Source organism: Mus musculus, chromosome 17, assembly GCF_000001635.26.
Source record: "Mus musculus strain C57BL/6J chromosome 17, GRCm38.p6 C57BL/6J".
NCBI classification, from domain to species: Eukaryota; Metazoa; Chordata; class Mammalia; order Rodentia; family Muridae; genus Mus; species Mus musculus.
In genome coordinates, this window is record NC_000083.6 from 74232138 (window position 1) to 74520495 (window position 288358).

Here is a 288358-nt window from a genome sequence, read left to right on the forward strand (position 1 = left end):
TAAATAAAATAAAGATTGCAAACTTTATATGCCCCAGTACAGGGGAACACCAGGGCCAAGAAGTGGGCGTGGGTGGGTAGGGGAGGGGGGGTGTCATGGGGGACTTTCAGGATAGCATTTGAAATGTAAATGAAGAAAATGCCTAATAAAAAATTGGAGAGAGAGAGAGAGAGAGAGAGAGAGAGAGAGAGAGAGAGAGAGAGAACAAGCAAGCAAGCAGGAGCTGATGCAGAGGCCATGGAGGGATGTTCTTTACTGGCTTGCTTCCCCTGGCTTGCTCAGCCTGCTCTCTTATAGAACCCAAGACTACCAGCCCAGAGATGGTCCCACCCACAAGGGGCCCTCCCCCCTTGATCACTAATTGAGAAAATGCCCCACAGTTGGGTTTCATGGAGGCACTTCCCCAACTAAAGCTCCTTTCTTAGTGACAACTCCAGCCTGTGTCAAGTTGACACACAAAACCAGTCAGTACAGGTCCCAAACAGGGGAAAAGAATAGTTGCTACAAATGCTCTAAATCTCACGTAAAACATTAACCAAACAAATCTGATGAAACAGAATTTTTAAAAGATCCTCATCTAATCATCCAACTAAAGATGGGGCCCACCTGAAAACTTTACAACTGTTGCCTCACACCAGCCCCCAAAATTTATTAAAACTGAATGTAAGAATTTTAAGAGCAGGGGCTGGTGAGATGGCTCAGTGGGTAAGAGCACCCGACTACTCTTCCAAAGGTCCAGAGTTCAAATCCCAGCAACCACATGGTGGCTCACAACCATCTGTAATGAGATCTGACTCCCTCTTCTGGAGTGTCTGAAGACAGCTACAGTGTACTTACATATAATAAATAAATCTTTAAAAAATAAAAAAATTAAAATGTCAAGTGTCTGTATCTTTATTTTGAAGAGAAAACTGGCTAGAGCCGGCATAAAACCACTTATGAGCAAAGGGGCTAAGATCCCCTCCCCTCCAAAAAAATACATTTACAGAATGGAAGAATTAGACAGGTCCAGTGTTAAGGCAGTGAAATTTTTCAATGTGTTATTATAATGACATATATACAAAAGGCACTGACAAAAATACAGAAGACACAAACAACTCAACTATGGTCTTAAGTTAGTAGTATGTCAATATTGATTTATCAACTATAGCAAATGTCTTATGCAAAAGATTAAAAATGAGAACTCGCTAGTTACAAGTAACAGTTATATTCACATTCATTCATCCTCACCTGGGGAGCTCACAGTATAATCCATAGGCATGAGCAGTACAATAAACCTTCATTACATAATAGATCATGCAAAACATAAGGATTTCTTTTAGAAGTATCCCCAAAAAATTATCAAATCCTAACCACCATGAACTTTTAAGATTGGAAAAAGCCAGTCAAAGCCAAAGACTAAAGTGAGTTAGACAAACACTCTTTGTCCAAAGCAACGGTAATAACAAAACGAGCACATGCTTTAAAAGAATACTTTTACAAAGAACATGAACAGTTGGTGACTTTTGTTTGAGTAAGTGCAGCTATGTAGTATAAGCTAACTTTCCAGTCTTTGTTTTCCTAAATGCTGGGATTTCACACATACAACACCCCATGTCCAGCTATGAATGGTTTTGTTTCCTTTTTAAAGATTTATTTATTCTTATATTATGTGCATGATGGGTGTTTTGCCTGAATGAATGCTTGTGCACCATAAGAATGCATTGCCAGACAAAACAAGAAGACAGTTTTAGAGCTCCAAACACTGGAGTCACAGACAGTCGTGCAAGGCCATGTGGGTCTTAAGACCTGAACCCACCCAGGTCCCTCATAAGAGCAACAAATGCTGTTAACTGTAAGCCAATCTGCCAGCCCCAAAATACTGCATTTTCAGCCAAACACTTTCAATGTTAATTTTCTTACTTTTGCATATTTTTTAAATTAAAAACTTTATACTTTAAGCTGTAAAAACCTAAACAAGGAAAAAAGAAATAAATATGGAAAAAATGACCAGAGTAAACAGAAAAAAAACAGAAATTATGATTTAATAATAATCCGAAGTTCATGTTTTCAAAATATAATTCTTACATATCCTAACTTAATTTGATTTTCTTCAAAATCACCTATATGTTTGATAATGAAAATTATTTTGACTTGTACTATAAAAGAATGGGGAAAAGAAACAAAATAAAATGTATAGTTTTATAATCATATTAAAATTTCTAGCCAGGCAGCAGAGCACTCGTCTTAATCCCAGCACTTGTGAGGCCCTGGCGGGCAAATGTCAGAGTTTGAGGCCAGCCTGATCTACAGAGCGAGTTCCAGAACACCCAAGGTTGTTACACAGAGAAAAGTTATCTTTAAAAACTAAAGAACTTGTATGTATACAAACTTCTATGCACATATCAGTGTACCCTTAAAACTTCCCCTGGTAATAAGCAGGTTAAATGAGATCAGAGAGACTTCCACTGTTCGTTTTATCCTTCATGGTTCTATTTGTAATTTCAAATCATGTTTTTTGGGGTTTTCTATTTTGTTTTGTTTTTCAAGACAGGGTTTCTCTGTATAGCACTGGCTGTCCTGGAACTCACTCTGTAGACCAGGCTGGACTCGAACTCAGAAATCCACCTGCCTCTGCCTCTCAAATGCTGGGATTAAAGGCGTGCGCCACCACTGCCCGGCTATGTATTATTTTTAAGTATTAGAGCTGAGCAACAGATGAGTCCCTTTATTTTTTCCAGGCAATACGGGGTGGAAGGCAGGAAGTTGTGTTTGCTGGCAAGTATTCTCCCGTCAGGCTGCAGCACAGACACCCCGAGTTTTAAACGACTCCAGTGAGGGATAAGGAGAAGGCTTGGTCAGTAAAGTACCTGATACAAAGCACACAGGCCTGAGTGTTACACCCAGCACCTATGCAAAAGGCTAGACATCCACATCTGCAATGCACGGTTCTGGGCAGACAAAGACAGCAAGATCCCAAGAGCTCACTGGCCAGCCAGTCTAGGCAAGAACTGAATTTTGAGTTCAGTGAGAGATCCTGTCTCAAAAGTTAAAATGCAAAGGAATCAAGAAAGACATCTACTCTCCATACCACATGCACACACCTGCACAGCACACACTTAATAAATTACCATCTTTTAAAATTTAAGATAACAGAATTATAAATAACAAAAATGAATTAAAAATAAAATTATAATTAATACATTTGATGGTCACTCTCTAAAAATCATATAATAACTATTTGGGGGGAAGGAGTGAAGCTCATTCTGGTGTGGTGGCTCCTTCCATACTCCCAGCAAGAGGCTGGGCAAGAGGGTCATGCCGCCCTCCAAGTCACCCTTTGCTACAAGAATGCAACCCTGTCTCAGAACAAAACAAAACACACACAAAGTGTCAGGCTCACAACTCACGGTCCTCCCTCCTCAGCCGTGCAACTGCTATTTATGTGTTAGATATCCACAATTAGACACTAGTAACTCTCTGGTAAACACATGGAGTTTATGATACTTCATGATATAAAAATCATTTTTAAAAGAGCACTTGATTCCATACTATCTATCCATTTCCAGTAACTAGTAACTGAAGTTATTTGGGCTAGGTCTTATACTGGGCAAAGGAGATATGGTATAAACTTTAGTTGCGCCAGACAGAGAACATACTGAAGAACTACCATGGAAGAAAAACAGAATTATTTACCTAGCATCAGAAGAGCTACTCAGCTTTATTATCTGAAAAATATGACGACTCAAAATTATTCCCACCTCCAAAGGTCCAAAGCCCTTCTGCCATTGGGGGTGGGGCTACTTTTTACAGCCTTGAGTTTAGGCTTGTGAACTGCTTTGAACATGATGGAAGTCAAGCTATGCCCACACCAAGCTGCCTCAGCTGCAAAGGAAACAGACAAGTCATTTCCTCGACCCCAATCAAACACTTACTTGTAAGAAAAATCAAATTACAAGCATGCTAACATGATTTACTGGGCCAAAGCAGACATACACAGCATAGGGACGCACACTCTTATCTGGACATAGTGTAAGATACCTCACCATCTCACAGCAGCCTCTGTTACAGAGCAGAGAGTAGCTGAAGGAAAGCTACAGTTTTCTGAAGCAGCAGTTTAAGAGCTGCTGCAGGAAGCCATGAGCAATGTTCCCCACACGCTGGCAGAATGATCTGAACCTGTCACATACTCATTATCTGTGTAACTCAGAAGAGTGTAAAAAGATAATAAATGAATGAATGATCCTGTGCATGGGCAAATTTCCCACCAAAATATCCCAAGTATTTAGTAGCGTTTTTATTTTTAAATTAGTAAACAGCAGAATGTGCAAGGGAAAACCATGAGAATGATGAACTGTTAACTGTAACAAGGAGTCGCTGGGTCAGAAAAATAACTCATACTGTAACCTTACCATTAGGACAGAAACAGGAAGACTCCAAGATCTGACTGACTGGTCACCCTAGCCAAAATGGTGAGTTACCGATTCAGTCAGAGAGCCTGTCTCAAGCCAAGTAATAAAGAGATGGAGAGAAGAAGACACACAATATGCTATTCTGGCTTTCTTATGTGCATATATTACACTCACAAGCACACGCATCACATATACACAGAAACAAAGAAAAATAGGAGATGGGACAGAGGAGAAGGGAAAACAGGGAAGTGGAAGGAAGGTAGGAAGAAGGGATCAAAACGAGAGAGATAAAAGAAAATGGGAAGCGGAGAGCAAACAGCCAGCACTGGGACAAAGACATCTAAATCCAAAGAACTGACAGTAAATAAAGTAGGGGCTCATGGCCACCAAATGAAGTGCATTTCTAGGAACACACGCCTACGCAACCATCTGGGCTAAAGAGCTTCTTAAACCTACCCTGTCAACTATAACTAGGGGTCCAAAGTAGAGAAAAAACATTCTCAAAAAGAATCACAGATGTCATTATTTAAGAATATAGCTCTTATTTGATATACAGAAAACCTATAAAGTACTTAAAATAATTTTATCAGTCTGTGTTGATTGGCTCTAATACTTTGAATTAATCTGGCCTCCAAAATCAGGAATCTGCATGTCCAACACTGAAGGTCCTTGACCCCAATTGGTTCTTGATCAATCAATAAAGAGCCAAGGGCCAACAGCTGGGCAAGTAGACTGAGGCGGGCTAGGAATGGGAAGAGAGGAAGGGAAGGAATCACCATGATTTGGAGGGAGATGGAACAGATTTAGAACTATAGAAGGAAAATCATCAGAAATGTAGGTGAGAAGAAACGCCACGCCACGCCAGCCCACCCCACCCCACCCCACCCCCCAAAAGGGCTGTCCAGAAGCGTCTTAGGCAGCAAAGAGCAGCCCAGAAGGAGCCAGGGCAACAAAGATAAAATATAGAATTAGAGAGCGTTAAACCAGGATTACAGGTGGGAAATTGTGATCACCACTGTGGGGGATTAGAACTGCCCAGCATTCGAGATAGCCAAGGCATTTTAAAAATCAACTGGGATATGGTGTATGTGTGTGTGTGTGTGTGTGTGTGTGTGTGTGTGTGTGTGTGTGTGTGTGTGTGTGTGTGTGTGTATTTTATTCAGGAATCCAAATAACTCCTGGGCAGGTGGCTGGGAGTGCAACCCACCAGGAACCAAAGTGGTGTAGCTAAACTTATAGCTGTAACTCTAAACTCAAAGAAACACTGGATAAGGGTTCTAGGCCTTTAAACTAACACACTGAACCAAATGGAAACTCAGGTACAAACTAGACTTTTGTAAATAGCAGGACCTCAAATAATTATCCTTTTGCCTCAAGCCTCACAAAGACTAAGATGGCAGACTTGTGCAAGATCTGAAAGTCCATTTATTTATTTATTTATCTATCTATTTATTCATTCCTTGTTTGCTTGTTTGTTTGTTTGTTTGTTTGAAGATGGGTTTTCTCCATGTAGTCCTGTCTGTCCTGGAGATCTCTTTGTAGACCAGGCTGGCCTTGAACTCAGAGAAATCTACCTGCCTCTGGATTAAAAGTATGAAAGCCTATGTCTTAAGAAAAAGTAAAATGGCCGGGCGGTGGTGGTGCACACCTTTAATCCCAGCACTTGGGAGGCAGAGGCAGGAGAATTTCTGGGTTTGAGGCCAGCCTGGTCTACAGAGTGAGTTCCAGGACAGCCAGGGCTACACAGAGAAACCGTGTGTGTGTGTGTGTGTGTGTGTGTGTGTGTGTGTGTGTGTGTGTGTGTGTGTTGGGGGGGGGAGAGAGGGAGGGAGGGGAAGGGAGGGAAAGGAAAGAAAGGCAAAAGAAAAAGTAAAATGACATAGTAAAGTGGTCCAAATGACCTAGCTAAACAATTAAAAACAAACAAATCAGTGACTCAACTATGAAACTCCTACAGAATAGAGAACCAACTAGAGTCAAGGACTACTCTCTGTTCTGCGGCTACAGGATGACACTGCTGTGAATTAGCCCATCCCAAGACACTTCCTGAATCGAGTTTTATTTTACTCTCCAGTGGGAGTTCTACTGTAGTTAACATCACATTCTCAAAAGTCTTTTTATTCATTTTTCATCTTACCACACAAGGATTCATATGGCATTTTCATACATATATCACTATACTTTGGATTAATTCAAACAGTTTATGCTTTATCCATTTGTTTCATGTATCTGAGTGCCCCATAACCTACATGTTGAGATCAGAGACTCAACTCTCATAGGATACAAACCAAAATCAGAATATCAGGCCTGTGCAAGTACCTCCACTCACTAAGCCAGCACAATATCACTAATTCACCAATTTTTAAAAACTAAGTAAAGGAGTCAGGGGTGGGGGTGTGGGTTCTACTTTCTCACATATCTCTAAATCAAGATGACTCACACCCAAGACTGCATTCATATTTAAACTTGATGCAGAATATGGCTATTGTCCCCAGAAGCTCATATGCTTGAATACTTAGTCCCCAGGAACTGTTTGCAAAGGATTAGGAGGTGTGGCTTTAAGAGAATTATGTCATGCCAGGCAGTGGTGGCACGCACGTTTAACCCCAGCACTTGGGAGGCAGAGGCAAGTGGATTTCTGAGTTCAAGGCCAGCCTGGTCTACAGAGTGAGTTCCAGGACAGCCAGAACTATACAGAGAAACCCTGATTTGTGTCACAAAGAGCAGGTTTTGAGGGTTCAACAAATTTCTACCATTGCCAGTGTTCCCTCTGCCTCCTGGTCCTGGATTGATCTTCCTTCTACTAAGTTGCTTTGGTCATGGTGTTTTATCACAGCAATAAAAAAGTAACTAACAGAAATCTAGGCATTTTGAAAGGCTAGTAGATAGCATGTGTTGCAGAGACATGAACTGTCCATCTCAAGTGGGACTGTAATAGACCATTCACAAACAGGCTCTCAGCAACTGTCCCTATTCCTGTACACACAGGCTGCTCCTACCAAGAGAGACCATGTATCATCTCCCCTTACACTTGGGCTAACATAGATGCCTTGTTCTGAAAAGCAGAAATTGGTAGAAGCGGTATTATGTCTCCTCAGGAAGTAAGTAAGCACTGTGACTGGAGACAGACATCTAAGTGAGGGCATCTTGGACTCTAGTTCACCTGAGCTCTTTAGCTGTACTAAGACAAGGTGTTCCCTGCTCCAGTTTTAATGTGAAACTATGAATACTATAACAGTTGTGATTTGAAGCCACCCAATTCTGTAATAATCCATTATTCAGTGATAACTAATTGACACAACACAGTAAGTATGAACAAATGCTTACTGGTTTCTTCTAGAAGTATGTTAGGGATCTTAACCTGATGTGGGAAGAGTTCACTGAACACTGAAAGAGGGACAGTTATGGATTAGAATTGTGCTTGTACGTCTCACATTTCTATCCTCTTAAATTTCCTACAGTTTACATAACTTACTTTCAAAGTAACAACATATTATCTTTTAATTCTCCTTTAGAAGGCTGTTAGTTTATTGAATATATTATACTATAGTCCATTAATTAATCTTTTTGGTGAATGGGAATTCTAGATATGCCAACAAATCAAAGATAAATTTTTCTGATAATTTTTTCTCAATAATTAGAACATAATAAAAGATAATTGGTTGGGCATATAATCCCAACATTCAGGAGGCTGAGGCAGGAGGACCCCAAGTCCAGCCTGCTACAAAGTGCATTCTAGGCCAGTGTGGCACTTATAGTAGACCTTGCCTCAAACAAACAAACAAACAACAAAATACAAAAACAGAACCTAAAATTTTAATTTAATAATCAAGCAGAATAAATTCCATAGAAAGCACTGAATCATTCATATTTGAGTTAAAACAGTATCAACTGCACAAAATTCCAGCTGGGGCTTAAAGCCTGCACCTACCATCTTATCAGCTGGAGGCTGAAACAGGAAGGCTGCCCTAAGTTCATAGATAACATATACTACACAACAAGACCCTGTATCAGAAAAATAAAACACTGATGGCTCAGTGGTGGAGAGTACTGACTTCTTTTCCAGAGGACCCAGGTCTGACTAAGAGCACCCACATGGTAGCTCACAACTGTCTGTAACTCCAGTAATACCAAGAGATTCTATGCCCTCGTCAGGCCTCTTAGGCACCAGACACACACAAATGGTTCACAGGTACACATTCAGGCAAAAACACACACATAAAACAAAATAGTAAAGAAGTTTTTTTTAAGTTCTAAAATACTTAATAAAATATTACAACAAAAAACTAATACACAAAATTGTAACAGGAAAAAAATCATCGCAACAATATAAAAAGCCTTGCTCTTTAGCTAATTGTAAGTATGCCAGCCAAAAATAATCTATATCTGTATTAAAATATTAATTCAGTTTTAGACCTTAATGATAAATTTAAATAACAAATTTCAGGGAGAATAAGCTCTCTGTATTTAGAACTACTGAAACTATATAAAATACTAAGTATATACTGGGGAGATGGCTCAGCAGTTAAGAGTGTTGGCTACTCTTCCAAAAGACTCAGGTTTAGTTCCCGAAACCCACACGGTGGCTCACAACTGTCTGTAACTCCCATGCCAGGGGATCCAACACTTTCACATATGCATGCAGGGAAAACATCAACATACACAAAATAAAAATAAAAAGAAATGACATACAAAAAAGAGAAGCAAATCGACAAATAAGACTTTTTCATTCAAATGTAGCACTGAAAGGAAAATTCTAGAGACAGCTTGTTTTTCATTTTACTGACTAATCAATTATGTGTTGGGCAAAAGAATGGGCACTGAAATATATGGTAGAGAACACAGTAGACCCTCCCATTTCCTCTCCTCCTTATTCTCCAGAGCACCCTGCCTCAAGAAGACCTTTAACGGGTACCACACAGCTACATCATCCTTGTCATACCGTTGTCATCATCTGTTAAGTGAACCTTTATAAAATTCTGAAAAGATTGACTTCCAAAGATATTTCCAAATTTAAAGTTTTAAAACCATAGTACCACAAAGAATATAATAATTATCCCAAAACATCAAAAAGTCTATTGGCTATTATACCAAACCAAGATACATCATCCTAAACACACATGAGTTGTTTTAATTTCCATCTTAAGAAATTAAAAAAAAAAAAATCAGGTCAATGTATATGTTCAACCTTAATAGACAACTAGTTAAAAATCAACTTCAATCCTCATAAAGACATTGCAATCTCCAACTTATATTTCACTTTAAATAAAATTTTAATCTCCTTGCTTTGAAAAATTATCTTATCCTAGATTAAAACAATCCCAAAGAAATTAATATCTATGACTTCTCTGGGATTTCTTATATTAATCAATATACCTTTCCATGGCTTTAGCTGTATAAGGCAAATGCATTTCAATACTGTGTTCATCTTCATCTGTCTGCAGAGACATTCGTTCAAACATTCCTGTCTTCCATAGCTCTCCGTAAACTAAAGAGATTTCAAAATACATTAAAACAAATATTAATGCATACATTTATTTCATATGAGCGTCCAATTATAAGCTATGGCAAGAAACAAAAGTACCACATACTCCATCTACTTTAACTCTAGGTGAGAGACAGAATGACTCATTTATTACATAATACAGTGCAGATAAAGACTTACCATTTGGATAGTAACATAGTACATTTTTCATCAGCTCCTTTTTAAATTTCTAAAATAAACTCTAGGTCTAGGCCATTCTTTGAATTTAAAAAATGTTCTAGCCAAAACAGCTCATTAGAATTCCTAATGTAACAAAGAAAAAAATACCAATCTACTTGTATATAAGGTTAATAGTAGTTTTTCTAGGTTTGCTTTGTTTTTATAATTGCGTAGTTTTTACTTCACGTTTCTACCATACCAACAACATAAAATTTTCACTCCCAATACTATCTTTCCCAAAATCCAAACTTTAACTTAGAGCAGAAATCACAAATCCACCACACTATTATGCCAACTTAATATGATCTAGCGATCTGGTCTGATAAGCTATACTTAAAATAAAGATTGTAGAGCAGTATGTGAAATTTAGTGTGTAAAAACACAATGAAAAACTAACTTAGAGCCAGGGCTGGTGGCACACACTAATAACCCCAGCTACTCGGGAGACTAAAGTAGGAGGATCACAAATCCAAGATCAGCCTGGGCTGCAAAGTAGGGTCATGATCTGGCTGAGTTCACCTAGCAAATTCCTTTCTCAAAACAGAAAGGAAGGAGGGGCCAAGGAGCAGGAGAGGTGGAAGAAACAAAAAACAGAGGGAAAGAAATGGCAGATAAGATCTCAATCCTACAAAATACCTTTAAAAAAAAATATCCATTTTTTTTGCTTGTACCAAACAGGCCCTTCAAAACGGGTAGGTGGGAGGGCACACACATACTCGAGAGCAGTGAAGAGCACTTGTTCTTACAGAGGACCAAAGCTCCTTCCCAGCACCCACACCAGCTCACACCATCCACAGTTCAGCCCTCCGCAGGCAGGCATGTAGTGCACACACATGTATATGAGCCAAAGACTCACATCTATAAAGTAAACAAATCTTTAACAAAAAATGGAAAGTGTGTCTCTTAAGTTATGTCAATCAGGAAAGTGATGTTCTATTTTCATTAATAAGAGCTATTCAAATATCAAATTGCTACCATTTTATGAACCAACCTCAAAGTGTAAAAGCAAGCCTAATAGAGCTAATCATTGCTTTTACAGACGACACCTTTCTTCAATGTAAGAAATTACTGCAAACTTGAATGCAACAATAGCATCCCTTACAAAATTAAAATATAATTTAATGAGCTAAAGGATACACTCCCAAGTTCATGAAGGTAGTTATTATACAGAAAGAAACAGGAGAAGAGAAATTCAGAGTAAAGTAGGGTTGAGTATATCAATATTTATCATTCTACTTTGTGTACTGTTTTATACTTTTTAATATTACATTTATTGTATTAAAAAAAAAAAAAAAGCCACAGCTAAACAGCCGGGCGTGAAGGCCCAGACCTGTAATCCCAGCACTGAGAAGCAGAGGCAGGTGGATATCTATGAGTTCAAGGCCAGCCTGGTCTACAGAGCTAGAAACCCAGTCATAGGAAAGGAGGAAGAGAAAAGAAAAGAAGGAAAGAGAGAAAAGAGAAGGAAGGGGAAAGGAAGAAGGAGAGGAAGGGGAGGGAAAGAGAAGAAGGGGGAGGGGAAGGAACAACTAAACAAAAATCAAAAATATGACATCTGAGAACAAGGAAGATGATTTTCTCAGTAGATACATCACTCCTCAAAAAAAGCATGCACCTGAACTGGATTCCCAAAATCCACATAAAAATGTCTGATAGTTGGTGCACACTTATGATCCCATGAGGAAGTAAAAATTCCCTGGGGCAGATCCCTGGGGCAGATCTCCTCCGCCAGTCCGCCTACCATTCCAAGTGAGTTCTAGGCCAGTGAGAGACATGGTCTCAATGTAGACAGCACAGAAAAAGAACACACAGTACACGCATGTACTCTCTCACAGGAGAACACACACACACACTCAAAATACAATCTCTGGAATCCTAGAAGGAAAAAAATCAAAACACCAGACATGGGAGCTAGACAGATAGATGTCTTAGCAGATAAAATGCTTAGCACACAAGTTTAATGCCTAGAGTTTAGACTTGAGAGTGGATGTAAAAGCTGGACAGTGTGGCAAGCCCATTTGTAACCTCGGTACACAAGAAACAGAAAGGGACTCCCCAGATACAGCTATAGACAGCAAGGAAGGTAAGCCAAAACAGTGAGTTCTGAGCTCAGTCTGAGACACTGCCTCCACGATGCAGCAGTGTGTGCAATGGTCAAGGAAGACGCCTGACGCCAGCCTCAGGCTTCCACACAGCACACATGCACCTTTACACACACGTATATGACTACAGACCTGTAAGCCCACACACATGCATACATACATACATATACACAAAAAATAACACGTGTTAAAAACAAAATGTATTTAAAACTTCTATATTACTTTTCAGAGCTTCAGAAAATATAGAATAACTTCCCCATAAAAAAACAATGAGAGGAAATGAAAGTATTATTGCCATCATTTAAAGTGAAAAAAGTGATACACATAAAAATAGAGTTAACTTGCCAAGTCTTTCATCAGGTTGGCATGTATACTAATTTCTTGCTTCATGGTATAGCACAAGCAAAGTATTTCTCTAAATATAAATGTAACCACTATGGTATGGAGCTAAGTGCCTTTAACATATTTTTTGTAATTATGAGGAAAATACCACTTTTGTGTCTGGCGTATACAGATTAGTTACCAAAACTTTTAGTTTAGATATTATTATATTTGTATCTTTTAAAATATCTTAAATTAAATTGCAATCTTTATTAAGTGAGCTTTAGCTATTTAAGAGCTATGATTTCTATATACTTACTCTTTTGGTCAATACGAAGATCATACAGAGGAGTCCTATATATATCCACACTGGAGAGTGCACATCGAGACAGGGGCACATGATGGGAAGGCCCAAGGATGAAAATTCTCCGGCTGGGAGATACACAACAGAAACACAGAACAAATGTACTTCTACACAAATCTTATTAAATAAAAAAAGGAAAAGTAACTTTAAATTGTACTTGTTTTTCCACGCTGATGGCCTACTTTTACTACATTCTGTGAACGTAAGAGCTTAACTATATTCTCATCAAAATCCATATACTAAAGTTCCAGCTTCCCACATCTGACTGCAGGCCAATTTGGAGATAACTTTTTTCAAGAGCTAATGGAGTTAAAATGAGGCCCTTATCAACTTGACATAAATAGACTTCAAAGCCAGGACTGGTGTCCAATATTATCCCAGAATGTTGGACCCTTGAGGCAAGGACTACTCCAAATTTGAAGCCAACCTGGGTTACATAGTGAGTTCTAGCTGGCCAGGATTTCGTAATAAGATCCTGGAAATGGGGGAGGGGTGGAAGACACATGGGAGACAACCACAACACATGACTCCAAGGACATGCCTACCAGTCATGCAGTAAGAGGCCTAGCAGCCAAAAAGAGGAGCTTCAAAAAAACCAACCCCACCAGGCCATTAATTACACTAGGTTTCTAGTTTTCCAGAAATATAAGGAAGTAAGACTTCTGTGAACTAAAACCACAGTCCTTGGAATTCTATTATAAAAGAACTGAATTTGATCTTCAGTTTTAATCTGAATTTTTGTCCAGTAATTGAAAATACCAGCTATAGATTATTACAGTAAGCATGTTCTACATAAAAATCATTTCCAAACGTAACTAAACACATTTCAACGTGTGATATCAGTTTAAACATTTCAGCTATAAAAGTGTTAAAATTCTACGTTTTTAATAGAAATAAATAGTACTGCTACAAACTTCTAAACATCTATGCAAAACAACATTACAAAGAAGCATTCAATAAACTTTCTCTATTCTCACACACGAAGAAACTTTATAATGCATGATTTGCACAGTAATCTATCTAAAGAAAACAACTGGGCTAATACACTAGTTACAACTTCCATAATCCCTTTGTTTCAACACCAAAGCAAAATTAGCTTCCTATTATTTCATAGCAAACGTCCAAACTTGCTCTACAACCTAAATTATGAAACCATGCATTTTTTTTGTTTTCTAAAATTCAAATAAAATAATCTTACCATACCACATACAAACATAAATAAGTTAAATGTTCCAAGGGGGTAACTGTGAGAAAGAAGAAAATTGGCAGTGGGCTTGTGTACCAAGAAAAGGGACCTGGTTCTTTCACTGTCGGAGACTTGCAGGGCAAGGAGTGTGTGCTGTGGCAATATACTCTGACAGAATTCTATTACTATACCAAGTATGACAGCATTCACCTATATCCTAACACTCAGGGTGACCCAGAAGGATCTATGATGATTGAGATTTCAAAGCCAACTTGTTCTACAAAGCTCAGACACTATCTCTTTATTAAAAAACAAAAACAAAAAAACAAAAAACAAAAAACAAAGCAAAAAAAAAAAAAAAGTCAGATGTAATGAAACACATCTTTAATTGTAGCTCACAGGAGACAAAGCAAAGGCAGCCCTGGTCTGCATAGTGCAGGCAGGCAGGCAGGCAGGCAGGCAGGCAGGAATGAATGAATGAATGAATGAATGAATGAATGAATGAATGAATGAAACAAACAACCAAAATCTATTACTAAGCTAAGAAAATTAATCTTTTTTTTTGAAAGACATGTCAGTTTCACTTCAAAGTTGAGAAAGGATTCAGGATAAAAGGAAGTTTTTGATTAAATTATTCTCAGAGTCCTCAAATTGGAAGAAATCACACAGGAAGCTATTTTATCCTTGGGCCAGTGTGAGTCAGACATAAGCTCTTCTTCTGTCCTCTGTCTTCTCCACCTTTTTAAGAAAGATTTACCTACATACTTTATGTATTTGAGTGTTGTGCCCACATGTATGCTGGCACACCACAAGAGGGTACAGGATTCCGTTATGTTGTGAGACACCAAGTGGGTGCTGGGAATTGAACTCAGGACCACTTAAGGTTAACAGCCAGTGCTCTTAACCACTGAGTCATCTTTCCAGCCCCTCTTTCTCTATCTTGTTAGCACTGCAACCCACATTTGTATCACATGTATCATCAGTACCATAAAGAGGGAGGGTCAAATTCATGTATTATTAAATGAACAAAACCAAAAGATGCCATTCTGTTCTATCACAGCAGAACACAAATAGTAATAAATTCTTTTATCAAAGTCTAATGTGAAATATGTATAAAATAGTAACTTGGGAACATTTAGGTACCTTGATTAATGCCAGCAACTACATGAACTAAGCATCAATGAATGACATTTGGCCAGGCATGGTGGCACATGTCTGTGCTCTATTAAATACTCAGAAGGCTGAAGCAGGGGACATGAGGCTAGCCAAAGCAACATAGTGAGATTCTATTTACAAAAAAGAAAAAGGGAAAGAAAGAGAAGACAGGGGAAGGGAGGGAGAGGAAAATCCCTTAATATGGAAGAGGGGGGAGGAGTTCTGGTTAAGAAATCAATTTCTAAGAGAAAAAAAAGTATGTAATATTTAACATCAGGATGCTTTTGAAAAAAATCTAAGGTATACAGTTAAAATATAAAATGATACTTTTAAAATGTCAGTCTCTAGCGAGGCATGGTAGCACACACCTCTAATCCCAGCACTCAGAAGGCAGAGAAAAGCAGACCTCTTCCGAGCTCCAGGCCAGCCTGGCTTAACAGAGTTCCAGAATAGCCAAGGCTACATCAAAAGACCATGTCTCAAACAATGACAACAAGAAGTCAATCTGAAGGCTTCTATTAATCTAATAAATGACAATGAGCATTGCATCAGCGATGGAACAACAGTGGTCTTCTGAGAGCCCAAGGTCTTCAACTGGGACCTGACTACTCCTTAGTGTTCCTTCTTGTCAAACCCAACCAATATAGAAGAGCTCCTACCAATCTGAATTAGCCAGCTGTTTCCCCAACAAATTCTTTCTAGTTTGGTAAAAACAAACCCACAACCAATCTAATGCAGTTCCAGAACTGATTTACAAAAACAAGAAAAAAGTCAAAATCCTTAGAAATGACATACAAAAGCCACAGAAGGGTAGATATTACTGAACCAGTTGGAAAGAGGCATATTCAAGATAATAGTAACCTCAAAATAGGTCTCTGCTAGCTAAAGTGCTAACAAAAGAAAATTAGCAAGGCACACTGGGGCTCATGCACACCTCCCCCCTTCCTTCTTTGCTCAATCCACACAGAGCAAGCCACTGCAACTGTTTAGAGGGAAAGAAACGCGCAAGGCTCGGTTCCCTCCCTTCAGTAACTACAAGGTGCTTTGCCTTTAAAGAAATAAACTCAGTATTGGTGTTCAGGCTGTTAGTGGATGGATAAAATGAATATATGAAATAGAGGACTGACAGGGAATCACATTTTCCTAGAAATAAGTACAGGGCACACACTAAAGCTCCTGAGAATTCGCCTCTGTGAAATTATTATAATGAATATGGTCTATGAGCACTTACCTGCATTTTTTTTCAACTACCTACTCCAACTAATGGAAGGTAAGTAATTTTCTGAAGGTGTTTCACAGGGAGGGAAAATATTTTAACTGAAGACTAAAAATATCATGGGCTTTTACTTTTCTTGTCCTACAAAGCTTTTTGAAAAATAAAAATTAAATTCAAGTTTCTGCTTAAAAGCCTCTTCAATTTCAGATTTTAGCTTTTTGGTTTTAGTAACAGCCAGGAAAGACTTTACAATTGTCAGTATGAAAAGGAATGTAATGAAATGTCCCATTTTTTAAATTCTTTAACAGCCCAAAACGATCTTTTGATATGATCATTCCACTCTCCTATGCTCTTACTTTATTTAAAGTCTTTCCTGAGCAGTCCCCTGAAGGCAGAGGCAGTCGAATCTTTGTGAGTTTGAGGCCAGCCTGGTCTACAAAGTTAGTTCCAGGAAGCCAGGACAACAAAGAGAAACTGTCTTGAAAAACAAAAAAACGCCGGGCGTGGTGGCGCACACCTTTAATCCCAGCACTTGGGAGGCAGAGGCAGGTGAATTTCTGAGTTCGAGGCCAGCCTGGTCTACAGAGTGAGTTCCAGGACAGCCAGGGCTACACAGAGAAACCCTGTCTCAAAAAAAAAAAACCAAAAAAAAAAAAAAAAAAAGAAAAACAAAAAAACAAGCACTATGAAATCATGTAAAACCTTAAAAATAAGAAGGATTGGGGGGAATAGGGGATTAGTATATGTGTATCAGTGAGGGCAGGGTTTGTATAGACTATGTCAGCACATGTAGAAGCCCGGTTTGACATCAGGTGTCTTTCTCAGGAGCTCTGCACTTTTTGAAGTCAAGGTCTCTAGTTGGAATTAGGACTCATAGTTTCAGCTGAGCTAGCTAACAAGTCAGCCCAAAGATCTTCCTCTCTACACACCGTCTGCCCTCCCAGCCCCCAGCACTAGGATGTGAGGGGCACACCACCACACCAAGACTTTATATGAGTGCTGGGGTTCCAACTCAGGTCTTCACTTGAGCAATCCTCCTAGTCCCTAAAACGGGTTTAAAGTCTCAAATGAACTAACAAGTTCTTGGACTCCTTTGGCCTCCCCTTGACTGTTAACATTTATGAATACACTAGTCTTACAGGTCCTTGATGAAATTTAACTATGTGTGATGTCAACCCTTCGATAGGGTGGTTTAACTTAAGCACCAGTTCCTCGGTGACCTTTCCCAATGCCTTTCCCATGCTTAAAATCAAATCACTCAAGGTCAGTGTATCAGTTGTCTTGGTGTGCTCTATAGTCTTAACAACACAGGACCCTGTAAAGGAGTACGCAGAGTTCAAAGTAGTGAAATGGAAGGAAGGCTTCTGCTCTCCTCACTGCTGACTGCACTTAAACTGCAGGAGTGAGCGAGTAAAACTCTCAGCGCAGCTTTCAGGGTAGGAAACCGACATGTGTGTGTCAGTAATCCATTCGCTGCCACACTCTTTTTCAAAGGCTAATTTCACCAAAATTCTTGACTCCTGTGAACACATCTTAACACCACATTTCAAAATATAGTCAAACCCTAGGGATCGATCCATAAAGCATCTCTGTAGATGAACATCATATCTCAAAGAAAATCACCTGTGTATTATGAGCTGAGAGCTGAAGTAGACATATCTTTCATGGAATATAACTTCCACTTTAAAAAAAATAATAATAACTATGGGCTGGAGAGATGGCTCAGTGGTTAAAAGCACTGACTGCTCTTCCAGAGGTCCTGAGTTCATTTCCCAGCAACCACATGGTGGCCCACAACCATCTGTAATGGGATCTGATGCCCTCTTCTGGTGTGTCTGAAGACAGCTACAGTATATACACGATAGATAGATAGATAGATAGATAGATAGATAGATAGATAGAAAGATAGATAGATAGATAGATAGATAGATACTTGCTGTACAGAATAAATTTGAAGCTTTCAAGTGAAAATTAAGTATGAACAAACATAATTTTGAAATTATACAGTGAAACCCTTGAAAGATCTGCACTGACTCTCAAGAAGCTGTTTTTATAAGTTCTGACTTAGTGTTAAAGAGAAACATTTCCTCTTTAACGGGCAAGGGTCTTGCTGCTCCTTTTTGGAACTGTGTATGTGTGTTTGAAGGCTTTCCTTCTTATATTTCAGCCACAAAAATGGATCATAACAAAATGAATACAGAAACAGACATGAGATCTGCACAGAGGTATCTCCTAGCTAAATTATATAATAATCCAAAATCTGGCATGGCAGCATACACCTGTAATGCAGGCACTTCAAAAGCTGAGGCAGGAGGACTGCTTCAAACTCAAGGCCAGTCTAAACTACAAAGGCAGATTCTTGTCCCAAAAACAAATAAAAACAATTAAAAAGTACAACAGATTTGTATTTGTGTGTGTGTGTGTGTGTTAGAATATATGTACAATATAAACATATATATATATGTATATATATATATATATGTTTATATATAGATAGATAGATAGATAGATAGATATCTGTGTTTTGGTTTTTGATACAGGGTATCTCTATGTAATCCTGACTATCCTGGAACTCACAGGATATCTTTCTGCCTTCCCAGTACTGAGATTAAAGGTATGTCCCACCAAGCCGGCTATATTTTGTAAAGGAAATATGAGAGTGATGCCTGCTTTCCCATTGTCTTTCATTATTATAAGAGGAAACATACTTGCTTCTCACTTAGTGTCTCATTTAGTTTACAATATTTGGGGACTAACAATATATTTCTAGAATAGAGGACTTTCTTACAATGTGTAAGATTCTGGATTTGACTTGCATCATCACACAAAAAAAGTCACCTTTGTTAATATGCAATGTTTTTATTATTTTGATAGTTTTAATTTTTGTTCTAATTCTTTTTAATGTTTTAGATTTATTTTATGTGTGTGTGTGTGTGTGTGTGTGTGTGTGTGTGTGTGTGTGTGTGTATGTTCACTATCTGAATGCCTGGTGCCCTTGGAAGTCAGAAGAGGCATGAGACGTGAGAGGAGGGCATAAAATCCCTTGGGACCACAGTTGCAGTTCTGAGCCGTCAAGTGAGTGCTAGAAATTGAACGTGGATACTCTGGAAAAGTAGCTAGTGCTCTAACTACTGAGCAATCTTTCCAGCCCATACAACTATTTCTACACTTGGAACTTTTTTATTTTTCATCATGAAAATTACATGACAATTCTTTTTTAAATATCGTTGTAAAACGTTTATTTTTAACTGTAGCTCATTAAGATCTCTTTTAATTAAACCTTTTTTCATATGCTATATTCTGATCATGTTCTTTTCTCTTCTCAATCCCCTCCCAGATTTCCCTATCTCCTTACCCAACCAACTTCATGCTCTTTCTCTCTTTTATTTAAAAAAGAAAAAAGAGAAGAAAGGAAAAGCAAAGAAACCAACAAAACACAGAAACAAAAATCAAAGCAAATAGTCAAAAGGCCAATAAAAAAATTTTTTAGATGTCATATCCATTATTTTTACTGTAGTAGTTTATAACTCCTTTAAGAATTTCATCCGTCCTGATTATATTTACACTCCTCACTACTTCTCCTATTGTCCATAAAACGCCACAAGCATACACAGTGTCCTGGGGCTTGCTGTGGTGGCTATGCAGTTAGTGATTTCTGGGGACACTCATCTTCAGTGATATGATCACTGTTAGTGACCATGTTCTAGTAAACTGCAGTCATGGCTAACAAGCAGCCCCAGTTAAACTCAATGAGTTAACAAAAGGAGCTTGGCAGACTGGAGTAAGAGTGCACATGGGATAAAGGAGGATCACATTAGGGCGGGGGACTTCGGTAAGCATCTCGCTCCTCACCTCTCCATCATCTCTGATGAAACGTTCTTGATGCTTGTGGCTCAGTCGGAACAGATTTGGAAAGATTCATTGTGGTGAATATTTTGAGTCCTGACCATTTAAACGTGATTGAGGGAACAAAGGATTTATATATTTTTTGTACGGTTTTTTCTTAAACTGTATAATTTTGTAAATAATTTGTTTGGTTTTTTTCTTTTGTGTACTAAAACTTCCAGTGTATAGATTTCAATAAGAATTGTTGTATTTTTGTATTTGGAGACTGCAAATGACAGTCACTTAGTGAAGCTGTAAGAAGAGTCTCAGTAGACTGACAGTTGAACAGAATGAGATTCCTTTTCATATGATTTTTTTTAACCTTAAGATCGACATATTTATGCACTCACTATAGAGAGAGTTGAGAATTTATTTGGCGTTTTAGTTATTGGGGGCAGAGGATGAACAAGAACGGTGCTAATATGAGAGATCATTTTTATTAAGGTTTTAGGTTCTTCCATATTCCTAAAAAAATAACTAAAATTCTTTTCCAATGTGTTTAACTTGAAAATGAATTTAAAATATGGATTAATTATACTATTATAAAACTTAAGATTAGCATAAAATAGCTGAATATGTGTATATCTCTCTTTATATGTGTATATGTATCTCTCTCTTTATCCTTTTCCACCAATCTCCAATTATTAGAATTTCTCTTCCAGGTGAACTCCACTCCATGACTTGTTTTCTTGGCATTTATATTTATAGAGATAACATTTAACATTTGAGGCAAATTCTGCTGTCCTAGTATGTAAACTCTCCGTGTAGCAGATCTGCAGAGAGAGCTGCCAGTGTGAACTGTCAGTAAGTTTCTAGATTTCTGCCCAAGTCTAAAAAAGGCTACCCCAAGGAATGCGGAATTTTTCTCAATTTCTTCTTGGAGCATTGGGAAAATGTCATCACCAGGTAAGATAATAGAAAAGTCCTTTTTCCATAGAAAAGATCGTGGTGATGGATCATTATTTCAATAAATAAATAAATCATGTAAAAAGGAAGGACTCCAATGCCTCATAATATAGTTCATTGTTTTATTTAATAGCATGGACTCACAATGTTCCCTCTTGATGTACAGTACGCCTGTATTATAGTCTTTACAAGACTGTGAGTGTGTATAATAGTATACAGAAAATAGTGTTGGATTTCTAACTGTTTGTACATTTAAATTCATATATGGAATGTTTGTTTTATCAATTACAATCGGAATTTCTAAGGAGAAAAAAATTTAGAGGAAAACAATATCATCTGTAAATGACTATTGTTTTTAAAAATAGTTTCCTTTTTAAAGATTTATTTATTATTATTATTATTATTATTATTATTATTATTATTATATGTAAGTACGCTGTACCTGTCTTCAGAACACCAGAAGAGGGAGTCAGATCTCATTACGGATGGTTGTGAGCCACCATGTGGTTGCTGGGATTTGAACTCAGGACCTTTGGAAGAGCAGTCAGTGCTCTCACCTGCTGAGCCATCTCACCAGCCCTTAAAAATATTTTCTTATGAAAAGTTTTACTTCATATAATAAACTTTCTTTCCAATTTTACACAAATGTATATTCTCCTTTTAGATGATGATGTGATATTTTCTCAAATAACTACAATGCCTCATAATGTAGTTCATTATTTTATTTAATAGCATGGACTCACAATGTAGCTCTTGGCTGGCCCCAAGCTTGTTATCTCCTTCCTAACTCAGCCTCCCACTGCTGGGATTACAGCTGTGCATCACCACGCCTGGCAATATTCAGTTTCCACAAAATACTGCATTAATTAAGCTGTTATATTTATTTAATTCACTGTTCAATACTGGATGTTAAAACATAATGCTACTGTTACAATCTTACTGCACTTAACCTTTTCCACTTTAGGACTCAGTATTAAAACTTTCATAAAATTCAAGCCAAAAGTTATATATTTGATTTTTATTCAGTATATATTGATCATTAAAATGATCTCCTAATTGATTTCTAAAATGCTATATACAATTTAGTGTCAATTAAACTTGTTTAAATACCTTCAAATGACCCCATTTAGCTATTAGAAACTACACACAAGATCTGATCACACAGTACATGCCACCTTCTCTCCTTACAAAGTGCATAGCTTCCCTCCTCCATGCCCCGCAGTGTCCTGAATACTCTCCAGTCTTCCCCCTTGCATAGTTCCCCTCCTCAGTGTCCCCAACACTCTCCACTCTTCTCCCTTTACTTCCCCTCCTCAGCCTGACCTTCCATCAGCTTGCTTAAGTCTCACTTTGCACTTCCCCCATTACAGACCCTAGACTTATTTATATCACTAAGCCAAACTAATTCTAAGGCATGCCTCTAGCATGACATCATCAATAAAAATTCAACCAAACAGAGAAAAGCTTAAAACACAGTGTTATTTAAAATAACCTTGATTATGGTAGACTTTCAGACCAAGGTTTAATAAAAATTTTCTAAAACCTTTTCAATTTAATTTCTCTTTATTGTTACAAAATTTTTGCTTTTAGTAACTATAAAAAAAATGATTAAAAAGAGCAAAGGAATCTTCATTTTTGTTTAAAATGTTCACAACTGAGTTAGTAATGTAAACTGAAAAATCAAATATTTAACTTTGTAGTAGTGTCAGAATGAAACATTTGACAACTAAAGACAAGGTAAATACTCAAGAGAAAGTACTAAGCTATTTCCTAGTAATTAAACTGAATACGAAGGAACAAGCAGAATGAATGTTACCATCACAACAGTCCCAAACTGTCCCTAATTAACTGCATACTTACGTAACAGATGGATCCACTTGTTTGTAAGCATGGGCAGCACAGGACCCACAGTATGTGTATCCCGCATGGCTACAAAGAAAACAGTTTTAAATTTAATCCTCAGGTTCAAAGTCCAGAGAGTCTAAAGAAAAGAAAACTTTTAGAAAAAGAATTTAACTATGATACATAAAACTGAATTGAGTACAAGATTAAAAATTAATTAACGATGCAACCTTTACAAGGTAGTAGAGAACACGCAATTGTTCCACACTCTATCCATTTATAAACTTGTAAAACATTTTCTAGCTGTTGGTTATGTAGCTCAGTGGTAAAGTGCCTGCTTGCATGTGTAAAGGCTTGGGTTTAATCCCAGCACAAATGGGAGTGGGGAAAGTGACAGCTAGTTTGGTTCTGAGTAAGAAAGAATAACATTTGGAGATATTCAATATTCAAGGCTTAAGTTGCTAATTCCTGATATTATGTAATCTGATCAGATATAATCTGATATTATATTATAGTAGACTGAAATCAGCAGTGTGTTATATTAATAGTACCAACCCAAATATCCTGCAATGATCATACATACTCCCCTGCCTTTAGCAGTAAAGAACTGAGTGTGAGTGTGTGTGTGTGTGTGTGTGTGTGTGTGTGTGTGTGTGTGTGTGTGTGTGTTATGGCTCTCGTTTTCTTTCATTGTCTTTCTCTTTTCACTCTCTGGCTTCAACGTTCAGTCAATTTTCTCATCACTTATAGAACAGCTTTGTCCTCTGATTATTTTTCTTTCTTGACTCATTTTTGCTACATCACTCCTATTGATCACTCCTAGACTCCACTTTATAGACAACGTTATATCACTGGTGGATAGTATATCTTCCATGGGATAAATGTTTTAACAACTAATTCTAAAGGAAATAAAAACTATGCACATTCATATGTACATAAGCTTTACTACAATGAAGTATCACAATTTATGAATAATGATAAAATATGTAATACTCTATTATAAATTCTATGTAGCCGATTGATTTTTAAGTTCTATGATAATGAACTCCTATAAACAAGCTATGATTGCAAAAATAAAGAATGGAGGGCTGGACATGATGGTGCATGCCATGAATCCCAGGACAACAGAGCAGAAGCAAGCACATCACGAGTTAAAGGTCAGTCTGGTTACATGGTGAATTCCAGGCTATCCACATCCTGCCTCATAAAGACCAAAGGAAACAAAACAAAAATAATGAACAAATCCAGTAGGCCCACACCTGAAGCCAATATATCACAAGACATGGCTTCATGCCTGCTTGCACTGCAGGACTATTCACAAAAGCAAACAAAGTAATGGAACCAACATAAGTGTTCATCAACAGCTAAATCTATAAAGAAAACTATATACACAAGTACATAAACATCTATTCTACCTTCAAAGAAAAAAGTAGCAAGGCTAGGAGATAGCTCAGTGGGTAAAGCTCATGTGTCAAACTGTAATGCCCAGAGCCTGTGCAAAAGCAGATACAGTAGCACACACAATCAAGTTTGGAGGTGGATACAGAAGAGTCCCAGGAGCCCAGAACCAGCTGTTCAAGTATGAAGCAACAGCAAATAAAAAAGACCCTGTCTCAAACAGTCAAAGACCAACACCCATAGAACCGGCCTGTAGGCATGTTGTGAGACGGTTTCTTTGTTAATGACTGATATGGGACGGTCCCTAGGTTGTATAAGAAAGCAAGCTGGTAAACAGCATTCATGATCTCTACACTTTAGCCCCTGCTTTGGGTTCTTGCCCCGCCTTTGCTCAGTAATGGGCTTTGATCTAGAAGTGTAAGACAAAACAAACCTTTTCCTCTCCAAGTTGTTTTTGGTCACTGTTTTATGATAGCAACAGAAAAAAACAAAATAGAACACCATCTCCCAACACACATAGAATTTTGTAAAACCACAGAACTCAAAGACTGTAGAAGCATAGTTATGGGGAGACAGTAACAAGAGTACAAGGCCTCAGTCAAAGGGTTATGTGGTAAATACAGCAACAGTTGAACACTGTGTGTTTCAATTTCACTCAAGACAAGAGATTCAGTGTTACCACTACAGATGTCAAACCTTTCAAGTGATGGATGGATGGATGGATGGATGGCTTGTTCATCGCATGTTACATTCAAACTAATAACATCACTCTGTCAACTTTGAACTTAAAAATGAATGGAATAATAAAAACACATGCATAAAGCTCAGTTTTTACCAACAATTTTACTAATTTTGATGATCAGATAATAGTTTTCCTACATAAAGAAGAGTTGTTATGGGCTAGAAATGTGGCTTGGTGATTAAGAGAGCTTGCTGCTTTTAGAGGACTGAAGTCTGCTTCCTAGCACCCACATGGTGGCTCACGACCACTGTAACTCCAGTAACAGGGAATCCAAGATGCTCTTCTGACCTCTGAGAACATGGGTTTGATCCCAGTAACACCTTTTTTAAAAAGATGAAATAAAATAAAAAGTCTACAAGGAGGTATTAATTACTATTCTATAGTAAAGTTCAAGGGATCGAGAAACTTTCATACTACAGCTTTTTGAGTGGTAGGTGGAGTCTGACATCAAGTCATAATATAGTATCTATTATACAGAGTATTTGCATATAAAATGCTTAGCAGTAGAATACTTACATACCAAACATTAACCTAGGTGTTCTCGTATTCTCTCTGTGTGTGTATGTGTGTGTGTGTGTGTGTGTGTGCACATAGGTGTGTTGCACGTACATGTATGTACATTTGCAAGTAGAGGCCAGATGTCAAGTATCTACCTCAAGCAATCCACATTTTTTTAAAGATATATTTGTTCATTTTATGCTGCATATGCTCACAAAGGCCAGAAAAGGGCATTGCATCCCCTGGAACTGGAACCAGAGGCAAATGTAAGTTGCCCAACCCAGGTAAGGAGCACTACACTCAGCCAGGTAAGGAGCACTACACTCAGCCAGGTAAGGAGCACTACACTCAGCCAGGTAAGGAGCACTACACTCAGCCAGGTAAGGAGCACTACACTCACCCAGGTAAGGAGCACTACACTCACCCAGGTAAGGAGCACTACACTCAGCCAGACAAGTAAACAGCCCTAAAACCAAGCCATCTCTCCGGCCCAACATTTAACTGTTAATCCAATACACACCCAGTTCTATCAATAAGAAAGATGCTAAACATTAGCAAAAGCCGTCTAAAACTTACGGTGCAATAATGGCTCTAGCAGGTCTTTTCGTAGACTGTACTTGTGAAAGCCAACCTTCCAGCTGAGCGTTCAGCTGAGGTCCTATGAAAAGACAAGTAGAAAAAAGGAGTCAGCAAAGCAACATATTACAGATAACATACATGTAGCAAAGTCTTCACTGCACCTACACAGTATCAAGATAACGTCTTGGGCAATAGACTCATCAGTCTGCAGGTCTAAAGTGTCAGTTTATCAAGCTGTAGACAGTTACCAAGCCAGATGAGAGGGCTGAGTATCAACAAAGTAAAAGTTCTTAGAAGTGTCTTCATACAGATCAAAAATTGACAATTTGAGGTAACATTTAAACAGGAAGCAGAATAATTCTAAGTAAATGAAAAAAGTGTAACTAAGTGTACTGCATTTTCACAGCACCATTTATTTGGTCACTGAAACGACATCCTGTGGCCTATAAAGGCAGACAACCCAAAACCCAACTGTATCTTTGATGGGTGGATTATTTAATGGAAACTAAGATAACAAATTTCCTTCTGTGGAAGAAAGAAAGAGAGAGAGAGAGAGAGAGAGAGAGAGAGAGAGAGAGAGAGAGAGAGCGCATCCATGTAGGTTAAAAACTCCCACACGCCGGGTGTGGTGGCACACGCCTTTAATCCCAGCACTTGGGAGGCAGAGGCAGGCGGATTTCTGAGTTCGAGGCCAGCCTGGTCTACAAAGTGAGTTCCAGGACAGCCAGAGCTGCACAGAGAAACCCTGTCTCGAACCCCCCCCCCAAAAAAAACTCCCACACCCAGTGACCCATACCCATTCGTTCTACTATCAAATTAAACTAACAACTTCATTACTACAAAAAGTTCAATTTATAATAACTCACTCTCTTCAAATCCTATCTTTCTACTTTCTACTTTACTAGTTTAAGAATCCACTGACTTCAACAGACTTCAAGACTTTTTCCACATCCTCCATCTGCCTTGTTCACGTCTTGTCTTGCCCAAGGTGAAATGGAACCAGCACTGCAATCATTCCCCTCATGTGGCCTCACTGTTCATTTTTCCTTCATTCCATCAACAGTTTAAAGCCAACGTTTCACTTAACACAGTACCTCTATCTGAACAACTGAATGAAGCTAGAGACACTGCTTGCTACACCCGTGTTAGGACCTGAGCAGGAATTCCCTGAGCCATGTAAGAAAGCGGCAGCACAACTTGTCTGTGATCCCAATGCGGGCTGGTAGGTAACAGTGGGAAGATACCTGGAAGCTCCCAGGGGAGCCACCAAACAGCAAGCAAATAGCAAAAAGGAGCCTGTCTCAAACAAGGCACAAAGGAAGGACTCATACCCAAGGTTTGGCCTGACCTTCACACACAGTGGCATAAGCAAACCCAACACAATAAACAAATTAAATTAAATAGTAACACTGACGTGTGGTTACGTTTAAACTTTTAAACTATAACCAGAGATTTCAGCTTTCCAAAAATGTCAGATCCCTACTCATGTTGAGAAATCTCATCACATTAGTGTATTTGATCTCATTTTAATCAAGAATTGAATCAGACTTTCCTCTTTCACTGTAAACCTCAAAAACCTCTTTCATTCTTTTTCTCATTTCCTTTAGGAAATAATTATACCTTTCACTTGTTCAGACAATAATCAGATAGAAAGCAGCCAATCTTCTGTTTGCCCAGGACTTCCCCATGTTTAGCACTGACAGTCCAGCATCCTAAAATTCCTGAGCAGCCCTATCATGGAGCTAATCATTTTCCATTCAGAGACCTACTTTATCTTCCTTCCATTGAGTCTGATTTCTCTATTTCAACAAACTCCGCTATTCCTATCAAAAGCCATACACACTACAACTATACTCAATCTCACTATAATTCTCTAATCAAAAGCTCTGCTCTCACAACTTTTCCGAGTCCCTTGCATTCAACGTTGCCCTTTTGGACTTGACTTTTACCACTAAAATGTTAATGTACAGTAATTAATTTTTCTTTCTACTAAAACCCAGTTCTCTGACCCACTTTAAAGCAACTACGGCTACCCTTATTTCCTTCCCACTATCTATCCATTCTCTCTTTTTAATTTTTCTTATTAGATATATTCACTTCCTTTAAGTTCTGTCTTATCTACACGTATGTGTGTGTGTATGCAGCACATGAATGTTTGGGGCCTGCAGAGGTTAAGAAGGCATGGCTTCCCTGGAATTGCAGTTACAGATGATTGTGAGCCACCATGGAGGTGCTAGGAACCCAGATCCTCTGCCAGGGGAGAGAACGCGCTCTTAACCTCTGAACCATCTCTCCAGCCTCTTTTTAAACTTTGGAAAGACCAGTCTTGTGTATACTTGATCTGAATTCTGGGTCAGGCAATAACAACAAAGTAATTGAGTTTTCTTGCCAGGCCCAAGTTACTAATATTCAGAGAACTACTGCCATCAGTCTTTAAAAAGGCAACCCCATTATACTGCATTATGCTGCTCTTGTGTTAAGATTTTTAGATGTCCTAACATTACAGGACATGGCTGGTTTTCCTTTTACAGAATCCTAATTCTTCCTGAAGTAGTCCAGAGATGTTCCACACACCAATATTACCTGACTTGTTCACTTCAGAAAAGTCTGTGGATGTTGCCAGATACCCAGAGGTCAGCATGACCTCTGGGGATGATGCTAAAAAATTAACAAGCTCTCCAGGTGACTCTAATAGACGTTGAAATGTGAAGCATTCTGCCAAGAAGGAGCTTATTTCAACAAGCTATAATGATTTCTTCTAAGATACCTGGATGGCTTATGGCTGAGATTTTTATCATAAATCATAAATTAGATCTATAAATTAACAATAAGTGAGCACATCAACTTTACCTCCAGTCTACATAAGTCTAAAGTGACCTGTACTGCTTTTAAAGACTCACTTACCCTTTTTCTCCCTTTCTAAGACAGAGTCTCACTATATAACCCTGGCTGGCCTGTGTTGTTTTTAAAAATAATAATAATAATAAAATAAAATAAGTAAAATAATAGTAAGAAAAAGAAGCGGGAAGAGGAAGAGAAAAGGAAGCGGGAAGAAGAGGAGGAGGAGACAACAGAACACAGTCCAGGAATGGAGTGCTGTGAGAATTATGAATGTTTGTGAAAACACTCCAAGAAAACAAAAGGCTTGTGACCTCTGTTTCTTCAAAATACAAAACTGTTCTTGGACTGTTTTTGTTTTTGTTTCTCCCAGATGTAGCAGATAGAAGTGAGTTTACTTCAGGTTTCTCATTATTATTTGCTGCTGCTATTCAATCAAATGTTTAAACTATCCTCTATATGCCTCTATGGCAAACATGTTTTGCCACATGCAGCTTGTCCTTGCGATTATATACAGCTTAAACTCATGAGAACTTTACTCAGGTGGTTTTTCTTAACCCTCAGAGTATTAATTACCTGATGCTCTGAATAAAGTTGGCTATTGCATGAGACTTTAGTCTCTCCTCATTTATTGGCTCCATACTCCCTGGTACCACCACCTCTAGAGTGCTGACAGAGACTATTTCGTTAAATAATTATATCTAGTTAAATTAGTTAGATATCAATGATGTTGTAGATATTACCTATGCAAAGACTGCTCTAAGATGAAGACTTGGGGACTGGAGTGATGGCTCATCAGTTAAGAGCACTGGTTGCTCGTCCAAGGACCTGGATTTGGTTCCCAATGCCCATAAAAAAGCTAAAAACTGTAATACCAGCCCCAAGGGACCTAACACTTCTTTCCGTTTCCATGGCACTGCACTCACATGGTACACAGGCACACATCCAGGCAAAACAGCCACACCATACACCATACACATCAAATATGAAATAAATTTTAAAAAAGACTGATTTTAGACAAAATAAATATAGTATGTAATCCTAGATAATAAATGCTCCGGTGGTAAAGAGTAAAAGTCATTGGGGCAGGAAGAGGAACTGAGAACAAATCATAGATCTGAGAGTCATTTAAAATGGTCAAGCGAATGATAGAGTGGTCAATGGACAAATGATGGCAGCAAATATTAAAATAGATCAAGAAACTGTACATTGTAGCATGTGTCTACAATCCTATCACAAAGTAGCCTATGCAGAATAATAGTGGACTCAAGGCCAGCTTAGAGGACACAGAGAGACACTGCTTCAGAGACAGGAAGGAAGGAGGCGTGGAGGAAGGGGGGAAGGGAAACCAAAGTGTGGAAGATCAGACTCTTGGGCATAGAACCAAGATGCACCAATGAGGGAGGGAAAGTAATGTAGGAGACTTGGGTGGAAGGAGAAACTAGATTCAGATAACCTCCTTAAAAGCCTTATAAAATTAGCATATAGAAAAAAGGAAAGGGCAGGAGAGATGGCCCAGGGGTTAAGAGCACTGTCCACGCCGGGCATGGTGGCGCATGCCTCTAATCCCAGCACTCGAGAGGCAGAGGCAGGCGGATTTCTGAGTTCGAGGCCAGCCTGGTCTACAGAGTGAGTTCCAGGACAGCCAGGGCTACACAAAGAACTCTGTCTCGAAAAATCAAAAAGAAAAAAAAAAAGAAATACAAAGCTAGTGGCTCCCAGCCATCCACAGCTCCAGCTCTAGGGGACCTGATGACCTCCTCTGATCTCTGTAGGCACTAAGCACACATTTGGTACACATGCATATATACAGGCAGGTAAAACATATAAGATAAAAATTTAAAACTCCAATTTTAAAAAGCAAGGTTAAATATACAAAATAATTTGTATTTCTATCTAGTAGCAGCAAAAATCTGAATAAAAATTTTAAAACTTATCTAAATATCCTCAAATCTTTCAATTTTTAAATTTTTAGTGAGAGAGAGAGAGAGAGAGAGAAAGTATGTTTGTTTAAAAGACAACTTTGGGGGGCTGGAGAGATGGCTCAGCAGTTAAGAGCACTGACTGCTCTTCCAAAGATCCTGAGTTCAAATCCCAGCAACCACTGGTGGCTCACAACCATGTGTAATGAGGCCTGATGCCCTCTTCTGGGGTGTCTGAAGACAGCTTCAATGTTCTTACATGTAATAATAAATAAATCTTAAAGAAAAAGATTAAAAAGAGTAAAAGACAACTCTGAAGTTGGTTTTGCCTTCCTTCTTTGTATAGGTTCCAAGGTCACCAAGCTAATGCACAAAGGACCTTTATTTGCTAAGCCGCCTCACCAGCTTCAAAACATCAAATTTTTAAAGATAAATTTTAGATATAATCACTTATTACCGTACTTGGGAGGCAAGACCCACTTGCTAAAAGTCACTGTCCATTGTTCTTCAAATTCTGTTAAGGAAAGTGACTGTCCTAAATAAGGCAAACACGCATGTGGCAAATCCATGGCTACCACCATATTTACCGGCTATGACCTGAGTTCTGTTACTCTAAGATCAAACAAGGATGTCTGCTCATCTATTCATTTGTAGGCAAATGGATCTATGTTTAGAGATGAAAAAAGTGCATTTTTAATGGTCAGAGTTTGTACAACTTTTATCTACATATTCACTCTAAAAATGCAGTACAAGCTAACAATCCCATAGTTAGCACTACAGCACTCACGGCAGGATTTCATGGTAAGGAAAGTGTAATTAAAACCACCAGCATTTGGTTTGGTAGCAGTTTCCATCTGTGGACATCAAAGCAACTTTTAAACACATTAATTACAGCCTTCCTAACTATCCTGTTTACTATCAGCAGAGTACAAGCATGAACATGGGTCTACTATACCAAACTACACAAAGTATACATTTAAATTGTAAAGTCCATGCATAATTAGAGACTATTTTGTATTAAGGTCTGAGGAGAACCTACCCTTCCCTGTATACTACTTAGTAAACTATTAAATCATTACTAGTGGGGCTGGAGGATGGCTCAGTTGTTAGAACTTGTTTGCTCTTGAAGACACCAATACACATAAAATAAACCTAAAAAAAGATTACGACCAGTATTAGTTTAAGTTCTTTATCTTTATACTGTTTGAGTTTGTGTGTTGTTTTTGCTTTTGGTTTATATTTGTTCCCTTGGCTGTCCTGGAACTTGCTCTGGAAGACCAGGACAGTCTCATCCAGCTGCCTCTGCCTCCTGAGTGCTGAGATCAAAGGGTGCACTCCCCACCCCCAGCCCCAGCCCTGTCTTCAGACTGTTAATACCATAAAGAAAGGCACTGGGGATGGGCAACTGGACTCCTTGGTTAGCAGGTGCTGTATTCTCCCTCATTACCCTTTCTGTCTTGGGAAAAAAGACTATTAGAGTAACAGCCAGCCAGACTACTCTTTTGCCAGCTACAGCCATCCTCAACATTCCATGGATACCTTGAGACAACTAAGCAGACTGCAGCTGACTGCCTTGGCTCCTGAAGGCACAGCCCCAGCCAAAATTGTGTGAAACAGTTTGCACCAAATTTTTCCTTTCACAGTCCTGAGTGAAATCTAGATGACCTTGAAATCATTTCCACTTTGGCCAAAAGGAAGCACTTTTCCCTCAGAGAGGTGATTGGTTCAACTCAGTGGCTATGATGAGTACAAAGAGATAATGTTCAAACAAGTGGATGTGAATGACCCAAAACAAAGGGGATGATGGGTGCAAAGGCGGCTTCTGGGGCTCTATAAAGCTGGTCAGGCTCACTGAGTGAGCCAGCTGGGAGACACTCTCCTGTGCTGCTTCCCCTAAAACTGCAGCATTAGGCGCAATAAAATGCTTCTCTAAATGGTCTTTCTTGCCTACTTTCAGTAATGTGGCTGAACTGGTCGCCAGAGGGAGGTGGGAGAGGAGAGAGGCAGGGGCAGTAGCAGCAGCAGCGAGCAGAAACAGCAGAATGGCAGTGGTGCTGACAATGAAAGCCCCACAGATGAAGAGGCTTAAACAGCTGAAGAAGCAGCTGTAGTCCTGCAGAGTGGCAGTCCTGGCCTGTGCTCTTGACTTCTGGGTGGCTCCCAAACGGCCCAGCTCACAACCCATCCCCACTTCCCCAGGCCTGAATTCATACCCAAACTATTCCCAAATATCCCAGCATGCACCAGAGTGGGGGCAGGGGGACACTACGGACACACGGCTCCTTGACAACTTTAGAAGCAACTGAACAAACAGTTCAAATGGACGGGAAGGAAGAAGAAAGCAGAAGGAGAGCATATGTGACAAGAGGATTATGCATATGAAGGATCAAAAGTGTGTGTGCAGAAGTAATCAACAGATACTGCAGGTTAGCAGGTTCCCACAGAATTGTAGTAAGTCTTCATTGCCCATGCTGAGGGGTTATACCAACGACTACTTAGTAGTTAAGGCCTACACAGGGCCTATAACATTTATAGGGCTAAGGATTCCAATACCCAGAAACTGGAGGACTAGAACCCTAGAGGGTACCTCTGGCTTCTGCTACCTTACTGGCAAAGCTTGCAGTTACTAAACACCAATGCAAAAAAAAAAAAAAAAAAAAAAAAAAAAGGCTGCTTAGAGACCAGCATTTGAAGAATTTCCCCTTTCCTACACACAACTTCTATCTGGGTAGAACAAAATAGTCCTCAGCCAGCTACTGGTGACAACATCCTTATGAAAAGAAGACTGGTAATATATATAATATCCTTGCTCAGCATACACAAGATTCTGATTTCAATTCCCCAGCATCAGAAAATTCAACAATTAAGCAACAATAACTAAGTACTCAGGTATGATGGCTCAAAACTTGTAACACTGGTACTTAAAAGCTGACACAGGAAGAGTGCCCCAAATTCAAGGTCAGCCTAGAATATGAACAAGACATCAAAACTGTAGGGGACCGGTGTTAGCATTCTGTTTAAGCTCCTTCCCACAGTTACCTGCCAACAGCCAGGTAGGCCTGACCCACTATAAAGGGGGCTGTTTGCCCTCTCCTCCCTCTCTTGCCCTCTTGGGCTCTTCTCTTCCCCCATCCCTTCCCTACACCCTCCCCCCACCCCACCCCCCCCCCCGCGCGCGCGCACACACACACACACACACACACACACACACCTTTATTTCTCTACTCCCTCTCTCTGCCTTTCTCTGCCTCTACTACCCTCTTAACTCCCCTCCCCATGTCCTGAATAAACTCTATTCTACACTATACCATCATGTGGCTGGTCCCCCATACCTACCACACATCCATAGAACATATTCATATTTTCTCTCTCTCTCTCTTTCTCTCTCTCTCTTTTTATAAACATACCAGTGGGGCAGTAAGAGTGGTTAAGAGTGCTTGCTACAGACAACTAGAGCTGAGTTCTGTGCACACAGGATAGATGGCTCACAACCACCAGGGAATCCAATGCCCACTTCTGGCCTCTACAAGCACCAGCGTTCATATGCACACACCCTCACACAGACACATAATTTAAAATAAGTTATCCTTTTTAATTTTCTCAATTCTTCTTCAATAGCTGCCATACAGAAAAATTCAGAAAAGGCCCAATTGTTTAAAGTCTATTAAGTAAAAAGTAGGCTATGCACAAAACATCAAATACAAGCATAGTAATTTTTTTGTTTTGTTTTGTTTTTCGAGACAGGGTTTCTCTGTGTAGCCCTGGCTGTCCTGGAACTCACTCTGTAGACCAGGCTGGCCTCGAACTCAGAAAAACACCTGCCTCTGCCTCTCAAATGCTGGGATTAAAGGCGTGCGCCACCACTGCCCGGCTACAAGCAAAGTTTTTTTTTCAACTAACTTATATAGGTCTGGCATTCAATTCAATGGCAAAGGAAAAAAAAAAAAAAAGTGGAGTGGGGCAGACTACAAAGCCACAGGAAAAGAGAGGCAAACTCCAAGATCTCTAGGAGGCTAATGCAATCCAAAACCACCCAAGGTGCCTGGGACCAGGCCTAACATATGGCCTATCTAGAAAACCTCACAGGAGGAGAGAAGTGAGGGTAAGTCCTTTCTTGGGAAAACCTCTACCCTTTCCTAGAATTCCACACACAATTCTCATTAACTCTAAGTAAATGCACCCCCCCATTTAAGCCTATCCATAATGAGCTAAATCAAATCCCAAGGATGGAACTCTCTAGTCAACGGCTCTCACCAACAAACAAGCATTTCAACACAACCAACAACTGCTTACAGCCTTTCTCCCTTTTCAGCTACAGAGCTTCAGTATCTAACTTACAGGCACAGGAACATGCACACACATGGGCAGCCCTAGTGGCCTCTGGTCTTACGTTATCATAGTATAATTTTACTTATGGCATCTCCACAGCCACCTTTTAAACTTGTTTTTAAAAAGGAAAAAAAAAGGAGGCCAGTGAGATAACTCTGTAGGGAAAGGTGTTTATCAGCAAGCCTGACGACCTAGTCTAATCCTTAGGACCCATGTGGTTAAAGAGAATCAACTCCTACAAGATATCCTCTGATCTCTAAATACACACTACGGCATGTGAAACCCACACACATACACATAAATAAACAAATGTAATTTTGAAGATGGAATGGAAGACAGACTACGATTTCTCTCCCCCGAGATTGGGCATGACCTATAATAAGCTCAAAACTGACCTGTCTCAGGACAGGCCGGAGAGATGTCTCAGTGGTTTAAAGCATTTTCTATTCTCGCAGAGGGCCTCAGTTCCGTTCCCAGCACCCATATCTGATAGCTCACAGCCACATGTAAATTCAGTTCCAGAGGATCCGGTGCCCTCTTCAGGCCTACGTAGGAACTGCACACATGATAAACTTACATATATACAAGCAAAATACTTGTAACAACAATGTCAGCATGATTCTATGATTTAAAAAATAATAATAACCAGTCTCAATAAAGATTGTACTTCAGGTTCCATTCAGTTCTGCCTAAGGCCCTTAAAAGGCCACTGGGGAGAGCAGCCCACTGGTATCTCTTGGAACTTCTCCCATCCTCATTTCTTCCTCCTTTTTCCTAAATAAGTCTACATTTGCTCAGCTCACTTCTTGTTCAAATATCCTTGTCCAAATTCTTCTTGACCATGACATGAATTTGGAAGCTCAGGGTGGTTTGGGTGGTCACTGATCACCCAGCACTCTGGATGGATGGACAGATGGATGGACAGATGAACAGACAGGCAGACAATCACTTTCCCCTATTCTGTCTTAGGAAGTATAATTACATTTAGTATGTCTTTCTGAGCACCTCTTTCTCCTTAACCATCATACATAAGAGCATATCTTAGAATCTTTTAATAAAATCACCAAGTCTATTTCATTACACTGACTAGTCCTGAAATTCTTTTTTAGCATTAAAGCCAAAATGAGGTCCCAAAGTATTAAGGGACTCCTCGGGCTGAAAAAGCAAACAACATGGGGTTGTCTCTGTCACCTTGTATTTAACAAATTGACAAAAACACATATTTCCTCAAAGTTATGTAGTTTAAAAAAATGATAACTATACCATATTAAGCAATGTCAGCATGATTCTGCACTGAGTGGTATGCCCACTACATAACATGACTATGGGGTAACCATTCCAGGTTCTAATCCTTGCCCACTAAGCAGATCAGAAATTCTATGTTATAATAAATTATTCTACAATTCATTAAGAGGTAGAATTGTTAAGGTTGATATTGGAGGAAAGAGACACGCAGTAAAGCATGTTAAGGGACTAGGTCTTTCTCATCAAGATGAAATCTCTCTAGCCTAAGTGAAGATCTAGCATTCCCAGCTACTGAAGTCAATGAGACGGTCAATCACCTGAGCAGCCCTCAGGAGGCAGGAAGCGGAATCTCCCCTGAAGAGGTGGACTCACTTCAGCCTGATACAAAGAACAGCAGAATAATTCTATCTTTTATAAGACATTGTACTTTTTCTTTTCCAGAACTACTGTCCCCTAGTGCAATCCCTGCAGAGCACCAAGAGGTGTGGCTGGGTTTGCCTACCTTTCTACATGCAACTCTTCCTTGTTCTTTCTTCTGTCTTTAGTGTTTGTTTGTTTGTTTTAATTTTGCTAGCTCCTTGACAAATTTGTAACAATGTGTTTTGATCATATTCATCCCCTATACCACAGCCCAGATTCAGCTCTTCTCCCTTCCCCACCTACACAATTGTGTGTGTGTGTGTGTGTGTGTACTTGTGTCTGTCTGTCTGTGTTTTACATGTATGTGTGCTTACTATGCCGCCCAGAAATGGAATTATAGTTGTGAGTCATCCATCATCCAGATGCTGGGACCAAACCTCAGCCCTCTACAAGAAAGAACATCAGGTGCTTTTTTGTTTTTCGAGACTAGGTTTCTCTGTGTAGCCGTGGCTGACCTGGAACTCACTTTGTAGACCAGGCTGGCCTCAAACTCAGAAATCCATCTGCCTCTGCCTCCTGAGTGCTGGGATTAAAGGCAGGTGCTCTTAACTACTGAACCACCTGTCCTTGCCTTTTTCTAAAGCTCCCTTCCTCACCCTGTGGCTAATCTCCAGGAGAGCTTAACTCAAATAGTATGTAGCCTTTTCTCTATTTTCCTCTTCCCAACAGCTGCTGAGATTTACAGCTTTCCTGCCCTGGTATTTCTCGTTTAAACTCTTATAAAACTGTCCTTAAGCTTCCTTTTGAGCCGGGCAGTGGTGGTGCACGCCTTTAATCCCAGCACCTGGGAGACATAGGCAGGTGGAGTTCAAGGCCAGCCTGGTCTACAGAGTGAGTTCCAGGACAGTCAGGGCTATACAGAGAAACCCTGTCTCAGAAAAAAAGAAAAAAAAAAAAAAAAAAAAAGGCAAGCTTCCTTTGAATCTATTTTTAAATTAAGAATCCAAAGATCCATAAACCCTGGCATCGTCTAGCACCCAAATGGGACTCTAGCTCAGGATCCCCTCCTTTCACTAAGTCTGCTTCTCTACTTGTAACTAGTGCTTGAATAAACTTTAGCCTTGCTTGACTTTCAGAAATTCCTGCCTTCTAATTCAATCGGTAGAGAAAATAAAAATGATCCTGCACCTCTAGATAGTATCAATATGAAATTATAAGTATTGTAACTGTGTGCATACATACACATATCATTTCTAGATAATCTTGTGTGACTGTTACTAGAACTGTCTAGAGTGACCTAACTGAATTTTTACCACATCCTAATCTTGTTTATCTTAGAGGTCAAAATGCCTGTAGGCCAGTTCTTTTTCAGGTAGACTTGTCAAAACTGCTTAGACTAAAACGAATACCTGAGTGACTGCCAGACTACTTCTAACTTCATTATAACTCAATCTCCATGTTAAAAACACAGATACCCACTGTCATGACAGGTGACAGCTGCCAGGACAACCCCTAGGAAAAAAACAAGACAAGAGAAAGGAGTTGGCAACTGTAGCCCTGGACATTTCCCAACCTTTCCAAGAGAAAAAAAAAGAGAGAGAGAGAATATTCCTGCTGTTTATTAATCTACCCCTCTCCTTCATTTTTTTATTCAGCATTTACTATCTTCTCAACCTGCAAGAAGAGAAAAATTGATTTGCAGACGTATCTCTCACTTCATGGTCAAGGATAAAAGTCTAAAGCCTACACAACAGGTGCCCAGTTATGTTCCTGACCCCACAAAGAGGGGGATAAGAGCTCAGTCTGAAAGCAAAACTGGTATTAACATGCTTCCTGCAAGCTGTATTAGAAACCAAGAAAAAAGTCGGGCAGTGGTGGCACACGCCTTTAATCCCAGCACTTGGGAGGCAGAGGCAGGTGGATTTCTCAGTTTGAGGTCAGCCTGGTCTACAGAGTGAGCTCCAGGACAGCCAGGAAACCCTTTCTCAAGAAACTAAAAACAAAAACAAAAACAAAAACAAAAACAAAAAAACAGAAAAAAAAAAAAAAGAAGAAGAAGAAACCAAGAAATCCCAACATCCCAACATGACAGCCAACAGGACATACATAAAGAGCATGGAGAACTGGCTTCAAGTGAAAAATGACATACTGACATACGAGCATTACCACTTAAAGACAATCTTTTCATGGGGGAAAAAAAACTGAAATAATCATTCTGATGTAAAGCTTTGAAAATTATTGATTTCATAGAGTTTTATCATGAAAAGATACCAAGAAATATTTACTGATTTTCAAAATTATTTGAAACTTTGACCTTTTTTTATAAGTAGTAAAAATCACAGAGGTGTGCAGGGCGCATGCATTTAATCCCATACTTGGGAGGCAGAGACTGTCCAATCTCTGTGAGTCTGTGGACAGAGGGTCTAGAAAGTGAGTTTCAGGACACCCAGAGAGACAAAAAAAAAAAAAAAATTTCATAGTTACTTGCTACATTATATATCTGTGACAGGGAATGTACTGGCAACATCTTATATAGTAAGTCCAGTAGAAGATTAACTCTAGCAATTGGCATTGGTCCAATGACTGCAGAAACACATGCCATCTATGCACATGTAGCTCTGCCTGAGGAAGACAGGACTCTTGTACCACAGACTCCACAGTTGGGTCACAACTGTTCTGTTACCCCCTTATCACTAACATCTGTCTGACAACCAAACTTGTCCCCAATCGCTCTAACCCCATCATTTGCAGAATATCCCTAATTGCCCTTCATTACTCGCCAGATTAGGACAGGTTTCTCTAAGTCTCCCTGGCTATCCTGGAACTTTGTAGCTGAGGCTGGCCTCAAACTCAAGAGAGCCACTTGCCTCTGCCTCCTGGACTCAAAGGCCTATGCCACCACCACAAGGCTAAAATTTGTAGTTTTCTGGTCCGGCCCTTGTCTTCTTCAGTGTTGTACAGAGATAATCTTTGGACCAGTGCCATACTTCACCACCATGATGGTGACAGACTCTTATTTCCCCCTGGAATCATAAGTTCAAATAAGGCCTTCCTTTTGCAGGATATTTGATCACACTGTGAACCCCAAGATTGTAAACTAGAAAAACCTGTTTATTGCTGTGGTGTGGCTCAGCCCTAGTCACACCTTTACCCCAAGAGTTTTCTGTACACAAGAGCTAAATAAAGTCAACAGCAGATCAAGAGGCAGAGCAAGCAACATGGCCATGCCCCACCCCCTCTGCTTTTCTACAATAAAGCTCTAAAACCATGGACTGTCTCTGCTCATCAAGACCCCCATGCTATAGCAATGGACCAGGCCTTCCCCAAAAGAGCTGAGTCTAATCTCCCGCAGAAAGGCCTACCAGCTTTTCCAGCCGCCAGACCAGACCAAGGACTCATGCCCACGCAGGAACCACCCAGCAGCGCCTTCTCCCCCTACCCCTTCTCCCTTCAACCCTGGGGCTGACCAAGCTGCCCCTGGGGGCTCCCCACTTCATTCTCAGCTCTTTCAAGACGTCCAGCCGCAACATCCAATGGCTCTGGGATGCCCAAGATTGAGAACCTGTAGTTCCTGGCCTCCATGCAGCCCAGAGACCCCTGAGCTGACTCTTCCGTGGTACCCAGAAGTCTGTGGCGCCTGAGTCAGAGCCAAGACTGCGCCTTCCCCACCCCCACTGAGCGTGGTCCGGTGGCCTAAGCCTAGCACTGCCCATTCTGGTTCCGTGGGTCCCACAGCAATCTCCCGTGGCCACCCTCCACCACCACCCGCCTCCGCCGCCCCATCCAGTCAGTCTCACCGAGCTCTGGCAGGATGCGGGTCATCTCACCCATCCCCCCCTTTTCATCCCCGCGCCGGGCAGTGCAGTAAGTAGTTAAGAATCCCGTTTCCTGAGTGACTGCTCTTTTCCTTAACCACACTGGCAGACACCTCATGATGCAGCAGCTAAGAGCTCAGTTCTTTTCTTTCCCACAGCAGCAACTCTCTCTCTCTCTCTCTCTCTCTCTCTCTCTCTCAGTTCACAGCATCAAGTATCTCTCAAAGTGTTATCCTATATTTTCAGATGTTAAAAACAATCATTTGACAGATGTGATTTCTGGCGATATTTAGCCTAATTTTCTATCTGGCAATCTTGAACGCCACAAGCAAAAAGCCAAAAAGAGAAAAGCATCTACATTGACAAAAAAATCTATTGAACAGTCTCAACTATTCAGTTCCACCAAATTCTAACAAATTTACTCTTCAATTATGCAATAGATGAAGCAACAGTTCAGAAGGGAGAGAGATTGTTTAAAAAAACAAAAACAAACAAACAAACTAGATAGAGTAGGATCTAAAGGAAATCAGAAACACACCAAGCTGTTTTGTTGCAAGCAGTGAGGAAGGGATGCAGGCCCTGTCCAGGAGAGGCAGAATCTCCACTTTTAAAATCTTTTAAATGGGCACATTTTACATTTCTTAAACCTAAAGAATTACAATCACCAAAAAGGAGCTTACAGCTCGGAGGTGGTGGCACAAGTCTTTAAGCCCAGTGCTTAGGAGATAAGGGCAGAAGGATCTCTACAAGATCAAGGTCAGCCTAGTCTACAGAGCAAGTTCCAGGACAACTAAGGCTACACAGAGAGAAACCCTATCAAAAAAAAAAAAAGACATAAAATAAAAGGAACTTACATGAATACAGGTTAAACCAAAAAGTCAAAAAGTCATAATAGTGTGTTTGAATATTCCAGAACTAATTCAAAGACCAAATATGGAAATCGAAAGATAGTCACCTTATACAGCAGAGAAACATGGAAAAAACACTCATTACCTAAACCAACCAGTCAAAGGCAAGATTAACTTCACCAAGGTTTGTACCATGCATCACCAAAATATAATCAACTCAATTTGCCTCTTTAGTATTTATTCCCAAAATCTACAACTCCCAACCTAATCATGGGGGGGGTGGGGGGGGGGCGCCAGAAGAACCTCCTCCAACATTTTGTAAAATACTTAAAAATAACTCTTAAAATTTTATTCAGGCAAGACAGTACATGCCTGTAACCCCAGCAGTGAGGTAGCTGGGACAGTAGAAACATAGTTCAAGGTTAGCCTGAAGTACCTATAAAATCCCAGTACACCCTTGTCTATATGATGCGATACTGTCTCACACACACACACACACACACACACACTCACACACTCTCACACACCTCTCCAAAAATGTGTCATCCATGGAAAACAAAAAAGATTAATGTCCATGTAAGAAGAGATTAAAGACATGGTTATTAATGTAGTATGGTGCCCTGGGTCAGATTCTAAAACAAAAGTACTAAGTATAAAAATGAGATCAAATAAACAAGTTAATGGTACTATTTTTTAACTTCTTTCTTATTTTTACATGTCTATCTAGTGGCCCAGGAAGTGAGAAGAGGGCACCCCCGGGGCTAGAGTTACAGGATGATTGTGAGCCTCCGTGTGTGTGTGTGTGTGTGTGTGTGTGTGTGTGTGTGTGTGTAGAAGCAAACGTGGATTCTTTGGCAAGAACAAGTGCTCTTAAGCATTAATCAAACTTTCCAGCTGACTGACTGAGTGATAGGTAGGTAGGTAGGTTGGCAGGCAGACAGACAGAACAAAATTGCTAAGTCTTTAATTATTAGTAAATATATAACTGTTGCCTTTACTGATATCTGGGCATTTTGGATACTGAGAATACAAAACTGATAGTTGTAATGTCACCTTTTAAAACCAGAATCATTTCCTTCCAAATACACTCTTCACTCATGCATCAACCTATTAAATAGGTTTTGTAAATGCCTATGATATACCAGTGCTGTTTCCAGTTATGCAAACGCCAGCCATCAAGACAAGCAAGTTTATGTCCCCATGCAGGTAAATTCTAAAGGAAAACAGACAGACAGCACATAAATACTAAGTCACCTCAAGTTATAAAATAAAAGTCACTGAAAAAGAACTAGATGTCTCACTACTATTCTGTGTACAACAGAAGAAAGGTATCTAGAAAGCCGGGATTTTGGTTTGGGTTTTCCGAGACATGGTTTCTATCTGTAGTCTTGGCTGTTGTGGAACTGGCTTTGTAGACCAGGCTGGTCTCGAACTCAGAGATCCTCCTGCCTCTGCCTCCCTCCCAAGTGCTGGGATTAAAGGTGTATGCACATAACAATGGCAACAAGGCTACGTAAAGAAACTGTCTCAAAAAAACAAAAAAGAAAAAGAAGCCATCAACAGCAAGGAAATATAGCATAATCAGCTGTGACATAAATTATTCTTTCCATAACTCCCTTGAGAATTACACCAAAAAAAGCAACTGTAATTAATTGAAGGAATATGTAGTAACTTACAGAGTATGCTGAGAAGAAAGGTATAAACTAATAACCATGGGCTAGAGATGGCTAGAGAGATGGCTCAGCAGTTAGAAACACTTAGTGCTCTTTAAGAGGACTCAACGTTCTCTTACTCTCTTGCCCCTTCTCTCCCCATTCACCTCCCCTCCCCTCCATCTGTTCATGGAGGCCTCTCCCCCAACTTCCCTTTCCCTGTCTCTACTCCCTCAACTCCCTTCCCCATGCCCTAAATAAACTCTATTCCATAATTTAAAAAACAAAAAAGAGGACCCACATTTGGTTCTTAGCACCAACATGAGGTAATTCACTAGCACTGCAAGTAACTCCAGCTCAGGAAAACCAACATATTCATGTGCGTCTGCCCACACAGAGATACACATAATTAATTTAACATTTTTTTGTGAGGAGCCGCCCTCACATTTGCCATTACAAGATGGCGCTGACAGCTGTGTTCTAAGTGGTAAACATAATCTGCACACGTGCAGGGGCAGTTTTCCCGCCATGTGTTCTACCTTTCTCGTGATGACAACTGGGCCGATGGGCTGCAGCCAATCAGGGAGTAATACATCCTAGGCGGAGGATAATTCTCCTTAAAAGGGACGGGGTTTTGCCCTCTCTCTCTCTCTTGTTCTTGCTTTTTCTCTCTCTTGCTTTCTTGTTCTTGTTCTCTCTCTTGCTTTCTTGTTCTTGCTTTCTTTTTCTCTCTCTTGCACTCTTGCTCTCTGGCTCCTGAAGATGTAAGCAATAAAGCTTTTGCCGCAGAAGATTCCGGTTTGTTGCGTTCTTCCTGGCCGGTCGCGAGAAACGCGTGTAAGATTTTTTAAATACATGAAGGGACAAAAAAAAAAGCTGGTAACTACTACAAAAAAAGTTTTAGTCGGGTGTAGTAGCAACACACCTTTAATGCCAGCATTTGAGAGGCAGAGGCAGTTCATGCCCAGCCTCCTCTATATAGTGAGTTTCAGGAGAGACAGAACTATGTAGAACAACCTTGTCAGAAAGAAAGAGAGGAGAGGGGGAGGGGGAGAGGGGGAGAGGGGGAGGGAGAGAAGGAGAGGGAGAGAAGGAGAAGGAGAGAGAGAGAGAGAAAGAGAAAGAGAGAAAGAGAGAAAGAGAGAAAGAGAAGAGATCTAAAGAACTAAGATTGTAGTTTGGTGGTAAAATACTTGCCTATGTGGTGGTTTGAATGAGAAATGTCCCCCACAGACTCGAATATATGAAAACTTTGTCCTCTGATTGGTGGTGCTGTTTGGGGAGGTTATGGGACCCTTGGAAGTTGTAGCTTTGGTAGAGGAAGCATGTACCTAGGGGTGGGCTTTCAGAGTACACAGCCTCATCCCACTCCCTTTTCTTTCTCTCTGCTTCATATCTACTGTTGAAAATATGACATCCTGGCTTCCTTCCCCTATTGCAATTTCAAACCCCACCATTATAATTTCTCCCTCTGGACCTGTAAACTAAAATTATTTCATAAGTTGCTTTTGTCTGTGGTACTTTATGACAGCCAACAAAAAGTAACTACTACACACAGTATGGACAAGGCCCTAGATCCAATCCTTAGCACTCAAGGAAGAAAATGCTGGGCATGATGACACACTTCTATAATCCCAGCTTTCAAGAAGCTGAGGCAGGAGGGTTACTAAGAATCCAAAGCTCAAGGCCTGAATTACATTGCAAGACTTGTCTGAAAAGACACAGAAGGGGTCTGGGTTTTGGTTTACTTCTGTTTTTGTTTGTTTATTTAATGATAAAGACTCAATCCTGTGTCTCACCAATCCTGAGCAATGCCCTCTACTACTGAAGCACACCCCAACCTCTTTTTCCGTTTACTTCTTTATATAAAGATACAGATATAGATATGATATCTCTTAGGAATCCTCACGACCCTTTTGGAAAGTTTAATTTTCATAATACTAAATTTCAAGTTTTTCATACTGCGGAAACATAATTTGCTGGTTTCACTGGATTGGTATTTGCCTGATGTTTCCTCAACAACCTGAGAGAGCACCTAACTTCAGATGTCCTATTAGTAGCACTCACTACACCCTTCACCTCCCCACCTTCAGCTAAAGTTTCATATAGGAAATAGCCTTGATAAAGCTATACTGTGTACTACATCTCAATCCTTGGATACGCAGCTCTTCATATCCTACACACTAAAACAGGACTGAAGACTGAAGACTCTCCAGCCCCAAGAAAGTATATCATAAATTAGTCGTAATAAGTGCAAAATGGGGATAAAGTAAGCAGTTACTGACCACACACACAGTAAGGCCAGAAGTTATTTCATTAACTCTTTCACTCTCCAAAGTTGTACTTACGGCTCAGTGGTAGGGAGCATTTGTAGGATAAGACCAGGCCCTGTGTTCTGTTCCTAATCGCCAAGGAGAGTGAAAGGTACACCCTGCCTTCAATCACAAATAAATCTCTGACTACATCAATTTCAAATGAAACCGCAGCTAATAAAATTCTTAAATTACTTCTGTCACCTTTTCTAATAATCCAATATTAAAGGGTATTATTTCCTTCCATAATGACTAGCAATGCTATCTAACAGTTACTGCTGTATCTCTTTGTAACTGGTCTTTTGCTACTTTGCAGGTTCTTTATTCCAACCTTCTCTACCCCTTTTCTTCCACCCTTTTAACCCCCTAATACTAGATAGGAGAGAAAAATAGACACCTGGCTGTGTAAGCATGCTTGTCTAGCAAGCCTAAAGCCACAGTTTTAATGATGAGCACTGAAAAGAAAGTTCAGAAAACCAATTATCTAGAAAAATGAAAAAAATTCAAAAAAAGCTTATTTGTAAGTTTAGTAAGATATGAGTAAGATAAACTATCAACAAGGGCTGGAAAGATGGTTCTGCGGTTGAGACCACCAACAGCTCATGCAGACAACCCAACACCGGCATGGCAGCTCACTACTGTCTGCAACTCCCACTTCCATGGGACCTGATGATCTCACACAGACACACATGAAGGCAAAATACCAATGCACATACACACACACACACACATACATCAACAGTACTTTCATTATATTTTTAGTAAGTACAAAGTCTAATCCAAAATCTATGTAAAATAAGCAAGCAATAATTAAGCTCATAAAAAAACTAAACTAAGAATAGCTACACATGGTATTGTACATCTGAAAATCCCATATGAAATAAATAAAACAGAAGAGAAACATTAGAGAATCTAAAACTACTATAATAAAAACTGTAGTAACAGACCCAAGAATAAGTCAATGAAATCAAATAGGTTGTCTTCAGGGAGACACAAAACACTAAAACTCAATATAATCATAAAGCTAATTTTTCATATTATATTCAAAAATAGAATATAAGAGATATTATAGTAAAGGCAATAAAGTAGGCTCATATCGCAAATTTCATTATCATAAACTCAAAATGGATAAAAGATGGAAATGTAAAAAGTGAATTAATGAAACAATTAGAAGCAGATACTGGGAAGCAAGCCAGAAGCACATAATGAGAGCAATTCACACAGAAGCCATGAAAAAAAAATTACCCAACATCACAAATTTCTTAGAGTCAGGCATGTTTGCCTAGGTCTGTCCTAGAACTCAGGAGGCTGAGACCAGAGGATCACTTTAAATACAAGCCTGCAGCAAGGTCCAGGCCAGCCAGCAACACAGTGAGAACTAAGAAAAACCAGGAGGATGGAAGGTTTGTCTCTTCTTCCAGACAAACTATGTTCAGTGCCCAGCACTCACATCAGGCAACTCACACCCTCTTCTGGCCTCCTTAAGCACTGATCTCAGGTGATAACACACACACAAAGAAATAAAATACTTTTAAATTTTTTAAATGAAAAGAAAAGCTAACTGTGGTGACACATGCCTATAATCCTGGTCTTAAAGAGGCAGAAGCAGGGCTTGTGAGGTGACTCAGCAGGTAAAGTCACTTGCTGCCAAGTAAGTAATCATTACTTGCATTCAATCCCCAGGACAGACATGGTAGAAGAAAACCGTCTCCTCCAAGTTGTCCCTTAAGTACCACCACACACTTGCCACAGCATGCACAGCAACAGACATGGACATGGTCAGGGTTGGGGACACATACACACACACACACACACACACACACACACACACACACCCTCCAAGTTGTCCCTTAAGTACCACCACACACTTGCCACAGCATGCACAGCAACAGACATGGACATGGTCAGGGTTAGGGACACATACACACACACACACACACCCTCCAAGTTGTCCCTGAAATACCACACATGCGACAGCATGCACAGCAACGGACATGGATAGGGACAGGGAGACACACACACACACACACACACACCCAAAGCGAATGAATGAATGAACGAACGAACGAACGAACAAATGAAAAGTTTATAAAGTTTAAGACCAGGTGTGGTACTGTACTCCTTTAATCCCACCACTCAGGAGGCAGAGGCAAGTAGCTCTTTCTGAGCAAGCCTATATAATAAGTGTATGAGTTCCAAGCCAGACAAGGCTACATAGTGAGACTATGCCCATACCATGCCCAAAAAAGCAACATATTTTCAAGAGACATAGTCAAGATGACCACTCCAGTGGGCATGTTGTCACAGGCTTTTTATATCCCAACACTCAGGAAGCAGAAGCAGGTGGATTTGTGTGAGTTCATGGCCAGTCAGATCTATACAACAAGCAGACCAACTAGAATTATGTGATGAGACTTCATGTCAGAAAAGGAACACTCAGGGCTGGAGAGATGGCTCAGTGGTTAAGAGCACTCTTCCAGAAGTCCTGAGTTCAAATCCCAACAACCACATGGTGGCTCACACCATCTGTAATAGGATCTGATGTCCTCTTCTGGTGTGTCTGAAGACAGCGACAGTGCACTCACATAAAACAAGTAAGCAGAACAACAGTATGAACCAACCAGCACCCCAGAGCTCCTGGAACTAAACCAGCAACCAAAGAAAGCACATGGTGGGACCCATGGCTCTAGCTGCATATGTAACGGAGGATGGCCTAGATGGTCATCAATGGGAGGAGAGGTCCTGTGAAGGTTCTATACCCCAATATAGGGGAATGCCAGGGCCAGGAAGTGGGAGTAGATGGGTTGGTGAGCAGGGGGAGGGAGAAGGGGATAGGAGGTTTTTGGAGGGGGAAACCAGGAAAGGGGATAACATTTGAAATGTAAATAAAGAAAATACCTAATAAAAGAAAAAAGAAAAAAAATAAGTCTTAAAAAAATAAAAATAATCACTCCAAAATGAAGGCCTAAACTGCTGGTTTATAAAGTAAAAATAAAATAAATGGAGCTATGATTACAGCAGACACAGATGTGCTTAAGAATTAAATGTGCTTTAAATAATTAGATAGCTCAGCAACTAAGAGTAAAACTTAAGAAACATACGCAGTTAAGATTGAAAGAGCGATTAGGAGCTCTTGCAAAGGGCCCAAACTTGGTTGCCAGCACCCACATCAGACATTTCACAACCGCCTGTAATTTCAGCTCCAAGGAAAGATCACACACCTAACAGGAACTTGCTTTGGATTCAATACCCAGTACTCCTTCCAAAAAAATACTCACCAAGAACTCCTACTTGAGTTGTTGTTCCCTTAAGCAGGCAGAGTGTAACATCTGGAATCAGACTTAGTGATTAAGAGCACTGGTGGCTCTTCCAGAGGACCCAGGTTTTAGTTCAGAGTCCATCTATACAATAAGTCACAGCCATCTCTAAGGAGATGGTTCCAGGGAATCCAATGTCTCTTTGGCTTCAGTGGACACCAGGCAAACAAGCTGTGCACAAATATGCATGTAGGCAAACACCCTTACACATAAAATGGTTTTTAGGGTGTGGCATTTCACAAAGCAAAACAAAGAACAACTTCTGTAAAAGAATAATTTCCACTGCTCAGAGGCCTAAGTCATGGAAGCTATTACTATCTGGATAGAAATAGCTCATGGTATTATGAGATAGTTAAAACAAACTCCAAAACATAATGTTGGATAGAATTAAACAAATGAAAAACAACAACAACAACAATCAATCAATCAATCACTGAATAAGCTCCATGCGGGAACTCGTGCCTGATTCCCAGCATTTGGGAGGCAGGGGCAGGATGAGCAGGAGTTCAAGGTCATCCTCAGCTGCAGAACAAACCGTAGGCTAGTTTAGGATATATGAGACTGTTCCTACTTCTTTTCAGTTCTGTAAAATGTAGATGCAGTTAGTTCAGTGGTAGGCCCTGGGTTCAAGCTCCATCACTATCAATCAATGAACAATCAATCAAAAAACCATGACCCACAAACAGGAGAAAAATTATTATACCCAGGCTCAGAAGTCATAAAAATAACATGTAATAGAAAAGGACATACAAATAGATACTATTTAAACGACATAGCTAGAATATGGAAACAAAAGAAAAATATTGGAGGGTCCGGGTAAACTCAAATGGTAAAGAGCTTGCTGCACAAGGAAAAGGACCTGCACTCAAACCCTAGAACTGTATCACCTTACATAGGGACAGGCACACTTGTAACCCTGGTTATAGGGAGGCAAAGCAGGTGGATCCTGGGGTTTTCTGGCCAGCCATCTAGTTTATTCAGGAAATACGAAGCCAGTAAAGGACTTTCTCAAAAATACAAAATAGACATCCTCTGAGGAGTAACCAAGCCTGATTTAGTAGACATCGTGTGTACACACACACACACACACACACACACACACACACACACACACAAGGGTTGGAGGTAGAACTCTGTGGTTAAGAGTTAGATGCAAAAAAAAAAAGGGGGGGCGGGTTAAAAAAAATAGATGCAGAAGAAGTGAGTTAGCCACCATACAACCACTTCTAATTCCAGCCCCAGGAGATTCATTTCCTCTGGCCTGTATGGCCACACACACACACATACATACATGCATGCACACACACACACACACACACACACACACACACATACACATACACACACACTAAAAATAATAAAAATAGGGGCTGGAGAGATGGCTCAGCAGTGAAGAGCACTGGCTGCTCTTCTTGAGACCCTGACTCTGCTCAGTGATGACTGCTACCTACAAATGTGAAATTAAAGAAACCCTAGGCAGAAAAAAAAAATTAAACTAAAACATTAAAAAATTTTTAAAAATAATAACAGAATAATAATAATAATTATTATTATTATTATTATTATTATTATTATTATTATTATTATTATTTTAAAAAAGAAACCCTAGGCAGGGAGTCCTGGAGTGAATAAGAAAACTACCTAAACATGAATCTGTGAGAACCCAGGGACCAAGCCATGATTTTTGCTTCAGGTTATTTTACAAGTTCCTGCCCTGACTTGCCTCAACAACAGTACTGGAAATACAAGCCAAATAAACCCTTCCCTCACCTAAGCTGCTTCTGCTCGAAATGATTTATCACAGCAACAGAAAAGAAACTTAGAATAACTATGTAAGTATTAACCTTAGAGAACTGAACTGTTAAGAGGCCATACATCCCACCCTGAAACACACCCACTCCCATACTATCTCAGAAACTAAGCAGGGGCATGCCTCGCCAAGTAAGAGGCAAAACAGAATTGTGGATTTAAATCCAACAATCCAAGTTTATAAAGGGAACATCCAACCACACAATTAAAGAAAACATACAAAGAATATGAAAGATTCACTGAAACAGGTTATGAACTGAGCCATAAATGAGTCCACTACAAGTTATCAGGGATCACGAAATAAAAAAAAAAAAGCAACATTTCCTAAATTTATTTGACCATAAATCTCAGAACACAGTGAGAGAATCTATTTTCTCGAGTCTTAACATTCCTTCCTATTTTTCCTTCAAGCTAGAACAAAATACAGGAATCAATAAAAATTTCCTTTCCTGGATCATCAAACAGAATTAGTCAATCTTATGAAGTGCAAGCAAAAGCCCTAAAACAAAATTAAGTTTAACTGATTTAGGAAACAGCTTAGGTCAGAATGGCTGAGAACAGCAAAAAGAAGAAAAAGTGGTAGGATCTGAAACCAGAGTTAAGCTGAGGTCACAGTACTGAAGACCCTGCATCTTTGGCAAGAAGGTTTAATGTAATTTTAAGAAAATATTACCTGGAGCTGGGCGTGGTGGCGCACGCCTTTAATCCCAGCACACTGGAGACAGAGGCAGGTGGATTTCTGAGTTTGAGGCCAGCCTGGTCTACAGAGTGAGTTCCAGGACAACCAGGGCTACACAGAGAAACCCTGCCTCAAAAAACGAAAACGAAAACGAAAACGAAAAAGAAAAAGAAAAAAGATTACCTAATTTGTATTTTAATTCTTTTTAAAGATTTATTTTATATTAATGTGTCTCTTACATGTGTGTGCATTTTGCCTCCAAGTATGTATGTGTACCACATGCATGCCTGGTACCCATGAAACAGATTCCCATTTTTGTTTGTCTATTTGGGCTTTTTGTTGTTTTGGTTGGTTGGTTGGGTTGGGTTGGTTTTTGGTTTTTCAGACAAGGTTTCTCCATGTAGCCCTGGTTACCCTAGAACTCTATCTGTAGACCAGATTGGCCTTGAACTCAGAGAAATCCCCCCCCACCCTCCCCACCCCCCCCACCCCCGCGCCTGCCTCCGCCTCTGCCTCCCAAGTACTGGGATTCTGAACTACTGCCCAAGAGTCCTGCCCCTTGTTTTGTATTTTAATGGTACTTAGGATTGAATCCAAGGCCTCACACATGCTAGGAAAGCACTCTACAACAGAGCATTTTCTTTGCTTGGCACTAGGATATCTTTTGTCTCTTTCAGTATTTCCCTCACCCAAGCCTCTTCCTGGAGGAAATGTTCTAAGGTTCAGTCACTGACATTCTTCTTCTCCAATCATACTCACTCTAATGGTATTCAATTTTACCATCAATAATTCCCAATTGTGCCAGGTGGTGGTGGCACACACCAGCCAGGCAGATCTCTGAGAGTTCAAGGTTAGTCTGGTCTAGAGAACTAGATCCAGGACAGCCAGGGCTACACAGGGAAACCCTGTCTTTAAAAAAAAAAAAAAAAAAAAAAAAAAAAAAACAATTGTACACCTTCTTCTAAACTCAAACTCATATTATACTACTGGGCTGGACAGCAAATATCTCAAACAGACCAAATTGAGTTCCTTATCTTCTTTCTCCAAATTTGTGCCTCTTAAATTGATCTTCTGTATTTGAGATGATAGCAACTCCATCACTGAAACCGCTCAGTGATAAACCTGAAGAGACAGATTCCCATAACCTCTGTTTTTCTCAAGAGCACTACAAGTATGTCAGCCAATCCCAATTCTTCCTTCAAATTATATCCACATACCTGGGGCTGTGTGTAGGGACACAACCTCCCCTTAGAAAAAAGAAAGAGACATACAAAATGTAACTAGAGAGCTGAAGATACAAAGGTTGGTAGACTGGTTGCCTAGCAAGCAAAAAGCCCTGGGCAAGATCCCAAGTAACATAAAAATTGGAAACTGGAGGTGGTGGTGCAAGCCTGTAATCGTAGCATGGGAAGGAGGGCAGTATTCCAAGGTCATCTTCTGCTACATAGTGAGTGTGAGACCAGACTGAATTACATAAGACCCTGCTTAAAACATAAAAAATAAAAATAAAATAAAATAACATTCTGTTAGTCTAAATCAGAAATCTAGAACTCTATATTGAAAATCTAGAACTCATCTTTAAAAAAATCAATTAGAGGATTAGCTCAGCTGATAAAAGACTGCTTGCCAATCAATCTCACCCCAGCACCACATAAACAAGTGTGGTGGTCCATGCCTGTAATCCCTGTACCCAGAGGGACATGGGAGGATCAGAAGTTCAAAGCCATCCTCAGCCACACTGTCAGCTGGAGACCCCACCTCAAAGAGGGGAAGCTGGGATTAGCATGATCAGAAAGATGGCTCTGGAGGGTAAGGTGCTTGTCCAACCTGACCACCATAGTCAAATCCCCAGAGCTCACAGAGTGAGAGAACCAACGCTTTCCTCATTGATCCCAACTCCTTCTCTGGTGCTAAAATATTTTTCAATTTTGAATAACATTCAGCAAGTACAGTATGCTTTTATATCCTCTCCCATCTTTGATATTTTGTAATTGAAGATATTTACTTTACAGTTACAAAGATACTCTAAAGAATATCTACAATATAAAGGTGCTTACTGGTTCCAAATAGTTTAAACTTCTAAGCTCAGGTTCTTCTAAGAAAAGTGACTCGGAAAATGATGTCTCCTCCAGTCTTCAGCTGTGATAAGGACCTGTCATAACTGTCCTATGCTTAATAAGATTATTGTTAAATTCTTTAACATTTAAGCATGTTTTATAAGCCATAAATGATACATAAGTAAGAGTTTGGTGCCCACAATGTACTGTGAGAACATCTGAAATGGAACAAAAGTTGTTCAGTTTCAAGGGCAGCAGAGCTCAACACAACATTCAGTGCTAACCTTAAGCTTAAGAGTCAAACCGGCTCCTCCACTTACCTGTTACACCTTAAACAAGGCACTCACTTTCTGAGTCACATCTATAAACGGGCATAATAGCAACTTGGCACAATAACTTTGAAGATTAGAGATAATACACATATACATGTAGTGTACCTGTGGGAAAAATCCAAGGAAGGACTTTTTTAAAAAATTATTTCATTCTTTTTAATTTTCCTGTGAAGACCAGTAATCAAATACCTTGGATAGAATTACACATGGTTGTGAGCCACTCACTATGGGAACTAACTCTATCCTCAAGGACAGTCTATGATGCTAGGCAGAGGTGGTACACACAGCTTTAGTCCTAGCAAGCAGAGCTACACAGAAACACCCTGCAGGGGAGAGAAGAGTCAACCGTATGTGCTCTTAACTGCTGAACCATCTCTCTACCCCCATGAAGACTTCTTTCTAACGACTTTTTTATTTTATTTTATCTATGCACATGCACTGGGTGTGTTCCTCCTGATGTTTTTAAGATCCCCTGGGACTAGAGTTACAAATGATTATAAGTCATAAGAGCAATTTATGTTCTTAACCCCTGAGCCACCTGTCTAGCCCCAAAGGCATTTATTACTTTTATTTTTATTTATGTGTACAGGTGTTTTGCTTACATGCATCTCTATATAAATCATATGCATGCTTAGTGCCACAGAGGTCAGAAGACAATAGGTCCCCAGGAATTTAAGTTACAAATGGTTATAAGCTGAGAATCAAATCCAGGTACTCGGGGCTGGAGAAATGGCTCAGCGGTTAAGAGCACTGACTGTTCTTATGAAGGTCCTGAGTTCAAATCCCAGCAACCACATGGTGGCTTACAACCATCTGTAATGATATCTGACCCCTTTACTGGTATGTCTGGTGTGTACATATAAATAATAAATAAATCTTTAAAAAAAACTATAGATTATTTTAAAAAAAGAAAAGAAAAAAGAATCACCATCACCATTGGGAAAGCAAGTGGGTTCTGAGGTACAGAGCTGCACAGAAGTCACCCTCATTCCCCATGGCTTCTGGGTCTGTAATGATGCTGTATGTAACTATTTAGGCATGCATAAGCTCATGTAAACATTAAAAAAAAAATCCAGGTACTCTGGAAAACCAACAAATGTTCTTTTTTTTTTTTTTTTTTTTTTTTTAAAGATTTATTTATTATATGTAAGTACACTGTAGCTGTCTTCAGACACTCCAGAAGAGGGCATCAGATCTTGTTACAGATGGTTGTGAGCCACCATGTGGTTGCTGGGATTTGAACTCTTGGACCTTCGGAAGAGCAGTCGGGTGCTCTTACCCACTGAGCCATCTCACCAGCCCCCAACAAATGTTCTTAACCATCATTTTTATTTTTATTTTGTTGTAATTTATATCTATATCTACGGTGAAATCTTAAGGAGGCATTTTTCAATTGAAGTTCTTATCTCTCCAATGATTCTAGCCTGTGTCAAGTTGACATTAAACTAGCCAGCACAAATATCTAATGTTGACAAGCATCTAGAAAAACAAACACATGGAGTACTGACAGAAGTGCAAATTTGCTTCAGAAGTATCTACTAAAATGTAGTTTTGAATTTTTCAAAGACCTACTTTTAATGATGGTTCTTAAATGAGGTAGTGGAAAAGAAATGTTATTAGGATGGGGGTGGGGGGGCTGTTTAGAAATTGCTGTTTAGAGCAAATCCCATCTGCACTGTCAGGAACCAGCAGTTCAGTTCACAGGTAAGCAGCAGCAGCTCGATCCACTTGCAGACACTCTCACGGATACACCAGCAGTTCAGTAGTGTTGGGATAGCAAATCAGCAGAGGTGGCATGCCTGACCTAGCAGAGACAGCAGGCCTCAGCAGGAGTCAGCAGGAGGGCCCAGGACCACCAGGGACGCCAGAAGTTCTAGGCTGTGCCTCTCTCAGTAGAGATCAGCGAAGACACAAGACCAAGAAGCATTGTAAAGCTAGCTATGCAAGCAAGCCAAGCCCCTGTCAGTGTCTGTTGGGTCCTATTTATACTCCCTCCAAACACCACATATCCTCCACAGGTCTTGCCTCAGCACATGAGTTTGTCTTAGCAAAACTCAACAGTGATATAATAGCTGACATCACTCTGCCAACCAGCCTGAGTCCGCAGAAGTGGTGCGTTTCTCTCTATGGAGTCCCCACAAATGGAGCTCTACAAAGCATGTAAGGCGAATCAATACATGTGTGTTGTCAGCAAAGTATCCCTCTCACCTGCTTACTTTAGCAGAACATCCTTTCATCTGTGTCTGCTTCAGGAAAACACCATCCAACACAACTGACTTTCCAAAGAAACCAGAAGTTTCCACTTCAACTAAAACATAGCCTACATATACCATAGCCTAATAATTCTTCTCTCAATTATATAACCAGGAAAAGTCACAAATGCATCCACCTAAAACAAATACAATAGTGTAAAAGTATCCACAAAAGAAAAACTATTAAACATGAAATGTCCATCAATAATAAAAATGGATAAAACAAGGCATATTCACTTACTACAGTAATGAGAATGAATTTACCTCATAAATGTGAAATTGAGCTAAAGAATTTCAATGAAGTACAGCAGTGTTGGAGCATTCATGAAGACCTGGCTGCCCTTTGTCCTTCTCCTGGCATTATCCTGTCTTAAGTCTAGTCTTCAACCTATGGTGATGGCTTTCAGATGATCCAAGCCCCATCAGGCCCCCAAGCAGGCCCCAAGTTTGGTCCCAGATTTTTTATCCCCACCCTCAAAGGTAGAGCTGTCTCCTAAGTTAGAAGCAGGGTCAGGGCCTGGGACAGAAATGCTGAGGTTGAGACTGTCTGCTTGTGACTCACTGATCACTTAAGAGCTTCCTGGTCCTCTCTCACTGGGCTTGTGACCTCACCCTTGTGGCATCCCCATTGCTTTCCCGGGAAGGCCTTCCCTCCCTTACTTAGAACACCAATGCCACTGTCACTTGGTTGCTTCTACCATGCCCAGGGCACAATGAGGACAAGGACCCACTAGCTAAAACAGTGTCCAAAGCTGGGGTTGGAGCTGCTTTTTGGCTGGTAGTCATGTCCCAAAGCGGGGAATGGTGTTCTGAGAAGTGCTGTGAGCCAAGAGACTTGAAGCCTTCTCTGCAAGGCTAGAATGGACTCGAAGCCTGGCTAGGTGTTTCCTGTGTCTGCTAGAGCTTCCCTACCACAGTGTGCACCCCATCGCACCTGTCCTGGCCAGCAAGGTCAATGGGGCCCCTATATAGAACAGGTAGGGTGAAGCCCATTTGTTTCCAGCCTAGGGAGTCCTTGTGCCAGTTAGTGATAGAACTCCTTAGATCTGAAGTGTGACAACCCACCAGAGCAGCTAGTGCCATCATGGACCAGATGGATCTATTTCAGATTGTTGGAATGGAACCTGTGCATCCTGTCTCACCTCTGGTCCACTGGCTTCTTCGTAAGGGACTCCTTGGCAGGAAATAAAGTTTCAAGTCAGAAAGAAGGAAGAGGGCTGGTGAGATGGCTCAGAGGTTAAGAGCAATGACTGCTCTTCCAAAGGTCCTGAGTTCAAATCCCAGCAACCACATGGTGGCTCACAACCATCCATAACGAAATCTGATGCCCTCTTCTGGAGTGTCTGAAGACAGCTACAGTGTACTTACATATAATAAATAAATAAAAATAATTTTTTTTAAAAAAGGAAGAAAGAAAGAAAGAAACAAACAAACAAAGAAACAAAGAAACAAAGAACAAACGAATAAAGAACTCAATGAAGATGGCACAAGAATATAAGGAACATGGGTAAGCTACTGTTTCCTGTGCTGGGGCAGGTTAGAAGAGTGTGTCTGTTTTGAGAAAGCTCATCTAGCGATTCTACTTGTCTTCACATGTCACCTACGGGGTGCCCAGGGATGGAGTGTGGGGTTGAGACACTATCTCACTACATTGCTCCGATTGTTCTGAAGCTCTCTATGTAGATCAGGATGGCCTTGAACACGGAAATCCACCTCACCTGCCTCTGCCTCTGAGAACGTTGGGATTAAAGGTATGTGATAACATGTCCAGCCATTATTTTTTTACACTTAACATTAAATAGGTCTGCTACTGGTGAGATTCCTAACTCTTTCCTTGCACCTATATTATGCCAAGCACTTGACTACGTCCTATGTCATATTCACTGCTCTTTCGAATATAAGCATCACTCTCTCCGTGCATGTGCACCTCTACTGCCGTACTCACTACTTGCTAATTCACCCACTGTGTTAGTTACTTTTCTCTCTACTGTGACAAAACACCAGACAGGAGGAACCTGGAGGAAGAGGGTTTGTTTTAGCTTTCAGTTGCAGGTGCTATTCTATCAGGAGGAGGAAAACTGGTGGCTGGAGTTGGAGGCAGGTGGTCGCATTCCATCCCCAGTCAATAGCGAGCAGCACACAAGCATCAGCTCTCCTCCTCCTTCCCATGCTCTACAGAAAGAACCCTGCCTAGCACAAGCAAGGTGCCGCCCACATTTAGGGTGGGTCTTTTCACTTCAAGGCACTCAACCTAGATATTCCTCCTCAGACAAGCTCAGAGTTGGGATCCTGTCAAATGGGTAATAAATAGTAAATATTATATACCAAACACTTATAACATTCCTTTATATAAAGGTTTGCTGAGAATCTATGTAGAACACTGTGCTTCAAACCACTGACATGGCTCAGCAGGTAAAGGCACTTACACCCAAATGTGTCAACTTGAGTTTGGTTCCCAGGACACACATGGTAGAAAGAAAGAATGGCTTCCCACAAGTTGTGCTCTGCCTTACCACATCCTTCATAGCATGCCTGCCTACAAACCTGTACACAAACTAAATAAAATGTAATAATTTTTTAAATAATTTTTAATTTGTGGTATCAAAAACAAAACAATTTCCTAGCTTCAGTGAGTCAATAACTTTATATACAAATAATAAAGGCAGAAAGACACACTCCAGGTGTTATAGGACACAAACACAAAAATGGCAATGTTCAGAGTAGTCTCCTGGAGGTATAACCATCCCCAGAGGACAGGCAGCAACTTTCCTGCTAAGGGCATTTTCACAGAGGGAGCAGTCTGAGCAAAAGGCACAGGGCTAAGAAACAGCATGCTACAGTTCAGGAAGCAATGAACAGCTGCTAAATGCTCCTTGAGGCTAGTAATACCAAGATGGGGCCAGAGAGGGGCCAGCTGCTGTCAAGACAGGAAAAGACAGACAGAGCAATCAAAGGACTTCAACCTTATCCAAAAAAGCAAGGATCAGTGAGAGAGTGACCCAAGAAAATGATTCTTTCAAAAGATTACTGAGGAAGCAGTGCAGAGAGTGGAATTAAAGGGATAAGGCTAGAAAAAGGCTTCTTAGTACACAACATTAATTAATTGTCCTGACAGAAAACATAGGAGACTAAAACAACAAAACAGAAGCTATACCTATATGGGTGTGGTGGCACATGCCTTTAATTCCAGTACTCAGGAGTCTGAGGCAGGAAGACCTCTCTTTTGAGTTTCCAGGCTAGCCTGGTCTATATAGCAAGTTCCAGGACAGCTAAGACTACACAGAGACCCTGTCTCAAATAAAATTAAAAAAAAAAAAATTTAAACTTGTTTTAATTAAAAAAAAAAAAAAGCTATACCGAATCTGGAGAAAAGCTATACAAATTACTGTTGCCTTTAACCCCAACACTGACGGGAGAATTTCTATACGTTCTAGACCAACCAAGGTTACAGAGCAAGACCTTGTTTTTAAAAAAAAAAAAAATTATTTTTTTATACACACACACATGCGCACACACACAAAATTTAATGAGCTTTTTTCTTAATGTTTACAGGCTGTGCTTGGGAGCTGAGCCACCGTCTGCCCATCCTAGTTGCACTGGTTAAGGAAGTGAGGCTTAACCTTCCTATGAGATTAGTTTTCCTAAAATGCTACTTGCATCCTATTAATACCCAAATCTAAAACCTTCATCAGCACACCTTGTCGGTAAGTCCAACCCCTACAGTATCCAACCCACTGGCATTTCCAGCTCCACTCTACAGTCCAGGCTATACCCGTAAGAACTGACCATTCTTACTAAGTTCATTACTTACACTTTCCTGCCCCCAATCCAATGTTCTTTCCTCAAACTTGACTAAATAGCCTTCCTTCAGAGCACAACTGACTACTTCTACAGGACTCCACCCTCCTCAGAACATGGAAATGCACTATCTCAACCTAACAGATATTTAATTGCTTTTCTGAAGTTAGAATTTACTTCAAATAAACTCTGAATTCCTTGAGAGAAAGCAGAAGTTTATAGCACCCTCAGCCAATGGATCTAACAGCATATAACAAGGGGTAAATAACAAAAAGACATGTGAATGAGTGCATGCAATATAAATGTACACTTTTTTTCTTAATGAAATAGCTAGTTAACTGAACTCAATGTGGCTTTACTCTTATTTCACTCAATAATCGAATACTTTCTATGTGTACAACCTGAACACTGGAAAAGATACAAAATGACAATCAACAAACACATTCTTCCTATTCCTCAGTTTTTTATTGACTGGTCTAGAGAAACAATAGCACAATACAAATAAAAAGTCCCAAGAGTAGGTCATTTCAACCTGGCTACACTATTCTATCCTACAGATACAGTCATCAGACCAACTTTACATTACATACCTATAAGTTTGCTTCATTCATCTTAAGGATACAAATTAAGCTTCTAAAACTAAACTGCTTTAAGTTTACCCTAATTTCCTCAATATCAGTCAAACTTAAAAAGACTGGCCAGGAAGTGATGGTGCATGCCTTTGATCCCAGCACTGGGAAGCAGAGCCAAGCAGATCTCTGAATCCAAGGGAGTTTCAGTACAGCCAGGGCAACACAGAGAAACCCTAGGTGAGTCGCACACACCCCAAAAATTCATACACCTGAATTCCAGTTAAAGGTATTATTTAATTCACCCAGATTTTAGGGAAAAAATGTAACTACCTGCCTATTTACTAATAAGTATCTACAGATAGGATTTTTTTTTTTACCAGATTAAAGACTACATCTTGTATGTAAGTAAACTCTAAGGAATTCTAAGACCAAAAGTGTGAACTATACCCAATTTTACTACCCATATATATGCTTAACAATCTAAAACTTCCCTAGAATATTTGCCCACATTCCAAAGCAAGCAACAACAAAAGCTTAAAACATTTGTAACAAATGCACAGGAACACAATAAATAAATGCTAAAAGATAGCCGTGAATGGGAACAATGTGACTTTCTAATTCTCCAAAACATACTGCGGAAAAAACCTTCTACTTAAAAATAAGCCAGGAGGTGGTGCCACACGCCTTTAATCCCAGCACTTGGGAGGCAGAGGCAGGCGGATTTCTGAGTTCAAGGCCAGCCTGGTCTACAAAGTGAGTTCCAGGACAGCCAGGGCTACACAGAGAAACGCTGTCTCGAAAAACCAAAACAACAACAACAACAACAACAAAAAAGCAGTATTAATAGTGCATTGATTATAAAGGGCAAACTCAGGAGCCAGAGACCTGACTTACACAATTCCTATTTTACCACAGGCCTAGTCTGGGGTGCAGCACTAAATTTCTGTTTCCCCATATACTGGCACAAGAACTGACATTCTCAGGTAGTGAGAACTGATTAAAAGTCTATGAAGTACTTCAGGACCATAAAATGTCATACTTATCTAACGCAAAAACTACAGCCACCTGTTAGCAGTAGTTCCAAACCCAACCATGTCATTCTTTTGTGTCTTAGCAGGGCAAATCCGCTGTGGACCAACAAGATGCATGTACTTCTGCAGCTGGTTGAACAATCTCAGGGAAAAAAAAAAAACTGCCTTCCAGATTTTCCGTTTTCCCAAAAGAATCATGTCACTATCCAACCCTAGTACTTGCAAAGGGAAATATGGTTAGGGCCAGTTGCTGAGAAGCACAGATGGCCTAGAGACCAACAGGAATCACGGAGGAACTTTTCTTTGTTACCAAAGCAGAAATGTGACCCCTGAAAATAATCTCAGAAAACAATCCTTGTGAAGAGAGTTGTACTGGAGGGAAACGGCCCTACCCTTTCTCACCCAAAGAACTACACATGGTTTTTTGAAGACAGTGCAGACAAAATTCTCTCAAAACGTAAGCTAAACTAGGCAGGTCGTCCAGCCCCGGCTCGGTGCTGAACACAGGATACCAAAGAGGTTGCTCAGGAAAAGTGCTGATGCCATCTCCAGCTGCCCCTAAATGACAGTAACAATGCAAACACTGACAAAAGACCTTGGAGGCCACCCAGAGCCCCTGCCTGGCAGCAGCTCTGCCCGAATCTCCACGTACAAAGCGACAAATCCCCCCGAGAGGCCCAGGTCTGACAGATCTTCCAAGCGAGAGAGACCAAGAGTAGCAACACGAGAGATAGGGTAGAAAAAGTACTGCCTGTCACTCCTTCCAGGGGCGCTGGGTGCCCCAAGGGTGGGAGCAAAAACTGCGGTCCCCTCGGCCAGCCTCTGGCAACGAGGACCGCGCCAACTCGTCCTTCCCCACCGCAGAGGCCGTCCGCGGAGCCGCGGAGCCCGCGCTCGCCCTGGCCGGGGCCGGCCGGCAACTCCTCGCCCAACTCCGCGGGCGCCAGGCCGCCTGCCCGAGCGCCGGGTGGGGGAGGCGGCGCGGCCCGGCCCCGATCCCTCGGCACGCGGTCAGCGCCCTCCGCCCGCCGCCCGAGTCCCCGCCCGCCGGGCCCCGGCTGCCCAGCTCGACCACCCCGGCGGCCTGGCGCCCTTACCTGAGGCGGTGTACCAGCTCCCGGCGTGGCTGGCTTCCCGGCAGACCACTCGGTTGGACATCTTGGTGCCTGTGCCGCCTATGGTGCACGAGGATGAATGAGGAGGCGGCGGCGGCGGCGGCTCCGCGAGGGGACGAGACGCCGCGGGCCCAGCCCAGGAGGAGGCGGCCGCGGGGAGGGGACCAGCCCGGCCCAGGAGGAGGAGGAGGAGGAGGAGGAAGAGGAGGAGATGGCAGCCAGGGCGGAGGGCGGCAACAATCACCACAAACTCCGCCGGCCGCCGGAAGATGGGGCCCACGGCGGCTTTACCCTAGCCGCGCGGCCGCGGAGTCGCCGCCGCCGCCGCCGCCCCTACCCCTGCCCGAGCTGCTTCCGCGAGCCGCCCCCCGGCCACGCCGCGCGCGGCCTGCCGAGCCTCCCGCTGACCCCACCCCCGTGACTCCGCGCCCTTCCCCACCGCCCCGCCCCGCCCCGCCCCCACCACCGAGGCCTCCCTCCCGCCGCGCGCCCGCCGGCCCCGCCCCGCCCCGCGCCTCCGCCCGCCGTGCCGCGCGCTCAACGGCGGAAGCGGGACCGGCCCCGCGCCATCCCGGGTCGGGAGGCCGCGAGCCGGAGGGCGGCGGCGATCGGTGCCACCTCCCCCCCAACACACACACACACAGCCCGGGGCCGGGGCCTGAACCCGGGAAAGGCAGAGCCTGGGGAGCCCACGCGTCCTTACTCGCCGCTCTACCGGGGCCGGCCCACTGAGCATGCCCAGCGCCGCGGCCGGGCCCGCCGAGGAGGCTCAGCGTGCACGCTCCGCTCTCCGGGGTTTAGCGCCAGCAGAGGCTGGGGGCAGGGCGCGGGGCGCAGGACGCAGCCGCGAGGCGGGGTGAGCCCCTTCCCCCCCCCCCCCCCCCAGCCGCCTGGCTTGTCCCCGTGCGCCGCTGGCTCAGCACACACAACACACACGCGATCGCTGCCTGCCGAGTCCCGTCGGGGTTCCCCCTTCCCCGGCGTCCTTGGTGGGGTTCCCACCCTCGGGGTATCGCCCAGGAATGCAAGTCTGGGGCCACGCCGCGAAGTTTCGCTGGCAGAGACATCGCGCTGCGAGGCGTACTGGGATGGGAGAATATGGGGGGGTGGAGGACCGACCCTGTCAAAATGTAACCTTCGCTTCCCAGGCTCGCCCCTTACGACCTAATGTCTTCGACACAGTTAAATTTACTAATTGTATTTTAGGTATAACTGCAATGTGGCAAAGATTGTCTCAGTTATTTCCTACTGTGTTAAATGGGGGTGACGTTCGTGAGGGAGGGGTACCAAGGATTATGAGTTAATGCGTATGAGGAACCAGACGGGGTAAGGAATACTACAAATGTCACCCTTCACTTATAAAATCCCAGTATTCCACGTAAGTATTCCACGCAGCAAAAGAATTCCTTTACCAGTTGGGTAGAATCACAAAGGAAGTGGTTTGTTTGGCTTTGAAGTGCTGGATTCCAAAACCCAGGAAGTGTAACAGTTCCCCAACTCCCAGAAAGTATTTGGGAAAGAAATCATACACCGGGTATATCTTAGTTTCACATTAAACTAGATCCTGGAGAAGTCCAAAGTAGATGTCTAGCTGCCTAACCAAGTTCGGCGTTCCTTAATGCTGTAACAGTATACTTTTTGTTTGGTTGGGGTTTTTGCCAAGTTCTCAAGTGTTATGAGAAAAGCTCTACAGTTAATTTCAATGGCAAGAAAAAGGTAAATTGCCGCTTTCTCCCAAGAGTTTGTGTTGCTTACCAAACTTAGCAAAGACCCTAATGAATAAAATACAACTTCTTGCGCCAGAGAAATGGCTCAGTGGTTAAAAAAATAAATAAATAAAAAAAAAAAATAAGCACTGCTCTTACAAAGGACCTAAGTTGAGTCAGCATCACATTGGGTAGCGCCCAAGCAAGTCCAGTTCCAGGGGCTCTAACGCCCTCTTCTGGCCTCCACAGGCACCTACGATTACATGCACATACTCCACACACACACACAAATTATAATTGTTTTTTTTAATATTTATTTATTTATTATATGTAAGTACACTGTAGCTGTCTTCAGACACTCCAGAAGAGAGCATTAGATTTCATTACGGGTGGTTGTGAACCACCATGTGGTTTCTGGGATTTGAACTCAGGACCTTTGGAAGAGCAGTCAGCGCTCTTAACCGCTGAGCCATCTCACCAAATTATAATTGTTTTTAAAGATTTCTAGAATGCTTAGACTTTTTGTTTGTTTTGTTTTTTTGGGTTTTGTTGTTGTTGTTGTTGTTTTTCGAGACAGGGTTTCTCTGTGTAGCCCTGGCTGTCCTGCAACTCACTCTGTAGACCAGGCTGGCCTCGAACTCAGAAATCCACCTGCCTCTGTCTCCCAAGTGCTGGGATTAAAGGCATGCGCCACCATGCCCGGCTTTTTTTTCTAAGACAAAGCTTCATTATGTAACTGACTGGCCTGCATGGAACACCCAATGTAAACCTGGCTGTCCTCAAAGAGATCCACCTGCCTCTGGAGTGCTAGGATTGAAGGCAGGCACCACCGCAGCCGCTCTTTTGACACAGGTTCTGGCCTAGGACTGAGTATGCAGACCAAGCTGGCCTTGAACTTGCTGGGAACCCACTTGTCTCTGCCTCCCTAGCACTGGAGTGCAAGCACACCCAGCTCCAGCTTCTTGAAAGAAGTCAGTCGAACCTATTCACAACCACCTCCCCTAACGACTAGCTTCAGTCTATTAGCAATTCTATATGCATTTTATTATTGACAATCTGTTATATATTCTAGTAACTTGTGTTTGACAATCCATAAATGTTATTCATAGTAAGGGCAAGGAAAAAAATTAATAGTCCTTATGACACACAGAATAGAAAAAACAAAGAAGTCCCAGAACCTAACGTTAGTGCATATAGTTTCCAAAACAGAATATCCAAACTTTGTTGTAGTAAACTAGACACAGCAACAGTGCCCATCATTCTGACTTGTATTTGACTTGTTTTAATAAAGATGGCATCTTTATAGCCCTGGATGCTCTGGACTCTGAAATCCACCTGCATCTGCCTTCCAAATGCTGGATTAAAGGCATTCATCGCTACACATCTACTTCTCCACTTTAAGGTCTCTAACTCCAATTAGAGCTTACTAGTTACACTCGATTGTCCAGGTGAAGCTCTGGGAGTCTTCTTATCTAGTTGGCATGAGGATTATGGGAAACACCGCCATGCTTCCGCAAGGATTTATATGGATACTGGAACCCCAGTTCAGGTCTTCATACTTCCACAGCAAGCAGTTTACAGACTGCGCCATCTCCCCGACCCATCAGACTTATTTTTAATCATGCAGGTGTGTTTGTAGTCACGTAGATGGGATATGGTTGCCAGAAGTTTCAGATCCCATGTGCATGCTGGGATTCAAACCCTGGTCCTCTGTACTAACAGCCAATGCTCTTAACTGCTGAGCCATCTCTCCAGGCCCTGGATACGCAGATATACTATAGCATCACTTCGAGCCGGGCATGGTGGCGCACGCCTTTAATCCCGGCGCTCAGGAGGCAGAGGCAGGCAGATTTCTGAGTTTGAGGCCAGCCTGGTCTACAAAGTGAGTTCCAGGACAGCGAGGGCTATACAGAGAAATCCTGTCTCTGTATTAAAAAGAAAAAGAAAAAAAAGATATACTATAGTAAAACAATTTCCTACACTAAAAATTGGTTTTGAGCAGGAACTGGTGGCATATACCTTTAATCCCAGCATATCAGGTGGCAGAGGCAGGAGGATCTGAGTTTGAGGCTAACCTGCTCTACAGGACAGCCAGGGCTATGTAAAGACCATGCTCCCTACCCCACCCCACTCCCCAAAAAGTGATATAGCTCTTGTCCTTGAACTCAAAGATCCACCTACCTATGCCTCCTAGTGCTGGGATTAAGAGAGTATGCACCATCACCCCTGGCCATTAAGAATTACAAAATGTATCTTAACATAACCTTTGCAAGGGCTTTTAACTTGAAGAAAAGATTAGTATGCTTCCAGTGTAGGGTTCTCAACTTTAGTGCTTCTTTTAGTTTGAACTGGATGACTAAGAGGTGACAATAGGCACATGGACTGTCTAATGACCCCAGCAGACATCCTGACGGCAGCAGAATCCTACCTCACTACTGCCCATACATCACCCAAGGGGAAACGGCGCCCCTAGAGAACAGCTAACTGTCCTAGTGAGAGTGTTCCCTAGCTCTCATCACAACCTTCTCGGAGCTGGTGAGCTATCTCAGTTCCTTCATAGGGAACAATAGGAATACACTAAAAAACTACCGCCTGCTTCCTTTTATGTATGAATTACATAGAAGGGGGGGTGGTCCTATGACCTGGAACTGGAGTTACAGTGGTGAGCCACTATGCGGGGTGCTGAGTATCAAAAGTGGGTCCTCTGAAAGCAACAAATATTCTAGGATGTCACCTCTTCAGCCCCCGGCAGAGATGTCACAATCCTAAATAGCCAGCATGTTTGGTGTTCAGCTATCAGAACGCTGGGAGAATTGGGTTGAATTCCCACGGGCGGTGTTGTCTTCAGCAAGCCTTTTAACCTCCCCAGTCTGTCTGCTTGTCTGTGACATTGTCATATGACATAGGAAGAAAGGGCTGCTTGGCAGAGTGTGTTCAATCCAAGAGATCATTTAAGCAAAATAACGAACATGGTGGCTGTTAGGTCACTACTGCAAGTTACCACGTTCAAAAATACAAGCAATTCCTGGAAAAAAAATACTTGTCATATACAACAACTATAAAATAAAGGTGTTTTAACAGTTTATTTTGAAGGTCTTTTTAAAAACAAAGTAAAAGACAATCTGAGAAAAAAATTGCACAGATGATACTCATTAAATAAGTATGGTGATTAAATCAGACAGGGATATGCTCTCTTCTGCAACTCCAGAAGTGAGGTCTGTGGTCCTGAAGGTTCTTAGCCGTCCAGAGTGGGGAGGGGAATCATGGCAATTAAAGCTGCCTCGTAATCATGTAAATCTACAGTAGCAACCAAATGTTTCTTCTCTTCCCAAGAAATCAATTTCGATCTTCAAACTGCGCCTTGTTTTTTAAAAGATAAGATGCTAGGAACTCGATGGGATTTGGTGGTCTGTAAAGGAGAAGAAAGCAGGGTTAGAGAGGTGATCTGGACGGTATGTTAATTAGACATTTTTTAAACATACCATTGTTTTAAATGCACCCGTTTCATTTCACAGTGAAAGGCTATTCATAATAAATATAGTAAATGATATAGGCAATCTAAGGAGCCAAAATTAAAGTGTCTTAAATTGTTTTGTAGCTTAAAACCAGTTAAAATGCAAGGGTCTTGTTTAATCTTTATAATTGCATGTAGCCATGGGAGAGAGATGATGTCTCACCCACCCATGTGGAAGTCAGAGGACAACTCTATGGAGTTGGCTCTCTCCTAGCCCCTAGAATCAAGTGGGTTCTTGATTGCTGCTCAGCAAGTGCCTTTACCCACTGAGCCCAAAACACAGATGAGGAAATGGGTCGCCATGGGAGACTTCTTGAATGCTAGCAGTGGTCAGCCGCTTGACTTTAGTGCAATTGCACAAGGGTTTAGTTTCACAATGGCCCAGTGTGATAGTGCATACCTTTTGTTCCTAGCTTTCTGGAGACAGGCAGGCAGATCTCTGGGAATTAAGGCTAGCTAGTCTACATAGGCAGATCCAGGCCAGGCAGAGCCACACAATGAGAACCTTTTTAAAAACAAAAGCAAACGCCAGGCGGGTGGTGGCGCACACCTTTAATCCCAGCCCTTGGGAGGCAGAGGCAGGCGGATTTCTGAGTTCGAGGCCAGCCTGGTCTACAGAGTGAGTTCCAGGACAGCCAGGGCTATACAGAGAAACCCTGTCTCAAAAAACCAAAAAAAAAGAACCAAAAAACCTCATCAATCTATATGCCTACAGTATGTATAGTTTCCTAAGTACTGTCCTCCAGCAAAAGAACAAGTAAAGAAAGGACATGCCACCAGCAACATTAGCACACAGATGCACTCATGGCAACTGGTCAGAGGCATTTAGACAACTGCTTCTTTTTAAAATGTCCTTTCAATTTTTCCAATCTCTTTTTACATTTGCTTTGTGGGAAGCACGGCACTTCTGGGACGTCAGACTTCTGAGATTAGTTCTCTCCTCCTACCACGTGGCTCCTGGGATCAAACAAGGGACATCAGGCCCGGTGGCGAGCCTCTTGACTCCATAAGCAATCTTGCAAACCCACATATTTTAAATTAATATTTAAGATGCTATAACAACCAATTCACACCTGGGAAAACCACTGATAAATTTTAAAGGTATAACTCCATATTCATTACTTTTATGTAAGTCATTCTTGCTGAAACCTGTCTAATACTGACTTTTGGGGAACTACTGCTTCAAAAGGCATACTAAAAACTGAGCGCAGTGGCATGTCTAAGATTCTAGTTCTGAACCAGCCAGGAGCATGTATCAAGTTCAAAACCAACCAGTACAAACCAGCAAAATCCTCCCTCCCACCCCCACCCCCACACACACATTGAGCAGGTAGTGGTTAATGGTGCATACCAGCAATCCCAGGATTTGGGAGACTGGAGCTACAGAGCAACAGCAAGGTCAAGGTCTCAGGTGTGGGACAGTTGCTGGAATTCAAGCTCATTTAATGTAGTAAATCTGAGGCTAGCCTGGGCTACACAGAGACACATTCAGAGGCAGAGAGGAAAAGGAAAAGAAGGCAAAAAGACAGGCCAGACATAGTAGCAGATCCCTGAAGTCTCACGACTGGGAAGCCAGAGGCAGAGAGATCTCTTGGGTTCTCTACCAGTCTGGTCTACATGGCAAATTGCAGGCCAGCCAAGGGCGCAAGAAGAGGCTTCGCTCACAAAGGCAGGGCGAGGGGAGGAGAGGAAGGCAGGTGAGTGAGCAAACAGAGAACTGTTGTACCGTTGTAACAAACCACAGTCCCTTGGGCTGGGCATGGCGGTACACACCTTTTTTGGAGGTAGGGGATTTATTAGCCAGTTGGATGGTAGCACTTGCCTTTAATTCCAGCACTCGGGAGGCAGAGGCAGAGGATCAATGACTTTGAGGCCAGCCTGGTCCACAGAGTTTCAGGATGGCCAAAGCTACACAGGAAAAAAACTTATTTAGCCGGGCGTGGTGGCGCACACCTTTAATCCCAGCCCTTGCGAGGCAGAGGCAGGCAGATTTCTGAGTTCAAGGCCAGCCTGGTCTACAGAGTGAGTTCCAGGACAGCCAGGGCTATACAGAGAAACCCTGTCTCAAAAAACCTAAAAAAAAAAACAAAAAAAACTTATTTATGTATTTTATGTGACTGCTCTGAATGCATACATGCTTACATGGCAGAAGAAGGTATCAGATCCCATTACAGATGGTTGTAAGATGTTGTAATGTCGTGTAGTTGCTGGGAATTGAACTCAGAACCTCTGGAAGGGCAGCCAGTGCTCTCAACTGCTGAGTCATCTCCCAAGCCCACCACCCCTACTATGGTTTTGTTCTCCCCTTCCTTTCCTCTCCCACCCCCACACCCCCCAATGAGACAGGGTTTCTCTGCTATCCTGGAACTTGCTCTATAGACCAGGCTGCCCAGGCTGGCCTTGAACTCAGATATCTGCCTCCTGCTGGGATTAAAGGCGTGCGCCACCACCGCCAAGCTTGGTTTTGCCTTTTTGCTTGAACAGGATTTCTCTGTGTAGCCCTGGCCGTCCTGGTACTTGCTCAGTAGAACAGGCTGACCTCAAACTCAGAGATCCGCCTGCCTCAGGGTCCCCAGCTCCATCACTCAAATGCCTTTATTGCCAGCACTAGGAAGGAAGAGACAGGCAGAGCTCTGTATGTTCTAGGACAGCCAAAACTATATAAAGACACTGTCTTCAAATTAATTAATTAATTAAACTAAAAAAAGATTTCCCTTTGTACTTTAAACAGCATTCACACCAAGTACACTGAGCTACAACCTCAGCCCTAACTCTCTTTCCTATTTCCTGAGGATAACAGTGACACACAATGCTCATGCCCCAGCCTCCCAGCACCATCTGAGCTGCCTACACACACTTCACATACATCCTACCAGCATCATCTGAGCTGCCTACATACACTTCACATACATCCTACCAGAACCATCTGAGCTGCCTATACACACTTCACATACATCCTACCAGCATCATCTGAGCTGCCTACATACACTTCACATACATCCTACCAGAACCATCTGAGCTGCCTATACACACTTCACATACATCCTACCAGCATCATCTGAACTGCCTACATACACTTCACATACATCCTACCAGAACCATCTGAGCTGCCTATACACACTTCACATACATCCTACCAGCATCATCTGAGCTGCCTATACACACTTCACATACATCCTACCAGAACCATCTGAGCTGCCTACACACACTTCACATACATCCTACCAGCATCATCTGAGCTGCCTACACACACCACTTCACATACATCCTACCAGAACCATCTGAGCTGCCTACATACACCACTTCACATACATCCTAAGTTAGCGTAGTGACTTATTTTGCTACAGTTCTTTGCTTATTATATTTACAAATATCTTATACTTGAAATCATCCTGGTTTTCTTTTTTCCTTCTAGGGCTTAACAAAAGTACTTAGAATTATAATCAGGCGTGGTTATACACACCTATAATCCTAGCACTTCAGAAGCAGAGGTAGAAAGAGCAGAAGTTCAAGGTTATCAGAACTACAAAGAAGGTCTGAAACCAATTTAGGTCACATAACACCCTGTCCAAATAAAACAATACTAGTGATTAAAAATTCAAATTAAGTGTATTTCTAACATACCAGCCTTCTTTGGAAAAAATGAACAAAATATAAAAGATTTCCTTTCTGAGATTGTGTTGGGGATTGAACCTGGCGCCTCAGGCATGCCAGGGCAGCAATCTACCACTAAGTTGTAACTCCAGCCCAACCACATTTAGTCATCAAGAGCAGAGTCAAGACATAGTCAGTCATAAATACATCTTATTTTATAAAAATAAGTAACCAAGCAAATACAAAACAAAATATTTAGTGTCTTCACTTAGTCACGTTAGTACTGGCCATGGGTATTCCAAGCGTGTGTGTGTGTGTGTGTGTGTGTGTGTGTGTGTGTGTGTGTGTGTATAACGCATTTTGTCTGCATGTACATCTGTGCCCAGATGCCCTGAAACTAGAGTTACAGATGGTTTTGAGCGCCATGTAGATACTGAGAAACAAATCCAGGTCCTCTGCCAGAGCACACACTTGTCAGCCCCAGTTCTGTTTTTAGAGACCATGTCTCATCACATAACCATGGCTGGCCTAAAACTCAGCCAGCAGATCTGCCTGCCTCTGCCGAAGTGCTGGACCGGAGGTGTGTACTTCCACAACCAGCACAGATGACTTTTATATAAACTAACACATCCAGGCCAGCAAGATGGCTTATCAGGTAAGATCCTTGCTGGCAAGCCTGACAACCTGAGTCAATCCCCATAACCCACATGGTGAAAGAGAAAGCCACCTCCCGAAGCCTGTCCTCTATCTGTACACCCACACCCTGGCATACATGCATGCACACAACCAAATAGGATAAAAGATACATCAACTAATACATCTGTCCTATGCTAACAACTCACAAGAAGCAGTCCATCTTTTCGTGAGTTTACCACAGAGGTATTACTGTCCTAGATTTAAAATATAACACACACCTAATAAAAACTGACTAGTCTACAAATCGAATTTGCTTACTATATTTGTTTACGGGAAAATAATTTAGGAGCCTGACTTGGGACACAGTATGCAAATGAGGAGTTAATAGCCTTCTTTAGATGCAGAGCAAACTCAGGGCCAGCATAAGCATCACGTGACTCTCCTAAAACACAGGGCAAGAGCCGTGGCTCAGTGGTTAAGAGCGGGGTATGGCCTGCCCTTTCAGAAGACCTAGGTTTGATTCCTAGCACCCACTGATGCTAACAACCAGACATAATGCCAGTTCTAGGGGATCCTATACCCTCTTCTGGCCTCTGTGGCCACTAGCTATCCATGCGGTACACAGATACACATGCAGATAAAAACAAACACACACATGCACATGTATGGACACGTACACACACACACACACACACACACACACACACACGTACACACACTAAAAATTTTTTAAAAAACAAAATGGCGCACGCCTTTAATCCCAGCACTTGGGAGGCAGAGGCAGGCGGATTTCTGAGTTCGAGGCCAGCCTGGTCTACAAAGTGAGTTCCAGGACAGCCAGAGCTACACAGAGAAACCCTGTCTCAAAAAAACCAAAAAAAAAAAAAAAACCAAAAACAAAAAGGGTTGGAGAATGGCTCAGCAGTTAAAAGCACTGGCTGCTCTTCCAGAGGTCCTGAGTTCAATTCCCAGCAACCACATGGTGGCTCACAACCATCTGTAATGGGATCTGATGCCCTCTTCTGGTGTGTCTGAAGACAGCTACAGTGTATACACGTACATAAAATGAATAAATAAATATTTAAAATGAATGAATGAATAAATAGAATAAGTAAAAAAATAAAATAAAACAAAAACAAATTCATGTAAGGACTATTCAGATACATGTAGGAAAAAAAGAGTACTGCTCCCAAAGAAAGAGGCGACTGCTAAGAAACAAAGATCCTGGCAAAACAGCCCACGAGCCACTGGAATGGAGCTCAGTGATGGGATGCTTGCTCGTCAGGAGCGGGAGCCTCAGTTTGAAGCCCAGCCATTACCAACAAGAGTTTATAATAATCTTGTTCTTGAGACTAAAATGACACTAGAAAAGTTGAAGGAACAAATTATTGGACAGAAATACAAACTACAGCAAGCATCACAATATGTCAAATACTATACAAAGTCAAAATATATCCAAGTAGAAAACCAATTAATAATTAATCATAAAAAAAAATAAGCAAGCACAAGTCTGAAGTAGATAAACCATGGTAACAAGGGGAAATGTACCTAACAAGAGGGAAAACGGATCTGGAAATCCTAGCAGTTGGGAGAGGCACAAGGATCAGAGTTCAAGGTCAGCCTGACCTGCATGACTGTCACACAAATAATATCCAGGAATGGTACCCCGCAGGCAGAGTAATTGGACAACACACTCAAGGCCCTGGGTTCAATCGCAAGAACCACATAAACTGAAACTGGGATCATACTTCTGTAATCCAGGCACTGAGTCAGAGGTTCAAAATCATCCTTGGCTACAGAGTAAATTCAAAACCAGCCTCAAAAAGGAAAAGAGAGCAACAGGAAAATGGCTACGTTTTCTGTGGTATTATTGTAATTTAATTATAGCATTGAAGACTTCCTATGACAATGCTGTCCTTGAGTAAAAAATGTTAAATATTACATTCAGAACAAGTCCAGCATAAAAAAATGTAATGTCCGAGTTGTGACACTATAGCTGACATGTTTTTAAAAAGTTTAAAACCAGAAATTGGAGAGATGGCTCAGAGGTTAAGGGCACCATCTCTCCTTCCAAAGGACCAGGGTTCAAATCCCAGTACCACATGGTGGCTCACAGCCATCTGTAAGTCCAACTGACCCACAAAGTGTACAGATACATACCCAGACAAAAGATCCACACATAAAGTGAATAAATATTTTTTAAGATTTATTTATTTATTTATTTATTTATTTATTTATTTATTTATTATATGTAAGTACACTGTAGCTGTCTTCAGACGCACCAGAAGAGGGCATCAGATCTCATTACAGGTGGTTGTGAGCCACCATGTGGTTGCTGGGATTTGAACTTCGGACCTTCGGAAGAGCAGTGGGGTGCTCTTACCCACTGAGCCATCTCACCAGACCGAATAAATAATTTTTAAAGAAAAAAATAATTTTAGGGGTGGAGAGATGGCTCAGCGGTTACTCACATACATAAAATAAATAAAATCTTAAAAAAAATAATAATAATTTTAGGGGGGCTGGTAAGATGGCTCAGCGGGTAAGAGCACCCATCCATAAGGAGATCTGACTCCCTCTTCTGGTGTGTCTGAAGGCAGCTGCAGTGTACTTACATATAATAAATAAATAAATCTTTTAAAAAAAAGTAATAATAATAATAATTTTAGGGGGCTGGAGAGAAGGCTCAGAGGTTAAGAGCACTGACTGCTCTTCCAGAAGCCCTGAATTCAATTCCCAGCATTCACATGGGGGCTCAAACTATCTATAATAGATCTGATGCCCTCTTCTGGTGTGTCTGATGGGAGCAATAGTCTACTCACATACATAAAATAAATAAATCGTGTGTGTGTGTGTGTGTGTGTGTGTGTGTGTGTGTGTGTGTGTGTAGCCAGGCAGTGGGGACACACACACCTTTAGTTCCAGTACTCAGAAGGCAGAGGCCACTGGATCCCTGAGATCCAGGCCAGCCTGGTCTACAGAGCAAGTTCCAGGATAGCCAAGGCTACACAGAGAAACCCGGTCTTGAAAAAGAAAAACAAAAAAATTACTTAATAAAATTAATTACTTAGCTGGGTGGTGGTGACACACGCCTTTAATCCTAGCACTCGGGAGGCAGAGGCAGGTGGATTTCTGTGTTCGAGGCCAGCCTGGTCTACAGAGTGAGTTCCAGGACAGCCTGGGCTACACAGAGAAACCCTGTTTCGAAAAAACCAAAAAAAATTAATTACTTAATAAAAGTTAGGAGCGGTGGGACCAGAGAGATGACTCAGCAGGTAAAGGTAGCTACCACTAAGTTCAATCCCCAAGATCCACATGGTGGAAGAAGAGAACTGGACTCCCAAAAGTTGACTTCCATATGTCTACCACAGAATACGAACACACCCCCCCACACCACATACACACACATTCACCATATATAAATATAATTATAAAATAAAAAAACAAGTTTGACATCCTTGAACGAAAACATTATTGCCAAAACCCCCATCCGCAAGCACTGGTGCTGTGGGTGTGGAGCCCGCGTCACCTCTCCCCTCTCACAGGCGACACGCTCTCACCTTTCCTTGGCAAGCACAGCAAGTCCCTGTAATAAGATAGGCACAACTGTCTGGTCCAGGTAGGCACGGGTGGGCAAGGACTGTAGATCCACCTTCTGTTTCGATGACTTTTCTGCATTAATCTTCTCATTTTCGACTATTCTCTAGTGATGTAAGAGAACAATTCGTGAGTACCATCCCCAAGGACAAGACTATTTGGAGAGCAAAACGAGAACCGACAGAAAAGGACTCCCAGAGGAAAGGCAAACCACAGCTAGAGCCACACCAGATGGCAGACTTCTCCCCCAGAAGAGATTCAAGCCAATCCCTACATTTTTTTCTTTCTTTTCTATTATTATTTTATGGGTATCATATTTTGCCTGTATGAATATATGTGCACCAAGTGCCCACAGAGGCCAGAAGAGGGCATCAGATCCCCTGGAACTAGAATTACGGACAGTTGTGAGCTGCCATGAAGATGCTGGGAACCAGACCTCTGCAAAAGCAGCTCCCGACACTTGCCAACTCTCCAGCTCCTGTGCCTATAGTTCATGCAAACGTTTTCACTCAGCAGTCTCTCCCCACAAACCACACACCACACACACACACACACACACACACACACATTTTTTTCTTTATGTAGTCCTGGCTGTCCCAGAACTGACATATAGACCAGGCTAGCCCCAAACTCAGAGATCTGCCAGCCTTTACCTCCCAAGTGCTGGGATCAAAGGTGAGAGCCACCATGCCCAGCCCTCACCTTGAACTTCCAAATCCAAGTGCTGGTGCTGAATTACTGGCCTGTACAACCACACCTGGCACATGTGATTTTCTGAAGAAAGATCCATGATTTTTACACGTGCATATGCACAGACACACAACTAAAAACACAATAAAAACATTTTTTTGTCTTTAAAAACTTCATCTTGGGGCTGGAGAGATGACTCTGCAGTTAAGGGTGACTGCAGTTCTTGAAGACCTGGATTTGGTTCCTGGCACTCACATGGAGACTTAACAAATGCCTCTAACTCTAGTCTCAAGGGATCTGATGCCCTCTGGCCTCCTTGGTACAGACTTACACTCAAGTACACACACATACACATAAAGTAAGTTAATTCATTTCAAAACAAATTGGTTTTAGTTGTAGTAAAGGACGCAGTCCTAGCTTATCAAAGTCTTTGTATATTCACCCCCAAAAGGGCTACTCATTTACACGCTATTAGAACGCCTCCAATAAGAAACAGCAGTCCAAGGGACAGGCTACAACGCAGGCGGCATGTGTCTAGGATGCACCAAGTCCTGGGTTCAACTGAAGCACTAACTGGACATGGAAGTACATACCTGTGAACCCAGCACTTGGAAGGTGGAGGCAGGAGAATCAGGAATTCAATATTATTCTCAGCTACATAGAGAGGTCAAAGCTAGCCTCAGCTACAAGTAACTCTATCTTTTAAATGGAGCACTGAACTGGGCTGTTTTTAATCCTAGCACTCAGGAGCCAGAGGCAAGTAGATGTCTGTGAATTCTAGGGCAGTTAGGGCTAGACACAGAGACTATCACAAAAAATTAAAAATGCAAAAGACAATTCAAAAGAGGGCTGAGGAAATGGCTTGGCGGTTAAGAGTGAGCACTCCCACCAGGCACGTGCCTTTATTGATAGCACTCGGAAGGCCGAGGCAGGTGGATATCTGTGAATCTACAAAGGGAGTTCCAGGGAGCTTGAGAGTTAAAAGCACTGGCTGCTTGCTCTTCCAGAGGTTCTGAGTTCAAATCCCAGCAACCACATGGTAGCTCACAACCATCTGTAATGGGATCCAATGCCCTCTTCTGGTGTGTCTGAAGACAGCTACAGTGTACTCGTATAAATGAAATAAATAATTAAAAAACAAAAAACAAGGGAGTTCCAGGACACCCAGGACTGTTATACAGAAAAACTCTGTCGGGGTGGGGATTAGTACTCTTCCAGCAGACCCCAATCCCAGCATGCACACCAGGCAGCTCACGATGCCTGTCATTCCAGCCTCTGGAGGACCTAACACCTTAACAGGCGCCTATACTCACTCACACACACACACACACACACACACACACACACACACACACAAAGTCAGACAAATTAAAATGTTTAAATAAATCACTGCAAAAAGAAACACTTCCTATAATATCCTCCTTAACCAAGTTCACTCAAGCATTTACTGAGCGCTTACCATGCACAAACTGCTAAGCTTAATTCTAGATAAGTCAGTGTGACAGTATTGATTATCAACTTCACAGCATCTAGAATCATGTAGGAAATAAGACTCCAAGCGCACCTGTAAAGGATTGTCTAGATTAAGTTCCCCTCTGGGCTTGCCCATGAGGGATTATCTTGCTTAGGTTAGCTGAGGTAGGGAAACCCCACCACGAAGGAGGGCAGAGCAGCACCCTTTGCTCGGCTTCTGTCCTGGATGGCACAGAAAGACAAAACCCAGCTGGACTGGGCAGGAGCATTTCTCCTGCTCTTCTTCCTGGCTGCGGTCACAAATGACCACCTGCTTCCAGCTCCCCAAGTCTGACCTTCCCTCAGTGATGGACTGTACCCCAAAACTATAAACCAAGATAAACCTTTCTGTCCTTAAGTTGCTTCTGTCAGGATGCTTGCCCACAGCAACAGGAAAAATAGAAGTCAGTATTGTGGATTAACCTAAATGCACATGATACAGGCATGCCCCAAACATGCATAGGATACAAGCATACCCCAAATATACACATGATACAGGCATATCCCAAACATAAAAACAGAAAGACTACAATGTGCTACAGAAACGGCAAAAAGGGAGAGAGCTGAGCTGAACTTCAGGAGTACAAAGAATTGTTAATGGTGTACTACGGTTACTACAAAGAGAGACAGAACCCTGTGGTCACTGCCTGCTTACTGATTGCTCCTAAACAACAACTTTCAGGAGGTAGCAAAGGATACCTGAACAGAGCCTAGCAGCCACCCTGACTTGAGAAGTGTTCTAAAACTGTGGAAAACCAAAGCAGCTACAATCCAAGGCAGAGCACTCCAAGGAGAAAGCTGTGTGGGCAGGAGAGATACGCGGGAAGAAACTGGATCTACACTCACGGCTACCAGAGACCAGGGGAAACTACCTGGACGGCTCGGGAATACTTCCTGAGCTAACACATGATCCAGAGCCGCAGACTCAAAATACAGGGAACGTTAGCTAGAAAAGTCAATGATAAAATCAGCCCTAAACTAAAGGCTGGTCTGGCCCCATCTGACAAAGGTCAAAGCAAGCCTTAAAAAGTCAAACAGAGGAGCTGAAAAGATGGCTCAGTGGTTAGGAGCACTGAGTGCTCTTCCAGAGGTCCTGAGTTCAATTCCCAGCAACCACATGGTGGCTCACAACCACCTGTGATGGGCTCTGATATGCTCTTCTGGTGTTTCTGAAGACAGTTACAGTGCACACATATACATAAAATAAATCTTTTAAAAAAAAAAACAATTCAACTTTATTTTAAAAAATCATTTAGCTATGTTCTAGGACAACATTCAAGACTGTTTGAAAAAAAATATCTAATACTCTACAAATTAAAATTCACAGTACCCAACAGAGTATCATGGAATTACTCTGTTGTAAGGCAGCGAGGGCGGCTCACACCTTTCTGCTCAGCACACAGGAAACAGAAGCAGAAGAATCTCTGTGAGTTCGATGCCAGTCTGGGCTACACAGTGAGTTGAAGGACAGGCAAGGCTACATACATCGTGAGTCTGTCTCATAAAAGAGAAAGAAAAATGACTAGGCGAGACCCATCAGATGGCTCAGTAGGCAAGGGCAGCTACTGCACGGTCACAGAACACAGAACGAATCAACTCAAAACATAATAGTATGGGGGCTAAGAAATATGGCTCGGTGGTTAAGGGCACTGGTTGCTCTTGAAGAGCTACCCAGGTTTGGTTCCCAGAACCCGCATGGTGGCTCATAACCAGTTCCAGAGTATCTGCCCCTTCTGACCTCTGCAGGCACAAAACATGCCTGTAGCACACATACATGTGTGCAGACAAAACACTCATACACAGTGCTGACTAGTTTCTATGCCAACTTGACACAGGAGCCATCATTTGGGAGGAGACATCATTTGAGAAAATCCCCCCTCTAGATTGGCCCATGGGCAAGCCTGTGAGGCATTTCTTGATTAGTGATTGATGTGAGAGGACCCACCCATTGTGGATTGTGGCGCTCCTGGGCTGCTGGTCCTACAGGCAAGCTGAGCAAACTAGTAAGCAGCATCCCTCAATGGCCGCTACATCAGCTCCTACCCTGACTTCCCTGTATAAACTATAAACTCTAAGATGAAAGAAACCCTTTCCTCCCCCAAAGAGGGTCATGGTGTTTTACCACAGCAATAAAGCCCCTAAAGCACATATAATCTGAAGTGTGTGAGAGTGTGTGTGTGTGTGTATGTGTGTGTGTGTGTGTGAGAGAGAGAGAGAGAGAGAGAGTGTGTGTGTGTGTGAGAGAGAGAGAGACAGGGAATAGACAGACAGTCTATTTTATAGCTGAAGCTGCCCTGGATATCAAAGGGATCCATCTGCATCTGCCTCTTCAAAACCGGGGTTTCTTTACTTTTTTTTCCTTTTGATTTTTCACCGCAGGGTTTCTCTGTTCAACAGCCCTGGCTATCCTTGACCTACTCGGTAGACCAGGCTGGCTTGAACTCACAAGAGATCCACCTGCCTCTGCTTATAGAATACTGGGATTAAAGGCGTGCTGCACCACTCACATCTGACTCAGGGCTGGGATTTCTTTCCTTTTTTTTTGGTTTTTCGAGAGAGCTGGGATTTCTAAAGGTGTGTGACACCACACTCAATCTAAAATCTATAAATAAATAAATAAATAAATAAATGCATTTCCACTCTTGCACAGTTCACTTCCCAACACACCCAGTCCAGGTAATCTGACAGTCTTCTGACCTCAGAGGGACCTATGGAACCTATGGAACACACACACACATAAAAATAAAAATAAAACTTTACGGGGCTGGAGAGATGGCTCAGCGGTTAAGAACACTGACTGCTCTTCCGAAGATCCTGAATTCAAATCCCAGCAACCACATGGTGGCTCACAACCATCTGTAATGAGATCTGATGCCCTCTACAGTATACTTAAATATAATAAACAAACAAACCAACAAACCTTTACAAATAGTAATGTTTTAGGAAGGGAATTACTATGGAGAAAATGGAATAAAACATCTATAACAAAGAGAAAAATCAATTCACAAAAAAACAGAACAAGACACAATGTACCTTGTCAGGCAAGGTGACATGCACTACTAATCCCAGCACTCGGGAGGCCAGCCTGGTCTTTAAAGTGAGGTATACAGGACAACACAGAGACTCCATCTCAGAAGCTCCCCAAAACTCTGTGTGTGTGTGTGTGTGTGTGTGTGTGTGTGTAAAATAGACTAGACAAGGACATTAAATATAAATTAGTATCATCCCATCTGTGAATCCTAAATGCCATAAGAACTGCCTGCCAGGCCAGATGTGCCTAGTAATGTTACAGTGGCGTGATGGTATATAGGTGTCACCTACTGCTTTCTGACTGGATTTGTGGCCTGCTCCACAGAGGCTTAGACATGCCTGCCTGGTATATAAACCTGGTCAAAAGCCTAGCCTTAGGGGGTCACCTGCTACTGTTGCTTCCCTAAAACAGTAGTCAAACTGCCTAAATGTTTCTGCTTCTACCCACAGGTTAGTGCTGCTCTCAGCCTTGGGCAGAGAAGACTCTTTCTGTTGTGGTCACCAGGAAAGAGAGGCTCAGAATGGGTCGAAGTGCTTGCCAGTACTCAGCTCTAAGTATCTAAATGGAACTTGTATGCAGTGTTCCCCGCTACGGCTCAGGGAACACTGCCCAACATGAAGCAGAAGACCCGGTGTATGGAAGGGTTGCTGTCTTCTGCCAGAAGCCTGGGTGTTAGGCTTTGACTCACTGCTGCTACAGTTACTGCCCAAGATCAGTCAAGCACTCCAGCAGGCAGCACTAACTGGACTCACTGAGTTTCAATAAGTTAGGAAATGAAAGGGAACGCACTTGGGGACTTGGGGGTGTACAGGTGAACGACAGGGGGAAGCTGGGAATCGATATGATCAAGATATACTGCACACACGTGTGGAACTGTCAAAGAATAAATCAGGATCTAAAATAAATCAAGATAGAGGAAAGTATGGACAAATAAATCTGACAAAAATGTTCAAACAAGGGCTACAATTTCCCCAAATTTCATGAAACACTAAACCAAGTCCATGAATCCATTCAAAAATAAAGGAACACTAGGACGGGTTGGAGGTGGGATATAGCTCAGCAGCAGAGCGTAGGCCAAGCGTATACAAAAGCCTGGGTTCAATCCACACCACGAATAAACAAGTGCACCTCGACTCACACACAGCACACCTACAGACATACATAAGACCACACATACACAAGGTGTAAAACGTGTAACTGTGTGAAAAGGTTAGAGAGATGGCTTGGGGAATTAGATAAGTTGTTCTGCAAGCAAGCATAAGGACCTGAGTTCAAATCCCGGGCCCAAATGTAAAAAGCTAGGCACTTAAAAACTATAGACAGGACTGGAGAGAAGGCTCAGCAGTTAGAAGCACTGACTGCTCTTGCAGAAGACCAGCGCTTGGTTCCCACCACCCGCGGGGTAGTTCACCAATTGTCTCAAACTCCAATTCCAGGGAGGATCTGGCACACTCTTCTGGCCTCTGTGGGCACCAGGCAGGCACATGGGGCACACATACGGATGCAGGCACAATAACCAAGCACATAAAATGAATTTCAAAAGCCTAAGAAATATAAATAAGAATATAGACAGCCAAAGCTGGAGTTGGGGGAGGGGGTGTGTGTGTGGTTAAGAACACCAGTATAGCAGCAGGAGAGTGCTTGAAGTCAGCCTGGTCTACAGAGTAAGTTCTAGGACATCCAGGGCTACATAGAAAAACCCTGTCTCAGAGAGAGAGAGAGAGAAAGAGAAAGAGAGAGAGAGAGAGAGAGAGAGAGAGAGAGAGATCCTCATTCAATCCCCAGCATACATGGTAGCTCACAACTGTCTGTAGCTCAAGTTCCGGCCTTCTGATGTACATATATACCCAGGCAGAACACCCATAAAGCAGTAAAAAGAAATATATAAACCGGGTTCGGTGCACACACCTTTACTCCCAACACCAAGAGGTGGAGGCTGGTGAATCTCGGTAAATTCAAGGCCAGCATGATCTACATAGTGAGTTCCAGGACAGCCAGAGCTAATGACACCCTATCTCAGGGGGAAAAAAATAGAAAAAATAAAAAAATATATATACATACATATAAACACACAAACACAGAGAGGAGGGAGGGAGGGAGAGAGAGACAGAAAAAGAGACAGAGAGAAGCAAAGAGAGACAGAGAGAGATCACACAAATATAAATACAATGCAATCCTTTTGTAAGAGTCAGTTCTAGGTCAGGCAGGACTGCTCAGTGTGTAAGGAGCTTGCTACCCCCACATCTAACCTGAGTTCCATCTCCAGAACCCACCTAAGGGTGGAAGCAAAAAACCTACTCTGTAAGGGTGCCCTCTGATCTCCACACACTAGTGCACATGCATGAGCGAGCGTGTGCATGCGCGCACACACCCACAAGTAATAATAATAATAATAATAATAAAATAAAAAAGAAAACATGTCTAAGCTTACTTTCCGCTGACCTTGAACAAGTTACTCAACTTTAAGCATTCTGGAGCTGAAGATACATTCAAATTAGCCTGGTATATATCTCACAAACAGCAAAGTGTTGAATAAATTCTAACACCTGTTTGTACAACTTCTTGGAAACGTGGTCCTGCCCTTTTTTTTTTTTTTTTTTTTTTAAACCAGAACTTAATCCCTCGAGTCTCCCATTCACACACAAATTTTCTCCGGGAAGCCTCCATTTTCCTAACCAAACCTTCCCAGCTCTGGTTCCGGGATCATCTAATCTTTCATTTACAAAGTACCTTTATTTTTAGCCAAGTATTAGCATGCTAGTAAAAAGAAGCCACTTATAATCTGATACTACGGAGAGATCGCGGCAGCAAAGAGTTCCCTCGTGCAGAGTAGCCTAGTAAACCGATCCTAAGTTTTCTCCAGCTCTCAAGAGACCCATAGATGCATGCGGCAGAGAAACTGAGCGAGTTACCTCAACGCTGTCTGTGAGCCCGTACTCAGAGTGAGGGTTTTCTGCAACCTAGAAAACAAAATACAGTCACAGAGAGAGACATCCGCCCGTCCCGCGCTGCCTCCCCGCACACCGCCACCCTGAACCCAGGGCCTCCTGGTACCTGTGTCTGTCCCTCCAGCATCTGCTCCGACTCCATGGCGGACCCTGCAAACCGCAATCAACCGGATACCAGTCTTGCAAAACAAGAAGAGCCGCGAGTTAGTTACCCGGGAGATTTCAAGTGGAAGACGCCAGGACCCGGTGCGGTGCAGCCCAGCCCGGGACCCCGCCCCTCACCCCCGCGGGCAGCAGACGCGCGGGCTGGGTCGGGCCACCGACTGGCCGTCCTCGTCGCATCGCGAGGCTCGGAGGTCGTCCCAAGGATGTAGCGGTGGGAGGAGGAGGACAGGGAAGCTGATTACCCGCGCCAAGGCTGTCGGTTCCTAAGTGCCCTGCACGGCGCCACCGACTCACAGCGCGAACCGCTTCGGCCGTAAGTGAGGGACGTCGCGCTGCCGCCGCGCCTGCGCAGAGCGGCCCCGCGGGCAGAAGTGCCCGAGCCCGCCTAAGTGGGCCTACGCCTCTGCGGTGCGCGGGGTGCCTGGCCACCTGCCGGCTCCACCCTGCCGTAGATCTTTCTCCTTTAGACAGTCCTTCGTGGCACCTGGAAGTGACGGTCCCCGAGGAACCGAGGCCACTCACTTGCTGAGCGATTCTTGCTCAGGCTTTACTAGGGGCTAGAGGGCATCCAGCGGTTGATTACTTGGCTAATCTTACAGGCGACTTAGGTTTGGTCTCCACCGCCCACATGGTGGCTCACAACTATCCCTAACTCCGGTTCCGGGGAGCTGACTCTCTCTTTTTATCTACGCAGGCACGAGGCACGCGTGTGCTCCGCGCACATTCAGGCAAAACACGCATATATACGTATACATACACACATATATAATTTTTTTAAGGCCAAAGGGAAACAAGGAGGAGTGTTTGGGAATTCTTGGGCGGCTTTTATTCAAGCCCTGCAGTCTATGAGGATACCACGTTCACACTATTCTACATTTATGTCTAGATTAGTTTTTTTTTTTTTTTTTAATTACTTTCCAGGGATAAGGAGTTCAGCTCATGGTCGAGCGCTTTCCTGGGATAACCAAGGATCTTGGTTCAATTTCTACAGAAGAAATGGCTTTCCAGACTGTAGTATTATGGATTCCAACCTGGGTTGTGTTTGCTTGTTTTTACATTTTAAAGCCAGGTGTCTGAAATCCCAGCATTTGGCTGACTGAGGTAAAGAGGGTCAAACGCCAGCCAGAGCTTCCTGAACGGGAGTTCCAGGAGAGCCTGCTTTCCTGTAATTATTGTAACTGTTGATGGATTAGGATTTCAAGGGTATGGAGAGGTTGGAATGCTGCAAATCTAGAGACACTAGTTAGTTGTCTTGAACCTAGTTAGCTCCCTAAATAGCCTTTAATACCCACCTCTGTCAGGGACCTAACTTCTTTACTAATACTTCTTACTAGTGAGTTTCTTGGAATGTTCAGACTCCTAGCTAACACCAAAATGTTTCCAAAAAGCCTTCAGTTGGCAGGGCAGTGGTGCTGCATGCCTTTAATCCCAGCATTTGGGAGGCAGAGGCAGGTGGATTTCTGAGTTAGAGGCCAGCCTGGTCTACAGAGTGAGTTCCAGGACAGCCAGGGATACACAGAGAAACCCTGTCTCAAGAAAAAGAAGGAGAGGGGGAGGGGGAGAAGAAGAAAAGAAGAAGAAGAAGAAGAAGAAGAAGAAGAAGAAGAAGAAGAAGAAGCCTTCAGCTGTCCCTACAATGATTATAGCTAAGATTTCCAGACTTTCCTACAACCCACACACCTAATGTACTTGAAAAGAGCTTTTGTGCTTGGTGTGGTGGTGAGAAAAGAGATGGTTTAGTCACTTTAAAAACAAAAACAAAAACAAAAACTTACTGCTCTTCCAGAGTTCAGTTCCCAGGCACACACCAGAAGTCCAACAACCACCCAGAACTCCCGAGATCTGACACCGTCTTCTGGCCTCTGTGAGCACTTGAACTCACTTGCACTTACACAGAAATGTGGTATATATACGAATACATAACTAAAAATAAACCTTAAAATGTACAATCTGCTTCCTACCTACAAGTTATAGATGTTAAGTAATAGCTTTGGGTTTTGAGAAACTAAGCTCTGCTGGGCAATAAAGAATTGTTGGGCCCCAGCCTGACCATTCAGTATGCCTGGTATCAAAAGCAAACTGCCTGACTTCAAACCACAAAGCAGCGCTGTACCTTCCCAATGGTACAACATGTAGTGTAGGTGCACACACAAGTCCCCAGCCCCTCTAAATGCCCACAGCCTTCATCCCACAGGAAAACGTGGGGCCCTCAATGCTCTACTGAAGCAGTCTAAGCCTGTTGAGAGTCTGTCTGCCTGTCTGCCAGTCTCCTTTTTATTTTATATTTTTTAAGACATATTTATTTATTGTATATAAGTACACTGTAGCTGTTTTCAGGCACCCCAGAAGAGGGCATTAGATCTCATTACAGATAGTTGTGAGCCACCACGTGGTTGCTAAGATTTGAACCAGTCAGTGTTCTTTTTTTTTTTTTAAAGATTTATTTATTTATTATATGTAAGTACACTGTAGCTATCTTCAGACACTCCAGAAGAGGGAGTCAGATCTTGTTACAGATGGTTGTGAGCCACCATGTGGTTGCTGGGATTTGAACTTCAGACCTTCGGAAGAGCAGTCGGGTGCTCTTACCCACTGAGCCATCTCACCAGCCCCAGTCAGTGTTCTTAACCGCTGAGCCATCTCTCCAGTCCCTGCCTCCTCCTTCTTAAAACAAATGGCAAACAACAGGGAAAATTGGAATGCTTTGAATACAGAGCATTTATTTTACCATAACTGTAAAGGACAGAGCTCTGATGTTAACTCAATCCCCTTTGTCAGCTGCACCTTTTTTTTTTTTTTTTTTTTTTTTTTTAGACTTATTTATTTATTATATGTAAGTACACTGTAACACTGTAGCTGTCCTCCGACAGTCCAGAAGAGGGAGCCAGATCTCATTATGGGTGGTTGTGAGCCACCATGTGGTTGCTGGGATTTGAACTCCGGACCTTCGGAAGAGCAGTCGGTTGCTCTTACCCGCTGAGCCATCTCACCAGCCCCAGCTGCACCTTTCTTAACTAAAATTTTTTTGTTAATTTTGTTTGTCATCATCTTTTCCGTTGGTGCGCGCGTGCGTGCGCGCATATGTGTGTGTGTTTGTGTATGTGTGTGTGTTTGTGTGTTTGTGTGTTTGTGTGTGTGTCTGTGTGTGTGTGTCTGTGTGTGTGTGTGGGTGGGTGGGTGGGTGGGTGTGTGTGTGTGGGTGTGTGTGTGTTGGGCACATTCATGAATGCCACAGCCATCATGTGTTTGTGGAGGTCAAAAACCAATTCTTGGAGACATCTTCTACCATGTTAGTTCTAGGAACTGAACTCAGGCCTTAGGCTTGGCAACAAGCTCTTTGACCTTCTGAACGGTCTCCCTCGAGTCTATAGTGGAATTTTTAAATGTTGAGTTGAACATTTTATTTTATTTTTATTTTTTTAAAGATTTTAATTTATTTATTATTATAAGTAAGTACACTATAGCTATCTTCAGATGCACCAGAAGGGGGTCAGATCTCACTATGGGTGGCTGTGAGCCGCCATGTGGTTGCTGGGATCTGTACTCAGGACCTTCAGAAGAGCAGTCAGCCCTCCTACCTTGAGCCATCTCACCAGCCCCGAGTTCAACATTTTAATTAGAAACTTCCTACTCAATATCTGAAGACTAAATTATGGTGTATAACTATTAAAGAAAATAAACCATTGAAATCAGGTAGGGAGGGTGGGGAGATGGCTCAGTGGTTTAAGAGCACTGGCTGGTTTTCCAGAGGTCCTGAGTTCAATTCCCGGCACCCACATGGTGGCTCACAACCATCTATCAGGGTCTGATGCCCTTTTCTGGCCTGTGGGTGTACTTGCAGCAGAGCACTCATACATTAAGTAAAAAATTTTTAAAAAAGAAAAAGAAATCAAGTAAGGAACTAGCTCTATTGGTAAAGTGGCTGCCTCGTGTGCACAATCCCTATTTTAATCCCCACAACCACCGAGGTGGTGCTGGGGAGCAAACAGGGAGGTAGAAACAGTAAGAGCAAATATTCAAGGTCATGCTTAGCTCCCTAGCCAATCTAAGCCAGGCTGGTCTATAGGAGATCCTGTCACTCATAAATAAATGAATAAAATTAGAAATCATACCATGACATCACCTTGGGACTCGAAAAGCTACATGGATACAGAACTTAAGTCAATAAACTTTGTTTAGGCACTAGAATGATAGGACTTTTTCTTTTTTCTTTTTTTTTTTTTTTTTTCTTTTTTCTTTTTTCTTTTTGGTTTTTCGAGACAAGGTTTCTCTGTGTAGCCCTGGCTGTCCTGGAACTCACTCTGTAGACCAGACTGGCCTCTAACTCAGAAATCCACCTGCCTCTGCCTCCCGAGTGCTGGGATTAAAGGCGTGCGCCACCACCGCCCGGCTGATGGGTACATTTTTAATACTTGATCATATTGTGATTGGTGAGAGCTACCACACAGCACTGGGAGGATTTTGCATTTCAAATTGATGCAGAGCCGGGCAGTGGTGGCACACGCCTTTAATCCCAGCACTTGGGAGGCAGAGGCAGGTAGATTTCTGAGTTTGAGGCCAGCCTGGTCTACAGAGTGAGTTCCAGGACAGCCAGGGCTACACAGAGAAACCCTGTCTCAAAAAAAAAAAAAAATCAAATTGATGCAGAAATGAAATCTTTTGCAAGAGGGAAAAATAATATCAAATGCTATCCTACATCTGCACAAAATTCTGGAAATTGAGAGCCACCACTTAAAATTTTCTGTCGGGAGGTTTGTTTTGGAGACAGGGTCTCCTTATATAGTTCAGGACGTCTTGGAGCTCATTACATCTCCCAGGCTGGTCTTGAACCAATGGCAAGCAGCTTGCCTCAGCCTCAATACTGAAATTAAAGCAGTCATACCTAATTGCTGGACATGGTGGCTCGTGCCCTTAATCCCAGCACTCTGGGAGGCAGAAATAGATAGATCTCTGAGTTGGAGGCCAGCCTTGTCTACGGAGCAAATTACAGGACAGCCAGGGCTACAAATCAGGACTCTCTAGCAGGCCCAAACATTGCAAGCATGACACCATCAGGTCTTGCCCACCCCTCTTCACTCTCCCTTGCCAAACTGTTAAATTACATTCCTGAAGCTAGCTCCCAAGGTCTACTCCCTTTTTTGGCTACATCTTTATGCCTGGCTAAAACTCCAAGGTCCAGATATCAAAACAGCGGTGTCTATCCATCAAAACCCATTATTTGGCTACACTGGCTAATATGTCCAATCAGGACTTCCCAACAGAACCTAGCACAGACTCTTCCCTTTCTCCTTAAAAACCACTCCAGGGCTGGAGAGATGGCTCAGCGGTTAAGAACACTGGCTGCTCTTCCAGAGGTCCTGAATTCAAATCCCAGCAACCACATAGTGACTCACAACCATCTGTAATGGGGATCTGATAGCTTCTTCTGGTGTGTCTGAAGAAAGTAATGTTGTACTCATATAAAATAAATAAATAAATAAATCTTCAAAAACCATAAACCACTTCTGCAGAAACACCCACCGCTGTCAGGGAATAAAACTCCTTTATGCTGAGAATTTGGTGTCTGGGTTTGTTCTGTGCCAAATCCAAGGCCCTTTCAGCAACTGGTTTAATATCTGTTTGCCTGTTATGTGTGAGTATGTTTGTGTATGTGTGTATGAGTGTAGTATGTGTGTGCACGCACTGAGGACAGAGGAGAATTTTGTGTGTCCTTCTCTGCTACTTCTCAGACTTGTTCCTCTGAGACAGGGTCTCTCTTTAAACTGTGAGCTCAAGGTTTTCAGTTAGACTGTCAATGAGGATGCCCCAGATCAACCTGTCTCAGCTTCCTCTGGGTCTCATCCATGCATGAGACCAGCCCTGACTTATTATGTGGGTGCTAGGACCTGAATTCCTGACTTCATAATTGTTTAGCAAGTGCCTTTAAAAGCCCCTAAACCAGTTGAATGGTGGCTGTGGTGCACACCTTTAATCCCAGGGACTCGGGAGGAAGAGGCAGGCCTGGTCTACGGAGCGAGTTCCAGGACAGCCAGGGCTACACAGAGAAATCCTGTCTCAAAACACACACACACACACACACACACACACACATAAAACCTGGGTATTATGATGTATATAATCTTGTAATCTCATCATTTGGGAGACTGGGGCATTAAAGTTCAAGGTTGCAAACTAATAAAAGGACACTACGGTTAGTGTGCATGTGTGTCTGTGTCTCTGTCTGTGTCTGTGTCTGTTGTTGGGTGCACGAGTGAAGGCTAAATGTCAATGTTAGTTAATTTTCTATTTCTATCTAGCTCTCAACCAACCTTATTTTTAAAAAGATTTTTAAACGTTTGAATATTTTTGGATTTTTAAAATTATGTTATGTATATAAGTGATTCATATGTATGTCTGTGGAGTCATTTGCATGCCAGGTTACCGTGAAGGCCAGAAGAGGGCACTGGATCCCACGAAACTTGACAGTCAGTTGGGGGCTGCCATGGAGCTGTTGAGAATTGAGCTTGGGGCCTATGGAAGAGCATCCCGTGCTCTTAACCATTGAGCCATCTCCAAACCCTGGTTCTCATGGTTACACAGGAAACTCTTACCACTGAGCAACTTCTCTAGCCCCTCCCCAACCTTAGTTTTTGAAAGAAGGTCCTTCACTGAATCTGGAACTTAACAGTTGGCTAGACTGGCAGGCCAGCAAGAACCCCAGAACCCTCTTATCTGTGCCTTGCATCAGATCACCTATTGGGCTTTTTGCACAGATACTGGGGGTCAGAGAGCACATCCACATGATTGTGTAACACACGTTACCCACAGAGCCATTTCCCTAGCCCAGACTGTCAACTGTAAAAGTAACTTTATTTCACCTGATGTAACTGTCCTCTTAGAGGCCCCATACCTGTTTCTGCTAACCTAGGCCTACTCCTGGAAGCTCCCAGCCTCTGTACAATCTAATCTAGGTCCAGAATGCTTTCTGCCTCTGAGAATAACTGCTGAATAAGCTCGCCCTTTCTTGTTCTTTCTGAGCTCTGGCTGGCTGGTTCAACTCAGCCGCTCTGGCTCAAACTCTTCTCCAAGATGACTGGTTCAATTTGGCTTCTCTCTCAGCCTCTGAGTTTTGCTCTGCTTGGCTTCAAACAAACTCTAGCAATCTGTTCTAATTTTCTGGCTCCTTCTCCTCTGTTTTTTTCTGTCTTTACCTGTATCTGGCTTGTTCTCTCTGCAACCTGTCTCTCTATAACTGTCCCAGTAAAACTTCCTCTTCTTTTTTTTTTTGTACTGCCCCTTAAGTAGCTTCCTTCCCCCCTTCTCTCTCCACTGCTCTCTCTTAAGTAACCTCTCTTTCCTCTCTCTCTGAGAGTTCGGCATATCCTATCCTGTCAAATCTTTCTCTGATTCATCACTTTGTCTGCCACTCAATTAATTAGACGTCACTTTCAAACATGGGTGCTTCCTTCTACAAACTAACTTTACCATCATCATTTGGAATTAAAGGTGTATGAGAAGGGTTGAGCCACACCACAACTATAAGCAGGTATCTTCAGTAAATAGCACAACCTCTGGGTTCACAGTGTGATCAAATATTAACTCTTGTTTGGATTAAAGGCTCCACAATCGGTTCAGAAGCACCCCTCATCTGCCTGGAGAAGTCTTACAGAGGCACTTACCCCATTTTTCTGTTTTCTGGATGGTTAAACACAATTAAATGTTGAGTTCTTCAAAGGCAAGGCCCATATCATTATCTTGGTGTTTGTTTGATGCTTATATTTCGTGTATATGACTAGAAAGGGGTGAGTTTATGGAGACAGCAAACACCACAGAGCTAATTCTCTCTACAGTTAGAGGTTCTAGAACTAGAATCATAGAATTCAAATAATAAAGAAAAAACACTGTATTTGCTTTTTTTTTTTCCTTTTACAGACTTGAGGCAAATTAGACTGACAGGGTCTATAGAGATGGCTGGTTGGTTAAAGCTCAGCCAGATCTTGCAGAGAGCCCAACTTCAGTTGTCAGGGCCCACACTGCATGTCTCATAGTTACCTGTAGCCCCAATAGTAGGTGACCTGACATCGTCATCTGGAACCAACAATCACATACATTATTCCCACACAGAGACATAGAGCATACACATAACTACAAATAAGGTACATCTTTAAAAAATTAGAGTGATAATAACCTATTGTTCAAGAAGTATGTATCTAGGCATGATACAATATGAATGGCAGAATTAGGTAAAAAAAAACATTTGGGGGGGATTACGAGACAGGGTTTTTCTGTGTAGCCCTGGCTGTCCTGGAACTCACTCTGTAGACCAGGCTGGCCTTGAACTCAGAAACCCACCTGCCTCTGCCTCCCAAGTGCTGGAATTAAAGGTGTGTGCCACCATTGCCCGGCTCAAAGTGTCTTTTAAAGGACAGGACAACCCTGGGTGATGGTTCAAGCTTGTGATCTTAGCACTACGAAGATAGAGACAAGAGGAGTAGAAATTGAAGTCAGAGAGTGTTAGTTTTGTGAAGGTGTTTTCTGTCTCTATAAACTCACCCCTTTCTAGTTATATATACTAAATATAAGCATCAAACAAACACCAAGATAAGGGATAAGAGCCCTGTCTTCCAAGAACTCAAAATTGAATTGTGTTTAACCATCAAGCAAATAGAAGTTAAAAGTGATCTTCAGCCGGGCATGGTGGCGCACACCTTTAATCCCAGCACTCGGGAGGCAGAGGCAGGCAGATTTCTGAGTTCGAGGCCAGCATGGTCTACAAAGTGAGTTCCAGGACAGCCAGGGCTACACAGAGAAACCCTGTCTCGAAAAACCAAAAAAAAAAAAAAAAAAAAAAAAAAAAAAAAAAAAAAAAAAAGTGATCTTCAGCTTTATAGCAAGTTCAAAGACTCTGCACAAGACCCTGTCCCAAGTATGAGTGTGTGTGTGTATGTCTGTGTGTGGTGTATGTCTGTGTGTCTGTGTGTGTAGTGTATGTATGTGGCTGTATGTCTATGTGTTTGTGGTGTGTCTGTGGTCTGTGTGTATGTGGTGTGTTTCTGTGTATATGTGGTGTGCTTGTGTATGTCTGTGTGTGTGTGGTGTGTCTGTGTCTATGTGTTTGAGGTGTGTGTGTGTGTGTGTATGTTTGTGTGTGGAATATGTTTGTGTATGTATGGTTTGCTTGTGTGTGAGGTGTGTATGTATGCATGTGGTATGTGTATGTCTTTATATGTGTGGTGTGTCTATGTGTTTGAGGTGTGTGTATATGTTTGTGTATGTGTGGTATGTCCATGTATGTATTTATGTGTGTGCAGTGTGTGTCTGTGTATGTATGAATACAAGATGCTTTGTGGTTGTTATAATATAGATGTTATCTCAGTAAATGGGAACAGTGTAAATGAAAGCTGCCCTTCTTTTTTTTGTTGTTTGCTTGTCTATTTTTTTAAAGACAAGGCCTCACAGTGTAGCTTTGGCTGTAATAGAACTCAATATATAGACCAGTATGGCCTCAAACTCAGAGATCCACCGGGCTCTAGAGGCCTTCCATGTGCTATAGTCAAAGGCATGAGCCTTCAACCCAGTTAACTTAATCACTTCTAATCCAAAAACTGTCATTTGTTTCTGCCATTCACATACTAAGTTATATTTACAGTTTTTCCTAGTAATTTCTGAATTATTTTTCATTTTAAATGTGTTTATTTCATGTTCCATGGTTTCCTTCTGAAATACAAATGTTTGTAAGTTGGCATGGGATATTAAAAGGACCCAACAAATAACATTGAAATTTCAATTTTAAGATGGTCAAGGCCAGCGAAATGGCTGAGGAGGAGGTGCTCGCATCAAGCCTGACTACCAGAGTTAGAGCTCCAAAATCTACACTGTGAACGTAGAGGACCAACTCCCTCAAGTTGTTCTCAGATCTTCACAAATGTACCCCACATAAAAAAATACATGTAAACTTAAAATTTAAACATGTTATTCTAATATATATATACTATTTTTCTTTTTTGTAAGATTTTATTTATTTATTTATTTATTTATTTATTTTTGGTTTTTCGAGGCAGGGTTTCTCTGTAGCCCTGGCTGTCCTGGAACTCACTCTGTAGACCAGGCTGGCCTCGAACTCAGAAATTCACCTGCCTCTGTCTCTCAAGTGCTGGGATTAAAGGCGTGTGCCACCACACCCGGCTTTATTTTATTTTATTTTATTTTATTTTTATTGTTGTTGTTGTTGTTTCTCAAGTCAGGGTTTCTCTGTGTAGCCTTGGCTGTCCTGGAACACACTATGTAGACCAGGCTGGCCTGGAACTCAGAAATCCACCTGCCTCTGCCTCTCAAGTGCTAAGATTATAGGTGTGCACCCCCACTCCCTGGCTGTTATTTTAAAATTTTTTATTAGATATTTTCTTCATTTACATTTCAAATGCTATCCTGGAAGTCCCCTATATCCTCCCCTACCCTGCTTCCCTACCCACCCACTCCCGCTTCTTGGCCCTGGAGTTCCCCTGTGCTGGGGCATATAAAGTTTGCAAGACCAAGGGGCCTCTCTTCCCAATGATGGCCGACTAGGCCATCTTCTGATACATATGCAGCTAGAGACATGAGCTCTGTGGGGTACTGGTTAGTTCATATTGTTGTTCCACCTATAGGGTTGCAGACCCCTTCAGCTCCTTGGGTACTTTCTCTAGCTCCTCCATTGGGGGCCCTGTGTTCCATCCAATAGATGACTGTGAGCATCCACTTCTGTATTTGCCAGGCACTGGCATAGCCTCATACGAGACAGCTATAACAGGGTCCTTTCAGCAAAATCTTTCTGGCATATGCAATAGTGTCTATGTTTGGTGGCTGATTATTGGATGGACCCCCAGGTGGGGCAGTCTCTGGATGGTCCGTCCTTTCATCTTAGCTCCAAATTTTATATCTGCAACTCCTTCCAGGGGCATTTTGTTCCCTATTCTAGGGAGGGAGGAATGAAGTATTCACGGGTTGGTCTTCCTTCTTTTTGATTTTCTTTCTTTCTTTCTTTCTTTCTTTCTTTCTTTCTTTCTTTCGTTTGTTTGTTTGTTTTTGTTTGTTTTTTGTTTTTGGGGTTTTGTTTTGTTTTGTTTTGTTTTGTTTCGAGACAGGGTTTCTCTTTGTAGCCCTGGCTGTCCTGGAACTCACTTTGTAGACCAGGCTGGCCTTGAACTCAGAAATCCACCTGCCTCTGCCTCCCGAGTGCTGAGATCAAAGTCATGCGCCACCACGCCCGGCTTTCTTCTTGATTTTCTTGTGTTTTGCAAATTGCATCTTGGATAGTCTAGGTTTCTGGGCTAACAGCCACTTATCAGTGAGTGCATATCAAGTGACTTCTTTTCTTCTTCTTCTTCTTCTTCTTTTTTTTTTTTTTTTTTTTTTTTTTTTTTTTTTGCGTGTTATAGCGCTCTTTGTTAATTTAAACAAGGACACAGGTTGGCATTCCCAGAGACATCAGTACCCAGTTGGTTCAGACAGTTCCTCTATTGGTTGACTAGGTCCTCATTTCTAGCGATATCAACACTTTTAAAATCATTTAAAAAGTCTGCATGAACAGCCTTCTCATTGGCTGCCAGGTCCATCAAGAGCCCAGTGCTACCTCCAGCCTCATCCCCCCGGCCCTCAGGGAACATCTCATCCACCGGGTTCATCTAGACAAGGCGGTGTTATATCACGTGACTTCTTGATATGCACTCACTGATAACAACCCTGAGATTCCACCTTACACCAGTCAGAATGGCTAGGATCAAAAATTCAGGTGACAGCAGATGCTGGCGAGGATGTGGAGAAAGAGGAACACTCCTCCATTGCTGGTGGGATTGCAAGCTTGTACAACCACTCTGGAAATCTGTCTGGCGGTTCCTCAGAAAACTGGACATAGTATTATCAGAAGATCCAGCCATACCTCTCCTGGGCATATACCCAGGAGATGTTCCAACTGGTAGTAAGGACACATGCTCCACTATGTTCATAGCAGCCTTATTTATAATAGCCAGAAGCTGGAAAGAGCCCAGATGTCACTCAACAGAAGAATGGATACACAAAATGTGGTACATTTACACAATGGAGTACTACTCAGCTATTAAAAACAATGAATTTATGAAATTCTTAGGCAAATGGTTATATCTGGAGGATATCATCCTGAGTGAGGTAACCCAATCAGAAAAGAAGTCACTTGATAGGCTGTTATTTTTATGTGTATAGGCATGACATGTGTGCAGTGCTCTCAAACGCCATAAGAGGGCAGCAGATCCCTGGGAATTGGGCCTATAGACCTGTCTAGCCTGAGGAACTAATTTTTAAAAAATCATGTCAGGCAGTAAAATATAAATTGAATTATATCACCTAATTTTAAGTTAAGATTTTTAAAAACTTTTACTAATGCTTTATTAGTCTTTCATCGCTGTAGCTATTACCCTTTAATTATGCAATTAATTTTGACAGTGTATAGACAATTCTTTTTCATATGACTAGATAACGTATCTAATACATTTTATTACATTTCTTTGAAAATACTTTAAATTATTCGACTTTGTTAATTCCTCTCAGTTATATTTTATAGTTTTTATAAGAGTCTTCTACCTTTTTTACTATACTGAGTTCTATGCTTAGGGATTTTGTATATATATTTGATATGTTTTAAATTGGCACAGAAAATTATACATATTTATAGATGCTATGATGTTTAAATCTCCATTGTCAATGTGATGGTATTTGTAGTCTACATATAAAGAAGCCTTTGGGTTTGTCTATGAGAGAGTATCTAGATTAGGTTAATTAAGGTAAGAAGACCGTCCCTGAATAAAATGGAGCCAGGGAGCCAGGCACAGCAGTGTGTGACCAGCAAGTATCTCTGGCTTCTCCACCGTGGCTCTCCCATCATAGCAGAATGTACCCTGGGACTTCCTTCCTTACGTTACTGTTGTCAAGAAGTTTCTTCCACCAATATAGAAAGTAGTAAGGTAATATGTGATATGTTTTGTTTTGTTTCCGCATTTGTTAACTTATAAATAAATAAATGTTTATTTTGAGATAGGGATTCTCAGTGAAGCTCCCGCTGGTCTGAAACTAACTATGTAGATGAGACTGTTTTTTGTTTGTTTGTTTGTTTTGTTTTTTTTTATTCAATACCTTTTATTTTTTAAATGAAAATATAATTACTTTCTTTTTAAAATTATAATTACTTTCTTTTTTTTTTGGAGAAAATAATTCCTTTAATATCAACAACGATACTATTAACAGCACAGGGAGGAGGCAGTGGAAAAACGGTTGGGCTTTCTTTCTCTATCCAGCCTAGACCTGAACAACCGAACCCCAACAGCTTAGGAGCCACTCAGTGAAGAGGAAGGGAGGGGCTGGAAACCAAGGCTTGACACTTAAATAGAGCATGGCAAACCAGGAGAGGCCTGGTGATGAGGAGAGCTGAGGGCTGAGCAGCCCTAGCGCAGGTCTTCAGCGGTGAACATGCCCTTGGCCCTGCGCAGGATGGAGTCTTTGGCTGCATTGTAGGGATGCTCCTTGGACGGGATCTCCAGGACAGCTGGAATGGACCTCTGGTGGGCATCCAGGGCGTGCCGAACCATCTCTGCGATGTACTGGTTGATGAGAATGATGCCAATGTCATCCCTGTTTAAAAACTGCCTGAAAGTGTCTTCGATCTCATTGATGGTGGTATCCTTCTCCACTACCAGGAAATTAGGGTGGCGTTCTTGTTTAGCTCCCCTATGCCGCCCAACAGGAAACCAGTCACCGTGTCCTCTCCAATCACCGCGATTAGCTTACCCTTGCCCGCCATCCTGTCCGCAGGGCAGAGCGCTTCCCAAACACCTGTGATGCCCCGCCCCCGCAGACTATAATTACTTTCTTTTTAAAATTATAATTACTTTCTTTTTTAAATTATAATTACTTTCTTTTCTGCATTCCTTTCCTCCCTCCAGACCCTTCCATGCCCTCTATCTTGCTTCCTCTTAAAGTCATGCTCTTAAGAGAGAGCTATATCAGGGTCCTTTCAGCAAAATCTTGCTAGTTTTGAACTCACAAAGATCATCTACCTGCCTCTGTCTCCCAAGTCCTGGGATTATCGCAACCACATTTGCTACCATCTGATATTGTGTACATGTATACATTCTAAACATTTTTAATTTCTTACTTAGTTTTTTGTTTTTTGTTTTTGTTTTTGTTTTTGTTTTTACTTTTCAGAGACAGGGTTTCTCTATATAGTCCTGGCTGTCCTGGAACTCACTCTGTAGACCAGGCTGGCCTCAAACCTAGAAATCCGCCTGCCTCTGCCTCCCAAGTGCTGGGATTAAAGGCGTGTGGCACCACGCCCGGCTCCAAGTTCCCTTCTTACTCTTTTATTTTGATATAGACTCTCTATCAGTTGTCCAAGTTTACCTTGAACTTGCTCCATCAACCAGGCAGCCTTGCTTGGCCTTCCATCCTGTTTCAGCTATCCCAGAAGGGGATTAGAGGCCTGTACTCCAAGACCTAGTAGAATTTGCAAGTTTCTATTTTTTGAACCATTATCTCCCAGGAAATAGGCTCCATGTAAAATCTTACAATTGTCATTGACAATGATAGGGCCAATTTCTCAACTGGGACACCATTCCTATCTTCCCTCATCTGTGTCCATGCCTGGTTTCTCTGGTTTATGCTCACTGCCTTTTTACATCTAACAACAAACAGGCAAACAACAACAAAAACCAATTTTTAAAGTGCCTTTATTGTTATTTTATCTGTATGAGTGTTTGCTTGCATGTATGTATGTATGTGTGCGGACTCTGTGCATGTCTGTGCCTGTGGTGGTCAGAAAGTATTGAATCCCCTGAAGCTGGAATTATAGACAGAGATGTCAGCCACCATAGGGGTGGTAGGAATTGAACCCAGGTCCTCTGCAAGAGCCTCCAGTGCTCTTAACCACAGAACCATCTCACCAACCGCATCTTCTTTCAGAAACCAGCCTTTTCTCCCGCTGTGGCTCTAAGTAAACCACTTTATTTTACTTCTATTTTAGTAGAAAAAAAAAAAAAGATCCTTAACAGCACCATCAGTCTCTCCGTCAAATGCTCTAAAGTTAAGGGTTGGAGGACTTCCTTAGTAGGTACATAGAGCTGGGGTGGGGTGGGGGGGAACAAACAATAACCTTACCCAATACACAAACACAAACCGCCTGCTGGCAGGCACTGTAACAGAGCAATGGGTTAAGGGACAAGGTGACTGGGTCCCCGGGCTTGGTTACCTGCCTTTGCTCAGACTCTCCTTTTTTTGTCCTGGGAAAACTGTTCCAGATTCCGTTTGAGATTAAGTGTCTGGAAAGTTCTTCTAACCTAAGAACTGGGAGACTGTCGCACTGGCTAAGAAGGTTTTAGACCTACAAGTCCAGGCACATTGTAAATGTTAAGTCCAAAGAACGCTTCAGTTGGAAATTCCCCAAACTCCAAAAAGCAGTCCAAATAGCCAGAAATGAGCTCAGACTTCAAAAGTTCAGGGTCGTGACAATACGATTAGGGAGATATTGTGGCACTGTTTTTCTCAAGAAAAAAATAGGAATATGTTAATTCACAAGGTGAGTATAGTGCCAAGCTGTGAATAAGGATTATTAAAAAGGAAGATAACAACAGAGGTAGAAATCTGGATAGTCTCTGTAGATAAAGGAAAATGCATTTAGCCTTGTTAGATCACAAAAAGTATGCTGGACGCTTTAAGTGTATTCTTTAATTTTTTTAATTTAGTTATTATTATACCCATTTTACAGAGGATTTAGCTGATTAAGAGCTCACTTCATATCTTATTCCATAAAACTAATAAATGGGGGATGGTGAGATGGCTCAGCAGGTTAGGGCAGTCAGTGTGCCACCACGCCCGGCGACAGTTTTTGTGATTTTATTTAAACACAAAACATGCACACAAGCCATCTATTCATTTTCTTCGCTGCGTAGCCTAGCGTTGGGATTAGTGACTCTGATGGCCAGCTGTGCAGCTCTTTCTAAGATGGCTCCTCGGCTCTTAGAGGAAACTCTGTGAGCCATCTCAACACAGTAAGATTTGTTGCACATTGGCCGGGCGTGGTGGCACACGCCTTTAATCCCAGCACTCGGGAGGCAAAGGCAGGCGTATTTCTGAGTTCGAGGCCAGCCTGGTCTACACAGAGAAATCCTGTCTCGGAACATCAGCAACACCTCCAGCTCCTTGGCATTGTGGACCAGGAACTTGGAGAAGCCGCTGGGGCAGCATGTGCTTGGTTTTCTTGTTGCTCCCGTAACCGATGTTGGGCAGCAGGATCTGGCCCTTGAACCTTTCTGCACCCTGTTGTTGGTGCCTCTGGGTTCCCGCCAGTCTCGCTTAATTTTCATGTTTCGGTCTGACTGGTGTCTGATGAACTTCTTGGTCCTCTTTTTGATGATCTTGGGCTTCACCAGAGGCTGGAGGGCAGCCATGATGCCGCAAAACAGATGGCCCCATACCTGTTTTATATAATGCTCAGGGCTGTTAGCAGGGTTCCATGAATGTCATGTGCAGCATGTCCAGTCTCCAAAATTGTATTCTGTCATGTAAATGCAGACAAAGTGAATGAGGAATAGTGGCTTACACCTGTAATCTCATCACTGAGAAGGGTGAGGCAGGAGGATTGGCAAGAGTTAGAGGTTAGGATGAGGCCTTGCTAAGACAACAAATACTACCCTCCAAAAAACAAACAAACAAACAAACAAACAAACAAACAACTAAATATGGGGGCTGGAGAGATGGCTCAGTGGATAAGAGCATTGGCTGCTCTTGCAGTGGATCGGTGTTTTCAGTTCCTAGCACATACAAGCAGCTCGCACCAGGCTGTAAGTCCAGTTCCAGGGGATCTGATATTCTCTTCTGGCCTTTGACAGCCTTTCACACACATGGTATACAGACCTACATGCATGCCACATAACAAAAAGAGTAGCAGAGACTTGGCAAACCAGCCAAAAGTGAAAGCTCACACTGGGCAAATCCCAGTACACAGAGACAGGTGGAGCTCTGTGAATTCAAGGGCAGCCTGGTTCTACATAGTGAGTGCCAGAATCGCAACAAAACAACCAAAAAAGGAGGCTCATTCCTGCTGCAGGGCTAATCATACATATACATACATACATATACATACATATGCTGTAAAAAAGTGGATTGAAGAAAAATGTTATTATAGGAACTGTGATTTTTTTTAGATATTTTTAGATATTTTGTTTTTCTGCTTATTATTTGCCTGAATGTATGTTTGTGTATCACATGTGTGTCTGGTTCCTATGAAGGTGGGGTCAGACTCTTCAACTGGTTGTGAACTACCATATGGGTGCTGGGAACTGAACCCAGGTCCTTTGAGATAACAGTCAGTGCTTTTTTCTTTCTTTCTTTCTTTCTTTCTTTCTTTCTTTCTTTTTTTTTAAGATTTATTATTATATCTAAGTGCAGATGCACCAGAAGAGGGCGTCACAGCTTATTATGGATGGTTGTGAGCCACCATGTGGTTGCTGGGATTTGAACTCAGGACCTTTGGAAGAGCAGTCAGTGCTCTTAACTGCTGAGCCATCCCTCTAGCCCAGCAGTCAGTACTTTTAAATACTCAGCCATCTCTCCAGTCAGGAACTGAGATTTTTACAAAAATCACTAGAACAGATGTATTATTACTATGTGATATTGAATTAATATGTGATATTGAGCAAGTAGCTATTGGTATTGCCTGGAGTCCACCCCCACAGATACCTGGCAATAGCCAGGTATGCTCCTCCCTACAGTTACCTGGCAATGGCCAGGTAGGCCTCGCCGTATGAAAGGGGCTGCTTGCCCCCTCCTCCCTCTCTCTCTTACTCCTGCTTCTCTCTCTTGGCCCCTTGTTCCCCCTCTCTCCATTCCCTTCCCCCCTTTCTCCATGTGGTCATAGCTGGCCTCTACATCTCTACTCTCTCCTTCTCTCTGCCTTTCTCTGTCTCTACTACTCTCTTAACTCCCCTCCCCATGCCCTGAATAAACTCTGTTCTATACTATACTCTCAGGAAGAAGGGATGCCTCGGCATGGGCCCATGAGGTACCCCCTGCCTTTCCTTTCCCTTGGCAACTTCCCTTGTCTCAATCCTTGGGGCCTGTGAGCTCACCAAGAGCAGCTTCCCAATAAACCCGCCTTTAATCTAATCTGGTTTGAACCGGCTCATTTCACCTGTAAAGAAATAACCTATCACCTGGGAAGTGGTTTCTTTGATAACAAAATCCTTTTGAGTTCCTATGTGAATCAAAGTTGAAAGGAAATTCTACAGAGAACCAAAAATGGGCACAGTAATCCCTCCCTATGTGCTTTCCTTTCGATTTTGCCTTCAACTTGTTTTGACAATAAAATGGAGCAGAAATAACAATGTGTAAATTTGCAGTTTATTATCTATACACTCTTGGAAGCCATATATCATAGAAAGGTATTTTAAATGTTTCTCTCCATTTATTTGTTTGTGTGTGCTGTCTATGTGTGTAGGCATATGTGCTCCACGTTCTTATGGAGGTCAGAGGACAACTTGCAGGAGTTGGTTGGTCCTCTCCTTCTACCATATGGTTCCTAGGATCAAACTCAGGCCATCAGGCATTGTGGCAAGCATCCATACTCCCTGAGCCATTTTGCTGGCCCATAGTCTAAATTATCTTGCTAGAAGCATGTCTCATTCAGTAGTTACAGCCAACCTCTGGACAGTTGACTGAGGTTGTCTAGGATATCCAAACCATTCAGTCAAACTGGACCTGTATGTACATAATTTACCCAAAGTAAGACTATTAGAAGAACCACCTAGCTAAACCAATCCCAAACTGTTGACTCGCAGAATTGTGAGGGGGAAAAAAAATAACTATTTTAAGTCAGGATATTTTGGAATGGTATATTCTCCCCCTCCCTCAAAAACAAAAAGAAAACAAAACCAAAACAAAACAACTTAATATAGTCATCATGAATGGATTGTTTTTCCAGTTAAGTAAGTTAGATATGTAAGCCATCAGATTAAATACAATATAAGTGAGATACAATAGATGAAGTATGACCAGACTTCAGTAAGTAAACAATGCATACCCGGAGGTGAACAAGTGTTCAAATAACTGTCACACAGGACAACAGAACATAGAGAGCCAGACTGGCGGGCGGTGGTGGCGCACGTGCGCCTTTAATCCCAGGACTGGGGAGGTAGAGGCAGGAGGATTTCTGAGTTCGAGGCCAGCCTGGTCTACAGAGTGAGTTCCAGGACAGCCAGGGCTACACAGAGAAACCCTGTCTCAAAAAAACAAAAAACAAAAAACAAACAGAAAAACCACCAAAACCAAAAAACAACCAACCAACCAACCAAAAAAAAAAAAAAAAAAAAAAAAAAAAAGAGCCATAGTATATAACTCCTACATTGTCTAAGAATTTAAACATAGAAACATTTTTGCTTGAGGAGCTAAGGCAGAGTCTTATCAAGAAGGTAATGTCAGAAAAACCTTAGACTTCGGTAGTAAGCGGAAGAAGGCTTTCCAAGTAAAAGAAACTGACCTAGGTCAGCTGTGGTCTACGAAAGAAAAAGAACCCGAGACACCTTAGAATACTCCATTTAGTTAGGCTACTGTCTAAGCATACAGGAAAGTGGGAGGGTCATTCTCCATTCAACAAGCATCAGTTTGATGTCAGCTACCATCTCCCGCACTAATTCTTACATAACAGCCCTGGAAGCTGGCTATTATGTCAAGATCCCTGAAAGTGATGGAGGATGCCTGTTTTGTTTTTGCTTAGATTTGTGTGCACATTTGTATAATGGGAGCTGGGGAGTGCATGTGGAGGTCAAAGGTCAACTTTTGGGGATCAAACTCAGGTCATCATTGTGTGGGGCAAACATTTTTACTCCATGTGCCATGCCATGTCCCCCCCTCCCTTTTTTTTTTTTTTTTTTTGGGTTTTTGAGACAGGGTTTCTCTGTATAGCCCTGGCTATCCTGGAATGGAACTCACTTTGTAGACCAGGCTGGCCTCGAACTCAGAAATCCACCTGCCTCTGCCTCCCAAGTGCTGGGATTAAAGGCCTGCGCCACCACTGCCCAGCCCATGTCCGTCTCCCCCCGCCCCCCCCCCCCCCCCGCTCCCCACCACCTTTTTTTTTAAATCTTTTAGAGGCAGTGTCTCCTGTAGTTCAATGTGGCATGGAATTTACCATGCAAACAAAGATGGCTTTGAGCTACTATTGAGCCACATTGGGGTTGGGGATGTAGCTCAGTGGTAGAATACTTTCTTAGTATTGGGAGGTCCTGGGTTAGCTCTCCCACACCAAAGGAAAATAAGCTACTTAGGGACAAAAATCTTGTACTAAACTAGATACCAATTATCAATTGCATGGCAAAATAAACTTTGGTAAATTAGTATAATGCAATACCACACGGCAATGAAAGAAAATAAATATACTGCAACTGTACCACCAGAAGTAGCTCTAGGAGCCAATATGAGGAAAGTTAGCCACTTAAAGAATGAGGAGAGAACACAAAGTAAGAATATAATAACATTGTATAAAGTCAAAATAGACCAGGTGAAACTACAGAATAGATTGCTTAGAAATGCTTATGTTTGGCAGGAATGGTGGTGCATGCTTTCAATCCAAGCACTTGAGAGGCAGAGGCAGAGGCAGGAGGATCTCGGAGCTGAAGGCCAGCCAGAGCTGCATAGACTCTGCCACAATAAATTAAAAATAAATAAATAAATAAAGCAAAGCAAAGAATGTTTTATTAAAAGACTTATAGGACACACACATAAGAAGGGTTAACACAGCGTTCAGGATAGTACCTGACTCGACAGTAAAAGGCAATTTGCTGTCTCCTCAAATTGTTCAATAGGTTTGTACATCTTTTTTAAAGATTTCTTTATTATTATTTGTATGTAAGTACACTGTAGCTGACTTCAGACACACCAGAAGAGGGCATCAGGTCCCATTACGGTTGGTTGTGAACCACCATGTGGTTGCTGGGATTTGAACTCAGGACCTTTGGAAGAGCACTCAGTGCTCTTACCCGCTGAGCCATCTCACCAGCCCCCTGTACATCTCATTTTTATTTAGTTGACATATGTATAAAACATATTTCTTATACTTTATTTTATTTACCTATGTATTCATATATATTTATGTACATCCTTTTTATTTCACACACACACACACACACACACACACACACACACACGACATGATTGATTTCACACAACCACTACTATATGGTTCAAAAGAGAATCAGAGCTTACTGGATAAAAGGAATTGAAAGGAATACAAATTTGAAAGACAGAAAACATTTCAGAATGTGAAAAATATAATCAGGATCGAAGCAGAAAAGAAGGCAGGCAGCAGTGGGAAACAATGGACGTAAATTTTGCAGCAATCTATGATATTTATATTGGTAGGGAATATAGTTTCAGCAGAATGCAGGGATTCTCCTATGCGCTCACAGGGGATCTGTATGCCTCACACTGGAAACAATAGAGACTTTGTGTTAGTAGTCACTCATTTAGGCAACAAGAAATAATTGTGGCAAACTGAAATGAGAGGGGGTGGTTTTGTTTGTTTGTTTTTAAAGACAGGGATGAGGGGAGGGGGATGGGCGAGGGAGGGAGAAAGAGGAAAGACTGAATAGTTTATTGGATAGGCAATATAGTCTAGGAATCCAAAAACTCTGGGAATACAGATGGCATCGACTGGCTCTTAGAGCTTTTGATTTCAACTAACTTCTATTTCCAGATGCCAGTTCGCAGGAGTCTGACTGGCCCACGGTTTGTTTTCCTCTATGTGATCCAGGATCTGTAGAACAACTGCTGATCATTAGAATATGGGAAATATTGAGTAGATAGATAGTCTACCAAAGGAAGAAATGGTGAAGACATATACACACATCCACGTGCACACACAGATAGTATGGATTCTACCAAGTATGGTAACTAGGCAAAACCCAAGAATGACTGCATTCACATAACTAATCCTGAGATAACACAAACGTGTAATAGGTTAGTTGAAAGTAGGGTTCGTGGTCCTCGTGGTAATAAAGTTTTCCCTTTAGGATGTCTTGAACTTTGTCTCTGCAACTTGTTTCCCTCTCAGCTAACATACCCAAATTGCTACACACTGCCTCTGATACGAAACTCAGATCAGCCATCCTTTGCAAAAGACCTATTGGCTCAACCAGCAGAAAACAAAGATATATAAAGCAATAGGAGTGATGATGCACACCTGTAATCCTAGTTTTGGGGAGACGGAGGCAGAAAGATCAGGAGTTGAAGGCCTCCTTCCTCAGCTACAAGAGGAGTTGGAGGTCAGCATCTCACACAAAGGCAAACAACCGCACTGCGAGACAGCAGACCTGAGCACTAGTAAAGCCACTCAAACGCTGTTAACCCCCATTTAAAAATTTATTATCAAAGCTCCCTATTCCGATTCTTCAAAAGTCGAAGAACCTGCGGAGCGACGAACCCCTGGGACCATCGCAAGCCGAACCGCGCCTACAGAACTGAGGTTCCCAGAGAAAGGGGCATAGCAGGGGCGTGGGGGGTAGGAGGATGCCGCACATGCGCACAAGCTCCCAGGTCAACAAAGACGGCGGCGTACGCGCGCGCACCAGAGCCATTCACCGAGGACGTGCGCGTGCCCGGCCGCCGCAGCGAGGTGCCAGCGGCCCAGGGGACAGAAGGAAAGGAGGGGCAGGAGCCACCGGCCGCGGCGGGAGGAGGAGGAGGAGGAGGAGGAGACGGGGTTGTGCTCCTGGGCAGCTGAGGAGCGAGGGGCGGGGCCGGCGAGCGGCGCGTGCAGGTGCCAGGCTCCCGGGCTCCGGCTGGCGCGCGAGCGGCTCCGTGGGCCCCCGCCGCCGCAGTGGCAGTGGCCGCCGCCGCCGCCGCTTGGTCGCCGTCGGTCTGCGGGAAGCGGGTTATGGCGGCGGCGGCAGTGGGAGCTGTGAATGAGTTCTCCGGCCGGACGACGGAAGAAGAAAGGCTCGGGCGGCGCGAGCCCGGCGCCCGCCAGGCCTCCGCCCCCCGCCGCGGTCCCCGCCCCTGCCGCCGGCCCGGCCCCTGCGGCCGGCTCGCCGCCTAAGCGGAACCCGTCTTCTTTCTCGTCCCCGCTGGTCGTCGGCTTCGCCCTGCTGCGCCTGCTGGCCTGCCACCTGGGGCTCCTCTTCGCGTGGCTCTGCCAGCGCTTCTCCCGCGCCCTCATGGCCGCCAAGAGGAGCTCCGGGACCGCGCCGGCGCCCGCCTCGCCCTCGCCCCCAGAGCCCGGACCGGGTGGCGAGGCCGAGAGCGTCCGCGTCTTCCACAAGCAGGCCTTCGAGTACATCTCCATTGCCCTGCGCATCGACGAGGAAGAGAAAGGTACTACTGGGGGGCTGGAGGGAGGCCGGCGGGCTGGCCGGGGCGGGCGGCCCTGGGAGGACGCCACTTGCGTCCCTTTCCTGCACCCCCGGAGTTGATCTGCCTCGGGAGTCCGAGTCCCCACAGGCCAGATCCTGCTGTGCGACGCCTAGTTAGTTGATCCTCACCCCTTTCAGGGCGCCCTGACTCGACTTTGTTTCAGCACCCCCACACTTGTGCATGACCCAAGTCCCCGTGAGACACCCAGGCGTGCTGGTGACAGTGACAGTTGGCCTAGAGTGACCGACCACACGGGATTCTTTCTAACACTGTAAACAGTGTTGCTTTCTCTGAGCTGGGCTTCCAAAAGGTTTTGGTATCGAAACAGCTGTGTATAAACTTCATTGAGAAGGGTTCTGTAGTGTTTGGAGAGGAAAAAAAAAAGGGGGGGGTTGACTTGGATTTGAAAGGAGTAGTAGCTCCTTATACTTAGAGCCGGATTTGCCATATTCTGAAGTTTCATGAATTATTTTTACCAATATAGTGAGTCTTGAAGATTTCTTTTTTATTGAGCTGTATTTCAACCGCTAGTTGCTTTAGTTTTTACTATTTTGTTATTTTTATTTTATTCCAAGGCACTCTCGAGTTTCTAAATTTTAATGTTAAAAATATTAAATGAATGAGTTGGGTAAACAGGCATATATCATTCTACCATAGAAGATAAAACAAACGCTCCTGCCTCGCAGTGAAGGCAGGAATACTGCATACTTCAGGTTTCCTTCAAGCAACATCTTTTCTTCGCCTTTCTGTGTGGCAGGCATTGTCAATTCATTTTGCATGTGTCTTTGATCCTCACAATAATTCTGAGGTCAGAGTACTATCAGTACAGGTCTTTTACAGATGAAATTACTACTTACAAGATGGAAACAGGTGACCCCAAATCTATGCTAATCGTTAATTGAAAACTTGTGTGGGAAATGCTAAGTGGGGTTTAGAAAGCCTTATGTCTCTTATTGTCACCCACAGTAGCAGACACAGGAGAAGAGTAGTTTGTGCTTGTGAGAGCAAGCTTTTTGTGCTTAGCTCTTCAGTACTTTTTGGGAGCATAGAGTGATCACTTGGGGAGGATGGAGAAGGCAGTCCTCCTTTCATCCCTGAGATGAGCCCAGATCCCTTAGGGGTTTGTGGATGTAGTTCAGTGATACTGTGTGCTAGGAGGCTTCAGAGCTTGGGTTTCCTTCTTAGTGTCTTGGAAACAAAGCTAACAAACAAGCATTTAAAAAATTAGTTACATCCATTTTCTGTTACAAAAGAAATAAAGCTGGAGTCAGTGGTGGTGGCGGAGCGCGCTTTTAATCCCAGCACTCAGGAGGCAGAGGCAGGCGGAGCTCTGTGAGTTTGAGGGCAGCCTAGTCTACAGAGCGTTCCAGGACAGCCAGGGCTACACAGAGAAAGCCTGTCTTGAAAAACTAAAAAAAAAAAAGTACAGAAATAAAGCTGGGGTGGGGAGTAGTGGCAAAGACAAGCTGTAACCTTAGCCCTCGGGACAGTGAAGACTGCTGCCGTAGGCGACATAGCAAGACCTCATTTCAAAACAAAGCAAAAAGTAAATGGAATCTATATTTTCATGGTTCTCTTCTAGCCTAAAGTTTTTCCCCTTAGCATATGAGAAAATTTTGTCGCCTAGTTTTAATTCCATAATTGAAAAAGAGTTCACATTTGAAGTCTGTCAGCCTTTCGGCTACATTTCACAACTCGGAGCTTACTTCCAAGGGAAGTTAGTTTTCTTTCCACTGCATACAAATCTGTGAACAGACAGACTGAATTGAGTATGCAGTTTTCAGAGGCTCTCTGACTCTGTCAGCAGGTGGCCATGTCTTACATTGCCATCCATTAGAAATGTCACTCGCCGAATGTGTGCAGTGCCCATGGTTTGAGGGTGGATCCCCTGGGACTGGAGTTCAGTACTGAGCCCAGCCGGAGTCTCTGCAGGAGCAGCCAGTAATCCTTTACTGAGCCCTCTCTCCAGCTTTGAATTTTGTAGGCATACTAATGGTTGAACCTCTTTGAAAGAGTGATAGTCTATGACATCCATTTATATATATGAAGAATAAAATTAAAGAGTGGGCTCAAAGCAGCAGAACGAAGAACAGAGTTAGGTGGCCAAACTTAATACAGGCTCTCTCTTTGACTTTATTTATTTATTTGAGATTATAATGACATCATTTCTCCCTTTCCTTTCCTTCCTCAAACTCTCCCATGTGTCCTTCCTTGTTCTCTGTCAAGCGTATATAATTTCATACTGATCAGTATTTCTCTCTTTCTCTTTGTTTTTGTTTTGTTTTGTTTTGGGGGACAGGGTTTTTCTGTGTAGCCTTGGTTGTCCTGGAACTTGCTCTATAGACCAGGCTGGCCTCGAACTCAGAGATCTTCCTGCTTCTACCTCCCCAGTGCTGGGATTAAAGTTGTGCACCACCACTGCCTGGCTGGTGTTTCTCTCTTTTTAATACTGGAAAAGAGCCAGTCCAGATACTTGAGGAAAAGAGTTGTAGTCGTGGGTCTTTGGATTAACTAAACCATGACCTAGCACGTTTTGTGTGATTTCTATTGATGGACAAGTGTGAGATCTCCTAGATAATACAGAGGTGGAGGTTCAGAAGGCGTGGTTCCATTTCTCGGGTTGGTAGCACCTAACTGTAAGGGCCACAGTGTGCTGTGGGAAAGGAAGTGAACCAGTTTTTCAGGATGTTGTAGGCTGAGGCATCTGGCATCAAGAACAGAAGTATCTAAATAAAATAGTCCCCATTAGTTACAGTTTTTCGACAATTTTATTTACTAATTTTCCTCTGTGTGTGTGTGTGTGTGTTCCTGGGTGTACGTGGGTGCACATGTGCCATACTGTGCATGTGGAGGTCAGAGGTTAACCTGTGCAGGTTAGTTCTGTCCTACCAGGGGGGGACCCCAAGATCAAACTCAGATTGTCAGGTTATCTTAGTCATGTACGTATCTGGGCTTATAGTTCCAGTGCGCTGAGTTCATCACCCCCTTGGCAAGGAGGCATGACAGCAGGCGGAGAGGCATGTGGCTGGAGTAGCAAACTGAGCACTCATATCTGTACCATAAGCAAGAAATGAGAAAATGAACTTGGAAATGGGAGTCTTGAAACTCTAAAAGCCCACCCCCAGTGGTACTCTTCCTCCAGCAAGGCGACCCCTCTCCACTTCCCAGACAGCACCAAAGAGCACCTGGTGTTTAAATACACATTCTCATTCAAGCTACCACACCATAGAATTGTCTAATTTTTTCATTTGTTTTGGTTGTCCTGGAACTCCCTATGTAGACCAGACTGACATTAAATTCAGAGACCCATCTACCTGCTGCTGCTTCCTGAGTGCTGGGGTTAAAGGTGTGTGCCTCCACTTCCGGTAGTTAGTGATTTTCTAATTTTGTATAATTCAGTATTGTACATTATTTGAAACACACAAAAGCCTGTCCACATCCATCTTCATAGATTGCGGGTAGAGAGAAGTCAGGGGTTACTTTCATTCCTGGAAAGTGTACAGTGTACCATGTGGAAAGGGTTAACTTGGACTTAGTTTCCTCTTGCTTGTTGACTATGCTTCAGTGGACTGTGGTGGGTCGCACTGGTGCCCAGCACTTAGGAAGCTGAGGCAGGATGGTTAACGAAGCTTGAGGCCAGCTTGAACTGCACAGTAAGCGCTACAAAACCCCGCTTCAAAAACCTGAAAGACTAAAAGGATTCTTTTTGAAATTCTCCTTGATTAGACGTAAAACACAAGAACCACCACAGGTTAAAGGTCCGTATGGGGAGTTGGAGAGTTGGTGAGCTGCACAGGGATTTACCAACCATGATGGGACCCTGCTGCAAAGGCCTCCCAACTAGAAAATAGAAAAAATACTGCAAGGACATTAGAGTTTTTCATAAGCATCTGTCTTACTGACTCCTCAATATTCAGTGTTATTTGCAAAAATAAAAAGATCAAAAGACAGCCACTATTGGAGACTTTATGCCTTGTTAGGTTTCTGTTTGTTTTCTTAAATGGGTGGTAGTGGCACATGCCTTAAATCCCAGCACTTGGACTTGGGAGGAAGAGGCAGGTGGATCTCAGGGCTTGAGGCCAGCCTGGTGTACAGAGCTAGTTCCAGGAACACCTAAGACTACACAGAGAGATCTCTCTTCAAAAACAAAAACAAAAAAATACCAAAACTTTTTTTCTTTTCTTTTCTGCTTTTTTTTTTTGTTTTGTTTTTGCTTTGGTTGATTGGTTTGTTTTGGATTTTTTTTTCTCTTTCTTTGTTTGTTTTTTTGAAACAGGGTTTCTCTTGTATAACCTTAGCTATCCTGGAACTCACTCCCAATCTGTCTTCAAATCCAGAGGTCCACCTGCCTCTGCCTCCTAAATTCTGGATTTAAGGCATGTGCTCCACTGCCCAGCTTAAAACTGTTTGTTTGTTTAGCCATTCATTTATCTATTTGCTTAGTTTTTTTCTTTTTTCTTTTCTAGACTTTATGTAGCCTTGACTATCCTGGAACTGTGTAGACCAGGCTTGCCTTAAATTCAAGAGATCCGCCTGCCTCTGCCTCCCTAGTTCTGGGATTAAAGGCATGCGCTACCACTACCCAATTTAAGACATACACTAGTATGTGTACCAACAGAGGTCAGAAGAGGGAGTCTGATTCCCTTGGGATAGGAGTTACAGAAGGTGAGCCACCAAGTCAGTGCTGGGAATTGAGTCAGGGTTCTGTGAAGGGCAGCTTGTGCTCTTAACTGCTGAGCCCTCTCTTCATCCCTTGGTTTGTTAGTTAGTTTGTTTGTTTGTTTGGTTTTGGTCACAATGTATGTGGCTAATGTGGCCCTTGGATGGTTCTGTTATTCTGTTATTCCTGGTTAAATATGTAGATGAAGGAATTACTGGGTCATGTAGCAGATAGGCTAAATAGCATAGGAAAGAACCAGGCTCTTTACTGAGTTAATGGTACTAGCTTGTGCTAGGGCCAGCAAACGTGAACTTTTGGTTCATTGCCTTTTGTATTAGATTGTTTGGGTGGTTTTGTTTCTGTGTAGTTGGTTTCTTAGTCACTGTTCTATTGCTGTGGAGAGACAACCATGACCAAGGCAACTCTTATAAAAGATAGGATTTAATTGCAGTTTTCAAAGACTTAGTCATGGTGGGGGAATGGAGGTGCTCATGGTGCTGGAGTAGTAGCTGAGAGTTGCATCCTGATGCACAGGCAGAGAGTGAAGCATGGGTGCTCTTGTGGTCTTTTGAAGTCTCAAAGCCCACCCCCTGTGACACACTTCCTCCAATAAGGACACATCTACTCCAACAATGCCACACCTCCTAATCCTTCTAATTCTTTCAAAGCTTTCCACTCCCTGGTGAGTAACCATTCAAATCTGGGAGCCTATGAGGGCCATTCTAATTCAGTCACAACAGTTGGTTTGGTTTTTGTTTTAAATTTAGATATGTATGGGCATTTAGTTGAATCTCTATTTGGGTGAACCAGTATTTACTTACTGGTTTGGCAAGCATTCCATATCTGAGCTACATCTCTAGACCTCATTTTACTTAAAAAAAGAAGAACGTGGGGGCTGGTGAGATGGCTCAGTGGGTAAGAGCACCCGACTGCTCTTCCGAAGGTCCGGAGTTCAAATCCCAGCAACCACATGGTGGCTCACAACCATCTTTAACAAGATCTGACGCCCTCTTCTGGAGTGTCTGAAGACAGCTACAGTGTACTTACATATAATAAATAAATTAAAAAAAAAAAAGAAGAACGTATTTTGTGTGTACGGGGCAGGAGAGTGGAATGGAGCCTGCATGCCTGCCACAGTGTGTGCCCGTGGAGGTCGGCTTGCAGGTGTACGTTCTCTGGGTCCATCCTGTGGGTCCTGGGCCTTTACATACTGGGCCATTATGCTGACCCTCACTTTAGTTTTTGAGACCAGATCTCAGAAAGTTCCCTAGGTTGTCCCTGAAGTCACTCTGCAGTGAGACCTGACACTTGTGATCCTCTTGCCTCTGTGGCTCTGAGGATCTGAGATCAACAGGCCTGCGCTGCCAGTCTGAGACCCGGGTTTTAATTTGTCTTCTCTAACAAGTGGAGGTATTGGGTGTCTTTTCATGTTCTTCTTTACCACTTTCCATCTCTGGAAACATAGGTTGTTTCATGTTACCCACTTGGGAATGTGAGATTGAATTGAGGACATTGTACATGCTAGGCACATGCTTGACCACCAGATTGTATCCTGGGTTGTTTGGCCATTGTTTTTAAGATTTATTTTTCTACCTATTTATTCATTTTATGTACATTGTAGCTTGATTGTGAGCCTTCATGTGGTTGTTGGGAATTGAATTTAGGACCTCTGCTTGCTCTCGTTGGCCCTAGTCGCTCAGTCCTTGCTCATTCCAGCCCAAAGATTATTATTATTACAGAAGTACACTGTAGCTGACTTCAGACGCACCAGAAGAGGGCGTCAGATCTCGTAACAGGTACTTGTGAGCCACCATGTGGTTGCTGGGATTTGAACTCAGGACCTTTGGAAGAGCAGTCAGTGCTCTTACCCACTGAGTCATCTTGCCGGCCCTGTTTGGTCATTTTTGTCATTACTTTTTATGAGTCCTTTGTGTGTTCTGGCTGCATATACTTTACTAAACATAGTATTTTTGAATTTTTAAAAGCTTGTTTGGTGTCTTCATTGTTAGAACATTGGTATTAAGGTGGGATTAACCTTTTAATCCCAGTACTTGGAAGGCAGAGTTTGAGGCCAGCCTTGTCTATAGAGCAAGTTCCAGGACAGCTCACACTACACAGAGAAACTCTGTCTTGAAGAAGGAAAAAAAAAAAACCCCAAAAAACAAAAAACCCCAGAACACTGGCATTGAAGAGCTGGGGTTTGAGTTTACTGAAGTCTAAGTTATCCACAGTTCTATGGCTTTTGCCTTTTGTGTTTTCATAGAAATCTTTAATTGCCTCTTGGCCTTAGGTGTCAAAAGTCTAATTCAAGTTCTCAAAAAAGAGTTTTGCTTAAATGCTCTTGAGTTTTACACCCTGGTGAAGGCCTGGCTGGATGACTCTTGGCTAAAAGGCTTTCTCTTCAAAGCCGATGGCATGGGTCTGTCCTGGAACCCACATAACCCACATGAAGGAGGGAGGAGGAGTCACTCCAAGGTTGTCCTCCAACTCCACCTGTGTGGTACGTCCCCAGTGTACATACTAACACGTGTAATACATTTCATCATCTAGAATTTTAAAATAAAAAAAGTTAGAGACAGTGTAAGTGACAGGCAGAGGCTGATGCTGTCAGTGGGCCAGTGAGATGGCTCAGTGGTTAAGGCTTTTGCTGCCAAACCTGTTCAATCCTCAGGACCCACATAGGAGGAAAGAAATCTCCTGAAAGGTGTCTTCTGAGTTACGCTAGCATGTGCGTACACGCACAAAGTTAAATAGGTAATGTCTCTGTTAGGGGTTTTTTAGATTTCTTTCTTTTATGTATATGATTGTTTGTATGTGTACTATGTTTATGCCTTCTGTCTGAGCAGGTCAAAAAGAGGACATCAGGCCCACTGGGATTGAAGTTAAGGGTGGTTATGAGCTACATGGGAGTTGGGCAAAGAGTCTGGGTCTCTGCAAAAGCAAGTGGTCCTAGCTGCTGAGCCATCTCTCCAGCCCCAGTGGGGAATGTTTTTTTTGTTTTTTTTTTTTCTGGTTTTTTTTTGGTTTGGTTTTCGAGACAGGGTTTCTCTGTGTAGCCCTGGCTATCCTGGAACTCACTTTGTAGACCAGGCTGACCTCGAACTCAGAAATCTGCCTGCTTCTGCCTCCCAAGTGCTAGGATTAAAGGCTTGCGCCACCACCGCCCGGCCCCAGTGCATAATATTAAAACTAAAGAATGTTGCCAACTCGAGCTCTCATATTGGCATTAAGAGTGCACCAGTGAGACAGCTCAGTAGGCAAAAAGCACCTGCTACTCAGACCTGGAATTTAATCCTCACAACTGGCCACTGAAGGAGATTGCCAGCTTCCTAAAGTTGTCCTCTGACCTCCAAATATGCACTGTGGCACTCACGTGTCTTTCTCTCTCTCTCTTTCTCTCTCTCTCTCTCTCTGTCTCAGTCTCTCTGTCTCTCTGTCTGTCTGTCTGTCTGTCTCTCTCTCTCTCTCTCACACACACACACACACACACACCTCAATAATAATAATAAAATAAAAATATTTAAAACATAAAAAGACAAAAAAGCGTAATTTGGGTTTGGGGATATGGCTTACTGTTAAAGTGCTTGCCTAGCATGAACCCAAGGCCCTGGGTTCAATTCCAGTGCCATAAAGAAAAGGACAGGAGCTGGAGAGATGGCTCAGTAGTTTAGGATACATACTGCTCTCTTCAGAGGGACCCCAGGTCAGTTGCCAGCAGCCATGGTAGGTGTCCCATCCCTTGTAACTCCAGCTCCAGGGCGTCTGAGAGCTCTGACCTCTGCAGGCACCTGTGCTCACATGCACACACTCACACAGACACTTTAAAGTAGTAAGAATTAAAATTTAAAAAATAAAGGAAAAGGGCCCAGCAAGATAGTTTAGTATGGTGGTTTTCAACCTGTGGGTTGAAACTATCAGAAAACACATATTTCCCATGGTCATAGGAACCTCCAACCATAAATTTATTTTTGTTGTTACTTCATAGCTGTAATTTTGCTACTGAGCAATGTCTTAGTTTCTAAGACCATCAGAAATGTGTGTTTTGAGCCGGATGTGGTGGTGCACGCCTTTAATCCCAGCACTCGGGAGGCAGAAGCAGGCGGATTTCTGAGTTCGAGGCCAGCCTGGTCTACAAAGTGAGTTCCAGGACAGCCAGGGCTATACAGAGAAACCCTGTCTCGAAAAACAAAACAAAACAAAACAAAACCCAAAACAACCACAAAAACAAAAGAAATGTGTGTTTTCTGATAGCTGCAGCCTACAGATTGAGAAGCACTGGTTTAGTAGACAGAGGTCCCTGCTAGCAAACTTGATGACGTACGCTATCCAGGACCTACATGGTAGAGAGAATTGACACTTGCCAGTTGTTCTCTGACCCCCACAGGGGTGCTGTTCCAGGGGAACATCCACACACATAACACTAAACAGATAAATGTAATAAGAAAAATGTAAGTAAGAATGTGTAGATTAGAGCAGCTCTGTTAAGCATTGTCCATGTGGTGAGTGGAAGACCTGATACTCACTGTTGTAATTGATCAGTGTATATGCTAGAGAAACTGCAGATGGGTGCTAGGGAAAGAGTGGTCATTGCAGCACTATTTAAAAAAAGAACTAGGTCCATGTCTGATATGTTTAAAAAGAACTAGGTCCATGTCTGATATGTTTAAAAAGAACTAGGTCCATGTCTGATATGTTTTGGGGAGAGAACTGGGGATTTAGCTCAGGGATTGGACATGTTAAGCAGGTATTTTGCCACTGAACTCCAGCTTCACCCTTAATTTTTTTTTTTTTTTTTTTTGAGACAGGGTTTCTCTGTGTAACCCTGGCTGTCCTGGAACTCACTTTGTAGACCAGTCTGGCCTTGAATTCAGAAATCCGCCTGCCTCTGCTTCCCAACTGCTGGGATCAGAGGTGTGTGACACCACCGCTCGGCCTCGCCCTTAATTTTTAATATTTTTAAAGCATTTTTCTTTATTATTTTATGCATATGAGCGTTTTGTTTATATGTAATTTTACACCACATGTGTGCCTAGTACTCAAGAGATTCTAAGAGGGCATCCCATCTCCTGGATTGGAGTTAGAGACGTTGTGAGCTACCATGTGGGAGCTGGGATCCCAGCTCTGGTTCTCTGCAAGAACAAGTGCTCTTAACCCTTGGGCCAGTGGTCTGCCTCTAGGATCCTTCTCTTCTTAGTATCTTACCTTTTTTTTTTTTTGCAGTGCTGGGGATGAAACCCAGGCCTTACTCCAATGAGCCAATATTCCACCACCGAATAGTATGTTCCCTTTCATTTAATAACTGTTTAAACAATTTTAAAAATACTTAAACAAAACATTTTATTTATTTTGTGAGTATTGTCATGGTGCAGGTATGGAAGTTAGATAACCACTTGTGGGAATCTCTCTTCTCCTTCTACCATATAAGTCCTGGGTATCAATCTTAAGTTGTCAGCCCCAGCATCAGGCTTTTTTCCCCTCTGATCTGTCTCTCCAGCCCTTCAATACCTTTTAATATAGAAAATGGCTAAATTACCAGGTTAATATACTATATATCACTATAGCAATCTCATGTGTGAACTAGAAAAGCCCCACAGAGCTGTCTCTGGGTAGATGCTTGCTGCACAAGCTCAGGTCCTGACTTCAGGTCTCCAGCATCCATGTGAAAGCCAGGTGTGGTTGGCTATCCCAGCACTGGAGTACTTAGAGGCAGTGGCTCTCTGGGAATCTGTGGCCAGGCATTCCTACCCAGAGTAGAAGTACCAGGTTAAAAGAGAGTTGCTGTCTCAAAAAACAAGAAGGCCTGGTGGAACACACAACAGGTAAAAGCTCTTGTTGCCCAAGCCTGGCATCCTATTGGATTCCCTAAACCCATGTAAAGATGGAAGTTAGAGGACTACACCAAGTTGCCTTGTGCTCTCCACATACATGCTGTGGTACGTGCAACCATGCCTCAGCCCGTGTGGTAACCTGTAAGGTAGAGAGCAATAGAAGAAGATAGTGGACATCAGCCTTGGTCTTCCATTTGCGCAGGAAAGGGCTTGTGCCCTGCACAGACATGCACACACATAAATGAAAGGTAGGAGTCTCTGCATGCGCTTTTAATCCTAGCACTCTGGAGGCTGAGGCAGCTGTATCTGAGTTCAAGGCCAGTCTGGTGCATATAGTGAGTTGGTTCCAAGACAGCCAGGACTACCTAGAGAGACCCTGTCTCAGACAAAACAAAACAAAACAAGAAATATTACAAGTATTGGTGAATATAGTAGAAACGCCTCTACTAGAAAGATTTGTACTGGGATCATGATAGTGGCTTCTTGGAAGGGAGAGCCCATGAGAAGAAGGGTCACTGCAAAGGAGCTAACTCCCTTCTACTTGCTACGATTTATCCATTTTGGTATTAAAATTGTACAGAAATCAGACAATGCTAGTGATATTCTCATCATGCAGAATGTAAATATCATTACACTGCGTTTTCTTTTTTCCAAGTAAAAAAACCAGCAATGCATGTGAGCAGGTATTTTCTTACTGAAAATGGGGCAATTAAGCCACCAGGCATGTGGCGCCCTGGTAAGTCTTAGCTTGTCATCCTTAGCTATATATGTATTTTAAGACCAGCCTGGGTTACAAAGACTTCATTTCAAAAAAAGAAGAAAAAAGGAAGATAAACATCCAAAGTTTCAGTTGTTTTATTATAAACTGAGAAAGGCTCTTGTAGCCTAGGCTAGCCTCAGACTTGCTCTGTACCTGAGAAAGACCTTGAACTTGTGAACTTCTTGCCACCATGTCCAGGTTGATTTAAAACAAGCTTTTAATAATTGCTTCATGTGCCATTATCAACTGCTTTTTAAATACTTACTGTTTACTAGGCAGAGTGAAAACATATTGTCAGAAGTAAGAAATTGCCAAGTGTATGGGCTGACTTACTTGAGGGATAACAAGGGAAGGGAGGCATTTCTAGGAGGCAGAAGCTACAGATCTCTGAGTTCAAGGCTAGCCTGGCCTGCACAGTGAGTGCTATACAAAACTTTTCTTAATAAGGCAGGTGGGGATGGGTCACTTGGGGAATAGGGAATACACATTCATAAAGAAGTATTTCTTAGTTGTATATGGGATCTACAAAAAGATTTCATTTCTGTTTTGTGATAATGGCAGTTGTGTTGAAAATGCCAGACATAGCCAGGCAGTGGTGGTGCACGCCTTTAATCCCAGCATTTGGGAGGCAGAGGCAGGTGGATTTCTGAGTTTGAGGCCAGCCTGGTCTACAGAGTGAGTTCAGCAGACATGATGGTGCACACCTTTAGTCCCAGCACTCAGGAAGCAGAGGCTGGAGGATCTCTGAGTTTGAGGCCAACCTGGTCTACAGAGTGAGTTTCAGGGCAGCTGGGGCTACACAGAGAAACCCCGTCTTCAGAACAAAACACAACATCCTAACATTTGGGGCCAGAGAGATGGTTCAGTGGCAAAAGGGCTTAAATGCCAAACCTGTGATCTGAGTTCAACCCCAGGGCCTGTATAGAAGGAAAGAAAACCGTTCCCATGCGCATGTTGTGGCAAGTGTGCTCCCTCTCTCTTACACACACTATCAATGCATAATGTAATTTAGACAACCTAAAATTGTGAGAAACACTGGGACTATAGTCTCCCTCTTGGAGAGACAGACATATTAAGATAGGAGTCAAATGGTAGGTGATGCTTCTCAGACTTACCACAGCCTCTTCCTGTGTCATCTCTCAGTATGATATCTGGGACAGTGGATGCTACATTGTCATACTCATGACGTATACAAATAATGATTTTTATTTTTAAAGCAGGACAGAAGGAACAAGCTGTGGAATGGTATAAGAAAGGTATCGAAGAACTGGAAAAAGGAATCGCTGTTATAGTTACGGGCCAAGGTGGGTAAGACATATAGTTTGTATTTGCACCCCAATTCTACAGTAGTCCCTCCTTCCAAATCCATCTTCTTTGGGACCCTGCAAGGGCTCCTGGTGGAGTAAACCAAATGTACTGCCATGCCCTGAGTACTAATCCCCAGGACGGCTGCTGAGTGACCTCAGGGCAGCAGCACATGGAGCTTGGGGACTTTGGACAAAGATTCATCATTATGATGGAATAGATCAGGTAAAGGTGAAATGTTATTAATTCTACACACAGTTCAACATTTATAAATTGTTTATCTCTGCAGTTCTCCGTTTATTTATTTTGGACTGTAAGGGATCGCAGGTAACTGAAAGGTCTGAAAGCACAAGGGCGGGGCTGTATACTGAACTTATATAGTTACCCTCTTTTAGATCTGTTTACCTCAGTGAATATATTTTATCTCTTGATGTCATTGCTAATATTTGTGCATATATGGTACTGGGTATTCTAAAAGTAAAATTAAATAAAGTCTCAAACATGACTTCACATATATAGCAGGCAGGAATATACTCTATGATCCTTATGCAAGCAACAATAAGTGATCAGCTGGTGGTCAATTACTGAAGAGTTGTTTATCAGTCACATGTGTTGTCCCTGTTTTTGATGCTAGTACTGGTGCTTGTCTCACACACCACGGCGTGTCCCTTCTCTGATTCTATCCCCAGCCTGGCAGTGGGTTTTATGGTTTTTAGTATGTGTTAGCATATAGATACACACCTTTAGTCAGAGCACTAGGAAGGCAAGAGGACCTCTGAGAGTCTAAAGCCAGTCTGAGCTATGTAATGGAACCCTGTCTCAAAATAAACAAATAAAATACAATAAATTGGAAATGCCTGGTTATGATTTATGTTTGACTCTTTTAAACAAAAGTTTGGTTTAAATTAAAATCAAATTTGTATTATGATCTAAATTAGCACTTGTGGGGTGTGAGTGGAAAAGCCTGGGCTATACAGTGAGACCTGTAATCAGAAACAAAACAGAAATAAACTTAGAGCCTAACATCTATGTAGTGAACAGTCCTTGGATACTTGCTGTTTCTCAGCAGTCTCTCTAAACGCCTATATAGATAGAGCATCTGGTTTTTTTTTTTTTGTTTTTTGTTTTTTTTTTTTTGGTTTCAAGACAGGGTTTCTCTGTGTAGCCCTGGCTGTCCTGGAACTCACTCTGTAGACCAGGCTGGTCTCGAACTCAGACATCCGCCTGCCTCTGCCTCCCGAGTGCTGGGATTAAAGGCGCGTGCCACCATGCCCGGCGAGCATCTGGTTTTTATGGTAACTCTGTGCTTTGTAGCTACTGTTACTGTCCTTATTTTCAGATGAGAAGCATGACATACAGAGATGTAATTCAACTAAGGTTTCACAGCTAGCAAGTGTGAGAAAGTCAGATTTGAACAGAAGCAGCTAGATGGCAGAGACTGAGCTCTTTACTCTCTTCTGCTCCTGCTCCTCCTCCTCTTCCTCTTTCTTTTGTTCCTCCTCCTTTTCTTTTTCTTTGTTTGTTCAGTTTTTCAAGACAGTTTTTCTCTGTGTAGCTCTGCCTTTACTGGAGCTAGCTCTGTAGTCCAACTGGCCTCAAACTCAAAGATCCCCCTGCCTCTGCCTTCTCAGTTCTGGAATAAAGGCATGTGCCACCACCACCACTTCTTGTTGCAGTAAATCTCCAACCCAAATATGCCCCGGCAATGAAAACACAACACAGTTAATATGATTACATGCTGTGCGCCTAGATTGGGCAGATCTACCGCTATACTACCATCTTCCACATCTATGAGACCCCTTAGAACTTGGGGTTTCTCCAGGCCATGTGCTTCTGCTCCGCTTTCCTTCATCTTCCTCCTCCTCTGCATTCTTTCCCTCTTCCATTTTCTCCTCCTCTCTCCACCTTCCCTTTTATCTGCCCAATCATCAGCTCTCATTTATTTTACAAATTAAGGTGCGTAGCAGGTTTACAGGAAATCACCTGAGTGCTAACTCATTCCTTGTTCATAGCCACTCACTGGAGAATTATCAAATATAATTAGCCCCAGGGCTGCCTACAACAACTCCTGGCTCTTTTTTTTTCCTCTCTCTTTTTTTAAATATTTATTTTTATTTTGTGTATAGTTATTTTGCCTGCATGTATATTTGTGTGTCATGTCTGTGCCTGGTGCCTACAGAGGCCAGAGGAGGGCATTAGATCCCCTGGGACTGGAATTACAGATGGTTGTGAGCCACTGTGTTGAATGCTGTGGATAGAACCTGGGTCCTCTGAAAGAACACCCAGTGCTCTTACCCCTGTCTGAGCCATCTCTCCAGCCCCTGGAGGCTGAACTTTTAATAGTGTTTTGACTGTAGTGTACTATGTGAGCTTTAATATCAAAAGTACCATAGTGTGTAGCAGTGGGTGTGCATTCTGATGGATGCATCTTTAGGTGGTTTCTACAGTGTGAACATCATCATGATAACACTTCTGTAAGCCTGGTGATATAGACCAATCACTCACCAGGGCCTTTTGATGCTGACTTTCAGCCCCTGCCTCACAGGTGCTGGGATTAAAGGCGTGCGCCACCACACCCGACCATTTTTAACACTTCTTTAGTGCTGTTGATGCTTGAGACAGGGTCTCACTATGTAGCATTGGCTGGCCTAGAATTCAATATGTAGACCAAACTAGCCTCAAACTCAGAGACATCTGCCTGCCCCCACCTCCTAAGTTGCTGGGAATAAAGGTGTGTACCACCACCACCTGGCATATCTCTTGTGTAAACAGCAAGATCTGACTTACTGCTAGAGCATTGCCTAACTTAAGCTCTGGGAAAAACTCAAGCATTGCAGAAGTCAGTTAAGAAAGAAGTGTGAGGCTTTGATGACCATGACTTTATGAATTAAAAATATGTGTATATATGCAGGACTTTGTGAACTTCACGAAGAACTGTTAGAAGGAAATGACTCATGCCTTTTATTACTAAGGAAAAAAAAACCCTCAAAGTGTGTTTTCTTCTCACCACTTAGAATTTAAGTTCTGAATATACTGAATAGAATATGTCTTTGGTCGACATCACAGCATCACTGTTTGTGACATATTCATTCATGCCCAGGCTGTGACAAAGTGACTGCAGCCTGGCTGGTAGTAAGGTGGCACAGATGACAGATCATATCCTAGCTTTGTTTGTTTAGTGTGTGTATGTATAATGTGTGGGTGCAGTGGAGGTCAGAAGACAAGTTTCAGAGACAGTTTCAAGTTCCATGGTGGGACTTGAACTCTGGTTGTCATGTTTGCACAGCCAGCAGTTCTGCCCACTGAGCCGTCTCACTAGTCTCAGTTCATAGACTGAAGTATGAGGGAAAAAATATCAAAGGCTCCATGAAATATTTACGAAATCCACGATCCTGCATCAGATTTGAAGCCAGCATGAGGAACTGTGGCAGAGAGTTTGTAAAGTAACATGTCTATGTATAGTAAATATAAAAGATAGGTTCACATTATAAATTCCAGTCTGGCTTTGAATTCATGGTCCTTCTGCTTCAGCCTCCAGAGATAGAAGTTTCAGGTGTTCTTTGCCTTGCCTAGCAAAAGCATTCCCTCTCCTTCCATTTTTGAGACAGGGTCTTACTCTGTGGCCCAGGATGGCCAGAAACTCATCTATCCTGACTGACTTTGAACTTGGCTCGGTTTTCCAAATCTTGAGATTAAAGTGTGAGACACTTAGCCCACTTTAATTTCTTTTATTTTTTAAAGATTTATTTATTTTTATTTGTATGAGTACACTGTAGTTGTCTTCAGACACACACCAGAAGAGGGCATCAGATCCTATTCCAGATGGTTGTAAGCTACCATGAGGTTGCTGGGAATTGAACTCAGCTCCTCTGGAAGAGCAGTCGGTGCTCTTAACCTCTGAGCCATCTCTCCAGCCCTTTTAATTTCTTTATAAAGAAAGACTCTGATTCTGCATGAAGATGACTGGAATAACCTTGAAACACTGTTAGTAAGGAAATGTCGATACTGGTTAACTAATTCTTCCTTTGTTTTTGTTTTTTCCATTTAGGTGAACAGTATGAAAGAGCTAGACGTCTTCAAGCCAAAATGATGACTAATTTAGTTATGGCCAAGGACCGTTTACAACTTCTAGGTATTAACTAATGTATTCCCTAATTATTTCTGCAATATACTTGAAATGCTTACTGACTCTTACATTGTAGAGGACTGGACACACACACAGTTCAGTGATGGAGTGCTTACTTAGCATGTGCCGGCCCTGGGTCAGTCTCCAGCTCCACAAGAAGGGAGGCTTCATTGTAGGCAGGATACATTAATAGTTTCAATTTTGTTTGTTTATTTTTCAAGACAGGGTTTCTCTGTGCTGTCCTGGAACTCCCTCTGTAGACCAGGCTGGTCTTAGACTCACAGAGCTCTACTGGCCTCTGCCTCCAGAGTGCTGGGATTAAAGGTGTGCATCACCACTGGGCTATATCTGCATCTCCCTTTCATATTATTATACAACAAATCTTAATATATTTTATTCCATTTAAAAGTGTTTCATGTTTTTAGTAAAATCATGAAATATGATCATCACTAAAAATGCCAGTAATTACGTTTCTTATGTATTTATTTTGAGACAGGATCTCTCTACATGGTCTTGTCTGTCCTGGAACTCGATATTTAGACAAAGCCAGCCTCACTCACAGAGATCCTTTTGCCTATGCTTCCTGAGTGCTGAAATGATGAGCCATCATGCCCAGTGGGAATTACTTTTAATATCAACCAAAACAAGTACAAAAAATGACCAGTGTCCAGGTTTGTTATGATTTAGTAACAAATACTCGTATTATTATTATTATTATTTGATACAGGTCTCGGTGTGGCTCTGGCTGTCTTTGAACTTACTATGTAGACCAGGCTGGTCTGGAACTCACAGATTTGCCTGTTTCTTCCTTCCAAATGCTATGAATTAGAGGAGTGTACCTCTATGCTAAAGTAGAGTTAGATGGTAAGATTTTTCATCAGTGAGGTGACTCATTGGGAATTGGATGTGAGGGGCTCAGGGAAGCAAGCTGGTTTAGTTTAGGTAACTCCATTGATCTGTAGTCATTTTAAAAAGAAGCATTAGTCTCTCTCAGTTGTTGTAGGAGGGATAAACCCTAGGGCCTCGCACATACTACTCAGGTCCTCTACCGCCGAGCTACATCCTCAGTTAATGCTTTAGTAATAGAGATAAACTGAAGCAAGGCCACAGTCAGTGCTGTGTGATCATTTGTTTATGTATGCATGTGTATTTACACAGGTAAAAGTGTAAATTCTATGTATAGACCTATACTTTTATTTCCAATCATCAAAGAAACTAACATTCTACTTTGTTCTGCCTTTACTATGTATGAGTATTTCTGGTAATGAGTGTTTGGGTTAATAAAGAAGACACTAACCCAGAATTTTTTTTTTAACTCATGCTTTTACTGACACTAGTTGTGTTTCAGTGTTTTGATTTAAAGAGCATTATCATTGAGAAAAATCAGATGACCTACCTCCAGTTAACTGAAGTAAATAGAAAGGATCCAAGGTATATTGTATCAGCCACTTGTAGGATACAAAAGCTGCTCACTGCTTTGTGCTTTGTACACAAAGAGCAGCTGCTATTTAACCGGTCCCCGAGGCATGTGATACTGCACCGTAAACCAAGCATGGTGCCTACCTGTCTGACTTGAGGAATATAAGTCTAAACGTTCCTATGTAATTTCTGCTTTCTTTGTTTGCTTTACTTGTTGGGTGCTGATAATTAAACCAGAGCCTTGCACATATTGAGTGTGCACTCCACACTGAGCTACATATCTCTAGCCCCTGTGCTGCCGTTGACGTGGATTCATTGGCTGTCTAGTACAGAAGGAAGAAAACAAACTTCCTTCAGCAAAGCACTGCTGGAAAAGGGTGATCCCTTATGTGGGTGAGACAGGTTACAGAGCGCATGTATATCACTCAGGAGCATGGCTGGAACCCTGCATGTAGGTTACTGCCAAAAATTGGGGAGCAGGGTTAGGGCTACAGCCCTGCTCCTGGAAGTGAAGCATCAGCCCTCCTACTCTGGGTAGCAGGCTGGGACTCTGTCTGTCTAGGGCTGTTACTTGAGATGGAGTAGGGTTGAAACACATCTTTTCATTGATTAGTTACGTCTTACAGGCACATGACACAGAATTTTAAAGTATAACTACCATCTCTTCCATACTGTGCCCAAGTGACCCATTTCTGTAACATCATTGTCTTTGGGTTCGTTAAGAGGTGACAACTGTGTGTGTGTGTGTGTTCACAAACAGTAGGATACAGAACACATAGTTCATCATGCTGGTCCCCTTGCCCTGTGGCATTTACTTTTAGCTAAATATGACCTTGTTTCCTTGTGTGCCATTTTTAAGTTTGACTTCCTCTTAAAAATTCCCTTTTATCTTATATTGTACTGCATCTGTAAAGTGGAAGCAATACTGTACTTCCTCTGTAAAGCCTTTTTTTCCAATAGGCTCTTTGTGGTGTACAGTCATTTAAAAATTATGTTATATTGGGCATGGTAGTGTGGGCCTTTAATGCCAGCAGATCCCAGTGGGTCTCTTGAGTTCAGAGCCAACCTGGTCTACATAATGAGTTTTATGACAGCCAGAGCTATATAGATAGACCCTGTCTCTAATAATAGTAATAATAATAACAATAATAATCGTCATCATCAAATACAGTTATGCTCTAAATTGCCAATTATGTTTAATTTGTTTGTAGATAACAAGAACAATAGGCATAAGCTGGGCATGGTGGCTTTAATCCTAGCACAGGAGGCAGAGGCTTTCAGATTGCTGAATTCAAGGCCAGCCTAGTCTACAGAGTGAGTTCCAGGACAGCCAGGACAACGTAGATCCTGTCTCAAAACAACAACAAAACCATAGACACTTTTTAATTTGCATGTCACTATGGTAACTTAATAAGCAGCCATCACTTGCTGCTGATACTAGTGCTAAGTATCTTAGCTTGCCAGACTGATTAAGGTTTATTTTCACATGTTAGCTTCTGTAACTGTTCATAGGAGTGCTTACTAATTGCATATTTTAGAGAATATTTCATATATCTGCACAAACTTCAGTTTGACACCTTTGTAACACATTAATAATTTTCCACGCACATTTTATTTGTTGATTTTCCTTTTTTGTTTATTTTGTTCTTTCTAACCCCCTCTGTTGCATAGAGAAGCTGCAACCAGTTTTGCAATTTTCCAAGTCACAGACGGACGTCTATAACGAGAGTACTAACCTGACATGCCGCAATGGACATCTCCAGTCAGGTAGGTTTAGGGCAACTAACGTAAACTAAAGCTTGCATGCAAAATGAATATATCTTGCTTACCCTATTGCTGATTTACTGTGTAGAAGAAGGTGTGACTGTTTAGTTTTCACAGGATCAGTAGGAAATGCAGTATCCTTTTTTTTTTTAAAGATTTATTTATTTATTATATCTAAGTACACTGTAGCTCTCTTCAATCACTCCAGAAGAGGGCACTAGATCTCGTTACAGATGGTTGTGAGCCACCATGTGGTTGCTGGGATTTGAACTCTGGACCTTCGGAAGAGCAGTCGGGTGCTCTTACCCACGGAGCCATCTCACCAGCCCCCGGAAATGCAGTATCTTTATCGTTCGTAGTGTCTGAGTGCCTGACAGGTTTAGTAGACCTACTCTAATTATACTATTTGCTTTTTTTCCAACTTTCTACTTACAGAGAATAAAGTACGGGGAAGTGGCATCTACTTACTGCCTAGCCCACTAGCCCTTGAAGGGTTCTCAATAAATCTGCTCTTTTAGAAAAAATATTTACATGTATGTATGTATGTATATGTGTATGTGTGTGCTTGTGAACATGTTTGGAGGGTAGAGGACAACTGAAAGAAGAGATTCTCTCCTGCCACCATGAATGTCCTGGGATTAAACTCAGGTTGTCAAGCTTGGCAGCAAGAATCTTTCCCACTGAGCCATCTCACAAAGCTTCCTTTGTTGTTGTTGTTGCTGCTGCTGCTGTTGTTGTTTTGGGGTTTTGTTTTTGGGACAGGGTCTTACTATGTAGCTCTGCCTGGCTTAGAACTTACTATATAGACCAGGTGGCCGTCACTTCCAAACATCAGTCTATTCCTGCCTCTTGCTTCCCTACTGTTGGAATTACAAACATATTTACTTAATTGTATTTATCTGTTGAGTCAGGGTCTCACTATGTAGCTATGGCTGGCCTGGAAAACTCTGTATAAATTAGGCTGGTTTCAGCTCAGAGATCTGTCTGCCTCTGCATCAAAGATTGGGATTAAAGTTGTGCACCACCACACCGAGGCTGTTCATTCCTTTAAATGCTGAAAATATTTTCATTTCTGGGATTCGTCTTCTCTTCTCTTCTTCTTTCTCCTCTCCCCTCCCTCAACCCCCACTGCCCTCTCTTGAGACAGGGTTTCTCTGTATAGCCCTGGCTGTTCTGGAACTCTCTTTGTAGACCAGGCTGGCCTCAAACTCAGAGATCCATCTGCCTCTGCCTCCCAAGTGCTGTAATTAAAGCAAATGCTATCCATAGCTGGCAGTGTGGGGGGCTTTCCTTTTTGTGTTTTTCATATGGAATTTTTACTGTTTTGTTAAATAGTGTGTATGTGTTTTCATATGAATAATATGAATTGCTTTATCATGGTACCTGTTAGACACTAAAGCTTTACATTCCAAGAAGATACATTTTAATAGTGTCATTACTATGAAGTAAATCTGCATTGTAACTTTTGCTTACTACTCTGATTAAATACATAAGAAAAGAAAGAATTCAAAGCCTTGGCTTTGTTCTGGTGGAAGAAACTTCATATTTTAGGCTTCCTGTGTCTCAGTTGGTTTTTGTTTGGGTTTGGTATGAGTTTTGCCCAAGCCTTTAGACTACAAGGTAGTTTGCTTGGTTGCTGGTTTTGTTTTGTTACTTTTTCAACAGTAGTTTCATGTCCAGGGCTATTGGTTGAGGTTTTCTGAGACAGTGTTTTCACCTCTAGCTGGAAGTTACTCAGCAGCTAAGGCTCAAGTGATTCTCCTATCTGACTCCTGAACAACTCATCACCCCCACTTTACCCAGGTTTGTACTTAAATTTTATTATAGTAAATATAACTTCAAATTGTAGGGAATAAACTTTAGATTAGACTATGAAGTAGCTGCTGGTTTTTATTCATTTATAGGAAGCAAATTTGAAAGTTTACTTCTTAATTTTATTTAGTTTTTTGAGTACTAGGGAACTCAACCAATGCCTGAAACATGCTACTCAAGACTCTGACACTGTGATAGATCCCTGGGCCAAAGATGAAGGAAGGATCTATTTCTTTGGCTAGCGTGTGTGTGTGTGTGTGTGTGTGTGTGTGTGTGTGTGTGTACATGTGTGTGTACGTGTGTGTGTGTGTGTGTGTGTGTACATGTGTGTGTACGTGTGTGTGTGTGTGTGTGTGTACGTGTGTGTTTGTGTGTGTACGTGTGTAGTTTCTTCTTTTTGTTTTTTAAAACTTAGTTATCTGTGTCTGAGCATTTGGTCTGCATCTCTGCCTTTGCACCATGTCTGTGCCTGGAGGTAAAGATGGCTTTGAGCTTCAGTGTGGCACTGGGAATCAGAGCCAGGTCCTTCTGGAAGAGCAGCTAGAGCTAGAACCTGCTGAACCTTGCTCTCTGTTATATGCTAGAGATCAAACCCAGAGCGCTGGCATCTGTTAGGCAAGCACCACAGCATTAAGTGATCTCCTCAGCCTTTAAGGTTTAACAGAGACGATAGCTGGGCTTCGTGGGTAGAAGCAGGTCATCTGCGTTCTGTCCGTGGTCCATCCGTCCGTCCCTTCAGGAGAGCTCTTTGGTTTAGTCTTAGAGTCAATGGCTGTGTCATCTGCTCTCTTAAGTATAAACAAATATTTTGCCTGTTTTATTTTGTATAGCTGTGATATGTTATTAGAAACTATAAAACAGTGGGATATAAAGAGATACAGAAATAGTTAGGTTTCCAAAATACATTTTGAGATTCTGATAATCCTATCAAGATTAAAAGTAGGCCTGTCTCTCTCAGGTCTGGTGACATGCCTTTGTCTTAAGTCTCTGTTGCTTTGTGCACATGCTGGACTCCATTGTATTTCTCACATACAAAGAAAGGGGTGTCAGCCTTCTCTTCCTGGGCTTATTTTAATATATCAGATTCTGTTTTATTTCAAATCTCTAGAGACCTGAACTTCTAACTGTGCTTTCTGGAGAGAAAATGCTAACCTCACAGCTAGTTTATACAGCACTAGTGTAATAAACACCAAAGTGGTGAGTGAGCCTTAGTGTTATATCTGGAATACTTGAAATATTTTACTTGCATGAGTTATTTCATCTCTTTTCATAAGTGATCACACCAAAATCTACTTATTAATACAGTATGTTATCTATAGTATCTAGTTTTAACTCAAAATTAATAAATGTCCTGACTTTTCTCTTAAGTTCATTCTCTAGCCTTCCTGGTTACTTCCCAACCCTCTATGATGGAAGCCTGGGCTGTTCTACAGTTCACAGTCTTCCTGCCTATATTTTTAGCGTGTGTGTGTGTGTGTGTGTGTGTGTGTGTGTGTGTATGTGAATGAGTGTGTGTGTGAATGAGTGTGTGTAAAATTATTTTGTTTGCATCTGTGCCTTTGCACTGTGTGTCTGTGAGTAGGTAGACCAGAGACTGGTGTTGGGTAGGTATCTTTTTCAATTACTACCTCTCATTGAATCTAAAATTATAGGCATGTGCTAACACACCCACCTTTTAAGTAGCTCCTTTGATAAATCTATAAACTATCTTTCTAGTGTCTAAAAATAACTTGAGCTGGGCATGTAACTTACTAGATGTTGTGCATATGTGAGGTCTTGAGTTTGATTCCCCAGCATCAAATATAAAAAGGAGAGCATAAAAACAATGATTTAATGATACTTCCCTGGAATCTCACTCTAATCTCCTCCACCTGGCTGTGGCTTCAGTTCCTTGATTTTGGTTTTCTCTATCAAACAATTCCTTGAAGCACAGGAGGGATGACTCCGTCATTGAGAGCGTATACCCCATACAGAGGACTGGCGCTCTGTCCCTGGCAGCAGTGTCCAGTGGCTCCCAGCTTGGAGCATCCCGTGCTTTCTTCTGGACTCTGGGAACTGCAGCCATGTGGATGGATCCCCCTGTGTACATAATTACGTTTTTCAAAGATTCAAAACGTTCTGGGCTGGGGACATGGCTCATCAGGTCCCCAGATCAGCAGATTGGCTGCTCTTCTAGAGTACCCAGCTTTAGTTCCCAGGCCCTGAATGGCATCTCGCAAGGGTCTGTAACTCCAGTTCCAAATGACCTGGCACCCCCACACAAACATGCATTCTGACAAAACACCAGTGCAACATAAAATAAATACATCTTTCAAAAAAGAAAACCTGAAAAGTGGACAATAGTTAAGAAAGTTCTCTTTCTCTCTCTCTCATCCCCCCCCCCCCCCCCCCCCCGGTCGCTGTCTCCTCCCTCCCCCCCCCTCCCTCCCTCCCTCTCATTCTTTCTCATGTGTGTTGTTGGGTAGGTATCTTTTTCAGTTGCTACCTCTAACTGAATCTCATTGATGAAAACTCATTACCCTGGAAGCCCTGTGTCTGCCTACCACTCCCTCCCCTGCACTAGGATTCATTGGGGGCAGGGTCTCATTCATCCTAGCTGGCCTTAAACTTGCCTGTGGTTAAAGATGGCTTGTATCGCCACACCCAGTTTTATGTCCCCACCCAGAGCTTCCTGCATGCTAGGCAAGCAGTCTGCCAACTGAGTTAAATCCCCAGCTCCTGGCATAAGTTTTGGTTGTTGTTTCTTGGTATTGAGCATCCAACTCAGAGACTACTGCTATATCCTTAGCCATTCTGACATTTGTTATTTTCTCACAGTAGTTCTCTGTAAAACTTTTTCTTTCTTTCTTTTGTTTTTTAAAGATTTATTTATTTATTATATGTAAGTACACTGTAGCTGTCTTCAGACACACCAGAAGAGGGCATCAGATCCCATTACGGATGGTTGTGAGCCACCATGTAGTTGTTGGGATTTGAACTGGGGATCTTCAGAAGAGCAGTCAGTGCTCTTAACCACTGAGCCATCTCTCCACCCAACTTTTTCTTTTTTAAGACAGCATCTCTCTGCATAGCCCTGGCTATCTTGGAACTCACTCTGTAGATAGGCTGGCCTTGAACACACAGAGATCAGCCTGCTTCTGCCTCCCAAGCACTAGCATTAAAGAAGTATGCCATCACATTCAGCCTGAAATTTCTGCTTATAGTCTTAGGCTTGTGTATTTTCAGCCTTAGACTTTATCCCTCTGAAGTGAGTGCCGTTTGGCATTCTCCAGGATGCTCTTGGTTTGGCATTCTCCAGGATGCTCTTGTCTTCACATCTTCCTGGGGTGCTTGCTTGCCTCACCCTGTTGGTTGCATTTTCTGATTCGCTTACATTTATGTACTTGACAACCTTGATCAACTCTACTCTACTTAGAAGTTCCTGTGTTCTGAGTCACCTTATCATCTGGATTTATGTTTAACAATTATTGGTGGCTGTATCTATGCTCTTATCTGTCTTAGGTAGATGGCATTGTCTTATAGAAACCAAATTTCCAGTTTTTGGGTTTGTTTTTTTTTTTTTCCTGCACTTAATACATTGTGTATATTGTCCACTTGCTATTTGGAAGTTTGCTTTTTAATTTCTTTTCTTTTTTTAAAAAATATTTATTTATTTATTTATTTATTATATGTAAGTACACTGTAGCTGTCTTCAGACACTCCAGAAGAAGGAGTCAGATCTCATTACAGATGGTTGTGAGCCACCATGTGGTTGCTGGGATTTGAACTCAGGACCTTAGAAAGAGCAGTCGGCGCTTTTAACCACAGAGCCATCTCTCTAGCCCTGCTTTTTAATTTCTTAAGATTTCTTTATATGTGTGATTGTTTTGCCTGCATATATGAATGTGTACTGTGTTCATGTCTGTTGCTCATAGAGGTCAGAAGAGGGTGTTAGAGCCACAGGGACTTGAGTTATGGCTAGTGTGAGCTGCACGGTGCTGGATCCAAACTCAGGTTCTCTGTAGTAGTAAGACAGGTCTTAAACCGCTGAAAGTTCTCTCTAGCTCCCCCCTCCCCTTTTTTCTTTTTTAAATGAAAAAATATTTCTTATGTTTATAAGTGTTTTTTTCTATGTTCCTTGTACATGTAGTGTCCACATAGCCAAAGGAAGATGTCAGATCCTACAGAGTTGGGTGGTTGAGCTGCTGTGTGGATGCTGGGAACTGATCCAAGTCCTCTGCAAGAGCAGGGAGGGCTCTTACCACTGAGCCATCTCTCAGCCTCTTTTTATTAGTATTAATTATATGTACAAGTATAGGTTTGCACAGCTGTGTAGGGGTGCTAGCAAAGTCAGAGGGGTCAAATTCCCTGGGAATCAGTTCCTGAAGCTGGAGTTTCAGGTGGTGTGAGCCATGCACTGTGAGTACTGAGAACTAAACTTGGGTCCTCTGCAAGAGTGTAGTAAGTGATCTTAACTGCTGAGCCATCTCTCTAGCCCTGTGTTGATAGTTCAAGGCAGTGAATCTTTTATCTTAAAACCTTTGGAGAGATAGCAGTACTTTGAGCTTCTATTATGATTAAAATAATTCTAGCAATCATAGTCGTTTATGTTCTAGGAGAATGATCCAAGGTAATCCAGACTGAGTATAAAAATTGTCAAAAATGTTGAGAATGATCACAATATAATCAAATGGCCCGGTTGGTCTAGTATTTAGGCTATACATCCTGCTTGTCTTAGGGATCCTATTTGTCTCCCAGTAGCAGTTTACAACTCATTCTGAGTGTAAGGATGTCAGTGTCAAATTCCCTGGACAGTTTTTTAAACTTGGAATTTTACTTGTTTCAGATCTTGTAATGATTAGGTTGAGATAAACAGTTTGGTTCTCCAAATAAACAAACCGATTCCCTCTACCTGTTTAAGAGTTCTTAATTTCAGAAGCAAAACAAAGGTTCCTGCCTCTTGACCAGTCTAATTTACAGGGCAGTTTAACATTCTTCTCTTTGCTCCCCAATCCTTTTGAGAGGGTGTTGCATGTAATGTAGTCTCAGCTGGCTTAGAACTCTGTGGGTAGACCAGGCTGCCCTGGGATTTGCAGTGATAGCTCTGCCTCTGCCTGCAGAGTGTTAGGATTATGGGGTTATATGTGCCACCATGTCTGTTTTATGAGACAGGTTATCTCTCTTATGTAGCTTTGTATGTCCTGGGACTCACTTTGTAGACCAGGCTGGCTTCAAATTTACAGAAATTCACCTGCCCCTGCCTCCTGAGTGCTGGGATTAAGGATGTCTACCACTGTGCCTGGCTGGCTTTTTCTTTATCTTAAAGATAGTTTCACACTCTGTAGCCCAGATTGGCCTAGGACTCATATGTAGCCCAGGTTATTATTGAAGTCATGGCAGTCTTTCTGGCTCAGCCTCAAGAGTACTGGGATTATAGTTTGAACCGCCCTACTTGCCTGGCTTATAGTAAACATCATTATTAATAAGATTTTCGTTTTATAAGAATATAAAGTTGTAGCTGGGTGTGGTGGCACACGCCTTTAATCCCAGCACTTGGGAGGCAGAGGCAGGCAGATTTCTGAGTTCGAGGCCAGCCTGGTCTACAGAGTGAGTTCTAGGACAGCCACAGCTATACAGAGAAACCCTGTCTCAAAAAACCAAACAAAAAAGAAAACTAGAATCTACAACAGGAAAGGGTAAACCTAATAACCAAATCTCTTCTTTCAAACTGTTCCCAAGGCATCCTGGTTTATTTTCTACCTAGGATCTTATTCTGAGATATTTCTAAATTGAAAAGCCTTTGATATGGGTCAATGAAATGACTTGGCTGATAGGGGCACTTCCTGTACAAGCTTGGTGGCTTAATTTCCACCCTGGGTCCCCCGTGGTGGGAGGTGAGACCCAAAGCCCAAATGTTGTCTTCTGACTTCTACATTGCCATGACTTATGCACACTGACACACACATACATACACACATAATAATAATAAATAAAAATTGTTAACTTCTGGTAGTTTGGTTTTATTTATATAAGTATTATTAATTGTTATTTTTTATACTTACAATCAAAGTTTCTAATCATGATGGCTGTATTTTTTTTTTCCTTAATAGAAAGTGGAGCAGTTCCGAAGAGGAAAGACCCCTTAACACATGCTAGTAATTCATTGCCTCGATCAAAAACTGTCCTGAAAAGTGGCTCCGCAGGGCTCTCCGGTCACCACAGGGCGCCTAGTTGCAGTGGTTTGTCCATGGTTTCTGGAGCAAGACCGGGACCTGGTCCTGCAGCTACCACACATAAGGTACTCTACACTAGTGAGTGTAACGTGTTTTCAAGTACAAAACTTGGTTAAGCTTGCTGCTTTGTATTAGTTCTCTATAATACAGAATTGATTGGTTTCCACAGTGTTACATATAACTTTTGAATTTGCAAAAACTACTTGCTATTAAATTCCTTAATTTAGTTCCTTTGAGAATAATTAGGTATTTTATATTGGTTACTTCCCAAGTCTTTTTAGTGTAATGTTGTATTTGTCATCTTTTTAAAGATTATGTATAGTGTTCTATGTATAGTGTTCTACACTATATGTGTGCCTACATGCCTGAAGACAGCATCAGATCTCATAAATGGTTATGAGCCACCATGTGGTTGCTGGGAATTGAATTCAAGACCCCTGGAAGAACAACCAGTTCTCTTAACCTCTGAGCTATATCTCCACTTCTGTATATTTCATTTTTATTCTAGTTTTAGATGTCAGATTATATCAGTCTTATAACATTAAACATATCTAGAGTTTTGTTGTAATATTTTTCCCCTGAGACAGCCTAGAACTGTCTCTGTAGACAAGGCTCTAGGAAGAATCAAAGTTATATAACTTTTCTTTTAGAGTCCTCGGCTTTAAAAATAGATTTATTTATTCGTGTGTGTTTGTGTGTACACCTGTGTGTGCAGTTGAAGCTCAGAAGAGGGCATTGGGTGTCTGCCTATTCCTCTGAGGAGAGTCTGTGCTCCAACCTCAAGCTTGTATTCTCTTGACTAGGCTGGAAGCAGCAAGCCCAGTGATCATCCAGTTCCCTTGCCTTCACAATTGGAGCTCTAGGTCTAGGCATGCACAGGGTGACTGGAGTGTTATGTGAATGCAGCCACCCAAACTCCAGGCCTTAGAACTTTGTAGTACAAGTTCTTAACTGCTGAGCCATTTCTCTGTCTTGACTTTGTCTTTTAATAGTGACTTAATCTCTGGAGACAATCTATTATATTAGCCCTCTTCATGCCAAATTTCGTTCTATATTGAATATAATTTTGGGCCAAATAATCTTTAGAGTCTTGGTTCTTTTTTTCTTTGAGTCTGCTGTGTGTGGAGACCAGAGGTGGATGTCAGATAACTTCCTCAGCCACTTCCCATAGCACCTCTGGGGCTCACAGTGTGCTAGAGCAGCAGCCTGTGGGCTGCAGGAGCTGCCTGCTTGCCCTGGAGAGCTGGCAGGAGATGTGCTCCACATGCCCACCTCATGTAGTGCTCAGGATCTACACTCAGGTTCTTACAGTTGTACAACAAGCATCCCACTAACTGAGCCTCTCCACAGCTTCATATTTTCCTTTGTTTTTTTTTATTAAATTCTCTTAGTATTTACGGTGATTTATGAGTAAGAAGTCACTAAGTTGTTTCACATTAAATTTTGTGTCCTTCAAGGGTACTCCAAAACCAAATAGAACCAACAAACCTTCTACTCCCACAACTGCAGTTCGGAAAAAGAAAGACTTGAAAAATTTTAGGAATGTGGACAGCAATCTTGCTAACCTTATAATGAATGAAATTGTTGACAAGTAAGTTCAGCCAAGTGCTTCAACTTCTGTTTATTTTTATTTATAAACTACATATGTGTTACATAATAAACATTTTGTTTGCTTTCATACTTAATTTTTATGGTTGTTTTGACGAATTTTGCTAATAAACAATATTCCTGTTAACATGAAAATGATTGTTAAGCTAATACGCCACGTTTAAGTACCTGAACAATGCTTCTGTTGTGAGACTCACTGACTGTGTTTCCTAGTGGGACAGCTGTTAAGTTTGATGACATAGCCGGGCAGGAGCTGGCAAAGCAAGCGCTGCAGGAGATTGTCATCCTTCCTTCTCTGCGGCCTGAGGTAAGGGAGGGCTACGTTAGCAAGTAACTAACTCATCGCAAATAACTCCAAGGTCAGAGTGTAAGAAAAGTACATTGAAGCCTGGAGATGGACCAAGCATCAGCTGAGGAGGCTAAAGCAGGGGGGTTGTGGGCTCCATGGGCCACTCTGGGCCAGCCTCGGCATGACCTGTCTAACTCCTCCCTCACAGAAAGGCATTCACATTGGTTATGGTCACTTCTTAAAGGAGATGAAAATGATTGTAAGATATTCTGAATCCATTTTTAACTTTTATGAGAAAAGTAGTTAGTCATGATATAGTTTTTATTAAAAAATTGAGAGATTAGAAATTGCTTCTCCTCCCCACCTCCCCATGCTGAAGTTAAACCTAAGGCTTTAGAAGTCAGATGGCTACTACTGAGCCATATCCCAGTCCCAAGATTTAAAATTAAGAACTTTAAACTTGCCAGGAGTGGTGGCCCACACTTTTAATCCTAGCACTCAGGAGGCAGAGGTAGGCAAATCTGTATGAGATCGAGGCCAGCCTTGTCTACAAAGCAAGTTCCAACATAGTCAGGGCTGCTATAAAGAGAAAACCCAGTCTTGAAAAACAAAACCAAAAAACCCTTAAACTTAAAATAACCGAACAAAGGGGAAATTCAGATAAAATAATTCTTTAAGTCTGAAGAGCAAGTAACTATTTTCCGTGTATTTGCCAGGATATTAACAGCCAGCGAATAATGTGTGGGGATCTATCTGGCTTACCTCATATTTGCAGTCATTAAAGGAAACAGAAAATCATTAAGTTACTAATTAAAGTTTGGTTTGTGCCAGGCAGTGGTGGCGCACGCCTTTAATCCCAGCACTTGGGAGGCAGAGGCAGGCGGGTTTCTGAATTTGAGACCAGCCTGGTCTACAGAGTGAGTTCCAGGACAGCCAGGGCTACACAGAGAAACCCAGTCTTGGAAAAGACAAACAAACAAACAAAAAAGTTTGGTTTGCTGTATATGGTACTGTTGTGTAATTTTTTAAGTTAAATAGCATAATTATTGTATTTCAGTGACAATGCAAGATATCCCATTTATCCCATTGAGTACTCATTTCTGGGTCACAGTCATGTCAACAGCTAGTGGAAGTCCATAGATTGTATGGCTGTTTTCCTCAGTCCTTAGTGTCCTCTGTGGTGTTTGTCACCTATGGATACCAACTAAACTAGAAGTTATTGCTAGGTATTGCTTTTCCAGTTCATAGGTTTTTCATTTTCCTTACTGCTTTTTGTTTCTAACAATTTATTTATTTTACGTGAGTACACTGTTACTTTCTTCATACACACCAGAACAGGGAGTCAGAGCTCATTACAGATGGTTGTGAGCCACCATGTGGTTGCTGGGAATTGAACTCAGGACCTTTGGAAGAGCAGTCAGTGTTCTTAACCACTGAGCCATCTCTCCAGCTCTCCTTTCTACTTTTTTTCTTTGTTTTTCTTTTCTGGATGAGGTTTTAAAATATTGCCCAGGAAGGCCTTGAAATCATGGTCTCCAGTAGTTCTTTCTCCCTCAGGCTCTTAGTAACCAGTAACTCCTACCACCAGGCCCACTTTTGTCTACTTAAAAACTCTTTTAGTTAGTATTTATCATTGCAAGTTACGAAATCAACAACCAGTTTGACTGGTAGTTACATTTTTGCTAATACTCAAAATGAGAGTTAAGACAGGGACAGAAAACATTTGTCTTTTATGAACCAAATTTATGTCATGGGTCCCTTGGGGAGCATACTGTAGCTTATAGAATGAGCTACAGGGCAAGCCACAGATGATAGTTTATAGGCTGAGTAGTAATGCTGCAGACTGACCATTAATTAAGAACAGCGCCTTACAGAAGGAATCACACAATTGCAGAGCTAAAGAGAATGGTAAGGCCTGTTGTGTGGCACACACCTATCCCAGCATTTGGCAAAATCAGGTGGATCTCTTAGTTTAAGGCTAACATGGGCTATGTGAGTTCCAGGCAAGTCAGGGCTACATAGTGAAACACCCCTCCTTCATGCTACTGTCCCTGTCCCCCCAAAAGATGTTTTTAGATAGCAGATGTTAAATATTTGACATGTTGACATGTCTGACTAATCTCTCTGGAGTCATAGCTGTAACCAACTTCTGTTTTATAAAGTTGTTCACAGGGCTCAGAGCTCCTGCTAGAGGCTTGTTACTCTTCGGTCCGCCAGGAAACGGAAAAACAATGCTGGTAAGAAGGCTATCAAGGTTGAGGGTTCTACTGAGATCTCAGGGACTCAGGAGAAAGCTGTATGTGGTTCCCAAGTGTATGCTCTATGCCTTACTGCTGGAATACACTTTCTGAGGTCTTTAAACAGTTGTCCTGGAAGCCCATGTGTAACCCCTCACTCGCATGTGTTTGGTTTGGTTTTGTAGAATACTTACTTGACTGATGATCTGTCTAATAACTTCTAGAATTTTCCCATCTTAACAAGTTAGTTTGACTAGTTAGTATGCTATTGGTTGGTTTTCTTGTAGTGTTCTTTGGCCAAGGTCTTTTACCAGAAACTGAATACCTATATCTGTAGTATTCTTTTCTTTTGTAAAAACAGAAAGATATTAAAGGCATGGTAGTATATAACCTTAATCCCAACTCTGAAGAGGCAGAGGCAGGAGGATTTAGTCTGCATAGTCAGTTCCAGGCCAGCCATGGCTATACAGTGAGATGTGGTCTCAAACAACAAAATCAAATAGGGAAACAATAACTCTTTCTTCCTGTTTAACTTTCCCTGGCCAGTATCTTCCCACCAAAGAGAAGAGAGTCCCTCCCTAATCCTCTCTGGGAAAGAAACCCAGCATGTAGACTCTCTTCTCACAGCAGATGCTGGGAGTCATGTTTCTTTCATCTCTAGAGTCTCTGTTGTGGTACTTTAATGACTTGATATAGCCATCTTTTAAATACTCAGAATATTGAACTAATATATTTATTCTTCTGATTTTTAAAGGCTAAAGCAGTAGCTGCAGAGTCTAATGCGACCTTTTTCAACATAAGTGCTGCCAGTTTAACTTCAAAATATGTAAGTGTGCTTTTCTTGTATTTTTGTGTTTTTAAATTGCTGTCTTAAGTGCTATTATGTTAAATACAATGTTAACATTACAGAAAATTATTTTTCTGTGAGTTTTATGACTGTTGTTTGTACATTGAATATCAATCTTCATGGTACAAAACTATATGTACTTTTTAGCTATTTTAAAATTAGAATTATGTTGTTGAATACTGTCATAGTTGGGTAGGCCTAGCTTAACAAAGTGCTATAAGCTGGCTAGATCAAATACCAGAAATGTATTGCACTAATGAGTGGGATGTAGAAATACATATTTAGGAGTCTGAAAGCCCAAGATCAAAGTGTTAACACTGATAATACCTTTTGGAACCACGGGAGTAAACATGTCTCTCCTAGCTCCGGATGGTGTACTGACAATCTGGCCGTTCCTGGCTTGCGGATGTATCACTTTGGTCACTTCTGAGTTCAAATTTCCATGATATAAGAAAGTTTCGTCCCTAGAGTGGGCTCACTTTAATGACCTCAGCTGAATCTGACCATATGTATGGTGCTACTTCCAAACAGTCTCACTCATAGATACCAGAGGTAGGCTTCAGTGTATAGGGCGACGTCATTCAGGCTACAGTAAATACCAGCACTTCCACGTTAGCTCCCTAACGTGGCTATCTAGAGTGTAAGAACAGGACTTAGGGTAAATTGAATAGTCCCTCCTCTTTGACTCCAGATTAAAATATGACATAAGTTTTCCCCTGATTTGTTTTTGTTTTTTGTTTTTCTGTTTATTTGAGACAGAGTCTTTCTTTGTAGCCCTGCTGTTCTGAAACTCACTTTGTAGACCAGGCTGGCCTTGTATACTGTAGGATGTGAAATAGTTCTCACTAAACTTCAGTTTGCAAAAGGAAATAGTATGTTTTCTAACACATTGTAATATATCATGAGATCATAATACACATCATACCTTGTAGGTGGGAGAAGGAGAGAAATTGGTGAGAGCTCTCTTTGCTGTGGCTCGAGAACTTCAACCATCTATAATTTTTATAGGTAAGTTTTCAGGACAGTGTTTTTAAAGAACGACTTCAGTACGATTTTTTTTAAAACATTTTTTCTTAGGATTTATTTCATGTACATTGGTGTCTGCCTGCTTGTATGTCTGTGTGAGGGCGTCAGATCCCCTGGGGCTGCAGTTACCGACAGGAGCCAGGTCCTTTAGAAAAGCAAGCAGTGTTCTCTCCCGCTGACCCATCTCCCTAGCCCCCAGCAGGGTTACTAATAAGTAACAAATGAGATGCATATTAAAATGACGGGCTTAGGCCCATCTGCAGCTCTGTCCTTGCATTTCCTCAGATGAAGTTGACAGTCTTTTGTGTGAGAGACGGGAAGGGGAGCACGACGCTAGCAGACGGCTAAAGACGGAATTTTTAATAGAATTTGACGGGGTAAGTATTTATATGCTTATATGTAATATACACATATACATTAAATAGTTATCTGTGTGTCTGTCTTCATGAGTTTATGAGCACCATATGTGCTCAGGATCATATAAAAGAGAACATAAGGTCCCCTGGAACTGGAGTTACATGTGGCTCTGTGCTGCCAGATGGGTGCTGGGAACTGCAGTCTTCTGCAAAAGCAACAACCGCTCTTAACCTCTGACCCATCTTTCTAACCACTGGTTATATTTTTAACTATGGCAGTATTTTATTGTGTATACTTTCCTATTAAGTGACCTATACTATAAATACATGTATATATAGTGTCTCTTTTTATTTTATCTAAAATACTGATAAACCTTTTTGGCTTACAGGTGCAATCTGCTGGAGATGACAGAGTACTTGTAATGGGTGCAACTAACAGGCCCCAAGAGCTTGATGAAGCTGTTCTCAGGTAGTGAGATGCACTTATTTTTTTTTTTATAAAGGTTTATTATTATACATAAATACACCCTAGCTTTCTTCAGACACACCAGAAGAGGGCGTCAGATACACTCATTACAGGTGGTTGTGAGCTACCATGTGGTTGCTGGGATTTGAATGCAAGACCTGTGTCCTAGGAAGCCAGAAGGCGGAGGCCTAGAAACTTCTGGAACTAGAATTACAGGAAGTGTTGACCTCCATGTGGGTGCTGGGAATTGAACTTGGGGCCTCTGGAAGAACAGCCTGTACTCTTAACCATTGAGCCATCTCTCTAGCTCTGTTTCTGTAATCTTTCTTTTTTAGTTGTTTTCTGATTCAGTTAAACACAAGGGTCCTTATTCTACCGGTTATGTCAGATATTGTTAATTTTAAAATATCACTGCTATTAAAATACACATAAAAAATGATAGACTTAATGTAGCCATCTATTTACTTAGAGATTTTTAAGCATTAACTAGAGAGCTGGAAGAAAGTAACAGCCAAGCCTTATGATCCAAGGTGCTTGAAAGGCCAAGGCTAGAGGGTCACAAGTTCAAGGCCTGCCTTTACTTGAGAGTAGGTCAGTGCTAACCTGGCCAACTTTTTGAGAATAAGTCTTAAGATAAAGAAAGAAGGGTCTGCCAAGGGATTAAATCTGCAGAAAAGGGGTTGTCTAGCATACATGAGGCCATAAGTTCAATTGAACATAGACCACCACTCTAAAAAGAGGAAAAATATCTTTTAATATTAATAACCTAACCGATAAGAACTTTGAGTTGCTTTATATATTATACTTGCAGCTTTTTTCCCTGTCATTTGATATTTGAGCTGGGTTATCTATAATTTATATTTCTAATTTGATTTGTTTTTAGGCGTTTCATTAAACGGGTATATGTGTCCTTACCAAATGAGGAGGTATGTGTATTTATATTTCAACTGTTTCTACAGTAAAAACAAGCACCATCCTGGCAGGGTTGCGTTTTATAACTCTGTGGTTAGACGTTTCGAAAACAGTTTGTTGGGGCTGGTGAGATGGCTCAACAGTTAAGAATATTCCCTGGCTGTTCTTCCAGAGGAATGGGATTTAATTCCCTGAACTCAAAACTGTGACTCACAACCGTGACTCCAGTTCCAGGGGATTCAACATCTTCTGGCCTCCACAGTCAGTGTGTATATGTGGTACACACACATACATAGACACAGAGACACACAGAGGTGCAAAATACCCATACTAATAAGATGAAAATAAATCTTAAAGAAAAATAAAGCTTGCTAGTCTTAAAACCATAACCATGCTGGGAGGTGATGGCGCACTCCTTTAATCCCAGCACTTCAAGGCAGAGACAAGGTCTCTGAGTTTGAGGCCAGCGTGGCCTATAGAATGAGTTCCAAGGCAGGGGCCTACACAGAGAAACCATTTTGAAAACTGGAAAGAAAGAAAAAAAAAAAAAAAAACCCCAACCAGTAACCATAAACTTAAATAAGATCCAGCAATTCCCAAACATTAACCCAAGAGAAATGGAAACTTCCCTATAGGAGGAAGATATGCTCAAGAATATTAGAACACCTGTCTTGATAACTGCAACGTGTAAAATACAGAGTTCAACTGCTTAATGGTTAAATAAATAAGGCATATCCAGTTAATGAGTATGATTTAGCTCAGAAATGTATTATTTATCCAGGGCTTGGGATGTAGCTCAGAAATCGAGCACTTGCCCAGAATGTGTAGGGTCCTGGGTTTGACCCACAGGACTGGAAAAAAAAATGCACCGGCACATAATACATTCAGTAATATGAGCAAATCTCAAAACCAGCACAGTAAGTACAAGGAACCATGTGCATACTAGTTGTGTATGATTTTATTTATTGTTTTATTTTATTTACTCATTTTTCTTTAAAATGTCTGTGTATAGGTATTTTGCCTGTTGTGTGTCTGTACACCTTGTGTGTTCTTGGGCGCCAGACAGTTCAGAAGAGGATGTCAGATCTCCTGTAACTGGAATTGCAGATAATTGTGAGCTGCCATGTTGGTGCTAGGAATAGAACCTGGGTCCTCTGGAAGAACAGCCAGTCTTCTTAACTGCTGAGCATCTTTCTAGCCCCGATTTTATCCCTTTTAAATTAAATGTTTAAAAAAGACAGATTTCTAGAAACACAGTCAGATCAGTGCTTAGAGAGGAAAGGAGGTAGGAGTGGGGATTAATTAGAAATTGCATGGGTGAACTTCCAGGGGTGACAAATGCTCTAAAGCTTTACTATGGAAATGGTTTCACAATTCTATATAATTAAAAGTTACTTAGTAAATTATATAACTAATGGATAAAATCTTGGCTATATAAAATCATATGTTGTCAATAAACTTTTTAAAAAGCATTGTGTTTCTTGGAGCTGGAAAGATCATTTCCTGCTCTTGCTGAATGGGCTCGGTTCCCAGAGCCCACATGACAGCTCACAGCTACTGCAATTCCAGTTTCAGAGGATCAGATACCCTTCTTTGGCTTCTGTGTGCACAAGACACACATACAGTACACATATATACATTCAGAGAAATACTCAAACATACAAAGTAAAAATAAGGAAATCTTTTTAAAAATGTATAATTTTCTAGTTCAGGTGTTTAGTATCCTTGCTAGTAGTACCAGCTGCTCCAACAGAGCATTATATTTCATTACATTTAACAGGCACAAGAGAGACCCAAGGTAGCAATCAAGAACTGATTCTAGAATATTACATTAGGCTAATTCTTAGTTTAGTAAATAACACAAATCAGATTTTATAATTCTATTATCAAATTGGGCTTTATTTATAATTCTTTGATATTTATTTCCAGACAAGACTCCTTCTGCTTAAAAACCTGTTGTGTAAACAAGGAAGTCCACTGACCCAAAAAGAACTCGCACAGCTTGCTAGGTGAGTGGTTGAGTCATCTGAGTCAGACTCTTACAGCATCTGTTTCATTTGTAATGAGTTCTCTTTCTTTTTTTCTGTTTAAAATGAGCTAATATGAAAACTTGTATAACTAGACCATGCTGGTGGTGACACACATCTTTTTTTTTTTTTAATTTTATTTTATTAGATATTTTCATTTACATTTCAAATGCTATTCTGAAAGTTCCCTATACCCTCCCCCTGCCCTAATCCCCTACCCACCCACTCCCACTTCTTGGCCCTGACGTTCCCCTGTACTGGGGCATATAAAGTTTGCAAGACCTAGGGGCCTCTCTTCCCACTGATGGCTGAGTAGGCCATCTTCTGCTACATATGCAGCTAGAGGCACGCGTTCTGGGAGTACTGGTTAGTTTACATTGTTGTTCCACCTATAGGGTTGCACACCCCTTCAGCTCCTTGGGTACTTTCTCTAGCTCCTCCTACATTGGAGGCCATGTGTTCCATCCTATAGATGACTGTGAGCATCCACTTCTGTATTTGCCAGGCACTGGCATAGTCTCATACGAGATAGCTATATCAGGGTCCCTTCATCAAAATTTTGCTGGCATATGCAATAGTGTCTGGGTTTGGTGGCTGATTATGGGATGGATCCCCGGGTGGCGTAGTCTCTGGATGGTCCATCCTTTCGTCTTAGCTCCAAACTTTGTCTCTGCAACTCCTTCCATGGGTATTTTGTTCCATATTCTAAGGAGGAATGAAGTATCCACACGTTGGTCTTCCTTCTTGATTTTCTTGTGTTTTGCAAATTGTATCTTGGGTATTCTAAGTTTCTGGGCTAATATCCACTTATCAGTGAATGCGTATCTAGTGACTTCTTTTGTGATTGGGTTACCTCACTCAGGATGATATCCTCCAGATACATCATTTGCCCAAGAATTTCATAAATTCATTGTTTTTAATAGCTGAGTAGTACTCCATTGTGTAAATGTACATTTTCTGTATCCATTCCTCTGTTGAGGGACATCTGGCTTTTTTCCAGCTTCTGGCTATTATAAATAAGGCTGCTATGAACATAGTGGAGCATGTGTCCTTATTACCAGTTGGAACATCTTCTGGATATATGCCCAGGAGAGATATTGCTGGATCTTCTGGTAGTACTATGTCCAATTTTCTGAGGAACCGCCAGACTGACTTCCAGAGTGGTTGTACAAGCTTGCAATCCCACCAACAATGGAGGAGTGTTCCTCTTTCTCCACATCCTCCCCAGCATCTGCTGTCACCTGAATTTTTGATCTTAGCCATTCTGACTGGTGTGAGATGGAATCTCAAGGTTGTTTTGATTTGCATTTCCCTGATGATTAAGGATGTTGAACATTTTTTCAGGTGCTTCTCAGCCATTCAGTATTCCTCAGTTGAGAATTCTTTGTTTAGCTCTGTACCCCATTTTTAATGGGGTTATTTGAATTTCTGGAGTCCAGCTTCTTGAGCTCTTTGTATATATTGGATATTAGTCCCCTATCAGATTTAGGATTGGTAAAAATTCTTCCTCAATCTGTTGGTGGCCTTTTTGTCTTATTGACAGTGTCTTTTGCCTTGCAGAAGCTTTGCAATTTTATGAAGTCCAATTTGTCGATTCTTGATCTTGCAGCACAAGCCATTGCTTTTCTATTCAGGAATTTTTCCCCTGTGCCCATATCTTCGAGGCTTTTCCCCACTTTCTCCTCTATAAATTTCAGTGTCTCTGGTTTTATGTGGAGGTCTTTGATCCACTTAGACTTGAGCTTTGTACAAGGAGATAAGAATGGATCAATTTGAATTCTTATACATGATAACCGCCAGTTGTGCCAGCACCATTTGTTGAAAATGCTGGGTGACACACATCTTTAATCCCAGTTGGGAGGCAGAGGTAGGAGATGTCTGTGAGTTCAAGTACATCCTGGTCTACAGCTCTAGTTCCAGCTCTAGTTCCAGCTCTAGTTCCAGGACAGCCAGGGCTACATGGAGAAATCTGTCTTAAGAAACAAAACAGAACAAATGTGAAAACAAGCTTATTTGAAATGTGCAGTTCATTTATCAGAAAATTTCTTCTCCTTATCTTTTCCTTCCTTTATTTTCTTCCTAAATAATAGAATTTCTGTCTACTAGACCTGTACTAACTAGTTAATGACAGTATTACAGTCTTTATAAAGTTTATACATGATATTAAAATAATTTGAAAAGTAAAACCCCCTCATTAGTTGACACCAACACAGATATTTTCATATCCACTTGCTCTTTTGTATTGAGAGGAATCACTTTTTTATTAGATATTTTCCTCGTGGAATCACTTTTAACTTGTCATTTTAAGCACAGTGTTGAAGCTGAATGTGATGGTGGACACGTTTTGTCTAAGCACTCAGCGGTAGAGGCAGGAAAATCATGATTTCAAAGCCAGTTTGTGTTGCATATAGAGACCCTGTCTCAAAACCAAAAAGAGCCGTGACATAGGAATAACAACTCTTTTTTTTTTTTTGGTTTTTCGAGACAGGGTTTCTCTGTGTAGCCCTGGCTGTCCTGAATCTCACTCTGTAGACCAGGCTGGCCTCGAACTCAAGAAATCCACCTGCCTCTGCCTCCCGAGTGCTGGGAGCCACCACATGCGCCACCACACCTAGTGGAATAACAACTCTTACTGCAGTGTCCTGCTCACAGTGAAGGCCAGGAATTGGTCTCTATCTGACTCCATCAAAACCTTTTTATGTGGGGCTGGGGAAATGCTCAGCATGGCTGGCTCGCAGCTGTCAGAAGCTACACTACAGGCCCAGGCAATGCAGTGCTCTCTTTCATCCCCTGTGCACAGTAGGCATGCAGCTGGTGCACAGACAACTATGCAGGCAAAACACTCAACAAAGTTAAATTAAAAAATGGTTTTATAGCCGGGCGTGGTGGCGCACGCCTTTAATCCCAGCACTTGGGAGGCAAAAGCAGGTGGATTTCTGAGTTGGAGGCCAGCCTGGTCTACAGAGTTCCAGGACAGCCAGGGCTATACAGAGAAACCCTGTCTCAAAAAACAAAAACAAACAAACAAAAAAATGTTTTTATAAATAAAGCAAGGTGAGGATTAGTCGGTGATATTAGAGCACAGCCTTTAGAACAGTGATCACTCTTAGAAGTTCCACAGCTTAAAAGCACCAGCACACACCTCTCTGCATCTTTCCCTGAGAAAAAAGTTAGATGCTGTCTCTGCTGTGACCTGACAGCACTTCATGATAGCTGACTCTTGCATGCTCTTGGTCATATATGCTATGTTGAACTATATCACGTGATGTTAAACTTCCCATGACCCCAGTCAAGACTTACTAAAAAGTGAGATATGGCCTTTGTCCTAGAGATGTCTGAGGAGACTCCTCATGCAGTCTCTCTGCCTGACTGTCCCTCTGAGGCAGGCCTTTTCTATGCCATTCTCTCTTAAGGAAGCTCCTCTTCTGATTTTAAAGGGAATCTCTGCTCTTCCAGAGAACCTGCGTTTGATTCAGTACCCAGATGGCAGCCACAACTCTCTACATTCCATGGGATATGCTGCTCTCTTCTGGCCTCCTATGGCACCTCTGTGCATGTGCTACACACACACACACACACAAGCAAAACACCCATACCATTTAAAAAAAAAAAAAAAAACCTCAAAATTTAAGTAGTTGAGTAGTAATTTCATAAGAATACCTAGTTCTGGGCTGGAGAGATGACTCAGCGGTTAAGAGCACTGTCTGCTCTTCCAGAGGTCCTGAGTTCAATTCCCAGTAACCACATGGTGGCTCACAACCATCTGTAATGAGATTGGATGCTCTCGTCTGCTGTGTCTGAAGACAGTGACAGTGTACTGATATACATAAAATAAATAACTCTTTTTAAAAATACCTAGTTTTCACCTGGCAGTGATGGTCTACACCTTTAGTCCCAGCACTTAGGAGGCAGAGGTTGGAGGATCTCTTGAGTTCGAGGCCAGCCTGGTCTACAGAGTTGATTCCAGGACAGCCAGGGCTACACAGAGAAACCCTGTCTTGGAAAACATAAATAATAATCATCATCCTTATCATTCCTTTTTTTTTTTCCCCGAGACAGGGTTTCTCTGTGTAGCCCTGGCTGTCCTGGAACTCACTCTGTAGACCAGGCTGGCCTCAAACTCAGAAATCCACCTGCCTCTGCCTCCTGAGTGCTGGGATTAAAGGCGTGTGCCACCACGCTTATGACATAGTCATCTGTAAGTGTGTTGGGCCTCCTTCTTGGCTGTCTTTGGATGCATGTAGGCTCCAGGTTAGACTGGTGTGAGGGAATGGTTCTCTAATGCTGAGAACTAGGTATGAAAGCAGCCAGTGTTAGAGTGTGTCCTTGTTGTAAATGGGCCTTTCTGTGTCCTTAAAAAGTTAGCCCTTGACACTGGAGAGACAGCTCTGCCGTCAGGAGTACTGGCTGCCCTTGCACAAGTCCTAGGTTCCTTTCCCTGAAGCACCCACATAGGGTGGCTCACAATTACATGTAAGCCACTTCCAGCTCTGAGGGATCCAGTGCTCCTTCCCGGCCTCTGTGGGTAACAGTCACACGGTTGTGTGCGTACATAAAGCCAGGCATACATACACATAAATGTATTTTTAAGAGAATGAAAACCAAACTAGTTAACTGTTAGCTTGCTTCTAAACTGAAGCTAGTGTGTGCTGGTTGTGTAGAGATTTTGTGTGCTCCTTCTCTTGGGACTTTTTATTTCTCTTACTGTCTGTCTAGTCAGGTTAGCCTCAGGCGTGCGATCTTTCTGCCTGTGTCTTGTGAGGTGTAGGATTGAAGGGGAGTTTTCATCTGCAGAGAATATAATGTGTTGTCTCTTGCTCCCACTCTGCAGAATGACCGATGGATACTCTGGAAGTGATCTGACCGCTTTGGCCAAGGATGCAGCCCTGGGTCCTATCCGAGGTGAGTGTGAAGGGATTTGAAACACTACAACTTCGAATGCACCACTTTATGTTCAGTGTCTTAGTTTTACATCTTATTTATTTGACATGTATGAGGCTCTTGCCTTCTTATATATATTACACCATATACATGCTGTGCCCACAGAGATCAAAAGGAGGAATCAGATGCCCTAGAACTGAGTTACAGCCAAACTGTGAGCTGTCATATGGGGGCTAGGAATTGAACTCCCTTGACCACTGAGTCATCAGTGTAAAAGAAGTGCAGTTGGAGCTGGAGGGATGGCTCAGCAGTCGGGAGCACTAGGTGCTCTCCTAGAGGGTCTGGATTCAGTTCTCAGCACCCACATGGCAGCTCACAACTGCCTGTAACACTGACATAGATGCAGGCCAAACACCAATGCATGTAAAATATCATTTTTAAAAAGTTAAGTTATATCACTGAACAGCTTGATACAAAACACTTTTTAGACTAAAGGTCAGAAGATATTTTTTGTGAAAGATATCAAAGTAAATAGTTTAAGTTTTCTGGAAAACATAGGTTCTCTGTTGTATGTTTTTCATTTTTTTCTTTATTAACAGTCTTTAAAACTGTAAAACAAGGTTGGCTGGGTGACTCAGCCGTTAAGAGAATCTGAGCTCAGTTCTCAACCCCAGTGTCAGCCAATTCACAGCTCCCTGTAACCCCAGCTCTGGGGTGTAAGGCCTGCAACATCTGCACTTGACTTGTACAACACCCTCTCTACACACACACACACACACACACACACACACAGTGACTAATTATAATTACAATAACTCATTAAAATAGCAATTTGCTGAACATGGAAGAATAGCTCATAAGCGTTTCACTCTTTTATAAAGCCTTTTCTTCCTTTCTAAAATTTTTCAACACTCATCCAAACCCTGAGTTTTATACTGATCTCTGTTTTGGGTTTACATAGGAATTCTTTAGATTGAAGAATTGCTGTAGACCTCTCACCAAGTCTTGAGAACAGTGATAGTGACCACAGATAGTCTTACTACCTGTTACATATAAGTGCATTTCATGGGTCTACAAACTAACACTAAATCAAAGCAAATAATAGATTTGAACCAGACTTTAAATGGAAAAGCTACACAAATGGTTGCATTTTCCCTGTCTGAATTGGAGTTAATAAATGCAGCAGCAATCACAAAATTCCCATTCACATACAGTGTATATTGGTTTTTTTGTTTTGTTTTGTTTTTTGTTGTTGTTTTTTTTGTTTTTCAAAGCAGGGTTTCTCTGTGTGGCCCTGGCTGTCTTGGAACTCACTTTGTAGATCAGGCTGGCCTCGAACTCAGAAATCCGCCTGCCTCTGCCTCCCAAGTGCTGGGATTAAAGGCGTGTGCCATCACTGCCTGGCACAGTGCATATTGTATAAAACAGTAGTTTTTGGTTTTGTTTTCTGAAACAGAGTCTTTCTGTATAGTCTTGGCTATTCATCATGAACTCACAATGTGGTGCAGACTGATCTCAAACTTGAGAGATCTACCTGCCTCCCAAGTGCTAGGATTGAAGACGTGTGCCACTATGCCCAGCTGTTTTAATAATTTTGACATGTTTGAGACACATAGCATATATAGTATTTATATGTATATATTTCTCTTATTATGGATATATGAGATATCAAGTAAGATAATAATACATGTTTATTTAAGTAGAATTATAAGATGATTGTTTAAAAGATCTAGAGAGAGGTGTGGTGGCATGTGCCTTTAATCTCAGTACTAGGAAGGCAGGGGCAGATCTCTGTGAGTTCAAGGTCACCCTGGTCTACATAGAGACCATGGAGGGCTACATAGTGAGCGTGTGTCTTTAAAAAGGGAAGGGGGCTGGAGAGATGGCTACTTTCCCTTGAGAAGACAGGCTTCCTCTTGAGAGGACTAGAAATTAATTCCCAGAACCCACATTTCAGTTCAACCATCTGACACTGCAGTTTTAGGACTCCAATATGCTTTGCTGAACTCTGCAGACACCAAGCACTTATCTGGTAAACAGACAGACATGTAGGCAAATCATCCATACATACAATAGAAATAAAAGACTTTAAAACAGGTATTTAAGGCTTTTTCGATTCAGTATTCTGAAGTTGTAAAAATCTGACAATAGGTAGGCACGCTGGCACAGGCTGTTTAGGAAGCTGACATCGGAGGGTAACAAGTGCAAGGCCAGCACAGATTAGAGAGTGAGATGACGGCTTCCTGCAGTGTACAAGGTAGCCTGAGGGTACAGCGCATTGACTGGGCATTGCCTACCATATCCAAGCCCTGCTTCAGTCTCCAGTACTACAAACAATCAACAGCAACAACAAAAGAAGCCTAAAGGCTAGGAGATGACTCAGGTTAGAACCCTTGCTGTGCAAAAATAAAATTCTCCTGTGTTTGAATCTCCAACATGCACATATAAAAATAGACAGGACTTCACATGCTAGTAGTGGTAGTCCCCAGGACTGGGGAACATTTCCCAGAGGTTAGCTAGCCAGCTAGCTTAGCCACATAGTGAGTTCTGGGTCAGCGAAGTACCTTGTTTTGTGTTGCTGTTGTTGTTTCAGATTTATTTGTGTATTTACTTGTATCTTTGTGTGTGTATAAGAACAACTGCGGTTGAGGTTAAGACATTGTGTGTGTGTGTGTGTGTGTGTGTGTGTGTGTGTGTGTGTGTGTGTGTGTGTGTGTATGTAGTGCACACCTTTAATGTCAGCACTCAGGAAGCAGAAGCAGGTGGATCTCCCAAGTTTAAGGCCAGCCCAGTCTACAGATGAATTCTATAACAGCCAGGCATAAACAGAGAAACTCTGTCTCAAAAAATAACAAAACCCCCAAAACATAGTATATGTAGACAAATATGATAGAAGGCTAGATATGTTCCCAGGCCCAGGTCTTGCTCCTACACTGATTCCCAGTCCCTGGCAAGAGCCCCACTCTGAAGGCTGGAAACCATCAGGATGGAGATCCCTTCACCTCCTAGAAGCAGGCATTCACCTCCTAGAAGCAGGCATCCAAAGGGCCAGGCTGTGCAGTTCTTTTAGACAGGAACAATTCTGAGTCAGAGTTTTTGACTGTGGGAATGTAAATCCCACGTGATGCTCCATCTTTTTACTGGAGATGAGCTCTGCAAGTTCCCTCTCCCCACTGTTGGGGAACTCCCTTTGAGTCTTGAGGTTCTCTTACTTCTCAGGTCTCTGGTACATTCTAGAGGGTCCCCGCCTCCCACCTCCCGAGCTTGTTTATGTCCATCCACTCTGCTGGCCCTTGGGACTTCACTCCTGGTCACTCCCCCCCACCCCACCCCCCAGTAACTGCCCATGTTCCCTTTCCCCTGCCCCTTTCCCCTCTTCCCATAGTCCTCCCTCCCTCCCCTCTGCTTTCTTCTCCCTCCCAGGGCCCTTTGGCTACAGAGTTATGTGGTTTTATCCTAGGTATTCTGCACTTTTTTGGCTAATATCCACTTATTAGTGAGTACATACCATGCATGTCCTTTTGGATCTGAGATGCCTCACTCAGGATATTTTCTAGTTCCATCTAATTGCCTGAAAAACTCATTAAGACTTCTTCTGTGTGTAGTCAAAAATAGAAATGGGGAGCAGAGGCTAGAGGGATGGCTCAGTGGTTAAGAGCACTTGTCTTCAGTAATTTCAATATGGTGGCTCTCAAACATCCTCAACTCCTGATGTATAGGATCTGACTCTTCCTCTGGCCTCTGCAGGCAACAGGCATGCACATGGTGCACAGATAGACATGCAGACAAACATCCACAACACGATGATGATGGTGATGATGGTGATGGTGATGATGGTGATGATGATGATGATGATGATGGAATAGGAATGAGGGGCTGGAGAGATACGATTAAGGGAGGGCACTTACTCTGTGTGTGTTTGTGTTTTGTTTTTTGTTTTTAAAGAAGAGGACAGAAGGAAGAGAAGTTTGTAAATTATCTTCTGAAGTATCTATTCTTTGTTTAAGACAAGGTTTCTCTGTGTAGCTCTGGCTGTCCTGGAACGCGCTCTGCAAACCAGGCTGGCCTCGAAACCACAAAGATCTGTGTGCCTCTGCCTCTGCCTCTGCCTCCTGAGTGCTGGGATAGACATGCACCACCCCACAAGTGTCAGTTCTTGAAAGTGACTCAGGAGCAGGAAACTCAGGGAAAGCCAGGCTCGTTGGTCTGTGTGGCAATGCTGGGGACTGAATGCTTCACACATCCTGGGATAATCTGCTGCTGAGCTACAGCCTCAGCCCCGTTGGCATCTTACAGAAATTTAGTAATTAGGAAATTGTAGTTAGGAAGAAAACAAAGCTTTTTGAGTAAAGAAGAAGAAGAAATGTAGCAGCTGGAGAGGTGGCTGTAGTGAAGGAGACTGGCTGTTAGTGAAGAGGGCCCAGGCTTGATTCCCATCGCCTTCATGGCAACTCAGAGCTGACCCTAACTGGCCTCCACATGGACCAGGGTTGCACATGGGGCAAGGACATACATACAGACAAAACACCCATACACACAAACAAATTAATTAAAATAATCTTTTATAACCAACAAGTGGTATTTTTGAGTTCTATTTCAGGTTTGTAAACTATTATTTAGGACATATACAAGAGATGGGGTGCCTACATTTATTCCTAAGACACAGTAGTAGTCTTTTGTTTTTATTTTTACTGGTTTTCAAGGAGGATTTCTCTGTGTAGCCCTGTTGTATGGAAACTTACTCTGTAGAACAGGCTGCCTTGAACTCACAACTCAAGAGATCTGCCTACCTCTGCTTCCAAAGTGCTGGGATTACAGGTGTGTGCCACCACATCCCAGCCAGTGTAGTATTCTTCTGTAAGCATTTGCAAGTTTTGTGTGTTCTCTATGTGACTATCTTTTGACTTTAGGGATTTGTATTGCACAGGTACCATTAGATCATTGTACTTAATATTTGCCAATGAGAAACTTGAACTTCAAGATGGTTTTTAAGTCTTTGACTTCTGTTTTACAGAACTGAAGCCAGAGCAGGTGAAGAATATGTCTGCCAGTGAGGTGTGTGCTGTTTTATGATTTCTTTGTTTTCACTTGGATCCTACAAAACTCATAATTGTTTTCTAGTCTGTTTAATTAGAAACAAGAGAATTTTAACTTTGTTTCATTTCAAAATATAAAAGTGATTACAATGATTTTTCTTGGTAATAGTTAAAAAATGCACAGTGATTTTTCTTTTATCAAGTTATGTAAGTACTGAATAGAAAGTTACAGAACCTTGATTTAATCTGTTAAGAGGATCTTTGCATGTTGCTGGGGTGTATCTGAGGCATTGTGTCTGGCCCTCAGCAGTGTAAATGTGGATAGTTGGTTATACAGGCGAGCACCTCACATGCTGTTTAAGAAGCAGCGCTTCCTTTAAAGTCTCGTGTTTATTGTTACCAACCCCTTCTCCTTCATGACAAACCTGGCACAAATAGCAGATATGATTATGGTAAATAGAAGGTGACCAATATGCAATCTTATGAAACTATGGAGAGAATAAGTAGAAGTGAAGTAAGTTTTGGCTGTTGTCTTAGTTACTTTTTTATTAAAAACAAAAACCAAAATACAAACCAACAAGACTATGACTAGAGTAGCTTAGAAAATAGCAGCTGTGACCAGCATGGCAGCAGGCAGGTAGGCATGATGCTGAAAGAGTAGCTGAGAGCCTACTCCTCCACCACGGCCACACCTCCTAACCCTTCTCAACTTTACCAACTTGGGATCAAGCACTCAAGTACATGAGCCTATAGGGGCCATTCTATTCTATTCTATTCTATTCTATCCAGATCACTGCACTTATACTTCCTAGTTGTAGGACTGAGTAATTTTCCCATTTGTATTTTGTCAAATTTTTCTCTTAATATATTTTTAGCGAGGAAAAAATACACTTTGAATTGTTAATATCTATGAAGCTAAATACAAGTAATTAAGAGTACAGTGCTGTACATCTTTGTATGATACCTTGTATAGCAAACTTGCCTAATATATAATATAAAATAAATTTAAATGATTAGCATGATTTTCTAAGAATAAGTCTGTACCTGTTATAAAATTAACAAACTTTAATTTGTTAATTAACAAACTTTAATGATGTGTTCATCATTTCTGTGTCATTTTTTTTTTAAATCTAGATGAGAAATATTCGATTATCTGACTTCACAGAATCCTTAAAAAAGATAAAACGCAGTGTGAGTCCTCAGACCTTAGAAGCATACATACGCTGGAACAAGGATTTTGGAGACACCACTGTTTAAAGGAATGGATGCCTCTGTGAGCCCATAGAACATCGCACTTCACAGGAAACAAGAGCTTTGGCTACAGGAACCCAGACTTCGTTTACAGGACGTTTTAGAGTTTTCATTTTTGTGCACCAAACTTGAAGAGGAACAAGAAGACAGACCTAAATAAAATATGCAATATGAATGGAATTTTTGTTCAAGGCCTTCTTGCGTGATGGTGATGGTTTTGTTTTCTCAGTGGGCACTGTTAGTTAGAGCACAGCAAAAACAGATTCTGGTTCATTACTGATTATAATCATTCTGTAAATAATAATTTGTACATTGCATCCAGATGACAGTATTGCAGAGACAGTGGGTGGTGGAAGACACAGAGCCCTCCCCCCGGTGTCTGTCTCCTGGTGTCTGTCTTGCAGCAGTCTGGTTTCTGGTTTCCTGTCCTACTGTTCCTTAGCTGTATCCCTGTGATTGGGATAGCAAGCGTTCTGAGCTCTTCCTGCTTCCTTACCAGCTCAGTGTGCCAAGTGGAAATCTTCCCATCTGCAGTGAGAGCTGTAGTGAGACTCTTGTCCACCTGGATACACAACCATTAAACACTTAGTGAGTTCTTCACCTGGATACACAACCATTAGACACTTAGTGGGTTCTTTCACATTCTGTTTTTCTCTTTTATTGCCTTGCTGCCAAACAGTTTAGAAAGCAACTTAATAGCAACAGCAAGAGAAAATGTGGCACAACCAGGGTTTGAGAGTTTGAGTCACTCTGTGTAGCATGTGCATCAGTCCTTGTGTGCCCTGCAGTATTTTTTTCTAATATGCCAGAAATCCACTGTAGACTTAACTTACTCCATCTGGAATTCATTTTTGTTGAAGTTATTCTAATACTTTAGAGAGCCAGTTTTAACTCATAAATTGAGGTACCAGTGTGAGAGAAGGGACATATTAGGAGCTAAGACATTTCTAACTTATTGCTTATCACTTTCTTACTGTTTACAGACAACTAAATGCCAGTGGCACTACCACCTCTACTAATTACTGTCCCTTCAATGAAACTTAAAATACCGAATTTTTCTACACGGCATATGTTTTATAGGTTTCTTGTGCTTACTTTGTAACTAAAAAGCGCTAGCCTAATGGTCTACCTTTTGTTTCTGTAAAATGTATAGTAATTCGTTGTTGTTTGTGTAAATATGGCTGGACTTTTATTATAAAAATGCATTATAGGAAGTAGAGGCTCATGTGAGGCCTTTTAAGAACTGTATAAAGGCAAATAGATATTTGCCATTAGTTTACTGGTTAAAAGTTTGTTTACAGAATTTTTCTTTGGTGCTTAAACGATGCTATGTAAAACTTCATGGGTAGAAGGGATAATTCTGTGGTAGCAACACCAACATCTCATGTAAGAAACATGTCTGAGAAAACATACTAAAATCCTTGCTCTTTCCCCCTCTTTCCCCCAGATAAAATTTTTATGATAAAGACATACATCCTCAATTTTACCCTTGCTCTTGTTAAAGATTTATTACTTAAATATAGAAGATGGATTATTTCTTTTCCTAGGATCATATGCTGTTTATAGCTGTAATTTAAATCATATCTCTTAATTATGATTTTAGACATCCCTGGATCATAAAAATGAAGTTTTGATCAATAGGAAAACAAATTTAACCAAAGCTGTGCATAGTTTTTGTTGTGGGCAGTGTCTTTTTAAGGTCTCAAATGTTAATGCATCAGTTATAAAATACTGATAGTCCCACCCGGTGATGGTGCGAGGAACTGCAGCAGTCCTAAGCAGACATCTACAATCAGGCTCTAAAGCTGCACCGCTTTCACTTAGGAGGGGCAGTAACATTCCCCCTGTTTATGTATTAAGACAGGCATCAGCTCAATGGTTAAACAGAAGAGCCTTTAAGATCAGGGTTCATTCTTGATTCTTTAAGGACAAATTTTAGGTGGTAAAAATTTTAAATGTCTAAAAGATACAAAATGAAGTTAACCCAAAACTCAAAGTTATTGCTGTGTGACTGTCCATCACTCACTGTAGAGAAGCACCTCTGTTCATCAGGTCGTAGGTTCAGCTCCTGTTAATGTTTTCTGTGATGCTGTATGACCCAGGTAGATTGTAGGCCATTTTGTTACTGTCTTTTAAGATAGGGTTTCATGGAGCCTAAGCTGGCCTAGAACTCAATGGGTAGCCTATAAATAAATACCTTAAACTGATCTTCATGCCTGCATCTCCCAAGTGCTGGGGGTGCTGCTGGTGTGCATCCCACATCAGGATGTTTGCTCTTTTTCAGATAGAAGTTGCTGGGATTTCCAAATTAACATTAGATTTTTGTGTTGAGCTCTGTTTACTGTTGAAGATAATGTTTAAATAATAAGGATTGGTAGCTCATGTTAACATGACAGAGTCCTTGTAAGCTCGGTGAACTTACTGATCACCTAACTGAGCCAAAGGAAAGACTCAATACAATCTTTCCAAATCTGCTAGGGCTACAAAACTTTTCTGAGACTAGATGCCCATTGGATTTATTTTTGTCTCTTTGCGTTTAACAGGACAAACAGAATTTGAAATTACATGTATGTGGCATTCTTTGTTTATACTGTAAAATTGTTTATATATCATACAAAAGCTAATTCTTTGATAGACTGAACTGCTTAATGGTTTGCTTTTTGTTTTCTTAAGTCAGGTTTTCCTTTAAATGTCTGTCTCAGTTTTAGTCTTACTTTTACTTCTGCGAAGCAAATGACTTAAAGGGTGCATACAGCTACATAACGTGGGGTTTTGTTGTAAATAAATGACAAACTTTGTTTTGCCTTAATTTTTATAGTCTTCGATATTTCAGGGGTGGTAATTTCATGGAGTATTTTCTAACTCTTGTGTCAATAAACTTTGAGCAGAATATGCAAAGCAGTGAATAGAAGGTTCTGGATAGCAATCCAGACCAGTTTAAAAGGACATAAATTCCCATTGGTAGAGCTCTTGTATAGTCCCGCTTGTGCAGTTCATCCCAGCTTATGCAGTTCATTTGAAAATGAAATTCAAGCAGAACACAACAGGCAATTCAGATGAAGAGGTTATCAGGCTGCTGAAGCCGCTGGAAATGAGAAAGGAAATCTTGGAGAGGTAATTGATAAGTTGACCTCTGTCATCTGCAGATTCCTTTCAAATCCTTGCACTTTCCAAAATTTTCCATCTAGCAGGATATTCAAAGGAACCCAGCAGATAACCAAGTCTAAAGAGCTGACCAAAGGGAGCATTCCTGTACACCTACAATAGCCTGAGCTACTTAGACCCTGTCTCACAAAACAGACAAGCCTGTAGTGGTAGTGAATGTCTTTAATTCCTGCACCCTAGAGGCAAAGTGGGTGACTTCTGAAGCCAGCTTGTTCTACACAGAACAGTGCCGCTCACTCTTTGTGATGCTGCGACCCTTAGATACAGTTCTTCCAGTTTTGAACACCCCCAACCATAAAACTATTTTCATATCTGTAACTTTGCTACTGTTATGAATCATAATATTAATACCTGTGTTTTATGATGGTTTTTGGGTGACCCTGAGAGAATGACTGACTGGGCCAGCCAGGGAGGGCTCCACGGTAGACCTGTCTCAAAAACCACATCATAGGAAAAACCGGAAAGATGGCAAAAAATGCACAAAAATACTGCTGTTTGAGGGTAGAGTTTTAAAGTTGAAAATGGAAACTCTAAGGACAAAATGAACAGAAACTCTGACAACTTAAAATCATTTCGGTATCAAGGTTATCTTTTTAATAGTTTAAATCCAGAATAAATATAGCATTCTTTAGAAGAAAACAAGAGTTTTCACAATAGTACCCAAGGGCAAATACACAGTAATACCTAAGTTTCCAAAGAAAAGTTATGTAATCTACAATCAAAATAGATGGGAAGACATGCACATGTCTTCAGAGAAGAACAGTAGATGCCTTGGAAATGTTGATTATTGGAAAGGGGGCAAGGGATCCTAATTTTCAGCACACAAATAGAAATGACAAACTTGAAAACCACAAAATGTAACTGACTCAAGCATTCTATCAAATGTTTTTAATGCTAAACTCGTCATCAGAAGGGCTGACCAGGAACATAGGGAAGGTTTGTGACAGTGGGACAGCATCGTGCCTGTGAGAAGAGAAGAGTAATGGGAGGGAAACAGGTAACCGTGGATGCTTCAATTCTTCCCACCCCACCCCAGTCAAAAGATAGCCCTGAGCCGCAGAATCTGTGAAGTGCAGATTTTAAGATTCCTCACCTGTATTTCATTCCTCCAGCAGATCTACATTTACAGAGGCCAAAAAAGGGCTGTCTTAAAAGTAAGACCTACAAATAACAGCCTGGGGCCTGATGGTGTAGAAATCATTATTCCTGTGGTCCTCCAGAGTGGGGCGACAGACCAGGTGCCTTGAAGAGGTCATCTACAATGATGGGCTATTTATTTAAGTATGAGCAGTCAGTCAAGAATTAGGAATGGTGAAATAGAACTGTGGGAAAAAGTCTGTATTTTTCAGTATTGGATTTCAATCTAAGGAGACCTAATAGGCCCTAGGATTTGCTTAGGGGGGTGTATGTATTTCTGCTTGTTTCCTGTGGAGCATGCCTCTGAAAAATTAGGCTGTGTTTACATTTTTCCTGTATTCCCAAGCATAGTGAATTCAGTCCAGCCTGGGCTACCTGAGACATGACCTCATTTAAAAAGATAAATTTAAATGGGTCCTAACACAAAATAGTTTGCCGACGATCTTGGACATTACTGTTGTGTAAGTCAATCCGTACACATTCTAGTAAAGTCATGATTCAGATTTTATATTGCCATATGTTATATGTTGCCACCTTTTAAATCTCAAAATACACATTTTCTTTTGTAGTTTAGTGTTTGGTTTTGAGTGTTTTGTTTCCTTTTTAAAATATTTATTTATTTTATGTATATTAGTACACTGTTGCTCTCTTCAGACACACCAAAAAAAGGCATCGGATCCCATTACAAATGGTTGTGAGCCACCATGTGGTTGCTGGGAATTGAACTCAGGACCTCTGGAAGAGAAGTCAGTGCTCTTAACTGCTGTGCCATCTCTCCAGCCCTCTTTGTTGTTGTTGTTGTTGGTTTTTTGTTTTGTTTTTTGTTTTTGTTTTTGTTTTTGTTTTTTTGAGATAGGGTTTCGCTGTATAGCCCTGGCTATCCTGTAACTCTTGCTATCCTTGGAATCTTGTAAATCAGGCCTGCCTCAAACTCAGAAACCCTCCTGCCTTTGCCTCCCAAGTGCTGGGATTAAAGGGATGTGGTAACCAACCAGTTCAAAATACACCATTCCAATGAGATATTTTCTTTAGTTTATTCTGCCTGGAAAGCGGTATTTCCAAGAATACTTATAACTCAGAAATGACGCTCACCTTGTAGAAGCTTTTCTGAGGGACTGGAGAGATGACTCCGTGGGTAAGAGTGTTTCCTGCTCAATCCTGAGGACTGAGTTTGAATCCCAGCACCCATATTTGGTGATTTACAAAAGCCTTTTAACTTCAGCTCCAAGGCATTCTAATGCCATCTTCCGGCCGCTTCAGACACCTGAACACACAAATAAAATATTTTTACAAAACTCTGACCACTATGAATTATCTACCCTGTCAATATTTATAACATAACTCCCCCCACTTCTTTTTAAAAAACAGGGTATCACTGTGAAGTTCTGGCTGGCCTGGACCTCACAGAATTCTGCTTGCCTCTGCCTCTAGCTACTAGGACTAAAGGCATGATCCACCATACCTAGCACATTACCTTAGTTTTGACATTCTACTTACAAATAACTGAATTTTTTTTCTTCTTGCATGTGTCTCTTACTAGGATACAATTTCACTAAGATCAGTGCCTAGAAGATAAGATCTGCAAATACAATCTTTATAGGCTACAATGACTGTGCAAGAAAGAAACTGTAGAGATTTAAAACTCTGTTATGGGATAAAGCCAAGTATTTTCAGTTCAAAGTCAGCTATTCTGAGTTCCACACTAGCTTATGAAACATATAAGACTTAAGGCATGCTTCAGATTTTTAAAAATATTTTATTCTTGGACAGTTTCCTGGTATATAATAAATTTTAGTCCTTGTCTCACCCTTCCTTCTCCCCCACCCCCCACCCCCGAAAGTATTCTCCCTAAGAAATCCCTCTCTTATTGTTCTGTCTTTTTGGTACTTTACGTAGTGAAGTGTGACTTGAATTCAGTGTCCTGCCACAGCTTCCCAAGACAGGCACCATATACAAAACAGTGGACTCCAGCTACAAGTGCTTATTTTTTCCTTAAATTTGAGATGCTCTCACTAACTGGGGAGGCTGACAGTGACCTACTCTAAACCCCAAGTATGCTTGAACTGAATATTTCTACCTCAGCTACCAAATCTATAGGGTTACAGGTTTGCACCCAGTTTAGGCAATTGAACCCTTGTGTGTCATGCCTAAGGGCTCTACCACCTGGTGGTGGTGTCAGATCCTCTTAAACTGCAGTAGCCACTTGGATGACTGGAGTCAGGAAAAGCCATCACCTCTTTTCATTCATTCATTCATTCATTCATTCACTCACTCACTCACTCACTCACTCACTCACTCACTCGTTCGTTTTGGTTTTGAGACAGTTTTGCTGTGTAGTGTAGTCTTCCTGCCTCAGCCTCCAGCGTTAGAATAGTACGCAGGCGATGCTGCACCCTGACCGGTGACGTGCACCAGTAAAGTGCTCGTGGAGGCCAGAGAACAACCTTATACTTAAGGTTGACGTTCACCTGGGTTTTTGAAATCGAGTCACTAAGGATATGCCTGCCTCTGCTTTCCTGAGTGCTGAGATCAAACAGGTGTGGCCATCGTGACGGCGTAGGTTCTTGTGATTTAACTCGAATCCTTGTGTTCTTAAGCCAAGCGTTTTCTGCGACATTATTTTTAATGAAACAGTTGGGAATTTGATAAATGTATTTTTAACATAGGCTGAGTCTACCTCGAGGAGCCTGACCTCGAAATCAGCGAGACTTGCCCGGCCTTACTGTGACATTTCTTAATGTTCCTGCTTCTTCATTTTTAAAACAGGAGTATAAACTGTAATAAACTCACACTCTGGTAGAAGACTTTGAACAGACCTCAAAGTTCCTCCCAAGGTGATAAATGCCCACCCTTTCCCTGGGCGAGCAGCCCCGCCCAGAGCAGCTCTAATCCGCCCACTTCCCAGGCGGCGGAGAACAAAAAGACGGCGACCTAGGGTACATGCGCAGTCCCGCCCCCTCGCCCTGCAACCAATCGGATTCTGAAGGCCCGCCCCTTCCGCTTGAGAAATGCGACTTCTCAGAGCGTCTTCCGGCGGGAGCTGTACGGCTCCTTACCATGGTGAGTTGGCCGTGGGGTGTGCGGGATTCTTGCGGGATGTTTCCCTCCTGCTTCCTCGCTCGAGCGCCCTGCTGTACCGCAGCTGCTCGGAACCGCGTGGTCGGGCCTGCGCTGGGGTTCCCAGCGCTCGGGTTCTTGAAGGGTTCCTGCTCTGTGCCTCTACAGCTGGGAAATGCCAGATTTGCCTAATGTTAAAATTAAAGCTTCCTCTGAGAACAAGTGAACGCCATCAGCGACTTGAGGCTTGCGTGGGGCTTTCTAGGGCGTGTTCACTCGTTTGCTTTTCAGTGTTTGAATAGCTCGGCACTGAGCAGCGGCTACAGAAAGGGTTAGTGGAGCAGCTCGGGAAAGGTTCTAGTATACGCTATGGTTGTTGGAATGTCAGGTTTTTCCTAAAAATTATTGAGTTAATTATTAAGCTGAGTGTTTTGGCACATGCCTTTGGCCTACAACTCAGGAAACTGAGGCAGGAGGATTGCACTTCGAAGTTCACCCTGAGTTAAATAGAGACTCTGACCCGAAAAAAAAAAACAAAAAAACCCCATAATCTAAAACCAAACAACAAAACGCGTAAGTCAAACATAATTATCTCAGTATTCTGTAAAGGTGAACGGGTGGTTGCGTTTTCAGATGTCAGAGTGCTGACCGCCCTTTGAAACGATCACAAAAACTCATTGAGCCCTTACTGGTAACTTACATACGACAATGACATATTTGTGTTCTTACTGTTGCCACCATAAAGTTTCCTTCTTTGGAGGCCAGCCTGGTCTACAAAGTGAGTTCCAGGACAGCCAGGGCTATACAGAGAAACCCTGTCTCGAAAAAAACGAAAAACCAAAACATTAAAATATTATATATTAAAATGTCTAATGAAGATCTGTAAAAGAATTCACCGTATTCTTTTAAATTGTGTGGTTATGTGCACGTGGGTGCAGCTGTGGGAGAAAGCCAGAGACATTAGATCCCTGGAGCTGGAGTTACAGGGAGCTGTGAGCAGATGTGGATGCTAGGAGTCAAGCTTAGGTCCTCTGGAAGAACAGCCTGTGTTCTCAAGTACTGAGCCATCTCTCTGGTTCCCAGATTTTTTTTTTTTTTTAAATTTTGTGTATGGATGTTTGTCTGCCTGTTTCTTGGTGCACAAAGTACGTGTCTGGTGCCCGGGGAAGTAAAATGAGGGTGTTGAATCTCCTGGGAGTGGAGTTACAGACAACTGTGAGTGCCGTGTGGGCACAGGGAACTGAACTTGTGTCCTTTGTAAGAGCAGTGAATACTCTTGATTTGTGAATCATAGTTCTAGCCCTTGATAGGGGGAAAATCACACACAGTATTTTCATAAAATTTCAGTAATCCTTTGGGTACAGAAAATGGATAGGATAAACCAGTTGTGGTGCACGTCTTTAACCCAGCATTCTGGAAGCAGAGGCAGGTGGATCCTGAGTTTGAGGCCAGCCTGGTCTGTAGAGTGAATTCCAGGGCAGCCAGAGCTATACAGAGAAACCCTGTCTCAAAAATAAAAGTGTGTGTGTGTGTGTGTGTGTGTGTGTGTAAAATGAACAGTGACCAGACAACCTTCAGTTATTCCAACTTTAAAGAAATAAACATATACAATATACACGTTGTAGCAACAGTGAACAGCTTGCAAACTGTGTTGTTTGAATTGGACCTTTGTATCTAATTTGCATATGCTATTCCATCTGCCAGTATTATTGGTGGAGGCCAGATGTGGGTGTCAGGATGCCTCCTTAGCTGTGTTCCCTTTTTTTGTTTCCCCCAGTTATTTTGAGACATGGTCTTTGAGACATGATCTTGGCGCTTGTCTATTCTAGACTGGCTGGCCAGTAAGTTCTAGGAATCTTTAATTTTTGCCTTTCTGAGACTTGAACCTACAGCCAAATCCTCCCCCCCACAGTGGAATGTGGGGGAGGGGGAAAAACAATTTTATACTTATAAATATCTGTTTTATAAAACAGTCAACACATATATACTAACATATCATCTGCAAAAAGTGATATTTTGACTTCATCTTTTCCAATTGGAAGGAGGTTACAGAGACAAAGTTTGGAGCTGTGTCAAAAGGATGGACCATCTAGAGCCTGCCATATCCAGGGTTCCATCCCATAATCAGCATCCAAACGCTGACACCATTGCATACACTAGCAAGATTTTCCTGAAAGGACCCAGATATAGCTGTCTCTTGTGCCTAGCAAACACAGAAGTGGATGCTCACAGTCAGCTATTGGATGGATCGCAGGGCCCCCAATGGAGGAGCTAGAGAAAGTACCCAAGGAGCTAAAGGGATCTGCAACCCTATAGGTGGAACAACATTATGAACTAACCAGTACCCCGGAGCTCTTGACTCTAGCTGCATATGTATCAAAAGATGGCCTAGTCGGCCATCACTGGAAAGAGAGGCCCATTGGACTTGCAAACTTTATATGCCCCAGTACAGGGGAACGCCAGGGCCAAAAAGTGGGAATGGGTGGGTAGGGGAGTGGGGGGGAGGGTATGGGGGACTTTTGGGATAGCATTGGAAATGTAAATGAGGAAAATACCTAATAAAAAGTATTAAAAAAATGAAAATAAAACAGTCAACAAAGGGAGGCCCTAGATTTTTATGGTGAGAACATTAGTCACGGAGTGAAATAATATATGAGGTAGGTATACATATGTAGATTTGCAAGAATGTCCTGCGGACCAAACCAAAGGCCATATACTTGTATCATCTGCTAAGATCTGTTTTCAGGTTTATAAGGGGAATGGCTTTGTGACTTGCACATTGTAATGAAGACAATTCTGTGTAAAACACAGTGCTTTCTGAGAAAATGGCAAGAAATAGAACGATCCGCATCAGTAGAGTTACTAAAGATTGGCTTCTGATACATGGTGACAGGATGGTGGCCGTCCTGTGGTTAACTGCGAAAGCAACAACACAAAAGCACTGTAGTTTGGAATATAAGAAGACTGCATGTCAAAGGTGAAACATGAAATAGTCCTGTGAAACTTGCGCAGACATTCTCTCCCGTTCTCATTCATTCTCTGTATGCACACGTTATGGGTACCTGGACACATGTTAAGGACAGAGGTCAGTGCTAGGTGTCTTCATTCATTGTCCACCTTATCATGTGTATGTGGTGTGTGTGTGTCAGTGATGGACATTTGGGATCTTCCTCAGTCAACCTTCACATATTTATTTATTTATTTAAAGATTTATTTATTTATTTATTTATTTTTATGAATGTGAGTACACTGTAGCTGTACAGATGGTTATGAGCCCTTCATGTGGTTGTTAGAAATTGAATTTTTAGGACCTTTGCTCACTCCTGTTGACCCCTCTCTCTCTCTGGTCAACTCCACTCACTCAGTCCCTGCGTGCTCCGGCCCAAAGATTTATTTATTTATTGTTATTCATAAGTACACTGTAACTGTCTTCAGACATGCCAGAAGAGGGAGTTAGATCTCATTACAGGTGGTTGTGAGCCACCATGTGGTTGCTGGGATTTGAACTCAGGACGTTTAGGAGAGCAGTCGGTGCTCTTACCTGCGGAGTTATCTCACTAGCCTCTACCTTCACATATTTATTATATTATTTATTTATTATTTACTTGTTTGGGGACAGAGTCTCACTGTGTAGTCAGCTCAGGTTTGCCTCCTTCTGATCCTCCTACCTCGCTGTCCTGCTAGTGCTGAGATGAAAGGCATGCTACATACCCCACCTCTTCACATTTTAGGGGGGGCGGTCAGTCATGAACTCATCAGTTCAGCCAGGCTTGCTTACCAAAGAGCTCCAAGGAGGGCTGGAGAGATGGTTCAGTGGTTAAGGATGCCAGTTGCTCTTCCAAAGGACCCAGGTTCAACTTCCAACAGCCACATGGTAGCTCACATCCATCTGTAAGTTAGTTCCAGGAGATCCTACTCTCTCTTCCAGCCCCCACAGATACATGTGGTACACAGACAAAACACCCATACATATAAAAAAAAAAGTTCCTTCTAGGCAGAGTGGCATATGCCTTTGAGTCCCAGGCTTGATAGGCAGAGACTGATTCTCACAGGTCAGGTGGATACCTGTGACCCAACCTGGTCTACAAAGTGAGTCCCAGGCAGTCAGAACTATGGGAGAAGTCTTGTCTCAAAACCAAAAAAAAAAAAAAAAAAAAAAAGAAAAGAAAGAAAAGTAAAAAGAAAAATAAGGAGCTCCAAGAACTCCATGTCTCTGCCCCCACCTCCTCAACACTGGGTTATAGTTGCATCTTGTATCATGCCTGTCATCAAATCAGAAATCCATGCTTTCATGGCAAGTACTTTATAAACTGAGCCATCTCCTTCCACAATGTCAGGATGGCATAGGAAGTGACCCTCTGCCTTTTAAATACCTGTTGACCCTCTTAGCCTCAAACTTAAAAGTAACTTAAGTCCATGGAATAAACTGGGGGCTAGAGAGGTAAGTGACCCAGCACTTAAGAGCACTTTCTATTTACAACCTGTAACTTCAGTTCCAAGAACCTGCTGCCTCCACAGGCATCCACACAGGGATGGCACACACTTAGACACAGATACATAAACATAAATTGTTAAAATAATTTTCTGAATTGGGCTGAGGCCAAATAAATATCCAAGAATCACACTGTTTTTGTTGTTTTGTTTTGTTTTTTAAAGGCTACATAGCTGGCTATCTCAGAACTCGGTATGTAGATCAGGCTAGCCTCATGAAGCTTCTCCTGCCTCAGCTTCCCCAGGTCCGGGAGTAATGGTGTGTGCACCAGCACACCTGACTCAAGGAGCACGAGTAGGCGACAGGGTAAAGCTCTCATCATGTGTATCCACTGAACTGTGTTTAAAAGGACATTGCCACACAAATACGTTTGTAGTTTGACTACTTGTCCACAGTCCCTCTCTGCCTTCTGTGTTCTCACCTTTCCCGGGTCCTGGCACCCTTCGCTTTCCTAGATAGCTTGATCAAGCAGCCCATTTAGGGGTGAAAACACCCCATGTATCTTTTCTTGCCTTCCTTTGCTTTATTGTGGGAGTGGTTTTGCCATGCACCGAAGGCCAACAGTTCTCAACCTGTGGGTCGGGACCTTTGGGGGGGGGGGTGTCACACGACCCTTTCACAGGGGTGGCATCAGATACCCTGCATAGCAGATATTTACATTAAAATTCAGAACAGCAGCAAACTTAGAGTTATGAAGTAGCAACAAAATAATTTTCTGGCTGGGGAGGGTCACCACAGCATGAGGAACTGTGTAAGGATGCACAGCATTAGGAAGGCTGAGAACCCAGGGCCGGGGTTCTTCAGCAGCTTCAGTATTTGACTCAAAGTTCAGTGAAGTAGAAACACAGGATGGTTGTTACGGTGACTGTGCCTTGACCGTTCAAGAAAGTATTTCACTAAAACCAAACTATTTTTTTTTCTTTTTTTAAAGATTTATTTATTGTTATATGTAAGTACATTGTAGCTGTCTTCAGACACACCAGAAGAGGACGTCAGATCTCATTACAGATGGTTGTGAGCCACCATGTGGTTGCTGGGATTTGAACTCGGGACCTTCGGAAGAGCAGTTGGCGCTCTTACCCACTGAGCCATCTCTCCAGCCCCAAAACCAAACTATTTAAGTGGGCCTCTCAGCAGTCAAATTATGACATGTTACTCTTTGACGATCAGGAAAGAACTTTTGCCCTCCTTCAAATTAATTGCTTTTGGAATAACAAAATTTTCTCTTGAAACATAGCTATAATATTTTATTTTGGAAACCTGGCCCAGAAAACTTCATAAGAGCATAGTGTATTTTCAGTGCAAGGAAAGGTATGTCTTTATGAGTGTAAACAGAAGCTACTAATAATCACACTGGCCCTGCACTGTTGTAGGTTACAGTGATCATGGCGATTCCCCCAGATTCTTTGCCTAAATGCCTAAAAGAGAGCATAGCGGGGTTTACCGGTATAGTTACTTAGCTTTGTTAAGTAAAATATAATATTTTGGGAGGGAGGGGATCCAGAGCTAAAAATGCCTACATCTGACTTCCTAATTATCTGTTGGCTAGCTTTGAGATGTTGAACATCTTATCAAAAATGACTTGCTTCTCATATGGCTATTTGCCTATTAAATCAGTAAGTGCCTTTAACTTGTGTAGGGTACTTGCTGTGTGGAACCCTTGATAAGGTAGTTGTTGGTACTCTCAAATCGCAAGAGCATTAAAGATTATTAGATATTTAAGGCTGATTTGTATTTTTATGTTTGTCTTAAAGGGGACGATTCATCTCTTTCGAAAGCCACAGAGATCTTTTTTTGGAAAGTTACTACAGGAATTTAGACTTGTCGCAGCTGACCGGAGGGTAAGTCCTTCTTCAACCTTGGCTTGAGTTATTGCAAAGCCACCTTATACACTGAGCTGAGGATCGAGGGGCTGGAGATGTGACTCTGGTTAAGAGCAGGAGATGCCCTTGCTGAGGACACACCTTCAGTTCCCAACACCCACACAGAAGCTCACATCTGTCTGGAACTCAGGCCAGAGGATCTGGTGCTCTTTCTGGCCTCCGCAAGCACCAGCTACACTAGGCGCAGGCAAAGTAAAAACAAGTCATCACTTTCTATCTTTAAGTACTTTGTGCCCCTTCCTTCTGGAAAGTTCTTAACCCTCTTTACGTTCTCAGTCACCCTTCCCTGTCCCTGTCCCTGAGCTACTGAGTCTAACCAAGGAAATCCAACCCTGCTGACTTATCTCACTGTCAATTGATGACAAGCCACGGGCGCTCCTCTTGTTCAAGTTCTATAGTTCATTCAGTTTCCCACATTTCTAGATTTCTAGATGATGTGTGTGTGTGTGTGTGTGTGTGTGTGTGTGTGTGTGTGTGTGAACTACAGTACATATGTGGAGGTCAGAGCACAACTTGGGAATTGGTTCTCTTCCCACCATGTGAGTTCCAGCTCCTTCCCTCTGCTCTGTGAAGTGTGAGCCCCTTCCCTGTAGGAGTGCTATCTGCTCTCCTGGTTTTCATTACACTGTGTGTTGGTGACTGTGTATTTAAGTCTCAAGCCCTAACCCCTCCCACCTCTGCTTCCTTTATGGAATTTGGCCTCCTCCACGTCTCATGGATGACTAATAGGCATTTCAGTCATAGTATGGTCAAGGCTGAACCTTGATCTTCGGTCACTTGCGTATTAACTAGATACTTTTCCAGATGGTCAAGTCTGAAAAATTGTAAATCTTTTCCATTCTGGTTTAGTCCCTTGATCCTCACATGAGTGTGCTCAACAAACACGCTGACTATCTTTAATGCAGTCGTGCAAAGCCTTACCTTTAGCGCTCCCTCCTACCACTTTCAAGCCCCACAGGAACCCGAATGATCTTTGCTTTCTGTAGGCAGGGAGGGGTTGAGAGAAACTCTCACCACATAGCTTAGGCTAGCCTCAGACTTACTGTGTAGCCCTTGCTGGCCTTCAGCTGCCATCCTCTTATCTCTGCATCCTAAGTGTTGGCATCACGGGCGTACCCCACCATGCCCAGGAAAATGTAAGGCAGGCCCCAGCTAATGTTTCCTGGCATTCGGGACGTCTCGTGCTACTGCTCAGACTCCCTCTCTTCCACTCTTCTCTGCTGTCCTTACCAGGGGCTTTGTCACTTGGGGCCCTAGCTCTCTGGCTACTGTTTTCTTTCCAATTATTCTCATGCTAGAGTCTGTGGCCTTTCACATTGCTACGAGTCTTTTCTGATGAGCCAGTCTGAAAAGAACCCTCTCCAAACCACCTTCTGTCATTGTTTCCTTAGCCACTCCCCAGGGTCTCTCTGTGTAGCCTTAACTGTCTTTGGAACTCACTGTGGAGACCAGGATGGCCTCGAACTCACAGAGATCCGCTTGCTTCTGCCTCCTAAGTGCTGGGATCAAAGGCGTGCGCCACCACTGCCCGGCTCCTTGACCCACTTTTTATTTGCTTCCTAGTACTTGTTACCATTAACCTAAATACTTGTTTACTGTCAGTCTGCCTACATGGTAAGTCCATGTTTTGTTCTCCGCTTTATTCTCAGGCCTAAATAAAGCCTGGCATTGATACTCATTGAGTAAATAGCTTTGTTCAGAGAGTTGTTTTAAAATGTACATCCTTTAAAATGGTTGGGTTGTTTCTGACAGGGTTTGCTATGCTGCCTCGGCTACCACAAGTGACCCTCCTGCTTGACTGAGGGAACTCGATTGATGATGATTTGGTTAGATGTAGAAAACGTGCCACAGTTTTTAGAAGGAGTCGCATTTGTCTGCTGTGTGTCTATTATATTATCGGTGTGGATGAGGCAGGCGATCTCTGTCAACACTGTCTGAATGAGCATGGTTTTCCCTCCCGCAGTCCTGGAAGATCCTTCTGTTCGGTGCAATCAACGTGCTGTGCACTGGCTTCCTGCTCATGTGGTGCAGCTCCACCAACAGCATCGGTATGTTGCCCTGTGGTTGCTCTCAGGCCAGCTTCACCTTTGATTTTGATTTAAATAAAGATGTATGTGCTGGCTAACTTTATGTCAGCTTGACACGAGCTGTAGTCATCCGAGAGGAGGGAAGCTCAATTAAGAAAATGCCTCCAGCCGGCGGTGGTGGTGCATGCCTTTAATCCCTGCGCTTGGGAGGTAGAGGCAGGTGGATTTCTGAGTTCGAGGCCAGCCTGGTCTACAGAGTGAGTTCCAGGACAGCCAGGGCTATACAGAGAAACCTTATCTCAGAAAACAAAACAAGAACAAAAACAAAAAAACAAAAGAAAATGCCTCCATAGAACTGGGCCATAGGCAAGCCAGTAGGCTATTTTCTCAATTAGGAATCAGTGGGAGAGGGCGCAGCCCACTGTGGATGGCGCCACCATGGCCTGGTGGCCCTGGGATGAGTTCTTTTCTTTCACCATGTGGGTTCCCGGAATCCTCAGGATGTCAGACGTAGTAGTAAGTACCCCTACCCACTGCTGCTGGCCTCCTCTTGAAAATACTTTTTTGAGAGGCTGGAGAGATGGCTCAGAGACTAAGAGCACTGGATGCTCTTCCAGAGGTCCTAAGTTCGATTCCCAGCAACCACATGGTGGCTCACAACCATCTGTAATGGGATCCAGTGCCCTCTTCTGGCCTGCAGGCACAGTACTTTCTGAGGCAGGTATAGTTGTGTACACCTTTGATCCCAAACAAACCAGAAAAAGAGAAATATTATTTAAATCATTTAAGCTACACACATTCCAGAAAAGCACATAATATATATAAAGGAAAGGGAGGCAGAGAGAGACAGATTTCTGAATTGGATGCCAGCCTGGTCTACATAAAGAGTTCAGAGAAACCCTATCTCAAAAACAAAACAAAACAAACAAACAAACAAAAAAAACCAAACCAGAAAGAAAGAAAGAAAGAAAAAAGACGGAAGTCAGGCAAGCAGGCAGACAGGTAGGCAGGCAAGCTATGAGGTAGGTTGAATAAGCCATAATAACAACCCAGTACTCAGCCCCTCCATGGCCTATACATCAGCTCCTGGCTCCAGGTTTCTGCCCTGCCTTCCTTCAGTAGACTGCGACTTAGGATGTGTAAGCCTAGTAAACCCCTTCCTTCCCAAGCTGCTTTTGGTCGTGGTGTTTTATCACAGCAATAGTAACCCTAAGACAGGGGCTGGAGAGATGGCTCAGTGGTTAAGAGCTCTGACTGCTATTCTAGAGGTCCTGAGTTCAAATCCCCAGCAACCACATGGTGGCTCACAACCACCTGTAATGGGATCTGATGCTCTCCTCTGGTGTGTGTCTGAAGATCAGTTACACTGACCTCATATAAATAAAATAAATAAATCTTTTTTTTAAAAATGCTTATCAGTCTCACAGAAGACCTGAGTTCAATTCTCAGCACCTCTGTCAGTCATCTGTAGCTGTTTCCAGACGATCAACACCCTCTCTCAGGCTCCTGCGTGTACATATTGCTTATACACTCACTCGGGCCACACATGCATACTTACAAGTAATGATAGAGGCTGGGTTAGGCAGGGTTCTAATGAGTCTTTCTGCTCTTTTGCAGCATTAACTGCCTATACTTACCTCACCATCTTTGATCTCTTTAGGTAAGTTCTTTTAAATATCCTTTAAATTCTGAAGACACTAAGCAAAGATTTCTTGTCCTGAATCTGTTAAGCTTCCTTTACTTAAAGGAAAGTAATTATTGAAATTAGTAAATGTATCCTATAAAAGCCTTTAATCCCAGAGGTCAGGAGTCAAGAGGCAGGAGGATCTCTAAGTTCCAGGCCAGCCTTGTCTACAGAGCGAGTTACAGGACAGCCAGGGCTACACAGGGAAACCCTGTCTCAAAAGAACAAAAAAGAAAGAAAAATCATAGAACTAGACAACACAAGTGGCAAGAGCCACTGGTCTAACAGCAGAAAGGCGGGTGAATATCCAGGCACGTCCTGGGGATGCACGCACGCTGACGGACGCTGCAGAGTGACTCTGAAGGGTGAAAGTAAGTGGTGTCGTATACTGAAAATCACAGAGAAGGAGCGAGAGCGCTGGCTTGGTAGTTGAGGCCCAGCACTCCCTTCAGAGTTGTGACCCAGTTGGGGTCCAGCACCATGCTAGGTGATTTACACTGGGGTTTTAACGCCAGCTTCAGCAGCCTTGGCAGCCTCTGGCCTCCTTGGTCATCTGTGCTTGCGTACACATGTCCGTACACATTAGTAATCAGAAAAGAAAGGAAGTCACACAAAGGCAATCCTCCCGAATTTATCTGTCCTTGTCAAGCTCATTATAGTGTTTACTGTAGCAGTCTCTGTTATCCGTGGTTTCACCAACTGCAGTCTGAAAATCAAGGGCAAGGATTCCAGAAATAAACAATTTTATTCCTAAGTTTTAAGTCGCATGCCTTCCTGCGCAGGGTAATGAACGCTGGCACTGTCCTGACTCAGTGGACAGCCCGGAGCATGAGTTGACACGTTGTCCAGTTTACACACACTGTAGACTTGTCTGTTAGTCGTGTAACACCTGTCTTATGTTATCAGGTTGATAGTCATTGACCCATGATACTGCTCAAGTAGCACAGGGACACAATGCCACATCAGTTCCTCCTGACTGGCTGTATGTCAGCTGACACGAGCTAGAGTCATTTGGAAAGAGGGCCTCTCAGTGGAGAAGATGCCTCCATAGGATTTGCCTATAGGCGGGTCTTTAGTGCATTTTCCTACCTAGTGAATGATGAGGGTACAATGTGGCTGGGGCCACCCCAAGCAGGTGAGCAGGCAAGCCATGGAGAATAAGCCAGTAAGCAGCACTCCACCTGGCCTCTGCATCAGCTCCTGCCTCCAGGTTCCTGGCCCGCTTGAGTTCTGCCCTGACTCCTCAGTGATAACACGGTGACCTGAGGGCTGTAAGCTGAGCTTAGCTCAGAGAAATCCCCAGCTAGCACCTAAGTCAGACGACTCGAAGCCACCTGTACTCTCATCAGTTCCAGAAGATCCAGCACTCACACACACCAGTCAAAAGAAACCCTTATTTTAAAAACTACTTTATTAGTCTCTGCATGTATTTCTGGCTCTACTTTCTAATGCAGTTTGTTTTTCTTTAGTTTAATAACATGTTTAATAAGCTACTGGGTAATGATGAGGAAACCTAGCCCTGTCTATTCATTTGGGTAAGTTCAAATTATTTTATTTTCTGCTAAATGACTGCTATTAAAATAATAATGATAAGAGGGCTGGCTGTAGTATTTCTGGAAAATAAAAATAAAATAAATGCCACCTGCTTAGTGGCATGGTTATTAAGTAGTGAATGTATATTGAAATGTCTTCTAGCTGGGCAGTGGTGGCACACACCTTTAATCCTTGGAGGTCAGCCTGGTCTACAGAGACAGTTCCAGGACAGCCAGGGCTGCATGCAGACAAACACTGTCTTGAAAAACCAAAAATAAGTAAATAGAAATTTCTGGGGCTGGTGAGATGGCTCAGTGGGTAAGAGCACCCGGCTGCTCTTCTGAAGGTCCGAAGTTCAAATCCCAGCAACCACATGGTGGCTCACAACCACCCTTAATGAGATCTGACTCCCTCTTCTGGAGTGTCTGAAGACAGCTACAGTGTACTTACATATAATAAACAAACAAATAAATAAATATTTAAGAAATAAATTTCTAAAAACTGAGTCTAGAAATGATAGATTGTAAAAACAGCAATTATGTTAAAATATTCATGTTCATTTGTTTCATATTTTATGAATGTATACTAAGAAAAATTGATTACAGTAAGTTTTTTAAAAATATTTTTAAAATGCTGTTTAGTCATAGAAAGTATGAAGGTTTTTAACAAGTGAATTTTATAAGTGTTATGATATATTTCCATATTTTGCATTGATGGAGATAAATTTCTGTAGTAAGACTTTGGATTTAGTAATGAGCTAACAAAACCTTAAAGCTTCTGTATGTAGTTATAGAAATCACTGTGTTGAAAGCTGTACATTTTATATTAGAGGAGACTCTAATGATGTGTTAGAAAACATGAACTCGTTCCAGATTCAAGAAAGCAATTTTTAAAAAGATTTATTTACTTATTATATGTAAGTACACTGTAGCTGTCTTCAGATACTCCAGTAGAGGGGGTCAAATCTCATTATGGATGGTTGTGAACCATCATGTGGTTGTGGTGATTTGAACTCAGGACCTTCAGAAGATCAGTCAGTGCTCTTAACCGTTGAGTCATCTCTCCAGGCCAAGAAAGCAATTTTAAATGAGAATTGTACTTCAATCAAGAAACTTCGGGGGTGTGAGGAACAGTTAAAACAGGGTCACTATATAGACCAGCCTCCCCCCAGCCTCCCCCCCAGCCTCCCCCAGCCTCCCCCAGCCTTCCCCAGCCTCCCCCCAGCCTCCTGCCAGCCTTCCCCCAGCCTCCCCCCAGCCTCCCCCAGCCTCCCTCAGCCTCCCCCCAGCCTCCCTCAGCCTCCCCTCAGCCTCCCCCAGCCTTCCCCAGCCTCCCCCAGCCTTCTCTCAGCCTCCCCACAGCCTCCCCACAGCCTCCCCAGCCTCCCCACAGCCTCCCCCCAGCCTCCCCCCAGCCTTCCCTCAGCCTCCCCCCAGCCTTCCCTCAGCCTCCCCCCAGCCAGGCGCGAGTCCCACAATGAGTGAGGGAATGTATGCATGTTCTAGGAAGCCTGGTTTATTAATTGAAGAATTTTGGTTCCTAACTAATAATCTGATTTCAGGTTTGAAAGATTAGAAGTCCTGGCTGTATTTGCTTCTACTGTCTTGGCACAATTGGGAGCCCTCTTTATACTAAAAGAAAGGTACATTTTTGTCTGTATTATGATCAGTCTCACCCATGACACTTGGAAATATGACAGAATCCAGTGAGACATAGTGGTTTGAGTAGTATGCAGATTACCAGGGACAGTGTTCAAGCTCTGCTAGTATAATTTCTTCCTTTGGTAAAACTAACTCCAGTCATAGGTGAATCTGAATGGAAGAGGCTCAGCCTGGCATGTGTTTAAACTTCCTTACCAAGCCATTGAAATGGGAGTGGGGGGGGGCTTGGTAGAGAAATGTCGACATTGCATACTGAGAATAACTTGTTAGTCTCCTGGCCTCATCACCACTAATAGATTTAAGAACTTTAGGGTAGATTAATTATATATTTATAGTAACTGTAAGTAATGCATGTTTATAGTTTTATAACTTATGTAACTAATTTGATGTATTTTTCTTTCTTCTAGTGCAGAACGCTTTTTGGAGCAGCCCGAGATACACACGTAAGATGGGTTATTTATTTATTTCTTGTAGCTCTGGGATCTGTCTAATCTCAGAGCATCATGCATGCTAGGGAAATAGTCTACTGCTGACACTTATCCCCAGCCAAAGATTTTATTGGGGGAGGGGGGAATTCTGTTAATTTTGATTCCAATTTCTAGTTGCTCCATTATTTTTTGTTGTTGTTGTTGTTTTTTTGTTTTTGTTTTTCAAGACAGGGTTTCTCTGTGTAGCCCTGGCTGTCCTGGTACTCACTTTGTAGACCAGGCTGGCCTCGAACTCAGAAATCCACCTGCCTTTGCCTCCCAAGTGCTGGGATTAAAGGCGTGGGCCCCCACGCCCGGCCAGTTGCTCCATTATTACTTTGTTCAGCATCAGAGGTGAGAGTACAGCCCTGTATCTTATCACTGGCCTCTCAGGAAGAGAGCCTCCAAATCCTGGGACTCCCTCTCGTCTTTGACAGTTCCCAGACTCTGGGCTTTGTAGTGGCACAGAAAGGATTTTGTATCTTCAGAGGTCAGCACACTCATCAGCTCCCTCTGGTGTTTGTCACTTCATATTTAACCCCCAAATCTCTGCTTGCTGCCTTTAGAAAAGAATGCACTTAACTCCCACTGCTTAGCAACTCCGCAGGCCTTACCTGTTAATTCAGGCTCATCTGACTTATCCAGGATGTTGGCACAACTTCCATTAACATTTGTATAAACCCACAGCAGTAAAATGATTCATGAGAAAACACTGTTGATGGTAAGAGACCAGTCTAGACCTGTGTAAAATGGAGCGGCAGCATGCAAGACATGAGCTAGGTAACTAGAAAACAAGCTGGACTCTGTTGGGCCGACTTAAAGTGGATCGCTCTTCCCTTCTTTCCCTCATTCTCTCCACATATGAAATTACAGACTGGAATTATCAAGAAAACATTGAAGGGGATGTTTTGCTCTTTCTAGGGGAAGATTGTTAGTTGGTACTTTTGTGGCCCTTTCTTTCAACCTGTTCACGATGCTTTCTATTCGGAATAAGCCTTTTGCTTACGTCTCTGAAGGTATGTTATGTTTTTTTATTTGCTCATTTTAGTTTACAGTTAATTAAAAAACATTTTTATAAAAACTGGTGGTTTCTTTTTTCATAAACTTGTAAATCTGTGAGAAATATGTTTAGCAGAGAAGGAAGAGCTAGCCCAAAGGTTCTCAAGTGTTTGTTTGTTTGTTTGTTTGTTTGTTTTCTGAGACAAGGTTTCTCTTTGTAGCCTTGACTTTCTTTTCTTTTTTCTTTTTTCTTTTTTTTTAATTAATTTATTTATTATATGTAAGTACACTGAAGCTCTCTTCAGACACCCCAGAAAAGAGTCTCAGATCTCATTATGGATGGTTGTGAGCCACCATGTGGTTGTTGGGATTTGAACTCAGGACCTTTGGAAGAGAAGTCAGTGTTCTTATTCACTGAGCCATCTCTCCAGCCCTAGCCTTGACTATCTTGGAACTCACTCTGTAGACCAGGCTGGTTTTGAGCTTAGAGATCACCTGCCTCTGCCTCCTGAGTGCTGGAGTTAAAGATGTGCCTCCCTCCCCACCCTGCAAGCTAGCTACTGAAGTCTATGTGGAAGATTGTACAGATTATCATCTCGGTAGTAAACACTGAAAAGAATATATAAAAGCCAGTGCGCTGGCTTTGAACTAGGTGATATATGAACAACTACAGGTTTATCTAGGCATGGCGGCACATGCCTACAGTCCCAGAACATGAGAAGCTGAGGCAAGAGGATTGTAGTTCCAAGCCACTTTGTGCTACACAGTGGCACAGGCCAGCCACGGCTGCTTACTGAGACCCTGCCTCCAACAAAACAAATGAAAGGCGTCTCTTTTAGGCAGTTTCTCAACTTTGCCCGTATAAACTGCTGATGCTCTTCAGAGCCTTTAATGTTTGCAATCTCATTAACCGGCAAAGGATTTAGCTATTAACTCATGGGGACGTGAGTGGGTACGCAGAGCTGCCTCGACACAGGACACAGATAGATGATGTTCTGTAGGCCTCTGGACTCGAGCAGCACAGCAGACAGTGGAGAGAGCTTTCTGAGGTACTCACTCGTATCCCAGCAGTCCCACAGGTATCAGGAAGACAAAACTCTGCATCAGTCAGAAGTTCAGAGTGACAGGTGTTTACTCATCTCCCCATAGTCGCCGAAGCAAAGACTTTATTATCCTCATTTTACCCCAAGGCGTTCGGAGGTTAAGTCATTTGCCAAAGGCCACTCTCCTGGTCACAGGCTGAGCTGGAACTTGCAGGTAGATATTCTGGTGTCACTGCCTTCTCCTTAGTGCCGTGCCAGTGTTTTATAGAGAGCTTGCCGATCTCATTACAACATGGTCTTGTTATAGAATGAGTGTCAGTGATGGCGCACGCCTTTAATCCCAGCACTTGGGAGGCAGAGGCAGGTGGATTTCTGAGGCCAGCCTGGTCTACAAAGTGAGTTCCAGGACAGCCAGGGCTACACAGAGAAACCCTGCCTCGAAAAAACCAAAACCAAAACAAAAAAGAATATAGATTTGCAAGGAGAGCTGTACTGTGTGGCATAAAGGTCAGAGAACAACCTGAGTCAGTCCTTTTCTTCCACCACTTAGAGGCATCTTGCATCCCTGAAATGTGACATTAAAAGCACCGTAATGTGTAAGGTACTCACTCCTTCCAGTCAGCTATGCATCAAAGGTGAAACTGCTTCAGACTTAGTCCTTGTCATGAAAAAGGTTAAAGCTGGAGATTTGAGGAGAAAGTTTGCCCTTTGCCGTATTACATGGTCACTGCCGAACTTATTTTTAAAATGAAAGAATTTGTGTTTCCAGTGATGGTTTTATTTTTCTATATAGATAATTTAAGTATTTTCTCCTTAAAGCTGCTAGTACGAGCTGGCTTCAGGAGCACGTGGCAGACCTTAGCCGCAGGTAAGATGCGCTGCAGTTTGCTGGCTTGTGTAATTTAACGAGTCTCTCTGAGAAGAGTCTCCACCATGGGGGCTTAGATCTGCAGCTGGAGTCTTTGCACGAGCTGCTCAGGTCAGTTCTCGGTCTCTCTGGGCTTGTTAACTGATGCCAGAGGAATTCTGCACAGTGGCCAAGCTTTGTCCCCGAGTCCTCCTTGCTCTCTGAGGAGTACAGTGCCCCTCACCTGCAGTATGCTTTCACTGATGTCACGGGGATACTAATGAACTCTTTTTGGTCTTCCGCAGCTTGTGTGGCCTTATCCCAGGACTCAGCAGTATCTTCCTGCCCCGCATGAATCCGTTTGTTCTGATTGATCTTGCTGGGGCGTTTGCTCTGTGTATAACATACATGCTGATTGAGATTAAGTGAGTATATTGTATTGCTGTCAGATGTGTTTTGATTCCTGGGACCTGACTTTAAGGGCATCGACAATATGGTTTGGGGGTGGGGGTGGGGGTTCAGGCTTCTATCATGTTTTGCTTATGACTCATATAACCAGGTCAGGTCTTAGCCTCAACTGTTTCCACCTGAAAGTTAGGGGAATTAGCTCAGTATTTCTCACCACAACTTACAGTGAAGACAAGAAAATTTCTAATTCCTGCTGCTGGCTGGACAAGTGAGGCAGAAGGCAGTGGAAACTGCTCTTCTGGGAGAGGGGAAGGGAGGGGAGGCCAGAAGCAACTTAAAAAAAGAAAACTAAAGCTTTTTAAAATACATATTATAGCTGCTTTTAGACCAGCGTTTTACAACTGAATTCTTTGGCTAACTTACCCTTTAAACAGTGATGTGTAGTATAACGGCTTCTTCGTTATTATTGTTCTTTTTTACCTATCTCTCCTGAAAAGTCACAGGCAATTGTGTTCTTGTTTACTGCCTCTGAGAAGACTCCCAGATGTTTCTTTCTAACCAGATCTATGTTGAGTTCCAAGGCAGTGCATCCTTTCTTTATTAATATTAATTTGTGTGTGGTGCCCGCAGCTGTGTGTCAGTCAGGACAGCTCTGGGAAGGCCGTGCTTGCTCACCTTCCAGCTTGTAGAAACAGGATCTCTCACGTATGCAGCATGCTCCAGGCTTGCTAGCCCTGGGCTCCTGGTGAGAGACCCTCCATCTCCCTGTGGGAATCCCGGGACACAGTGCAGATGTGGGCCACCACATCCAGCCTGTCACGTGATTCTGTCACGTGAGTGACAACCTGTCACATGATCCTGTCACGTGATCCAGACAGGTCATTAGGCATGAGGCAAGTGTTCAAACTCACGAAGTATCTCCCTGGCCCACTTTTTAAATTGCTTTTTATTTTAACCATTTTACAGCATATAGTGTGGTGACCTTAAGTAAGTTCACAGTTCATCTGTGTTGTATATATCTCTGTTTCCTTCCTCTTTGAGGTTAAATCCCACATTTTATTTACCCACTCACCTGCCAGAGAACATCTGGATTGATTCCACCTTTTGGCTGCTGACTAGTGTCACTGTGAGCTGAAGTATATCCCTGCTTAGTCCCTGCTTCTGTATCTTGGTGATGTCTACTGCAAGGTAGACTGGCTGTGTAGCATGTGGGTTTGCAGAGGCCCCGGTGCTTTCCTTAGTGCCTGCTCTATGTTCCTCTGTGCTCAGTCTTCCCCAAACCAAAGTCAAACCTGAGGATACTCAGGCTTTTCTTAGCATGTATTGTCTCCCTTTTGACATTTTGCTGCCCTGGATAAAGCCATCACCTTCATCACTGTCACCAAAATAGTCTCCTGGTGTGTTCTCTTTCTCATCATCTCTGGTCCTTTCCACATTACTGCTTCTGTCACCATCATCTTTCCGAATCAACAGTAGGAGTAGGGTTTCCGAGTCTCAAATCCACTTGTAAAACATTGAGGATGTTTAGCTTGGGGTCCTGTGCAGTCAGACCTCTGCAGACCTTACCAGCATCACCTGTCTGGACCCAGGGTCCACTCGTGTATCATGCATTTCAGCTCCTTACCCCCTACTGCTTCCCTGTCTGCAGTATCCTCCTCCCACCATTCACTCAGCTCAAAGCTCAACTCTTTTTTTTTTTTTTTAATTTTATGTGTAAGAATGTTTTGTCTGCACGCATGTCTGTTCACGATGTATGTGCCTAGTGCCCTTGAAAGCCAGAACAGGGCATTGGATGTCCTGGGCATGCAAGTGCACAGTTGTGAGCCACCATGTGGGTGCCAGGACTGGAACCCGGGTCTTCTGGAAAAGCTGCAGTGGCTTTCAGCCGCTGAGTCACCTTTCCAGCTCTAGCTTTTCTGACTTCCCCACTCCTTGGTAGCTTCATTACACTCTGTCTGTCAGTAATGTCCTCTAGAGACTTGTACTTGATCATTGCTGTTACTTTATTAGGTTTCCACAAGGAGGTCTCAGGTAGCCCAGGGCAACCTGGAACATGTCACTTAGCCAAGATTGACCTTTCACCCTGGATCTTTCCCACTTTGACTGCTGTGTGGCATGCCCAGTGTGCAGAGAGTGCCTCTCTGTGGTTTCCTTGCATGGCAGACGCTGTGTCTTCCTGTTTCTCTTCCAAGCACAGTGGGAAGTAAAAGACTCATCTGTAGCAGTTAGCACTGTGGTCTGCCTTGTAAGGAGAGCTGCAGAGTTGATGTAGTTGATGGAGCCCTTCAGCTACAATGTCACCAAATCATATTCCTGGGAAACTTTGAAATATTTGTTGGTTTTGCTTTTTTTTGAGACAAGGTTTCTCTGTGTAGCCCTGGCTGTCCTGGAACTCGCTCTATAGTCCAGGCTGACCTTGAACTCAGAAATCTGCTTGCCTCTGCCTGCTGACTGCTGGGGTTAAAAGTGTGTGCTGCCACCACCGGGCTACTTCTGAAGTTTTTAATGCAAGAATTACTGAGTGCAAAATGGCTGGAAACACAGAAAGTGCTTTGTCTCCTGTCAGGTTATCAGTTGAAGTCTCTGCGTTAAGTCTGCCGTCTTTCTGGTGTCAGGTACAGGAAGAGTCGAGGAAGGCTCATCTGTCTTATCACCTCTCCTCACACTCCTCTGATTATTATTTTTCCACTAAAGCTTGACAGGAAAGAGTTCTAAAAGCTGACTCTGGAGTGCCGACGTTCCCCCTGCCCCAGCCCCCTACACACACACACACACACACACACACACACACACACACCAGGTGCTCTCTTGACAGTAGCAGCTGTTGTTTTCTAGAGTTGTTTTTGATAATTTTTGGCAGAGTGTTAAGTTGTAAGTTGACATTTAAGATTGTGAACTGTTTCCTTGCAGTAACTACTTTGCCGTGGACACTGCGTCAGCCATTGCCATTGCCCTGATGACGTTTGGCACCATGTACCCCATGAGTGTGTACAGTGGGAAAGTGCTCCTCCAGGTGAGGCTCTTGTGATCACCGAGTCTGCTGGTCTAACGTGAGCCGGGTTTCCGTCCCAGCATGCTGTGTCTTCCAGCAGATAAAGCGCGCCCTTAGCAGTGAAGTCAGACAGTGTTCTCTGAGCTCACTTAGCAGAAATGGGTTGGAATTTTATTGCCATGTGATAATTTAGGCTTATACTCGTATATGTTCCTGTTACATGCAATCATAAATTTATATTTGTTTGTTCTAGTCATGTTTTAAATGGAAATAATGCTATGTAACTTTTTTTTGGATATTTCATTTCTTTGGGTAAATACGCTCTGGTCTGTTTTCTATTGCTTTTTCCCCTGTCATTGATCATCGTAGTGACAATAAGGGTATTAAAGTAATATAAACAGGGTTTCCAGAATTAGGTGCGTGTACATCCTGCTCTTAGTAATAAAGACAAGGTAATCCTTTTTGTTTTGTTTTGTTTTGTTTTGTTTTTCGAGACAGGGTTTCTCTGTCTCTGTGTAACCTTGGCTGTCCTGGAACTCACTCTGTAGACCAGGCTGGCCTCAAACCCAGAAACCTGCCTGCCTCTGCCTCCCAAGTGCTGGGATTAAAGGCGTACGCCACCACCGCCCAGCCTGACAACATAGTCCTTATGTAGTACTATACACTAAATGAAATGTTGCTTTTCTATTTCTTATATACTTTTTGTTTAATTTGTTGGTTGGTTCTTTTTTACTTCATTTTATTTATTTTTTTATTTCACTTTCTTTATTCATTTATTTATCTTTTTTCTTTTTGAGACAGTGTTTCACTGTGTAGTCCAGGCTGGCCTCTTCTCTCCCACAATGGTGCTAGCATTAAAACTGTAAGCCCCCTTGCCCGGCCTGCTATTTTATTATATGTGTGTGTGCTTGAGTGTCTGTATGTGTGCCTTGTGCAGGGAGAGTTCTCGGGTGTCAGGAGAGAACTCAGATATCCTGGAACTGGAATTATAGACAGTTGTGAGTCTCTGTGTGGATGCTGGGTACCAAACTCTGCTCCTCTACAGAGGCAGTAAGCATTCTTTTTTTGTTGTTGGCTTTCGATTTTTTTTTGAGACATGCTTTCATCATTGCCTTCACTGTCCTGGAATTCACTGTGTGGATCAGGCTGGCCTCGAAGTCACAGAATTCCTCCTAAAGGTGTGTCTCACCACCACAGAAAGCACATGCTTAACCGCTGAGCCATCCGTCCCTCAGCCCTGTGCTGGTTGGATCCGTTGGTCTTTGTGGATTCTAGAGAAATGGAGCAGCTTCTCTGTGGGTGTGATGTACTCCTCCCTGGGAGCCCCTCCCGCTCTCGCTGGCTTTCTCCTTAATGTGTTTTTGTTCCTGACAGAAACCACCTAGGAAAGCTAAAAGCACACAAGTGAGTTCTCTGGAGATGACCCACCCACTGTTTTACATAACCTGCTTTGGGTGAGCGCTAAGAATGCAAGGTCCCTAGAGACTTCATGCCAGGATGGCTTCTTGCTGCTGATGTGCCTTTCCTGTCACTATTACATAGCCTAGTGATTCCTGGATGTCAGCCCACCCTATTTATTGGGCAAATTTCACGCAGATCAACATGCATATGAACTTTCATGAATTAATGCTATTTAGATGAATTAATGACTTTATGGAATTCCTGATTTGATTCAAATAATTTTAGGAAAAAAATTTAAGGAGATAGTTTTAGTTGTTTTGCCAGAAAGATGTAATAAAGTTAGAATCCAGAAGAGAATATGTGCCCTCCTTAGAATAGTAAGCAAAGGTTGCATACTTTTGGGATACGATGACCCTTCATAATTACACAAAGAAGAGAAATTGTCTTGGGATAAATTTGTAATCAAGAAAAAACAGTCATTCTAGGTCAGGTCCAAGGATGAGGCTGTACAGGTGTGCACTATGATAAAGCCAGGCCATGGGAAACTGATTCTTTGGACTTAAAATGAGCTTACAGAATGAACCACTGCTTTGAACTTACTATCAATGTCCTTCCATAACTCCTCCTTTGTGTGACATTTTATCTATGAGATAATTGTCTAAAGAGCTTTTGTCTAAGAAGGTATAAAAAGGCCAGAACAAATAAGGTGGCAGCTTGGGGGGCTCTGCCCGGTCCATCCAAATGTATATATGTGTATGTCTGTTTGTCTATGTGTATGTATGTACACACATGTGTAGTTATATGTGTTATATATGTGTATGTATGTACACACATGTGTAGTTATATGTGTTATATATGTGTATGTATATACACACATGTGTAGTTATATGTGTATGTATGCGAGTATGCATGAACACTTGTGGAATTAATGAAACATGTAGTTGGGCCTGGCCAAAGTGTATGTGTGTGTGTCTGTCTGTGCGTATTGTCTGTGTAAATTATTTTCTTTCTTTTCTGTCTGGTTTTTAAAGAATACACCAGTTCCAAGCCTCTCTCCTGGCCAGAGAGAGGTCCTTGAGCCAGAAAGAAAAGAGCCCTAGCAACTAAACTTTTTCTTTCCCTTCTTCATCCCCTGTTGCTGCCAGCAGGAGTTTATTACCAGAAACCAGCAGCATCCCGCCACGGAATAGTCAGAAACCAGCACTTATTAGCACAAAATAGTAAGATCGAGTTGCAAGGTCAGAGATCATCAGTCTTTGACCTTCGTCTGAAGCTGAGACCCACCTCCTGCCATTCATTCTAAAGGCCAGGGCAGGCTCCTGGCATGCTCAAAAACAAAAACAAACAAAATGTGTGTGGGCCATTAGTGATGTAATTAGGCCAGTGAGACCTCTGTCTGTCAAAAGCCAAGGCTGGTTTGACATCCATTTGTGGGTGTTAGGGGGACATCAGAACCATTATTGCAAAGTTCGTTCCTCTCTAGGCTGTTCATGTTTTATTTTATTTTATTTTTTTAGACAACACCACCTCATGTTATCGGTCAGTTGGACAAACTGATTAGAGAGGTAAGTTGAAATAGTAAATATGTTATCTTTCATAATTATGTTAGAGAAACAAAAGGGTGGGTATGTATAATATATTAACTGTAGAATTTTCTTCTAGGAGAGGTTGTGTGTGTTATACTAATAGTAGAAGCTATAACATAAGGACAAAAATAGAAAAATTTAAGAAACTGCTCAGCTTAAGAAGACAAATTGACTTGAAGTAAATGTAGAAGATAATGGTCAGAAGGCATCATATTAACTGAATAAATGATCTTTCTCATTCTTTGACTAAAGCCAAAAGTCCAAGCCTACATGCTAATCTACCCAGATTCTCAGTTTGTAGGTTATTTTCTTTGGGTAGAAGTCCATCCACTAATGAAGAAAGATCATTGGTTTGGGCGTTGACACTGCTCTTGGTTGTCAGTATTCGAAAGGCTACTTTTTCTAACACAGCTGTCTGTGTGTCTCAAGCTGAGTCCTGGTCCTGAGCATGTCTTTGTTGTGACTGTCGTCATGGCCCTGGAATTTATCCAGTGGCCTTACATTCAAGCAGAGGCTTGTTACGGGAGGATCCAGGGAAAGAAACAACCAATTCTCGAGTGCGCTCCCATGCACACCTTAAAAAAGAAACCTGGGATTGTCATAAATATGTCTACCTTGTTCAAAAACAAAACCATAAAACGTAAAGCGCTGAGCTTCTGCTCCTGACCCAGGCTCAGGACTAAATAAACAGGATTCATCTTAGAAGTCTGATAGCCAGTGCCTGCCTGCCCTTGTCAGGGCTTAGCCATGTCATTTCTAGGCTGACAGCAGGCCTGTAATGTGACTGGACTGCAATGTTCTGTCTAATGCAGGTAACTGATAAAGTGTTCTATGTCTAATTAGGTGTCTACCTTGGATGGGGTGCTAGAAGTCCGAAATGAACACTTTTGGACCCTTGGATTTGGCTCATTGGTATGTCTTCTGCAAGTTAGTTTAGTATGATTTAAACATGGTTTTTAAAACTTAAATAACGTTTTGTTAAATTTTTCATGGTGGGGGAGCACTTGCTCTTGCAGAGGACCCAGCACCTACGTGGTGGCTCACAACCGTCTATTAAGCCTGGTCCCAGGGGAACCTCCACAGGCAGTAGACACACCGTGCACAGGCACACATGCTGGCAAAGCACTCATATACACAATAGTAAGATAAAGCCAAAAAGGGTGTTTTAAATGTTGGGGAGAGAGAAGGTCCAGTGGCCAAGAGCACTGGCTGCCCTTCCAGAAGACCTGGACCCCATTCCCAGCGTCCACATGGTGGCTCACCTCTCTGCCGGCCTCCCCGGGCCCTGGCACGCACATGCCGCACAGACGTACATGCAGGCAAGACACTCATGCACACAAAGTTAAAATAAGTCAATCTTTACATTTTTTTTCATGGATGCTTTGATTTTCCTTTATGCTTAATGGCATCTAGTTGGTTTTTTCTTCTTTTCTCCTTTTTTTATTTAACCTCAAAATCCACTGGGTATTTTGTTGTTGTTGTTGTTGTTGTTGTTGTTGTTGTTGTTGTTGTTGTTGTAGGTATGGAAATTGAATCTAGGACCTCTCGCCTCATAGTTTTCCCTGTCATCAAACACTCCCTTACTACAGTACATTTTTGTTTGTTTTACTTCTGAGACCGCGTCCCGTTCTGCAGATGAGGCTGTTCTTGAGGCCACCCTCGCAGCCAGGTCAGGCTTGCACTACAAGCCTCCTGAACACCGAGACTCTAGAGTGCCCCATCACCTTGGCTTACACGTCCTTTTGGTCTTGTTTGTCTGTTTGTTTCTGTGTTTGTTTTTAAGACAGGTCCCTCTATGTAGCTGTGGTTGTCCTGGAACTCTGTGTCGACCAGGCTGGCCTCAAATTCACAGAGATCCACCTGCCTCTACTCCTGAATGCTGGGATTTAAAGCCGGGTCTGTTACTTATTTTTATGCCTTTCTGAACTGTGAACTGAAAAGTGGTTGTACATATGAACTAAGTGCATACATACTTAGACCAGACGTATAAACAAACCCTTGAGGTTCTAATGAAGAGGTGTTGTCTTTCTCCTGACCCTGGTCTTGTGGACCTACCCCACCCCCCCACCCCACCCTTTGTCTCTGCTGTGCTGTTTGGATTCTCTTCCCAGTTCTTACTGTGGGCCTTTGTCCTAGAAAGGAGCTGGGACTGACAGGGCTCAGGCTCCTGCAGAGCTGCAGATCTCATTGCAGTCCCGGTGTGCACTCCCATCATGAAGAGTGCCAGAGCCCTTCAGCTGCCTTTCTCAGATTGCCTGTCTCAGTTTCCATACAGGAGTTGTCACTTAACTACTTTGGGGTTTTTAGGTCAGTCAGTGTCTCCAAGTCTTCCTTGTGTTTCCTCTTGCACAGCTCTGATACCTTACAGGTCTTACCGCTCATGCTTGCAATTTCATAGGTGCTGTAGCACTTAGATTTTTAACACCTGTTCATGAGGTTTCACTTTTACTGTCATAGTGTCTCAGTGTTTGTGGAAACATTTGGGCATTTCAAAAACTGCTGCTGTAAATGTATGTATGTATGTATGTATGTGTATTATATATGATTGTATGTAGTTTGTATATATGTATGATTGTATGTATGTATGTTTGTATATGTGTATGTATGTATGCATGTTTGTATGTATGTATGCATGTGTTGTGGTACTGGGAATCACACTCAAGGCACCGTATGTGATAGACAAGTACTCTACCACCAAGCCACACCGCTCGACTCCCCAGTATATATTTTAACAACTCTAGAATTTTAGGTAAATAGCCTCACACTCCTCCGTCAGTCTGCCGTGCTCATCTTAGGTTGTTTTCCAGTTTACCTGTTTACATAGGCTGCAGTGAGCAACTTTGTGAAATGATTTTCTTAAATACCCATGATTATTAAGATTCCCAACACACAAGAGGCAAGGGGATGTGGAAGTCTATGAGTTCAAAGCCAGCCTGGTCTCCATAGCAAGTTCCAGGCCAAACCGAGGCTACATAGTAAGACCTTGTCTCAAAAACCAAATGAACAATTGGTTTTTTTATAAATGAGTTTTGTGAAGTACAGAATAATCAAGTGTTTATGGCTTTTAATGTACATTATCAAACTGCCTTGCAGAATGGCTATACCAATTAACAGTTACCAGCAGTGCACTTTCATGTGTATGTATGCATTGTGTGTGTGTGTGTGTGTGTGTGTGTGTGTGTGTGTGTGTGTGTGGATGGATGGGTGAGTAGAGGCCTGAGATGTCAGGTATCTTTCTTTCTTTTTTTTTTCTTTTTTTTCTTGTGCAGTCCTGGCTGTCCTGGAACTCACTCTGTAGACCAGGCTGGCCTCGAACTCAGAAATCCACCCGCCTCTGCCTCCTGAGTGCTGGGATTAAAGGCATGTGCCACCACTGCCTGGCTGTCAGGTATCTTTTTTATCACTTGCTAAGTAACATATTGAGATTGGGTCTCTCAGTTGAACCCAGGCTGGTCTCAAATTCACTGAGCTCCTTCTGCCTCTGCCTCTGCCTCTCTGCCTCTCTGCCTCTCTGCCTCTCTGCCTCTGCCTCTGCCTCTGCCTCTGCCTCTGCCTCTGCCTCTGCCTCTGCCCCTCTGCCCCTCTGCCTCTTTGTGCCTCTGCCTCTCTCTACCTCTGCCTCTGCCTCTCTGCCTCCCTCTCTCTGCCTCTCCCTCTCTGTTTCCCCCTCTCTGCCTCCCCTGCCTCTGCCCCCCTGCCCCCTGCCTCCTGCCTCTGTCTCTCAGTTCTGGTAGTAAAGACGTGCACCGCCACACACTGCCTCTTTTTCTGCATTTTGAAATTCTATTTAATTATGAGATCTGGCTCGGACACAGTTGTCTTCTCAAATCTTCAGCAGCTGTAATGAAATCCTAGCTTTCTGCACTTTCATGTTCTGCCGTCCCCAGGGCTGGTATCTCAGGTGTGCATGACTGTAGGGGATCAAACCCAGGGTCTCTCATGCATTCAACTGAACTGCATCTCTAGTCCATCTTTTCAAGGGTCACAAATCATTTCACTAACATTTTACATTGGTAAGCACCAGTAGTGAATAGCAAGATGCTAAGTTTTTTTATCTTAAAATACCAAGTACCAATCAAATTATAAATAAAACAGAATTCTTGGTATTATAATTCTAAGAAGTCTTTTAATGGGGTGGAGGTGGCACACACCATTAATACCAAGCACTTGGGAGGCAGACAGATATCTGTGAATGGGATGCCAACCTGGTCTACAGAACAAGTTCCAGGACAGCCAGGGCTACACAGAGAAACTCTTTGTCTCTAAATAAATAAATAAATAATGCTAATAATAATTCTAAGCAGTCTTTTGTGGTTTTCCTGTTGTAGGCTGGGTCAGTGCATGTACGGATCCGACGAGATGCGAACGAACAAATGGTCCTTGCTCATGTGAGCAACAGGCTGTGCACGCTGGTGTCCACGCTGACTGTTCAGATCTTCAAGGACGACTGGATTCGGCCTGCCTTATCCTCTGGGCCTGTTGCGCCCAACGTCCTAAACTTCTCAGACCATCACGTAATCCCAATGCCTTTATTAAAGAACGTGGATGAGAGGACCCCCGTCACGTCAACCCCAGCCAAGCCCAGCAGCCCACCTCCGGAGTTTTCATTTAATACGCCTGGGAAAAACGTGAGCCCGGTTATTCTTCTGAACACACAGACAAGGCCATATAGTTTGGGTCTTAATCGCGGACACACACCATACAGCAGCGTGTTCAGCCAAGGACTCGCATTTCCAGGAGTTGGAGCAGGCCAGGGATTGAGGCCCACCTTCCCACATATACCAAGTAGATATGGAATCAACAGGATGGGGCAGCCAAGACCCTGACAGACTCTAACTTATTGTGATGGGGAATAGCGACTTCTTGCCTTCCAATGTATTTAGTAATCCAACTTGCATTGACTGTTCAACCACTTACATGTCAGATTATTCCAGGCTTGTTCATATTTCATAAAACCTATAAACTATATTTTTGTAAAATGTTCTTGTGGCAGTGAGGTCTTTGGAAATGTCATGGGCATTAGGTAGGCCTCCTTCAAAAAGTTTGGATATGAGCTGCTTTGTAGCAGCCTATGATGTGATAGTCTGGCCTCCAGCAGTAAAGCCATGTGCTGAGTGGATCTGCATCTTACCAAAAATTCATAATTCCTTCAGTAGAATTTATAAACATACTTCATGTATGGTGCCCAACTAAGTAAATGAAACTTAGGTGTCCATTTGAAAAGTAAATTCTCTTTTATAGCTTTTTAAAGCTTAATTGCTACATTTTTTGAGGCCCTCCCAAATCATTTGTTAAATAAAAAGTAACAGTTTCTATTGGAAGTTGTGAGGTATATTCTACTATGTAGCACAATTTAATTATTACTGATCTTTTGAAACAGGTTTTGCTGCATAGATCAGGCTGGCTTCAAACCCATAATCCTTCTGCCTCAGTCTCCCACATGCCAGGATTTAGGTTTTGAGCCACCATAGAAGTATGTCCTAAAATTTTAAGTAACAGGTTTTGAATAAAGAGTGTTTGGCTTTTTTTTTTTTCCCATTTACAATCGTAGTATATTTGTATACTGCAGTCAAACACTGAGAATAGAGGACGACTGTTTATGAATGTGGTCCATGGTTCCCAGTGTTTTATTTTGATTATAAATATGAGACCTTTGGTGAATGGAATGAGGTTTAAAACTCCAGTGCTCTGGGTGACATTAGGTCAGCTGGCCAGTGGCCTCCGAGAGCCATGCTCTTGGCGTTGAATGAGTAAGTTCATCAGGTATGTAGGGAGCCAACAACGTAAAGGAGTAAACAGCGAGAGAACGCCAGCATCACCGAATGGGAACTCAGAACATCCGACAGAAACCTACCAGGGAAGCCCCTTTAAGGCAGCCAGTTGGCGAGCCTGTAGCGTCCTGGACAGAGCAGAGTGTCCCTTCTAAGGAGGTTTCCAAGGAAAAGAACAAATAGCAACAGAGATGAAGTCATCTATTCAGAGGCTCACAGTGTCCTGCAGAGACCAACTGGGGAAGGTAAGGTGGCCCGCAAGCTCCCGACTGGGCTTTTTCTACAGATGAGCGTCCTGTGCCTGAGCACACAGCTCCAGTCTCATCTGGGCCCTTTCCTATCACTAGGGAAACCATAGCAACCTCTCTTGGCTATGGCTCCCCTTCTGGCTGCTCTCCAGGACACTTTTCACTCTTGTGCTGCTGCTGTTCTCTGATCTCCCTGTCCCTGTTAGAGGGGCAGCCCATCCCCAGAAAGAGAGCCCTGGAGGATGCTTTGAGAGAAACCCATTTGGGTGTGAACTGGGAGTGGGGGCAACCCTGTTTCCTCAGCAGTTTCTGAGTGACCTTAAACACCATATGGCGGTAGAGTGACAGAACATACATTACATAAACACAATCAGAGTTTTATTTGGGGTTCATTTTATTTAATAAACTAGTTTTAGGTTGTTTTTTTTTTTTCATTTTATGAGCGGAACAGATCAAATATATATTTTATTGTAGAACTGGAAATTTAGTCAAGATATTTTCAACAGACTCCATGACTGGACTAGGCAAAAGGCTCTTATTGCAATCCTTGAGTACTTGTATATCAATAGTTTGGTAGTCATGGACACAGAAGTCATTTATCTTTCCTGAGCGCTCTCATTTGTACAGTTAGGAAGGGGAAGGGATGAGTTGACTTGCAAATTATTAGCTGAAATTTTATAATTAAACCTGCATAATATATGTCCAATTGCTAAGTAGATTCTGTACCCAGAAATTTTTTTAACATGACCACAACATACCCACAGTTTTTTTATAACATGACCACAACATACAGAGAAGTGCTACGCACAGCAGTGCCCTGAGGAGCCCTGAGAAGACAAGGCTAGCTGCAGGCTAACTCCATTTTACCTGTTTTACCCCTGGCTCTCCCAGACTCTTTGGATTTTTACATCCTTAGACAACAGAGATTTTGTTTGTTGTTGTTAGACTTTATGTGAGGGGTAATTATTTTGGAAGGTGAGAGACAAAAAGATTAGAGCAGGGTATCCCTCATACTTCAGTCGGGTACAAAAGAATATGAGATACAAGCCGGGCGTGGTGGCGCACGCCTTTAATCCCAGCACTCGGGAGGCAGAGGCAGGCGGATTTCTGATTTCGAGGCCAGCCTGGTCTACAAAGTGAGTTCCAGGACAGCCAGGACTACACAGAGAAACCCTGTCTCAAAAACACCAAAAAAAAAAAAAAAAAAAAAAAAAGAATATGAGATACAGTTTTTCTTTCGTCCTCGGTTTCTCCTGGGAGACATCCTGAGTTTCCAGCCTCTGATGAAGCAGCTTTTAAACTGCCAATTTTTCCTTGACCACAGATGCCCATTTGGGGCTGGTCAACAGCTCAGCAGACAAGGACTTACTACCACAAAGCCCAGTGACTTGAGTTAAACAAACTCCCACAAGTTGTCCTTTGACCCCCACAGGTACACCATGGCACACACACTGCATACACACAATTCAATGGTTTGTTATTTTTTTTTTTTTTTAAGAACGCCTCTTTCAAATCTGAGAACGCTTTTCATGTGAGAACATATTCTATACATTCCATAGTGTTTTAATTAAACAAGCTGAATTAAATAGCATATATGAAATCTGTTCTCTAGACAATTTTATTTCTTGGTAATTTAGTTGTCACATACTTATCAAGTACTTGTTGAGTCTAGATAGGCCAGGTACTGTACTAAGGACAGATGAACAGGGTATCGCAAGGTTTTTTGACCCAGTATTCTTGGGGTCAAGTAACACAAACACGCCTGAAGGGCACAGAGATTGTCCTGTGTGGAGAGATGAGACCAAACTCGTTTCTCAAGCCAATTCCTCTTCTTTTCCTTCTTTGACTTCCTTCTTCGAGATTTTTTTTTTAAGCATTTTAAATTTTTATTTAATGTATATGAGTGTTTTGCCTGCGTGGTACCCATAGAGATCAGAAAATGTTGGATCCCCTGGAACTGGAGTTACAGATGGTTGTGAGCCACCTTGTAGGTGGTGCGAATCAATCCCAGGTCCTCTGGAAGAGCAGCCAGTGCTCTTAACCCCTGAGCCAGCTCTGTGGCCCCACTTCTGCGTAGTTTTTAATGATTTGCTGGAAGTGAGGGAGTCCTGGAGTATTTGGTGGCACGGGTGCATTAAGCAGTCACTAGTTTAAAGGTGCCTTTAATAGCGCTAATATCATAGTCATCAAACTCCCAGCCCGTGAGCTTTACCTCTTGCAGAAGAGTTAACTTGGATAACACTTGACTAAGTTTCCTCACCAGTGCTGCATCCGGTAAGAACTCCTCAGTGCTAAAGTCAAAAAACACTAACTGCTTCAGATTCTCAAACACATTCATGAAGTAAAGCCATCCGTCACTGCTCACACAGTGCCCCGCTAAATCCAACTGCTGCAAGTCTCTCAGAGGATTCATCTCCAGAAATTCACCTGAGCAAAGAAAGAAACGGGTTAATCGGAAGAAATCCTCATTTAAAACAAAATGAGCTCTGTACGTGCACGTGTGAGTAATTTTTCCATTTTAAAAGGACTCTGGTTAGACCAGTGTTGTGCCCTGGAAAAAGACTTCCGACAGGCGTTCTGTGCCTGCCCACAGTATTCACAAAGTCTGTTTCCTGGTGTCTAAGAGCATCAAGGTGCATGAATGCAGTAGGCAAAGGTCAATGATGTATTTTACCTTACTCCTGATTCCTCCGGGAAATGGAATGTTGCTTAAACATTGAGAAATGAGAGATGCTATTAGATACTAAGGAGCTGTTCTTGTTTAGTTTCAGACCCCAGGAGGGGACTGAGATGCAGATCTTATGTACCAAAGCAGACCTGGCCTCTGGGTCTCCCAGCATCCCTCAGTCCTACCTGGCGTAGCCTTTCCCAACCTTGAACTTTCCAGTCCAGGGGCTGGGCTGCCCTTCCCCCAGAGAATCCTCCCTATATAATCCAGACATTGTGGCCTCTAATCCCCCACCCCTCTTCTCTCTCTGTGCTCCCGTGCCTCTTTCTCCCTCCCCCATCCCCCACCCCCACCCTTTCCCCAAGACTTTCCTGGTCTTGGTCCTTGGGGCCAGTGAATTCACCCACCTGGGAGCAGCTTCCCAATGAACCTACCTTTAATATAATCTAATCCGGTTTAAATTGGATCGTTTCACTGGCAGTGGAGAAACAACCTATCAGTTTTCGAGACTGGGACAAAACAAGCAATACTAGGCCCTTCCATGTTTGTAGAAATAACACTACTTAACAGTTTTATCTTTGGGTATAGGCTATCCCTAGCTATAAACTTAATTAAACAAAAGCCATTCAGAATCTAGAGGGTTTCGTTTGTTTAAAGCCTTCCCAGAGGCTTCAGGGGGATCTTCCAGTCCCTATACATAAGCATTCCTAAAGTGCCTCCTAAGAGGAGGAAGTGGGGCTGGAGAGATGGCTCAGAGGTTAAGAGCACAGGCTGTTCTTCCAGAGGACCCAGGTTCAATTCACAGCACCCACATGGCAGCTCACAGCTGTCTGTAACTCCTGTTCCAGGGGAACCAATGCCCTCACACAGACATCCTTGCAGTCAAAACACTAATGTAAATAAATTAAATGATTTTTAAAAATCATGCCTGTTCTTGAGTTCCCTAAGCCCTGTGCGGTTTGCACTGGGATGAGGTGAATCCTGCTGTGTGAGAAAAAAAAAAACCTCCTCACCACATACACACACACACACACACACACACACACACACACACACACACCTGATCTCAGTATTTGAGAGTCAGGGACAGAAACATGAATTCACAGTCTGCCCTGTGTAAATAGAAAGCAAGAAAGAAAAGACAGATCCTTCTTCTTGTTTGTTGGTGGTGTTTGTTTGTTTGTTTGTTTGTTTTTGGACAAGGTTCTGCTAAATAGCTCAGGCTATCCTCAAGCTCATTGCACTCCACCTGCCTCAACCTGGAACAAAGTCAGAATCACTGACTGGAGTCAACACAGTCAGCCTCACCCTGCACTGGGCAGTGAGGGGTTTGTTAGACATTAAGAGTGGGAGATAGATGTTACAATGAAGTTCAATGATGAATTAGGGTTCAAAATTCAGTTTGGACTCCTTTTTTTTTTTTTTTCTGTTTGTTTGTTTGCTTGCTTGCTTGCTTGTTTTGAAACAGGGTTTCTCCGTATAGCCCTGGATGCCCTGGAACTCATTCTGTACACTAGGCTGGTACCTCCTAAGCACCGGGATGAAAGGTGGCGCCACTTGGCTGCACTTGAACTCTTAAGTAAGAAGAGATGCTCTCTGACAAAGCAGTATTGTCCCCACAGACAACACCAGAGCTCAGAGATGGTGCAAGTCTCTGATTCCAGAACTCTGGGAGGCTGAGGCAGGACATATAGCGAGTTCAGGCCAGCCTGAGCTACACAGTGCTGCAGGATATTTGATCACAATGTGAAACCCCAGATTGTGTTGTTTACTGAGAACAACAACAAGAACCCTATTTCTAGTCATGGTGTGGCTCAGTCTTAGCACACACCTTTAATCCCAAACAATGAAGGTAAAGTTAATTTGTAGAAGGAAGCACCCATGTTTGAAAGTGACGTCTAATTGGGTGGCAGACAAAGTGATGAATCAGAGAAAGATTTGATGGAAAAGGATCTTCCCAACTCTCACAAGAAGAGAGAAAGGGAAGGTACTTAGAGAAGTGCAAAAATAAAAGACAGTTTTACTGGGAGAGTTTTACAGACACACAGATAAAGATAGAATGAGCCAGAGAATGGGAAGAAGCCAGAAGATTAGATCGGATTGCTAGAGTTAGTTTGAGGTCAAGCAAAGTTATTCAGGAGAGGCAGAAAGAGAGAAGCCAGACTGAATCAGTCAGGTTGGAGAGGAGTTTGAACCAGAACAGCTGCGTTGAACCAGCCAGCCAGAGTTCAGAAAGAACTAGACAGGGTGAGCTTATTCAGCAGCAGGTCTCAGAGGCTGAAAACATTCTAGGCCTAGATAAGACTGTATGGTGGTTAGAAGCTTCCAGAAGTAGGCCTAGGTTAGCAGACAGAGGCAATGAGCCTCTAAGAAGACACTTGTTTCAGGAGAATGAAAGTTACATTTAAACCCTGTCTCAACAAAACAAAACAAACATACAAACAAACAAAAAACCCAACTCATCAGGGCCATGACAAAGGTCATGAAACAAATAAGAAAAGCTATTGCTGTCATTAGGCATGCAAAATAGGAATGATGGATCTTGTCTAATCAGCCGTGTGGATTGAGGCTTATGCAGGTATGCACTGAGTGAGTGTACTCTTTGCCACTTTCAGGAAGCCTGTTAACTGGTTTCCCTTTTAGCAACCAGGCATTTCCACTACCTGCCCCAGGGATGCAGCAACGTCAGGATACATCTCAGTAGCTGCCGAGAGGCAAACACATCCCTACCGTTGCCAGGAGTCCTTCCCCTGCGCATGCGCTACCTCCCTTCTAAAAGGCCAGTCCCTCCTGCTTAGCCCTGTATAGCCACTGTACACCCCTTCCCCGATAAACCTCCCATGTGAGATCTGTCATATGGTGTGACTTTGTTACATCTGTCACATAGATCATAACATGCCCCCGGAAGTCTGGGAATTAATTGGCAGATAGCATTGTGTGGCCTGTGTGTTTGCTAAGGGCACGTATGTGACACAGCCACACCCAGTGCTTGCTCCAGAGTCTTCATCACCTTTTTGAGTTTAGCTTAGAAAGGCCCTGATAACAGATGCCTGAAGCAGAAGGACTTTAGCTAGCTGGAATCGGGAGAAGTGGAGGAAGTGGGCGTTCCCAGCGGACACCTCCATTTCTCTATCTGTGCTACTTGCTGCTGAGACCATCCTTGGGCCTCCTTCCTATGCTTTAACGTCCTTAGTTAGAAGACAAACTGCTAATCTAACATTGTGACCGCTCATAGCCCACATTCCCTTGCTGCTATATATATCTAACTTTTTGCCAAGGAAATAGAAGCAGAAGTGGGGAGTGTGACTTCTGTGTCACTTTGAAAAGAATTAGCAGAAAGACCACGGCTTGCTTTCCTTTCCTTTTTTTCTTTTGTCTCTTCCCACTTGGCTGAAATGCCCACATGACAGTAACCTCGTTATGACCATGAAGTTGAAAATAAATCTAAGGAATGAAGGGGTAAAAATAACATCTGTCTGGGAAGGCCGCAGAGCACAGCTGCCCCCTCTGCTTGGACTGCACATCTGGGGACTAGAACATGGGAAGGAAACTCTAGCTCTAGTCAGCTGTGGTGCAGCCAAGTTTTTGCCCAACAGGCTCAGTGGCGCTCACCTCCTGGTCCTCTCCTCCCTTTCTCATAAGTCCTCCAACCTTCACAACTCTCCGTCCTATTCTGCCACCTCTGTTGTGATACCCTGAGCATCAGGAATGCGAAATGCTTTGTTTTGTTTTGTTTACAATTTGTGGGCTTTCTCCTCAAAGAGCAAGTGGTTTTCACTACCCAGTAGGAATTTAGAAAAGTCAGTGCCCGATGCGATGAGAACGGAGCTGTTTCTGTGGCTGTTTCAGCTCGAGGATCTTAGCTGAGGAAGAGTTTCCTGGGGATTATCAGAACAGTTGCGGGCACAGGAACGAAGAAAGCATGGCAAGCATGCAGGGTTTGCATGCTTTCTGCTAATTGAATGTGGATCAAACTAGATCCACCAGGAACAGAATCTGTGTATCTGGAACTTGACCATCTGTGGGCTGTGGAGAGTACAACTGACTAAATCTCACGCACTTTGGGTGAAACTTGTCTAATTACTGCCCTTCAGTTTACCTGAGCCACAGTCAGGTCACCTAGTGTTAATTCTCAGTGTGACCAAGTCTAGCTTCACTTGGCAATGCTGTGTGTGTGTGTGTGTGTGTGTGTGTGTGTGTGTGTGTGTGTGCGCGCGCGTGCGCGCGCACGTGCTGGCTATCTTGATGGCTTTAACTGAGGTGGTGGGGCCTGCCCCCTGTTGGTGACATCATTCCCTGACTGGAGCCAGGAAGCTGAACAGCCTGCATACACTCATTGTTCCCTGTCCCCGATGGTGGATGTCGTGTGACTGACTAGCTTCCTCAGGCTCCTGCCTGTGAGTTCCCCACTGTGGTAACTGGCACCCCGAAGTAGGCCCTACGTAATAGACTGTAACACCATTCCTGTAATCAGCAAACATTTGATTATCTGCCGTGTACCACACACTCTGCAATGGTCCCTGTCACTCTGGGTTTGTGGGAAGACACTCTTAATAATTAGGTAGGGTACTATGGGACGTGGACTGGGGGACCGGAGAGAAAGCACACAAAAGCAGGAGACGCTCCGACTCCACCTTGTTCCCAGGACACTAGTATTTGGTCTTACATGCTCCAGAAGGAAGACTGGAGGCTTCTCAGGAGAAACTCAAGTGCTTCCAAGAAGGGGAGGCACCTGGCATACATGGTTCCTGCCCCAAATAGTGAAGCTAACCAATCAAAAGTCATCTCTGGGTCTGTGTTAAGTACACAAACTGCTCTTGCAGAGGACCTGGACTTGGTCCACCCACGTGACAGCCCAGATCATCTATAAACCCAATACCAGTGGTACTCATTTTTTAAAAAAATGTGCATTGGTGTTTTGCCTATATGTATGTCTGTGCTAAGGTGTTGGATCCCTAGAGTTAGAATTACAGACAGTTGCGAACTGCCATGTGGGTGCTAGGAGTTGAACCTGGGTCCTCTGGAAGAGTAGCCATGCTCTTAGCCAGTGAGCCATCTCTCCAGACACCCCCCACCCCTTTTCTGGTTTCATGGACACCAGGCACATGGTTGACCACAGACATATATACAGGTAACACTCAGATGCATAAAATAAAAAAAAAAAAGAAAGAAACGTTTAAAATCATTTTCTCCCTTAGACTTAAAGCTTTCTATCAGTTTGCCCCTCACTCTAAAATAGGAAAAGAACAGCTACCTCAGAGCAGACTCCAAGAGAGGAGACCAAGTCTCGACACCCACAGAAAAAAGACAACGAAAGAAAAGGACTGTTTCCTGCCTCTGGAACAGAATAGCACAGGCTGGGTAACTCACAAACAACAGAAATGTGTTGACGCATGTAAGGGTTGAGGAACTAACATCTGGCCGGTGCCTTTTTGCTGACTGTCCCTGGGCAGGACAGGGGGTGAAAAAAGCAAGCAAGACCTCAGGCTGGCTCAAGCCTTCTGCGGTTTGCATTAAGTATCCATGAGAGTGGATCTAAACTCCTCCTCTGAGTTCCTACTGTTAGGTCTCAAACCAGGACAAGTGGCTAACTGAGGTAGGTGCCTAATATCCAAGCAGACCTGGCCACCAGGCTCTCCAGCACCCCTCAGGCCCCTACCCATTCCTGGGTGTGGTTGGCATACTCCAACCCTTACACAGAACTCCAGGTGGCTGCCCTTCCCTCTATACCTGTATAATTCAGCCAGCCATTTGGCTACTCTGGTCTGTCTGTCTGTCTTTCTTTCCTTCTTTCTTTCTTTCTTTCTTTCTTTCTTTCTTTCTTTCTTTCTTTTTTTTTTTTTTTTTAAGCTTCCTGGCCTCTTGGTCTCCTGGCTCTCCCTAGTTCCCTCCCCGCCTCTCCTCACATGGCCACTTAGGATCCTGTTTACTCTGGACTCTCCCAGATGTTTCTACCTCTGGCTCTGCTTTCCCTTTTATCTACAGTAAGGCTCCTCCAGCGTCCCTCGGGGCAGTCATGGCCTCCTTTTTTTATTGCGTTTTTCTGTCCGCCCACCTCCCAACACTGCTGCATAGAATGTGTTCTATGCATGTGGTGTTCAGAGACACATTCAAATATAACCTATGGCAACATAGGAAACAAGGAGGAGGACAAAAAACTCCAAAAATAACCATCCTTCCCAGTGAGTAACATTCAATAGAAATAAGATCCTAATAACTAACAAAGAAGGCCCGTGAGCCAGCTCAGAGAAAAGGCAGAGACCCGGCTGCCTCAGCCTCCTGAGGACTGACATTAAAGGCCCAACTAAGCCTTCTTAAAGTCAGTCCCTGTCCCCTCGGCTCCCTTTGGGTGTACCTACCTAAACTTTTAATCTCTTCGTCTCTGAGTCTCCAGTTTTTCAATCCAAGTTTGGCAAGTCCTGGGGTCCCCTCCAACTGCTTCAACAGCTTGGGCAGGCTGGTGTGCACATCCCAGCACCAAGGCAGCATCAATGTAGTGAGCTCTCCCAGAACGCCAAGCCTGCCGACTTAAACAGAGAACAGTTCAGGGCTGACGTCATCTCAGTCCAGCAGAACGAGGATGAAGAATGGTCTTTAAGTTTGCTGGCCCTGCAGGCTACTTAACCTTTAAGGAGAATCTACTCTTTATCTTATTTTATTTTTATAAAAGATATTCAAGTATAGTAACACTGTAATATAATGAAACTGTTACTCATAATCAATAAACAGCAAATCACAGGCTAAGGGACTTAACCCTGGCCAGTCAGTCACCTGTATTTTTCTCAAGTGAATCCCTGTCATTCTGTCATAACCACATGCCATTATAGCTCTTTAAAAATCTTACCACTCCCCACAATGGAGGAGCTAGAGAAAGCACCCAAGGAACTAAAGGGATCTGCAACCCTATAGCTGGAACAACAATATGAACTAACCAGTACCCCGGAGCTCTTGACTCTAGCTGCATATGTATCAAAAGATGGCCTAGTCAGCCATCACTGGAAAGAGAGGCCCTTTGGACTTGCAAACTTTATATGCCCCAGTACAGGGGAACGCCAGGGCCAAAAAGTGGGAGTGGGTGGGTAGGGGATTGGGGGGGGTGGGTATGGGGGACTTTTGGGATAGCATTGGAAATGTAAACGAGGAAAATACCTAATAAAAAATATTTTAAAGAAAAATCTTACCACTCTAGTGAAATTGAAAGAGGAAATAAGCCAGGCATGGTGGTGTACACATTCAGTCTCAGCAGGAGCCAAGGGGATCTCTGAGTTCTAGAATGGCCAGGACTACACAGAGAAACCTTGTCTCAGGAGGAACAGAATGGCAAGGACCCCCTGGGGAGAACTGACTGCTTAGTTACCAGGTAAAACAGCTGCTTGCAGTAAACTGATTGGTTGGTTTGTTTGTTTGTTTGTTTGTTTAAACTTTTTTTTTTAAGATTTATTTATTTATGATACGTGAGTCCGTGAGTACACTGTAGCTGTCTTCAGACTCTCCAGAAGAGGGCATCAGATCTTATTTTGGATGGTTGTGAGCCACCATGTGGTTGCTGAAAATTGAACTCAGGACATTCTTACCCTCTGAGCCATCTTCCCAGCCCCAAACTGGTTTATTAAAAAAAAAAAAAGAAAGGCTGGAGAGTACTTAAGATATAATAATAAATAAATCTATTAAAAAAAATGTCCAGCCGGGTGTGGTGGCGCATGCCTTTAATCCCAGCACTTGGGAGGCAGAGGCAGGTGGATTTCTGAGTTCAAGGCCAGCCTGGTCTATAAAGTGAGTTCCAGGACAGCCAGGGCTACACAGAGAAACCCTGTCTCGAAAAAAGAAGAAAAAAATGTCCTAACGCCCACCCCCTTCTTTTTTCTTTGAGACCAATCTCTAGCTGGCCTGGAACTCACTATGGAGACCAGGCTGGCCTCAGACTAACAGAGATCTGCCTGCCTATTTACTTGCAGGGGTCAAAGGAGTACACCATCAATCCTGGCTTGGATTTCTTGTTTGTATCTTTGCCATGTGGCTTTGGTAGAAACTTAAGCCCACAGGTGATGCAATGGTTGAAACCAGGGCTAGAAAGCCCCTATCTCTGTTCAGTTAGTTGCTCTGAGCCATGAAGAGAACTCCACTAAGCCTGACACAGTGAATCTTTCCGATCCTCCGCTGTATTTCTAGTGACTGTTTGAGCACGGGAGCTTCCCTGCCTCATTTTCCTGTAACAAAACAATCAGAATAAGAATCTTTTTGATACCAACATTCAAGAGGCAGAGGCAGATGGAGCTCTTCAAGGACACCCTGTCTTCTTAGAGAGCTCCAGGTTGCGTAGTGAAACTCTTTTTCAAAGAAAAAAAATTAATTAATTAAAAAAAAAAAAAAAAAACCTCGAAATGTTTCGCTCATCTGAGAGCTCACCCACAGTCCCTTGTTGCAACCAGGCAGCATAAGAATACTAGCCAGGCGTGGTGGCTCACACCTTTAATCCCAGCACTCGGGAGGCAGAGGCAGGTGGATTTCTGAGTTCGAGGCCAGCCTGGTCTACAGAGTGAGTTCCAGGACAGCCAGGGCTACACAGAGAAACCCAGTCTCGAAAAAACCAAAAGAAGAAAGCTCATTGCATGGGCAATGCCGGGCTTCTTACTCAGTTCCTGTAGAGCTTCATTCCCATCCTTTTCCAGGTAATTTTCTGATATATCAAGAATGCTCAGCTTGATCAAATTGTGAAGATTCTGTGCTGAAAGAAAAACCAAACCAAAAGATTTTCAGGTAGCCATATGGACATTTTTTCAGCCTCTTTAGAATTCTGTGTTCTTGTCTTTGCTGATGGCAATACACACTGTCATTTGACTTGATAGACTGATTACTTCTCTAAAGAAGTGGGATGGGTGGAACCCTCAGTTTCCATGGCAATGATTATTATGTCCAGGGCACATAGAGCCTGAAGCTGCGTGGAATATAGTGTTTGTAATAACAGACACACCATTGTAATTTATTCTTTATTGACTTTGGCTTGTTTGTTTAAGACAGGTCTTATTGTGTAGTCCTGGTTGTCATGGAAGTCCCCCTGCTCTGCCATCTTAGTCCTGGCACTGAGTTGTGCATCATCACATCTGGACTTTTTGCTACAGCTGTTTGAAAAGAGACCAATTCCCCTGACAGGCAGTAGTGGCACATGCCTTATATCCCAGCATTGGACCCCCAGGAACTAAAGTCACAAATGGTCGTGAGCTGCCAGAATGGAACCCAAGTCCTTTGGAAGAACAGTAAGTAGTCTTAACTGCTGAGTCATCTCTCCAGCTCCCAAAGTCTAAATTTTAAGATATATCTGAACTGAACAGTTTATCCAAAAATATGCAAACTTTTCTCTATAATTGGTATGCATAACATTGGGAACTCAAAAGAATGAAGTGTTATATTATTGTGCTCCAACTCCATCTTAACAAAGGGAAAAATAGAGGCCTGGTAACACTGAGGCATCTTCCCCATTCTCCATATTTTCTTTACCCATCTACCCAAGGGATGATTAGACAGTATCACTATGACAAGAACAATGGAATTTTTTAAAAAATGTCTTACTTTTCACTTTCTCTTAAGGTTACAATATCTTCAACTATTATGTAATACTCTTACATTGCCACTAATTATTTAATTCTGATTCAGACCAAGCTCATTAAAAAATGGGCTAGGTTAATCCCAGCACTTGAGAGGCAGAGGCAGGAGGATTTCTGAGTTCAAGGCCAGCCTTGTCTACAGAGTGGGTTCCAGGACAGCCAGGGCTACACAGAGAAACCCTGTCTCAAAAAACCAAAAAAAAAAAAAAAAAAAAAAATCCTATTTCAGGGTAAAAAAGAGAGTAGGGGTGGGGCTAGGTCAGATAATATCACATTATCTTTTTCAGTTTCTCTTAAAATTAAGTTTGCACGTAAGGCATTGCATGCATCAGTGTAAAAACGTCAAGTGTCCCGTTATGCATTCAGAGAGCGGTTACAATGGTTACCTAGAACTTTCACAGAGTTTGCAGTCAGACAGCAGGCCACCAACTTCATCTCTTGGAGATCACAGGATTCTTCTGAGAGAGACTTGACTATGTAGTCCATCCCCTCCCCAATGTCAGACAAATGAGTCAAATGGAGTAAACGCATCTTCTTCAGGCTTCGTAGGCCTTCGGCTACAAGGAGGTGGGAAGGGAAAACAAGAACAGATGAGTTTGTCTGGTTAAATACAGATCGGTGGAGCTCAAGGGAGACAACAAAGCAGAAACTCTTTCCCGGTCTTTTTTTTTTTTTTTTTTTTTTAAATACTGATACATTTCTTTGTATTCTGGAGAAGAAGCCCCTTGCTAGCATTGCTCTTAGCCAGGCTGGCACTAAACTCTCGAGCCTCCGACCAGAGCTGCCCTGCGTCTAGATTCCAGACGTCATCTCTCCACGGACTCCTAGTACACAGACCAAATGAGCTCGTTGTTTTCTAACACATCAGGGTTATTACTCCCCTCAAGAGGCTGAGTTCAGAGGGACAGCAGGTGCTGCAGTGACGTGGAGGGCTCGTCACCTGCACAGCCTCGGAAACCCTGCTTTGAACCTCGTGATACAAGTTCAATGACCACCACACCCAGGGTGGTGTGTACAGCCAGTATCAGTGTCTCCTTCTACCAGCAGTACAATGGAAGGCAACAGAGTGCCCTTTGTTCTTAGCCCTGGGGTTGATGTGGAGTTTAGGATTGAGTAGGTGGAGTTTAAATCATCAATATACATCCTGAGTCAGCGGGACACATGTAAGAAATACAAAGTGACTTTTGGGGTCCCATCTGTCGCACCCCCCTTCTTTGGTGTTAGAGCTTTTTTTTTTTTTTTTTTTTTGACAGCCAAATTTTTTTTATTGGGGGAACGGGTCTCTAGGGGGTAGGCCTAGGCCCTCACTACACAGCTTGTTCATTGGCACTGCCTCCAGAATCCTGTGGCTTCATCACATCTGGAAGCTCTGGAGGGCTGGAGAAGGGCTCGATGCGGAGAGCTTCGAAGGTGTCATCTGCTCGGAAGGCCAGGCCCACTGTGGCTGGGGCCTGTGGCCGTGCTGTCTGGCTAGTGAAGCCACACTCGCCCAGAGTTTTGCCATCAGCAAGGAGCTGGTCATCCTTGTAAAGCCGCTGCTCCTCTGGCGGCCGCTTGAGGATGCCCTCGACGACGCGCTTCAGTTCGAACACGGTGCTCGAACTCCTTGGCGTCTGTAAAGATGGTGGTCTTGTGGCGCTGGATCATGAGAAACACGTCCATCCCGGTGGCTGCTTCTGGCTCTAACGCCGGTGTTAGAGCTTTAACCCAGGCTTCCTGCATGCTAAGGCAGGTGCTCTCCCATTGAGCTGCATCTCTCAAACTCAGGCTTTATCAGTCCCCATGGTTCAGAGCTTAGGGAAAATTGCAGGTAATGTATGTGAGGCATTCAGTATGTATATAACACAGTAAACCTTCAGTGAGTGCTATCTGATGTTATGGGAGGTGTGTGCGTGTGTGTGAGCTTTGTGGTCATTCAGACCTCTAGATTCACAGTCCTATATAAACCTGGACAACTGATTCAACTTTTCAGTTGTGGCTTTAGGGGGTCATTAGTCCTACACACTAGGCCTATCTTGAGGTTTTGGTGAGATAAAGTGTGAAAACTACATAGTGTAGTTGCTGCCCTAGTGGACAGCAACTCTCTACTACACAGTAATTATTACTGACATCATTGTTCTGGTTTCTTCACAGTCAAATTTGATTCCTTATTTGTTATCTTATTTTTATTTAAAAATATTCTATCCTATTTATTTGTGTGTGGGAGCTTGTAAGCCATGACATGAGATAATGACCCCGGACAACGTGCAGGAGTCAATTCTCTTCTACCAGGTAGAACCTGGGACTTGAACTCAGGCGTGGTATCGAATGCTTGAAGCTTCTTTTTTTTTTTTTTTAAATATTTATTTATTTATTATATGTAAGTACACTGTAGCTGTCTTCAGACACACCAGAAGAGGGCGTCAGATCTCGTTACAGATGGCTGTGAGCCACCATGTGGTTGCTGGGATTTGAACTCCAGACCTTTGGAAGAGCAGTTGGGTGCTCTTACCCACTGAGCCATCTCACCAGCCCTGCTTGAAGCTTCTAAGGCATCTCATGGGCTCTTGTTTTTGTTTATTTGGTTTTGTTTTGTTTTAAGACTGGGTCTTACTGTTAGGGTCCAAGAATCGCTGGAGGAGGACCCCAGACTCAAGCAGTATGCCAAAGTGAAGAGCATTTAATCGTCTGAATTTCCTGCGTACAGGGGTCTACCCACTTGGGTTGCAGAGATCTCTGGTGGGCTCCCAGGCCCAGCTTTTATTGTCAGTTAGGGGACTACAGGGAGGGGTATGTGACCTATTCCCTTGATTGTAAGGATCAATTTACAATTATTCTCCCTAGGATAACCTTGAACTCACAGAGATCCACCTGCCTTCCCCTCTGAGAGCTGGGAGTAAATGCATGTGTGTGTCACTTATGCCTGGCAGGTTTTGTTTTCATTTTTGTTTTGAGAAGAGTTCTCATTTAGCCCAGGTTTGCCCAGAACTTATTCTGTAACCAAGGCTAGCCCCAAACTCCTGATCCTTCCACTTCTACCTCCTAGGTAGGAGGTAGGAGCAGACAATACAAGAGTTTATCTGGCTACATTTAGTTAGTTTGTTTGTTTTTTGTTTTTTGTTTTTTTCCAGACATGGTTTCTCTGTGTAGCCCTGGCTCTCCTGGAACTCACTCTGTAGACCAGGCTGGCCTCAAACTCAGAAATCCACCTCCCTCTGCCTCCCAAGTGCTGGGATTAAAGGCATGCGCCACCACTGCCCAGCTGAATTTAGATTTCTTCATAACAAAAGCACACTATCCTGTAGGGTCCTGAGATCTTGAGCAAATCAGCAAAGCATTCTAGGAACCGGTGACCTTCCGTAAAATTCACGCATGAAGTAGATGTGTTCCAGCCCTTTCCAGCTCCGATAGTCTATGGGTCCTATAGGTATGCAGTGTATGCTTACTAAATTCTAAATTAATTTGATTATCATATAAGTTCAGCCATATTTTATAGAGTTTATTTGGGAAGGAAGTGAAATGACAGAAAATGCTGAACAAAGAGAGAAGCAGGTTAGGTAGGGCTCGGGAGGGAAGAGAGAGCAAGAAGGGTGGAACTGAGAATAAGAAAAAGAAAGAGAAGAAGCAGAGGCATCTCAGATAGGTGGTTTCCACTCAGCCCTACCTGTTTCCAAGGCCCCAGGCTCTGTGGCAACGCCTGAGTTCCTGCTGGTGTCCTGGGCTCACACTTCCCTGCACCCTGCACCTCACACTTCCTCTTTTAAAGTTTTACCAATGAAACAACTCTGGACTTTTAAATCAGCCAGGGAAAGGAAAACGAGACACACGATGACTTCCTCTCTCTAAAAATAATGTCACACATCAATGGGCTAAAGCTTGAGCAGAATTTTGTAGAAGGCTTGTTCTGGAAGAGGGAGCGTGTCCCAAGAAACCAAGGTGGTCACAGGTTCATGAAATAGATTGCTGGGGCCCGGGAGACCACTCAGTGAGTACACGCAGCCATGCACAAAGACCTACTCTCAAATCCTCAGAATTCATGTGAAGTCAAGCATCTAGCTTGCATCTCTAATCCTGGTGTTTCTACAGTGAATGGGGAATGGGGACAAGGGAATCCTGAGGAGCCTGTGGGCCATCCAGCCACAATACAGAGTACTGCAAGAGACAACAAAAAAGACCCTTCCTCAAACAAGGTGGAAGGTGAGGACAGCTACCTCGGGCCTCCTGTCTTAGATGTTGTCTGTTGCTGTAAAGAGACACCATGGCCAAGGCAAACTCTTATAAAGGAAAGCCTTTAATTGGGTCTGGCTTACAGTTTCAGATGTTCAGCCTATTTTCATCATGGCAGGGAGCATGGCAGCATGCAGGCAGACATGGTGCTGGAATAGTTGAGATCTCTACATTCTGATCCACAGTTATCAAGAAGAGAACAGGGGCGTGGTGGTGCACGCCTTTAATCCCAGCACTCGGGAGGCAGGGGCAGGCGGATTTCTGAGTTTGAGGCCAGCCTGGTCTACAAAGTGAGTTGCAGGACAGCCAGGGCTATACAGAGAAACACTGTCTTGAAAAAAACCAAAAAAAAAAAAAAAAAAAAAGAGAGAGAGAGAGAGAGAGAACAAGACCAAGCCTGGCAAGGGTTTCTGAGACCCCAAAACCCACCCCCAGTAACACACTTACTCCAACAAAGCCATGCTTCCTGACCCTTCTAATCCCTTCAAAGAGTTCCATTCCTTGGGGACTAAGCATTCAAGTATATGAGCCATGGTGGTCATTCTTATTCAAACCTCCACCCCTTCCCATGGTGACTAGGCCATGTACATGCCCTGCCCCTATACACAGGAGGATCTTGCAGTCTACAGGTGCAGCCAAATAATCATGAGCCAACCATTCTTATCAGCAAACCTACAATAATAAGAATATTAAGGAAACAAAAATCTGACCTAGGTTTTTAGCATCTTCCTCGTTCATCCTGATGTCATCCAGTATGAGTCTCTCGAGGTTCTTCAGATTACCCAAGCTGTCAATCAGACCACCTGCCAAAGGAAACCGGATCAGCATGTTTTCACTTCCAGGATGCGGTCATTGGTTACCATCACTGTCATTCCTATTACCAATCAGATTTCAGTTATCATGCAGGAGAGCCTTCCCGGATTCCCCGTATTGTACTGGCTAGTTTTGTGTCAACTTGACACAGCTGAAGTTATCACAGAGAAAGGAACTTCAGTTGGGGAAGTGCCTCCATGAGATCCAACTGTAAGGCATTTTCTCAATTAGTGATCAAGAGGGAAAGGCCCCTTGTGGGTGAGACCATCTCTGGGCTGGTAGTCTTGGGTTCTATAATAGAGCAGACTGAGCAAGCCAGGGGAAGCAAGCCAGTAAGGAACATCCCTCCAGGGCTCTGCATCAGCTCCTGCTTTCTGACCTGCTTGAGTTCCAGTCTCAACTTCCTTTAGTGATGAACAACAATGTGGACGTGTAAGCCGAATAAACCCTTTCCTCCCCAACTTGCTTCTTGGTCATGATGTTTTGTCCAGGAATAGAAACCCTGACTAATACAAATTGGTACCAGCATAATGGGGTATTCCTGTGACAACCTGACCATGTTTTGGGGGAGAACTGTGGAAGGACGTTGGAACTTTGGGCTTGAAGATCCATTCGGTGTTAAGAGCTCTGTCAGATGTTGTGTAGGAGCTTGGAAGATAATGTTGAGAACAGTGCAGAAGATGGAGGCCTGGCTTGTGAAATTTCAGAGGAAAAATTAAAGACTTTTTTCAGGGCCATTGCTATTTTGGAGTTTGATTATTCTGTGATTCTGGTTAGCTGGGGCTGAAGAATCAGCTCTGATTAACAAGATACCAGAACTACTAGAGCAAAAACTTTGCATTACTGGGACTATTGATGCTGGTTAGCTGGAGCTAAAAAATTAGTGGTGATTAAGAAGAGACCAGCATCGTTGAGGTGACATCTTCTGGGAGATGTTTTCTGAAAACACAAAGAGGCTGTGTTCCAGAGATAGCCAAGGTTGTACTCCTACTGCATCGGGACTTGGTAATGTGTAGGGGTCATCCAGATGGTACTGGTTTTGAAGGCATGAAGGGGTCATGCAGAGCAGCTGAGGCTTGACACTGTGAGAGGCCATGGAAGGCCATTGGTAAAGGTGCAGCTTCAGTTGCAATTGATGGCCCAGGACTGAAGGGGTCATGCATTGTTTTGGAGATGCCAGTACCATGAGATGACCAAGAGCAGCAGCAGTGGAGTACAGGCATATGGAGCCTAGACGACAATGTGTGTGATACAAAGGGCATGGCTGGAGAAGTGACCCAAGCCCTTGGAGGAGCCCAGAAGATTGTGAGCTGGATCCCAGACATTGGATGGTTGGAGATTGATTTTTGCTTTTGATTGTGACTGTGCCCTGATATTTTCCCTCTTGAAGGAAAAAACTATCTTAGTGGAGCCCACAGTTAAGAGACTTTTAATTGTAAAAAGACTTTGGATTTTAAAAGAGATGGAATATGTAAAGACTGTGGGACGTTTAAAGTTATTTAGATCTTGGGGATGAATAAGAATGTAAGGGTTGAGGCTTACTAGTGATGTGTTTGTGTGTCAAGCTGACAAGGGGTCAATTGTACCGGCTAGTTTTGTGTCAACTTGACACAGCTGGAGTTATCACAGAGAAAGTAGCTTCAGTTGAGGAAATGCCTCCATGAGATCCAGCTGTAAGGCATTTTCTCAATTAGTGATCAAGGGGGAAAGGCCCCTTGTGGGTGGGACCATCTCTGGGCTGGTAGTCTTGGGTTCTAATAAGAGAGCAGGTTGAGCAAGCCAGGGTGAAGCAAGCGATTAAGTAACATCCCTCCATGGCCTCTGCATCAGCTCCTGCTTTCTGACCTGCGTGAGTTCCAGTCTCGACTTCCTTTAGTGATGAACAGCAATGTAGACGTGTAAGCTGAATAAAACCTTTCCTCCCCAACTTGCTTCTTGGTCATGATGTTTTGTCCAGGAATAGAAACCCTGACTAAAACACCAAATCCTGAGCATTATTTAGGCCCTAAATCTGAGCTTTGTCTCAAGTGACTAGAACACAATCCTATGAAAGAGGCCACATGGAAGAAAGAGACCAATAGAATCTACCCTCGTACTTGTCACGGATCCTTCTCTAGACCCTAGCCCTGAGGTCTGGTTATCAGCCAATGGAATTCATTTTTATTGTAAAGGTTGTAGGTACAAGTTCTACTATGTTTAAATGTGTAAGGAGAACGAAGCACAGGTTCAGACCCTGGATGTCTATACCCAGTGCCTGCATCCACGGCACGGTCCCAAGTTTCCTTTCTTATCTCTTCAAAGTTTGCTTTCCAGCTAGTGGCGATAAGTGCAGAAACCCCTCCCTCCACAGCTATTTGTCAAAAATGGGTATTGTAGAGGCTGGAGAGATGGCCCAGCAGGTAAAGGGCACCGACTTCTCTTCCAGAGGACCCAGGTTCAATTTCCAGCATCCATATGGCAGCTAATAGCTACCTGAAACCCCAAGATCTGACAACCTTACACAGACATACACGCAGACAAAACACCAATACATATAGAATAAAAATAAAGACAAAAAGATTAATTTTTAAAATGGGCATTGTACTCAGCTATAAGTAAGTTGTTCAAATATAACAGAATTAAGCCGAAAGATAAGAGATAACCAGATGTGATGCCATGACTACAGCCCCAGCCCTGGAAAGCTGAGGCAGGTGGATTGCGTTGGGTGTGAGGCCAGCCTGGGCTACATATGAGACTCTATACTGAAAGAGGAACTAGAGAAGAGGGGAGGACAGGAGAGGAGAGGAGGAGATGGAAGTTGGGTGGGGAGAAGAAGAAAGAAGAGGAGAAGAAAGAACAGAAGAGAGAGAAGTGGGGAGGGAAGGAAAAGGGAGGAGAGGGGAGATAAACAAAAAACAAGTAAATCTTTGGCAGATGAAAAGTTCCAGAGATCGATTGGGGGCAGGAGCCACAGAGAGTCAGAGCAGCTGAAAGGATGGAGAACAGAAGAAATACACAGAGGGATAAGCCAGGCTCTGTGGTGCGCCCAGGACGTAAAACGCACTAGAAATGTTACCAGAAGCCTCAACGGCAACGAGCACTCGCACAGTACCACCCAGTCTTGACTGATTGTATTCTTCGGATGTGCCCATACCTGGCAGCTGTTGAGTGTGCAAGCGGTGAATACTTAAGTTCTGGAGGCCTGTCACAGATGTGATGTACTGTTCGTCATCCGTGGTGAGGGGACTGGCTTCCACCATGAGGGTATGCATGTTCTTGCAGGTTCTGAGGACTGAGCTGAGTCTTCCAGCCATGGCTGCACATCTCTTGATATGCAGCCGGAGGTTGGTGGCAGAGCTGAATATCTTCCCCAGATATTTGATATCTTGCTTATTCAACTTGTTAATATCTCGGAGTGTGACCTCTAGAGTCTTGAATTCCTGCTTCCAGTTGAAGAACAAAGACACAGCCCTGGGGGGAATGTAGGTTTCTGAGGGCCCTTCTGTGTGAACTCCAGGGACATTCTCTTCTGCCTTGTCCTGTGACTCTGTAGCTCTTTCATAGAAATCCAACTTCACGAAGTCCAATGCGCTTGCACAATTAGGCAAGTATTCAAAGAAGTCAAATAAATAGTCAGGGATGTTCTCTGAGTTGATGTATAAACTTTTACCTTGAAAGAAAGCTTCAAATTCTTGGCTCAGGTCTGATTTAGACATACTCTCTGAGAACAAATTGATGCCACACTCTACGAAGGAATTTACATTGATGGCTTTCAGAACATCTTGCTCAGTGGTATTTCTCAGACTCTGGATTGATTCCTGCCTCCAGAGAGGCCTCTTGGTGACTGAAAGTCCTTGTAGGCTGCCGTGCTGATAAACCATTGCAAGGTGCCTCATGACCGCCCTGGTTGCTTCTGTGGACGACCCACACGTGTAGAGGAGCAGATTGCCATATAGGGATGTGATGTCAGAGATGGAAACCATTTTGTTTAAGTAGCTGTTCCCTTTGCTCACCTCCTCTGGCTCTTTGGACGTCAGCAAACTGCTGAGTCTCCGACCTGCCGTGTACTCCTGAAATGATTTATGAAAGAATTTATACGTGGGCTTCAGCCTCTGAGCTGTGTACTTACAGAGGAGCCCTATTGTCACCAGGACGTCCTCGTTCATGCTGGACCCATGCTCGGGTTCAAAATCAAATTTGTGGGCGAACACACCTTCTAGGGCCAGGTCTCCACAGTAGTCTAGGCTCCTGGCAAAATCACCTGAAGCTCCACCTCTATATCTGTGGCTGTTTTTCTGTATCAGGAGGTCGTAGAAGGTTTGGAACAGCATGGTTTGGGTGTGAGCTTGGAATTCCTGTCTGCCCATCTGAATTGCACAGGTGATCACCACGAAGAGAGGGGTCTTCATCAGATTTCTCAGGCACCTGGACTCCTGGATTTGGGCCCACAGGCGTTCAACCTGATCAGGTACCAGCACTGCCTCGATGAGATCTTTGGCACTGTCTTCGGTCATATCTCCCACCTCCGCAGTCAGGGCGCCAACATGTCTGATATGCCTCAGGCACTCCGTGGTGGTGGTGACAATGACCATGTTCTTGAAGCGATGGTTTTCCTTTATCAGGGCTTCAATTTCTGGGCAGTTCTGGGGATGGAATTCATTGTAACCATCGAGAAGAAAGAGGACCTCCTTGTGTAGCTTCAGCAGCAGAGCCTTGAAGGTCGGCTTGCTGATGAAGTCGGGTATGTTCAGGAGCTGATCGTACAGTGTTTCGAATAGTCCCCCCCTGGCGCTTCTCAGGTGGATGAAGAAGACTAATCTGAACCCCTTCAGAGCCCTGCAGCCCCCAGAGGCCCAGAGCATAGCGATTCTCTGCAGCAGGGTGGACTTCCCTTTGCCAGACTCGCCTTCAATCAGGCAGGGGCTCTTCAGAGCCTCGAGCAGGCTGCCCAAAGTCAGCTGCTCCACACGGTGATGACGATGGTCCTTCTTCCACATGATAGGTTCTGTGAAGGTTTTCTCCAGATTAAAAATTATGTCGATATCTTCACCCAGGGGGTAGAAGTTCAGAAAAGCAGGGCTGTTGTACAAGTCCTTTAAATTCTGGGCCAAAACATTCAGGTCTTCTTCTGTGACCTGATAAGAAAGATCTGTTAGAGAAAATGTGATGTTATAGACGGCATGATTTGCATCTCAAAGCTCAAGGCCCAGGGGATGAATGGCAGAGATGCCAAGAATCAGGGGAGGCCACTGATTTCTTTCCCTAGTTCTAAGATACCAAATGCCCACTGATTGCCCCGGCACCCTCCCCCTTGTTACCTCTTGTTTTTAACCCTTTCTTTCCTTTTTCTTGCCATCATGACAGCTGCAAATTGGAAACCAGAGGAGTCTTCATTTTAGTTAAATGAAGTGAAACTTCATTTAGTTAAAGAAAGTGAAAGATTTAACTTAGAATGTGGGGGATGGGGTAAATTTCAGCCAATTATGCAATCTATTCCCTCCAAGTAAGTAAAGGGGGGAGTCGGAGGTCTAGCTTGATGAGGAGGGAATTGCTGTCACGTGGAAAGTAGAGTGGTTAGCTTTCCATGGTACTGAACCACGAGGTAGGTGGTTGGCTGGGCCATTCACCGGCAGATGGCCAGTCAAAGATGGTTGGCTTTGCCAATTTGTGTTCCAGATATATATCCTGGTCTGCTTCAAACTTCCCACCCACTTGCCTCAGCTCCCCTGAAGCTTCCATGGTAGTCCATGCCACCATACCAAGCATTGTGGTTGTATTTTAAATGAGACTATGCTTCCTCATTTTTTTTGTCCAGCTCTGGGGTTACTTATATGGTTTGGCTGTCAAGTATCTGTTGGGAATGACTCAAAGACCCTGGCCAGCAACACAGAGATACATGGACAAGCTCCATGGAAGGGACTGTGGGTATTCTTAATGGTTTGTTCCTTTTGGTGGGACAGAGGTGAGCAAGGTAATACTTACTTTGTCCAGTTAAGTCCTGATACACAAAATAGTCCCAGTTTTCAAGACTCTTAAGAAAGAGGTTGCAGGCCGCTGAGCCCTTCTGCATAGTCATATGGATGATCTTTCGGGCGGCTTCCTGCTCCAAGGGCTCACAGTAAATGACATTAGCTTCTTGATTGTTGAGAACGTTCAATGCAAAGAGGTCATCGCAGATTTGCTTGGTAACTGTTAAGCCCATCCTTTGAATAAGGGCTCGTCTGTTGTTCCTTATAAAGTTCACTGAAGAGAGGGAGATAAATATTTGTTCATTTATTTATTTTACTTTACATGAAATAAACATATCTCTTACCAGTGCATCAGAGCTCCACATTTTTCCTCCCTGCTTATCTTGAGCTATGGGGATATCAGAGGCTTTACATTCGGGCCCTCGAGAAGTACTTGCAAAACTCTCCAGCCATAACTTCAGTCCAGGAGCAAGTTGGTTTTGCTTCAGTAATAAAGTAAGGCAGGTAATTTTGTCCACCGATAGGAGGAGCCTCAAGTGAGTGCCAGGTGTGGTGGCACCCATCTTTAATCCCAGACTCAGTGGGGCAGTGGCAGCCAGATCTCTGTGAGTGTGAGGCCTGCCTGCTATACAACGTGAGTTCCAGGATAACCGGGGCTACAGAATGAGACCAGAAGAAGTGGGGGGGAGCAGCGTGGGAAAGAGGAAAAGGAGGGGAACGGGGGCGGGGAGGGGGTGAGGGCGAGGGAAAGGAGGGTTTTGAAGTAATGAATGACCCTATCCTCCAAGCATGAGAGCCATTACCATCCTTCTCAGAGCAAGAGACCCTCACAATATTGTACCTGTCCACATTCTCCCTTAGAAGGAAGAATGGGGGGTGGGGATCATTAGGCCCTCACCTAAGAGTCCAGTTACTCTCTTTCTATGTCTCTCTCTACCAGCCATCCTGCCTCAACTTCACACTGATTTGGGAAGTGCAAGGCTAGAGAGAGAAAGGTTAACTGGAGAGGGACTCTATCTATACACAGGGAATGGTCATCCATGCTGATACAGGCGTGGCAGAGCTGTGGGTGCCTTGGGGTTTCTTACCACTTACCTGGACTCTGACAAGTAAGACCAACGAGCCTACACTGGTTCAATAAACTAGCTAGACTTTCGTCTTATTATCAGAACTCCTTGTGGAGTGGCTGGTTGTCTGTTCACAACTGCCCCCGGTAACGTGAATACAACAGCATAGGATCTGGCAATTGTTTGTATCTGTAACCTTTTCAACTCTCTATGAACCAGTTAGAACCGCCAACTATGGAACAGACTGGCTTGGGGGTGGGGGTGGGGGGGACGGCAAAAATATTTCTTTTGTAACATTTACTGAGCCCCATAAGTGTAGGACCATGAAAGGCAGCCTGGTTCCTGGTTGAGCTAAGGTTAGAAACCCCAGTGACCCTAAAGGGACGGTAGGCATTTTGCCTGGTTCCTAGACACTAGGCTCCTGACTCGAGGTCTCAGCCCTTCACAGATTTGTAGCCATCAGTCACATAAGGGCAACACCCGAATCCCCTCCACAGGTAGAGGACATGGCCACAGGTCAAGTAGGCTCAAGACAGATCTCCATTTTAATGAGGTACCTAAAGGCCTGGAAGACTTAGCCAATAAGCTTTCCTTCCTAGACACTCCTCCCTGCAAAAGGTATTTAACCTCAGGCCTGCCCTGAGAAGTGGGGTACGGTTTTACTCATCCACTTTCCATGACAATAAATGTCTTAAAACCATGGACTGTCTCTTTTTATTGGGATCCACCACGGTGGGGAGCAATGGAGAAGCCCTTCGCTTAAAGAGCTGCTGTCGAACCTCTCATGGAAGGCCTCTCTACACCCCCAGCCATGACCACTACTGACAAGCAAAGGACTTTATCCCCTCAGGATCCAGCCAGAGCTCCCTTCTTTTCCCCTTCAGCACGGGCTAGATCCAACCGGAGGGACTTTGCTCTGTTCTTGGCTCTTTCGCGGCATCCAGTGGTGCCTGGGTGTCCAAGAGCCTGAGAATCAGATGACCCCAACCTCTGTACAGACCCACTGACACCTAAGCCAGCCCCGGCTGTTCCCAGGACCTCAGACTGTGCTTCCCCACCCCACGAGTGATGTCCCCCAACTTCAGATACTCCAACACCAGCCGGCAACGGCGAGGGTTAAGCACAGTCAAAACTCCCAGCAGCAGAGTCCTGTGGCAGAGGAGACACAGGACCCCAGTAACCCTATACATAAGGGGTTCAATATTCCCATTAGGTCCAATTTCAAGATAACCAAATATGCTGACTGGCTAACAAAAATCTGAAAATCCAACATTTCACCAGTGCGAACCAGCTAGGAACATATTCTGTGAAACCTTGGGAGCTGCTAGGAGAATGTATGTGGAGCATTGGATACGCGTAATGAACAAGCTGGCTACAATGCTCACTTCTTGTCTTCCTGCCACAACGCAAAGGAGTAGGTATTTTAGCTCTCAATAGTTTTAGTCTTTTCTGAAAAAGATCACTACTAAGTATTAGACAGTATTCAGTCATTTTGCCTAGCCTCTAGAGAGGTTATGCCATTTTTGTGTGTGTGTCTTCACCTGTAATGCTTTAATCTACCTTGGGGTTTGATTTGGCTTGGTTTGGTTTGGTTTGGTTTAGTTTGGCAGTACTCGAGATTGGCCTACAACCTCATACTTCGGAGGTAAACTCCCTACCACTGAACCACAGCCCTAATCGTGAGCCTAACTCAAAACTGTGCCCAGGTACTGTATGTAGCATCTCTATGACATCAGAGGCTACTCTCCCTGTCTTAGACTCTCAGTCTGCAAGTTTTCTTTGTCCTATAGGCTTCCCTGTGTTTTACATCTCTCATGTCTGGAGACTGGAGAGTGAAGATGTTTCTCCCAGAGGCTCCAAGTCCTCTCCAGTCTGAAATGTACCATCAGGCAGCCAAGCCTTGGGGGTCTCACTCCTGCCCCACATCCTGTTATCTGTGTTTACCTCTGATTTTTGTTTTTATGGCAAAAGACACATAAGTCTCTGAAAGGCCTGCTGTAGTCTCTTACCCATTTGTACAGACTGCCTCTGAGGCTAGGTATCTTCCCGCTTTAGAATGAAGACACCAAGGTTTCTTAGTACTAAAAAACTTTGTGATGTTGAAAAAATTTGTGCTTGGTGTGGTAGCACTTAGCAGGCAGAGCATCCTGGTCTACATAGTGAGTTCCAGGATAGCTAAAACCACATAGAAGAACCTTTTTTTTTTTTTAAGATTTATTTATTTATTTATTATATGTAAGTACACTGTAGCTGTCTTCAGACACTCCAGAAGAGGAAGTCAGATCTCATTACACATGGTTGTGAGCCATCAAGTGGTTGCTGGGATTTGAACTCAGGACCTTCGGAAGAGCAGTCAGCACTCTTACTCACTGAGCCATCTCACCAGTCCCACCTTTTTTCAAAGAAGAAAAGTAAGATGTATGAACCATATGTTTGTATGCGTTTTAATGTTTAAGTATAGTATACAAACATATAATATACTATGATATTCTGGGTATAAGATAATATTATTGCTAGCCATGAATTAACTTCATTCTATATAACATGACCACGGAGCTATAAGATAGAGTCAAGATTAGCCATGATGTAACTAGTGGATGGACAGTTGCTTTGATGTCATGTAACTAAAGATGTTCATTTATACGTTTGTTTGTTCATTTGGGGGACAGGGTTTCTCTATGTAGCCCCCGTCTATCCCAGAACTCAGTATGTAGACCAGGCTGGCTTCAAACTCACTGAGATTCTCCTGCCTCTGCCTCACAAGTGCTGGGATTTAAGGTGTGCACCACCATGCCTGGCAAAATGTTGTTCCTAATCGTGATTTGTGCCCATGCACGTGGCCGATCGCAATCCTTTATGATCACACATAAAAGCCTGTTCATTCATTATTTATTTTTTCAGGATATCTGTGCATCTAGACTAGCACTTGACAGGGGACCATTGTGCAATGGCAACCATGCTCTTGTTTGCATTTTCCAGTGTGAGAGCTATTAGCCATGTGTGGCTTGTGAGGGCCATTAATTAACCAGGGATGGCTTGTGGGAGCCATTTAGGCATACATGGCCACTGAGCACTTGACATGTGATAAGAGTGAGAATGTAACTGAGTTTTGCTTGGGTTCCGTTGCTGTTTGTTTATTTTAAGGGTCTTGTTACATATTCTACTTCCTCGGATCCCAAGTGCTGAGACTCTAGGTATGCAATACCATGTTCTCTTGTGCAATTGAGTTTCATATTAAATTAAATTCTAAGTTTAAATTTACAGTTAAATACCCACAAGTGACCAGTGGCTACTACACTGGACAGCACAGGTCAGCACTGATGTCAAAATGGGAACGGATAACTTGGGAGCTTCGGAAGCACTTAGGTCTGTGCCATTTCTCTGATGTGATTGGGTAGAGTTTTCTGAAATCTAGATGCCAAGACCATGACTAAACAGGTGATGCCCAGAGCAAACAGGTTAAGGCATAACGTAGCCAGTCCTGGTCTTACCCTATCTGTCATCTGCCTTTCTCCACAGGCTTGCCATATTTTTTTAATGAATTCTCAAGACAGCATAGAGTATTGTGATGGTTTGTATATTCTTGGACCAGGTAGTGGCACCATTTGGAGGTGTGGCCTTGTTGGAATAGGTGTGACCTGGTTGGAGTAGGTGTGTCACTGTGGGTGTGGGCATAAGATCCTCACCCTAGTTGCCTGGAAGTCAGTCTTCTACTATCAGCCTTTAGAAGACATAGAACTCTCAACTCTGCCTGCTCCATGCCTGCCTGGATACTGCTAAGCTCCCACCTTGATGATAATGGACTGAACCTCTGAACCTCTAAGCCAACCCCAATTAAATGTTGTTTTTATAAGACTTGCCTTAGTCATGGTGTCTGTTCACAGCAGTAAAATCCTAACTAAGACAAGTACTTAATTGAGAATTCCACAATTAGTCAGATGCAAGCATGAATTGCTTTTCCATTTACTACCATCAATGTACTACCAATAATCCCATAAGAGCATCAATAAACTAGACAGATGCTGCTTATTGGATACTTACTTGTGGTGAGTCAAAGCGTCCCACGTTCCTAGATCTCAGTAGAAAATATTCCTTTTCCAAATGGGAAGGCCAAAGACTATCATACTGTTGTCCTCTTCTCTTGGCAAGGCTCTCCTAAGAAACCAACAAAATGGAAACAAAGACTGGAGTTGCTTATTACCAGGGCAATGTGGCTCTTCTAGATGTGAGGACTTGATTTCTTATCCCCAGCAGCCATGTAAAAATCTGACCCTAGTATAGAGGGCAGGTAGAGATGGGCTCACTGGCTGCCAGTTTCACTAGTTAACTAGTGGTTCCAGGTTTCGTGAAAAACTCTGTCAGGAACAAAAAGATAGTAATTGAGGAAGACGCCTGACATGACCCCTGGTTTCTATGTGTACACACACACACACACACACACACACAGAGAGAGAGAGAGAGAGAGAGAGAGAGAGAGAAATATGTAGAGGTTAGAGGTATAGACCGTGATCAAGTGGAACTTTGCAAACTCCTCAGTTGCTTTCCATTGAGGACAATCAAGCTAAGAAGACAAATTAGATCTAGACATCAAAAGATGAAGCCAGATCTACTGGGTTCTCTCCAAGATGTTAAAAGAAAAGAACATTTGTAGACAAAGAAAGTGGCATGAGGAAGGAGCCTTGAGAGAAAGAGCCAGAAAGCAGGGTAAGGCTAGCAGAGGAGAACAAGCAAAGGTCAGGTATGTGGTTAGGATTGGGCTCAGATCCCAGATCTACCACTGATAAGATGAAGTTGAGATAAAAAGAGCCACTACAGCTGAGCGTGGTGGCGCACACCTTCAATCCCAGCACTTGGGAGGCAGAGGCAGGAGGATTTCTGAGTTCGAGGACAGCCTGGTCTACAGAGTGAGTTCCAGGACAGGGCTACACAGAGAAACCCTGTCTCAGAAAAACAAAAACAACAACAACAAAAAAGGCCACTTCAATAACTCCTTGTTTTCTCTCAGTCTGTGTACTGGGTGCTATCCAGGGGGATTTGTGGGGCTCCAGCCCAGCCAGAGCGGTCAAAGAGTTGTAGCAATCAGAGGGGGAGCTGGAGCAAGTCGGGCTGCCAGGCACCCAGGTCAGGGCCACCAAACAGGAAGTAGCTGCAGTAGGCTCTGGCAGCTTCCAACAACAAAAGCTTCAAGGAAGAATTCTCTTCCCTTATGGTGTTTCCAGCTGGATAAAACAAGCACTCTCAGAGTCTTTGGAGAAATAACTCAGGCACTTTATTCTTTGTGGATAAGATCTTATAAACGTTTGGGGGTGGGTTGGGGTCTAAAGGTAGATGCTTTCTATTGGCTTGGTCTGAGATGTTAGGGATGCCTCATTTGCATGCGGAATGCCCTTACGTGACTGATTCTCACAATCTTCTCCATGGAGTGTCGTAGTCATGTGTTCCAGGACAGGAACATGGTCAGGAGAAGATTTAACTGCCTACTGTTCTCAATTATGAAAATTTCTGGGGTTCCTGAATCCACTCAACCTTACCACGTTTTCTGCCTGGTGACACAGTCCACAGCCCCCACACTCTTCCTTGCTGCCTACTGATCAAATGTAGAACTCTCAGCTATCTCTCCAGCACCATGTCTGCCTGCGGGCTGTCATGATGATAATGGACTGAATCTTTGAAACTGTAAGCCAGCCCCAATTAACTGCTTTCATTTATAAGATTTGCTGTGGTCATGGTGTCGCTTCCTAACAGTAGAACAGTGACTAGGAGAATATCTTTTTTTTTTTTTTTGAGAGGAAAGAGTTAATCCTCCATTGACTGGGCCAGAGGTGAAGTGAGACTAGGAAAAAAAAAAAAAAGAGGAAGGAAGTAAATAAGAAACCATAAAATCACCAGGAAAATATGCTTAGAGTTTGAATCCAGTTTAGCTACTGAAAATATTGTTCTTACTAACAGAATGATAGCAAAGAACTAAATCAGAGTCAAATAACTTTTTTTTTTCTTTTGTTTTTGTTTTTTTTGTTTTTTTTTTTTTTTGAGACAGGGTTTCTCTGTGGAGCCTTGACTGTCCTGGAACTCACTTTGTAGACCAGGCTAGTCTCAAACTCAGAGATCTGCCTGCCTCTGCCTCCCAAGTGCTGGGATTAAAGGCGTGCGCCACCACACCCGACCAAATAACTAATTTTTAATTGCTTTGAAAATAGAAAGCTCGTAGCCTGGATCTCTGGGCTGAGGATGCTGGAGAGATGACTCAGCAGGTACTTGTGGCTCCTGCAGAGGGCCTGGGATTGCTTCCCAACACTCACATCTGTAACTGCAGTTACAAGGGATCCTCCCGCCCCATAGAATATCAGGCATGCACAATATATATATAGAGAGAGATAAGTATGCAGAACACTTGAGATAAAAGAAATAAATCTTATAAGAGGGGATGTGGGGCAGTGGACTGTAAGAGGAAACCTGGTAAGGTTGAGCTAAGGTTAGAAGCCTCAGAGACCCTGAAGGAACAGGACGAGTTTGCCTGCTCCCAGAACCAAGCCTCTGTCACGTAACCACAGCCTCCCACAGCCCTACACCCACCCTGTAGAGATGTTGGTGGCCATCAATCCTGTAGGGGCAGCACCTAGAGCCCTCCGACATGTAGACAAGGTATCTGCAAGCTCTCAGACCAAGCTAATTGGAAGTACCTGCTGTCAGACCCTGACTAGTCCCAAAACTGTATTTAAGGATCCTATCCAGAAGGAATAAAGGTGTGTGAGAACTACTCTTCTGAGAGTGTCTTTCATAAGAGCTGTGAAACACCACCGCCAGGGAAGAGACCACCTGCTCTCCCGAAATGCCAGCAGAAGCTCCCTCGAATCCCTCGCTGGCTAGTCAGCCTCCCGCCAGTGAGGGCCCGACTCAGAGCAGAGCTGGTGCAGCGTTGCGTTTTGTTTTGTTTTGTTTTGTTTTGTTTTGTTTTGTTTTGTTTTGTTTTGTTTTGTTTTGTTTTGTTTGGAAGAGAAGCGGTGGAGGTGGAGGCGGAGGTGGGGGCGGAGGCAGAGGCAGAGGTGGAGGCAGAGGCAATTCCCCCTCCCCGCTCTCCTTCTCTCCCCTGGGCCTGAACCCTCGCACCTGGCAGGGCCAGAGATCTCCATGGAAAGCCTCAGATACACAGACCCACAAGAGGGTGGAAAGATTGTAAGAGCCAGAGGATCAGGGGTTTACTGGGAGATTGCGTCTTCTAGTAATGTCAGAAGCTACACCCATAGAGTCTCACCAACACCACCTCCCAAACATGAACTGAACAAGGAGGACACCAACGAACAAGCCAAATTGCATGGGGGACTGGATCTGGGAGTGGCAGGCCCATGAGGACTCAGTCCTACAGGAAGAACTACAGACAACCTGGTAAAGCAGGGAGCCTGTCCTAGGGACAATCAAATGGTCGGCGTCAAATGGTTAACCCCGAAGATACACATACAAGTAACATACCGACTCAACAGGCTATATTTGGGAATATAAATGTATATATAAGTACACCTTTGCATGTGATATGAGTTGATGAAAGGGAAGCTATAAATTGAAAGAGAGAGAGAGAGAGAGTGCAAGCAGGGAGGGGCATATGGCAAGGTTTACAGGGAAGAAAAAGAAGGGAGAAACGTAATTAAAATATAACCTCGAAAATACTTAAAGTTTAAAAGAGGGGGAAAAAACCCAACCACATACTGCTTGTCTTATCTAGGGTTTTACTGCTGTGAGCAGACACCATGACCAAGGCAACTCTTATAAGGACAATGTTTAACTGGGGCTGGCTTACAGGTTCAGAGGTTCAGTCCATTATCATCAAGGCAGGAGCATGGCAGCATCCAGGAAGGTATCGTGCAGGGGGAGTTGAGAGTTCTACATGTGAAGGCCGCTAACAGAATACTGGCTTCCAGACAGCTAGGGCAAGGGTCTTAAAGTCCACTTCCACAGTGACACAGCTACTCCAACAAGGCCATACGTATTCCAAGAAGGCCACACCTCCTAATAGTGCCACTCCCTGAGCTAAGCAGGTACAAACCATCAAACTGCTCTTATAGAGGACTTGAGTTTGGTTTCTAATACCCATGTTGGGCAACTCACAACTGCCTTCATGAGTATCTGCACTTATGTGCACCCACCCGCACACATGCATGCACGCACACTCACACATACACACACATATACACACTCACACACACACACCACCACCACCACACATTAAAAATAATTGTTAAGAACAAAAATTAATTCTTTAAAAATTCAAGGCAAGCCAGGCACATGCCTTTAATCCTAGCACTTGGGAGGCAGAGGCAGGTGGATTTCTGAGTTCGAGGCCAGCCTGGTCTACAGAGTTAAGTTCCTGGATAGCCAGGGCTACACAGAGAAACCCTGTCTCAAAAACCAAATACATACATATATACATACATACATACATACATACATACATACATACATACAATTCAAAACAAGGTGGAGTTGTGACCAGTTTGACCATCTGGATTTGGAGTCATGCCCTGAAAATCTTCCTACCCACCCAAAATACCGGAATTGTGTGGAAGCGATCCTTTTCTTATGTTCATGCCTTGGCAAATAAGATTCTCTTTCTTATTTGAAACAAGGTCATACAGCATAGCCACGTCTGGCCTGGGACTCACTGTCTAGCTCAGTCTAGTCTCAGACTCATGGTAACGCTCTGGTCTTAGCCTTCTCAGTGTGAAGATGACTGCCATGAGCTCCCACATCCAGCTTAAGTGATAATGTTCTTTCAGATCGTGATGTGAGTTCCTCAGAAAACTGAAATCCTTCTTGACCTACGTCTCGTGTGTCACTCCCACAACTAGGGGGAAAGAACTCATATAATTGGCTACAGAAAGGCAGCATGTGTAAATTTTTTTCACATTGGTTGATTGGTGTGTGTGTGTGGGTGGGTGGGTGGGTGGGTGGGTAGGGGTGCTCGAGAGTGCCACGGCATTTGTGTAGAGATTAGAGAAAAACTAGCAAAAGTCAGTTCTCTCCTGGAATAATCTGTGTCCCAGGGATCAAACTCTGGTCAACAGGCTCGGCGACAAGTGCCCCTTCCCCCTGAGCATCTCCCCTGCCTCTGGATTATGCTTCCTTTGCTGAACTGTTAGCACTCACATCTGCTCCAAGCCTGGGACTATAGCGATGATTAACCAGGAAGACGGATGGAACAGAGGCCACCAGTCCCTGTGATTCATCTATCATTCCAGTATAAAAATGTCCTGATCTAGAATCTTCTTAGATCTCCTTTGGACACCCGCAGCTCACTGAATACTCTTAGTGCTATGTAAATAGTGTATGAAAATTGTCTATAGGCACAAGTGGGAGTAATGGGAGACTGGAAGAATAAAAGAGGTTAAGGGAAGTTAGGAGAGCCTGATTCCACCCCGGCAACGGGGTTATTAAGATGCTCTGAGATAAAGAATGGACACACCTTATCTGTTATCACACAACTCAAGTCTGTAAAGCACTTCCTAGACACACTGGGGCTGGAAACACCTCAGCACACAACGCAGGTCTGTAACACACTTTCTATAAGCATTCTTCCTATCCCCAAGAGGGACTTGCTTAACTTTTCTGTCCAAGTTCAAGTATCTTGTCAGAGGCTCAGGACACTGGACGGACCAAGCAGTCTCTCTCTCCCTCAGCTCTGGGTTTCCTTCCTGTGAGGCCAAAAAGCATTTTCTAAGTCTTTTTGTCTCCATAGTAAATACAAAGGCGTTCTCTAGGGCTCCAAATCCTTAACACCAACTCAGAAAAACGCAGCTAAACTCCAACAGACCAACCAGGCTAACCACCCGCCCCCAACACTGCCTACCCTCAAACCAAGTTTCCCTGCAGGCAAATCAGCCCAATGGGCAAACCATCCACTGCAGGACAACCTCACAGACACAGGCTTCAGTGGACCTAAATTCTAATTTCAGGATCTGACTCTAAAACTGATTTAAAAACCTATTCCCTCTCCCCGAGGTACCTGGCCAAGCAATCCAGTTGCCTTCGAAGGAAAAGTCGTCTTAAAAGTAATTTTCTTTCTTTCTTAATCCAAACTTCTTTGTCCATGAGAGACAACTGTAGAAAAAAGGAAGTGCCTGGTGGGTTCTTCTCTTGCTTAAGAACCATAATAATCGGGGTATTTACATAATTACGTAGCAAGAAAAAGGAGTGACTGAGTAGCCAGGAAGTAGGGACTTTGAACTTAGGCACTCTTTGCTTCCTGGTTATTCATGTGGTAAAGAGTTAACAACTGGGGCTGGAAGATGGCTCAGCCTTTAAGAGCACTGACTGCTCTTCCAGAGGTCCTGAGTTCAATTCCCAGTAACCACATGGTGTCTCACATCCATCTGTAATGGTATCTGATGCCCTCTTCTGGTGTGTCTGAAGACAGCAACAGTGTACTCATATACATTAAAAAAAAAATGAATAAATAAATCTTTAAAAGGTATGTTGCATTTAAAAAAAAAAAAAAAGAGTTAACAACTGTTTATTTCTCCAAGCAAAGGGAATGAGAAAGCTTTGAATGACAAGGCCCAGGAAGACAGGGTACTCAAAGTTCAAAAGCAGCAACTGTTCCATGAAGGTTGTGTGTGTGCGTGTGCGTGTGTGCGTGTGTGTGTGTGTGTGTGTGTGTGTGTGTGTGTTATTCTGTTTTGTTTTGTTTTGGGACAGACTCTTTTTACGTACCCTTGGCTACCCTGGTACTCCCAGTATAGATCAGGCTACCTTGAACCCCACAGAGACCCACCTGACTCTGCCTCCTGAGTGCTTAGATTAAAGGCACATCACTACTTAGTTTCAGGAAGCTTTTATATTAACAGGACAACAACAACAAAAAAGTCATCAATCAACATAATTTCAAATACATTGGTGGAAACATTGGGTAGGCAGGTTGTAGCAAAGAAAAGAAAGCCTTGGTAAAGACTCCAGATCTGAGGCCATCTTGAGCCATCTGGGTTGTTATGAGCTGGTACCCAGCTTTGTTAATAAATCCCACAGGTTTTTGCCCGATAGGTCAGACACAGAAGTGGATAATAAAGAAGTTCAAAGGGGCTGGAGAGATGGCTCAGTGGTTAAGAGCACTGACTGCTCTGCTAGAGGTCCTGAGTTCAATTCCCAGTAACCATATGGTGGCTCACAACCATCTGTAATGAGATCCGATGCTCTCTTCTAGTGTGTCTCTGAAGGCAGCTGCAGTGTACTCATGTAAATAAAAATCTTTAAAAAAAAAGTTCTAATCAGTTGATCAGCTTCTGTCTGGACTCTTAATTCTGGTATTTTAGACACTCAGTATGGTTTTTGCATGTCTTGTCTTATCTTGGACTTCTGATCCTCCTGCCTCTGCCTTCTAAGAAGATTGTGGGCATGAGCCACTATGCCTCACTCGGTTTTTTCATAATGAATGGGGATTAAGAGGTGGACAGAGAAAAGATGGAAAGTGAAATGTTCTGGTTTGGTTGGTTCAAGCATACTGTCACTGAGGACAGAGGCAAACAAACTTATCTCTGTACCTTGGTTTCCAGCAAAGCTGTACTCTCAGTCACTGGGGTCGGGGCAAGTTAGCCCAGGCTAGTCAGGTGTCCACACGATTGATAATGCATGAGACTCTTCTGAACTCACAAAGCCAGGGACTTGAGCGGACATACACATACTCAGCATCCCCGAATATACTAGAAAGCTAAGACATACTCAGCTTGAAACAGAGAGGCCTCGCTGCTCTCTGTCAACAGTGCTCTCTGTCAACTCTTTCCTCTGTCTTTGCACAAATTGCTGGAGACTGTTTTAATTTTTGTTGTAGGTTTTTTTTTGTTGTTGTTTAATGTTACACAACTACTTGTTTTAAAAAGAACATTCTAAGCCAGGCATTCTAGAAAAATGAGGCAAGCAGATCTCTGTGAGTTCAAAGCCAGCCTGGTGTACATAGTGATTTCCAAGACAGGAGAACTACATAATGGAGAGATCTTGTCTCAGAAACAAACAGACAAACAAAACAACCCCCCCCCCATATTCTGACATATTAACCTATTCTGACATATTAATTTAGCTGGCCATGTATGTCCAATGTGAGTACCCATACATCAGCTCAGGGGTTCTCAACCTGTGGGTCACGACCATTTATGGGGTGGGGGGAAGGGGGGCTGTCACACATCAGATAGCCTACATATAAGAGATTACATCACAATTAATTTTTTAATTTTTTATTTTTAAAGATTTATTTATTTATTATGTTTAGTACACTGAAGCTGTCTTCAGAGCGTCAGATCTCGTTACAGATGGTTGTGAGCCACCATGTGGTTGCTGGGATTTGAACTCAGGACCTTCGGAAGAGCAGTCAGTGCTCTTAACCACTGAGCCATCTCACCAGCCCCTACATTACAATTCATAACAGTAGCAAAATTACAGTTATGAAGTAGCAAGAAAAATAATTTTATGGTTGGGGGTCACCACAACATGAAGACACATATGCACAGTCAAAACGTGCAGAATAAAAATAAAAATAAAAGTAAACATACAAATGGAATACTAATAAACATTCACAAAAACTTTTTACTATAGCTTCAGCCATCACAAACAAACTTCAGCCATATAAATTACTTTAAAAATTGCTACGCGCCGGGCGTGGTGGCACACGCCTTTAAGCCCAGCACTCGGGAGGCAGAGGCAGGTGGATTTCTGAGTTCGAGGCCAGCCTGGTCTACAAAATGAGTTCCAGGACAGCCAGAGCTATACAGAGAAACCCTGTCTCAAAAAACCAAAATAAATAAATATAAATAAAAATTGCTATGCACACTCCAGTGAAGTCCGCCTGGCAGGCCAAGAGGCCTGGAAGCACTCGGAGGCAGGGAGTTTCAAGGAAACTCAACCTCCTGGAACCAGGCATTCTCATAACCTGTATACTCATACCCTATCCCCACGTTAGTCTGGTGTATGGATCCACCTGCTCTCTTTTAGTATTATTTTATTATAAGTGTCTTTAAAGATTGAATTCTGACATAGATAAGCCTTCGCCAGAAGCCGACAAACTTGGAATTCAGTAGGAATTCAGTGAGAAGTTTACCTATTTAGTAACATTCAGATTTACTTCTTGTAGAGACAGTGAAACTAATTAGGCATTACAAAGATTGGAGCTAGAATAGCTCAGGGCTGGTCTGCAGAGTGACTACTTAGGACAGTAGCCAGTCTTACTCAAACAGGAAATACACAATGGCTTAGCTAATAGATGGGTTTACCACGTAAGAGTTAGGGAATCCCATTGAGACTGGAATCTTCTCTACAGCCAGGTACAGCTGGCTACATTGCAATATTAGAAGCAAGTTGGTGAATTCTTCTGACAAATGGAGATTCGCCACAGATACTTAAAAGAACAGCCAAGTTAACTTCAAATGCAAGAATTTACCAAGGCCTAGGAAATAGGGGGGTTGTGGTATTGCATTATTCATGAGAAGGGCTGCTAGAGCAGAACCCCCTGGTGCTAGCTTTCACAAGGCTCAAAGGAAATCCTTAGCTGTTATTAGCTGACCCTTAGCAGAGCTGTTTTATGTTTACTGTAAATATTACCTGGTTTCTGTAAGTCCTTTTGAAGTCATTCCTTTGTTTTGTGTCAGGTAATTTCAATGTATGTTGCCTGCCATGACATCCTAACCCTTTGTTTTCTGTATTATATAAGACTGGTGTACACTTTGTGAAAATACATCAGATTCTACACAATCTGTCATGTTGATTCTGTTTGTCATTCATTTGACGACGACTTGTCCACCTGCAACCAGAGACCTGTTCTACGCAGGCAGGGACCAAAAAGGGTCTGCAGCAAAAAATAAAAAGAGAAGGTAGTGGGGGAAATTATAATCAAAATACAGTATGTATGTATGTATGTGTGTATTCATGCAGGCATGAATGTATGTATATAATTGTGAAAGAATGATTTTTTCAAGTTAATTTATTTTAGTTTATATATTAGAATGTTTCGCTTGCATGTATGTTTATATACCACATGCATGCCTGGTACCACTAGAGGCCAGAGGAGAGCCTTGGATACCCTGGATTTGGAGTTATGGATTGCTGTGAGCCACCAGATGTGTGCTGGGAACTGAGCCTGGGGACTCTACAAGAACAAGTACTCTTAACTACTGAGCTATCTCTCTAATCCTCAAGAATGATTTTTTTTTTAAAGCAACGGCTTCATAACAAGACCCTGTCTCAAAACAATAAAAAAAATTTAAAAATGTAAATGTAAAAACAAAACAAGCTGTGGGGTTCTGATGTAACATTGAGGTAGTTTTGATGATTATTATAGTTTAGTTTGAATAAGCCAGTCCTCTGGACTAATATTTACAACCAAAAAAGTGATATTAGCAAGTTAAATATAACATTTGAGCCACTCCTTTAAAGTCACTAAGCCTACTCTCCAAAGGGCCAAACAGGACCAGATTCAAGAAACCAAATCCATGGTCTGAAAAACCTCGCTTGGCTTACACAGACACAAATAAGCCATTAACAACAACAACAACAAAATAAAACCATTAACAAAACAAAACATAAAGCATTAACAAAAAAATAAATAAATAAAACTTCAAAAAGAGAGAGAATAGACTTTGCAGTGAGATCTCAGGGCATTATGTTTGGGATCATGGAACCAGACTAGCAGGTTCATGTCCTGTTGCTACTAGACACTATCTCTGTGACCTTTAGCAAGGGATTTTTTTTTCCTACTTCCTGAAAGGAGTTCTGAAAAGAATGCCATCTCCTACTCTATAGGGTTATGGGGATGACTGAACAAGAACCAATTGAGGAGCAGGACCTTCAGTGTACACACACAGATTCCCAGACAGAACATCAGAACTGCCTCCCACATCTTACCATTTCTGTTCAATTTTTAAAAAGACAAAACAGGGCTGGAGAGATGGCTCAGTGGTTAAGAGCATTGACTGCTCTTCCAAAGGTCCTGAGTTCAAATTCCAGCAACCACATGGTGGCTCACAACCATCTGTAAGGAGATCTGACGCCCTCTTCTGGTGCATCTGAAGACAGCTACAGTGTACTTAGATATAATAATAAATAAATCTTTAAAAAAGAAAGAAAAAAAGAAGAATCCAAAGTCTAATAAATGTACTCCACACACACACACAAAAAAAGACAAAACAAAACAACTCTTCTCTCAGACATAAATTAAACAAAACCATAACAATTGTGGAAATTACAAAGTACAATATACAAATAGCATCCAGTTCATCGTATTTGTCAATTAAATAAAGTACTCTACCATGATTCCTAACTTAAAGAGTTATAATTCTATCCCTGAATTATGTTTAAATTTTAGCCTGTAACACCATCTGAAAACCATTCTATGACCTCTTTCTCAATGCTAAACAACTCGAGTTTGATGATGAGACTATAACTGAGCTTCAATCCCATTGAACGAATTAAATATTGCATGAGTATCTAGGAAGCACCAAACATAACTTCCAAAACTTAAACAATTATAGAGACAGGGGACTGCCTGGAAAGCCCCTATTTTCTTATAACATTGGAGCATCTGTCTTGAGTCTTCTGGCCCAGAACCATCTAGCCATGACAGAACTTTCATGAGACAGGAAATATGAAGGACTGGCTTACTCTGTCTTGGCAGAGGTGAAAATGATTCTTGATTCTTCTTTGAAGGGGAATCAGAAGCTGCCAGGAACAGACCTTAATAATGAAATAACATTAAAAATCACATTCTGAGCCGGGCATGGTGGCGCACGCCTTTAATCCCAGCAGAGGCAGAGGCAGGCAGATTTCTGAGTTTGAGGCCAGCCTGGTCTACAAAGTGAGTTCCAGGACAGCCAGGGCTACACAGAGAAACCCTGTCTCGAAAAAACAAAAACAAAACAAAACAAAAAATCACATTCTGATGGTAGATTTCTGATGGTTTTGAAGACTAATTAAAAAAAGCATCTCTGGCATGGTGGCGCATGCCTTTAATCCCAGCACTCGAGAGGCAGAGGCAGGCGGATTTCTGAGTTCGAGGCCAGCCTGGTCTATAGAGTGAGTTCCAGGACAGCCAGGGCTACACAGAGAAACCCTGTCTCAAAAAACCAAAAAAAAAAAAAAAAAAGTATCTCTGAAGTGTTAAACCTTAACTACTTTTAGTCATTTCTATTTGAGTAAACTGAAAACACTTTATTATAATTAAATCAGAATCTAATATAACCATGAGTTTGCTATCTGGCCCTTAACTTGTGTTACTTAATTATCTTAAACAGTTTGTAATAGCAGCTATTAGAAGGGCTGATTCAAAGCCTTGTATTAAATAAATTGCATAGGCACAATGCCTAAGAGTAACAATATTAATTTCAAATTTTGTGTCAATATACAGATTCATACCAATGAAAACCTAAATCTGTATTAATATAAGCCCAATATCAATGTAAGAAATTATAACTTCACTTTGTATCAATTATAAAGATTTCTATCAATTAAGAATATGGCTACATAATGCTTTGTTTAAGGATATAACTTAGTAACCCTTCCAATCTATTTCCTCTCTGTTCAAAATTATGACCATTTCCTAATTATCACTTAAAATGACAACCTATTTATAATTTGTAACCATTACCAGACACCCAAGCCCAGGGAATTGGGCTGATGTCTCTCCATAGCTTCTTCCTGCTGAAAGGCAACGAGAAAATCTCAGGATGCATAGGAAAATTATAACTGGTTAGCTACATTTAGCATGTTATCCAGTTTCTGCATGTTTGGAAGGTTCAGAGTTTGACTGAAGTTCTGACTGCATCCATCTGAAAGGTGGGATAAATTGAGATTGTCTAAGTTCAGCAGCAATCCTGAGACCATTCTGGAAGCAAGTCTCTGGAAACAGCTTCAGGAAGCAGGGGGCTGGAGCAGTAGGTCACTTCAGTGTCCCAGTGGATGAATCTTGCCAGAGCTGTACATTCTGCAATATATGAATCTCACAACCAAAAGTTTAGTACCGTTAAGATTTTCGTATGGAGGCCGGGCTTGGTGGCTCACGCCTTTAATCCCAGAATTTGGGAGGCAGAGGCAGGTGGATTTCTGAGTTCGAGGCCAGCCTGGTCTACAGAGTGAGTTCCAGGACAGCCAGGGCTATACAGAGAAACCCTGTCTCAAAACAAACAAACAAACAAAAAGATTTTTGTATGGAAGCCAGTTTACTGGCTTGCTTTTTTTTTTTTTTTTTTTTTTTTTAAGATTTATTTATTTATTATATGTGAGTACACTGTAGCTGTCTTCAGACACTCCAGAAGAGGGCATCAGATCTCTTTACGGATGGTTGTGAGCCACCATGTGGTTGCTGGGATTTGAACTCAGGACACCTGGAAGAGCAGTCAGTGCTCTTAACCACTGAGACATCTCGCCAGCCCGACAACTGTCTTTTTTATGAGTTAATTTAATCAATAACTAATTGTAATAAATCTTCATTCATGCCATATGAAGGAGGGTGCGAAGAATCTTAGGAACTCCATAACCAGCAAGATTTATTGTCTCATTTAAGCTGAATTTTTAGCCAGAGACATTTTTTTGTTTGTTTGTTTTTTTGGTTTTTCAAGACAGGGTTTCTCTGTGTAGCCCTGGCTGTCCTGGCACTCACTTTGTAGACCAGGCTGGCCTCGAACTCAGAAATCCGCCTGCCTCTGCCTCCCGAGTGCTGGGATTAAAGGCGTGCGCCACCACGCCCGGCGCCAGAGACATTTTTATTTTTATGCCAGTTATGGGGCTATTCCCAGGTCGAGGAATCAGCATTTCAATTTACCTGACTTGTTTGACTTTCTTGAAATTTTTCGACCCTGTCATATCTGATCCATATCACTCTGGAAGGAGTCAAGAGCATTTTCTACTTTCCTGTCAACACAAATACAGAGCCTTTCTCCCAAAATAGCATGTCCTTGGTCCAGTAACCAGAATTCATTAAGGGTGTAGCTTGACCTCTCTCCCAGAGGAACTTTAATATAACCACCAAACTCACAACCACAGTCATTTAATAATCAGAACAATTCAAAGCAATCTAAGCAAATATTAACTGTTGAGATAGTGGTTCTCCTGTCTCCTGGCCTGTACTACATGAGATTGAGGCCTAAATTATTTACATAATGGAAATTTAAATTCTGTTGTGGTATAACTCTCCATCCCAAATATTCCCCAACAATGAATACACGACTCAGTTAATATGAATACATGCTCTGCGCCTAGATTGGGCAGATCTACCACTACACTACCATCTTCCACATCTGTGAGACCCCTTAGAACTTATGGTTCTGAGCTAGCCCCAATTAAATGTTGTCCTTTATAAGACTTGCCTTGGTCATGGTGTCCATAACAGTAAAACCCTTATTAAGACAGAAGTTGGTAGTAGGAGTGGGGTATTCCTGTGACAACCTGACCATGTTTTGGGACGGACTGTGGAATGACTTTGGAACTTTGGACTAGAAGAGCCATTGAGATAAGGGCTCTGTGGGATGTTCTGCAGGAGCTTGGAAGATAATGTTGAGAACAGTGCAAATGATGGAGGTCTGGCTTGCAAAATTTTAGAGGGAAGATTAAGGACTCTTATCAGGGCCATTGCTGTTTTGATTTAGAAGATTCTGTGGTTTTGGTTAACTGGGGCTGAAGAATATGTTGTGATTAACAAGATACCAGAACTACCAAATCGAAACCTTTGTGTTACTGGGACAATTGATGCTGATTAGCTTGAGCCAAGAAATTAGCAGTGATTAAGAAGAGACCAAGGCTGGTGAGATGGCTCAGTGGGTAAGAGCACCCGACTGCTCTTCCGAAGGTCCAGAGTTCAAATCCCAGCAACCACATGGTGGCTCACAACCATCTGTAATGAGATCTGACTCCCTCTTCTGGAATGTCTGAAGACAGCTACAGTGTACTTACATATAATAAATAAATAAATCTTTTTAAAAAAAAAAAAAAAAAAAAAAAAAAAAGAAGAGACCAGCATCACTAAGGTGAAATCTTCTGGGAAGTGGTTCCTGAAAGCACAGAGCAGCTGTGTTCCAGAGGCAGCATGGTTGTACCTCGTGTTGGCAGTCAGACTTGGTAATGTATAAGAGTCACCCAGGTGGTACTGGTTTTGAAACATGAAGGGGTAGCAGCCAAGGTTTGGCACTGTGAGAGGCCAGGAGAGGCCATTGGTAAAGGTGCAGCCCCGGTGGCAGTTGAAGGCCCAGGACTGAAGGGGTCATGCAGAGAAGTTGAAGCTTAGCACCATGAAAAGTGCCTATGAGAGACTATTTGTGAACATGCAGTATATTTGCAGCAGAAGACAGCAGTGTTTTGGAGATGCCAGTACCATGAGATGACCACCAAGAACAGCAGCAGCAGTGAAGTACAGGCAGCTGGGCCTAGAAAATAAGATGTGTGCTACAAAGGGCAGAACTGGAGAAGTGACCCGAGCTCTTGGAGGAGCCCAGAATAACTTGAGTGGATCCCAGACATTGGACACTGCTATAGGCGAGGGCTTGTCCTACCCCTGGCAAGCAAGGGGGCCATGTCCTAGGTGCCATCAGGAGAGACATTGGGCTGTCAATTGCCCTCATGTTGTGAAGAACAGAAGGACATCACTCCCAGGTAACCCTCCAGCGGACCTCCTATAGACAACTGAAGAAGCCGGAGCTCCCTCGACCTGACCATGCCTGTCACTAGCAGGGAGCCGCAGGGAGCTATCATGGTATGTGGGTGGCCCATATCCTTCATCTAGTACACCTGGGGCACTTACTCAGTCCGGATGGAGTTTTGGGGACCCACTTTCACCTTTGTGTTTTCCTATCGTCGGAGTAGGAGGACAACCTTACCTTCCTCACCAGACCCCACCATTTAGTTGCATTTTAAGGAGTGTACCCCTCACCCATTCCTTTTTGGTAGTGCTGATGTGTCCTGTCCCCTTATTAGGAAGGGATCTTTTAGCTAAGTTGTGAGCCTCTATTTCCTTTGCTCCCCTCATTCGCCTAAACCCAAGCTCACCAGCAGTTTCTCTGCTCCTTCTTTTATCCAGTCAAAACCTACTAACACTAACATGTTGTTTCCTTTACCAGCTTCTCAGGTGGACCCCCAAGTTTGGGACATCTAGAACCCCTCTGTTGCTAAATATCATTCTTCTGTTATCATCCAGTTACTGGACTCTACCAGGTACATCACCCGAGCTCAATACCCTCTCTCTCCAGAGCTTCAGGGGACTTAAGCCTATCATTTCAGACCTCAAGGAAAAAACTTCGCCTCATCAATTCTCCCCTTTAAAATCCCTATACTAATAGTTAAGAAACCTAGTGGTGCCTACCACTTTGGTTCAAGACTTCAGATGCATTAATTCTGCAGTGGTTCCCCTCCATCCTGTTGTGACTAACCCCTTATACACTTGTGTCCACTAGACCCTTGGGAAATTCCCATTTCTCAGTCATAGGTCTCAAGGATGCATTTTTTCTCTATCCCTCTTGACACCCAGTCACAGAACATATTTGCCTTTACCTGGACAGATCCTGACACCCACTTCTCTACCCAATTTACCTGGACTGTTTTACCTCAGGGATTCTAAGACATGTGTTTCTCTGTTCATTTCCATCCAGGGCAGCCCTTACATCTGGTTCAGGAAACTCCCTAACAGTCTTTCCAAATATGGTCAGGAAACTGCTCCATAGCCGGATGCCAGGAACTGATCCAAATTGTTATCATCCCTGTATCTGTTATCCCATCTAAATATTATGATCTTTATACTTGCTTTCTCTTTGACCAGACAAAAGATTATTATAGAAAATGGCCAGACAAATACAGAGGTTTCTTATGGGAGGCTACATCTCCTCCCTGTTATTAATATTAAAAAAAAAGCTGGACTGAGGCATAAAATTTATTTATGCTCCATAGTCCTGCCTGGGAATTATAGTGTCTGGCGGCCATGCCTGCCTTAGGATCTCAGATCCTTTCGAACCATCCAACTCCATCATCGGAAGTTACATGCAGCTAGTTTGTGTTATAATTCACACAAACATGGCTCTGTGGTGTAATATCAACAACCACTGCCTTTTGGCATGTACTCCTGTCTTAGATTGGCATGATCAGGGATCTGGTTGCCTGTCATTGACTAACCGGCCCTCATAGCGCACCTTATTCCCAAATCAGACCAAAGCCACAATATGTACTTAGAATTCTTGATGAAAATTAATAACTGCCCACCTGCACGCTGTTGGGGGCAGGGATGCATGTCCGCTGCACTCAGGCTGAAGGGCGTTGACTTCAAACAAAGTCTAGACAGTGAAAGGCACAGTACAAAATCTTCTTTTGGGGAAGTCCAGGTACGCCATTCAATTGCAAATTAGCAACGACCAGGCTAGACCTAGAGCTCCCAGTGTCAGGGAGGTGACTTTGAGAATCACAGAAAGGCTTACAGCTTCCCTGGGAGTGGAGGCTGTGCTTTAATTTAACTTTTTGGCTAAAGAGGATTTTTAGCCATAATCAAGGTTAGAGTCATACTTACTAGAAGATTGAGAATCTGAGTCTAGTTGACAAACTAATCTCTCAGGCAGCCATAGAGCTCCATCTTCTTTTTGTGAAAAAACACAGATTAGGACCGGGTCTGGACCCTTCCATTGGTTAGTTAATGGGTCCCGCCACTTTACCATGGCATAAGAACTAGAAGTAACTGGATGCCAGTGGCGATCTGCTGCAGACTGACCTTTAACATCAGTTATCAGTTTGCAAAAATTTTGACAAATAAAGCAAAAGGAAGATGTGCCTTTGGTGACCTTGGGGGACATAATTGCCCCTGTTTTGTTTTTAAAATCCAATTTTTAAAAGTGTGATGAGCACGTTCAACTATTCCTTGTTCCATGGGGTTATATGGAATTCCATCTTTATGTTTGATGCCAATTTTTTTACAAAATGAAGTAAAATTTTTGCTAGAATAGGATGGCCCGTTATCTGTCTTAATAAGTTTAGGCAATTCCATGGCATTAAAGGCTTGTAGGCAATGATCAATTACATTTTTGGAGGCTTCTCCAGTATGCAGAGAAGCAAAAAGAAATCTTGAACAAGTATCAATACAAAAGTGTATACATTTTAATTTTCTAAATTCTGCATAATGAGTTACATCCATTTGCCAAATATGATTAGGCATAAGACCTCATGGATTAACTCCTAAATGTGGCACTGGAGACAATGTAATATATTTAGGATATTGTTTTACAATCATTCTTGCCTTTTCCTTAGTGATCTTAAGTCGGATCCTTAAGGTCTGGCTAGAGAGATGAAATTTTTCATGATCACACTTGGCCAAAGCAACAGGATCTGAAATTAGAGCTCTGTCAATGCAATCATTGCCTTCAGCTAAAGGTCCAGGAAGACCAGAATGAGATCGTATGTGGCCAATATAGAACGGGTGTTTTTGGGCAAGAATGATGTTTTGTAATTGTGAAAACAGGGATCCTGCTGGCATATTAAAGTTAAAAGTACCACAGGTCTCCAATAAGGGTACCGATTGTGCAACATATAAACTATCAGTAAAAAATATTAAAAGCCTCATGCACAGACTTAAAGACATTCAGTACTGTTGTCAATTCTGCTAATTGAGCTGAGAGGCCAGGAGTCTTTATGATTACCTGACGATTATTTAAGATATCCAGCTCGCCCTGTAGAGGAGCCATCAGTAAACACCAGAACAGCATTGTGTAAGGGTAGTAGAGAGGTCATATTAGGAAATATCACCTCATGTACATTTAAAAATTTTATCAACCTACCTTGAGGGTAGTGGCTGTCTATAGTTCTTTTAAATCCTATTTGAGCAACCAACCAGTCTGTACTATGCAGTTCCAGCCAAGGGTCTTGACTTACTTTGTAAGGCTGAACAATAATATCTGGCTCTTTGCCAAAATAAGTTAGTGCCTACTTCCTTCCAATGATAATCATCTGGGTTACTGCTTCATAATATGGCAAGATATTGCGTTTAGGAGAAATTCTCGAATGTATCCAACCAGAAGAGACGTTTGCCATAACAATCTGTAGGCACATGAATCGTATTAAAAATTAACAGAAGTAAGGCAAAGAGTAATCTATATACGTGACAAATTGCTCTTCAATAGCTTTTTCCACCTGTTGTAAGGCCAGCAATCCTTCTAAGGTTAGGGATCTAGGGGAGGTAGGACCAGAACTCCCTTTAAGAATATCAAATAATAAAGGTTTCAACTCCCCTGTAGTGAGCTTTAAATAGGGGCGAAGCCAATTAATATCACCTAACAATTTTTGAAAATCATTCAAAGTCCTTAAGTTGTCTCTGCGAATAAATATCTTCTGGGGAAAAATAGCTTGATCAGTAAGTCTAAAGCCCAAATAATTATAAGGATCTTGTTTGTATCTTTTCAGGAGCTATCTGTAATTCTTTTTCAGCTAAAGCTTTTTGTAAATCTCTATAACACAAAAGCAAATCCTGGGGGTCTTTTCCAGGCAACCCAGGACAATTTCTTAATTGTCCAAAGACAGTCTTTTTAAAGGAACAGTATTTTTTTCTTATGAGTAGCATAAGCAATTGCAAGCTTGAGAATTAATAGCATTTGAGGGATGAACAATTTTGAGCAATTTTAAGCTCTGATATATATATATATATATTAATAAAGATACAATTAAGCTTGATTATTCAACATTTTAAAACACCATCTACAGCACACAGTTTAATTATCTGTGTTGAAGCAGGGGGAAGCTCAAAAGAATAAGCGTGTGATCCAATTCACATCTACTTACTTCCATAGAGGGGTCGTTTTTTAAACACAATAATTGGGATGCATGCATAAAAACAATTTTTTTCTTCTAACAGCAGTTTATTAAGCAAGCTTCAGTCTTCATCTCTCTCTCCCGAACCCTGGGCCTCTCACTCTTATATACTCTCAGCCCCCATCCACTCATGGCAGTCCACGTCACCTCACCAGGCACGCGGCTTCAGCCAATCAGGGGCAGGAGCACGTCTCCACCAAATATGGACTTGTTTACACCACCAGCTCTGCATCTGGCAGGTGCCATCTTGCAGGTGTGGCTCGGGCAGCCCAAGGGGGGGAGGCCATAGTCTCCCACATCTCCCCCTATTTTATTTTATTGCTGCAAGCAAGCCTCATGGGTGAAGGTAGAGGTCTGATCCCCAGTGTGCAAGCATAGGGGCCCTACACAAAACCATCCATCGGGCTCATCAACCAGAGAGGTCTTGGTCAGCTGCCGTGTCGTTTTTCCTGGGGGAAGGGAACTAGGACACTGAACCTTCATGCAATCAGACGTGCCTTCCACAGGATGCCAACAGCTCACAAGCTATCCTCTGTGCAGTGCTTAGCCTCGCAACTCATGGCATAACGCAGCATTATTTCTTTAGAGCGGCAAGCCAAATCTGAGGAGATTGTCCCGCCTCCACTTCGGCAAAGCCTGCGCCACCATAGTGGAAGTGTGGGCCTGCACGCACTGCACCCACACATGCACCAAACACACAACACACACACTATTACAAGCATACATCCCAGGACTCCCGTTCCCGCCCATTCCTTCAGATGATTCATGGTGGAGTTGCAGCCCTGAGGCAAGGGATGAATTCACGGTCACAATGGCTGCATGGTCCGGGTAACCACTGCCAGAGGTCCCATCCCAACACAGGATATAAAAACATTGGGCAGGACTGCAATCCATTCCATTGCAAGGTGCCACTGCCGCAAAAGCCTGTCTCTGCGCTGATGACTCTGCATGCGACAGGTGCACCAGGAGGCCAGGATGCTGATTAATCCATCAATTCTGGCCCACTCTTTCAAGCAGGAGACAGCTGTGAGCAATCCAAAGCTTCTGAAATACCCTCAGATAAATTATTCACAGCTGTGGCAGTTTGTAAACAAAGTAACTTGAACAGGCAAAGGTACAAAGCAAGGCATCCTAGTATACAGATGCATTCCAGCACATATTATAACTGCCATTATAAGCAATAAACACAAAAGGAGGCCACATACAAACAGGCATAGCCTGAAAAGAAACATTCCTTCCTCCAGCAAATTGAAATACAGAAGTTTCAAACACATTAGAACCATTCCAATAGTAGATACAGCTGAACACAATCACTCATCTGTGAAATATTTTGAATCATCTGAAAACACAACAATCCCTTTAGCTGAAGCAGCATAGATTCCTGCATGGGAGCTATCTCTCCATCCCATGGTAAAAAAGACAATTGTAGCTCTTCAGTTCTCACTAGCAGGAGCATTCCCAGCCACAGGAACATCCACGTCCTCATAGCTCTGCTTGCCCAGAATTGCTCTGGTCACCTGTTCTGGGACCCACAGCAGTTGTCTATGATCCTGAGGAAACACAAACAAGCCCTCTCGCCCAAACCAATTGAGAGTGCTCTTCTCTTACCTGATTCAGCACCTCATTACCTCTCTGGAGTTCTGCACCACATCTTTCTCTATCTTCTATACAATTTCTCACTAACTTCCAGACCGGCAAAACCCCTTTTGGTAAAACCTCCTGTTCCTCTGCAAACCTCAAGTCCCCATGGTGCTTGGTGGAATTTGTCCCAAAACCCGGAACCTTAACTTGTCCCAAAACCAGGAACCTTATCGTTACATTGTGCCTGCTTCCTGGCAACTTTATATTCACCTCTGTTTTATCCAAGGTCCTTCCCAAACACTTTTACTTTGTGCCTGCTTCCTGGCAACATGATATTCGCCTCTGTTTTATCTGAGGTCCTTCCCAAAACTCCTGGGGTTGTAAGTTTCACTTATCGTGAAATTACTCTGCCGGCAAACACTGACTGCTGAAAGTTCTGAACACGTTGGTGGGGGGAGTCGGGTCTCCGTATGGGCCACCACTTGTCGCATCTGCTCTCGACCAGCAAGAATGACACGACCACCAGTTCTTCTAACAGCAGTTTATTCAGCAATCTTCAGTCTTCATCACTCTCCCTAAAAACAATTTTTTAACTTATCTTTTATTATTTAAAATGATGGTATGCAATAGATCAAATATTAATATTCTGTAATAACCAAATTAATTGCTGTTTGGAACAAGGAACAGACACTTAGTCAGGTTTTTAAGACACCATTTTTGTTATAGTTATTCTAAAATATATGAATTTATCTTACAATTTTTTGTTAGCACCACAGTGGCTTAATAGGATGCTGAAACTGCGTTTTGAGGTGAATGCCACCTCGGCCTCGCTCTTGAGAGGCATTAGCTAATAAAATACTTTCCACTTAGGAAAAAATATACACTGAAAGATTCAAACTCTTAGCTTCTTGATAACAGCTCACTAGAAGAAAAACATCTTTCCTTATCAGAATGAAAAGGAAAAAACAAACCCTTAAATCTATAATAACTTTATATGAAGTAGGCAAGCCAGATTGTAATGCCTTTATAAATTCTACAGCCCGATTGACCTTCTTTATAAACTTAGAATTTAAACTTTATTTAGAACAACATCTGCAAAGGTGCTCTTACAGCTAAAAGGAATTCTCTCCTGAATGCAGGGAGGGGCGTGGTCCTCAGAACTTCCCTAGCTGGTGGTCGTGGGTTCCATAAGGAAGCAAGCTGAGCAAGCCATGGGAAGCAATCCAGTAAGCCGTACCCCTCCATGGCCTCTGAATCAGCTCCTGCCTCCAAGTTCCTGCCCTGTGTGAGCTCCAGTCCTGACTTTTTTCTGTGATGAACAGCAATATGGAAGTACAAGCTGAATAAACCCTTTGCTCCCCAACTTGCTTCTTGGTCATGATGTTTTGTGCAGGAATACAAACCTTGACTAAGGCAATCTCTCTTCCCTAACTTCTCTCTTCTGTGGGGCTTAATATCTGTATATTTAAGAATGGTTAAACAAGCTGGGCGTGGTGGCGCACGCCTTTAATCCCAGCACTTGGGAGGCAGAGGCAGGCGGATTTCTGAGTTCGAGGCCAGCCTGGTCTACAGAGTGAGTTCCTGGACAGCCAGGGCTATACAGAGAAACCCTGTCTCGAAAAACAAAAAAAACAAAAAAAAAAGAATGGTTAAACAATTACTATTATACTACCTTCTATTCTTAAAAACAGTTAAATCAAAATTTAAAATTCTATCCTTTGATATTTTGCTGGCTGGAGACAGTCAACCTTATTGTTTGTTTCTCAGTGCTACCCCCTAACATTCAGAGAACCAGTCATCTTGTCTGCACAGCAGGAATTCCCTGCATCTCTGAGCCTTGGCTCTCCCAGGCAGAGGCTGTGTTCTTTGTTTTAGTTTCACATGCTGGATGCTCCTGACTCAGCTCAGCTCCCTGAGAAACCAATTCTCCCTTCTCCTAGACTTATTTCATTTGCGTGTGTATATAGGCTAAGAATTCCTAAATTAATAGTGGATTCTCAGCTTCCACGGTAGTGTGTAGTTTCTACTACCCAGCTTTCAGCTCCAGGTAGAGTGGCTGTTGGTCGCTTCCCCAACTGGGCCTGGGGTAGCAGGCAGGAGATCAGAAATGTAACTAAGCAGAGGGCAGATTTAGTGGTGTTGAGCTGGGAGTGAAGATAATGGCACATTAGCTACGGAAGGCTTAGAAGGGCACAGCCATTGAACTATAAAGCATATTAAAAATAATCTAGTGTGTGTGTGTGTGTCTTTCATCCATGGATCCAAGGGAACCAGAGCTGTGGCTGGTAGAACGGTCAGACCAATCCTTAACCAGGGTAGAAGAAGGTACACACTACAGCACACAACTTTAATCCCATCCTTTAGGAGGCAAATCTCAGGCCAGCTTAGTCTACATTAAAAAAAAATACTACTACTTGGATTTGTCTTGAAATATCTTGTTTCCTCCATCTATAGTGATTGAGAGTTTTGCTGGGTATAGTAGTCTAGGTTGGCACCTGTGGTTTTTTTACATGTTGCCCTTCTAGCTTATAGAGTCTCTGTTGAGAAGTCAGATATAATTCTGATATGTCTGCCCTTGTATGTTACCTGGCCTTTCCCCCTTGTTGCTTTTAATATTCTTCCTTTGTTCTCTAGATTTTGTTTTGATTATTATGTGGTGGGTCTTTTCTGATCCAGTTTAATTGGTGTTCTGTAAGCTTCTTGTATGTTTATAGGCATCTCTTTCTTTGGGTTGGGAAAGTTTTTTTTTTTTTTTTTTAAAGATTTATTTATTTTATGTATATGAGAATACTATTGTTCTCTTAAGACACACCAGAAGAGGGCATCAGATCCCATTACAGATGGTTGTGAGGCACCACGTGGTTGCTGGGAATTGAACTCAGGACTCTGGGAAAAGCAGCCAGTGCTCTTAACTGCTGAGCCATCTCTCCAGTCCCGGGAAAGTTTTCTTCTATGATTTTGTTGAAAATATTTTCTGGGCCTTGACGCTGGGACTCTTTTTACCTTCTTCTATTCCTATTATTATTATTATTATTATTTTTTTTTTTTTTTTGGTTTTTCGAGACAGGGTTTCTCTGTATAGACCTAGCTGTCCTGACTCACTTTGTAGACCAGGCTGGTCTCAAACTCAGAAATCTGCCTGCCTCTGCCTCCCAAATGCTGGGATTAAAGGCATGTGCCACCACTGCCCTATTCCTATTACTCTTAGGTTAGGTCTTTTCATGGTATCCCAGATTTCCTGGATGTTTTATGTTAGGAGTTTTTTAGATTTAACATTTTCTTTGATTGATGTATCAACTTCTTCTATTGGATTTTTTTTGGGGGGGGTGTTTGTTTTTTTGTTTTTTTGTTTTTTGTTTTTTCAAGACAGAGTTTCTCTGTAGCCCTGGCTGTCCTGGAACTCACTTTGTAGAGCAGGCTAGTCTCGAACTCAGAAATCCGCCTGCCTCTGCCTCCCAAGTGCTGGGATTAAAGGCATGCGCCACCACGCCCGGCTTCTATTGGATCTTTAATGACTAAGATTCTCTCTTCCATCTTCTGTATTCTGTTGGTGATGCTTACATCTATTATTTACACATGATGGCAAGGATATGGAGCAAGGAGAACACTTATTCATTGCTGGTGGGAGTGCAAACTTGTACAACCACTTTGGAAATCTGTCAGTTTCTCAGAAAACTAGGAATAGTTCTACCTCAAGACCCAGCTGTACCACCCTTGGGCATTTACCCAAAAGCTGCTCCACCATCCGACAAGGACACTTGCTCATCTATGTTCATACCAGCTTTATTCATAATATCCAGACAACCTGGCTGCCCCTCAACTGAAGAAAGAATGGAATAATATTTATCTATTAAAAACAAAGACATTATGAATTTTGCAGGCAAATGGATGGAACTTGATAATATCATCCTGAGTGACGTAGCCCACATGCATGGTATGCACTCACAAGTGGATATTAGTCATAAACAGAGGTACCATGCTACATTAAACAGCTTCAAAATAGCTAAACAAGAAGGAAGTCCCAACAAGGAAGTTTGAATCTCACTTAGAAGGAGAATAAAAGTCTTAAGAGGCAGATGAATGGAGGGAACTGGGAGGGAGGAGGATGGGAGAGGGGAGGAGGGGAGTTCAGGATCAGGTGTGGGGAAGGATGGGCGAGATGGCTAGATGGCCATGAAAATGAATGAAAATCTGAAACTGTTGGGGGTTCGGAGGTGGAGGGGCATCTCCAGGATGAGAAAGAGACCTGGGATAAGGGAGGCACCCAAGAATCAATGGGGGTGACCTTAGCTGTGACTCACAATATTGGGGATATGGAACCTGAAGAGACTACCTCCTCTAGCTAGACAGGAACTTCTAAGGAGGGATAGAAACAAACACCAACCCACCCACAAAATTTTCAACCCAAAATTTATGTTGTCTACAAGAAAGGCATGGATGATAGAGCAGAGGATGGAGCAGAGACTGAGGGAATAGCCAACCAAGACCCTTCCCGTGGGTAAACACCAATTCCTGATGCTATTAATGATATTCTGTTATGCTTGCAGACAGTAGCATGTGGTCCTCTGAGAAACTCCACTAATCAGCTGACTCAGACAGATACAGACACCCACAGCCAAACAGTGATGAAACTTGGGGATTCTTGTGGAAGAATAGTAGGAAGGATTTCAGGCCCTGAAGGGGATAGGAACTCCATAGGAAGACCAACAGAGTCAACTAACCTGGACCCTTGGGGCTCTCAGAGTCTGAACCACCAACTAAAGAAAATACTTGGGCTGGACCATGTGCAGCTTGACCTTCATGTGGGTCCTAAGCAACTGCAACAGAGACGATCCCAAAAGCTGTTGCCTATACATGGTATATATTCTTCTAGCTGGGCTGCTTTGTCTGGCCACAGAGGGAGAGGAAGTGCCTTGCCTTACAGAGACTTGATGTACCTGGGTGGGGGTAAAGCCAGGGGGGAGTCCCCACCTACTGAAAAGAAAGGGAGAGGGAAGGGGGAAGGACTATTGGAGGAGGTGACTGGGTGGGGACAGTGAGCAGGATATAAAGTAGATAAGTAAAAAATTAAATTAAATTAAAAAATAATAGTAGTAACAATTATACAATAAAGAAAAGAAAAGGAAGCCGAGCGGTGGTGCTGCATGCCTTTAATCCCAGCACTTGGGAGACAGAGGCAGGTGGATTTCTGAGTTCAAGGCCAGCCTGGTCTACAAAGTGAGTTCCAGGGCAGCCAGGGCTACACAGAGAAACCCTGTCTCGAAAAGACAAAAAAAAAAAAAAAGATAAGAAAAAGAAAAAGAATAAGAAAAAGAATAAGAAAAAAGAAAGAAAAAGGAAAAGAAAAATAGAAAGAAAAAGAAAGAGAAAAAAGAAAAAGAAAAAAAGAAAGAAAAAGAAAAAAAGAAAGAAAAAGAAAAAAAGAAAAGGAAAGAAAATGAGGCTTGGGCCAGGGATATAGCTGATAGGGTGCTTGCCTAGCATGCTGGAGGCCGTGTTTCTAATCTTTAGTAGCACATAAACATAGCTGCAGTCCTAGCACTTGGGTAGTAGAAGAAGGAGGAGGGAAACTCAAAATGGGGGTGGAGAGATGACTCCATGCCTAAGAGTGTTGGCTCCTTTTTCAAAGGACCAGTGTTTGATTCCCAGCTCCTCCAAGGTGGCTGACAACTATGACTCCAGTTCCAGGATATCTTACAACCTTCTCAGACATTAGACATGTGTGTGGTTCATAGACATACATGAAGCAACAACAGCAACAAAAGACTTCCATTTTAAATAGTGGTCCGGTAAAGTTTAAGTTCCCAAGACCTCCCTGGAATCTGACATCCTAGATATGAATGTTAGACAAGTCTCATCCTGGTTAGGACATGAATATTAGACAAGGCAAGTCTCCTGCCATAGTTGAATATCCCAACCAGTGAGAGCAGGATAAGTGTACAACAAAAACATGTTCCTAAGGAAATCCCCTATCCCTAAATCCTGATTGGTGGAATAACTTGGCACAGATGTTTGTAGAATTTGGGCTTTAAAACCTTGTAGGACCTTAACTCGGGGTCATGGGTCAGTTACCAAATCTGGACCATTGCCCTGACAAACCAGTCCTTGTGTCAGAACCTTCCACTAAAGGATAAAGATTCTAAGGAACCAATCACTGGGCGAGTAGGCGGGACTTCCGGGTCCGAGAGAGGAAGAGTGGAGGCAGGAGAAAGATATTTCCTTTTGGACAGAGATCATGGAAGTTAAAATGTAGGTAGCAGAGGCCCTGTTTCAGGTGGCGGATCCACCGGGATCCACTACCAGAGGATTTATAACTTACGATAGCTTACATTAGGATGCTAGATTCTGTGCCCAGTGATTCTGTTACCTGCTGATTCTAAGCTAAGATTGTGTGGTGTTTTTCTTCATGTGGCGACTCAGCTGGGTTCCAGAGAAAGGTATGGTGGCAGGGCACCCCAGCCAGCCGCAGGAATTTGGAAGGGTTGAGCGGGCATGGCAGCTGCCTACTATGGGATCTTAGCCAGTGGAATGGACAGGCTTCAAAGCACTGAGTCAGAGAGTCTGACAGGCTGAGAACAGGTTGGCCTGTCTGTCGGTGCGATGCTGGTGGTAGCATGGATTGCTTTTTAATATTTCAAGCTGCAAGTCCTGGGGTGTATTCTCAATAAACTATCCGTGTCTTACTGAGATCAGTGACTGTGTGGTTTGTGAAGCAATTCCTGGATCCCAACAATTGTTAGCTTCAGTTTCAGTGAGAGAACCTATGTCAAAAAATAAGACAGAAAACCAGGGTTGGACACATACACTTAACCCCAGAACCGAAGAGCCAGAGGCATATCTGTGACTTGGAAGCCAATCTGGTCTACATAGTAAGTTTCAGGCCAAACAAAGCTACATAGGAACACCCTGTTAATATGGGAAGCAATTAAGGGGTCACCTGTTTTGATCTCTGGTCTACACACACACACACACACACACACACAAAACCATAAAGACATTTGTAGATAAACACCAATGATAGATACTCACTAAAAGAAATACTCAAACATACACATTAGGCAAAAGGAGGTAGAAATTTTTATGTGAAATAAGTAAACAAAGACAGCCCAAAAAATTTAAAATTAAATATTGACTTTAAACAATGGGACACCATTCTTGGAAGATCCAAAAGAAGTGTGAGTCAGAAGTAGTTATGTATCAACAATAAGTGTTATTTGGAAGTTTGCCAAAGATGGACTCAAGCCCTTATATTATCTGGGACAGGGTGAAAAAAATTAAACAAATTCTAACTGGCACATTTAAACATTCATGTTAAAAGTTAGTTGTAGAGGGGTAGGGAGATGGCTTCATGCTTAAGAGCACTTGATGCTCTGGCAGAAGATTTGGATTCTATTCCAGCGTTCACATGTTGGCTTTCCAAAGGGGAAAATGAGAGAAAAGGATGCAAGGATGCAAGAGAGTAAGATTAAAGGAACAAATACCACAAATAAGAAAGAATAAATGAGCCAGTGACTAAAGATACAACTCCTCTGTCAGCTTAAAAGGATGAAGTTTACAGAAGACTAGTATCTATGAAAAGAAGCATCCAAGACTGTAAAGATACAGAATAACATTAAACACATGGCCAATGAGGACCAACTCAGCCAGGCTTGGTGGCACAGGTCTGTAACTCCATAACTCCAACACTTGGGAGGGAGCGGCAAGAGGATTGGGAATATGTAGCCAGCCTTGGATACATAGTAAGTTTGTAGGTCAGCCTGGGTTATATGAAACTCTGTATCACAAGAAAGAGGGGGGGGGGAAGGTGGGGAAAATAAAAGGAAAGTTGGGGCTGGAGAAATGGCTCAGCGGTTAAGAGTACTGACTGCTCAGCCGGGCGTGGTGGCACACGCCTTTAATCCCAGCACTCGGGAGGCAGAGGCAGGCGGATTTCTGAGTTCAAGGCCAGCCTGGTCTACAAAGTGAGCTCCAGGACAGCCAGGGCTACACAGAGAAACCCTGTCTCGAAAAACCAAAAAAAAAAAAAAAAAAAAAAGAGTACTGACTGCTCTTCTGAAGGTTCTGAGTTCAAATCCCAACCACCACATGGTGGCTCACAACCATCCTAATGAGATCTGATGCCCTCTTCTTCACTGTGTCTGAAGACAGCTACAGTGTACTTACATATAATAAGTAAATCTTTAAAAAAGAAAGAAAAGGAAAGTCATTCTATTTGGGGCCAATCCTTCTACATGGCTGTTGGAGCCTCTGAGTATGTCTTTCTTTTCTAGGGGTTTGTTCTTTTTTGAGACATGGCCTCATTACATAGCCTTGGTTGGCCTGGAACTTACTATGTAGACCAGGCTATCCTAGAACTCATAGAGATCCACCTGCTTCTGCCTCCCTCCCAGTGCTGGGACTAAAGGCATGTGTCACCACACTTGTTTTTCATATTTGTTGCCCTCTTCCAGCTTACTCCTCACCATACTCATACATGTAATTATCTGTTTGTCTGTGGCATTAGTAACTCTTCTGATAAGCTCATCACCCCAATAGTCATCAAGTGTCCTCTCTCTTTTTTTTTTTAAGATTTATTTATTATATGTAAGTATTCTGTAGCTGTCCTCAGCCACTCCAGAAGAGGGCATCAATCTCGTTACGGATGGTTGTGAGCCACCATGTGGTTGCTGGGATTTGAACTCGGGACCTTCGGAAGAGCAGTCGGCGCTCTTAACCACTGAACCATCTTGCCAGCCCAATTTTCCTCTCTTGAAACCACATCTGAAACCTTTCATCATGGGCTCTTAGCACCTTAGACAGACAGCATGTTAGAGGCTGTGAGGAGAGCTCAGACCCAAGTGCCAGAGACAGAAAGTATGGCAAGGGCTCTAAAGAGAGCACTCAGGCCCACACGGTGGAGATGTGGTCCCCTCCTATAGCTCTCTGAAAAAGGAATGCAGTTCATAGCCTAATTCTGAAACCAAGCTCTCTGGTTCTCCAAGGAGGCAGGCGATGTGGAATGGGATGTGTGCCCACTGTTAAGTTTCAAATTTTGGACAAGCAACTGAGGTGCCTATTTAATATATTAAAGAGGACCTGGCCTCCAGGTTCTCCCAGTATTCCTTGGCCCCTATTTGTTCCAGGGTGTGGCATACTCCATCCCCTGCCCTGAACTTACTGGCCCAGGAACTGGGCTGCCCTTCTTTCCAGAGGCTTTTCCCTAATATAACCCAGACATTTTGGTCTCCTACTCTCTCTGCACCCTTCTGGCTCCCTGCACCCCTGTCTCTGCTCTCTGTCTGTCTGTCTGTCTGCCCCTCCGCCCCCCTCTCTAATGCTCTTTTGTTTCTTTTGTACTTCTGGCCTCCTGCTGTTGTACTTGGTTCTCTTCAATTTCTTCCCTCCTGGTTCAGGGTCATGACCACTCTGGATTCTCGGGGGGGGGGGGGGGGGGGGCTGCCCCTGGCTATGACTCTCCTGCACATCTTTAATAAAATTCTCTTCCCACCATATCTAGGAGCGGTTCTGTTCTGTTCTTTACTTTTTTTTTCCTTTTTTAATTCACCCACAAATACCTTCTTTGATTTAAACTCCCCTCCCTGGATGAGAAATCCAGGCACCTAGAGAGAGGTCTCTGAGGTAGAGTTTCCCCGGCAGCACTCTCGGTGGGGTAAGGGTCAGTGTCTGTGAGTGGGAACAGCTGCTGCAGGTACCGCGGCCTGAGCAGAAGTATGCTCTGAATTTTACATCACAGCAATGGCCAACCTTGAATTATTGACATCATACCACATCTCTAGCTGAGAATTATACGCCAAGCGCTGGGTGTTTATGAACTAACAAGTAATAGTGGAGCTCAACCTGTACGTTCCTAAACACAGTGACGAACACTTCAGAGTCTCAGAAGTCCAGCACATCCTCTATTTTCACACTGTGCTGGATAGGTTTGGGTTTTTGTTTGTTTGTTTGTTTGTTTGCTTGTTTTTTAGTTTTTTGGTTTTTTTTTTAAGACAGGGTTTTTTCATGTAGCCCTGGCTGTCCTGGAACTCGCTCACTCTCTCTGTAAACCACACTGTCCTTTAATTCAGTGAGATCTACCAGCCTCTGCCTCCCTAATACTGGGATTAAAGGTGTGCGCCACCACTGCCCAACCTGTACTAGACAGGTTTAATTTGTCATAGGCTAAAGTCCTCTGAAAGAAGGGAACCTCAATTAAGAAAATACCGGGCTGGAGAGATGGCTCAGCGGGTAAGAGCACTGACTGCTCTTCTGAAGGTCCTGAGTTCAAATCCCAGCAACCACATGGTGGCTCACAACCATCTGTAATGAGATCTGACGCCCTCTTCTGGAGTGCCTGAAGACAGCTACAGTATACTTACATATAATAAATAAATAAGTCTTTAAAAAAAAGAAAAGAAAATATCTCCATAAGGTTAAGTTGTAAAGAGGCCTAAAGGGCATTTTCTTAATTAGTGACTGATGGGGGAGGGCCCAGCCCATTGTGGGTGGTGTCACCTATGAGCTGGTGGTCCTGGGTTCTATAAGAAAACAGGCTGAGCAAGCCAATAAGCAGCACTCCTTCGTGACTTCTGTATCCGCTCCTGCCTCCAGGCTCCTCCTGAGTTTTTGTTGTGGCTCCCCTCAGGGATGGACGATTCCCAGGAAGAATTAACTGAAATAATCCCTTTCCTCCCCAAGTTGCTTTTGCTTGTGATGTTTCGTTGCAGCAATAGAAGCCCTAAGGTACACATATTTAAAAGAAGTGTCATATGAGTTCAGGGGCCTTGAAGAGGACACCAGCATCTGATCCCTGGAGCTGGAGGCACAGGTGGGTGTGAGCTTCCTGAACCGAGTGCGAAGAACCAGACTTGGATCTTCTGGAAAAGCAGCCAGTGCTCCTAACTGCCAAGCTACCTTCCTCGCCCTCATTTCCATACTCAGTAACATTTGCTAACACCAAAGGAAGAAACAAGAAGTGGGATGAGGATGTACTCGGTGGACTCAGTTGGTACAGTGCTTGGGTAGCATTTACACAGAGGTTTGGTCCCCAGCACTGCATAAACCAGACTTGACAGCACTTGCCTGTAATGCCATCATTGGAAAGGCACAAATAGGAAAATCAGAAGCTCAAGGTCAAACTTGGGTATATATGGAGTTGGAAGCCAGCCTGGGCTTCATTATACCATGTTTTAAGAGAAAAAAAATTACTTCCTGGGCAACAATGCATGCCTTTAATTCTAGCACTCAGTAGGCAGAATCAGGTTGAACTTAGAGGGTCAACCTGGTCTACAGAGTGAGTTCCAGGACAGCCAGGGCTACACAGAAATACCCTTGGAGGGAGGGAGGAGAAAAGAAAGAAAGAAAGAAAGAAAGAAAGAAAGAAAGAAAGAAAGAAAGAAAGAAAGAAAGAAAGGAAGGAAGGAAGGAAGGAAGAAAGAAAGAAAGGAAGGAAGGAAGAAAGAGCCGGGCATGGTGGCACATGCTTTTAATCCCAGCACTTGGAAGGCAGAGGCAGGCTAATTTCTGAGTTTGAGGCCAGCCTGGTCTACAGAGTGAGTTACAGGACAGCCAGGGCTACACAAAGAAACCCTGTCTCAAAAAAACCACCAAAAAAAAAAAAAAAAAAAAAAAAAAAAAAAAAAAAAAGAAAGAAAGAAAGAAAGAGAGAGAGAAAGAGAGAAAGAAGAGAGAAATGTATTCCAGCTCCTTACTGCTTTTTACTCTTAGTATCTTGTGGTTTATCACTAGTTTTGATGGATTTCTAACCTTAATGCCTCTTATATTTACTTCTCTCTCATTTCTAGACTTCTAAACCTAGTACAAGAATTGTGTATATATATATATTTTGGGAGACAGCAGCAGATGAATCTATGTGAGTTCCAGGCAAGCCTGGCTCTATAGAGAAACCCAAGTGAGCCAGAACTACATAATGAGATGCTGTTTAAAAATATTATAATACATCTCTATGAAAGTCTTCATCTTTCCATATGTATAGTTTTAAGTAATAGTTCAAAGTATACTTGGCTATATCACTCCCTTGCCTCGGGAAAAAGGAACTTAAACTCTTCGGAGTATCTATAGCCCCTCCTGAACCTCTCCCTCTCCTTCAAAAGGGTTTCACTGTCTCTAGCTGGCCTGAACCCTCCATGGAGACCAGGCTGACTTTGAGTTCAGAGGTCTGCTCCTCGGGTACGGGGAATAAAGGTGCTCTCCACATGCTGCTCTCTTCACAGTTACTTTTCTATGTACTTATGGGACTTTTCTCTACACCAATTTTTTTTCTTCATAAAAACTCCATGACTTCTGGTTTCCCAAGTCCAGTCAATCACAACACACACACCCTTACATATTTCTCTTACATTTCCATTCACCCTCTGAGTACCAACCTATTCCCTCCCGTAAGAAACATTCTCTAAATTCCTTTGAGGATATTAGAGAATATGCCTTCCTTTTGCTCCATTATGGATTCATTGTGCGTCATTCATGTCTGTTTCACAGTCCATCCTCAGAGCACTCCAAATTGGAAACTACTTTTATGTAGTTCGAATATTAAACTATATTTACTTGAGCATATAAAAGGGGGTAGGAGCTGGAGAGATGGCTCAGCTATTAAGAGCCCATCCTGCTCTTGCGGTGGGCCTGAAATCTGTTCTTGATACCCATGTGAGGCTGCTCACGGCTGCTTGCGACTCCATTTTCAGGGGCCCAAACATTTTCTTCTGGCATCCCAAGGAACCTGCACTCAAACACATGTACACTGTAAGGGTTTTTGCTGTGATTAGAGGGACAAGGGATACACAAAATAACACCATGCAAACAAAACAAAACAAAACAAAACAAAACAAAAAAACCCCTTACTGTTGGGAAGTCAGGCCTCTTTTTCGTGACGCCTCCTAGGCGCTCGGCTGTGTCAAAATGAAGCTGAACATCTCCTTCCCTGCCACTGGCTGTCAGAAGCTCATCGAGGTGGATGATGAGCGAGCGCAAGCTCCGCACCTTCTATGAGAAACGCATGGCCACGGAAGTAGCCGCTGATGCTCTTGGTGAAGAGTGGAAGGGTTATGTGGCCCGGATCAGCGGTGGAAATGACAAGCAAGGTTTTCCCATGAAGCACGGTGTTCTGACCCATGGCAGAGTGCGCCTGCTGTTGAGTAAGGGGCATTCCTGTTACAGACTAAGGAGAACTGGAGAGAGGAAGCGCAAGTCTGTTCGCGGATGCATTGTTGAAGCTAATCTCAGTGTTCTCAACTTGGTTATTGTAAAGAAAGGAGAGAAGGATATTCCTGGACTGACAAATACTACTGTGCCTCATCGGCTGGGACCTAAAAGAGCTAGTAGAATCCGAAAGCTTTTTAATCTCTCCAAAGAAGATCATGTCCGCCAGTATGTTGTCAGGAAGCCCTTAAACAAAGAAGGTAAGAAGCCCAGGACCAAAGCACCCAAGATTCAGCGTCTTGTTACTCCACGCGTCCTGCAACACAAACGCCGACGTATTGCTCTGAAGAAGCAACGCACTAAGAAGAACAAGGAGGAGGCTGCAGAATATGCTAAACTTTTGGCCAAGAGAATGAAGGAAGCCAAAGAAAAGCGCCAGGAACAGATTGCCAAGAGACGTAGGCTGTCCTCTCTGAGAGCTTCTACTTCTAAGTCTGAGTCCAGTCAAAAATGAGTCTTTAAGAGGAACAAATAAATAATGACCTTGAATCTTAAAAAAAAAAAAAAAAAAAAAAAAACCCCTCACTGGAGAGATGTATTGGAGGGTAGTTATACAAAAGGCTGCCTCTGATGCACAGTGGCAAGCTGTGAAGGCTTGGCCTATATAAATGGTATGGCACATGTACACAGGAAGACTACTCCACCTGTGGTAACAGTGGAAATAAATTGAATTTGGCCGCTGGTGATGACATGGCTGCTGTCGCTGTTAACAAAGCTGGGCTAGGGGAGTACCAGGCTAAGGAATGTGGGTGGCACTCGGTTTACCAACATACACACATATACAGAAGTTTAGAAAAATGAAAAGCAAAATTTAAGATTATAAACATAGACGAGTAACTAGGAAGTTGGTTTAGAGGTTAAGAGCTCTTGCTCTCTTGTAGAGACTTGAGTTTGGGTTCCCAGAACCCGCATTGGGTGTCTGCAGGAACCGCAGTTCTGAAGGATCTGAAGCCCTCTTGTGCCTTCTGCAGGCATCTGCACACACACATACCCTCAAGCACACACGCATAGCCTTTAAAAATAAAAACCGGGCTGGAGAGATGGCTCAGTGGTTAAGAGCACCGAATACTCTTTCAGAGGTCCTGAGTTCAATTCCCAGCAATCACATGGTGGCTCACAACCATCTGTCACGGGATCCAATGCCCTCTTCCTGTGTGTCTGAAGAGAGCAATGGTGGTGTACTCTTGTATAAAATAAATAAATTAATCTTAAAGAAATAATAAAAACGTAGGTGAATTTGCAAACTTTGGGTAGTTTATTAGGGAACAGATGAAATCAGCAGCAGGCAAAAAGCAAGGGCTTCTTTGCCCTAATTTATCCTTTCTGGACTGCTGCCTTCTTCATAAATTAATTTGGCCAGAGTACTTAAACCGTAGGTGGAAATTTACAGCTTTACAATGACCATTCTCCGGCCTCTTAATTTTGTTGATAAGGAGACTAAGCTTTGTCACGACACATAATTTCGTAAACATCCTATATAATTAATATATAGAATTATTGTGGCAGAATCTTGTGGTCGGAAATGAGGGGTTGAAGTCCTAAAACTTAAGTAGTTTGTGTGTGTGTTGTGTGTGTGTGTGTGTGTTGTTTTTTTTTTTTTCCTTTGAAAAAAAAAGGGCCTCACTTTTTTGCCAATGCTGCCTCGGCCTCTCTAGGAGTTCCGGGAATTACAAGCGTGAGCCATCAAACGACTAAGCTCTCAAATTGTGTTAAACAACAACGAAGAAGATATGTTTATAAAAACTCAAACAGGGAAAAAGGTAGACAGAATTATTTAAGTAAACAGCTGATGAGGGCGGAACAGAGATTTCAGAGGCCACTTCCGGTGTTGGAGTGGTTTCCGGAATCAACACAGAAACAGCCAATCAGAATCTTCTCGCGGGAGCCAATAGTCGAGCAGATTACAAACAGCCAATCCCGGCGGCGCTGTCACTGTTATGGTCCTGTCAGGGCCCCGGCGTCGTGGTGCTTGGGTGCTCGCCACCGGCTGGCCTCGGGTGCGACCTGGTCGGCAGCCAGAGGCTGCGCTTAGCTCGCGCGTCCCCTCCCTCGGCCGAGCCCGCGCCTCCTGGCTCGCAGGCCGCCCCTTAGCAGGTCGTCCCGGAGCCCCGGGCCCAGCCGCTCGTCAGCACCGAGGCCGGCGGGATGCAGCCTCCGGGCCCGCCCCCGGCCTATGCGCCTGCCAACGGGGACTTCACCTTTGTGTCTTCGGCGGACGCGGAAGGTGAGGCCGAGGCTGACCTCCGGGGCTCCGGGGCGGGGGGTTGGCAGAGCTGGGGGACTCCGCCCCTGTGCTCCCTGGGCCTTCCCGGAGGCCTCTGGGGACGAGGCAGGGTGCGGGGCGCCGGCGCTGCGGGCTGGGGTCCCCGGGTGTCCTGGTTCACCAGGGAACCCGCCGATCTGGTGGAAGGAGTTCTTTCTGAACTCCGCTCCGCAGTTACTCAAAAGAGTGAGGGATCTAAGGGAGAACAAAGTGGGGCTGTGTGGCTCTGCTATTAATAGGAAAACCTTCCCGACTGAGGTGACTTTTGGCAGGTTATGGAAAACTTACTTGAAAGGAGACGTGCTTTTATTTATTTATTTTTAATTGAACTTGATTTCTTGCCCAGATCCCTGGGTCCACACAGTTTGTAGTGTTTGGTCCCAGTGTTCAAAAAACTGTATTCAGGAGCATTTGAAACTTGAGGAATTCAACTTAGTGTTCCCAACAGTGTCTATAGACTTGGCTTGTACTGTTTGGAGCAAGCGACTGTGCTTGCTTAAAACAAAACAAACAACAACAAAAACAGGGAGAAAAAAAAAAAACAAAAAACGTTTCTACTGTGGGAAATTTCCCCCACCCCTCATTAGTTCAACTCCTTGTAACCTGGTTTTGGATTTTGCTTTTATTTAATCTTATTTACTTACCAGGGACCAGATTTTTGACTGCCCAATATGAAAAAACAAGTTGATTTCGATATAGACATGGAAATACCTGGTGATGAACCCCTTCGACCCCAGCACTTGAAAAGCAGAGGCAGAGAGATACCTGAATTAAAGGCCAGCTTAGACTACACAGTTATCAAGTTCTCTGCCTGCCGGGGTTACATACTGAAACCCTGTCTCAACAAAGTAGAAAAGAAATTTCAGTTTAAAGATGAACGTGAGTTTTCTCAGAAATCTGATTTCTTTCTTTCTTTTTTTTTTTTTTTGTCTTTTCGAGACAGGGTTTCTCTGTGTAGCCCTGGCTGTCCTGGAACTCACTTTGTAGACCAGGCTGGCCTCGAACTCAGAGATCCACCTGCCTCTGCCTCCCGAGTGCTGGGATCAAAGGCGTGCGCCACCATGCCCGGCTAGAAATCTGATTTCTATAAATATGATTTGTTTCTTTCTTAGTTTTTTTTTTTAACTCTTTCTTTGGTTTTTGTATTTTTTTTTTCATTTTTTAAAAATGAGACAGGGTCTCACCATGTAACTCTGTTTGGCTTAGAACTTTATGTAGACAAGGTAACCTCTGTCTCCCTACTTCAGGGATTAAAGGCATATACTACCTCATACAGCTCAGCCCCGATTTTAAATTTTAGTCTGAGACAGTCACACTAAGTTACTCAGGCTGGCCTTGAACTCAGCATGTGACCTAATATTGCCCTGAACATGCTCTCTTTCCTCAGCCTCCGGAATAACTAGATGTCCATAGTTTATGTCAGACAAATAGATAATGTCGTATCTGGTTTATGTTTGCAGGCCAGCAGAATTAACATTACCTGGCACATATCTAGATATAATCTCCCTTAATGTGGATTTATATGTTATCAGGGTCCCTGGGTAATTCATAAACACATTAATATTTTTAGAAGCTCTGGCTTAGAATTTCATAAAAGATTAAAAGAGAAGAAAAAAATAATTCCTAACTATATCAGAGACAGCCAGGCAAGGTGGATCACATCTGTAATCCTTTCTCTTGGGAGGCTGCGACAGGGGGACTAACAGCAGTTAAAGACCAGCCTGGACTAAAGTGAGACCTTGTCTCAGACAAAACAGCAACAAAATCAGGAAAATTTTATGGAGATGATATTACAAGATGTTTCCTATCAGATAATGGACTGGTGAGAACAGGATAAAAATTTCAGTGGGATGATATATGCTATAAAAAGTATGACTTAGAACTGACTGTGTAGCTTAGTTGATAATAAGCAGGAGGCTCTGAGTTTAATCTCTAGCAGTATGTAAATACAGTAGATGTGCTGATTCATCCTAGCATTTGGGAGGAGGAAGAGCAGGGAGGTCCGAACTTGAAGATCATCCTTGGCTAAGTATGAAATTGAGGTTAGCTTGGGCTCCTTGCCTTAGCCTCCTGAGTGCTGGGATTGCAGGCATGTTCCATTGTACCTGGCTTGCCGTTCGCCTCTTCTTTTTGTTTTGTTTTGTTTTTTTTTTCTCTGATTGTAAAATGAAAAGTAGTACAGTGTCTGTCATTGATAAATTTTTGTTTTGTTTTGTTTTTCAAGACAGGGTTTCTCTGTGTAGCCCTGGCTGTCCTGGAACTCACTCTGTAGACCAGGCTGGCCTCAGAAATCCGCCTGCCTCTGCCTTCCAAGTGCTGGGATTAGAGGCGTGTGTCACCACCGCCCCGCTTCAATACATTTTTTTTTCATTGATATAATTTGTAGATTATGTGTAATAGCACATGTTTTTAGAGATTGGCAAATCATAATTACTTGAACATATATATATATACATTTTGATTTTGATTTATATATCTCACCCTGGTTTACAGTTTTGTCTTCTCTCCTAAGATCTCAGCGGTTCTATAGCAGCTCCAGATGTCAAATTAAACCTCGGTGTAAGCGGAGATTTCATCAAAGAATCTACAGCTACTACATTTCTGAGACAAAGAGGCTATGGCTGGCTTTTGGAAGTTGAAGATGAGGATCCTGAAGATAACAAGCCACTTTTGTATGTGAAAGAACATGTAATTTGTGTTTTAAGACCTAATCTGTAGGATGCTTATTTTTTTTTAAAGACAGATGAAGAAAATGTTAGCCTTTTGGTGAAAAATAATAGAGATGAAATAGAGAAAGCTTTTGGTGAAGAACAGAGATGGCTCAGCAGTTAAGAGTGCTTCCTGCTATTTGAGAGAGCTTGAGTTTAGTCCAGCACTGTATCAGGCAATGCAGCTGCCTATAGCTCCACATCTGACTTCGTACACTTATAGAAACACATACACAAATAAATCTTTTTTAAAAGTAGAGGTTTTAGTTTTACTATTTTTTTTTAAGATTTATTTATCATATATCTAAGTACACTGTAGGAGTCTTCAGACAAACCAGAAGAGGACATCAGATCTCATTACGTATGGTTGTGAGCCACCATGTAGTTGCTGGGAATTAAACTCAGGACCGTCTAAAGAGCATTCGCTGCTCTTAACCGCTAAGCCATCTTTCCAGCCCAGAGTTACTATTTTTTAAAAATGGATGCAGTGCAGGTTAGGTGAGGTGCATGTCTTTAATCCCAGCACTCAGAAGGCAAAAGCAAGTGGATCTATGTGAGGTTGGAGCCAGCCTGATGTACAGAGAGTTCCAGGCCTGCCAGGCCTACAGAGAGAAACCCTGTCTCAGGAATAAGCAAAACACAAGAAAACCGAAGCAATAATGAAAGTGTCTTAGTGAGGGTTTCTATTCCTGCACAAACATCATGACCAAGAAGCAGTTGGGGAGGAAAGGGTTTATTCGGCTTACATTTCCATACTGCTGTTCATCACTGAAAGAAGTCAGGACTGGAACTCAAGCAGGTCAGGGAGCAGGAGCTGATGCAGAGGCCATGGAGGGATGTTACTAACTGGCCTGCTTCTCCTGGCTTGCTCAGCTTGCTCTCTTATAGAACCCAAGACTGCCAGCCCAGAGATGGTCTCACCCACAAGGGGCCTTTCCCCCTTGATCACTAATTGAGAAAATGCCTTACAGTTGGATCTCATGGAGGCATTTCCTCAAGAGAGGCTCCTTTCTCTGTGATAACTCCAGCTGTGTCAAGTTGACACAAAACTAGCCAGTACAGAAAGTGTTTCTTTAACCAGGATGTCGGGAATGTTGTTTGTTTTTGTTTTTCCAAGTAGGGTTTGTCTGTGTAGCCTGGGCTGTTCTGGAACTTGCTCTGTAGACCAGGCTGTCCTGGAACTCAGAGATCTGCCTACCTCTGCCTTCCAAGTCCTGGGATTAAAGGCATGCCCCAGTGGTTGTTTTTACCGTGGATTCAGTCTAATATGTACTTCAAATGCAGATGTTGACCTATGGATGTCATACTGTCTTATTTAAAGTTCTTTTAAACCTGTTTTGCTATTCAAAACTACGTGTTTTAAAGAATCTAATTTTTGAATTATAGGGAAGAATTGGACATCGATCTAAAGGACATTTACTACAAGATCCGCTGTGTTCTGATGCCAATGCCATCGCTGGGTTTTAATAGACAGGTGGTGAGAGACAATCCTGACTTCTGGGGTCCACTGGCTGTTGTTCTTTTCTTTTCCATGATATCATTATATGGACAGTTTAGGGTAAGTATACCTCATCTTATTACGAATGTTAAATCTTTTTATGAGGCTCAAAAATTAGGTTGCTGGGCAGTGCTGATGCACCTTTTCAGTCCTAGCACTCAGAAGGCAGAGGCGGGCTGATCTTTACAAAAAAATAAAATATATATATTATATATATATATATATATATATAGTTACATGTTTACTATAAAAATATATTTCACCTTTGCCTAGCTTACCCTCATTTGTTCATTTCTAAAATTGTTTCATAATGAATTAATTAAGGAGTACCTTGGATTAGTTCTTTTTCAGGTTTTCTATTTTTTAGATTTTTATCCATTTTAATGTGTTTGCTTTGTCTGCCTGTTAGATTCTCACTGGAGCTGGCTTTCTGTGTGGTTTAGCCATCCTGTGAGCGCTAGGAATCTGGCTTTCTGTGTGGTTTAGCCATCCTGTGAGTGCTAGGAATTTGGTTTTCTGTGTGGTTTAGCCATCCTGTGGCTGCTAGGAATCTGGCTTTCTGTGTGGTTTAGCCATCCTGTGAGTGCTAGGAATCAAATCTGGGTTCCTTGCAAGAGCAGCAAGTACTCTTAACTGCTAAGCTGTCTCTCTAGCCCCAGAGTTTTCAAATTTTATTAAATTTGTTTGTTTTTGTTTTTTTTAAACAGGGTTTCTTTGTGTAACCTTGAATGTCCTGGAACTTGCTCTGTAGATCAGACTGGTCTCAAACTCAGAGATCTGCCTGACTCTGTCTCCCAAGTTCTGGGATTAAGGCTGTGCAACATTACCACTATTCATTACATTTTTTAATGATTAATTTTACTATTTTTGGTTATATGTGTGAGGCAGAAACAGGTGGATCTCTGTGAATTCAAGGCCAGTCTGATCTGTCTCAACAAAAAACAAGATCTGTCTCAAAATAAAAATATATATGTATGTGGACATGTTCTTGTCTCAAAAAAAAAAAAAAAAGTATGTATGTGTGGGTGTGTGCATGGCCTGCTGGTACCGGGAAAGTCAGAGGTATTGAATTCTAAAGTTGAAGTCGTGCCCAGTGTGAGTGCTGGCAATTGAACCTGGATCTTCTGGAAGTGATGTGTGTTCTTGATGACAGCCATTTTCTCAGCCTCTACTAGATACTTTATGACAAATACCTAGCAAAAGCAACTTAGCAAAATAAGTATTCATTCTGGCTCTCATTTCAAAGTGGGGATGTTACTTAATTACCCAGTTACTTATATCATTACAGGTTCTTTATTCAGATTATTCCACTTGTAGCCATTGGCAGTTTCTTTGGGCTTTCTGTGACCTTTGAACATATCCCTTAGCCAGGCGTGGTGTTTCGCCTTTAATCCCAGCACTTGGGAGGCAGAGGCAGGCCGATTTCTGAGGTCAGCCTGGTCTACAAAGTGAGTTCCAGGACAGCCAGGACTATACAGAGAAACCCTGTCTCGAAAAACCAAAAAAAAAAAAAAAAAAAAAAAGAAAGAAAGAAAAAAAAAAACCCATATCCCTTACTTTGTGTATATTTGTGAATATACACATTTGTGTTTGTGTGTGCAGGTGAGTGTGTTTTGTGTGTTTACCAATGAATATCAGAGGTCAACTTTGATGGTTGTTCCTCAGGACACCATCTGCTGTGTTTTTTGAGACAGCGTAGTAAATGAGACTTGAGGCTTGCCAGTTGGCTTAGTTCTGTCTCCATTCCCGAGTGCTGGGATTACAAGTGTATGCCACTTCACCCAGCATTTTGTGCAAGTCCTGGGATTCAAATTAAAGCCCGTGCTTGTGTGGCCAGCACTTTATCACCTCAGCTATTTCCCACCCCCATGTTGCATACTTTTTTGAGTACACCCTTTCTTCTAGCCTTGGAAGCAGTCAGTATTCTTCAAGAGTCAGTTCTAGTGAGGGGAAAATTTAGAAACAAAAATCTAGAAGCTGAGTGTAGTAGGAGGCTGAGCCAAGACTAATGTTAAGTTTGAGGCCATCTTGATCTTCACAGTAAGTTTGAAGCAAGCCTGCACTGTTTACGAATTTGTTCAAAATGAAGGAGAAAACCAAGATGTAGGCAATCAGTATGCTTAAATTTCTAATAGAGTATTATTTGCAGACTCTCCCAGGGCACAGTGTTAAATATATACATGTATCTTAAGTAAGCTTGTTAGGAAGACTGGCAGCATATTTTGGGGGTGGCTTTTGCTTGCAGGATGTAATAAGCCAGGGGGAAAGTAATAAACATTTTTGTCTTCTTTAAAGTCATCTTTCACCATGTACCTTGAAATACTGAAGTTTCTATAAGAAATAATTGTTGAACTTTCAGTTGGTTGTCAGTTTGTATTACACTTTCCATTTGTAAGACTTGGAAATGGATTTGAGAACTAATAAACGCTCAGACCTGAAATTTGCTTGCTAAGCTGTCTTATGTAGCAGAGAACTGAATATCTGAAAACTTAGCAGTTTATTTGATTCTTTTGTTGTTGTTGTTAATTAATGATTTTTTTCCTCTTTAAGGTGGTCTCATGGATTATAACCATTTGGATATTTGGTTCACTGACAATTTTCTTACTGGCTAGAGTTCTTGGTGGAGAAGTAAGTACTTAATTTTGAAAAAGTATTTTTCATAAAAGTGTTTACTTAAAAAAAAAAAAAGAAAAAGTATTTTTCTTAGTGTTTGTTTTTATGCTGTTTTCTAGACAGTCTCGTTAGATAATCCTAGCTAGCCTGGAACTCACTGTGTGGATGAAACTGGCATTGAACTCACAGACCTCAGTCTGCCTCTCTCTCAAGTGCTGGCATCAAAGGCATATGCCACCATTCCCAGCCACAAAAATAAATGGTTCTTGATCTCAGAATTATCCTTAAGTTATATTAGTTCTTTTCAGATGATATATATTTTTTAAATCTACTCTATAAATACAAGGAATGAGAGGAGAGGAAAGATCCCTTCCCACCTATCAAATACTATATTGCTCTTCATAGAAGCATAGAGTTGACAACAGGTCTCCAGCTAGTTCTCAGTTGCCATAGAGATTTCTCAGTGTTACCCAGTATTTGTCCAAATAGAGAATAGATTGGGTTTTTTATATTTTTTGAGACAGAGTCTCATAGATGAAGGCTTCAGCTTTTGGTCCTTTTGTCTGTATCTCTCAAGGGATTGTTAATATGTGCCAGCAGTCTCAACCAACAAATTAATTTAAAATACTTAATTCAAGTTCATGAACTGGCTATATTTTAAGTGTAAATACTACATGTTAGCTAAAAATAACTCTTTCCAAAACAGAAATGTTAAAAGAATAGCTTAACATGTGGCTTCATGGAAGCCAACCTTTAAGACTGGCTTTCTTCATTCAGTGCCTTGTGGTGTCTAGTTTTAGGTAAACTATATGAAGAAAGCAAGGCTTCACACAGCTGAACAGCTGGAAAATAGAGTATTTCAATAGCTTTTTCAGATTACTGAACATTTTGTTCCTAAATACTACTCCAAAATGCAGCAAGCAGTAGTTTCTTGAAGGTTTGTTGCAGTTAGGAATTTGAATCTATATACATGAACTGGTCATTAAAAATTACTCTGAGGTCTGGAGAGTCAGCTCAGTGGTTAAGAGCACTTGTTCTTGCAGAGTACTGGGCTCAGTTCCCAGCAGCCACATGGTGTTGGGCCACTTGCTTAAACACCAGGCATACATGTGGTGCATAGACACACATGTAGACAAAACACACATGTACACAAAATAAAAGAAATACTTGAAAAACAATTCCCTCTGAATGGATTTTTCAACAATCATACCTTTGTCATTTATAAAACATTACTTCTGCCAGATGTGGTAGCACATGCATTTAATCCCAGCTCTCAGGAAGAAGAAGCAGGTGGAGTTCTAGGAGCTCCACAACAGCCAGGGCAACATAGAGAAACCCTGTCTCAGAAAACAAACAAGTTACCTTTATCCAGTGTTATGATCTTTACTGAAGATGGATAGATACATAATCCTGGAGCTAGAGACAAGGTTCGGCAGTGTGGGTTTTGAATATCAGAACACTGGAGCATATTGAAAATACAGTGGTAAGAAGGCTCAGAATATATGAGATAATAAATTGAAATACATTGATGTGATACTTTATGATTTTTTAAAAGTTCTTGTGGTTATATGAGTCAAAGAATATGTTGTTGAAAAAGTGATTTAAATAAGTATTCTGATTCCTGTGATACTTACATAAAGTTTTTGAAATTCACAGGTTGCATATGGCCAAGTTCTTGGAGTTATAGGATATTCATTACTTCCTCTCATTGTAATAGCCCCTATACTTTTGGTGGTTGGATCTTTTGAAATGGTATCTACACTTATAAAAGTAAGTTGTACAGTGTCTGTTGTGTGTTTAGTTTGCTGTATTTTTTTCTTGGTTGGTTTATTGGGTTTGTTTTGGTTTTGGCTTTTTGTTTGTTTTTTGAGACACTTTGACTCTTATAGCTCAGGCTTGCCTTGAATTCAAGTGGTGGTTGTATGCCAGCATGCCTGACTCCCAAGTGTCTCTTTACATAGAGTTTACAGGTAATTATTATAATTAGGTTTCTTTTCTTTTTAATTACAGAAGTTAAGAAACAGAGCAAGGTTAAATGTTCTTAAAAAGTCTCACTTGCACCAGGTCACGGAGGGAGGCACATACTTTTAATCCCAGCAATTAGGAGGAAGGGCCAGGTGAACCTGAGTTTGAAGCCAGGTCTGTAGATCTAGATCTAGCCCTAGGACAGTCAGGGCCACACAGAGAAACTCTTACTTTAAAAAAAGGCTCACTAGGTAGATAACATTTCTAAATATTGTAAATGTTCTCTTTGATACTCAAATGTTGATTGGTTTGCTAATATGCTGTCTTGTTCTTTCTTTTCTTTTCTTTTTAAGCTGTTTGGTGTGTTCTGGGCTGCCTACAGTGCTGCTTCATTACTCGTAGGTGAAGAATTCAAGACCAAAAAGCCCCTCCTCATTTACCCCATCTTTTTATTGTACATTTATTTTTTGTCCTTATATACTGGAGTGTGATCCAAGTTGTACATGAATCAAAAAGATGGTGTTACATTTGTATTACGCTGGGAATTCTTGCTGGAGGGATTGGAGAAAATATTACTAGTAAAATTTTATACATTCCAGATAGAGAGGCAGGCTTAAAGTCTTTTTAAAACAATATTTTTTGTATTTAAGTAATTGCAGTTATCTGGGATTTTTTTTTCTTTTTTTTGGTCAGAATTCTGAATTCTGTTTGGTTCTTCATATTCCGCGAATAAATAAAAAGCGTTGTGTTTTTCAGATTGTGTCAATATTCACCTGAACACTTGTGCCAAAAGCACCTGGATGGGGAGTTGTGTTTCACATGAAGTATAAATTTGACAACATCCTGAAAAATCTAAAAGTGCAATTTTTTTCTTTAAAGAATTTTCTCTGGCACCACAGATCCTGTAGATACCTATTTATATTTATACATATATATTTATGAAATAATTCTTATTCACAAAATATATTTCTGAATAGCCTAAAAATTAAGATACTAAATCTGATGCTTAAATTTTCTTTAATTTGGCTATTACTGTTTTTTGTTTAAAACTTAAAACTTGCTTTTTAAATTGTGTATAGATTTTAATCTAATAGTTGCTGGTATAGATTTGGACTGTGTGTGTGTGCTCTTAAGAAAACAGTTTTGAATGTCTAAACATTTGATTTAAAGTTCCCTGTTTATCTTTTTGACCAAAGGAGCAAGAGATATAATGGATATGGCATTCATTAAAATCATTAATATATAGGAAAAATAATATTTATAGCATCAGCAAATATTTTTAAGTGGTATATGATCTTGGACAATGTTATATGAAGTAGAAAATAAAATGTTTTCCAGCTGTGTGTTTTGTTTTACAATACCTTGTCCTATATTACTTGAGACTTTTAACAAGTATTGTTTTTTTCTAACATATTTACAGTTTTTGCTAGGGGAAATATTAAGAAAATTTTATCACAGTTTTTTTGTAAATCATGGATTCTGTATATATCTCTAATATTACTTTGTAAATTAGACAAACTATTTTATCTGTGTCTACAAAATAGCAAATCCCTGTTAGCAAATTATTGTATTATTCTTTCTGACATTGCCCCCAAAAGGTTAACTTCTGTTCCTGATATGGTATGACATCGTCTCTGTGTTCCTTAGGCAAGACAGATCTACAAAAAAACCAAACAGGTAAAAGCCCTAGATAAATAAAACTTAGAGGACTTGGAATGACGAGAGGCAGTATAGAGATATCTTTGGCTGCAGAAGCAGCAGCAGATGTAAACACCTGTCATGTGTGTCCCTGTGGTTTGTATGCGTGGATTATTTGGGTTACTCATTTGTTCCTTTTGTGGTGCTGGCTCAAACCTAGTACCATGCACATGTTAGGCAAGTGCCGTAATGGTTGAACACACCCCTCAGTGGGTAAAGGGCTTGCCTCTGCCTGATTTTGTTTCTTAAAGGAAACAGATTCCCCCAGGACTGAATGAGTGTGTGTGTGTGTGTGTGTGTGTGTGTGTGTGTGTGTGTGTGTGTGTTTCAAAGGGTCTTACATTCCAGCAGACACAGGATCACAGATCTGTCTAATGCCAAGTTCTGGTAGAATAAAATGGTACCATGGTCAGATTCTTCCCAGCTTTCCATATGCTGTTGGAGCAGTGACCTCCTCATCCTTGTGCAGTGGGCACACCTCTGTATTAATTGTACACATATACATTCTTAATATTCCTGTGCATCTCTTGTGGATTCTTTTTCTAGCAACAGCTTGTGCTTTGGAAGTGAAGGGAAGTAAAAAAAAAAAAAAGCAAGATGTAAATGATGTGGCTTGACATTCAGTTACAATTTATATGGTAAGACAGGTTCATCTCTGCTGACACCATGGAATTATTTCCTCGTTTTCTTTGCTATTTGAAGCCTACATGCCTCAAGTCACATACACTGCATGTTCCCATATTCCATGCTAACTTGATCAAAGATGCATGGATCCCTTGGGGACTTGTGCCCTGGTAACAAATGGGCTTATGTTATCATTGGGCTGAACTAATCACAAGCAAAAATTAAGTATGTGCTTTGTTGCCATCTTGACTGGTAACCTCATCAAAATGGAACAAATGTGTGGCTAGTGATGTCATCAATGACATGGCACATGACACAGTACCATCTGGCTAGGGATGTAATGAGCATGACAAAGAACATGTGACTTCACAATCTTGGGTAATGCCACATGGCCTAAACCAAAATGACATCAGTAGGATTTCCTATTACTACTGAGCTCTCAGGAACATGCCACATGGGTTTTTACCACTCTAGATGCCTAGTTAGATCTTGGAAATGGGAGACTCCAATTACATGGTTTGTTTCTTAGTATTAAAGGACAGTGTATTTTTTAGACTAAGGTGATACCAAACCTTCATAGTAGGTTTTAAGAAAAATTGGCAATTGTTTTGTGTGATATATTTGCTGGTTTCTAGAGGAAACTCAGCCATGTATGTGCCTCTGGCTAGCTATGAGAAGGAGTTGACACTTTGAAATGGCTAGACTCCTGTGAATTTGCAGCATCCCACAACCAAGTCTGGGAAAGCACAGATCACAAGCAGGACCCAAGGACCCAGAAGAATACCAGGTGCTTTACCAGCTACTTCCAGCAGGCAGCTACAACAGCTGAAGACAGAAACCGGCATGCTCCATGCAGGGGGCTACAGATGCTTACTGTCTTTAAGCCTTATTTCTGCTTGGTGTCTTCAAGCCTCTTCTCTTACTGAGTGAGATGGCGTGTTCTTTCCCTTTACTCCCTGTTTCTTGATTTGGTTTCTGACCCACTGAGTCCTGGGTAATGTCATTTTTGTTTTTATTTTACAGTTAGAATGACATGGCCTCAGGAAAAGAACAGGCTTTTCCCATCCGTTTTCAGAGTATTTGAGATGTTGCAGTATTCTGGATCCTTTACTGTCTAGGTGATGGGCATTAAATCTAAAATGATGACGATAGCATTGATAACAATGATACAAAAGACTGTTGACAGTCCATGGAAAACATAGAGAGGACCCTCTGACCAAAAACAAACAAACAAACCACCACCACCAAAACAAAAACCCCTCTCAGTTTCTTATATCTCCTCGACATTATAAGTATTACTGTTATACTGGCTGGTTTGGTGTGTCAACTTGACACAGCTGGAGTTATCACAGAGAAAGGAGCCTCTCTTGAGGAAATGCCTCCATGAGATCCAACTGTAAGGCATTTTCTCAATTAGTGATCAAGGGGGAAAGGCCCCTTGTGGGTGAGACCATCTCTGGGCTGGTAGTCTTGGGTTCTATAAGAGAGCAGGCTGAGCAAGCCAGTAAAGAACATCCCTCCATGGCCTCTGCATCAGTTCCTGCTTCCTTCCTCCTGTTCCAGTCCTTCCTTCGGTGATGAACAGCAATGTGGAAGTGTAAGCTGAATAAACCCAACTTGCTCTTTGGTCATGATGCTTGTGCAGGAATAGAAACCCTGACTAACAGCCGTGTAATGCTGCCTTTCTCTACTTTTACTCATTCTGAATCAAAAAGCATGTTTTGGTTTTTGTTTGTTTGTTTTGTTTTTCAAGACAGGGTTTCTCTATATAGCCCTGGCTGTCCTGGAACTCACTTTGTAGACCAGGCTGGCCTCGAACTCAGAAATCCGCCTGCCTCTGCCTCCCAAGTGCTGGGACTAAAAGCGTGCGCCGCCACCACCACCTGGCAAAAGCATGGTTTTTATGTATCGTTCTCTGTACTGTACAAATCAGATTTGTTTTAACTGTCTCGTGCTTTCTATAAGATTTACCCAGAAGGGGTTGGGGAATATGTTAGTGTTAGAGTGCTTGCTGGCCCTGAATCTGAAGCTCTCTGGGGGAAAAGCTTTATCCAGGAGTTTACAAAGCCCCATGATTTAACAGTATATACACAGGTAATATTAGAATATAAGTTTACTATATTATTCTATGTATGTACTTGGGTTCAGCTTTCTATTATATAGTGTTGCACAGCACCATTCTATAAGCTAAATATCTGCCTTTTTTTTTTTTTTTTCGAGACAGGGTTTCTCTGTGTAGCCCTGGCTGTCCTGGAACTCACTTTGTAGACCAGGCTGGCCTCAAACTCAGAAATCTGTCTGCTTTTGCCTCCCAAGTGCTGGGATTAAAGGCTTGTGCCACCACGCCCAGCTTATCTTCCATCTTTATAAGACCAGCAGTGTATGCTTATGAAAGACCATCATGAGAGTGTTGAGATTAGTGATTTTTAATGTTCCTACATAGGAGAAGGAGGGCAGGGTCATTGGACCTTCACCTGAATATTCAGCCACTTCTGCCAGCTAATTGTATGCCATTTGCTCTAATTACTCGTGGCCTCAACATCCTGGGGAAGAGCTAGATTATTTAGGCTGAAGTCTGGGGAGAGAAGGGAAGACATTCTTACTGGGTGAAGACCTTGCAGTTTTTAACAGTCACCCACACTCCTGTCAGCTCTTTGGTCATGTTCTGTGAGTCAACCCAATAAAGTCATCAATTCCATGTGGTGAACTTTGGTAAAATTGAAATTTGATTTGTTGTTGGGAATCTAATGGGGGGCAGAGCCATTGTTTAGTCTCCCACATTTAGGAAGGGAGTTCTTACAACATATAATGCTATTATATCTCATGGTATTAAGAAAACAGGGACTGGAGAGATGGCTCAGCAGTTAAGAGCACTGACTGCTCTTCCAGAGGTTCTGAGTTCAATTCCCAGCAACCACATGGTTGCTCACAACCATCTGTAATGGGATCTGATGCCCTCTTCTGATGTGTCTGAAGACAGAAACAGTGTACTCATATACACAAATAATTCTTTGGGCTGGCGAGATGGCTCAGTGGGTAAGAGCACTGACTGCTTTTCTGAAGGTCCTGAGTTCAAATCCCAGCAACCACATGGTGGCTCATAACCACCCATAATCCTGTAAATTAAATCCCAAAATTATTGGTTTGTTTAGTGATCCTCATCACCTTTTTTGACACAGGGTCTTATTATGGCCTAGATCTCACTATGTAGACCAGGCTAGCCTTGAACTTGGTTAGATATGTTAGTCTTCACCTTCCAAGTGCTAGGATTAAAGGCATGCATTTCCATGCCTGGCATGATTTTCTTGATAAGAAAATAATGCCCAGATATAAGACTTAAGACTTTAGGTCACTACAGTACCTATCTATCGTCTTGAGAGACCTGCTCACTGTTGCTTTAACCAAAAGGGGCTCGAGAGATGCTTGAAGAGGACTTGTTGCTCTTGAAAAGAACAAGTTCAATTCCCATTACCCATGTAGTGGTTCACAGCTCTCTGTAAGTCTAGTCCCAGAGGATCTGGTAACCTCTTCTGACCTCCTTGGGCACCACACATGCTCGAGCACATATATAAATGCAAGTGAAATATAGACACAAAAGTAAAATGAGTAAGTATTGCTTTAACCCAAAATTTTAACCTAAAATTTCTCTTCCTATCTAAAAGTCATATGCAACTCTAATCCTCACACTATCCTAGCCACTCCACCTACTTTTAAAGGACCTGAAAGTGGATCCTGGGTTTATGGGATTAAAGTGTGTGTCCTCCACCCCCAGCAGGAAACTTTGTTTTTCTTTTTTCTGTCAAAGCTAGTTAGCCCAGCAAAGACTAAAAGTCCCCTGAACTTCCCTTTTGTGCCAATTAACCAATTACATCAAAGTGTGAAGTTAAGCTTTGGGGGATAAAAGATGCATTCTTGGCCAAGTCTTGGTCTTGGTTCTGGCACATACTTTTTGCAAAGAAAAAAAGAAAAAAAAATTGCCTTGCTGAGCGACTTTTGCTTGGTTAGTGTTCTCCTTTGTGCATTAAGATGATTCTTGGTTTCAAACATATTTTAGGGATTCCCTATCCCTTTGTATTTTGTAAGAATCCTTGGTTTTAGAGGGGACAGAGAAATAGTTCAGCAAGCATGAAGTCATGAGTTTGAATGCCCACCACCTATGTGAAAGCCAGGTGTAGCTGTGTAGGGACTGGCAGCTACAGTGCTGAAGGGGCCAAAGACAGGAATTGTTTGGGTTTGCTAGTTGCCAACCTAGTTCCAGGTTAAATAAGAGACCTTATCTCAAAGAACTGAGGGAGTAAATGATAGAGCAGGATTCCTGATTTCTTCCACTTGGCACAAGCAAGCACACATGAGCTCACATATGCACACAAATGGTTAGCATTAATATCCATTATTTTTTTCATGGTATTGTTTTCACAATTCAAAGTAAAGTCTTAGCTGGACATAGTGGCCCATGCATGTAATCCCAGCACTGAAGGGGCAAGCAGGAAAGTCAGCCTCTACATAGCTAACCAGTCTCAAAGCAACATAAAAGAACATATGTCTTACTGTGCTCTGCATACTTCTTTTTGCTACACAAAACCTTCCATATCGGGACAGACTGGTGAGATGACTCAGTGGGTAAGAGCACTGACTGCTCTTCCTGAGGTCCTGAGTTCAAATCCCAGCAGCCACATGCTGACTCACAACCACCAGTAATGAGATCTGACACCCTCTTCTGGTGCATATGAAGACAGCTACAGTGTACTTATTTATAATAATAAATAAATCTTTGGGCCAGAGCGGTCAGGATTGACCTGAGTCAGCAGAAGTCCTAAATTCAATTCCCAACAACCACATGAAGGCTCACAACCATCTGTACAGCTACAGTGTACTCACATACATAAAATAAATAAGTCTTTTTAAAAAACTTTCCATATTAATACTTATGCTCAAAATAAATTCTCGTATCTTCTCAGAATTAACTTTGGCTTGCAAATCATTCTTACTATTTTTGCTCAATCAGAGCAACATACTTATGAGCAGACAAGTGTTCTCTGGACAGATGGTACTAAAGTTATTCCAATATCAACCATTTAATTAATTGAGTCATTTACCTATTTATTTATTGAGGATCAATTCCTAGGGCTTTGCACATGTGAGGTACTTGCTCCTCTATAGTCTTAACCCTGGAGGATTTTTTTTTAATTAATTTTAAAGGAATGTGTTCCTTTTACTCTGTCTAGAAAGCCACAGTCTGGACCAGGCATGTAGCTCATTGTGTAGAATGCTTGCTTAGAATGCATGAATGAGTGTGATGGCCAGAATCACATAGAACAGGCATGGTGGTTCATACCTGTAAGTAAGAAATTTAGAAGCCCAAGGGTGGTGGATGGAAAGATGGCTCTGTAGTTGAGACCACTGACTCCTCTTCCAGAGAACTCAGGTTTGATTCCCAGAAGTTCCAAGGGATCTAAAACCCTCTTCTGGTCTCCTGGAGCACTGCACATGTGTGCTGTCCAAGTATGCAAGTTTCGGTACTTAGTCTGAGGCCAGGTTTGGCTGCACGAGGTCTTGTCTCAAAAATAAATATCCACACGCCTTTAATCCCAGCCCTTGGGAGGCAGAGGCAGGCAGATTTCTGAGTTCGAGGCCAGCCTGGTCTACAGAGTGAGTTCCAGGACAGCCAGGGCTACACAGAGAAACCCTGTCTTGAAAAAAACCAATAAATAAATAAATATCCACAATCTTCTTCATTTTCTACTTTAATACCAATATCCTTGCTTTACATAAGTACTTTCAAGTTTGAGGCACAAAAGAATATAGAGCGTCAGGTTAGCCTGAGGTGAATTCTGATCGTATCCAGTGGATTGTTAGGCAAGATCAAGAGAGGTCTGTTTCCATTAAGGCCTAGAAATCCTTGTAGAGCTAAATTTATCCTTCAGGAAAGAGAAAGGCACAGAGAGTCTGGTTCAACTGCAAATCTTCAGCCTTCCAAAGGGGAAAACCATTTTTTTTTTGGTCTAGTCTGTCTCTTGGATTGAATCCCAGGCCAGCAGTTTATTGTATTCCTTGCTCCCTTCCTCCCCAGGTAGAAAACAGGATATGACTTTAAAACCAAAGTGCTCAATAGGATTTTTGAAGCATGGGCTTTTTCTTAACCTCATTTTTCAAAAATAATTTATTTTCATTTTATGTGTATGTGTGTATGAATGTACGCCACGTGGGGGGTGTCCACCAAGGCCAGGAGAGAGTACCTAATACCTTTGGAGTTACAGGCAGCTGAAGCCACCATGGGGGTGCTGGGAATTGAACCTGAACCTTCTAGAAAAGCATTAAGTGTCCCCCACCACTGAGCCCTCTCTTCCGTCCCCTCCTTAACTGTTTTAATTTCTAAATATAGTCTTGCCTGGAGTAAGACGACTCAGCCTTGCTGCCAAGTTATGTAATTTCTCCTGAACCTCCACATTTAATAGTAATAATATATAACTATAATGTAGACTATGAGAATGATAAAAGTAAGCCACAGGTTAAGAGTGCTTTGCAGAGGTCTGGCCTCGTCTACATAGCAAGTACTAAGCTAGCCAGAGTTATGCAGTAAGATCTTGTCTCAAAAGCAAAACAAACAAACAAAAAATACTTTAAAAAATTAAATACATGTGCCGGGCGTGGTGGCGCATGCCTTTAATCCCAGCACTTGGGAGGTAGAGGCAGGCAGATTTCTGAGTTCGAGGCCAACCTGGTCTATAGAGTGAGTTCCAGGACAGCCAGGGCTACACAGAGAAACCCTGTCTCCAAAAAAAAAAAAAAAAAAAAAAAAAAAAAAGAAAAAAAGAAAAAAGAAAAAAATTAAATACATGTAAAAGAATTTAAATTGCTGCCTGGCACACAAAAAGAAGTATATGTGTGTTTTCTGTTATAGAGTGGAAGCCAAGCTTAAGTGAGGATATTGGACGATAAGAATTAAAAACAAGAAAATAATGTTTCCCCTAGATTTATCACAAGGCTTGTGGTAGGTTAGTGTCTCGTGGGCCCTGACTTTTTTTTTTTTTTCAATTTGAGAGGATCTAAAAGTATATAATTTTAAACTGGAAAGTAAAAAAAAATAGCTTTTTATTTAAAAAGAGTGGAAAGATTTTGTAGGCAGATCATAAGCAAGCCATCTGGTTAGCTCCAGCGAGATCCTCAGAGCTTAGATTTCACATATTTATCAGCCATGTGTGGTTCAAGATAAACCTTCCTGAGCTAAAAATATAGGGCTGTATTTGTTCTGCTATTCATAAGCTAGTTGAAAATGTTGCTCCACTGTGATTCTTAAAGCCCTATGATCCTGAGAACCAGAATCCACCATGGTTTGCATTTCTCATGTTCAAATGTTCAACAGCATGCTAAACAAACTCATCACATTAAAAATAGACAATGTTGACACAGTAGTAATAAACTTTAGATCTTGAAGACATCAGTTTTGCAGTGATTCTCCTCCTTGCCTTGGCCCCCCACACCCGAGGGGACACTCTCAGTGTCTGAAGACATTGTCACAACTACTGTGTATGTTAGGGGTGGTGGTATTGGCATCTGGTGGTAGAAACCAGGAGTGATGTTAAATAGTCTAAGCCCAGGGATGTATGTAGCTCGGTGGTTGTCTTAGTCGGGGGTTTATTGCTGTGAAAAGTGACACTGTGACCACTGCAATTCTTAGAAAAGAAAGTATTTAATTGAGGCTGGCTTACACTTTCAGAGGCTTAGTCCATTATCATCATGGTGGGAAACATGGTGACATTAAGGCAGAGGAAGGAGCTGAGAGTTCTTCAACTTGACCCACAGGCAGCCGCAAGAGACCGTGTACCGTACAGCATGTAGTTTAAGCATATGAGACCTCAAAGCCTGCCTCCACAAAGATATACTTCCTCTAACAAGGCCACACCTACTCCAGCAAGGCCACACCTCCTGACACTCTCTATGGACCAAGATTTCAAACCTGAGTCTAGGGACCAAACCTATTCTAACCAAGTGGGAGAGCACTTGCCTAGCATGTGGACAGCTCTGAGTCCTGTTTTCTATGTGGCTAACAAACACCCTGCAGTGCACAATTAAGACTCCTCCTCCACCAGTTACCTATTCTGACAGGTCAACAGCGACAAAGTTAAGAAACCATATACTAAATAAGCATGTTTTAAACTGGCTAGTAAGAGACTAGGGATGTAGTTTACTTGGTAGTGTTCATAGAGCATGCAAGAAATGAAGCTCTGGCTGGGCGTGGTGGCGCATGCCTTTAATCCCAGTACTCGGGAGGCAGAGGAAGGCAGATTTCTGAGTTTGAGGCCAGCCTGGTCTACAAAGTGAGTTCCCCAGTATGTCAAGAATCAAAGAGCCCCAGGTTTAGGGAGAGATGCTGCCTCAGAAGAGAAGGTAGAGAGTGATGGAGAGCAACTGGTACCCTCTCTGGCCTCCACGTGTGTGCTCACATGTAAAAATGTGCAAACACATACACACAGCACACAAATATATTTTTCAAAAAACAAAAGAAGGCCCGTCATGGTGGCATAGATCTATAATTCCAGCATTTAAGAGGTAGAGTCAGGAGAACCAGAAATTCAATGTTATCCTATTTATATAGCAAGTTTGAAGCCATCATTAGCTATAAGAGATGTTGTCTCAAAAAAATCAATAAATAGGGGCGGGAGACCTTGCTCGCTGGCTTTCCTTCCTTTAGACTCAGGTTCAATTCCCAATACCCATAATGGTGGTTCGTAACTTTATAGCTCCATTTCCAGGGGGATCCAATGTCCTCATCTTGCCTCTGTGGGTATCAGGCGTGCACATGGTATACAGACATACACGCAGACAAACCAATCATATACATAAATAAAACTTAAAAATAAATACGTGGAGTGTGGTGGTACACGCCTTTAATTCCAGCACTTGGGAGTCATAGGAAGGCAGATCTCTGAGTTTGAGGCTAGCCTGGTCTACAGAGTGAGTTCTAGGACAGCCAGGCCTACACAGAGAAACCCTGTCTTAAAAATAACAACAAAAACTGAGACATACACACACAAGCAAACAAAAACAAATATGACCCAGAATAGCATTTGCTAATAAGAATAGAATAAAAAATTAACTCCTGCCTTCAGATTTTTGTCAGTTAGCCTAACTAATACCTTATACCTAGTGTGTACCCAACATGGATTTGCTTCATAATGAATGGCATACTACTACTGCTGCTGCACTTAGTCATGAATGTGTTTTCTTTCTTCTGCATGTGCAGTCAAGTGGAGGCAGAGCTGTGTGCCTGCTGTCTGCACCATGAACATCTTACATGTCCTAGTCACTGTTCTGTTTCTGTGAAAAGACACCACGATCAAGATAACCTAGAAAAGAAAGCATTTGAGCCCCCAACGTAAGCCCCCACTTAAGAAGTGAGTCCATAGCTGGGCGTGGTGGCGCATGCCTTTAATCCCAGCACTGGGGAGGCAGAGGCAGGCAGATTTCTGAGTTCGAGGCCAGCCTGGTCTACAAAGTGAGTGCCAGGACAGCCAGGGCTACACAGAGAAACCCTGTCTCGAAAAAAAAAGAAAAAAGAAAAAAGAAGTGGCAGGGAGCATGGTAGCAGGCAGGAAGACAGACAGTGCTGGAGCAGTAGTTAAGATCTTACATCTTACCTGAATGTTGAAGAAAAGGAAAGTGGTGGAGCCAGGGGGAAGTGGGGGGGGGAAGGGAGGGAAAGGGAGAGGAGGAGAGGAGGAGACCAAATGAGACTAGATGAGAATGAGAGGGCTGGAGAGATGGCTCAGCAGTTAAGAGCACTGACTGCTCTTCCAGATTTCCTGAGTTCAATTCCCAGCAACCATATGGTGGCTCACAACCATCTGTAATGGGATCCGATGCCCTCTTCTGGTGTCTCTGAAGACAGTGACAATGTACTCATATAATATACATAAAGTAAATAAATAAATCTTAAAAAAAAAAAAAGAAATGAGACTGAGACCTGGAGTAAGTTTTTGAAACCTCAAAGCCAACCCCAGTACTATGCCTCCTTCAACAAGGCCACAACTCATTTAGATCACCATACCACCCTTGTCTCAAAGCACAGCAAAGGAAAGACCTAGAGATATATTGTTTTTAATATAAGAATATAGATAGTCGGGGGCTGGTGAGATGGCTCAGTGGGTAAGAGCACCCAACTGCTCTTCCGAAGGTCCAGAGTTCAAATCCCAGCAACCACATAGTGGTTCACAACCATCTGTAACGAGATCTGACGCCCTCTTCTGGTGTGTCTGAAGACAGCTACAGTGTACTTACATGTAATAAATAAATCTTTAAAAAAAAAAAAAAGAATATAGATAGTCTAGCTGGGCATGGTAACATATACCCATAATGGAACCACCTGGGTAGCGGAGTCAGTAGGATCAGAGTTCAAGGTTAGCCTCAACTATGTAGTGAGTAGCAGACCACCCTAGTCTATATAGTACTATGTGAGAATAGCTCAGACAATAAAGTTGTTTGCCTTGTAAACGTAAGGACCTGAAGTTGGTCTCCAGAACCTGTGTAGAAAGCCAGGCATGGGTGTGCTTGTTATCCCACTACTGGGGAGGTAGAAGCTGGTAGGTCCCACGGCTTCACTAGTCAGACTACTCAGCCAGCCTACCCTAGTCAGCCAGTTGCGGGTCCCTGAGAGTGTCAAACACACACACACACACACACAAATATTTTTAAAATATTTTTAAAAAATTTTATGTGCATTGGTGTTTTGTCTGCATGTATGCCTGTGGATGAGTGTCAGAAGCTCTGGAATTGGAGTTACAGTTGTGAGCTGCCATGTGGATGCTGGAGATTGAACTCCAAGTCCTCTGGAAGAGCAGCCAAAGTTCTTTACCGCTAAGTCATCTCTCCAGCCTTAAAAAAAAAAAAAATTGAGACAGGGTTTCTCTGTGTAGCTCTGGTTGTCCTGATACTCATTATGTAAACCAGGCTGGCCTCTAACTCCGAGATCTGCCCACCTCTGCCTCCTTAGTGCTGGGATTAAAGTCATGTGCCACCACACTCAGCTCAAAAAGTATCTTTAAGAGGAGGCCAGCAGCAGTGGGTAGGAGTGCTTACTACCATGTCTGACATCCTGAGGATCCCTGGAACCCACATGGTGAAAGGAAAGAACTGATCCTGTAAGTGTCCTGACTTACAGGAACACACTGGGGCAAGTACAGGCCTGTATGTAACAGTTTCCTCCTAGATTGAACCATTCCATCCTTAAGCCCAAGGGTAGTCAACTCAAAAGAGCTTAGGAAGTCCCTGAATCTGACCAGATTCACTACCCCCACCCTTTTGCTAGAGTAAACAATAAAATCAGAGAGATCCTTTCACTGGAAGTGAAGCTGAGCTATAACAAAGACTCAGACAAGCCAAACTGCAAAGAAAGCTGAGACTAGACCAACTGCCAGGAAGAAGCAAAAAAGCTGCTTACCAAAGATTTAGACCAACTATAGTACCTTAAAGGATGCTCTTCAACCTGTTGAACTTCCTTCAGGCTGTGCAGTGTGTGTTTCAGATATCCCCGAGTTTGTGGGACATGCACCCATGCTTGCACATTGTGTCTGGGGGATGCAGCTGTCGGTGAGTCATTTCTGCTCCTGTAAGTAACCCCAGAAAAGCCTCACTGGTTCTCTAAGTTGGCCTTTGATGGTATCTGTACTTTGGTCTGCTGTGGAATCCCTATCAAGGGTGAGTAGATGTTTGTGTTTCATCTCCCCAGGGAATGCTTTATCACACAACAGTTACCCACCACCAATAAATAAATGCTTAAAAAAATTAAGAAAGCGTGGTGGAGGGCATCTAAAGAATGAGACTCGAGGTTGTCTCCTGATCTGCATACATGTACTTGCAAGCACACACAGAAATTAGAAGAAAACAGATTCGCATGGCATAGTGAAAGATTTTAATGTAACAGATATTTATTGGGAAATGACATTAAAATTTTCATCTTTTTCATTAGTGTGTCTGTGTGGATGATGTGAGTGCATGAGAGTGGAGTGTACTATGGCCCACGTGTGGAAGTCGGAAGACACGTTGGGGGGGGGGGTCAGTTCTCTCCTGCCATGGTTCCAGGGATCAGATTCCGGTTGTCATCATGCACAGCAAATGCCTTTAGGCACTCTGCCATTTTGCAAGTCCAGGAAATTTCCTTTTTATAAAAGACTTAATGTCATAGCCCTGTAATCCCAACACATGGACTGTAGAGGCAAAAAGATCACAAGTTCAAGGCCAGCCTGGGTTACATTTAAGACCGTGTTTAAACAAAACAATACACATGATCTTCAAAGTATGGCTAAGAATTGAGCTCTCTGAGCCTTCAGATGCTGATCATATCTCTGAAGCTTTTCATGTCACAGACTGGTCTGCCACCGTGGGGCCTGTTCTGAGGGTGAAACATTTCCTGAACACTGCTCGTTCTGTCCTTGGGGAAGCAGTGTAGCAGAAGGTCCTCTCTATATTCCCCGGAGAGTGAATTTATAAGGTACACTGTGGCTCCTGATGAGCAGAGGTGATAGGAGTTGTTGAAAAACCTCTACACTATTTGGTTTTATTTCCTTCCAGGAAAGAAATTGTTCATCAAACTTTTATTAAACTGTGGCAAAACTTCAAGCTGTTGTTAGCTAGCTTCTAAAATCGGTTTGAAAGCATGTTTATTGAATTATATCGAATGGATACCTTCGCTGTCCAGAAATCTCTGAGAGCCAGGCAGTGGTAGCACACGCCTTTAATCCCAGCACTTGGGAGGCAGAGGCAGGCGGATTTCAGAGTTCGAGGCCAGCCTGGTCTACACAGTGAGTTCCAGGACAGCCAGGGCTACACAGAGAAACCCTGTCTCAAAAAACAAAACAAACAACAACAACAACAACAAAAAACCCAGAAATCTCTGAGAAATAAGCAATGATTATTTAGGGGTACAGTGGTTAAAGAAAAAAAACAGGAGTGTTAATTTTTTAAAGAAACTTATCAAAGGTGTTGTGCTCATTTTATTATGATTTTTATTTTATATAAAATACCCCATGTTTATCCCATATATAAAAGAAGTTCCTCACATTTAATATGCTAAGAGCATAAAATTTTCTATTTTTAATTCAATTTGCCTCTTGTTTTTATTAGTTGTATTGAGAAACCAAATACTTACTTCTGTTCTATTCTGCCCCTCTCCTGGCACACCCCCCACTCTGTCCCCCTCTCTCTGTTTTTTAAAACAAGGTTTTTCTGTATATCCCTAGCTGTTCTAGAACTTACTCTGTAGATCAGGCTGGATTGAAACCCGAGAAAAATAGCTAAGTATAATGATACGAACTTGTAATCTCAGCACACAGGAAGGCAGAGGCAGGCAGATTTCTGAGTTCGAGGCCAGCCTGGTCTACAGAGTGAGTTCCAGGACAGCTAGGGCTATACAGAGAGAAACCCTGTCTCGAAAAACCAAAAAAAAAAAAAAAAAAAAAAAATCCCTTCTTCCTAGATATATCTAGGTTTGTGTCAAGTTGACAAAACCAATGAGCACAGCTTTGTAGTAAATTAGAGATCATCCTGGGCTACATGAAACTTTATCTCTGAGTAAATAATTAAATGGAATGAGGAGAGGGGTGTGGTTCAGTGGTAGAACACTTGACTAGCTAGATTCAATACAGACACACACGCACACACACATACACACACACACACACGCACACACACACACATACACACACACAAACACATACACATACACACACATACACACACACAAACACATACACATACACACACATACACACACACATACACACACATACACACACACACTGCTGTACATCAGTGGTCTGACATACTGTTTAGCACGAGCAAGTTTCTGGCATCCACAATAAAGAATGATGTGCTGGTAGAGATAGCTTGGTGTTTAAGAGCATTTGCTGCTCATGCAAAGAACCTATGTTCAGTTCCCAGCATCCTCATGGCAGCTCACATGTCTAACTCCAGTTCCAAGAGATCCAGTTCCAAATGCCACATACAAGCCTCCATCATCACTAGCAACGTTTATGCACACACATACATTTATGGACATAAAATCAAATAAAATCAAAAGAACTATATCTTTAAAAGTAATAAATAAATAAATAAATAAATAAACAAACAAACAAACAAAACAAAAAGGTGAAGACGGACAGTGGTAGTGCTTGCTTCTGAGTTCAATGCCAGCCTGGTCTACACACACACATACACACACACAAACACACACAAACACATACACACACACACACACACACAGTTAACTGTGAGTTATAGCACAGCCAGGGCTACAAAGAAACCCTGTCTCAAAAACAAAAACAAACAAAACAAAACAAAAGCAAAACCAACCAACCAACCAAACAAACAAACAAAAGGACTAGTGAGATGGCTTAGCACATAGAAGAGCTTGCTCTGCAGGCCCGGCAATCTGAGTACAATCCCTAGAATCCATGATAGGAGAGACTTGAAATGGATATTTCTGGTTTCTTTGGAGACTCAGTTGTGTCCTATGCAGTTTTTTCTGGAAACTGTCTTATGAGAGGATGTATTGCTGTAGTAGACACATGAGGGGATGTTTGTTGAGAACAGACACGTGATGTTTTTCTGGAAGCTGCCTGGAAAAAGGGCATGCGATATTTTGCTGAACAGACACTCAAGAAGACATGTGATGTTTGGAAAGGGTATAAAGTGTAGCCCAACAGATAGTGGCATTGGTTCGCCTTGCCTTCTCCGCTGATCATTGTTTGTTATGACTTCGTGGAGAGAAACACACTGAAGAACTTCTCAAGATATTCCCGCAGCTTCTTTCCACTTCTATGGACTCAGGCTGATTGGCAGAGATGGACTCTCAGTTTCTTCTGGATTGAACGGCTGTTACTGATTCGTGAATGGTGTTTGCAAATGGATTGAGCTACTGACTTGTGTGAACTGAACAGCTGATATCCTGACAATGAGGACTGAAATCACCCCCAAAGAACACTTTCTATATAAGTCCCTATCCCCCTTTGCCTATTAACCTTTCCTTTCCACTACTTCTGGTGGGTGGTGGACTAGAAGGGAGGTTAAAGCATTTTTTTTAAATACATTTTTTAAAGATTTATTTGTTTATATGTGTGTACACTGTCTTCAGATACTCTAGAAGAGGGCATCAGATTTTTGTTACGATGGTTGTGAGCCACCATGTGGTTGCTGGGATTTGAACTCAGGACCTTTAGAAGAACAGTCGGTGCTCTTAACCGCTGAGCCATCTCACCAGCCCCGAGGTTAAAGCATTTAAGAACCTTTATTAAATTAGGTTTTGAAAAATCAAAGCCTACAGAGATCTCTCTCTCTCTCCCAGTTGTCCGATTTCCTCCATATGCCTATACACACTCATACACTCACAAACAACACACACACACAGAGTTTCCCTCTGTATTTTGTAATTTTATTTTTTGCTTGCTTTCTTGAGCGAGGGTCTCATATGTGTCACAGGCTGGTTTTGAACTCTTGTCCTCCTCTTCCCACCTCCTGAGTGCCAGCACACTTGATGCTTTGGTTCCAATTTCCATAAAGGTTTGTATGTCTCTATGCACTCCACGGTCATTCCTCGCCCTGGAGCACAGATCCTCTTTAATGTGTGTTTTGCCTTTTCCGGGATGTTGTATAGAGCTGTTGACATCTCATAGTAGGTCGCCTTCACAAAGTGGTTTCTCCAGGAAGCAGTACGTGCTTAAGGTGCCTCTACAGCTTCTGTAGTCTGATAGCTCATCTATTATTACCGCTGAGCAGTATTCCATTGTAAAGTTCCTCCATTCGTTTAGGTCCTGTGAGTTATTTCCAGGTGAATGATATTGAACGGAGCTATGAAATATTCATGTGCAGGTGAACATAAAACTCCACTTTAATTAGATAAGCATCTAGGATGATGTGGTAAAACTCATGTGTTAGGGAAAAAAAGTGATTGTTAGTGTCACACAGAAGCCCCCAGACAAAATGAAAGTGATCTTGCAAGGCAATTTATTTTTATGGAGAGGGTGTCATGACCCAGAGTGGGCTAGCATGCAGACCAGGGTGGGACACTATGACCCAGAGTGGGCTAGCATGCAGACCAGGGTGGGACACTCAGGGTTAAGGGGTTTGTTTGGTTGTTTGGTTGTTTTGGCTTTTTCGAGACAAGGTTTCTCTGTATAGCCCTGGCTGTCCTGGAACTCACTCTGTAGAACAGACTGGCCTTGAATTTAGAAATCCGCCTGCCTCTGCCTCCCGAGTGCTGGGATTAAAGGCGTGCGCCACCATGCCCGGTGGTTTGTCTTTTTCTGAGGTTATTTTGTTTTGAGATGAGTCTCTCTATTTAGTCCTGGCTGTCTTAGAACTTGTTATGTAGACTAGGATGACCTCACCACCCTGCACTGCCCCACCCACCTCCCCAGTCTCTGCCTCCTTCATGCTGGGATTAAAGCCAGGCACTACTTTTTATCCTGATGCAGGTAGAGACTGTGCTTCATCGGTGGGAGTCCAGCCTCGCAAATGGACTCGATGTGTATTCATAGAAGATGAAGACAGTGAAGAGGGGGTCTGCTGTTCTTTGTTATCAAGTTCCAGGAACCTCCACAGAGCCTCCGCATAAACAAGCTTAAAAAACATGTTTCATATGTTTATATGTATTTTATGTCCATGGGTGCATTGCCTACAGGTGTGCCTGTGTGCCACATGTGTGCAGTTCCCACAGAGGCCAGAAGAGAGTGTCAGCTTCCTTAGAGCTGGAGGTACAGACAGCTGTGAGCGCCACATGGGTGCTGGGAATGCAATCTGGGTCCTCTGGAGGAGCTTTAAACAGTGCTCTTGACCACTGGGCTACCTTTCTAGGTCCTAAACAGAAAGGGTATTGTTGTTTTTTTTTTCTTTTTTAGGTACTTTTTTTTTTTGTTTAAGATTTACTTATCTATTATGTATAAGTACACTGTAGCTGTCTTCAGACACCCCAGAAGAGGGTATCAGATCTCATTATGGGTGGTTGTGAGCCACCATGTGGTGGCTGGGATTTGGACTCAGGACCTTCGGAAGAGCAGTCAGTGCTCTTAAGCCCTGAACCATGTCTACAGCCCCCAGGGTATTGTTTTTGTTTGTATGTTTTGTTTTTGTTTTTTTTAGACAGGGTGTCTCTATGCAGCCCTGGCTGGCTGTCCCAGAACACACTCTGTTAGAGACCAGGCTGGCCTCGAACTCACAGAGATCCTCCTGTCTTTGCCTCCCAAGTACTGGGAAATGGAAGTTTTACCAGTTTGTGCGATTAAAAGATAGTCAAAAAAGTTTTACAAGTTTGGGGGAACTTGTGGAATATTGGCCCTTGATTGGTTAACCAACTTTAATAGAAAATGCCCACACATTTCTCACATATGTTTTCAGAAAGTTATTTGATAGAATATATTAATATTTCATAATGGATTTCAGTATGACAGTTTCATGCATGTCTATGAAGTATTCAGATTGCATTATCCCTACTCCCATCTCCTCACCCCTTACAATATGCCATTGCCCTCCTTTTGCTAACTGAGCCTCCTTATGTTTTCTGTGCATGTGTGTGCATGTGTGTGTGCATGTGTGTGTGCGTGTTTTCTGTGAGTGACTAGCGGGTTTGATGTTGGACTCAGGGTCACAGCAAGTCAAACTCAACAATACAGTTATATTATATTATATTAATATTACAGAGTTAGTCAGTGTGGCCACATTGGGAAGAGAGACAAAGGGATCCAGTGACCCCACCCACAAGTTCACTTTGGGGTCTTGACATAAGGTTAGTGTTTAAATTTTATATGTGTGTGTGCTTGTGTGTGCAGGTGGGATAGATTCTCTGGAGGATTGAGAATCAAGGGTTCTTAACTACTGAGTCATCTCTCCAGCCTCAAGGGTGGGTTTTAAATGGAAGGCAACCAAGCAGTCTGGTCAAGGTTCCATTACCCACCATTGTCTCAGCTCTAAGTCTCTCCTGCTAAGTGGTTTCTGCTGAGACAAGTTACTCCACTGGCTGCTCTGAGGACTTTTTTTTTTTTTTAAGATTTATTTATTTATTGTATGAAAGTACAACTGTAGCTGTCTTCAGACACCCCAGAAGAGGGCATCACCTCTCATTAGGGATGGTTATGAGCCATCATGTGATTGCTGGGATTTGAACTCAGGACCTTTGGAAGAGCAGTCAGTGCTCTTAACCGCTGAGCCATCTCTCCAGCCTCAAGTGGTCCCTTCTTTGAATTGTCTGATAGCCAAGAATGGGAGTATATGTCTTTTTGATTTGTTTTGTTTTGTTTTGTTTTGTTTTTTTTTTGTATCTACTTATCCCTACCAGATAACCTGGTTACAAGTTTAAATAAAGTTAATGAAAGAATCACCTACAACGGACCAGTGGCTGCACCACTGAGGAAACTGTTTCTTCTCTAGCCACCATTAACCACCTATAGCTTCTCACGAGGAAGTGGGGCTTTGTGAGTTAACAACCACAACACCAACCAGAAGTTGAAAGTTGAATATGTAGTGGGAGGGAATAATTATGGCTGAAAAGAACTGTTTTGTTGTGTTTTTTTTTAGACAAGGTCTCATGCTGTAGCTAAATATGTCCTGTATTTCATTATTGAAAGGTTTAGGTTTGAGTTTAAGGAGAACACTAAAGGGCCTAGCATGGTGGTGCAGTCCTTTGATCCTGCAAAGGGGATCTCAAAATAAATGAAGGGGAACACTGAGACCAATGGCTCTTCGGGTCAAAGATTTATTAATCGAGTTGACAATTTTGATTGACTGAAAGACAACTGTGGGTACCCTGAAGGGAGTGTAGGCCCATGTGGCACAATAATGTCCCTTCTTATACATTTCAGAGGAGGGAGCTGGCTCTATACCATGTGACTGATGGGCATTCCATAGTAAGTAATTGTAGTCAGGCTGGTTCCTGGTTGGCAGGGGAAGGGAGGGAGTCTGGTAGCCTGGGACACGTGTACAGGATCTGAATCTGGAAAGACAAGTTTATAAAAGAGCTTTACAAATCAACATGGTCCTGGCTAACAATTATCTAGCCCCAAACTCATTGCAATCTTTCTGTCTCACCTTCCTGAGTGTAGTGAGTACAGGGGTCACTGTCAGTCAGTTTGCATTATTTATTGGTTTTCTGAGACAGGATTTCTCTGTGCCGTCCCGGCTGTTTTGGAACTCACTCTGTAGACCAGGCTGGCCTTAAACTCAGAAATCCACCTGCTAGCCGGGTGTGGTGACACACACCTTTAATCCCAGCACTCGGGAGGCAGAGGCAGGCGGATTTCTGAGTTCGAGGCCAGCCTGGTCTACAAAGTGAGTTCCAGAACAGCCAAGGCTATACAGAGAAACCCTGTCTCAAAAAAAAAAAAAACAAAAACAAAACAAAACAAAACAAAAAAACAAAAAAAAAACCAAAACAAAACAAGAAATCCACTTGCCTCTGCCTCCCAAATGCTGGGATTAAAGGCGTGCGCCACCACTGCCCGGTTGCATTATTATTATTTTAATTTAAATTTTTTTGTGCTTTTTTTTTTGAGAATTTCATACATACTTACTGC

General features: G+C 42.6%; 6 protein-coding genes, 2 long non-coding RNA genes and 5 pseudogenes across 29 annotated transcripts in view; 4 read left to right on the forward strand and 9 right to left on the reverse strand.

Moving 5' to 3' along the window:
* Memo1 (mediator of cell motility 1) overlaps nucleotides 1-63545 on the reverse strand; it is a 108919-nt gene extending 45374 nt beyond the window's left edge. Inside the window, exons 1-6 of one of the 6 annotated variants that reach the window (XR_385387.4) lie at nucleotides 63276-63396; nucleotides 62555-62632; nucleotides 26287-26368; nucleotides 23091-23159; nucleotides 12838-12950; nucleotides 9768-9879 (exon numbers count right to left, since the gene is read on the reverse strand). Coding sequence is in view for 4 of the 6 variants with exons in the window: in XM_006525109.4 (XP_006525172.1) it covers nucleotides 9768-9879; nucleotides 12838-12950; nucleotides 23091-23159; nucleotides 26287-26368; nucleotides 62555-62615 (437 nt within the window). In the remaining 2 variants the exon portion in view is untranslated. Of the gene's footprint in view, nucleotides 1-9767; nucleotides 9880-12837; nucleotides 12951-23090; nucleotides 23160-26286; nucleotides 26369-62554; nucleotides 62996-63275 lie in introns of those variants that run through there. The other 5 variants (XR_003952211.1, XM_011246713.3, XM_006525109.4 and 2 more) reach the window with 5 other exon arrangements.
* Gm52299 lies at nucleotides 36154-43876 on the reverse strand. Its single transcript, XR_003952320.1, has 2 exons — nucleotides 43838-43876; nucleotides 36154-42859 (listed from the first exon to the last, which is right to left on the reverse strand). It is a non-coding gene; the product is annotated as a predicted gene, 52299 (long non-coding RNA).
* Nucleotides 63546-67336: 3791 nt separating the features above from the next.
* Dpy30 (dpy-30, histone methyltransferase complex regulatory subunit) lies at nucleotides 67337-91807 on the reverse strand. 5 transcript variants are annotated; one of them, NM_024428.4, is made up of 5 exons: nucleotides 91624-91807; nucleotides 83907-83979; nucleotides 83765-83812; nucleotides 75583-75725; nucleotides 67337-67687 (listed from the first exon to the last, which is right to left on the reverse strand). In NM_024428.4, the coding sequence occupies exons 2-5, from the start codon at nucleotides 83940-83942 to the stop codon at nucleotides 67615-67617; spliced, it is 300 nt and encodes a 99-aa protein (NP_077746.3). In that variant the 5' UTR covers nucleotides 83943-83979; nucleotides 91624-91807; the 3' UTR covers nucleotides 67337-67614. The 5 variants fall into 5 exon arrangements, with proteins under 5 accessions (NP_077746.3, NP_001139695.1, NP_001139694.1 ...); NM_001146223.1 differs by lacking the exon at nucleotides 91624-91807 and adding an exon at nucleotides 84208-84296; NM_001146222.1 differs by lacking the exon at nucleotides 91624-91807 and adding an exon at nucleotides 84083-84257.
* A 3590-nt stretch (nucleotides 91808-95397) lies between these two features.
* Gm31328 lies at nucleotides 95398-95607 on the reverse strand (annotated as a pseudogene).
* A 1778-nt stretch (nucleotides 95608-97385) lies between these two features.
* On the reverse strand, nucleotides 97386-97769 carry Gm9349 (annotated as a pseudogene).
* On the reverse strand, nucleotides 99826-100412 carry Gm9351 (predicted gene 9351; annotated as a pseudogene).
* Nucleotides 105786-158978, forward strand: Spast (spastin). 6 transcript variants are annotated; one of them, NM_001162870.1, is made up of 17 exons: nucleotides 106850-107308; nucleotides 119813-119899; nucleotides 123949-124032; nucleotides 127117-127212; nucleotides 135111-135298; nucleotides 136691-136824; nucleotides 137055-137148; nucleotides 139293-139367; nucleotides 140122-140193; nucleotides 141147-141222; nucleotides 141526-141617; nucleotides 141986-142065; nucleotides 142946-142988; nucleotides 144904-144983; nucleotides 149833-149903; nucleotides 154897-154937; nucleotides 156053-158976. In NM_001162870.1, the coding sequence occupies exons 1-17, from the start codon at nucleotides 106900-106902 to the stop codon at nucleotides 156173-156175; spliced, it is 1845 nt and encodes a 614-aa protein (NP_001156342.1). In that variant the 5' UTR covers nucleotides 106850-106899; the 3' UTR covers nucleotides 156176-158976. The 6 variants fall into 6 exon arrangements, 5 of the variants coding, with proteins under 5 accessions (XP_006524673.1, NP_001156342.1, NP_058658.2 ...); NM_016962.2 differs by having other exon boundaries at nucleotides 119816-119899; XR_001782088.2 differs by lacking the exon at nucleotides 142946-142988 and having other exon boundaries at nucleotides 105786-107308; nucleotides 156053-158978.
* Nucleotides 158979-163440: 4462 nt separating this feature from the next.
* Nucleotides 163441-192092, forward strand: Slc30a6 (solute carrier family 30 (zinc transporter), member 6). 3 transcript variants are annotated; one of them, XM_017317374.1, is made up of 14 exons: nucleotides 163441-163531; nucleotides 169775-169861; nucleotides 171867-171951; nucleotides 173548-173590; nucleotides 175084-175149; nucleotides 176709-176789; nucleotides 177216-177251; nucleotides 178197-178291; nucleotides 180137-180185; nucleotides 180470-180589; nucleotides 183483-183585; nucleotides 186483-186530; nucleotides 187395-187463; nucleotides 190856-190922. In XM_017317374.1, the coding sequence occupies exons 1-14, from the start codon at nucleotides 163529-163531 to the stop codon at nucleotides 190877-190879; spliced, it is 909 nt and encodes a 302-aa protein (XP_017172863.1). In that variant the 5' UTR covers nucleotides 163441-163528; the 3' UTR covers nucleotides 190880-190922. The 3 variants fall into 3 exon arrangements, with proteins under 3 accessions (XP_017172863.1, NP_001239407.1, NP_659047.2); NM_001252478.1 differs by having other exon boundaries at nucleotides 163471-163531; nucleotides 175069-175149; nucleotides 190880-192092; NM_144798.6 differs by having other exon boundaries at nucleotides 163471-163531; nucleotides 190880-192092.
* Nucleotides 192093-194117: 2025 nt separating this feature from the next.
* Nlrc4 (NLR family, CARD domain containing 4) lies at nucleotides 194118-227007 on the reverse strand. Of its 5 annotated transcripts, XM_006524346.4 has the most exons (10): nucleotides 226869-227007; nucleotides 226468-226557; nucleotides 220916-221029; nucleotides 215821-216081; nucleotides 212993-214987; nucleotides 209757-209849; nucleotides 205227-205397; nucleotides 203871-203963; nucleotides 201598-201765; nucleotides 194118-194997 (listed from the first exon to the last, which is right to left on the reverse strand). In XM_006524346.4, coding segments are annotated over exons 3-10 (3075 nt in total). In that variant the 5' UTR covers nucleotides 220917-221029; nucleotides 226468-226557; nucleotides 226869-227007; the 3' UTR covers nucleotides 194118-194704. The 5 variants fall into 5 exon arrangements, with proteins under 5 accessions (XP_006524409.1, XP_006524410.1, XP_017172980.1 ...); XM_006524347.4 differs by lacking the exon at nucleotides 226468-226557 and having other exon boundaries at nucleotides 212993-214973; nucleotides 226869-227004; XM_017317491.1 differs by lacking the exons at nucleotides 226468-226557; nucleotides 226869-227007 and adding an exon at nucleotides 226329-226456.
* Nucleotides 206068-206577, reverse strand: Gm4708 (annotated as a pseudogene).
* On the forward strand, nucleotides 255134-255884 carry Gm6476 (predicted gene 6476; annotated as a pseudogene).
* Yipf4 (Yip1 domain family, member 4) lies at nucleotides 257356-268140 on the forward strand. Its single transcript, NM_026417.4, has 6 exons — nucleotides 257356-257657; nucleotides 260209-260368; nucleotides 261791-261962; nucleotides 264453-264530; nucleotides 266172-266285; nucleotides 266834-268140. The coding sequence occupies exons 1-6, from the start codon at nucleotides 257579-257581 to the stop codon at nucleotides 266969-266971; spliced, it is 741 nt and encodes a 246-aa protein (NP_080693.2). The 5' UTR covers nucleotides 257356-257578; the 3' UTR covers nucleotides 266972-268140.
* A 19385-nt stretch (nucleotides 268141-287525) lies between these two features.
* Nucleotides 287526-288358, reverse strand: part of Gm31645 — an 8538-nt gene continuing 7705 nt past the window's right edge. Inside the window, exons 3-4 of one of the 2 annotated variants that reach the window (XR_003952321.1) lie at nucleotides 288356-288358; nucleotides 287526-287778 (exon numbers count right to left, since the gene is read on the reverse strand). The exon at nucleotides 288356-288358 is cut by the window's right edge and continues 992 nt beyond it. This is a non-coding gene — a long non-coding RNA (predicted gene, 31645). The remainder of the gene's footprint in view (nucleotides 287779-288355) is intronic. The other variant, XR_385765.4, reaches the window with a different exon arrangement.

Excerpts from the sequence above, each read along its gene's own strand:
- Yipf4 (NM_026417.4), top strand. The coding sequence starts at position 257,579 with ATGCAGCCTCCGGGCCCGCCCCCGGCCTATGCGCCTGCCAACGGGGAC. Across the intron at positions 257,658-260,208 it reads GTCTTCGGCGGACGCGGAAG|ATCTCAGCGGTTCTATAGCA; the intron begins GTGAGGCCGAGG and ends TTCTCTCCTAAG. Across the intron at positions 261,963-264,452 it reads CATTATATGGACAGTTTAGG|GTGGTCTCATGGATTATAAC; the intron begins GTAAGTATACCT and ends TTCCTCTTTAAG.
- Spast (NM_001162870.1), top strand. The coding sequence starts at position 106,900 with ATGAGTTCTCCGGCCGGACGACGGAAGAAGAAAGGCTCGGGCGGCGCG. Across the intron at positions 124,033-127,116 it reads GGACCGTTTACAACTTCTAG|AGAAGCTGCAACCAGTTTTG; the intron begins GTATTAACTAAT and ends TCTGTTGCATAG. Across the intron at positions 141,618-141,985 it reads TTTTAATAGAATTTGACGGG|GTGCAATCTGCTGGAGATGA; the intron begins GTAAGTATTTAT and ends TTTGGCTTACAG.
- Dpy30 (NM_024428.4), bottom strand. The coding sequence starts at position 83,942 with ATGGAGTCGGAGCAGATGCTGGAGGGACAGACACAG. Across the intron at positions 83,813-83,906 it reads TGCTGGAGGGACAGACACAG|GTTGCAGAAAACCCTCACTC; the intron begins GTACCAGGAGGC and ends TTTGTTTTCTAG. Across the intron at positions 67,688-75,582 it reads GCTGTGCTTGCCAAGGAAAG|ACCACCAAATCCCATCGAGT; the intron begins GTGAGAGCGTGT and ends TCTCCTTTACAG.
- Nlrc4 (XM_006524346.4), bottom strand. Across the intron at positions 201,766-203,870 it reads TGAAGCTCTACAGGAACTGA|TCGGCAGGCTTGGCGTTCTG; the intron begins GTAAGAAGCCCG and ends TCTCTGTTTAAG. Across the intron at positions 194,998-201,597 it reads CGAAGAGATTAAAAGTTTAG|GTGAATTTCTGGAGATGAAT; the intron begins GTAGGTACACCC and ends TTCTTTGCTCAG.
- Slc30a6 (NM_001252478.1), top strand. Across the intron at positions 177,252-178,196 it reads GAGCAGCCCGAGATACACAC|GGGAAGATTGTTAGTTGGTA; the intron begins GTAAGATGGGTT and ends TGCTCTTTCTAG. Across the intron at positions 178,292-180,136 it reads TTTTGCTTACGTCTCTGAAG|CTGCTAGTACGAGCTGGCTT; the intron begins GTATGTTATGTT and ends TTCTCCTTAAAG.